We start from the raw sequence: 288358 nt of genomic DNA, 5'->3' as shown, positions 1-288358 counted from the left end.
GAAAATATTGTATGCAGAATTTTCTATTTTTTGGTGCAGAATTCCCTCAGAAGTAAATATTCATGAGACACAATTCCTCCTGATTTCTGCAGTGTGAATAGGGAGCCTACATGTTGCACCATCCATAGCACTATTCCTCCTCTGCACTCAGTCTGCTCCCTGGCTAGGGCAGAAGAGACCTTTTGGAATTGTTTGTAGCCCATCGGTATTAGATGGAATCAGTCCCTCTGCTTCCTAGTTCAGCAGTGATTCAGCAGGATGAATCACCAGGACCACTGCTACTGCAGAACCTGAGTTTTCTTTGGAAGTCTCCCATTCAAATATTGGCCAAGTATGAGCCTGTTTGTGTTCTTGGACCACAGGCCAAGAAGGTCTGCTTAAAAACTGGGACTTCCACTTTAGGAATTCCAGGAAACTTCCTGACACAGAGGAAGTTGGGTGTTGGCAGACATACCCATTACCCTCCTAAAATGGAACTTTATTTGAGCTCTCTGAAGCCTTAAGACTCGCCTTGCTTTATTGCCACATTTCCATCAATTCACTGTGTGCGAAATGAAGAGTCAAACAGAAGCTGTACAGCAGCATAAGCCTGATAGAATCAATTAATTTATCACAGCAGCACCACTCTTGGTTCTTGCCCCATTTAACATGTAAAAGTCAGCAAGAAAAATAAGTCAACAGGGAGATGTGAAACAGCCAGAACATTGGAGGACTCCTTGGAGCCAGCACCTGAGGAATGAAACCACAGGGGTCATCCTGTCTTTGGGGGAGAAAATTATGAGTTTTGAGAAATACAAGGACAAGACGACATTTTCTTATCTGTTCACTGAGGAAACACTCAGGGGGTGGGTTTTCATGAAAAATTGGGTTTTCAGTCAAAACCAGGATCCAACAGCTCTGTCAGAGAGTGACTGACTGCCCAATGGCAGAGAATAGGTGAACTCATAGCTCTGGCACCAACCTCCAATGAGGCAAAGATCTGGCTGGCCACATGGGTGGGGAGAATGATGCACCCTTAAAGCAGTGTAGCAACATATGCATTCCCAATATGCACTGGGAATCTCCAGCTGGCATACTAATGCTGCTTCTCTGAGAAAAAGTGTCTCCTGAGTTCCTAGTAGATAGTGCGGTACTCCAGGTGATCTTCAGTAGTGCAACCCTGGTAATCACTTAGCAAGATACATCATTCTAATGAAGGAGAAGAGGTTATAGAGACTGCTCTTAACCATGCATGACTATAGGTGATCCTTCAATATTAGAGTGAGGCCATACTGACAGGGGAGTTTGGGGAAATTTGCAATGATGATGATGATGCCCACAGCATACCTGTTCTGCCGTTCTTTGAGAACTATCAATCTGGCATGTTTTTTCACCATTAGATTATTTTAACATGTAAAAGATAAAGAAAATGATAAAAGTGAAGATGTTAATAATTATAGGACTTGATGCTTTTAGTTATTATTTTATGCTCATAGCATTACACTTTCTTTTAAAATTTAAATGGATTATTTATAGACTTCCAGTCATATGTAATCATTCTAACTGGGCTCAGCCAAACTACTTAGCACTGCTTGGTATTTATAACTAACCAATATGCCTTAATATTTAAATATGTTGATGAAAATTTAACTGCAGTGTTTCCCTTTATAGTCACATCTCCAAGCCTAGGGAGCTAATGTTATACCTTAACTGCTAAGTAAATCCTTGGCATTCCAAAGATCAAGATTTTAATACTCGCAAAGTGCCTTTCAAAATATTAGTGTCAGGAGATAAGTAGATGTTTTCTGCAATTCACAGAATTTTACATAAATCTCTAAGTATCCCCAAACCAACCTCTTTACTTATTTATTTATGCTTCACAATCAAGATGTTGTTATTACTGAATTATAGGCAATAAGCCAGATCCTCCTACCTCACTCTGGCCAGAGGGGGAAAAAATCTCTGATTTCAGCTATCTAATAACTGAAGAGTAATTGATTTAGCAGTTTTAGCTCACAGGGGTCCATACTTCATTCCAGTCTTAGAACTGTGATAGTCCTGGTTTTTTTTTACCAGATCAGATGACTGAGAAACATTTAGTTATAATCTATCAAACAGAAGTAGCATTTTCAGCTATTGCTAAAATGCTGCATTTAGGTATACATACCAAACAATGTTCTTTGGGTCATGAACACTTAGGTATAACCTTAGGTATAAATCAACTGACATTTTATAAAAATTTAACATCATAATGGACACTTATGTACAGATAATTCAGGGAATGTACCATGGACACATACAGTATTTAAAGAACATTCTGGCTTGAGAATAAAACTATTTATACGGATTTTACAAAGTACAAACTAGATAATTTAGTAATGCAACTTTTATCATAAACATGCCCATAGCAATAATATAGTGAAGTCTCATCATGTTTGTAATTTTCTTTATCATAACATATATGACTAAGTACATATAATGCCTAGGAGATAATAAATTCTTATTGCAATGGTAACAGTCTATTATTCAGTTCTGAAATAACTGATGAATCCCATACCAAAATATTACAGCATCTCCAAGCTCAAATATTCAAACATTTTAACGAATTCTAAATTGCTTTTCAATTCAAACATATTCACACCTCTTTTGGTGGCTAGTCCCTGAACATTTGTGCTAATAGAGCTTTGACCACACGTTTGGAAATGGCTGTTATTTGTGTGAATACCTATATTTATATTACAAGTAAGCATATTCTTGCCCTAATATAGGCATTCACTAGCTCGCAGTCATGAAGTAGAAACAATGCCACGTGACTCAGGTGATCAGTCAGACACCATGAATAATGAATAGTCAAAGATATAACCAAACTAAACTGTGGATGGACATCCTACGGGATGAAATATGCTCTACTTATGTGTTTGACAATTGCAGACTAATAATCTAATAAAAATAAAAGGTGCTGTGAACAGGAAAAGGCTGCATTCATCACATAAACTATTTGTCCTAGCAGTTTATCCAACTCTAGACATCTAGTCATGAAGAACTGTGCCTTTAAGTTTCAGAAAGATGCATGGAAAAGTATATGCATACGACTCTGGAAGATCATGGACAAATCAGGGATGTTGAATACCTGTGTACATGTACAATGCCAACTTGCATGCACCTATTAGGCATACTTTTTAAAATCTTGGACCATGATATCCAAGCTATGATTTGTACTGATGGGTTCAGAAAAGCATCCAAAAGCTGACATGCATTCTGAAGTTCTCTGGAAGTCTTATGAGAACAAACTTTCTTTTGTGATTTTTGATACATCCTGGCTTCATCCAGGCTGGAAATCCATAGTACAAGCTCTTTTGCAGTTACGACTGGAAAAGTATGCCTTCCTTTTCCTCCCTTGCATTTGCACATGACACTAGAGGTCTGCTTGGGCCTAATTTTTAGGCCCAATCTAGACCCAAGTCCAACCAATCCGAGCCCGAACCTGAGAGGATTGAGTTGTCCTCACCACTGCTGACTCCTGCCCCATAGATTGTGCCAACTCCATAGCCAACTGAACTGAGCTTTAAAAGGTCAGGTTGATTTCTCATCTGACCCAGACCCAACACCTGTAGTAGGGTCCCACTGGTTTCAGAGCAGGTTGCAGTGAGACTATTAACTATTTGTCTGTGACCTTTTGAAAAGATATATTCTCATTCTCAATGGGAGGCATTTGTAGCAAGACCACTCTGCCCTACTCCTACAGGGAGCAGGGGCAACAAGACGAACCTGATCTTCATAAATACCTGCTGGGATGCGTTGCAATAAGTCTGGGAGCCAGAGATGCATCTTTGAAATATTGGCAACTTCTACCTTAATTTCCTCCTCTGCATGAAGAAGAGAAGGGAGAGGTGATAATTCCCTGCCCTGGAATGAAACATTTAAGATCTATCATGCCTTGCCAACATTATAAGATTAGCACAAAGAAATACACTTAAAGAGGAGAAACTGTTATATTGTCTGTATTAAGGACTTACAGTCACTGACTTAGCTGAAACAGGGCAAATTCATATTGAATTTGCAGACAGAAAACTGCTATTTGCACTGGTGGAGCACTAGGGTAAGCTCCATTCAGTGTACACGTGAGGATGATGAAGATTTATTATTTGTATGACAATAATGCCTATGAGCCCCTGACATAAATCAGGACCCTCTTGTGTTAAGCACTGTTTGAACACAGAATAAAAAGATGGTCCCTGGTCCAAAGAGATTACAACTGAAGGCTAAGGTGGGGAAACAGGTGGATACAGCCAGGCAGACAGGGAGCACAGGAAGACAATGAGAGAATATTGGCCATCACGATAGGCAGTGGGCTCAGCACACCAGCTGCCTAGCCATTGTCAAGGCTCTTTGTTTTGGCTTTTGTTTTTATTTGTGTTATCATGGTGAAGAGGAGTTTTAAGGAGGGTTTTGAAGGAGGCTAATTGGATACTATGCTTTGCAGGTGTTTTGGGGGAACTCTTCCCAAGAATGAAGCGCAGAGTGGAGGAAAGCACGAAGGAGCTTATTTGAAAATTTGATAAGTGGGACAAGAAGACTGGAAACATTGGCTTGTTGGTCATTGTTTTGAAAGTGCCATTGATATTGAACTATTCCCTATACTCAGTGGAGAATGTTTGGAAAATATGATCTGATACAATACTTTTCCTTTCCTCCCTCGTGTATTAAAGATTTTATACTGAGAGATGGACCGGTGGTTCTTTTACATCATGCCTTCTCTTTTTATGTCACAAGAGAACAACCTCAAAGTCAAGTAATACACAAAAAAGAGAAAATTCTCCCTTCACGTACCCTGGCAATAGTGGCATTTTGCAAACCCACATTTATAAATGAGTTCATTATAAACTGCGCCCTAAAGTTTCAAAATTACAAATTAGTTCTACAAAGCCTGATTAAAATAAAAATAAATAAAAAAATCAGGAGCTCTAAATCAACTCACCCTGGTCCTAGAGCTTCTTGCTTGCACTGGAGGGAGAGTAACTTTATTAAGAGGTGTAGCATACTCCTCTGCCACAGGGCCAGCACATATGAGTGGAGTCATGGTGTTCCCATTCCTCCCACTCTGCCCCCTATTTTGCAAGCTGTGCCTGCAAGTGGAATACCTCACCTATAACCCATGTGCTCCCCTCAGCATAGTCCCTGTTTCTGAGTGGCAGTTACATGGGATGTATAAAGAGTGAGAGCACACACCTCCATCTCTCTCTGTGTGGTCATATGCATAGTGGGGGACACAACTCAAGTATTTTTTAGCCACAACAACTGAAATGAGCAAGAGAATTTCCATGCTTTTGATTTATAACCTGGCTTCCCAGCAAATGACAATAGCTCTTTGTTCTTTCCTCTGGATGCTTCGCCCTTTCATCCTAATACACTAAATCAGATAACACACGTGTATGCATTCCTAGTCCCCTGTCCAGCATTATCATAAAGAGCATCTTAAGCTCCCTTTTCATCAGTATAATGCTGTTATTAAAAATCTTGTGTAACCTCTGTTGTGGTCTCAGGCAATTCAGTAAATATCTGTAACCATTTGTAAGTAGCTAAAAAGGCTTTTTGTCCCTGGTAATGGATGTCAAAGTCCTTCTTCAGGATTTTTTTAAAAATTGTTTCCACTGCAAGTCTCTCAGTCAGTGTAGAAATGACATGTAAACGTTTACCTTGCAAAGCTGATTAAGTGAGGCATGCAGGGCTGATGCCCATGGGATGATTTGCATGCAGGGTTCTCACTTTAGAGCTATCCTGTCAGTTACATGATTAAAAAATAGAATTAATCATACCATCCGGCCATACAGAAAAAGTGCAAGGAGTCAGAAAGCGCCTTTCTCTCCATTTCCTTCATCTGGAGCACAGTGCATGGCTCCAGATCAGCACATACTGGAAAGATTGTTTCCTACCAGATCCTTCTAATGCACATGCTGTGACATCAGAATCAAATCCTAAAGCTCTTACTTAGGGGTGGGCCTGGATCTTCCACTCTTATTCATGTTAGCAATACTTACTGTGCAAGTAGTGCCACTGAAATCACTGGGGCTACTTACAGAGTAATGCGGGTTAGGGTTGAAGATTTGGATCTTTTGTTTTTATTAAGTTTTACCCATCAGAACGCCCACTGACAGCTTAATAAAAGCCTGACTGAAAATGTCAGGATTTGGCCCTCAGATCTTAGTGAACACACTTGCTGATTAATCAGCTCTAATATCGATATCCTGGTAGGGAAGAGACCAGAGGGAGGGTGTTTATGCAGGGACCTATATCCTACAAAGGGTGAATCCTCCCCTGTGACCAGGTAAGCTGGCTTTAGGGCAACATTGCCCTAACACACCAGCAAGTCTCCAGCAGTGTTTTGTTGTGGTGGTGGTGGTTTGATGTTTTTTTGTTCGTTTGTTTGTTTGTTTTTTAACACACAACACATATGAAATACAAAGCATTGGAAGAAATATTTTCAGTTGTTTTCCAAAATGACACTGAGTACACAACCATGAGTGAGGCAGGCTTGGAGAGAACAGGCTGAGAGAACGATTTACATTTTGAAAGACTCACGCGCTGTTAAAGTTATCTTTTCCCCCTGAAAAATTCTAAGGGGCAAAATTGTCCCTCAGATGCATTCCACTGAAGTCACTTGGAGGACAATCAACAGTCTACATTATGAAGGCGATTTAGTGAATCAGTAAAAGCTAGCTATTATTAATTTATTCTCTGCATATGGTACAATAACCGATTTCTCCAAAAGGATCAAGGGCTTGCATTATTGTACAAGAGTTTCTTAAGTAATTAGGTACACATTGTCAAGGAATTTTGCTGGCAAACCACATACAAAGCCCAGAAGAATGAACGAGAGGTATAATTTTTCATTAATTCATAGATTCCAAGGCCAGAAGGGACCACTGTGATCGTCTAGTCTGACCTCCATATAATACAGGCCACAGAACTTCCCCAAAATCATTTATTTTGGAAAATTATTCAATCTTGATTTCAAAATTGACAGTGACGGAGAATCCACCACAATCCTTGGTATATTGCAAATCTAATGCTTACAGTTAAACTCGTTTCTTCCTTTTTCCAGGGTGTTGCGAGGGGAAGGGCAGCAGAGCCAAGGCTCTACCCGCTCTCAGTCCTTCTCTATACTCTAGCTTGGAGTGGAAGAAATGGGCATACAGACCCTGCACTCCTCACTTGAATCACCACTCATGTTGTGGCGGGTGCAAGGGGATAAATGGAGTTGGCCAAAAACACCTTTACACCTCTGTGGACCCCTGAGGTGAGTCACAGTTTAGCTCTTTGAAAATTTCCCCTCCAGTGCGATGGAAAGTAGTTTTTATATGTGCACAAACTCTACAAAAGCCCATCTAACTCCAATATTACCACATACCCAGCTGTATATGTAAATAGTTCTTGCGTGGTTGAAACAAATTGGTTTCATTTTTTGCCACACAGCGTGGTATGAGGTTATTTCCACAGAACCACATATCCAGTTATTGGTTTTACATTATACAGGAAGCTGACCATGATGCTACAACTAAAATGGAGTAAAATTAAGTTCCACTGTTTCCTAACATGAACCAATGGGAAATAAATTAATTCCCAATGGATGCTGAGGCTAATTTCACAAGTCTCAAATGCAGTACCCTCCTATTCCTCAGGGCCACAAAGGCCCACAGTGAAACGGATACAGTTTTGCTGCCTGAGATGAAGTGAGAATAGGATTTCAGGCCCTTGCATCCCAGCACACATGGATCCCCGATCACTGCTCTTGTATAAGAGGAGCATGCTGGATTTAGTTGCAGCTGCATAGTAACTTTGCTGCTGCCCTGCAGAGTAAGTGAGGGATAACTGCATTTTAGCCAGTCAGGCTTGGTGAGGAGGTAAAGGAGATTTGCTCTTAATGAAAGACTTAGAGGCCAGGTGATAGCTGAACGCAGGCAAGCAGGAAGTATGAGCTCCCTGCAAGTCTGAAACTCCTGGAGGTGGGTAATGTTGGTCAGGGATACAGAGAGTGATGGCCTTATTTTTAAAGAGGGGGAGAAGGAAGGAATAGAAGCTGAACAAACACATCTGAAACCCCCCCCCCAAAAAGCTATGTATGGTACCCATCCTCCACTGGTTACCAACTCTGAGGATCTGATACTCCCATTGCACACATCAAACAATTCCAGTGGCAGGTACTTCTGTCCTATGATGGCAGGATTCATCCACAAATATATGAGTAGCAGCAACAGAATTTTTTTAATGGATTTCTAAATAGGGACTAAAAGTTTTAAGTGGCTGGAGTCTCGATCTTAATATTTTCATTTCACAGGATAAGCAGCACTGTGCTTTGGGGAGAGGGCAAGTTGGGGGTGCCTTGACAGCGAGAGAGAGGGGTAATTTGGAAGAAATGGTTCTATGAAGAGTAATTCTAAAAGTGGTTTCTAAGAAGTAGAATCCACCTATCAAGTCAACTTTGAGCATCTCTCTTTTACTGGTTTCCTCTGATTTTGGAAACAAAATGATCAAAAACATCCTGTAGACTGAAGCCCTGTTCACACTATTAAATGTCATGTCCACTGTGCCCATCGCACTGATGCATGGGTCCCCCAATAGTATTGGGACTCTTGGCACTAGGACATGCCATAGGGACATATTCTCCCTAAAAACAAAGGAACTAATTGACCTCTAGTCTCCAAACAACTTTTTTCAAGGTTGTCAGTGAATTGCAGCATGGCTACTTCAAATTACTACCACGCTGGGGAGAATGAGAGTGAACACTGGGTGCTTTATCATAGCCTCTGCAGGTTGGTGGTGGTAAAGTAAAGCTGTCATCCCATGGCAGCCCGGAGCACAGGAACACAGTATTCATGTACCTATGTTTAAGTCAAATCTCTTTGTTTTAACATTACAGCGTTGGCTCCTTCAGGTTAACAACAGTTTAATGAGGTTCATGCCACTGCTTGAGTTTGAGCACAATTGCACGTTTCTTATTAAAAGAATTCCCCATACGTTCAAATTTCCTGATACCATCCCAAATTGTATTGAATACTATGAAGAAGATTTTGACCAAAAGCATCTATTTTATGCTTTTTTCAGGGTTTTATATACACCTCTACTCCAATATAACGCTGTCCTCGGGAGCCAAAATATCTTACCACGTTATAGGTGAAACTGCGTTATATCGAACTTGCTTTGATCTGCCGGAGTGCGCAGCCCCACCCCCCAGAGCACTGCTTTACCACGTTATATCCAAATTCGTGTTATATCGGGCCACGTTATATTGGGGTGGAGGTGTAGCTGCAAGTATAGCTCTGCAAGCAGAGTAGCTGTAATGCTGGGCCCCTGTAAATAACTGAGTGCCCTCATCTCTTGTTAAAGCCAGTGGGATTCAAAGGCACTGAGCAGGTACAGAAAGTAGCAGTACCTTACACAATAAGGTAATTTGTCAGGACTACATGTTACCTTTCTGTTACCAGAGAACACAGATGCTTCAGAATGCTCTTAAATGATGCTCTGAGCACTTCTAAGAAGAAAGGATGGCCTTATGGTCAAGGCTCTGGACTGGAACGATGGGTCTGTGCTTAGCTGCGCTCGGGAGTTCTTGTATGACCATGGGCATATCATTTAATCTCTCTGTGCCTCAATTTCGCATCTCTAAAATGTAGATACTCCCACTTCCTTACTGCAAGTGGTGTTCTAGGAACACATTTATTAATGACTGTGTGGTGCTCAGATAATATGGTACTAAGGGTCATATAATCACAAGGGAGTACAAGTATCAGGGTGTGAGGTCTTAAATAACATTTTCCTACAAGGCATTTGATCTTTCTTTCTCTCTTTCCCACCCTATAATAGAGAATGTAGTCATATAAAGATTTGGTACCTGTCCCAAAGGGCTTGCAGTCTAAGGCCTACAGACCTTTACCATGTCAGATAAAGATTTATGTGAAAAACAGGGGTTGCTACCAGGGCATATCTTACTGTACCTTGGATTAAAAATATTTCTCTTATTTTACAACTGCTGTCTGTACTGAGGCTTGGGTTTTTCAAGGCATTTAGGCTTGGCTGTGCTGAGTGTCACAACCCCTAACTGATTTAGGAGCATAAATATCATTTTCAAAAGGCAGTTAGGCACTTAGGAGACTGTCCCATTGACAGCTAGGGGATTTAGTCTAAGTACCTAAACCCCTTTTGAAATCAGTTTGGGATTGTGACACTGAACACAGCCATGCCTAAATGCATTGACAAGCCTGGCCCTCTGGAGCTAATGGTAAATTTGATTTAAAAAAACAAACAGGGTAAACCATGATCTTTTCATACTGTATTGTAAAGATGCACCTTGAAATATCTGAGTTTAGTTCCTGATTCTACCTCTGAGATCTGCAGGCAGAGTGTTACCCATCCCACACAGGGGTGTTCAGCCACCTCTACACCAGCATGCCCTCAGTCCCCTAAATTGCTCTCCATAGCCCAGGAATCCACATGGGGGAAAGGGATGGGCAGGGGAGGATTAGGTTAGCAAGAGATGTAGTACATCAATCCCCTTGCACTCAATCCTCAAGGACTTCTATTGCAGTGAGAATTTTGCAGCCTTGCCTCCATAGTGGGGATCCTTCCTTAAGGGGAATGGTGGGAGCAACCACAGCCAGGACACTCCGTGGCAGCATGGTTCCAGTAGAATCATGCTACCAAGGACCAAGACTAGGACCAGAGGTTCTTCAGTTCTGTGATTAGAAGGGCCTAACCTACCACTGATCCCCACAGTCTATTGAGTGAGGGGGACAAATACACTCTAACCCCTATGGATTAATAAGGGATAAATATCTGTGAGGTCCCCCTGCAAAGGTTTCCCTACTCTTTAGCTCTCGTTGTTGGGTTTCCTCCCACAAAAGGGCAATCAGGCTTTCAGGGATCTATATTTTGGGGGTTGGGAAGAGGTTAAATGAAGGTCACTGACATTATGGGAAACTGAGAGACTCTTGTTCACACGTGAACAAATAGGACAACATATTTATTTGCTCTGACCTTTCCCAAAATCCCTCTGACCATCAGCACTGCACGTGTACTTTCATAAAACGAAAACAAGTGCAAGCTCAAAAGGGAAGGAAATAGCAAGGCTTATGCTTTCCTTACTTTTGCAATCACTTTTTAACATGCCGTCTAATTGCCACGATGACATGTGCTCATGCAGATAAGAAAGAAAACTGTTGTAGAACATGTACCTATGTAGTCCTGAAATGTTGCTTAAGTTACCCACAGACCACAAACAACATCTCCTCCATCAGTAGATGAAGAAAAGAGGCTTTTGAGTATGTTATCTCTCCCCTCGCCAGACTAGCTTTTCCTCCTCTAACGTCCGACACATATTGTACCTTCAAACACATGCTGGGTCTTCAACGAAGGCTTCAGGATAAACAGCGTGAGTGTGTTTTCCTGGGAACTCCTGTTTACTGAGAGTGACCACCTACTGCTTTCTCTCTACACAGGATCATTTTCATTAATCAGTAACACTAATCACCAATTAATTTTTGTTAATACGAACACATCGCCTTTGATTATTACTATTATTTCCAATAACATCACAAACTGCCCAGCAATTTCCCATAATAAAAGAAGGTCTGGTACCTATCCCAAAGGGCTTGTAGTCTAAGGCCAAGAGACCTTTACCATGTTTGAACATGGCTGTGAAGAATCGAGCTGGTATTTTGTCCTAAGCTGTTTCAGTTGCCATGCCCTTAGGGTACCTATCCCACTGTTCCTGTTTCAGTGCCCAGAGTACAGCATTTTGGGAGTCTTCACAAGGCCACCAGTGCACTGCAGAGCTGTAGAGGGAGGAGTAATATAATCATTTCAGCTTGTCTACATTCATACTGGCACTAACCAGGTTATTCTGGGACAGTTAAGCTTTAATCAATTATTAAACCTGCTGAAAAGTTGTTCGTTTTTACTGGTTATTAGATCATTTCCAGGCTGTTTGTGGGCATTTGTATGTGAGAGACAGTGTTCCACTGATATTCCAGGGCTTTAATCTGTTTAATTTCTATTTTGCAACCTTGCAGTCTCCTTATTGCTGAATTAGCACAGTAAAGCAGAAACTCTCAATGATGCGGGCATAAGCTCAATTTAACAACAGAAAAACATCTATTTATTGTTGGAAGAGGTTGCCACACAGAGCTGGTCAGAAAATAGTTTTTCTTCTGCAAAAAATTTAATAGATTTTTTGTTGAAAAAAAACCATTTCAAGTTCTGAGACAAAAGATTGAGTTTTGGCTGAAAAGTTTTAGACAAAAGCTCAAATTTTTCTATGCAAAGCAGACACTTTTTGTGAAAAACTCTATCAAAGAACAGTTTCAAGGGAAAATTTTTGACTGAAGAAATGTTGCTTTAGCTGCTGGTACAAACAGTTTCCCTCTCCCCAAGGCAGGAAACACACACCTCAACTTCCTCCCAGTGTTACTTCTTTAGCGAGGGGTCCTTCACTCTTTAGGGGCTGTCTGGGGTTGTCCCAAGAATCACACTCACCCAGGTAACACAGTAGCTCTTACATTTCTCTGGTGTAGATCTGGTTTCTGAACCCCACCCACCTAGTGTTCAGAGCCCAAACTGCTAATCTACACTGCTGTTTTTCGTGCTATAGCACACACATGAGTCTGTAGACCCTGGCTCTGAAACACATGGCCGCAGGTTTGAAAACTCAATGGAGACATACCCTATGTTGCATTTTGAAGGAAATGTTACAGCCTCCATAGCCCCTTTCATCTGTTTGTGTCTTTTAGATTATAAACCAGTTATTCTTTCTCTCTCTTTTTGCACAGTGCCCAACAAAGTGGGATCCTAATCCTAATTAGGTACTAACATAACATAAATGTTGAATAATAAATAAACAATAATAATCATGAATTACATCTTTGGTCCTTTCAGCATTTTGGGGTTTTATGGCTGCCCTTCTTTCACTTTGATGCTTATCGATGCACCCGTAGATTTTTCTTCTCCCACAAATTAGTCCCATACACAAGGGAAACTGAGGTGGTCGTTTTATCCCAAACGTTGTTTTTCATCAGGGCTGGAGGCTGAACTCCCGCTGGGCGGCACTTAACTTGGGCAGCTCCCGATCAGTGGTGCAGCGGGGCTAAGGCAAGCTCCCTGCCTGCTCCGGCTGCACGCGGCTCCCAGAAGCAGCCAGCATGCCCCTGACGCTCCTGGGGGGCATGTGGCTTTGTGCGCTGCCCCTCCCTGCAGGCACTGCCCCCACAGCTCCCATTGGCTTCAGTTCCCCTTTCCCGGCCAATGGGAGCTGTGTGGGGGGGGGCGTGCTTGCAGGCAGGAGCAGTGTGCGGAGACCCCTCCTTCCTCCCTGGGGCCACAAGGGTGCACTGGCCACTTCCGGGAGCAGGGCCAGGGCAGGCAGAGAGCCTGCCTTAGCCCTGCTGTGCCCCCGGACTTTTAGCGGCTGGAGATCGTGATTGACTGTCAGAGGCTCCAGGATTGACCAGTCAATCACGATATACCAGTTGGTGACCGCTGATGTATACACATCCAGATCATTTTAATTTATTAATGTAGGTTTATTTTGTGGACTTAGTAATAAAAATAATGCTCTGAAAAGTGATATTTATATGTTTGTTAATATCACTTTTCACAGCAAGTCCTAGCAAGTTAAGACCTGGATGGAGGGGTGGGGGCTGTGAGGCAGTGGGGGCCAGGAAGGATGGATGAAGAGGTGGGGGGTGAGGCAACAGAGGCCAGGGGTGATGGATGGGGGGGCCCCACCACCACATGGTTGGAGGTGTGGGTTAGAACCTGGGGCTGGAGGTTGGCACCCTGGGATCATAGGGGAGGGCAGGCGGCAGGAGAGGAACATAGTCATAGTCTATGTTATTTAACTGACGCAGCAGCTGTGGGGAGGAAGAACTAGCAGGTGTGCCCAAGGCAAAAATTCTGCTAGGGCTATAAGTCTAAATAAAAGGGGAAGTAGAATGTGAACAGTGTTGGAGTAAGGAGGCAAGCTGCACCTGCTCCTTGCAAAATATCTGGCAACAAAAGCAGTAACAAAATTTAAAAAAACCCACTGGAAATGTCAGTGTTGATGAAAGCAGGAGAAAAGGCAAAGGGAGAGGAACATGCCTTTTGAATACAGTGATATCAAATTTTTGAATAAAGTGATCCCAAATATATTGAGTCCAAAAGGCAAGGGGCCAAATTCTGCTCTCTCATCAAATGGCACAAGTCTCATTGACTCTATTGTGAGCTGAACATGTCTGTAATTTGGGACTGTGTATGCAAAGAATGTAAGAGCAAATTTTAGCTTTACAGGTTTGTAAATGACGATATTCAAAACTAGTTTGAAACACCTGCTCATTGCCACTATTCAGACATCTTCTGTGCTGCCTGGGAATAGTCCTGCAATATTGGGCAAAATTCCCACTGACTTGAATGGAATTTTCCTGAGTGAGGGCTACAGCTCTTGGGGCTACATTTTTATTTCTTTTCGTTTACAGAGTTTTCGATCATTCAACAATATATGAAGCACAACTGAGCAATGCAGCTTTAAAAGCGGGGATTCTTTTTCCTGCTTGAAGTGGAAACTGTCCCCAGAAATGAAGCTGTCATGCCACTGCAAGCAAATGTAACCAATATTTCTTTCTGGGATTTAGTAAAGAACACAGATTCCAAATTATTAACATTTTTCTGAAGTCATCTCAGGTAGGTGACTTGCTTTAGGACGTGATGTTATTGCCATTTCACTTTCGGTGCACTCATTGGGTTATTTTTCTATTCTGTCCTGCAAATCATAATACTTATGTGAGAATATATGTAAATGCAGAGCATATACATGTATTTTTAGTACATTCTGTTCCCTCAGCTGTGCTTGGGTAACCTGTTAAGCTTCATTTCCTTGTTTCTGCATGAACACAATGCACAGCATGAAGCGATGTTTGTAATTCGATAAAAGAAATGCAAAATTGCACGTTGGTTTGTAGCAATAAAAAAAATCCTGCCCCAACACCAGCAATGAGAATGCTGTGCTGTGTACCGTTGTTTAATTTAATAGAGAGTGGAGACTATGACTTCACCCATCATAAGTGTCTGAGAACCGTATAAGCTTTTCCTTTTAAGTAAATCAATATTTTGGTGTTAAAAACCATTTCCTGTTATTCTCCCAGCTCTTTTTTAACCCCATTTTGCAGAGTCAATCAGCTGTTCAAAACATTATTCGTGTGAGATTTCCTTTTTTCATGAAGAGCTTCTCACAGTTCCACATCATTTGATGTGATATAACCTTAAGAGGTTGCAGTCACAGAAACAGAGCATAGCTCTGAGCTGAAATTGGGGCCAAAAAGGTTATCCATTGTTTTGCAAAGGTATACAATGAACACACGGCCAGATCCTCAGTCTGTTTAATTCTGCAAAGATCTATTGAAGATCTGAGCCTTATTCTACTGGGATGAATTTTTGAAACATTTTCTGAATCAGTTATTTTTATTTCACCTATAGTCCTCTATTTTTACCATCCAACCTTTCTACCTCTTGGTTAGCAGGGGCTGAACATAACACTAGAAATGAGGGAACAAAATGGGTGACAGAAATACAGCATGTATTGCAGTTTATTAATACATCTGATATTACTCAAGCTGTGGGTGGAGTGTTTCTTTAACAAGAGAACTCCTCTTTTATGCTCAATATGCTGAATCTTCATTCTGGCCACAATTCAACAAGGTCTTTAAGCCCATACCATTAAGTGTGTGAATAGCCCAGTGATTTTAATGTGACTATTTATGCCCTTTGTTGAACTGCAGACTATATTATTTATTATTTAGCATATAAAATAATACAGTAAATTTTAACACGAGGAACAACATTAGCACCAGCTTCCTTTCTATTTCATCTTTGCCTCCACTCGTGTTAAATGTGATATGGACTCAGACTGTGAATATTCAGCCTTTATGTGGGTGGGATTTTCAAAAGAGCCCACCACTAGCCTAACTTTGATCCCAGTGAAGTTAGTGATAAAACTCCCAATGACTTCAGTGGGGGCTGAGTTGAGCCAGTGCTGAGAGCATTTGAAAATCCCTCCCTATGGGGATATTCTAACACTGAATTTCCCTTCTCCATAAAATATGAAGTAATCAAACCACTAGAGAGATGCCCCATCAGCAATGAAACCAAATGGAGAAAAACTTTTTAGGATACTCATCCTTCTTCTCTGGGCAGGACAGACTTGGCTCTTGGCCCAAAAGGTCAGACGAGGCAGAATGGGCATTCCCATTCATCCCCCAAAGAACTGGTGTGCAACCCATGCTTTGGCCACACATTGTTCACATTGTCATTTATACAGCCTGAAAGAGAAAAAAAATACCTGCGAAGATAAATTGTTCCCAAATACAAATGACAGATAGTTACTGGGAAAAGACTTATGTTATTCAAGTGACCACTAACAGGGCTACATGTCATTAAGGGGGGGAAAATAGTGGTGGTTCTCTCTCCAAACTCACATAACCTATTCTTGCCACTAGAATGAGATATCACTTTGAGAAGCAATGAACAGTTAATATTATTGTCAATTAAACAGCTACCAATAGGCTTCAGTCTGTATGCTTCATTACAATGAATGAGACCATTTGTTTGGGTCTCAGAGCTATTGTTTCAAGCTGTTTGCAGACACCACTGTAATTTGTTTGCATTTAGTTGATGTTTGGAAGGTTTTCTTCACAACTAGACTAACGATTTAATTTTAGGCAATAGTTTAGATTCAGATGCACAAAATGCAGCCCCAGTAGGGGCAAGTACCTGATCAGTGACATAGCACAACTAGCTTATTCAATACACAGCAACCCAGGCTGTGTAATGTAACTTCAGAAAGGGATCATAAAGGCCATCCATACATCTACGCTTCCAATGGAGGAGGATCATCATTTTCCCCAGGGAAGTACAAAGCTTTAGTGTGTGTCCAATGGGACCTCAAACTGTCAGAAAGGATCAAATCAAATCAGACTATAAAGTTGCAGCAATGGGACTGGAAGAGAACTTGGCAGTGAATTGTTTCACCTCACCCTTGGATTCAGCTTCTGGAGGGGACAACAGTACCATCCTGTATACTCGACTCTACTTATTTAAGCTACCTTTACCACCACACTTATCATTCGAGCATCTAAGCATTGGACAAAATACTGACCAAGGAAGCACACACACACGCACAATGTTGTTTCTCTCACCGTCTCCACAGACAAGGTGTATGAATTTCAGTGTGGTGGTGTTTTGGTTCCTTTGTTTGGTTTGTTGCCTGTGAGTTGCTCAGCTTGCATGGGATGCAGGTTAGGTCTCTATAAAAAAGGTGTGACCCAAAGAGGCTATTTGATTAACTTAGAAAAAACCAGATCAAAAAAATCAACCAGTCCTTAATATACACACACACCTCTTCCCTCCCAGTCTCAAAAAAGTGTTGAGTTTCTTCTAGACTCCTAAAAATGTACAAACACCCAGAATAATCCACTCTGACCCCTGCACAATATACTAATCACTGGAGAAAGTGTCAGCTCACAGAGCTGCTTCTCAACATCAATCTACCTTTCCTATGGAAGAGTAGTGTTAAGATTTTCAAATACTCCTGGGACAGATTTAGACATTCAATTCCCTTTCATATTATTTGGAAATTAGGTTTCCAAATAATATGAAATTAGGTGGCTTTGAAAACTTTTAGGCTAAAGTCTAAAATAGGAAAAAAAATCTTAGGCAACTAATTTTCTCAGTGTGAGAGCCAATCTCCTTTTGTTGCTCTAGTGGTTTCACAAGCATGAAACACACAGTTCTGGGGCTAAGAGGACACACTTTTCTTTTCTTTTTTTTGTCAACAGGAAGTATTGCTGCACTGAGAGAAACTGAGCCAGGAACAGAGCAGATGTTAAAAGCGTCAAACAGCCACATTTTAAAAAGAAACAGAGAAAGAGAACAACAAAAAATGAAAGAGAAGCTACAGGCCAGATTCTGGGGGCTGAGTTGTCATAGTAGCTCCTGTGCCAGCTTTTCCACAACCCTCCTTGCTGCTGACAGAGATGCTTTCCTTGTGCCTGCTGATTCAGACCTTTGAGGCCACTGACAGCCAGCACAAGTTACAGCAGCCCTCAGGCTATTCTAAAGCATATCGGGGAGCAGCCTGGCACATACACTCTCCAGGATCAGAGCAGTGGAAAGTGAGTTTAAAGTCACCTTTGCACACCACCCTGAGATAGCTCTTGTGCACAAGAGCTGGTCAGACATTTTCAGATAGAAAATTTTTCCAACAAAAAATAGCATTTTGGTGAAGTTTGTTGATTTTCATGAACTTGAAAAACAAAACAAAAAATGGAACAGAACATTCAGATAAGGTCAAAATGTTGTTATTGAGAAAGTGAAACTTTTCAACAGAATATTGTGATTCCTCAATTTGAAATGGCTTTTCATTTCTCTGTGTTCATATTTTATATAATCTAATATAAAATAAAAAGGGTCAACACTGGAACAAAATGTTTCAATTGTATCAAAATGAAATGTTTCTGTCAACCAGAAACTATTTTTCCCCCTAAATTTCATTTTGTGGAAAATTTTAAACAATTTTATTTTCACTTTGTTTGCAAATGTTTGAAAAATTCAAAGTCATAAAATTTTCCTTGCAAAACCCTTCAAAATATTTGGTTCCTTCCCAGCTCTACTGTACGCTCATCAACCTTGACAGGGCTTCAGTCTCCAATTCTTGCTCGCTTTCTCTCTCTCTCTCCTTAGACTTCAATAAACCTTGATTTTACATTCTAGCTTTATCCCTGTTATTATAAGATTCATTCAATATTGCAACAAGAGACATATGTGGACTGTAAGTTTTCCGGCCACTACGTTAAACACCATATACCTTCCAGGCAGTGCTAGGCTTACAGTGAGGTGAACTGAGGCCGACGCCTCAGGTGCCAGACTCGGCGTGGGGAGGCACCACTAGAATCCAGAGTGTAAAAGATTGTGTCTGCTGCTGGTGGATATGTATTCTCTGTGCTCTAGATGCACAGAGATGGTGGAGTGCTGTGCTGGAGGAAAGAGGGCACAAGAGACATAATAGGCAGGCAGGAGAAAAGGTGAGAGGGAATAACAGAAAGCAGCAGGAGCTTCAGGGAGATAGAGGAGAAGGAGCCTCTTATGTACCTCTCTAGCACCCCTAGGAGCCTTGACTTATTAACACCAGCTTCTCAGGGAGCTTCCTGTTTCCTGCTGCTTCCCTGAACCCATTTAAGGAGAACAGGTAGTCAACTGAAGTGATAGGAGCCAGTTAGGCCCTTAAGATGTTGATATTGTCCCTCACTTAGGCCCTGCTACCAGTCTGCTTATTTGTCCCCTTCAATTGAATGTTGAGAGCCACTATAGCTGGCACAGTCATGAGTGAAAGAAGAAAACGCCCCTCTGAGGCAGCATTCAGAAAAGAAAGCAAGCAAAGGAAGCTTTTCTGTCTAATCAGGAAGGAGCTCTCCTGAGATGCATAGACACAATTGTTCACAGTGAGCCTTCCGGCTCCAGTGAGGATGTGAATGGTGAGGAGATGCCTGATCTTCCAGTTAGTCAGAGTGCAGGTGACCTGGCAGCTACTGCAGCATCCATATCTCCATCTCAAATGGATGTAACCATGCACATTCCTGAAGAAAAGTGTAGTGGTGGAGGCACAAGAAACAGCTGCTGCTGAGTTTAGTTCCTTAAGTCTAGATGATTCAGGACTAAGGACCCACTTGACCAGTAGCCTGAGGGACTTCCTTGTACTGCATCGACCACAGCAAATGAAAAACTTCATGTTCCCCAAAAGACAATGAAAATAGAAGTTTCCATCAAACACATTACTGGCGTGAAATCCCCAATGGTGACAAAGTGGAGAGACCATGGCTTATGTACTCAGAAACCCAGAATGCTGCATACTGCTTTTGTTGCAAACTCTTCCAATCTAATATTCCAGCTACATTGGGTTCTACAGGAGCAAAGAACTGGAAAAATCTGGCTAGAAATCTGGCATGCCATGAGGCAGCAAATCACCAGAGAGCACTCCATAGGTGGCAAGAGCTTGAGATGAGACTAAAGTTAAAGGCCACCATAGATGATCAGAATCAAGAGAAGATTGCATCAGAGTCTCTTTACTGGCAAAATGTTCTGAAAAGGCTCGTGGCCATTGTGAAAATCCATGCTACCCAAAACGTAGCACTGCGTGGCATTTCAGATCAGCTGTATGTGCCAAACAATGGAAATTTCCTTAAAATTGTGGAGCTGATGGCTGAGTTTGATGCTGTACTCCAGGAGCATCAAGGAAGAGTCCCCACTCAAGAAATGTACACACACCACTGCCTTGGAAAAAATTAAAATGAGATCATACAGTCACTGGCAATAAAAGTCAAACAGAAGATTGTGGTAGATCTGAAGTCAGCAAGATATTACTCTGTTATTCTGGACTGCACATCGGACATCAGCCATACGGAATAAATTACTTTAATGGTGCATTTTATAACAACAAAACCTAATGAAAATGTCCCTGCAATGGTGACTGTCAGAGACCATTTTCTAGAATTTATTGACACTGATGATACTACAGGAGCTGGTATGACAAATGTGCTTCTTAAAAAGCTGGAAGATACGGGAATTGCGATAGCTGACATGAGAGGTCAGGGCTATGATAATGGTGCCAACATGAGAGGAAAGAACAGAAGAGTGCAAACACGGATCTGAGAGTTAAACCCTTAAGCTTTTTTTGTCCAATGCAGTTCTCATTCATTGAACTTGGTGGTCAGTGATACAGGATCAGTTTCTAGTGAGGCTGCTGAATTTTTTAATGTAATTCAAAACATCTATGAATTTTTCTCTGCATCAACTCATCAATGGTAAATTTTGAAGCAACATCTGGGAACTTCCTCTCTGACACTGAAACTACTGAGTGCCACATGATGGGAAAGTTGAGTGGAGGCGATAAAGCCTATCAAACACCAAATTGGGAAGATAGATGATGCCATAGTTGCCATTATGGAGGATAATGCTATGACAGGAACTGTTCATGGGAGAACAGTGGCAGAGAGAAACGGAATCACCAGAAACAGATATTGACCTATAGATTACAGGGGATGCGAAGAAACCTTTCTGTAGCACTTGAGCCATTATCTCAGGAATCAGAGGATCTTAAGTGGTACATAGTGCCTTGTGTGGTCCTTCAAGCAGAGGATTAAATTGTTTCTGTAGTAACGTATGTGTCAAGGTTTTTTCCCCACTTTGAACTTTAGGGTTCAAGAAGTGGGGACCTGCATGATCACTTTTAAGCTTAATTACTAGCTTAAATTTGGTACGCTGCCACCAGCCAGAAGTCTGTGTCTGGCACATTCTGTTCCCCTAAAACCTTCCTGGGAACCCAAGACCCAAACCCCTTGGGTCTTAAACAAGGAGAATTTAACCATCCCCTACTTCTCCCCCCACCAATCCCTGGTGAGTTTAGACTCAATTCTTGGATTCTAAACAAGGAAAATCAATCAGGTTCTTAAAAAGAAAGCTTTTAATTAAAGAAAGAAAAGGTAAAATTATTCTCTGTAAAATCAGGATGGAGAATGCTTTACTGGGTTACTCAGATTAATATACGGATGGGAGAAGGGACTTCCCACCCCCTAGCCTGAGATTCAAAGTTACAGCAAACAAAGGTAAAATCCTTCCGGCAAAAAGACACCATTTACCAGTTGAGAAAACAAACATAAGACTAATCTGCCTTTCCTGCTATTACTTACTATTGGGAAACATGAAAGACTGATTCAGAAAGATTGGAGAACCTGGAATGATGTCCTGTTCCTCTCAGTCCCGAGAGCGAACCACCAACAAAACAATCAGCACAAACAAAGACTTCCCTCCACCAAGATTTGAAAGTATCTTGTCCCCCTATTGGTCCTCTGGTCAGGTGTCAGCCAGGTTCACTGAGCTTCTTAACCCTTTACAGGTAAAAGAGACATTAACCCTTAACTATCTGTTTATGACAGTACGCCTCTCCATTATACATTTACACCAGAGACTTGATTCTGAAGTAGTTGTCTACAGCCTAATATAGCAACGTGCCCTGTTTTTGAAGTCCTGCTGTAAAGAACCTAGGCTAAAATGATCATCCTGTCATTGTGTAATGCTGTCTTCATGCTAGTTCATTTATAGACCTCCTTACTGCTTGGCAATTTAACTAAATTGTTCTGAATTATATGCATTTATACTCGTCAGGGAACTACTTGGCTCAATAAACTCATTAGTCCCTAACAGACACAAGAAAGAGTCATCTGACTTGTTAATATTCCTTTACATCTAAATCACAGTGGTTTTCTAGGGTAAAACAAAACAAGCAACAAAAACCTAGTCTGAATATTAGCAAATGTTATATTCTGCTACTTTTATTGGTTATCTCAGTTAGTCTCTTTACCGGGCTTCTGTCACATTTCAGGCAAAGTAATCCACAATTTTATTTTTTTTATCATCACCAGGCTTGATTTCATGTAAAATAGCTGGAATATTTTTCTCTTATATTCTTCCTAGCATTTAATGAAATTATACATATTGGCTTTTTTTTGTGGCTTAAATATTAAGTCTTTTACACCTCATTGCAAGAGCCCTCTTTTTACAGTTACACCCTGCGATCTCACACTTACATTGACTATACACCAATAGTGAAAGCTTTTGTTCATAAAGTTTCATTAGATTCTTTTCAAGTTCATTTGCAATCAATTTTCAATGAATACTTTACCTCTTCTATCCCCTGTTGTAAGGACTGATTCATCAAGGGTGGCCAAAATAGTTTTGTTTAATTTTATCAGATGCCAGCCAGAGAAAGAGAGAAAAGCATTTTAACAGTCTTTGGCTTGTTATTAGAGCTTCATTGTGAGGCACATTTTAGGTGAAAGAGTATTTCTGAAGTATAGTCATTGAATCTTGTCCTATCTTTTCTCTGAGACCACTACAATGAGGTTAGTAGTATACGTGGTCATCATCATAGTAAATACTTATGTCATGGTAGCACCCAAGACCCCAGTTGGGATTGGGATCCTATTGTGCTAGGCTATGTATAAACATAGAACAGAGGCATTCCTTGCCCTACTAGGGTGACCAGATGTCCTGATTTTATAGGGATAGTCCCGATTTTGGGGTCTTTTTCTTATATAGGCTCCTATTACCACCCACCCCCGCCCCTATTTTTCACATTTGCTGTATGGTCACCTTATGCCCTACAGAGATTACAGTCTAAAGACACACACAGACAAAAGGTAGAGAATGGGGATAAAATACACAAAAAATTACTATGATGGAAAATTGACAACGCTTTGTTAGTTATACAGATCCTAGGGGTTTTGGGGGGCATGATCAGAATCTTAGAGAAATCAGTGGAAAGATGTTCATTGATGCAGATGGGATTTGGATCAGGTCTAAATACTTCATTTTGGTAAAAATGTATTTGAAGTACTTGGGTGGAGAAGGTGGGAGAAAAGAGTAGCTCTTCCCAATGCTCTGAAGCTAACAGGGCCCAGGATGCAGTTGGAGAGAGAATACTCTTACAGAAGAAGATGGGGAAAACTTTACAAATAAAGTTTGTCCCTTAAGCCACATGGGGATGGGAAACAGAATTGTAGCAGCCAGTTGGGGGATTTCTCCAAGCCATTCCATCTTCATGAGGTGCACAAAGGCTTAGTTAGGCAGCATGTAGGGAGTAGCCTTTACTGCTACTTCAGAAATGAGCAGTATGTGCTTCCCCTAGAAGCTGGCAAGGTTAAGCAGCTGGCTGACCACAGACCCCAGGGACTGGTGAGCACAGCCTATGCATTAACACTTACTTAGTGGAGGCTGGGTTTTATTGCTTTCAAGATTAGCTTTTATGGAATTTTAAAAATATGTAATACCGCTAAGAACTTAAACATTACAGGACTATGGTGTAGATTTCCTGCAGTAATACAGACTGAAATTACTCACCTTGTAAAGAAAGAGGAGAAACCCTGCAGTACGTGTTAATATTCTGACACATTGAGGCAAATTGTTTACAGAAGCTGTTGTTTAGGTAGCTGGCTCTATAGAATAGCTATACTGTGTTGCTAAGCTTTTCTGAGTGCTTTGTCCGCATGGCACATTAAGGCCAATTTTTTTCTAAAAAGATACAAATGCAATGCACAAGTCTCAAGGACTACACCAGTCCTTGAGACTAGTGTAGTCCTTGAGAATATATATATGAATATATATGAAAGCAAGATTTTGCCTTAAGAATGTTTGTCCATTGCCCCTTATGCAGTAGCCTGAACTGTTCAGTATATTGGGCAGAGATTCCATTCCAGCACATCAAAGACTGTTAGCACACAACCTTATCAAGGAAATAGTTATCAACAATTGCAATGTCTCTTTTATATCTGAGAAATATCATCAACTCATTCCATTGCAGTCAAGTTGCACACATGGCTAAAAGATAAAATTCCAGAAAAAGGAACTCATATAAATTGTTGTAGTTTCACCGTTGTGTGAAATACGTCATGTTCTCACAGTCCTTCCTCCTCTTTCACAGAAGAAGCTTTCATAACAACAAAGCTGTATACAGAAATTATTGGTGTATATAAGCTGGTATATCTGTGTTTAGTTGTATTTGGTTCATGTTTTTCAAAGATTTAATTTTCAATGCTTTGGGGAGCTATTTATGGAGGAAAATATACAAAATCCAGTCTTCTAAGGATATTACAATTTCTGGATGGCGACAACATGAAATCCCCAGATATTATGCTTTTGATAACTCATATCACTCTCTGATAAAAACAGCTCAGGAAAATCATAAACACAAACATAAATATAAATGTCATGCATCTGACGAAGTGGGTATTCACACACGAAAGCTTATGCTCCAATATGTCTGTTAGTCTATAAGGTGCCACAGGAGTCTGTTGCTTTTTACAGATCCAGACTAACACGGCTACCCCTCTGATACATAAATATAGAGATATTCAAGTTTATTCATTATTCTGAAGAACATAGCTTCACATTCCTAGTGCAAGAAGTTATACATTTAAGGCTCCCTCATATCTTATACATGTACAGCTCATTCATTCAGAACGAACCCCTACCACTCTCTGCAGAAGAATGTAATCAATACAATGGCTAAGAGGAGTCTCGTGTGTTTTGCATGCAAAGTAAGCTTTCTCCTGTAGCCTACGTAAGATCTCCCCAAAACGAGAAGTTTTCTAAATGTGGGGAAATTGGTGGTTACACAATTCTTTACTTGAGCAATACAGAGAGTTTATATCATGGTAAAGCTGACTGACCAGACTGACTAGCTCAACAGTGTGAGCTGGTGTATCTGTACCATGGCACCTGCTCTGGCCAGGCAGAGCATTGCACCTGAGCTACCTCAGTCTGGCAGGACTATGCCCAGGAGGTATGAAAACCCACTCCATTCTTAAGTCCTTCAGAATGCTGGTAGGGGAACCCAGGCCCACCACTCCACTGGGTTCCAGCTCAGCACCCCTAAACTAGACAAGCCAGATCAGGACTTGACAACTCTAGCCATGTTCTCTTCGATCCTTATGGTGAAGGGTAGAGGCCCAGGCAGAGACAGATGCATCTTGGAGGTGAATGACTGGCTCCGAAGATAGTGTCACCAGGGCACAAGAGCAAATTATCCCACTGCATAGGAAAGATAGGAAATATGGCAAGAGACCACGCTGGCTTAACCAGGAGATCTTCAATGATCTAAAAAACAAAAAAGAGTCCTACAAAAAGTGGAAACTAGGTCAAAGTACAAAGGATGAATATAAACAAATAACACAAGTACTGTATGTAGGGACAAAATTAGAAAGGCCAAGGCACAAAACAAGCCTTGTGGATGTGGGGAGAAATGGTAGACATGGTATATCATGACTTTAGTAAAGCTTTTGGTACTGTCTCGCATGACTTTCCCATAAACAAACTAAGGAAGTGCAACCTAGATGGAGCTACTATAAGGTGGGTGCCAAACTGGTTGGAAAACCATTCCCAGAGAGTAATTATCAGAGGTTCATAGTCATGCTGGAAGGGCATAATGAGTGGGGTCCCACAGGGATCAGTTCTGGGTCTGGTTCTGCACAATATCTTCATCAATTATTTAAAAATGGCATAGAGAGTACACTTATAAAGTTTGAAGATATTATCAAGCTGGGAGGGGTTTCCAGTGCTTTAGACGATAGGATTAAAATTCAATATGATCTGGACAAACTGGAGAAATGGTTTGAAGTAAATAGGAGGAAATTCAGTAAGTACTCCATTTAGGAAGAAACAATTAATTGCATACACACAAAATGGGAAATGATTGCCTGGAAAGGAGTACTGTGGAAAGGGATCTGGGGATCATAGTGGACCACAAGCTAAATATGAGTCAACAGGGTAATGCTGTTACAAAAAAAGTGAACATCTTTCTTGGATGTATTAGCAGGAATGTTGTAAGCAAGACACGAAAAGTAATTCTTCCACTCTACTCTGTGGTGATTAGGCTTCAGCTGGAGTATTGTGTCCAGGTCTGGGTGCCACATTTCAGGAAGGATGTGAACAAATTGGAGAGAGCCCAGAGAAGAGCAACAAAAATGATTAAAAGTCTGGAAAACATGACCTATGAGGGAAGATTGAAAAAATTGGGTTTCTTTATTCTGGAAAAGAGAACACAGAGGGGACATGATAACGGTTTTCACATATGTAAAAGGTTGTTACAAGAAGGAGGAGGAAAAATGTTTTTCTTAACCTCTGAGGATAGGACAAGAAGCAGTGGGCTTACATTGCAGCAAAGAAGGTTTAGGTTGGACATTAGGAAAAACTTCCTAACTGTCAGGGTGGTTAAGTACTGGAATAAATTGCCTAGGGAGGTTGTGGAATCTCCATCACTGGAGATTTTTAAGAGCAGGTTAGAAAAGCACCTGTCAGGGATGGTCTAGAAAATACTTAGTCCTGACCTGAGTGCAGGTGACTGGACTAGATGATCTCTCAAGGTCTCTTCCAGTTCTATGATTCTATGGTTTCGGTGTGCTCTTCAGCCTACTGGGCCAGACCTTTCCTCGCAGGGTCCTGTCTCCGACAGCTTTTCCGCAGCTTTCTAGCAAGAGATCACTTCTCCAGCCTGCTTGCTTCCCTGAAAGCTACCCCAACCATCTGCTTCCCAGCTTTTTTATCCTCCCAGCTGCTGTAAGGCTGCTAGTCAGCTTGGCTGGCAGTACCTGCATTAACCCACTGGTTGCTAAGCCAGCACAGGGTACATATACTCCATGACAATGATCTACCAGCACTTGGGGTGACAGGTAGGATATGTGTAGCTACACATCACAATGAAAAGCAGGCTGCATCCACACTGAGGTGTATAGCTACCTGTGTCAGCAAAAGGGACTGGGAGGGGAGAAGCAGCAGGGAAAGAAAGGCTTGGCAGTGGCGAGGCAGGAAGGCAGATTAAAAATGGAAGTTAGCTGCCAGAAGGAGATGGGGAAGAAGGAGCGCATGGATGGAGTAAAGGTAGGTAACATGCAAGAGGCAGAGTCAATGACAGAAGGAAAAGGTACTGCAGGGGAAGAGGCAGAGCAGTTAGTGGGGAAGGAAGGTGATTATGATGGATGATATTGATCCTTTCCTTGAAGATGGTGGCAAGATTTCCACAAGAGGGGGATGCAAATGAAGAAGTGAATGGAAGAACTTGAAGAGAGAGTTCTAGGTGGTGAATAAACAATGGGAAGGTAAATGGATGTTATAGAGTAAGCAGAGAACCAGTGAGATCATTACATCCTCTCTATGTATTAAACTATAAGAAAAAGCAGCAAAGAGTCCTGTGGCACCTTATAGATTAACAGATGTATTGGAGCATGAGCTTTCATGAGTGATGTTCAATACATCTGTTAGTTGATAAGGTACCATGGGACTCTTTGCTGCTTTTACAGATCCAGACTAACACGACTACCCCTCTGATACTATCATTTAAGAAAACCTTTTGGATTAAGTTAGATGGAATAAATCGGCCAAGGTCTTAACATAACTCAGTCACTGTCCAACATTAAACAAGAGTCAGGGTTTGATATACAGAGACCTCAGCCTGCTTAGTACCATGGCAAACACATCACTAAATATCATGTAAACCTTTTATTAAAGATACAGAAAAGGAGGAAAGAATTTGACATGTATATTAAGTCTCTCACTTTAACAACATCCCTTGTTCCCTTTCCTTTAAGCTGGAGAAAGGTTTAGAAGGAAAAACTCCCTTTGTATAACAGTCTCTTTCTTAATTAGTATCTAATGTGGTAATCACCATTAATTTGGATAAAAGAGAAGTTAGCTGAGATGGGCTGGAGCTGCTGTTAAAAAGTCAGTCCTGTTTCATTTGAGGTGGTGTATGGGATTCAGCTGGAGCTGGTAGAGAGGGTGATATCATCTGGATCCCTCTCTCTGGCCCACCCAGTCAGGACATCCCCCTGTATTAGGTGACAAAGGTCCGGGGTCCCATAAAATGGTAGAAGAGGCAGCCATGATGGTGAAGCTTGCTCCAGTAGCTACTGTCTGTTCTGCTCTATTTTCCCCAAAATGTTTCTTTAAGGACCCAGAAAAGGAATGGTGGGTAGAATAGCCCATCCCCTCATTATTTTATCCTCCAACTATACCTTGACATACCAATATGGGTTCATGAATTTCTGGTTTCACATCTTCTGTTCTTACCAAGCATGATTTAACATAGTCTTTGAACCATATCTTTTTGTTTGGACTAATTTAGTCTCTCTGTCTCTGCGTCATACTTTTTCTCATCAACATTTGTTATGATCAGTTATTGTAACATCTTATGAACTCCCACATGCTTTTACAGGTAAACTTACAATTAGAGTAAATTTGTAGATCCTATTATCATAACAGACAATAGACACTTCTTTACTCAGGTGAGAGAAGGACCTTAATGTAAGCAATGAGTTTAGTATGCACATTTTCCATTCTCATTGTACATCTTTTAAAACAAAGAAACCATTATGCGGGAACACTAGTTCCCCTGCAGAACCGAAATTAACTGAGGGCATTTTTCCTTCCCCCTCCATAAATGCAAAAACCAAAAAGTTGAAAAAGAAAAACAGTCTATAGTAAATCTTTTTGAAAAGATAAAATTCAGCCTGTATGAAGCCCAATGAGCTATATTTTTAATAGCTGTTTTATAATTACTTTCTCTTTCATACCATGCCTTAAAGAACCGCTCACTACCCCAACTCTCTGGATTAGTACTAAAAATATAAAACCACAACAATGGAAAAAACTTAATTCATAACATTGTGTTTTAGTGTGTATTGAAGAGTAGTTGAAGATCTACATAGCTATGGTAATGGTGACTATGGCAACTACTTTTTGGTACCAAAAAGGAAAATAAAATCAATGGAAGAATAGTGATTTATACTTGTGATTAAGGCAATGGATGGGAACATTAGGTTCAATTCTCAGATTCCTGTACTTCTTGCTACGTGTTTGTACAGTGTTTAGCATATTGGCCCTCTAACTCCTACTGTAATATAAATAATAACATTACACAATTGACATAGTACCGGTATTTCCTTCTATTGGATTTTGTGGGCTCAGAATGCAAGTTTCTAAACCACTGGTTAGTCCCTATGCTGTCACTAGGCTAACAACAACCATCACATTTTGTTCTCTATTTTATAACAAACACTCTATTTTTTACAATTCCCAAGGATTTGTCTCCTACTATCTATCTCAAAACCCCTTGAGTACATTTGCTTGCCCCGTGAATGAAAGACTTGTTTTAACTACCTTTTAAAATGTATTTATTTATTTATTGAAAGAGCCTCAGTATGCAGGACAACAAACTAACTATCTCGACTAATACTTAATCTTTAAAAAAGTATTTACAAGAAGCCAATATCCTCTAGTATAAAAGAGCATTTCATGTGGCAGACCATGATGTAGAGGACACAATAAAAGGGAAACACAGCTGGAATTGCAATATTGGTGGATAACTAAACATATTCCTGCTGAAGGCAACAGACTTGCAGTTACTGAACTGCTAATCTGTTCTACTGTTTTTTAATCAGATGTTGGCATTATCTGCCACTAATTACGTTTTCATTTCCACTTGTAATTATTCCATTGCATGTTTGTGGTGAGAAGCTGAAAATGAAGCAGATCACCGAGAAAGAATTAATTATTAATGAATAATCATCAGTAGGAAGCCAATTTCATTATCTTCAAAGAGGTAGCCAGAGATTAGCTACTAACTGAGGTTCTCCAACTTTCTGTGCATGACCATAAAGTAATCACAAATAATCACACCCTCCAACTTCATCAGTTATTTTCTATTATGTGAATTGATATCTATTTTTGTCTTTGTTGTTTAACATTAATGTTAGTATTCATGCTGGGGAGTGCTAATTGGAAGGTGTTACATTTGGTGGGCTTTAGGCCTAATTATTAGAGCATCTTCTTCATTAGCACATGGTCCTATGAGGGTTGCATAGTGGGAGTTACTAAATTTACCATGATGTATGAATATTATCCTTATTGACAAACTTCAGGTATTTCAGGCAAGTGGTTAAAGCATAATGATATGTAAAGCTGCTTTCTCCACACTAAAACAAACATACCTATATGTTTGTTGCATTTAAAACTTGCCATCATTAGCTGTCTACTTAAATCAACATATTGAAAATAAAAAATGCGCTGGTTGGCATTTAAGTAGTAAGTATAATGAAATCAAGGTACCTCCTACCCCAAAATCTGTTGTATACTAAACAGAAGCTTTAATACAAAACAGCTCTCTCACGATTGTGATGTAAGGTTCTTTATATAGTGAGAATTTTTTGACACTCTGCTTTTTCACTTCTGCTGTGCTATCAATTCTTTGCTCAATCAACTGAGTTGTCAATCCTAATCCTAATCTTTTTAGATGAATTATTGTTTACAATCAGTTTCTTCATAGTTTATATTAAACTAATTTTAAATAGTTATCAAGAAGTTAATATTAACTGTGAACCTGGTTCAGTCTCTGTTAAGGCAAACAGATACTGAACTCTGTGGCAGGATTGCAGGATCCATGTTGTAGGTATATGACAAGAGGGCCATATATCTCCATTGATGTAATGTATAGGACTTTATGAAAACAAATCTATGGCAATCAGCTCTATTTGATACAAGACATTTTACATTTTAAACATAAGCAGCTAGATTGTCATTTGGGGTAAGCCATAGTAACTCCATGGACTATGGGGAACTTCTGAAGAGATATGCCGATTAAGACCAGCTGAGGACCTAGCTCATGGGATTTTATTAACATTAATAAACATTTATACATTAATTTATAATGTGAAATTCAGAAAGTCTCTAGGTGCAAGTACAATGATTAAAACTCAAACATTACAAACTGTCAACCAATAACACTACTCCCTACCAATCCCCTAACTCCAACATGTCCTACCCCACTGACAGTAAATCCCCTGCTAATTAAAAGACAAATTAAAACAGACACATTTAGCACCATGTAGTAAAGGTTGCCAAGATGAGAACTGGCAGACTATAAGTGAGAGCCAGTTCCAGATATGGAGGCCATCCACCAGAAGTCCCTGTTGGCTTCCCTATGAAGTTCATATGAAGGGATAAACAACGATCATTTCAGTCTACTGTCTGCGGACTTCAAACTGGGTCCAAAGTCACTTATGGCTGAAATAATCTCCAAAACAGAAAGGAGTCCAATGCAGAGCTCAGAATAGAGATCTCATGTTCATAGCCACCTGGCCGCTTTATGAAAAGGTGACTGCATTCCTCACCAACACAAGATTCCATGTCATTTTCCAAGGCCGAACGAGTAGCACCCTTGTGAAGTGGATTACAGTAATCTAGCCTGAAAACACTGAGGGGATGAATAACTGTAACGAGGTCCACTTCAGAGAGGAAAAGCTTCAGATTTCAGCCAGCCAATAGGTTAGAATGTATTTTGGACTGTCACTGACTTTTTAAAATCTAACTGCTAGCAATGGATTCAATAAAGCCCTGAGATTCCCAACTACTGACATGAAAGGCAATGATTTCTACTGAGGGAGCAGTTTCCACGTCAGTTTGTGCAATGCTCCTTTCTTCTACCTTTGTGTTATCTAGATTGATTTTAAGCCAGCTGGGGAAGCAATCTGGGTTTGGATTGTTATACCAGTATAATAAAAACCAGCAGGATCTTATTAAAAGGGATAAGGCAAAGATGCCACATTTACTGCAAATATAATAACAAAGCAAAAGACAAAAGTAAACAATGTTGTTTGACTAATTCCTATTACTACTTATTCCTTATACACACACTCACACACACACACACATATATATATTCATTCACACAATCATTCATTCAGATTCTGTATAGGTGTTACAGTTACCAGCCTAGAAGTTGTTCGTGCCAAGTTACTGGCCAGGTATCTTGGTCACGAGGATGGAGCCGAGTCTATGTCAGATGCACCTGATGCTCCTGGAGGTTGGCAGCAGAACCAGAGACTCAAAGTCCTCAGTTTTTGGAGTTCATTCCTATAGGAATTAATTCCTATGTTAGTCTATGGAAGCTGTTTCATCCTGCTGTTGCTGGCTCAATCAGCAGATGGCACATTCCTGGTGGCTCCACACTGTCTAAAGTGGCACTTTCCTTCCAGGTGGCACAAAGCTTCCAGGTGTTTGGGGTGGATCCCAGTTTACCCTCCGGGGGTTGTCTGGTGGTCCACTTGACACATTCTTCGGCCAATGGTTCCTTTCTAGGCTGGCACCTCCCTAACCATTCACATACATTAAGCATTCATCAACATGCGTTCCCTATCTTAGGCATAGTCAACTAACGGCTTAAGGCTCACAGCAGAGGTGGTAACATAGCGTCCACTTTAAGAACAAAGTCTATTAACTTGTTTGTATGTTTTACATAGTAATAGAGTATCTTTCACAGGACAGATACAATCAATGTTTTCTGCAGATAGGAGCTTACAAGTTTTAACAGAAGAACTAAAAGATTTTTTGTACTTGGTGAAACTGGGGGGTCGCTGTCACTTGGGAGAATCACTGTTAGTACCTTCTTTAATATCCCTACAGGATGAAAAAAATAAACAGCAGCATTTTTGCCCAGGGTCCCTCCCAGCAGCCCCACCTAAACGTTAAACTGGGAGAGTTACAAGATGGAACCTTGCAGTACTCCTAAAAGGATGGTCTCCAAAGAAGATCAGCAACTGCCCATTACCACCTTCTAAGTCCTTTTGGAAAGGAATGAGTGGAACCATTCTAAAGTAATCCTGTCCACTCGTGACTGGTCCCAATATTGAGACACCCTTTCCTTGTGGTCAGCAGTGTTAAAAGCTGTCGAATGACATCAATGTTAAGATAGATATCTGAGTACTCTTCATTTTCAGGAGGAAATTATTAGCCAAAGATACTATATCAATGTAGTTCTTGTGCCATGTTCAGAGTAATAGGGATTAAAGAATTTTGGAGAAATTCAGATGGCATTGAGTTGGCCAGCCACTACTTTTTCATTAATTTTCCCCACACAAGAAGGTTTCGGTTTGGTGTGAAATTAGCAAGGTTGTCCATGTCAAGAAATGATTTCTTCAATGAATGCCTAACTACTATGTTTTAAAGTAGCCAGAAAGCTGCCTTCATACAGGGAGGCACTAATAATCCTCATCACTAATGGAACTAAACTGTTCCCAGTGGCTTTCAGCAACTATGAGAGGCAACGATCCATCAAACCAAAAATGGAGTAACATCCACTTAGCACATCCAAAATTTCTGACAGCAAATCTGTACCAGAGTCAAACAAAGAGGGTGACACATTTGGCCCTTCTTGCTTTTATATTACGGTCATGAGACCAGCCACGGTTCTGAACAAGTTTATCTGCAAAAGAGGTGAAAAAAGCTTCAGAGTGAGAAACACTTTTCTGTATCATCAAGTGCATCCAAAACACTGAGCACAGACTGGTGAGTACAAATAGATAGCTCACAACTTGAACCATCTGCAGTGGCTTAGAAATCACAGATACTGTGTTTAGGGAGCTGGTGTCCTGTAACTGTTGCTTATGACATTGATTATAACCATCTCATTGCTACCTTGTGCTTCCCCTGTCTGGATCTAACTGGACACTATGCTCTCCAAGCTGGCTCTGAAATCTCCAAGAAAGTACCATCAAAACACATTCACCATCAAGAGCTAGGGAAGGCCATCACCTGAAGCTGAAGGAGTTAATGATATGACTATAACACTAATTATTACATCATCATTTCACCTATACCCCTATATGCCTAGTGGAGACATCAATTATGTTACTGTAAAACACTATATATGACTTCATCGGAATCAAGTGATAATCACAGCAAACTCCATTGAAAAATCTCAGGGAAGTTACAGTGATATATATTTAATGGTGTGGCTAACCATGTCACCACTCTCAACAATATGTTCTTTCCTAGTATAAAATGTCATGCCACACAATCCGACAAAGCTCAGAATACTGAGGTAATTGGAAGCCATTATTTTCAGCTGAAACAATGACAAGCTGCAATGTTAATTCCTGCTTTAAGGTGAGATTGTTTTCCTATCTACTGTGACAAAGCATGATATAATGATGTCACAACCACAAATACTCTTCAAATTGTGCATTTTTGCATTCAGAGCAGGATGGCTTCTGTCAGATTTCTTTTTTGGCACAGAATCTGGCAATCAAATAAATATTAATCCCTCTCTGCCTTCAAAACTGCCTCTGCCATATTAGGATTTTAAATATCTTCATTAATTGCCTAACTGCTTTTTCCTAAAATCCCTAAGGGATCCTTTGATATCAATCACTCTAATGTGTCACCAAGTGATTCGTGACTTCACTCTGTATTACAAAAGGCATGTCTAGCTGAATTTCTTCGCACGTTTTTGATGAAGGGAAGAAAAGAACTAAACAAAAAAAACAAACAAGCTTTTGGATTCCAAAGGAGGGCAAATTTGGAAAGAGTAGCCAAAGTGCTGCATTTATAGAAACTAGTTCTACCTCAGATCACGTCCATGGTAAACCTGTTTGTAAGCAAAAACACTCCATATGTTAATAAGCACCTCAAATGTATAAGAGAAGAAATCAGTCACACAAGAATATGCTAGTATGAAATCTGCAAAAGAAACTTTAGAAAAGGTTAGCTATTTAAATGTCCAGGATAAGTAACACACAGTTACAGATATGTTTGTGGAACAAGGTTTTTGCTGAGTGACACTGTAGCATGGGATCCCTGAGCTAACAAAGAAACTGGTAGATGAAAGTAATAGCTTAGAGATGGAGTTTATTATAATTTAAGACTTAGATTTTCAATGTGGCCTAAAACATTTGAATGCCTAATTCCTAAATTCCAAGGTGAGTCCTAGATGGGTCATCTGCTACTTTTTGCTGGATGGCAGAGAGTGGAAAAGTAATTTAAAAGATAACAAAAAGAATATACAACAACCCCTCCATACATGGTCAAAAAAATTCTATGATTCCACCAGCATGGAAAAACCCTGAAAGGCAGCAACATAAGCACACGTGTGCAGGAGGGCAGAGGGGAGAAGGCAGAAATGTGATAGAACAATTGCATTCTGTGATATTCCTGAAAGCCATCTCACTACCAATGATAAAAATGGGGAAGCAGCAGTAATTTACACACAGCATCTCTAAAAGAATTTTGGCAGCTCTGGACACAAATTGTCACTATGTGCTGATGTTGTGTGTGACCTTTGGGTGCAGATTCTGAAGCACAGTGAACGAGCTAGGATATTTATTTATGTGGACACCAAGATCCTGAATGCTTGTGCCTGCAATAATCTTGCCTGCTAGAACCATGCCTTCTCCCACATGAGTTCCACAATAGTCTCTGTATAATGTCCACTATATTTATGCACTTCTGGTTTTCCTGTTATACAGTATCATGCTATTTCTCATATCACTTTATTTCACCAGGTACAGCCCTGTCTTAAACGTTTATTTTTGGGGGGAATGTTATAGTGCAGGGTTTGATAAGACAGCTCTGGAATCATCTGGAGTATTAAATTCCCTGGGCCCTGGTTATTCTGGTTGAAGGTCTGCATATGATAGAGACAGCCCTGGTCTTATTAGCTAGGGATCTTCTCTTTGTGATAGACAAAGACCAGGTGTCCCTAAAATTCCTTTAGACAAGTCAGCTGTCTTTGACCTCGAGGTATTATTGACATGGCTTGAAACCCTGCGGGGAAGTAAGTGAGATTGCCAATTTTGCTTGGACATATTCCTGGAAGTTTCATCACATGACTTACTCTTTAATTAAAGATTAATCTTTAATTCAAGTAGACTCCAGGACTAACCTGGAGGGCTGGCAACCATAAATAGATTAAATGGCACTTGAGTGGTTCTGCTATTTCTATTTGAGAAGATACAGAGTGAAGCATTGGACAAATGTTCATCAGCCTGGAGGGCTCCCTCATGTGGGATATAATTCTGACCCCCTTCCTGTTCAAAGATGCTAGGAGAGACAGTGAGACAGGTTGGGCTGCAATGCCATGAATTAGCTGATGAAACATACTCTATAGCTCCTTTTCATCATACTCAGATAGTACAGTACATCAGACTCAGACTTTCTTAGTGTCTAACCAAAACTGCAGCTTGGATGAAAGTTTGTCTGACACAGGCACAATCTGAGCATGTTGGAAGTGATTCTGTGAAGCTAATGAAAGCATTTAGAGGAGATGGCATATCTACCCCCTTGACTGGAAGATGCCACCCCTTTTTTAATGTTTATAGTCAAGGGATCTACTACACCCTTGGCTGATTTTATTCTTTTCAGCCGGGAAATGCTCACATACAGTGGTGATGCAGACAGGCAATCTGAGAACCCAGAGCAATGGTTCCCAAACTTGTTCCACCGCTTGTGCAAGGAAAGCCCTTGGCGGGCTGGGCCGGTTTGTTTACCTGCTGCGTCTGCAGGTTTGGCCAATCATGGCTCCCAGTGGCTGCAGTTCACTGCTCCAGTCCAATGGGAGCTGTTGGAAGCGGTGGCCAGTACGTCCCTCAGCCGGCACCACTTCCAGTAGTACCCATTGGCCTGGAGCAGTGAACCGTGGCCACTGGGAGCCACTATCAGCCAAACCTGCAGACGTGGCAGGTAAACAAACCAGCCTGGCCTGACAGGGGCTTTCCCTGTACAAGTGGCAGAACAAGTTTGGGAACCACTGACCTAGAAAGATGTCCTTATTGCAATAAGAACATAAGGACCTAAGGATGGCCATACTAGGTCAGATCAAAGATCCATGTAGCCCAGCATTCTGTCTTTCGACAGTGGCCAATGCCAGGTGCCCCAGAGGGAATGAACAGAACAGGTTATCATTAAGTGATCCATCCCCTGTCATCCATTCCCAGCTTCTGGCAAACAGAAGCTAGGGACACTATCCTGCCCATCTTGGCTAATAGCTGTTGATGGACCTATCCTCCATGAATTTATCTAGTTCTTTTTTTGAACCCTGTTATAGTCTTGGCAAGGAGTTCCACAGGTTGACTGTTGTATGAAAAAAGACTCTCTTTTGTTTGTTTTAAACCTGCTGCCTATTAATTTTATTTGGTGGCCCCTAGTTCTCATATAATGAGAAGGAGTAAATAACACTTCTTTATTTACTTTGTCCATACCAGACATGATTTTATAGACCTCAATCATATCTCCTCTTAGTCATCTCTTTTCCAAGCTGAAAAGTCCCAGTCTTATTAATCTTTCCTCATACGGCAGCTGTTCCATACCCCTAATCATTTTTGCTGCCCTTTTCTGAACCTTTTCCAATTCCAACATATATATATTTTTGAGATGGGGTGATCATATCTGCAAGCAGTATTCAAGATGTGGGTGTACCATGGATTTATATAGAGGCAATATGATATTTTCTGTCTTATTATCAGTCCCTTTCTTAATGATTTCCAACATTCTGTGAGCTTTTTTGACTGCCGCTGCACATTGAGTGGATGTTTTCAGAGAACTATCCACAATAGTAACCATACTTTCCTGCTATCTACTCTTTCCTCTTGGATGTGGATCACAGCAGAATTATCTGTGTTTTGGCCTTTCTAGACTGGATTCTTGCAGCACGGTTTACATTGTGCTATATCTCAAAACTCCCTTGGAAATTTCAGTTAGCGCAAAATGCAGCTGCCTACTTATGTGAGAAACAGAGCTAAGTGAAGCATCTCACATCTGTTCTGAAGTCTGTGCTGGCATCCAGTTTGTTTCTGGAAGCAATACAAGGTGTTGCTATTAATCTACTGTATAAAGCACTATATGGCTTAGATCATAAGTATGTCAGTGATTGTGTCCTGGCCCCAGCAGCTGAAATTAGCTGAGGTGCTTGAACATCCTCCAGATTTAAATGTCTTAGAGATAGAGGGTGGCTCACTCAGAGAACTCTCTGGAACTTGCCTAGGTTAGTAGCTAAATTACTGCCGATTCCTGAATGGAAGTATTGGAGGACAACAGGCTCCTTTACCTTCAAGTAGTGCTGGTCATAATATGGCCATGGAATTTAAAGATGGAAAAAGACCTATTAGATCATCCAGCTCAGGACTTGTGCAGCTGGAGCTCTGAACATCTTTGTTTTCATCAATTATTGCCAAACTTCAATGTATTTTCTCTTCTATTTCTATAATAGCTTTCTAAAATAAAATAGTAAACACAGTAAGCGTAAATTTTTCATAAGGGCAATTCAAGTTTCCTGCAGTGGGCCAACACAATGTCTCCCTCTATCACATATTATACACAGGAATTTATGACAGTTTTAATATGCATTTTACACAATTAAGTTGTGTAAAATAAAAATATGCAAATGATTAACTCCATAGATATTGAGGCCTGTTATAGTCTGTTGTATAAATTCACATATTGGTCATATTCTAAACTGAGTTATTTTACAGACCTCTCATGGTTTTAATGGATGTTCTATGCAAAGAATATGAGGAGATGTGGATTTATATGACAGAGTATAACTAGATGTCAGGTAGCTACTATGGTGTTTTGGATCCAATGTCAAAAATTACTTGAGCATGCTTTTCTTACTTGGATCGTTGGCCCTACAGTTAGAACAATTCTGCCAGTGTTATCAGAGTGTGTTTTTTTAGAACTATTCAGGCACTTCTTGGTTCATGGACAATTGACTCGAGGGAGTGTCTGTTCCTTCAGAGGCGTTGCAGTCCATCATGTTCTGTGCTCCTGCCATGCATGCACACAAAGTCCACACACTAAACCACCTTATGAAATATTTATCCCCCAAAAGGAAATGTGCATTTCTAGTAGCCATTTCTCTAAACAAAAATAAGTTAGTCATTTGCCCCCAAAGTACCCCAAAGCACTAGCATACACATAGATGAATGACTTCAAATTTTCATTTTAAAAAAGAACATTATTTATAATTTAGAGTGCCTGAATCAACTGGCTTAAATTTTTATGCATTCCTACTACTTTAAAAGTGTCAAGCCACCAGCTGAAAATTGGAATTTATAATTGGGAGCAGTGACACAATCTCCCCTATAGCAGCATCAAAAGTACTATTATAATACTGTCACATGAAGAATCCAATAATTTCATTTGGCAACAAAGTCTTTGCACCAGCCACTCTTGAAGTGCAATTAATTCAATAATGAAAAATACACAGCAATATTTTTGCATTTATTTATGGTCTTTCTTTTTAATTCCAAAACAAATTTCAATGTAGCATACATAATCCTGTCTGGTTTTAGGGGTTTTCATTAAACTATAAGTGAATTGCCCTTCTGGCTGAAAATCTGTTTTCTTGTGCATTCACTTCCCTCTTACGTACTAAATTCCATCTTAAATTCCACATGGATTCTATAGATTTTATTTAAGCAGAGCCAAGTTGCACAAACACATCTGCCCTAGAGAAGTTTGCCTCTTTTAACATGCAACCCACCACTAATGCTCCTTCTTCATTTAGGTTTTCAATTTGGATGAATTCCAAATTACCATTTATTCCAATAGAAACACTACTAATTACACAAAGCATCTTAATAAAGAGTGGAAACAAGATTGAAAACATCCTCCCTTCTGGTGTTCTAGTACCTGGCAGTTTTAAAATAACAAAAAGGTACTTTACTTTCACAATATTATTTAAACCTCTTGAACCATCTATTATTTGGTGCTTTAGTCTTAGTAAAATATAACTAGTTAAATTGGACATGAAATACAATTGTTTTGCATACAGAGAACAGAGGGGGCTTGTTTTATTCATTTATTTCCCTCATCTTTTGTTACAAATAAAAGATGTTAAGCTCTTTAAATTAATTTGTTTATGTATGGTAGCAGCCACAATATGCTGTGCTCTTTTCAAACCTAAAAAAAGGACGGTCCTACTTCTAAGAAGCTCACAATCTCTGGACAGACAGACCAATAGACAGTGTTTAGGAGAAAGGGAACAACAATAGGCAATTTATATACATGTGAACTTGATTTGCTGCAATCAGAACACCATAATCTTAGGCTCTTTAATAGTGACTTAAATGCGGACAGGTTAGAGGGGCTTGGAAATGAGGTCATGGAGTTCATGTTTGTGCCACGAAGAAGGAAGAACGAGAGTGAGTAGCTGACAAACAGGTGACCAAGACTGGGAACACCAGCAGATCAGAATGGATGGGGACAATGCAACACTCAACAAAGGAGAGGAGGAGACATAGGGAGGGCCACAATCATGTAAAGCTTTGAAGGTGGTGATGAGAACCTTAAGTTTGATGTGACTGTGGAAGGGAAACCGGTGTATGGATTCTAAGAGGGGAATGACATGATCCTATCAGCAGGCAAGGTTGGTGATGAGTTCAATGGCTGCATTTCGTATGGACCGATGGGGAAAATGTGAAAGCCAGAGAGGGGGACATTGCAAGAGTCAAGGTGAGATATTATGTGGGTCTGATGAATGAGAGACTGGATGATGATGGTGAAAGGAAAAGGATTCTTCTTCTCTGCTGCTGTGGTAGTGTGTAGGCTCCTCCCGTGTCAATAACACGGCCAATCACTGCATGCTGATTGGTCAATAATACTTTCCTCTGATGCTACAAAAAGTTAAAATACATATCAGAATGACTAAAAGGTCAATAATGTTTTTTCTTTGGGCTTCTCACTTCATCTCATGTTCAACATATTAATTTTCAAAAAGGAACACATGAGAAATCTCTGGCTATAATGGGGAAGATCTCCAGGTATTTCTGATGGAGCTATTTAGACTGCATAAGGCAATATATATGTATTGTACTAACACCAAAATTTGACATTCTTCCTAGCAAATATTGACCTCCTGGGACACACATCTGCTAGTTAGCCATACAAGAGCTCAGTAGAACATATCCTCAAAAAAAAGATACATTAGAACTGCTAAATGTACAGAGAACAGCAACAAAAATTATTAGTAGCATGGAACAGCTTCCATCTGATGAGAGCTTAAAAAGACTGGGTCTGTTCAGCTTAGAAGAGATAGCTAAGAGGGGATATGAGAGAGGTCTATAAGAACATGAATGGTGTGGAGAATGTGAATAAGGAAGTTTTATTCACCCCTTCACATAACACAAGAACCAGGGGTCACGCAATGAAATGAATTAGCAGCAGGTTCAAAACTAACATAAGGAAGTACTTCTTCACAGACTGCATAGCCAACTCATTGCCAGGGGATGTTATGAAGGCTAAAAGTATAACTGGGTTAAAAAAATAGATAAGTGCACGGAGGATAAGTCCACCAATGGCTATTAGCTAAGATGGTCAGGGACACAACCCAGTGCTCTCGGTGTCTCTAAACCTCTGACTGCCAAAACCTGGGAATGGAGAACAGGGTATGGATCGCTCAGTTGCCATTCTGTTCATTTCCCCTGAAGCACCTGGTATTGCCACTGTCAGAAGACAGGATACTGGGCTAGAAGGACCATTGATCTGACCCAGTATGGCCATTCTTAGGTTCTTATGATCAGAACAAATCTAGAACTCCCACTTCTCTCCTTCATATTAATGAATCTGTTGATTAATATTGTGACTGGGGTCCCAGGGAAGCCAACTGAGGTCACTCAGTTAGGGTGAACTGCAAATAATGGGGAGGCAATCCCCAAAACTGATGGATATTCCAATACTTGGATTTACCAAGCCAGCACAAAACAGCTTCTATAATACCTCACTGGTTACCCAGAAGCCAACAACAAGTTCCCTTAAAGCAACCCAGCCTCAGGCCTCCACTCAGGCACCCGAAACAAACATGATGAGGATTACTGAAAACCTTATTCATCATATAAAAAGTTCTATCAATCCCAAAGGATCGAATGCATTACCTCCCAGGTTAATTAATATTTCAGATCATATGAAAATACACACTTATAGACTATGCTTATTAACTAAATTAAAATGTATTTAAAAAGAAAAGAGATACTGTATTGGTTAAAAGATCACTATACATACAGACATGAGTAAAATTCTTGAGGTTCAGATTCATAGCAGAGATGGTGAGCTTTGTAGTTGCAAAGAGTTATTTCGGAGTTGGTCCATAGGTTATAATCCAATGTTTATATTCAGGATGGTCCAGTCAGGATCAGCTTAAGCTTCCCCTGCATGAAGCTTCAAGCAGATCTGAGATAAAAAGGATGAGGACACAAGGGTCTTTAATAGAGATTTCTAGCAGCCACTTGATCATAATGTCCTGGGTGAACAATAGGCTTTTGATGTAGCTTACTGTTTCCTAAACCTCACCGGTAATTAACTACATGGATTAACATAAAATAAGTTATCCATTAATCAGTTTATCACAAACTTTAAAGAAATATATAGACAATGACATTATTGTACCCAAGATTCATCTAAATGTTATTATTCCCTTTTGATCTCTGAATCAATAGCTATAGTGACAGACAGAAACTATCTATTTCCATGGCTAACATTTATGAGTACACACATATAATCAGTATCACTTCTTCTAATGTCTAACAACATAGGTTTGCATTTCAAAGTTCTAGCCATTTACCATGGAATGGCCCAAATTACCATTCACACACTTTCCTAACATGACTTTAAAGGTTGACTCTAGGTCAACTAGCCTGTAAGCTGCTTAACCCTTTCTGGCTACGTCACACCATTCTTAGGTTCTTATGATCAGAGCAAAGCTAGAACTCCCTCCTCTGTCTTTCATTTTAATTAATTAGTTGATTAATACATCCAAAATTCCACACTTTTTTGCAGATATTCAGGCAGAAGACATGTACTCCCTTAGGGAAATATACCTATGTCCCTCTCTCAGCAAAAGCAGAAGGGATCAGAAGCCAATAGAACTGGATTGTTTGTGTCGAAGACTGGAACCATTCCTTTCTCCTACCTTATTTTACATAAACGCCACTTCTTCGCATTTAGAGCTCTGCCAGCCAAGAGAAGACATCTAGGAGAGAAGTCACTTAAAAGGCCAATTCATAGCAGTTGACACTGTTCCTAGTAATTTTAACTCCTGCTCTATCTTTGTTATGCTAGGAGATGGGACAGTTTGAAAAGGCACTGGTGTGATGGAGGGAACTATGGAGCTGTAGAGTAAAGGTTGTGTCAGGCAGCACCAAAAAGGGCAAGCACAACACACGACTACAACCTCCACTCCTGTCAGGTGATTGATTGCAGCTGAGCAGGGTCCTCTGCTGAGCTGCCATTTTGGCTGACTATTCCTTTGAATCCCTGTTATCTACATGGTTTGAAGACCATGCCCCCTGCCTCCTTTACAGCCTCCTCGAAGGGAATAGGAAGAGGAAATGCCATGAGATAAACCTGACAGAGTCTCCTGGGCACTTGTCCCCTCCCATGGTTTTACCACAGGAGAGAGGATATGGCCCCTAATAACACTGTATGCCTTGTAAACTGTGAGGCCAGCATAATATTGGTGTAGTCTACTCCCTTTCATTGTCTGAATACTCAGCACTAACACACTATTCTCACTGGATCTATTTTTATGAGAGCCAGTCAGGGAACATCACAAGTGTTCTAAACATCTGCAGTGCACTACAAATTTAACAATGCCAGCACCATATGCTCTTACATTTTATATAACGTATGAAGTATGCCTCACTAAAACTCAAGAGAAAAGTTGATTAATATTGTTTAGACATGAAATAATATATGCATATTTTAATGAGTATCTTATTTTCAACATCTAACTTTGTTTTTGTAACAATGTTCTAAATAAGAAATTTCTAGTTACAGTACGGAGAATGTGGAAAAAATAATGTAGCAGTTGTAAAAAATGTTGACTATTCAGCAATGAGCTATTTCTTGCTATTGTTAAAGAGAACACTTTCTACAGAGACAGAACAGGGACGGTTTTTCCTGAAATATTTTCCCCACTGTATTGCATTAAAAGAAAAGCAGCTATCGATGGAATAGGTTATAATAAGATGCAGCACAGTCAACAAGATGGAAAGTTTTCATGCTTGTATATGCTTGATGAGGACTGTGCAAGCTGATACTATATCATCTCCATTCAGAATCTAATACAATTAACAGAGAATAAGCACAGGTTTTCTGTGGACTTTTCATACACCAGTATAACATAATCCAAAATAGAAACTTTGTTTTCTACAGTAAAAACGAAGAATACAGAAGTTCACATTATAGCATTTGCTGTAATATCAACCTCTCTTTTCTTTTCTGGGTAGCTGAAGAGACTTGCCATCATTAAAATCACATATTCCTATTGCATTATTGAGTCAGAATTTCCTTAAGCAAAGTATAATATCAGGAAAGGATTTGCCACACAAAACACAGGTTTTAAATAGGAAGATCTAGTGGTGCATTATTGGTCAAATTTCATCCCTTCGGTACAGCGCAGTTTACTTTGTATCTTGTAAGTTCCTTCTGTGAGTTCTGTAGCATTTGCAAGTTTACAAGCATCTGGCCGGCTGCCTCACCACAAGGAGATTTTGTAAACAAATATAAAGTACTCTCAGTAATGCAAGTTAACAAATCTAAGGAGCTAATAGAATATGTTAAAACTTAATTTTTGATCTGTCATTTTAAATTGTTTTGCTCCCAGTGCTAAAGGGAAGTTGGAGCAATAGTTCTATGTCAGCACTAAGGAACAGAGACAGAATTCTAAGCTTCTCAGCCTGAGAGGGGAGTATAATTCACATGTACAATGCTATCCACAAATGTCTTGTCAGCTTTCTACAAATCTCTCCCTGCCCTCACTGAGTGATGTTCCTTTCCATTCAAAACCTTTCAGTTTGTGCTTAGTACATGCCTGCTCCAAAACCCATTGAAGTGAATGGGGATTTCTCAGTGAGCATCGGACCAGACCCTGCCTGTGTAAATCTCTGCAGAAACAGCCTTTGAGGCCCAAAGCAGCCCTCAGCCACACACCTCACCTCTCAAAATCCACCTTTTGATGTGGGGGACCTAGAAATATCAAGATTAAACTCAGGTTTTCTTTTGAAGTGAAAGCTAAGTGTTCAGCCCTTTTCCTTCACAGACAGCCTTGAAAAATCTAAGCTAAGTGCTATGCTTGAAAGCTACTAACTGATTTTGTCTAAAGTAGTTGGGAATTCATTTTTCCCTCTGTAGTTACCGAACAGATTCCTGCAGTCCATGAAACCCACAGCAACACGCCCTTCACTTCCTTGGGAGTTCATATGCCAGTTCGTAGCTTGTGTTGGGGGTGGAGTGGGGAAAAGACCACTCAGACTACTGTTAATAGCACTAAGCCACCACAACCCACTGACTAACTTTAGCTGAGTAGGTTTCTCTACAGAACTAATATTTTGGCTACAATGGGTAGTTTGAGTGGGGATCAGTTCAATAGCATGAGGCAGCCTGGACTAGTGAAGTAAGTAATGGACCCCTCTGTTTTAATTGCTGCTCTGACACTAACTCCCTCCATGGCTTTAGCCAACTCACTTAACTTTTGTCTTTATTTTGTCACCTGAAAAATAGGAATAATGCTGCTTTTCACCACCAGAAGGGGGGAGGATAACTGATTAATGTTTATACTAAAATTCATCAACACATTTCACAAAACCCTCCTTTGGCTGGAAACCAAGACACACCCAGGACCTCCATTTATTTGAGCTATCCCTAGCAAAACAATTTAAAATATAGGGAGTTGGGCTCCCCCTCTCCAGGCTGATGAGGACATGTTTACACCCACAAAGGAGTTTGTTGTTGTTTTTTTTAAATATAGCAGGTCAGATCAGCTCAGTAATCCTTGCAAGAATTTTGCCAGCCCTAATAGTGGACAGGAATCAGTTATGTCTGGGAAGGGTAGTGAACAATTATGTCACAGGTCTGGCCCACCTAAAAATGCCAAGACATAGCAAAGCAGGCCACCAGCTCCTGCAATGAAAATCTCACTATACAAATTTTCCCTTCCTGAGGCTTCATTCTGAAAGTGATAGCGAAATCAGGTCCCTAACCAGACAGAAACATTAATTCATAACCCCTCATTCACTTCTATAGCTAGCAGGGAGCTGCTTTTATACGGTTCCCTGGCTTTCCTCTGAGTATCTGATTGGACCTTTGGTTTCCAGCCATACTTAATTACTCCACCCTTTGCACCTACAGGAGATATATACTGGGAGTTAATTCTCTTCTGGTATCTAGCTGGGATATCTGCATTGCCATTCACTCTTTTAAACTGTTTCATGGTGCTGCATGTCATGGACACACTATAAAATGTATATATAGTCAGAACAATGGGCTGTTACTTTTGCTATTATTGTCCTACAAAACTAAATGGTTCTCATTCATTTATTTGGTTAACATCCTGGAACTACCTCTCTTACAAATTATTAGCTAGAATGGGAATAACCTTAGCACAGATGTGTAAGGGGAGGGTAGGATGCAAGGAACCATGCAGGGGCTTTCACAGTCAAAATGTTTACATTCACCTGAGTACAGGGGCTGCTCCTGTTAGCACCCCTGAGTGCTAGATATCCCAAAGGGGTCAAAGAGGGTTAGAGATGAGAGGGACCAGTGAAGGCCCAACCCCCCTCTGAAGCAAACACACACTCTTCTCTGTGCTCTCCTGAAAAATACAGGCAACACAATACTTCCCTGCGTTTTCACTCTGGTGGTTCTGTCCAACCCCCACTGCAGGGCTGTGATTAAAAGTTACAAAAGAGACCTTTGGAGCCCAGTTCTGCAAAACTTCCACTGTAGGTTTGCATGACTAAGCACTTCAGGATCAAGCCCCATACTCAGATAATCAGTTCTTTGCTGGAGGTTTTTCACACTAGTGGCTAGCAGGGAAACATCAGCTCTCTGCAGGTTATTCAAGACCATAGCATTTAAAACTCTCTGTGACATTACACTGTTTTAGTAGATAAAAGTAAGTGGGAGAACATACATGTGATGAAATAAGGGCAAAGCTTAACATCACACCTCTGGGGTCTGGAAGTCCTGTAGGCCTTCATTCTTCTCTCTAATTGCTTCCAACAATATTGCATTTGGCTACTCCCCTTTCATTGCTTTCCTTGGACAGCCTTTAGGAAATGGAAACTGCTGCAAGTGCTTCTGGACTTATCCAGCATTTGAACCATATAAATAAAAACTGAACAGTAGATGACTAGAGCCAATACATTCTTTTCCTACTTCACTTGATGGGCTATTAATTATTCTGTGTGATTTAACAATGGTTTATATGATCTAACCCTATGTTTATTCATCCTTCTTTTCTCAGAAATTTGTTTCTTTTAAAATATGCATTTTCCCCTATATAGAAATAAGAAACATTTTAAATCATTAGCCAAATCCAGAAGTCCCTACTCATTTTTTTCTCAGTTCTGGAGTAATGGAAGCTTGACTGAGAAATCTGACTTAATGTTAAAAAAAAAAACCCTTATGCTCAGTAATTTCATAATGAATAAGCCTGTACAGGATAATGACAATTGCATTTTTCACATTAGATTTCTTAGGGATTGAGGCCCAAATTTTGCCTCCCCTTCAGCAAAGCACTTAAGCATATGCTTAAATGTAGTCCCATTCAGCAAAACACACACTTTATGCATTTGCTGTAAGACCTATTTGAAGTCAATGGGACAGAAGCACGTGCTTCTACTGAAGTATATGCTAAGTGATTTGCTAAATAGGAATGGGATTACTCAATTTAAAATTAAGCATTTGCTTAGATTTTTTTTTCTAAGCAATGCCCAAGCTGTAATGCATCTGGAGTAACTCCTTTAACTTAATTTGATACACCAGTGTAAACCTGAATTTTTTTTGCTCTGACTGTACATTGCATTTACCTTCATGGTACATTACAAGTTCACTTCATGGTGGCAGGTTAGATGGAGACAATTTATATCACAGGCTGAATCACAGAATATTAGGGTTGGAAGAGACCTCAGGAGGTCATCCAGTACAATCCCCTAGTCAAAGCAGGACCACCACCAATTAAATCACCCTAGCAAGGGCTTTGTCAAGCTGGGCCTTAAAACTTCTAACGAAGGAGATTCCACCACCTCCCTAGGTAACCCATTCCAGTGCTTCACCACCCTTCTAGTGAAATAGTTTTCTAATATCCAACCAATATTCCCCCACTGCAATTTGAGACCATTGCTCCTTGTTCTGTCATCTTCCACAACTGAGAACAGCCTAGCTCCATCCTTTTTGGAACCCCTCTTCAGGTAGTTGAAGGCTGCTATCAAATCCTCGCTCACTCTTCTCTTCTGCAGACTAAACAAGCCCAGTTCACTCCTCCTCAACTCGTAAGTCATGTGCCCCAACCCCCTAATCATTTTTGTTGCCCTCTGCTGGACTCTCTCCAATCTGTCCACATCCCTTTTTAGTCGGGGGAACAAAACTGGACGCAATACTCCAGGTGTGGCCTGACCAGGCCTGAGCAGAGGGGAATAATCACTTCCCTTGATCTGCTGGCAATGCTCCTACTAATGCAGTCCAATATGTTGTTGGCCTTCTTGGGCACACTGCGGACTCATATCCAGCTTCGCATCCACTGTAATCCCCTGGTCATTTTCTGAAGATCCATGGATGATTGATTTACAGATATAAGAGTTTGCATACCCAGAGTTGATGTGGTACTCCATCTGTGTGTTGTTTATCAACACAAACAGCATACATGTCATTGTATTGACAACCTCTGTGCTGTCAGTCAGATTTTAAGTAGGATGGAGAAAGAATATTTGTCGTTAACAGCATAATAATAATGAATAACTTCCATTTATATAGCACTTTTTAACACTGAAGGATTACAAATCAAAATATTTTCATTAACATATTATACTGTCTTAAGACAGTTCTCTTATGCTGGGCAGATACTCCCAATTCTGACAATTTCAATACCCTCACATCAGCTGTTATCTCCCAAGTGACAAGTAAGGGTGCCTCAAAATTCCCGGGAGATCATCTCCAACCTGCCCTCAGAACTGCTGGTGGACAATAGCTCTAAATACTATAATCTGTCTCTTTATCATGATATTTTGAAGAGGAAAAGATCCTGAATGTCATTACTGCCCTTGGACACATTGAATGAAGGATCCATGGAGTCAGGCCATGGAGGTAGACTAAAAGGACATCCGAAAAACGAACACTCTGCTAACACTGCCATGGAACTAGGCACAGGGGAAGCCACAAGAATCAGGAATTATCAGCCAGAATGCTTAAACTGACAGCAGACAACAGCTTGGTGTAATTCCAATGAGCTTCTAGTTCCTGGCAATGCGATCACAATGGGGAAGGCCATCAAAATCATTTAAAATGTTTAAATATAAATAGACTGCAGTGGAAACAGTGGGACAGGCCTGTGGGAGATGTCAGGCCTGTGTGCACTTTGAGTGGAGACAAGCAACCAACAGCATCCCAAGGATTTTTGGAACAGCATTTTATGGCCTGGCTCCCTAAGAGACTCACAGGAGCTGTGAGTAGTGCAGCTGGCAATTAATGGTACAAATATTAAAAAAGGACAGCAACAAAATGGCATGATCAGTCCTCAGGAGTGATCCTTTCATGATCTGTCAGCTTTAGGCCTAGCATATTTGTTTTCTCCCTGCCACCATATGCGGATGTAATGTAAAACAACAGGCATTTATTTTTCTGAGTTCCCTGCTATCATCTCCTGTATGTAAGGGCTAAATCCTGTCCTCTGCTGACCTGATGTACAAGTGGAGCCTCTTCCCCTCTTTACTTTCCCCCTTTGCCCCCATGAGGTGTATCTTGAAAGTTAGGGACATGTCTAGCCCTCCCAAATGACTAGTGCATACAGTGCATTTGGTAGCAAGAGCTAGGCAGAAGCAAAGACGGATGTACTACACTCCTGTTCAGAAGAGCTGGAAAATGTATTCGCCATCATATTGCCCCTGAGTTGCAATGAGGAAACCTGCTCTGGATGACAAGATTTTAGTGGATCAAGATGTACCAGCTAAGGTAGAATTTGCTACTTTGGGCCAGCTTGAGCCCGCATCTGTAGACAGCTGCACCACAGCAGGGAGAAGTGAGCTGAGCTCCAGCTGGAGTTACTCCTCCCTCCCAAGCACCCCTGAACCCAGAACTGCAATGGGCAGAGCCCCCTATGCACAGGCACCAAATCTGTGGGTGCTCTGGGCCTGGAGCACTCACGGAAAGAAAATAGTGGGTACTCAGCTCCTCTGTCTCCCCCACCCCCAGCTCTTTCCACCTGCCAGTGGGCCCCACCAATCAGCTCCTCCTTCTCCATTCCAGTGCCTCCCACCCACCGCAGATCAGCTGTTCAGCAGTGTGCAGGAAGCACTGGGGATGGAGCAGGGGCAGGAAGAGGTGGGACGGGGGCTTGGAGGAAGGGGTGGAGTGGAGGCAGGGCCTGAGGCAGAGTGGGAGTCCCCTGAGGAAATCACAAAGTCAGCACTTTTGCCCCTATGGAGGCACCAGGGCCCATGCACTCCCCTCCAGTCGTGCCAGCTCTGAGCAGAAAAACTGCTGTTCACACTAACTGCCTCCTATCCCTCCCTGACCATCTCTCAATTCAGCCTCATTTTACTTGCCCCTTGCTCCGATTATATTCCTCTCTCTATTGCTTTGTCTCTCTGTTTAGCTAATTCCCTCCCAACAAAAGCCCACTCCATTTTTTTAAATAAAAAAACAACAAACACATTGTTGCATTAACTTGACATTTGCAAACGATTCCTGTTCACTCGGCTTGTCTGTTTTATCCCTGCTCCCCAATCCTTTGCCTGTCTTGTTGATTTAAATGGTAAGCTCTTCAGGGCAGGGACTGTCTCTTAATCTCTGTTTGTGTAGTACCCCGCACAACAGGGGTCTCAGGCTTGGTTGGGATCCCTTGACACTACCATCATACAAATAAATGATAATAATACAAATAAAGATCCTGGATTTCACTGATTGCCTGAGCATGAATGGAAGCATAATTTGGGCCTGAGTGTGTAATTTTTTTGCACACTAAACACATTTACCAGTAAAATACAAATTTATTCACATTTTCATGCTTGAAATTTCTGTTCTTTTTTTCCTCCCACTCATTTTTTATTGAAAAAAATGTGTTTATTTCAAGAACTGACTTTGGGGAAATAATTTTCTGTAAATCTTTCATGTACCTTTCTGACAAGCCTTTATCCCAAGGCTTTACCCATCTTTAACTCTAGCATAACTTCTTTTCACATCTGGTAACTGCTTTATCATGCATTTCACAGCACTGTGAGTCCAGTGTGACGTACACAACAAATATGGTCGATAGCATCTCATCAGTGACAGACTAATAGATGTCAGAGAGACCTATAGAAACTCTTTGATTCTGAGGAAGGAGCCAAGAGTACAGGAGACATAGCCAGTCTAAATTTGAAGCTGTATCTAAAATATGCCATTGTGAATTTATCAGATTGCACTACAGTCTCATCATTGATTCACAGCCTTATTTTTCCCCAGTAGCAGACCAAGACCTCACCAGGCATAGTGTTGCCAAGCAACCCCGTCTTGTGTTGAAACTGAGGTGCCAGAAAAAGCTATCAGTTTGCTTATTTATCACAATGGAGACCTTGACTTTGCCGAAAACCTCGGTTTCCATTTCCTTGTAGATGTAGCCATTACTGAGCTGTGAATGGAATCACAAACTACAACCATCTGAAATTTAACTCTGAGATGGTGGAAACCAAAGTCATTTGTTTGGCAAGACTCCTTTCCTAGAAGTTTGATAGTATTACTTCACATGAAATCCAAAGGATGTTTTAATGTAACTGAAAATTGTTATCCATTGACTGACATTGGTCTTTTGGCTCATGTGCTGATTAGTGAAGTTGTAATAAGAGCCATCATTTCAGAGTCATGTACTCAATTTATGTCACGTACTGGCAATACTAAATAGGTGTTTGCATACATTTTTATTTATTTCCAGCTGTCTCAATAAGCCCCAGCTCTTACATGGTTTTCATAAATGTAAATTAAAGTCTAATACTGTTTTGGAAGGCACAGGTTAATCAAAAACCCAGTTCTTTTAAAGCAATATTCATATTTATCATTTGTATAATATATAATTCTATTTATTTCAACAATGTTTTTCCAGATACAATTTTTAATCTCATTCACTGGTTGTCCATTTTTAACCACCTCCCAATTCAGAGTATTCACAGGAGTGTTTTGTTTAAAAATGCACAAAAGGTATCTTATTAAATAATGTCACAAACATGAAGCTCATTATTATGCAAATGCCATCCTTGGAACAGATTAGTTAATTGCAACTCATTTGCATAATTAATGAACTCTCAAATGAATAATGCCTTTGCAGATTTGCGCAGCATTGTTTTAAAATAAATTATAAAATACATGTCAAATGAAGAGTGCTTCTTAGGTTCCCATAGCATTGTTTGAAAATTAATTACCAAACGCTTGTCAAATTAAAATGAGTTGGTAGTTTTTACGTTATTTTAAAATTAATCACAAAATAAAATGTCGCTGTATTAAAGTAAACAATTTGTTCTTTTCTCCAAAAAGAAATGTAGAAAAACATATTTACATTTCAGATATGTTATTTGGTATACTAATGCCTGCAATTTAGTCAGTTTGACATTGCATTATGATTGAACAAACTTGGTAGCTGTTAGTAGGTTAATGTTTTAGTAAACTGCGAGTTTAATTTTACTGAGTTGGATCTCTAATAATGTTAATGATTAATGTTGTGCCTGTAAAATCATTGTGTGGGCAAGGCCATGATATATTAGTAGCAAAAACACCTGGACTCCTGTTGGCTGCCTTTTTTATACTAGCCTATTTTTTTGGTTACTTATGTCCATGGCTCACTAAAGTTCTGGGTTTGCTATGAATTCTGACTAAAACCAGCCTATCCCTTTCTTTGTACGAGGTATAACTCATTATCTATAATGATATAAAACTGTAAAACCCATAACATAACTTTGATGAAAGTCAGATTCTTCTTTCAGTTATTCCTGTGCAATCCAAATAAAATCAGATTGGTCCAAAAATTTTTAGCTTTCTTATATACTCTACAGTGTGGGTTCATTTAACTCTATGCTGTTTTAAAATTCAAATAAGATACAGGTTGTTCGACTTGGTGATGCAAAACTGCATTTTTATTTGGAGTATATTCTGACTGTTCAAACCATAGGGCAGATTCTCAGCTGGTGTAAATCAACGATGTTCCATTGACTTCAGTGGAACTATGACTGTTGACACCAGCTAAGAATCTGCACCATAAGGATAATATTTGGGTGGCCAAGATATTCCATTAAAATATAATATTAGAATTCCAAGCTATTTGTTTTCTATTTTCTCTTTCATAATATTTAGCTTCTTGCAAAACAAAAACAAAAAAACTCCCAGACACTTAATTTGGGGCTAAATGTTTCCTTCAAATTACCATGGGGGAGCCAACATTTGAGAAAAAGTTCCCAGGAGGAGATTCAGCAAGTAGTGATGTAGCATGCCCTGTCTGCATCGCTCACAGTCTCAGACAGTATAATGGGCAAGTGTAGCGAGGCGGTGTGGCTCCCCTCCTCCACAGGGAGGGTTGAGCCCCGTCAATCATCCCCCAGGGCGGAACCGCTGGGCGGAAGTCCCGCCCCTCAAAGGGTCAGGCGGCGACCCGGAAGGATAAAAGCCACGCCTCAGCCTTCAGTCAGGCCCCAGCCGCTGCGGGAGCAAGATGTTTCCTGCGCGGCCTCTCGTCCCTGGGAGGCGTGCGAGGCCGAGGCCGGTACAGGAGCCGCCAGCCGCTACCCGCGCCAACACGATGAGAGCCGCCAGAGCTATCTCGCAGCGCTACGACGAGGAGCCGCCAAGAGCATACCCCGCAGCCGCTACTAACGAGGGAGCGCTAGCCAAGCTACCCTGTCCTTGCTACAGCCCTGAGAGCCGTTGGACCAGCTCCTGCGCCACCTGCCCTGAGATTACTCCCAGACCTCGCGCCCAGCCCTGACTGGGAGGAGCCCATGGTGCTGGCGACCCTGCGGACCAGGTAGAGAAAACGAGGGGGAATTTGGAAGTAGCCTGGGGGACAGCTGAACTAACAGTCAGGCTGCAGGGCCCCGGCCTATGGCCGTGTGGTGTCGGTCAAGATCCCCACTGATCACTCCTGTCGTGTGGTTCGGTTCGGTCCCCACTGACTGCACTAAGCGGCAACAGCCGATACTAGGGCCCCGGCAGGCAACAGCCGAGGAGGTGGGTGGCCTGCGTTCCCTTGCCACCCATAAGCCAAGATGGCAGAATCCCTCGCCTTGCCGACCTATGAGCCAGTTGTGATTGCTGCTGCTCTGCCCTGCCCCAAAAGGGCCAGAGCTTATTGTACTGTGTTTGGGGCCCCGCCCGAACCAAGGGCTGGGCCCCCATTGACTTTGCTACTGCTCTGCCCTGCCCCAAAAGGGCCAGAGCTTATTGTACTGTGTTTGGTGCCCGCCTGCATCAAAGGCTGGGCCCCTACTGACTTTACCTGCGCTCAATCCTCTCCATAGGGACCGAACATCCCCGGATGGTGGGCCGCGGGTCCAAGGGGCTGGACCCGCGGAGGACAGGACAGGGCCGGTGTGGCTCCCCTCCTCCACAGGGAGGGTTGAGCCCCGTTCACCCTCGTCACAGCAAGTCATGCACTGAACCTGTGAAACTCTGTAAATTATCTGTCAGGAATAGGGTTGTCAACTGTCTAATCATACAAACCCAAACATCCTTGCCCCTCTCCCTGCCCCGTCCCTTCTCCAAGGTCCTGCCCCACTTATTCCATCCCGCCTCCCTCCGTTACTCACTCTCCCCCACCTTCGCTCACTTTCACTAGGCTGGGACAGGGGGGTTGGGTGCGGGCTCTGGGCGGGGGCCAACGGATTCAGAGTGTGGGAGGGGGCTCTGGGCTGAGCCTGGGTCAGGGGGTTGAGATGCAGGAGGGAGTGTGGGATGCAAGTTCTGGGAGGAAGTTTAAATGCTGGAGAGGGCTCAGGGCTGGGGCAGGAGGTTAGAGTTCAGGAGGGGGTTTGAGGTTCTGGCTCCAGGAGGGGGCTCAGGGCTGGAGTAGGGGGTTGGGGTTCAGGATGGGGTGAGGGCTGTGGGCTTTGGTCGGGTGGCACTTACCTTGAGTAGCTCCCAGTTGCCAATGCAGCGGGGCTAAGGCAGGCTCCCTGCCTGCCCTGGCCCTACACCGCTCCCAGAAGCAGCTGGCACATCCCTTCAGCCCCTGGGTAGGGTCAGGGGGACTCTGTGCACTGCCACTGCCTGCAGGCAGCACCCCCACAACTCCAATTGGTTGCAGTTTTTTCAGTACAAGAAAACCATTTCCTGACCAGCTCTAGTCAATAGATAATTTCCTCAGATACACTGTTGTAACAGAGACCAGATTCTGACCCAAAACACTTACATATTATTTGCTCAAGAAATTGTGACCGTATATGATGATGGTCATGGGCGATCACTCGTTACTGAGTATGATCATCTTCCATGGGAGTTATGGGTCCTCAGGTGGCTGATAAGTCCAATCCTGGAGCCACAACTTCTATTACAATGAGGGCAGATGTTTTCAGGCCCAGCAGGAGGCTGTTGATCATGACTGGAGACCAGTCTCTCCTTCCTCCTGTGCCTCTTCTCCTCTTCAGTTTGTTGGCAAACAAGTTCAAAATGCAGGGGACCATCACGTAGGACTTCACTCCTTTTTAAACAATACTGGGCAAGTGTCTCCCAAGTGTTAATATCAATATTACATTTTTTTAGGTTGTCTTTCAGCAAGTCCCTATTGTCCACCCATGCTACAGTACCCTTCTTTCAGCTGAAAGAACAGGACCTGTTTTGGGAAGCGATGGTCTGGCATCCAGTCAACATGACCAGTCCAACGGAATTGCTGACAGATGATCATTGCCTCAATACTGGTGGTCTTTGTCTCTTCCAGGACACTAATATTGGTGCGCCTGTCTTCCCATTTGATCTTCAGAAACTTACGAAGGCAGCGCTGATGGTGCCTCTCAAGGACTTTCAAGTGGTGTCTCTAGGTTGTCCAATTTTCAGACCCATACAACAGTGTTGGGAGAATAATGGCTTGATAAACAAGAAGCTTGGTGTCTATTCAAATGTCATGATCCTAAAAAACCCTATGCTGTAAATGAGAAAAAGCTGGGCTGGAACAGCTCAGGTGATGTTGAATTTCTGCATCAAAATCTGCCTTGAATGAAAGATGACTTCCAAGGTAGAGGAAATGATGGACATTCTCTAGTGCCACTCCATTGATTTTGATGGATGGAGTATGAGATACCTCATTTGGAAAGGGCTGATAGAGCACTTTAGTCTTCTTGATATTAAGAGTGAAACCAAGACATGCGTAAGTATCAGCAAACACATTTAAGATAGTTTGAAGATCTTTCTCGGAATGGGCAAAGATTGCGTTGTCATCAGCATACTGAAGATCCACAATAGATGTTGTGGAAATCTTACTCTTGGCTTTCAGTCTGCTAAGCCTGAGCAGCTTTCCATCCATTCTGTAAATGATTTCAATGCCAGCTGTAAACTTCCCAGCAATTAAGTAAAGAATGATGGCAATAAAAACCACAAACATTGTTGGGGTGATGATCTTTGACTCCTGTTTGTACTTTGGAAGTTCACTCCGGGAGCCAGTGCTGCTCGGAACAGTCTGTTCTGTTCTGATTGTATATACAATAGTGGTAACTGCATGCAATTTAAACTGGGATCTTTAAGGTTGTTAGAGGCGGTGGGGAAATGAAAGGAGACTAATGTGGCTGCAGCTCTGGAAGTTGAGCCTTTTAGACATGTTTTCAAAGAGAGAGTTCTCCAAATTGACAAAGGCTCAAATGACAATATCACAAGTAAAGTATTCTCGCTAGGCAAAAGGTTCGCAATAGATGGCAGGTATCTTAAAAAATATAACAGAAGTTCATTTTTACATAGTATTCCTTTTATCTGTAGATCTAGATTTCTCTGCCCTGAGACACAGTAAGGTGCTGCTCCAAATTAAATGGCCTGCTCTTGGGTTACACTAACATAAATCTGATATAACTCCACTGATATCAACAGAGTTACTCCAGATATACACAAATGTAACTGAGAGCAGGTTTTGGCTCAATATCTTTTTTTTCTAGCCATCTGTCTTAATTCTGCCACTTGACCACATTCATCGCTTACTCCTTTGAATCTCCACTACTAGAGGCATAACTATATGGATGATTAGCGTATTTATTGGCTCTCGTCAACTTCATCCTCATAATAGCTAATAGCCACAGAGCACATTCATCGCTTACTCCTTTGAATCTCCACTACTAGAGGCATAACTATATGGATGATTAGCGTATTTATTGGCTTTCGTCAACTTCATCCTCATAATAGCTAATAGCCACAGAGCCGGTTTTCATTGTCCTGTCTCTAGAAATGAATGCTGGACTGCTCTCATTGCCTGTGCAATGGGAAGAGATGGTCATTTCTAAGGACCACCAAGATATTTTTAATGGTATATTATTCATTTATAAAAATGGAGCTCTGCTCACTTTGCTTTAGGAGGCTGGTCATCATTATTGACAGTATTTGCCAGTTTGGGCTTAATCCTACAAGGTACTGAACATTCTGGCCATGATCCAGCAAAGCATTTCAGCACATGGTTTACTTTAAGCATGTGATTAATTCCCATGGCTTTGCTGGATCTTTGTTAGAATGTTCAGGTCCATGTGGGGTCAAACCCTTATATAGCATGCCAGTGTGCTCAGTACTATGGGGAAGATATGCTTCACAAGTTACAGAGGAAGCCCTCAGTTGCTTACATTCTAAATAGACAAATGGTTTCATGAAAGAACTGCCCTTATTGCTAAATTATGATACTTTACGATGGAAAATTTCCAAGTTAGTAAAGATAAATAAATAAAATAATAATGCATAGTATTTTCATGCATAGATCACAAAGCACTTTACTAATGAAGGTAAGTAGCATTATTCCCATTTTATAGATGGGGAAACTGAGGAACAGAATGATAAAGTGACTTGCCTAAGGTCCCATAGCAGGTCAATGTCAGAGCCAGAAATAGAATCCAGATCTCTTGAGTTTTAAGTCTAGTGCTCCATCCACTGTTTCTGAATTGTTTGTTTCTAAATGAGCATGGAAAATTTTCTTAGTATTAATCTGATAGAATAATCCATGTGTTCATACAAACTGTGTGTCCTTTTCTGAGATATTTCTTCCTAGTTGCTGTGTTTTAAAGATGCCATTATTTTATGTTTACCATTTAGAAAAGTGGGCATTTTTAAAAGCCGTGACTCTGAATTTGTTCTGGTCTTTGATGGCAATCATTCACTTTGCCTTTCTGTGTGCTTTAAAAGGATACACAGTTATTATAGCTAGTGAGAGAGACAAAGTTTTGGGCCAGATCTTGAGCTGGTGTAAATCAGCATAGTTATAGCACCACTGAAACCAATGGAACTCTGCTAATTTACACCAGCTCAGGATCTGGTCTCTTTGTATTAATTTAATATCTTGCAAATGTTTCTTTTAGTGTTTTTCATCACCTCCCTCAATGGATACCTGAATCATTATTTCAATTTTTCTCCTGGTCTTATTGCATTAAAAGATTTTTTTCCCATCAAATCAAAATCAGTGTAAACCCTATTGTACAATAATGCTTTATCTTTCCTTAAAGCCATGTGAATAAAATATCAGATTTATTGGCTTCTGAAAACTTAAGTTCTATTTAGTAACTCCAGGATTAGAGATTTATAGTCTGGAGCACTTGGTTTTTAAATCCCTATAATGGAAACCCATCTTGTGTCTCCTCTATAAGTCAAGAAATTGCCCTTGTTGGAGCACAGGAGTCAGAAAGTACTTGTTGAAACTTACTTTTGCTTTGGGCCCAGATTCCCTCAAGGTGCTGAAAACTGACACTGTGATGCAAATTTTTCTCTCTCTCTATACTTTACCTTTGTTGTAACATAAGTTATTGGAGTTAAATATTATGATCCACATTCATCCCCAGTGTGGCTGCACTGAAACTGAACTAGGGATTAAACTGACCCCATGAGCATAATAGCTTTGGAAGCCAATATATACGCTTCACCAAGAGGATCTTGTAGCAGACAGCTTTGCAATGCGGGTTGAAGATACCATAAGTTATGATCAGGTTTTCTCAAACTGTGAGTTTTGCAGGTGCAGTTTGTTAGTATCCACTTAAGTAAATGGGGTAACAAAGGTAAAACTACAAAGTGTAGATAGCAAGCACAGGGTGTCTCCTTGAAAGTCTCAGTTAATAATACAAATTAGTCACCCTGGAGATTTCTTTTGCAATACCTATTGAAAATCAAAACTCAGACATGCAAAACATTTAATTCTGATTGTTAGTTGTTGGTTTTTTTGTTTGCTTAGAAAAAGAAAGAAGGGAAGATAAACTCAGGTTTACAGGAACTGGAGCAGTCAGAAGATGACATTTCTTTGTGCTAAAAATAAACAAAACAAAACTCAGATCACTTGTTGTTGATAACCAAGGTACAGATTTCTAGATGTTTTATACTCGGAGTAGGAAAGGATTTTTAAAATCCCATAACAACTGCAATGGTCTAGTTATATAAGGAGGTCCTATGCTCTAGAAAATACAAAATCACTGTATGAATTAAATTCTAATAGCCTGCCTTTAGAAAGTCACACATGCAATGTCAACAATAGAAGGATTACAAAGGACTTATTCTGTAGTAATCTTCAATTTATAATCACTTAGTTTCTTTTGGATTAGATCCAGTCCATTTCATTAACCTGTAGTAAGGTTTTTCTTTTCTTGCTTTTTAATCCACTCTAGCCCTATTTATAAAGATTAACTTTAGATTGAAGTTCTTGAGACCTACATCCCCAATCCATAATATTCAACTTGGAAATGCATATATCATAAAAGATGTCTCAACAATGGTCCACTTCAATTTTACTAATTTAAAAAAGATCAATCTGAAAATCACTGATAATGCATGACAAGTTTCTTAGGGAGACTGTAATTGCTATGTATTCCAAAAGCTGGCATTTGGAGCTAAAAACAAACGCCACATTTAAATATGCCTTACAGTAACCTTGAGGATAAAATGTTTCAAGCCGATCTACAATACATAAGAATGTAGTATATAAGTCAAGGAGAAACATACAGAGAAAGAGATCCTACATGATAATAAAGCTAGAACAACTGGAATCAATTTGATTTGATAGCCATTCATAAGTTTGAGAAATGTATAACGGAAGGACCTAATTCTACTTTCAGTTTTCCTGGTGTAAATTTAGAGTAATGAGCCAAAGTCAAGAGGGTTACATTGGATTTACAGTAGTAGAAGTGAGATAAGAATCTGGCCCAGTACATTCAAAATGTAAAAATAAATTGCACCCAGAAACAGAAGGCTGGCAGGTGTTCACTGGAAAATGTCTGATGTATCTAAATATTTAACTATATATATAGCATTTAAATATGAATAGATATTAGACCAATATACAGTAAAAGAACTTTGTGACACTGTTCCAGGATGTCCCATTCATTTAAGTTGTGATTCTCAAGCAAGCAACTCATTTGTGAAATAAGAGAATCAAAAGTTCAGAATGCTGATGAGTTCACATACAGTCTGAATACATTATCCCTGTGCTGTATAAACTATAGTTGTGATATTTCAGCTTTTCTATTTTAAGTTTTAATGACAGACACTTCCTTCTAAAGCATTTCTATTTCATGGTAGCATTTGGATTTCTAAGAATTTTCATATAAAACAATAAAGAAAACCATAAGCCTTTAAGCCGTCCCCAAGTATGATTGACATTTTTTTCAATCCAACCTGCACTTTTACACTGGAAGTCCTGTATTACAATTTAAATAGATTACTATTTTGCTTGGAATGTTTTTGTTAACTGAAATCACCTTTCATTGGAATTGCACAAGATCTGAACTCATGCATTTATCCTCACCTGTATTATTTTTCAGTGCTGCCAATCACCTCATACATTAGCAGCCCCAAGGATATTTTGAACCAAAATAGTCACATCTTCACCTGAAAAAGGATGTTGAATGTGAAGAATAATTTAATCTTCACCTTCATTATAAACTCTGGTATAGGAAGAATTTAAAGTTTCACATATCAGCTTAAAATTTTAACTATTGTGTTTATTTAGACACAGGAAAATTAGTTGACAGAAGAATTTGGCCTAATGTGTCTGGGTTTATATTTGCATAAAAATGGATCTCAATTAGCTGTAGGCTTTGTACAGGATATTCTGAAATTCAGAAATAAAAGTGTTAATGCTCACAGGTTAAGTTTTTCAAATGCATAATAATGCTTTTCATAATGCACAAGTTTTGCAGTGATCAAGATGTAGCAGGGCGACTACTCTCAGTTTCTTCTCATCCAGTTGTGGCCTCTTCCACCCATGTTTGAGGCAGCTGTGCAGCAGCAAAGTGCCAAGAGTCCTGAATACACTGCACACACACAGAAAGGGGCCTCTCCCAATTCAGTAAAACACAGGTGTTGCACAACGAGTCTATGACAGGATGGAGGTCTGGTGCTTACCTATCAGGGTTGGGCTCTGGGAGGGAGTTTGGGTGCAGGCTGTAGGCTGGGGCAGGGGGTTGGGGTGCAGGAGGGAGTCAGGGGGCTGGTGCTTACCTCACGCGGCTCCGAAAAGAGACTGTCACACCCCCCTGGCTGCAGCTCCTAGGCAGGGTCCCAGGGGGTATCTCTTTGAACACCAATGCCCACAGGCACCACCCCCACAGCTCCCATTGGCTGCAGTTCCTGGCTAACAGGAACTATGGAGTCAGCCCTGGGGATGGGGACAGCACAGAAGACCCCCTGCCTGCCCCCCCCCCGCCCCCCATAGGGGCAGTAGCAGTAGGGCTGTTCCAGCTGCTTCCGCAAGTGGCGGAGAGTGAGGGCTGGCAGGAAGCCTGCCTCTGCTGCACTGCAACCAGGGGCCCATGGGCCTTTTTAAATCACCCAGGCCCTTGGGCAATTGCCCCCTTTGTCCCTCTCCCCATGTCGGCTGGCCTGTTCCCATCAGTCTATTAGTAAGACAATTAAGCTGCCTGGCAATGGACTGGGCATCACAGAACCTTATTGGCTGGACACATGGCCTATGTCTACACTGCAATTAGACACTCACAGCTGGCCTGTGTCTGCTGACTAGGGCTGCATGGCTCAGGCTAAGGGGCTGTTTATTGCAGGATAGACACTCAGGCTGCAGCCTGAGTTCTGGGATCCTTCCACTTCACAGCATCCTAGAGCCTGGGCTCCAACCCGAATGTCTACACCACAATTAAACAGACCCTTAGCCTGAGCCCCATGAGCTCGAGTAAGCTGGCATCGACACCCATAGAGCAATTCCTCAGGGACAGCAGGCTTTTTCCTGTCCTCTATGCTGGAGTGGAGCACTTTATCTTCCTACCTCTCCCTCCCCATGTCCCTACAACCAGTTGGTTATCTTTATGCCATGGCCACCGTTGGGGAGGGAGTATTGTCATGCTGGGTAAAGGTGCTTTTCTCTGTGTCTTTTTAAATCTACTGGCATTCATCGGGTCAGGCCTCACCATTTATAACAGATCATGTTTGTGCTGGGAGGAGAGGTATGTCTACATCTCGACATGCTGTATAAGGCTTTTACTGGAGCATGAATTCGCAGTTTCTGAGTGGCATTTGTAACCAGTAGCTGGTTCCACTATGGCATGGGATTCCAAGGCACGTGGGTCCAGTTCACATTTGGCAAGGACCGCCTGATTTGGATTAGTTTTTTATAGGATTTTGTATTGCACACATTACTATAGGCCGCAGAGCTGTGGCACCACCTGGACCAGGGCCCGATCACTTTTCCACCCAGCCAAATTTGAGTGAGTGGCATTGTGACCTGAGACGCGGAGTCGCAAAGCCACTCAGCTTTGGCCCAGCAGCCCCTGTCAGGATGGGAGGATGGCTGGGCTAAATTTGCATGAGTGGCACTCTGACCTGGTGCATGGGGTCACAGCACCACTATAACTAGAGTGGCCCCTGCCTGCAGCGTACCAGGCCCTCACTTGCCAGGTGGCAAAACTGGGTAGTTCCTTTCAGTGTTGGGGCTTGCCAGGAAGCAGAACAGACCCATGTAGGACATAGGATTATTTTGCTAGCTATTATATCTTAATAATCCAGCCAGCTGTATCAAATAATATGTTTCTCTTTATGAATTAATCCATTTTCTGCTTATATTTTATCAGTATTAATTCCTATGAAATTAGGATGTGTTTTGGCATATGATATGTGTTTCCTATAATTATACATAGAATAAGTTTTGCAGAAACACAAGAAACCTACTGGCCTGTATCCGGTAAGATCCGTTAAATAGCTAAAAGTATAATCAGTTAAGGGTAAATCAGCATAAAAGCTGGTAACCTTTGGCATAGATAGGAATGGTCCCTGACCTTTGGAGAACTAAAGGGAGGAACTATATACATCACTGAACAGGTTTATCCGGTGTCTGCAACCAGCTGGTAACCGCAGGGTATACCACAAGCCTGGAAGTCACCAAGGGAGCCAAGGTTGGCAATTTTGGGAGTGAGATAATCCTTATTAATATAGAGAGAGTAAGTATCATAATCCACTAACCTATAGGATAACGGTACCCATACATTTCTTATGGTATGGAATTAAATTTGGGTACAGTAGGTTGGGCCTGAATTACATAGTGTCAGGATCCTATAAAATACCTTGTGAAGAGGAGTCTGGAGCTCTTTAAGCTCGTTGAGCACTCTTTTAGTCTTTAGCTCTTTCTTTTCTTTGTTCTCCTATATTCTTTTTATCTACCTATCATTCTATCTTCTATCATGCTACTAGCTCAGCTTGTGCAGTATAGCATCACTACTCAACATTCCTAACCATTGGGGAAGCAGAACCATCGTGTTATCAAGTATGCAGGGAGTAAGGCTGGTCCTTCATCTCCTATTATCAGGTCCTCAAGGAAGAGTGTGAGTATGTTAAGTTAAGGTACTTATCAGGAATGTTACCACCAGGAGTTTTGGAATTCTTTTACTGTTTTGCAGTTATAAGTTTCATAGCACTTATTATTCTTTTGTTAATCTCAATAAAGTTTTTATCAATTTGGTATTGTCCTCAGTGTAAGTGTTTTTGCCAAGCACTCCAAGAGTCCTCTCCCAATATAGAACTCTCTGAGTTCTCGGACCCTATAGTCTGAATTGGACAAGAACCTATAAATCTCCTGGTCGGATGCGATCAGAGGCAAGCCTAACAACTAACCCATAAAATTCAGGTTGACACCCATAACCCAAGGATAAGGCTCGTTAGCAGGGAGAGGTAAGGTAAGGAGCAGGGTGGGGGAGGAAGAGGCTGGCAGGAGATGGTAGGGGGACCTCTCTTGAGGTCTGAGTCTCCTGTGAGGTGGGGGTGTTATGGACTCATGGGCCAGGGGCTTCAGGCTGCTGGGAAGGTTGCACCTGAAAGGGGAAAAGGCGGATCTGGCAGAGGGTGGTGACAGCAGTATAGCTGTGGGGAGCGGCTCCATAGACCCGCACTTTAAATGATGCTCCGCAGACCCTGCACATTATTGATTTACTTTAGTGGGCTTTGGCTCAGGCATCAAGCAACAGCAGTGATAAGTGGTTTTGGTGGGTTTGATTTCAGCTTCACATGGCACAACATCTGTCATTCAAGGTGAAATCCTGGCCCCACTGAAGTCAGTGGCAAGGCTCCCATTGACATCAATAGAGCCAGGATTTCATCCTCAGGGTTCATATCCATCACATCCATGTATATCTAAGATAGGCTGTATCTGTAAGAAATAAAAGCAACCCCCTCCTTCACTTCTACTTTTCAAAGCCTAATTATTATGATTCATGCTAATACTCCGAATAAATACTCTGAAATGGAACTACTGTGGCAGTGATCTTGCTGTGGATTGTGTGAAAGATGGATGTGGGGGAGGAGTCTGATCATATTATCAGTACCTAGGTACAAAAACAGTGGTACTGGCCAGCATCAAATGGTTAATCAAATGCCAACCTCTGTATTAGCAGTAGGGCTGACACAAATGACGACAGGTCAAGTAGACTACTCAGTATCAATGAGGCCTTTGTGTAAGTGTGCCATAGTGTGGCAGTCTCTTTGTGAGAGTGGTTCAAACCATTCTGCCTTGTTTTAGAGCTGACCCTTGACACTAGGTCAGATGTGTCCAGAATGTGCCATTTAAGTTTATCCTAAATGGAAACTGTTACATGAAAAAAACACTGTGGAATATTGAATCTTTTTTCTGAATAATACAATTTGTGTCACATTTCTCAGTCTCTTTTACGCTGTGAAGCACTTATAACAAATGATGCATGTGCTATTAAACACTTCTCTAGCACTACCAACTAAGAAAAGAAGTCAAATTCATACCCAACACATTCCAATGCCTTTGGCAGAATATTATCAGGGCTGAATTTAGCCCAAACTACCACTCGCAGGAACCTTCATTTATTTTGGTGTTGATAGAACCAGACTAACAACTGACTTGATCAAAGCTGTGGGCTTTGGGATCAGGCCCCGTATTGGCAAATCTTTGACAAATCACTGCTACAGCGCTCACAGGATGACTGTAATAACCAGACATGGATTTAAAAATGCATTGAACTAAACCCTACTAATCCAACTAACACAAGTAGTCCTGTTTACACCATTGAGCCTCTTCTGATAAGTAAAGTGAGCAGGATTTGACCATAGCATGGCTCACAGTTGGGCCACACCAAAATTCTGGGTTTCCCTAGCTTCAGTTATATAGAACATTGCTTGGAAAAAAATACAGACTATTTCTTTTTTCTCAGCTATAACTTTTGAAACAGAATTTTCTCTGGAGGAATTTTACCCGTTCCTTAAAATGTAAGTTATAGGAGAGGGGGAATTGCCTTTCTATCTGTTCTATCTGGTTTTACTTTTCTGTTAATTCTGTGTTTTCTAATCAGCGTTATCCACACAGAGCTAAATAGCAATAAAAAAAATCAAGGGAAAAAAGTATAGATCTAAAATATTACCAAGTTTCAGTATTAAAAAATAAACTGTGGGTTAGCTCTAAGTAGGCCACTGTCTAAGCCAAAAGAGGAAAATTCTGTATTTCAGTTCTGTGATGAAGGACAAAAAGAGGCCTATTCAGCTCATTCTCCTCTGAATACCCCTAAGGCAGAAGCAGAAAGAAACTTCTTGTCACAAAAATCAGCCCAGCTGGGAGACTAAGAACCAGATTGCGCCTGAGTCCTTGCAGAAGTGTACAAGAGAAGGAGATGGCACAAGGAAACCCTCTTCACCCAGGCAAACCCACTGCAGAGGTCAGGCACAATGGCAGTCCTTATGTTCAGGGAATGAAAGAACAACTGGGCTAGTGCCTTGGTGTGGAAAAAGAGGAGCCATGCTCTTACAAATATTGCTCAGCAGACGGCTGGATGTGGAAAGGAAAATGCATTGCCCCTCTGAGCTCCTGCTGGGGTATTGCCCATCTTGAGGATACTCAGCTTAGCATTATAAGGGTTGACTAAGGCCATTGTTGAAAGTGTCCCTAAGCTGTGCCTGGCACACTGTTCAAAGTATTTCTGCTTCTTCTCTGAAGTCCCCTACTGGGAATGGGCACAGTGCACTATGCAATCTGAATTTGCTTCATCTGGAAGGCAAAACCTCCTACTTAACAGACTGCAGATCAAGGAACATAAATTTTATTCTGATTTTATTTTCCCATCTTCTCTGAGTGGGGCAGAACCTCAATTGCAGAACCACTTCTGGTTAGGAGTCACGCATCTTCCCCTCTGTGCACTGGAATCTATTCCGTTTAGCTCATTCCTGCCTAAGTATGGACAGTAATTTTTAAATATTGCACCAGCTGTACCTGTGAAACAGTGGAGTGTCCAACAAATAACATTTTTATACCATCACAGTATATATAAAATATAAAGAGTAAAGGATACATTACATGATATAAGAAATAAACTTAAAATGAATTGTGGTGAGATTTCCTCTAATATAGCATGGTGATTTTATTCAAAACTATATATATTAATAAAGTAATTCCCACAATGTTTCCAAGTATGTTAGGTTGGTAACACAAGCAAGGCTGCCAAATAGACCATTATTCCCCAAAATTATGTGTCCCAAGACAACAGCAAACTTGTTTGCCAAGCCATAGGCATCATATTATGTGCTATCCCGTGTGTCCCTTTTTTTTTTAATTTGTCCAGGATAGGTTTGTCCAAGATGGTCTTTGAATCAGAGTACACACTGAAACCATGGTTTATGCTGTTATTTAACAATATTTTCATCAATTAATTGTTACAGTACAAGAGTGAGGGAGGAAAAGGAAAGTTACAAGAAATGAAAAATGTGAAATTAAACCCCTTCTATTATAGGGTTTTGGGGTAAATCTAAGAAAATCAGTATATTGATCAGCAATAACATTTAGCTGCTGCGTATATGTCATTTTTGTTATTTTTTCAATATAGCTAGTGCGTCCAAGATTTTTTTTAACAGGCTTAATATTTTTAAATAAATCATGCTTCTTGTTCTTTGGGGAGAGGGAGGGCTTGTTTTGCTTTTACCAACATTTATTGAATTATTTTACCAGCTATTGCTAGGTAGCAATACAGAGCCAATATTTCAGTCCTTCCACTTTAAAACAAACATTTTAAATGTTCAATATACTTGTACAAGATACAGAAGGTGGGTAAAAATAATTTCTTTTTTTAGGGGAAAAAGGATCACTATGATATTAAAGTCATACAAAGATTTCCTGGATTAGCTTTCTTCTAAAGATTATTTCTCAATCCACACCATGAAAATAACAGTGAAAAATGCCTACCAAACTGGGCACATATACCTAAAGAAAGAATGAAACAGTCTCAGTTAAGATATAGGTCAAATTTTGCTTACCTTATCCACACAAATTAATTATACTACTTGTGAGCATGTCAATGGGTTTATGCCCTCCTGACTCAGCTATGCACTTACATATGTGCGCATTACCTTAATAAACACATACAGTTGATACAGTAAATTGGGGCCTTTTCTGTTTAGTCCTCTTTAAATAGTATTTCACCAATGCCCCAGTCCCAGGGAGAGTTTTTGGTGCATGAGAAATCTAAGATCAGACCTTCAAATATCTCCATCACCATCAGAATGAAATTGCAGGTTTTTGGAGAAAAGAGCCAGCAGATGAAGTGGTCTGTTGGTCTTGGTACAAAGAGATCTCCTTCCACACCCTGTGCCGTGGGTAGAATCGTGTAACTGACTCCTCATTCCCCTTTCCAAAGATTAGACTGCTTTAGAAGGAAAGGAAAATAAGTTTGATATTCATACAAAAACAAGGAGGGAGGCCATCCGTTCTACCCTTACCGGTGGAGCTGATAATAATCAGTCACTTATGTGCTATTTCACAGCTAATACCTCTTCCAAAAAAAAAATTAATTGCAAAAGTTTCACAGATGTCTGCAGCAGTTGACCAGAGCTCTTGGGTTATTGTTTGTCAGACTATTAATGGGTTTGGCTAACCATGACAGTCATTACTTTCCCCCTCCTGTGAGCTACTTTCTGTGTAATTTATGCACAGGTTTTGCCAAGATTTGACAACTTTCAGGATATTAACATAAAATTAGACTGCAGAAGTGAACAATGGGTGGCATTAAAATTAGCAGCAGTGGAGACCAATCCAAGAGAATTGGTTTATTTTGCTTTGCTCCTAAGTTTATGGTTTTGTTTTGTTTTATTTTACTTCTTTTCTAGGAATTCTGCAGGGGAAGGCGAAATGGGCAAATGCTAAAAATAATTTTCTCCTGGTACCTCAAGACCCTTTGGAATGACAGGGAAATCTCAATCAGATAAAATGCTTGACAGCATCTTAACCAAACCTAAACAACAGCCATCCCTAAAAATCAATCACAGAAAAAGAAAAGTTAGAAGGGCTTTTTAGAGAAGCATTTTAAGCATACCAGAGTCTGCTCTACACAGATTGCTCAGTGAATGCCATTACAGAATGCAATGTGTGTGTTAATAAGCCAGGACATCTGGTAACCAGCTTTTTTCTGATTCATTAACTGACTCTGCTTCTGTGGCCAGAGGGTACAACAGGAAAAGCTGGGAGGCCTTTGCTTATAGAAAATGGGATCTTGATGTATGCCTCGCTTCCTTGACCCAACCTTAGCCTTTAAATTTCCTCTAATGTCTACATTATTAGTATTTAAATGTGAAACCTAGCTGCAAACACTGTCAGTCACAAAAACTGAAAATAATAGGTATTAATATTTAATTCTTCATAACAAGAAACTACATTTAAAATGGTTTCATCATTATTTTTAAACAGATAGCAAACAACTGCCTGGTGTATTGTGTTTTATCCCTGTTAGAATTCACTGTGGCTGCATTTAACTGGAAAGTGGTTCTCCCTCCTTTTTAATTATGTTTATGCTCTTTCGATCGTGATTCATGACAACAGACTGAATACTCAAAAAAAGGGAGGAGTATTTAAACTTGATCTTTGCTTGGGTAATTATACAAGTTAATTTGAACAAAAACCAGTTAGATTTTATTTAAAAATGCTCCATGAAATTAATGAGCTTGGATAGGGAAAATAAAAGCCTCATTCAGCTCATATCAGGTATTGTTTTTCTTCACATAATACAACTGAAAAAGCTCCAAATGCTCCAGAGAGAATGATTGAGCAAAAGAAATTTGACTTGATAGTACATGTTGAGGGATGAAATGGACAATGAAGTTTCCATATGTTGTTTTTACGCAGTAATTAGAAACTGTCACACACCGTTTCATTTTTTAGTTTCCTTGGGCTTATTTGCATGTAGGAGGCTTTCCTAGGAGCAGAACAGCAAGCATCACACTGGCATCCAGTTGAAATCTGAAGCAGTGACACGTGGGCTTCTTCCACCTCATGGACAAGAAGCCAGCGGCAGGTATTGTAATGGCCTAGAGCACAGCTCAGTAGCACCCAGCTGCAGCCCACGCTTAATGCTATTTGCATGGCCTAGTATTCTTGTCCAGGTTACAGCAGTAGCTAGTCCTGGTGGTATAAATCTATATTTCCTGTACACAGAGGTAAGGCTTCATTTTCAAAGGGAACTAGGTGAGTAGAACATCTACCTCCCATTGACTTCCAATCGGTGTTCGGCACCTATCTCTCTTAAGTGCTTTTGAAAAGCCCAGCACAATTTATCAGAGGCAGGCCAACCTAAAAGTGCCATGGTTCCAGTTCATTATCCAGCTTTCCACGGAGTCATGGTCACACATTTATTCTCATGATTTTCACACATTTTCCAACTTTATATGGTCTTGTTTCCATTCTATATACTGGTATATGAATTGTCCATTCAGTTCATATACACTGGCTCTGCAAAATTCTCCTTGCCAAATCACCCTGGATGAGTAATTTTATTTATTTATTTATTTATTTTTGATGAGTGAGTAAATAAACCATTATGATAATTATCATGGTATGGATGGGTGAGTAGCTTTTGTACTGACTGGTTAATTTTAAAAAAATGTTAAGGCAAACATATATAATTTTGAATGTAAGATATGAAATTATCTTAATTCAGTTCATTTTGAGAGTTGTGTAAGTGGGCTTGTGTTCTTGTTCTTTGAACTGTTTTCCAAGCCTTGTATAAGCTACCAAAAAGCTGAACCCTTAAATCTCTTGTCTACGCAAGATAGATTATCTGTCTGGATGGCTGGTCAATTAGAATGCTTGAGTGACCTGTAACTTCAACCTCTGAAAAACATCAAAGGACACTGATTACATTCATGATTACATCTCAGAAGGTGGAGTTCAAAGATTTACCATTATACTGCTTTAATGTTTGGTTTTTGTTCATTTTTTAAACATACAAAGAAAATCATTGGGCCAGCTCCTTGCCCGTTTTCAGTTTTTACTCAGTATTTGCTCAGACGAAATTCAGCTTTGCCTAAGTAAGGATTAAGTAAATATTGTTATTAATAATATTATAGTAGTGCATAGATGTTCCAACTGAGATCAATGTCCCATTACGTTAGGCACTGTACATGCATATAGTAAGAGATTCTTACTTTGGGTTTGGGGCAATACGGAGGTTTCTTGCACAGCCCTAATTCATACTTGAAATTGAACCCTTCAGGAGAAAATATCAACTTGCCTTCTATTTACTATGCGTCCATTACAAAAAAAGAAAAAGAATTCAAATTTTGTCTCCTGTGTTTTTTACTGAATATTATTAGTTCTTGTAAGTTTATTTTTATCCTTATTTTTAAAATGCACAGGGCCAATCTATTCCTTAATTGCAGACTATATTTAGAGCTTCATCCTAAATATGGGGCCAGATCCTCAGCTGGTATATATGGGCATAGCTCCACTGAAGTCAACACAGCTGTGCTGTTAATTCTTAGCCACTGAGGATCTGGCCTATGATTTGTATATTTAACCATTATAGAAACTTTTAAATGAAGAGTTGAGACATCTCCTTTTATTTTTTGTGGATTGAGGAAATACTAATTAAAAGAGGAATGGAGGGAAATGACCCACATGGAGAATGATGCCAGCTTAGTGGGGTGTTTGAGAGATAGCAATGTTATTGGTCAGCACAGTGGAAGGTATGTCACTGGCTATAGCACAGCTGCTGGAGGTGACTGTGTTGGTATCTGTAGCATGTTGATGTGTGAAGTACAAAAATGAATCTTATTCCTCAGGAGAGTCCTGCATATGTCAAGTATATTGTCTCATTAAGCCAATCCATTTATCAACCCACTGAATGCCAATTAAATTGCACAGGATGGTGCAGGTATATGGTGGGTTGTTGGTGCCAAACTTTATTACAGCTGAGCTTTTCTGGCTCAGTACATTCTTACATAGCAAAATGGCAGACATATCAAAGCCAAATTAAATATTCTTGAAATAATGCTTTTAAAAAAGGAGAAAATGCCACAGTCTGGCAGAATAGAGTAGGAAATGCAATGTCACTTCTTAGAATACTTTTAGTTCCAATGAAGACGTCAAGGCTCGGATCCTGCAATGCCAAATGTCTTCACAGCGTGCAAATTAGATCAGTGTAATTTCATCAGGACGATGATCAGACTCTATTGTAGTTATATGGCTGGATTCACAGCTTCTGCTGAATGCTACAGACGGAGTGGCACAGCTGAGCTAATGCTGCCATCCTCAGCAGAAGTGGATTTTATATTGTTCTCTTAATGCCAAAGTCCAAAGGACATTGCCAGTCCCAGCTAATATGGACACTGCTGTATTAATGCCTATAAAAACCACTGCTCTAGAGAATGGGCCCCTCCCGCAACAGAAACAACATACATCCTTGCATTGAATATATTCTTGTCACACATTATCCGATTGTGCTAAATAGTTTTCTGAACTGGTAAAATGTGTTTAACAATTACCACACGTGAAATGAATAAGTATACTAGAGAAATAAATGGAAATTCAAATGAATCTAAGTAAGCAAAAGATAACTCAGTTACAAAAATGTTGCCAAATGTAACTAGATGATTTTATAATTATTCTACTACCAGCATATACAGCAAAGTCACTAGCCATTTGAATGTCCACTAACCTTACTGTATTCAGAAGTGAATAAAACCCCACCTTTTTCACCAGATCTTTCCTTCAGAGCTCTTAGGGTATGTCTACACTGCAAAACCTGTGCACCAGCTAGCACACCTGAGCTAGCTTGAATCCAGCTAGTGCAAGTAGCAGCCGTAGTGTAGACAGTGCAACGTGAACTTCAGAGCAAGCTAATGAGCCATGTACAAACACACAGGGTTCATGCAAGGCTTGTACAGCCCAGGCTGCACTGTCTTAATTGCTATTGTTACTCACGCCAGCTAATTCAAGCCAGCTTGAGTAGGCTAACTCAGATTTTGCTGTATAGACATACCTTGCACTCCCCATACATAAAATAGCCTTGATTCTGTTCTTAGATATACTGATGTAAATTAGGATTAACTCCAGTCAACTCAATGGAGTCAAACTCCTGTAAGCAATATCAGAACCAGGACCACTGCATTTGGAACTAGTTACCAGGCTCACAGTGTATTCAATGAGAATTTTGTCTAGATTATTTAAGGGGTTGGCTTTGTTTTGGGGGGGAACGGGTAGGGAGTGTGTTATCTGATTAATGGGTATATTTGTAATTTTTTTTCTGCATAGCATTTCATAAAGAGCAATTACTGAAGCATGTAACAACTAAAACCCAAACACTCTACATATATATCTATACTGATTCTTTTGGTGGTGTGTAGAGTACATACCTGCCCTCCAACATGAGTATAAATAGCAGTGTAACCGATGAAGTACGGCTTAGGCAAGTAAAGACACTCCTGAAGGGTGTGGGTATGTATGTGAGTACAGACTGTTCACACACTCTACTTATCCAAGCTGTGCCTCCCTGTCTACTCTGCTGCCTCCCGGCGCTGGAGCCTTTTCTCACTGCAGAAAAAAAAGACTCTCCCAGTGGGGAAATGCTCTGGAAAGGCTCCAGAAGCTCCCTATCACAGTGAAAGGTTCCAGCAGCAGGGAAAGGCTCCAGCAGTGGAGAAAGACTCTTTCCCCACTGCCTTCCCTCTGCTGGAGCCTTTCACTGACACATGTAGCTACATACCACAGTGTGGACACAGCCTGCTTTTCACTGCATGTAGCTACACATCGCCACCAGTGGTGTGCAGTGCAGACATTGCCTATGGCATGGAGGCATCTGAGGCAGGTTTATAGCTGCAATTAACCTACATATATTGCCTCCAACCTTTGATCTCAATCAGAGGGCTATACTGCTTTACCTTTACTTAGGGTGACCAGACAGCAAGTGTGAAAAATCGGGATGGGGGTGGGAGGTAATAGGAGCCTATATAAGAAAAAGACCCAACAATCAGGACTGTCCCTATAAAATTGGACCATCTGGTCACCCTACCTTTACTCATGTTCATGCGCACTTACTCATAGAAGTAGTTCCGCTGAAGTCATCTGATCCGCTCCTGTGAGAAAGTACTCACTAATGTAAGGAAGGTTTGCACAATCAGACTGGACTGTGTAGTTTACTCTTGGTCTGGGGTTTAAGAAACATGCCATGGCAACTGACCGGAGTATTCAGCATAAAGATAAAGCACTTGGTCCCTTACACAACTTCTGCCTACCCTCTGTGGTCAGAGGCACAATGCACAATCCAGTATAACAGATGAAGTATGGTACTTCACTGAGTGCTACTTGTTCATCAAAAGTACAGTGCAAGCAGTCTCCTCTCCATGGACAGAGATGCAGCAGCTCTGTATATCTGAGATCCCTCAGGGTTCTACTCATTATTATCTCCCTATGTGTATAACCCTCGTTAATAGTCAATGGAACTGAACCAGTGGAGTAAAAATTAATCTTGGCCATTTGCTGGGATTTTGTCCATTTTCATATGGAAAATGTAAAGCTTCACTAAAAGGCAAATAACACAGTTTTCATATGGGGGTCAGACAAAGCCCTGGATCCCAGCTGGTGTAAACTGGCATGACTTCACTGAGGTCAATGAAGTATATGTCAGTTTGAGTCAGCGGAAAATCTGGCTTGTAATTACTGCTTAGTCTCTGTGAAACTTTCCTCTGGTGTCCAGAACCGTAGGTTATCATGTTACTCCCCTTACTCAGTGAGAAAGATTAGCTGGTGCCATAGCCCAGACAAACTTCTCAGGGCTCTTCCCGACTTTACTTTGCCTTGCTGATTAACACTTGGGGTATGTCTATACTACTTGCCGGATTGGCAGGTAGTAATCGATCTATCGAGGATCGATTTATCACATCTCGTCTGGATGCGATAAATCAATCCGCGAATCGACGTCTGTACTCCACCTTGGCAGGAGGAGTATACAGCTTTGACGGGGGAGCTGCAGCAGTCGACTCGCCGCCATGAGGACGGACAGGTAAGTTCAGGGCCGGCTCTACAGTTTTCACCGCCCCAAGCAGCATGCTGAAGTGCTGCCACGGGCAGCGGGGGAGTCCGTGTATCCTTAGGTTGGCAGGCAGCTTTCTGCAGCAGCGGCAATTCGGGGGCAGCTTCTATGTTTAGCTGAAGCCGCTGAATTGCCGCCACTGTGGAAACATGCCTGCCGCCCCAAGGGCACACGGACTGCCCCTCCCCAACTGTGGCTGCTTGGGGGCAAAACAACAGGGATTGCTGCCCCTTGCAGATTGCGGCCCCAAGCACTAGCTTGGAATGCTGGTGCCTGGAGCTGGCCCTGGGTAAGTTGAACTAAGATACTTCGATTCGTGTAGCTGAAGTTGCACATCTTAGATCGATCCCCCCCCTCAGTGTAGACCAGCCCTTGGTGTACCCCAGTTCCCGAACTTCCCAGACACATCCCTGTGTGATGTCAAGCCCCTGTCACTGGACACTCACAGTAATTACCAAGTCTCTGGCCTCCAAAGAATCATGTACACACAGCTTACTTGATTCCACTGAGAAGACATACTCTATTATCTCAGCACTGAGATTGACATGATAAAACAAAGAGAAGCTTATTAACAAAGATAGAGTTTTAAGTGATACTGACTACGAGTAGTGGAAACAGAACTGACTGCAAATAAAACAGAAGTATAATGTGCTTCTAAGGGACTAAACACAACTTTAGCAAACTACAATCCTTTGGCTAAAGCAGTTTTCTTACCCTCAAAGTTTTTCTGGAGAGCTGGCTGATTTTCTATCAAATCAGGATCCAGGTTTTTATGACTCCCTCATGCCCTACCAGGGGTCTCCTTGGTAAATGGATAACAAAATATCATTTTGCTTTTCATTAGCTCTCCCCATAACTCGCTGTTTTGATGCCAGAGACAATAAAATCTCAAGTGCCTTCTCATGCTAATTTCATATCTCCCCACCCCACCAATATGTCTTTTCCTGTTGAGTTACACAAAAATGCAGCTTCCTTTGTGTTGGTTTCCCAATGCTTAATTTACACTAGAGGCAGGAAAATAACTTCCTTCCCTCTTGCCTGGAAGAAAACCTGTTTTTCCCTGCATCTGGTAATAGAGTTTAATGTATAATATCAGGAACTATCCATAATGCCTCATATAGCATTAATACATACATTTCACAATTATATTAGTGACCAGTGTTTCACTGGCTTTCATTTGATACCTAACAAGACACTTGTTGGATAAACACTATGACAGCAATGTGCTGGTGTAAAGAGTTTGTCAGGCCTGACAAGAGTTGCTGACACAGAGTAGTGAATCACCAATGGGCCTCTGTGTCACAGTCTACCCAGTGTGTGGGTGAAATCCTGGCCCCGTTGAAGTTAAAGGCAAAACTCCCCTTGACTTCAATGAAGCTAGGATTTCTCCCTATATCTCAAGTGCAAAGACAGTACTAATAAGACTAATGTCATGAGACTCAGTCAAGAAACTTCACAAATGTTTAAAACACATAAATGTCACAATAGTTACCAGAAGTTCAGCAAAATGCAGACGCTGTTTGGTCTATACTTCAATGAACTGTAAAGGACCATACCTTACTACACCCATACTGGAATCTTGGACCAAGAATATCTCCATTAACCTGAAAGGGAAACTATATTTAAAAATACATTTATGACACACAAGCATATTTGTCAGGCAATATTTACCCTGAAGCAAATCTGTTTTCCTAGAATATTTAACATTTATAGTTAAAAGATCAAAATTTGCTTCGTGCAGGTTGTGTGTTACAGTTAGTCCAAGAATCTGTTAAGTCTTCTGTCTCTTCCCGTTCCTTGTGCATCCACTCCAACAATGGGGCTGGCACCCACGGCCACTCTTGGGGCATGCCAGAACCCAGATGCCAAGTTTTTGAAGATTCCAGGAGCAACATCTGGCTACTTGGTGAGTTCTAAAGGCAGTTGTTCTAGCAGATATCAAACAGCCTCTGGGTCTGTCACATGGTCAAACTGTTCTTGGAGTATCTATGCTCTCTTGACATCCTAGGAAAAGTTCTCTTTCTACTTGCCTCGGATTTATCAAATGTGTGTATTTTTTACCAAATAAATACTAAAACATGTGGAAAACCTTTATTTGTGGTAAACAAGGATGCTTCTTTATACAGTAACCAATAACTTTTTCCTATAACCCATGCAGGATTAATTACAACATACATAAGTGCCATTTTAAATCATCTCTGTTTCATTTTTAGCATAAAACTCTCTTTGTAAGAGTAGATCATTGAATTGACAAGTTTCAATCCAATGCTCATTTTTGTTTTAAAAAAAATTAGTCTGATCAGTAAAACTGAAAAAATATTAGACAAAACTGGAAGTTTTCATCTTTTAAATGCATTTTTGTACCTTGGTATTTTAGAAATGGAATGAAGCAAGACTGTTAATCCAAAATGTGCTCTAATTGCTTCTGGTAATATAAAAATACAAAGTGGTGGGGATATTAAACTTTGAAAGTGGCTATTGTATTTGAGTAGTAAGTCCTGATCATAGCATTCTTATTTCAGCAGGATTTTTACTATGCGTATGCAGTGTAATTCACTTGCCAAGATATATACTTGCCTCTCAAAAGCGTTAATGGAAAAGTTAAGGGCTTTTGAATTAATGGTAAACTTGGTCCTTTTAAGTGTTGGAAACATATTCACATGATAGGCTCTAAAGATTTGTTCAAAGACAATGAATTCTGTCATGTCATCAGTGCTTCATTCCATACTTACTTCAAGTGCAAGGCACACTGCTTGAGCTTGCCTTCCCTAATAAAAAAACATAGTGTATCATACATACAGTAAAAAAATAATTAGTAAATATATATACGGCCACGTGCAATTTTCCCCCGGTGAGAGGAAGAGAGAAAGAAAGGAAGGACAAGATTTGACATATGCTAGTCATATTACTTAGTGTTCTACTTAAAGGTGCTCAGCAAACATTGTGGATGACAATAGACACTTTTCTCTTACAATTCTAAATCTCAGTGGGTCAAATCCAAAAAAGCTATGGCAGGGGGAAGTATTCTAAGCACTCCATGGGCTTGAATGTGGAGAGCTGTGCTACATAGTTTCCCCTACCTTGCTGAGGATGAAGTAATGGTTAACAGTAATAATGCTGTGGAACCAAGCAGAAGCCAGTTGTTCACAAGGGTAAGAATAATATGTTTAAAAAGGGCATATCCAGAAAATGTATTCAAAGATAAATATAAAACATGTGCCGACAATTACAGAAAGAAAAACAATCAGAAATCCAAAGTGGTTACAAAAGCATGAATTGTATAAACCACAATAGATCATTTGATGTTATTATATTGGTTGGGGGCCTATTTGTGGGGCATGATCAGAGTTGGGTATGTCGCAAGTTCATGGATTCAGGAAAGGGTTCATTCTGGCACAGAGCCAGTATTGGGGCAGGTTTATGAGCCCAAGCTAGTTCATGTGCAAGGATGAAGAAGACCAGGTAGGGTATAATATTAAGGTTGGATTGTGGATTTGGGATCAGCTTGTAGGCCTTGGCTAAGGTTGACATATTGCAAGTCATGGGCCTGAGCTAAGACTGAGTTTGAAACTGGTTTGTGGGCCCCTCTAAAGGTCAGGATTTACATTACATCATTTACTCTGGTTAGCATTTATGACTATCCATGGGCCAGTGTTAGGGTTAATACTGAAGCTAATTCATACAAAAGAAGTTGTTGACAGTTTGTGAGTTAGGGCTAAGGTATAGCTGGGTCCTCTTCATGGACAAGATCAAGTTTGTGGAGCAAGGTTTGGGTTAGGAGACATAGACTTGGGCTCTGGTTAAGTTTATAGCCAGTTCATAGGCCTATGCCAGGCCCATGCTGTAAAAAGAAGTGTAGCATGTGACCCTCCTCTTCAAAGAGGACTATGTTGGCATGTGCCTAAACATAACCTCAGCCTGTTTAGACACATTCCCACTGGGGTTTGGAGAATCTCCAGAAGCCCTCCCCAGCACTCATGTGTAAAGAGCTGCTTTTTGGCAGCCTTCTATATAAGTATACAGGGGAAGGGGCAGGCTGTGGGGTGGCTGTTAGGGATATTCTGCTCCACACAGAAGCTAGCAAGTGCAGTGAAAGGGCTGGTGGCTGATCATACCCACTACCTGGTCAAGCATGCTCCTGTAAGGCTGTTGAGCACCAGCAGGCATAACAGAGTCCCCCCTCACAGCAACCTCTTGAGCGCTGGGTTGGAATCTCCTTGTGCTGCTGCATAAGTTCACAAGTGTTTTGTGGGAAGAAGCTCACTAAACACGCTTCTCCCAGCTAACGAAGGCCCAGATCACAGGGCAGGATATGGCCTGCAGTAAGAGGCTTTGAATACATTTGTTGTTGTTCTTTGTTTGTGTATTAGAAGCCATTCCATCTAAATTAGTTCAAAATAACTGAGGTTAGCTTCCTAGACAAATAGACTGGGAAGAATTCTGGCACCAGAAGAATGGATATGTAAATCTGGGAAAAGTTTCTTTAATGTCAAAATAGAGCTGAACTCTAATAGGATGAGCAATTCATTATGATTAACAACTGATGTCATTAATTTTCTTAGTATACAGGCAAAAACAGTACTCAAAGTAACCGGATTTATAAATAACTAAATACAAGAGCCCATCTTGTCCCTCTTGCAGCAAAGCCATTGGGACAGAACTCCTGGAATCTTGGACACGATCACACTAAGGGGTGCTAGCCCCTCTCACTGCCACATCTACATTCTGTTGTTAGTGTTCTGGCAGGATCAGAGGTAGTGCGGGTATGGCCCCTCAAACTGAGAATAACATCCCCTGCTCGAAGTATAGACCTACACTCAGAGTCACAAGCTGCCTTCCAGCCTGTCCTAAGGACAACAGCAATATGCTGACCCTTCCTTGGGGCTCACAACAAAGCCATAGTTCTGGCTTGTTAAACTTCACCTTGTCAAAAGCAACGGGTAGAGTAATTTATATTCTAACATTCATCTGTTTTATTATTTTTATTTGTGTTTGTACTGTGGTCCCCACTCCTACTACTTCTATTCTATTCAGGAATAAGCCCCATTCCTTATTGCAGCAGCAGGAAACAGCCAGGTTCTTGAAGTCATAAGAGTTCTAGCAGAAGGCAAGGTCTATGGGGCAATATCAAGGCCCATTTAATGGTTGAGAATTGCCTACCTCCAACTTAAATTGAATTGGCTCATTAGAACTGACCCCTGACTTGGTAAGGCAACTCCCATCTTTTCATATGCTGTGTATTTATACCGCCCTACTGTATGTTCCACTCCATGCATCTGATGAAGTGGATTTTTGGCCATGAAAGCTTATGCTCAAATAAATTTGTTAGTCTCTAAAGTGCCACAAGGACTCCTCGGTGTTTTTGCTGATATAGACTAACCCGGCTACCACTCTGAAACCTAACACCTTCAAAAATTAAGCTTGTTTTCTTGAAAGAGAAGACTATGAAGCTAAGTCCTCACACTCTGGTGCTTACTCAGACAGGGTCTCTTCTCTTCTCAATGCACAGTCAACTTGTGAAATTTATTGCCAGGGGATGTTTTGAAGCCAAAACTATAATGGGGTTCAAAAAAGAATTAGATAAGTTCATGGAGGATAAGTCCATCAATAGTTATGAGCCAAGAGAATCAGGGATACAATCACATGCTCTGGGGTTCTAGCCTGTGACTGCCAGAAGCTGGGAATGGATGGCACGGGATGGATCACTTGATGATTGCCTGTTCTGTTCAGTCCCTCAGAGGCACCTGACACTGGCCACTGTCAGAAGACAGGATACTGGGCTAGATGGACCATTGGTCTGACCCAGTAAGGCCATTCTGATGTTCTCAGAATCTTCTGCAAAAATTCTACAAGTGAATGACCTTTTCTTAAAAGTACAGCTCCCATTAACAAAAATATACACGAACAAATCAACAACAAAAACTATTCAGACATCCAAATTGATTCCTAGCTGCAAAGCATTGCAATGTAGAACCATTTCAACAATTATAATTATTCTACAGGTGCTATAAAAACCCTAAGAGAGAGAGAAAATAAAATTGAAAAGTATAGCAGAATTTGAAGTAGTATGCCAATACAATTTCTTTATGTAGATAGAAAAAATCCTTGTCATAACAGAGATAAATCTTTCCAATCAATGTATACATTACAAATGATAATAGTGTTTAAGGTTAATATCTGAGATATGCAAACTTTAAACAGTATTTAAGAAGTTTTACAAGACTGTGAGATCTTTACTCACACTTGGTGAGCAGTTACTCACAAAACTAGTCCCACTGACCCACTTATCCCTTGGTTATTTTGTCTCACATTTGTTAGCCAAGTTGCAAATTTACCAGTAGAAATAATATAATATTCCTCCTTTAGACATTAACATACTTTAAGGTGGCTCTGCAGTTAGTGAAAGGGATGTACAAAATATAGTATTTTCCATTGTGTAGCATAAGCCAAATGCACCGCAATGAAGTGCTGGTCCAGATTTGGATTGACAAATGTATGAAAATTCTTTGAAAAATACTGTAGGTCTACAGAAACAATTTTCAGCCTCCTCTTGAATTCAAACAACTTGACCTCTCTTGGAAATTTCTGCTTTTTAGAACTGGGTCATGATGACATGAACTGATCAAATAATTTTGAAATATATGGTGGTTTTCCTTCTGCATAGAGAAAACTCTTCTTGTCTGCACTCATATGAAATGTAGCATATTTCACAAAGGCCAAATAAAATTCTGTAGTATCACCAAATGACTGTAAATAACAGTATGAGATGGGATATTCATTATTTTAGATTTGCATTTTATAATAAAACACATAGTATTTCCCTATGAACAGAGACATTTGAAAAGGAATTTCTTTGACAATGTGCATTATAAAGCACAACACAGATATGACTTAACAGATATTTTCTCTATCCCACTAAACCAAAATGTTTAAATTCAATGCAAAGTTTGAAGCTAACAGGAACTTTGCCTGAGTAAAGACTGCAGGACAAAGCCATATTTTTTATCTAAGAAAATCACACTCACAAGAGACATTCTTGGTGTTGTCATTGGGTTCGTTTGCATAGAGACAAAGGCTTTAAACTACTTTTGCTTTCTGCTGATCCTGGGATAGATTTACAGAGTCTGACCCCTGGCAAAAATTAGAATAGCTTGAAAGCTGCTCTTATTTATTCTGGCTGTCATGGGCTCCAGGGCTGTGCTGGTGAATCACAGGAATGCCCCAGCCATGCCCCTTTGGTAGTGATGAGGAAGGAGAAGGACCACTTCAATGGCTCTGTGTCACACAATGATTCTTCTAAGGCAGCGGAATCTTCAGGTAGCCAGTTAAGCCAGCTTTAGGGTTGTTTTACATTATCAAAGAACTGTAGAACAACCAGAACACTCTGGGGTACTTTCACAGGAGGCCCAGCGTTTATCCCACTTATGAAATACAATCGGCAACCTAAACAGGCATTGAATTATAATAATCTGAAATATCACTCCACTGCTCCAACTGGACACAGGCCTTCTACTGTATTGATTCACAGTAATCACGTTTTGAAATGTTGTTTACAGAGAGACTGACTGTCACATTAGATGATTCTAAATTTTCAGAGCAATATGCAGGGTTTTACAATTGCTGCTCTCACTAGAGTTAACAAGAGTCTGCATAGTTAAATCCAGTCATTGCTTTGACAGTGTTTAATACCCTTAATTCTTCACACACAGATCAAATGCTGGTAGGGGAAAACACCTGCTTCTGCTCATATATTATGGAAAAAAACAAAGATTAGAAATGGGTCTGAGTTGCAGAATTTGGATGCAGACTTCAAAACAACCTGAAGATCAGGGGCCTCTCTCTCACACACACAGATACACAAAACTCTCACCATGGTATCTAAGTGTCATTTGATTCAGCTTGTTAAAAAGATCATGAGATCCTGAAAAATTGTAGATTTTGTTCAGCTTCAACTTCTGGCACCAACCACCTCAACGTGTAGCATTATTTGTATCTGGGGCTTGGTCTACACTACAAAGTTTAGTCGTCATAAGTCAACTCACGATAACCTAACTGTGTATGTGTCTATGCCACAACTTGTCTGCGATTGACATAAGCACCCTGTTACATCAACTCTATAACCCTACCTCCCCAAGAAACACAGAGTCACAGTTGACCTACTTAAGTGGAACAGTGCAAGTGTACACATTGCATTATGTGTGTCAACCCTAACAGTCCTCCAGCAGCTGTCCCACAATGCGCCTGTTCTCATGATAGTAACTACTCCAGTCACAGTTTTGAATTTCACTGCCTAGAGGGTCACAGAAACCAGAAGCCCCCCTTCTCCTTTAAGCCCTCCTGCTTGTTTTTGAAATGCCTTTTCCTGATTACCTGGTTTGGTGAGCACACCTTGCAGATAACCTTTGTTGTGTGCATCTGGTCACGTCAGTTCCTTGCACACAAAGCCCTACTAGATATGCTCCTGGGCCTATGAAGAGAAGAGGCTGTGCAAGCACAGCTATGGACTAACAGTAGAAACACTGATATCTATGAGCAGATTGCTCAGGGGATGGTGAAACGGGTTCACAACAGGGATGAGCAGTAGTGCTGAGCACCAGCAAGGGAACTTCACCAAGGATACCTGAAGGCAAGCGAGCACACAAGAAATCTGGTACTGCCCAACAGTCCTGCCCCTTTTATAAGGAACTGCATGCCAGGCATGTCTGTGATCCAACCAGCCCCTGCATACACCAACGGACACTTCTCAGGAGCCAGCGGTTGAGATCCCTTCTATAAACAGTGAGGAGGAGGAGGGAGACATAGCAGGGAACTCAAATCTTGCCATGAGCCAAGAGTCAAGCAATACCACTAGGTGAGTGCAGCTGAGCCTGTGGCAGAAGCGGAAGGGCGCTTGGGTAAGTATGTACATGCATTACTCCTTAAAATATTCCCCCCGCCCTTTTCATTGCCCCAAACCTCATTTCCCTCCCTTGGTTTCTCCACCCTCCAGCCCTTCTTCTCCATTTAAAAGTGGTGCCCATCTCATCTGCAAGTTTAGAAAACACAGGCATTGAGTTTTCATTGCTTACTTTACTTGTATAATTAGAACCTAATACAAAATACTTAGGGAAAATGTTAGGGAATAAATTCAAAAATAGCAGTCTGGCAATCTGATTACACAATTCACATCAGATCAGTGTGCTGTTGTAAGGAGGAAATTTTGTTAAGCCAGTAACATGCCTAAACCACTGCCCGCAGCTGGAATACCAGTTGTTATGCTTATTGTTGAAATAAGATCTTTGTAGCAGCCTTAGCACAACAAACAGACCAAGAGGGGAGGGGGAAGTGAGTGACCACAAAGAGTAAACAATGACCTTGTGCCCTCCTGACTTGAGTTTTTTCCGAAGCATGCAGTTTTGCAAGACAGAAAGTCTAGTAACATTTAATTATTGCTATGTGAAATACAACTGGTTAACTGATGGAATACTACAGGCTGGAAAACTCCACACTTCTGCTTAGCAGTTTTTTTGATGAACAAGCTATGTAATACTAACAAATTGGGTATAAAAAGAGAAAGAAATCTGGACTCAGTGAACACTGAACACCTCTCAAATTCCCGTGCAGATGGAAAGCTGGCCACTGGAAATCTACAGTTATCCACTTGAGACCGCCAAGACCCTGGGTAAATATGAATCTGGGTGTAATCTGGGGTGCTCTACTGACCTGTTGCAGATGTATGTAAGTGCTCCGGACTAAATAAAGTAGAAGCTTTGAGTGAAAGCACTTGTTTGCCTGCTTGCATCAACTATCAGCCAATGGCCATGTCCCCATTGATTTATTTCCTGCCACCACCTCACAGAGAGTAAGGTTACCAAGAGCTTTGGGTTCAACAAAAGCTTAGGTAACACTGTGCTCAGGTAGCGGTAGAACAAACAAAGGTAGAGTGTGTGTCCCCATTTCCATTCTTTGGTTTGTTGGGCTTGGAGGGGGGGACATGTGGAGTACTTTATCTCAGTAGGGATGTCCCTTTTAGTCTCTTGACAAATCTCCATGAAACTTTCATGGAGATACTCTGCAATCCTCTCCTGAAGATTTCTATGGATGGCAACCTTGTTTCTCCAACAGCTAAATGAGACTTTCCCATGCCACTCAGCAATAAATTTGGCTGCCACCACTGCAGTAAATGGGCTAGAAGTAAATGGGCCCAGGTGGCTTCAGGACACCAGCAGGAGCTGGGTTCTCTGTGCCTTTGATATCTCATTCCTGAGGGTGACACCCAAAATCACCACTGCCTGTGAAAATATTGCCAATATTCACTGCACTTTCCCTATACTTATACCTGGCGAAGGGCGCCCAGCATTTAAAGCCACTCAGCAGATCACCCCCACTCCTCTCCTCCAGGCTAGGTTGTACTCACCATAGTTTGAACTGCAGAGCAGTGCTGTAATGAGGGATAGCTCAGTGTTTTGAGCATTGGCCTGCTAAACCCAGGATTGTGAATTCAATCCTTGAGGGGGCCATTTGGGGAACTGGGGTAAAAATCTGGGGCTTGGTCCTGCTTTGAGCAGGGAGTTGGACTAGATGACCTCTGGGAGGTCCCTTCCAACCCTGAGATTTTATGATTAGCATTTCTTATTCAAAAGTATTTATGGGAACGATGTAAGGAAGTTTTAACACTTATCTTTCCCTTTCTGTTGTGACTATAAATCTAATAGTGTATCTGTCTGTTTTAATCAGCAGCCACTGGCATGCCTGCGGAATATCCCACGCTGAGGAGAAAGAAAAGGAGTAGGGAGAATACGTTCTTTGAGATCCTCTAAGGCTTCAGGCTGTGAGTACAGGGCCTGGAGAGTCCATATGAACACTACCATGAAAAAAAGACCAAGAATGGAGACAACAGTTGCTGCAGGACTGAGAGGGACATTGGGAAATGCACCAGAACATCAAGGGTTTGTTCAAGCAAAAATCTCAGGTGTTGCAGAGCATTATTGACTCACATGCCCACAGACCCTGGACTCAGCAGCTTTTTCAATCCTTGGAGAACTCCAGGGTCAGTGCTCCCTACATCCTCAACATACCAGTTGGCAGCATGACATTCAGCCTTACCCTTGTCACTCTACGCTGGGGGACAATAAGAAGAAACATAGCTATACATATACTAACCTGTGAAAACCGCAGGTTGGTATATATGTAGCCACAGCCCACTATACTGTACTAGGTTTTAGATACATGAATATAAATATTCACTGTTTACTTCCGTTTTTACTTGGGGTTTTAAAGTCTGGTTCACCCTGTTACCATACTGGTAAGAGGTTTTTAACCTTGTGTGTTTATTTGCACTTTAAATTTTGTTGCTTGTTTCTTTGCACACAATACAATTCTATTTTGAACCTCAGAGTGTCTTTATTAGTTTACAACACCAAGCATTACAAACTTCATAGCAGGAGGCAAAGATCCATTTATATTTAATTTCTGTACACACAAGAGACACTTTCATAAAAGCATTAGACAACACTACCATGGCTGATTGTTAAAATGGTCTTTTAAAGCCTTCCTCAGCTGTATAGCTCTATGGTCGGTTCTTCTAACGGCTCTTGTGCCTGACAGTTCATGTTCAGCAGACAGCCAGTCCACTTCATCCCTCTGCCTTGGAGATTCCACTGCTTTGCCTCAAAGATATTATGCAATACACAACATGCAGCTATAACTATGGGAATGTTTGGATCTTAGCAATGCAGTTTAGTGAGTAAACAGCACCAGCATCTCTTCAGTCTACCAAAAGCACATTCAACAGTCATTCTGCACCTGCTGAACCAGTAGCTGAATCTTTCTTTGATGCTGTCGAGGAGACCAGCATATAGCTTCAGGAACCAGGGGAGGAAAAAGTAGGCTGGGTCCCCCAGAATTGCTATTGGTTACTGACTAATTTATAACTCTCCGGGTCCCAGGGGCGGCTCCAGGCCCCAGCACGCCAAGCGCGTGCTTGGGGTGGCATGCTGCGGGGGGCACTCTGCGGGTTGCTGGGAGGGCAGCAGGCAGGGCTCTAGTGGACCTTCCGCAGGCACGCCTGCGGAGGGTCCACTGGTCCTGCAGCTTTGGTGGAGCCGTGGGACCAACAGACCCTCCACAGGCATGCCTGTGGGAGGTCCACCAGAGCCGCGGGACCCACGACCAGCAGAGTTCCCCCCGCGCCATTCCACCATGCTTGGGGGGGTGAAATGTCTAGATCCACCCCTGCCGGGTCCTCTTTATTCTCCTTTTTTAAGACAGGTACTATATTTGCCTTTCTCCTGTCTTCTGGAACCTTACTCATCCTCCATGACATTTAAAAGATAATTGTTAATGGTTTTGAGATTGCTTCAGCTAGTTCTTTAGGTAGCCTAGGACAGTGATTCTCAAACTTTTTTTTTCCATGGACCACTTGAAAATTACTGAGGGTCTCGGCAGACCACTTAATGATTTTTCCAAATGTTGTTTGTACCATTAGCTAACTATTGTAAAGTACTTTGGATAAAAGAATTATATAAAAAAACCTTAATAATTGTTTTTTTGTTCTACAAAAGGACACAACTCATATTTTAATATCAGTAGTCTTACCTTTCTAATGTGATGGATGTGCCCTCTCTCCCCTGCCATGACATCCCTTGAGCTGGGTTTGGGAAGGAAGGGGGTCTCTCCCTCTCTCCCCCACCGCAGCAGCCCCTGAGCTGGGGCTGGGAAGGAGGGCCATCTCTCCCCAGCAGCCACAGCCCTGGAGCTGGGGAAAGTTGCCTCTTTCTCTAGCTGCCACAGCCCTGCACATCCCAAATTCCTCCCACCCCTGCTTCTCACCCCACAGCCCCCTCCCACCTACCGCCTATTCCCCCAAAGGCCACCACCTCACCTTACATGTGTGTCTTCTCCAGGGTCCAGGCACCTAATTTAGGTGGGTAGCCCTTCATTCTCTTGTGTGCAGCCGCCCAGGCACGCACCTTAGAGGGAACTATCTGCGGACCACTTTAATGGAGCTCAGTGGTCTGCAGCTCACAGTTTGAGAATCACTGCCCTAGGATGAATTTAATCAGGCTTTGCTGATTTCACTACATCTAACTTATCTAAATATTATTCAATTTGTTCTTCTCCTATTTTGGCTTCCATTCCTTCTTGTTGTTAATACTGTGTTGAGTACCTGTTCAGAACCAAACAGTTTTAGTGAAAACCGAAGCAAAATAAGTGTTAAAAACTTCAGCTTTCTTGATATCATCAGCTATTAGCTCTCCTTCCCAATTTCTTCCCAACTAAGTAGACACTTTCCTTCATTTTTCTCTTGCTCCAAATGTATTTAAAGAACCTCTTCTTATTGCTTTTTATGTCCCTTGCTAAGTTTTGTGCTTTACCCTTTCTGATTTTGTTCCTACATGCTTGTGCTATTCTTTTGTACTCATCCTAATAAATCTGTCCATGTTTCCACTTTTTGTAGGATTCCTTTTTGATTTTCAGGTCATTAAAGAGCTCCTGATGTATCCATCTTGTCCTCTTACTATTCCTCTTATCCTTCCTTTGTGTTGTGATAATATTAAAGGCACAGCTACAAATTGTTTCCTTAAGAAACTGCCAGATCTCCTGAATAACTTTTTCCCTTAGATTTTCTTCCAATGGGACATCATACTAGTTCTCTGGCTGATAAAAATCTGCTTTTTTAAAGCCCTTTGTCCTTATTTTGCTGCTCTTACCTCTTCCTTTCCTTAGAATCATGAAATCTATCATTTCATGATTACTTTCACCCAAATTGCCTTCCATTTCTTCAGATTTCTTCCTGTTTGTCAGAATCAAGTTTAAATTGCCTATCCCCCTAGTTACTTCCTCCAATTTCTGGAACTAAGAGTCGTCCCCAATACATTCCAAGAACTTATTGGAAATTGAGTGTTTTTTCATATTACTTTTCCAACAGATGTCTGGGTAGTTTTAAGTCCCGCATTGCTTCCAGGTCTATTGTTTGTTCTACAAATGCATCTTGAAGTCTAATGCAACACCTCCTCCCTTTTTACCCTGCCTGTCCTTCCTGAACAAGGTATACCCCTCTATACCCGTGTTCCAGTCTGGAGACTCATCCCACTTAGTTTCTGTAATGCCAAGTAAGTCATAACTTAGCTTATATACTAATACTTCCAGTTCTTCCTGTTTATTTCCCGTACTCCCTGCATTTGTGTATAGACATCTAAGATGTTGAGCAGATGCACCTATTTATTTTCCTCATTTCTGCTATGACTATTGTAATTTTCCATGTCTCCTCTGCCCTCCCAATATCTAACCCTCTGTTAAGGTAATTTTTTGTAATACTTACTGTGGGCTTCTGTCACCTGCCCCCTTTGAATCTAATTTAAACCCTTCTCACAGGGTTGATGAGTCTGTGTGTGAAGATGCTGTTCCCCTTCTTGGTCAAGTGGACCCCATCTTTTCCCCAAAGACATTCTTCTTGGAACAGCATCCTATGGTTGTGGAACCTGAAGCGCTCCCATTGACATCTGCACAGCTATGCACTCATCTCTAGGTGGGCATGTTTCTGCTTGGGCCCTTACCCTCAACCAGGAGGATGGACAACTGCACTGCTGATCCATTCACCCTACCTCCTAGAGCCTTGTAGTCACTGCTGATCTGCTCAGGGTCAGATCTAGCAGTATCATCAGTGCCCACATGGATGAGCGTAGGTAATGATCAGAGGGACAGATGAGTCTCGATAACCTTTCTATAATGGTTCACACTTCGGCTCCTGACAGGCAGCACACTTGCTGGGACATTAAGCTAGGTCAGCAGATGGAAGCCTCTGTTCCCCTCACAGGGGACTCCCTGACCACTAGCACTCTACACCTCCTCCTCTCAGGTGTGGTGGCCATCGGCTTACCAGACTTGGGGGCAAATGGCTTCTCCTCTTCCTCCTCAAGCATTAGAGTCTGCTCCTCACCTTCTGCTGCTAGTACAACATACCAGTTCATGATCTCGATGGATGGCAGACCTAAGTGGGTACATGCAGAGCTGACCAAGCACCCAAGTGTGCATGCACCTGAGCACTATACAAAAAAGTCAGTGGCTATACACCAATGTAACTTGTGTTGACTGAACTTTATAATGTAGACATAGCTGTGGTGTGAATTTTGGCCCATCTCTATTGATACTTCAGACATGTTTACCCTAGACCGTTTTACCTCAATTTAACTGATTGCTAATTAACTCAAGGCAATGAACACATTTGTAAAGGTTAACGTGGACACTCCCCAAGCCTTTGTTCCAGGATAGCAATGTGTGGTTTATCAGGGTAAACTACATCAAGTTATGTGGCAATCCATTAACTCAAGGTAAAAAAAAAATGGCACGTGTAGACAAACGCTTAACTTTGGGGAGATCTTCTGGTGGGTCACCATAATAGAGGATTCCCAGCGACAGAAGGATAGATAGTGTGAGGCAGATCACTGGGAGGTCAGATGCTAGTGCTCAAAGCTAGAATGAATCGAGAAGTCTTCCAATAATTCTTCTATGATGTCACCAATATTCAGATACAAATAAATGGATTTCACAAACTATAATGTGGGGTTACAGGGATTCCACCATCTAACCTGTGAATGGGGGAAATCCCTCTTCAAACTAATCTTTACACTCAGCATATTTCTCAATCCTCTCTCCCTTCCCCCACACCCACATGGGGGTTAGAGGATACCAAGTCTCAGGAGACATCAGGTCTCCCCTTCTCCTTACCAGACAAAAGGTCTCTCAGCCATATCCCAGGTCTCATTTACCTCTGGGAGCTGGCCCTTTTAGCCTTTATCCATATTGGATACTGGCTGCAAGCTGCAATTAACTACACATTCCTATATTATCTCCTTGCATTAAGTTCCTATTCTTACTCCTTTTAGCCTAAAGCGTATCTCCACTATACGGTGAGAAAGGTGAAAAACCCTCTGGGTGCCTACCAACATGGTCCAATGGGAAAAAAAAATCCTTCTTGATACCGAAACTCCCATTGACTTCCATAGGGTCAGAATTTCACCCTTGGTCTGGATTGTTTAAACAATTTAAGAACATAATTACCAAAAATATCGTAATTCCAAGAATTGGCCATGCTATTTATTTCCAAGAACATTTTGTCATTAGAAAACCATTGATTAACATAAGACCATTGTTATAGCAAACAAGAAGTGATACATATGACAAATGTCTTATATGATTAAGTATCAGAGGGGTAGCCGTGTTAGTCTGGATCTGTAGAAGCAGCAGAGAATCCTGTGGCACCTTATAGACTAACAGACGTTTGGGAGCATAAGCTTTCATGGGTGAATACCCACTTCGTCAGACGCATGTCTCAGGACTCTTTGTTGCTTTTTATATGATTAAATTATGCATTGTAGCCTATTGGCTGTTGTGATAATTTGCAAGCGAAGAACACTCTTAGTGTGTCCTTCTATTATAATTTAACCTAATGCTACTTCATCATAGTTATAGAAACAGAAAATTAAGTTACAGGTAATAGAGAAAGAGAGTCAGCAATCACGGAACAAAAATCCACAAGGAAGTGAGAAATTGTCCCTAATTCTGTAGTATGTCCTTCAGAGATCAGCACACACCCTCTGGTCTTCTTGAACAGATGCAAAATGGTCTCTGTGATTCACTGATTGTATCTAAAATTATTTCCTACTGGCTGCACTCTAAAGGCCCTTCCACTTTTGCACAGTCAGAATTTCTCTGAGAAATTTCTTACAGAATCATCTCACAGTCTCACTTCGTGACCCAAGACCAGTAAACAGAGTGTCAGACGCATGTCATCTTTTCCTTCCTCAATATGGTAAGGATAGAGACATAGCCCTTCAGAAATGCCCAGGCAGAACTTCCTTTAAAGCAACCTTTGCACTCTATAATAACAGAGCTTTACTGACAAGGTTAATTTACACCAGCGAAAATGCAAAAGAATTTATTATTTAAGGGGAAGATTTTCAAAAGCACCCAAAGGCATGCATCTGTCACATAAAATTAATAGGTGTAAAGTATCTACTCCTTTAGATGCTTTGGAAATCCCATTCTAAATATTTAGCCACCACACAAGGTACTTTGATGAGTAGATGTAAGATAGAAGAATTCTGTCATTCATAAATAAGAAAATGGTGGTTTCTTATTATTAGTGTGTATTACCCTGCTGAAATTCTCTGAACCTTTTAAGAGACTCTCTTTGTCTATCATGCCCCATCCATCTACAAATGGAGACCCTCCAAAGTCCTTTTTCATTTGCAGCTTGTTTACATAAAGCTTCCTGTTATTAGAATCCTTGCGGGAAGCTCTTGCTGTGTACTTTGTTGTTGGATTATGCGAGGAAACTCTGCCACTGAATTACAGTGATGCTGCAAAGTTGCACCTTGAACCGATTATCACTGATATGTCCCTATAATGAAAGTTGCTCATGACTCCAATAAAGGAATCTATTTTAAATACTAATGTATAACTGGAGTTTCTGGAATTTCAAGTTCATAAGAACTTAAAAACTCAAAGTAAAAGCTGGTGAAACCTGTTTCCTAGCAAATCATCTAGTTTTATCACTGTTCCCTTTTGCCAACAAACCCTGGGAGCTCTTTAGGTGCCTTCTAAGGGGATCCCATGGCCTTTGACCTCATTGATGAAATACTGGCAAAGTGGCTGCTATCACACCCCCCTCACTCTATCACTCCTGACTCTGATTTGTTCTGTCAACTTACATCTTTGAGGAGCTGACCAAGTAGGAATGTTATCTATAAAGTCAGCTCAGTTGGGGGTCTCTCGGATCACAGTCTGAGTTAAGTCAAAGTGCATCAGCCAGGTGAAGGATTCATTCTGTGAGGTTCGGAAGAACTATGAGCCTCATTTTACAAGAGGGGAACTGAGCCACTGAGTGACTAAGGCTCAGATCCATGAAGGAACTTAAGTATGGCAATTCAGGGCACTCACCTCAGAGGTGGCAGATCCCTGCTCAAATCCCTTCTCCCACTCAGGAGGAGGGGACATGTGAACCAGTGGTCTCTTTACACCCTGGGTGAGTACCCTATCCACTAGACTAAGGGTTGTAAGAGAGAGCTGCCTCCTCCTCCCCCCAGCTGTTTTGTGTCAACTCACCTGAAAGGCCAACCTGATAGGCAGCCTTTGAGCACTGCCAGGCCCCTATACACCATTTAAGGGGATAAATGCCTATCTTCCCCAGTTTCTGAATTATTCTGGAGATTAGGCAGGAGATAAGCATCTGGATGCCTAGAGTGAGGCATCAGTGCGCATGCTCAGAGGCAGAAACATAGGCAGCAGCTGAGTGGTAATGTTGTGCATTGCAGTGGTGCCTAAAACCAGGACTTAGGGTATGATTCCATGAGCAAAAAGGGAGGACCTAAGGTCACACAGGAAGTCTCTAGCAGAGTTGGGAATTGAACCTATATCTCCTCCTTCCCAAGCTAGCACCTTAGCCACTAGACCAGTCATCCCCAAGCTTTTTACCTTGCATTCCCCCTTACCCTTGTCCATGCTCCTCCCACCTGGAGCTGGGAGGAAGGCCATGGTTCTGGGAGGTGGGGATGCGGACAGGGGTAAGGGCTGGGGTCACAGCTGAGGGCAAGGGTGAGGGCAAGAGTGGACTGTTGTCCAAGGCTTGCAGCCACAGCTGGGCACGGAGTCCTGGGTGCGGGGTGGCCAAACAGGACCCTGGACAAGGGGCCAGCAGCTCTGGCTGGGAGCAGATTTCCTGCAATGGAGCCAGCAGCCAGGGCCAGGAGCAGAGCTGGGAGGGAACTCCCTCCCTCCTCAGCCATGTCCCCCCAATGTTACTCCACACCCCCCTAGGGAGGCACACCTCACAGACTGAAGACCTCTGCACTAGACCATCGTTTCTCTCTTCCTTTTGAACAGCCCTAAAATAAAATAGCTGTTTCTCTTTTACTCTCTGATACTAAAAAAACCCCCAACAACCTATGAATGCTTTTGGATTATGTGCTCCGGATAGCTCTTATTTTGTTGAAGTTAACAAATCAAAGTCAATTCAATAAATGTAAGGCATTAGTTCTTTGATTTTAAATACATTCACTATAAAAATGGAGGAACTTTACACAAAAAATTATTGCCAGGAACTGCATACAAGATAAGTTTATCTTTACTTTTCCTGGCCCACCACACTGCAGCAGACCATAAGCAGACAATAAATTCTTTCATATCCTCTGTATGCTTAAAAATTATTTATAGTTAATAAAAAGCTAGAATGCCTTACCCTCCTGCTGCTGATGTATTATATTATGTAGTGGGTGCATGAGTATAAGAGGAGAAGAGAATTAATCTGTGGCAAAATTAAATGCATTCATCATAAAATCTAGCCTACAGGAATAAGTTTTACTTGCTCTATCAAAATGTGCTTTCAAATCAAGATTTTCCTTCTGAGGCTTGAAATTGGATGATAGGAAACTGAGGAACATTACAGTAGAGATCACTTACTTTGGGAAACCCACCTAGTTTTGCTTTTTAAAAAGTTCTCCAAGTTCAGCATACTCAAAACTTATGATATTAAGTGTAGTGAAGTCAGTGCAAAAGGAAATAAGTGGAGTTGTGTGAATAACTGATCTTTTGGTTTCGGGGCTTATTAAAAAAATTGTCTCAGGTCAACCAAAAACAAAAAATGTTCAGCAAACCAAAACTATACTATTTCAAACTCCTGCACAATGACTGGATTGAATATCTGACCTCCATTTCACATTGCACTGTCATGCATAGTGCAGTTGATGAAGGATGCATTCATGTATCCTTGCTCATTGTTTTGTACTAAATATGTTAGTGCCAGTCTCTGGCTAGTTTTTCAGGGACCGCTTATTGCTGTATTAAGGGTACCATGCTAAATACAACCACTTTCCTATCCTGTTCATCTTTCCTAACATTTCCAAATGTGCAAAGCCAGTGCAACACAATGAGGACACATATCTTTTCACTTAACTTGCAAATAGGAAATGATCTACAATAAAGACGAGATTATTAATGTCTAGAAAGGAGCTTTCCTATTTGCATGAAATCAATGATCATATAATTGAAAAAGACAGTTTTAATCCCAAAGTAGGTTATTGGATTTCAACATCAGCAAACTGATACCTCAAAACATGATTTGCTAATGAATATTTGAAGTATTTTTAATACCAAAACATATTTTCTTAAGACATTGTTTTAGTTCCTCACTGTGAAACATGGAAGATAAGAATTAGCAGAGACTAGGCATGTTGAAATGAAAAAAATTCAAAAGGAAAAAATACACATAGTTACTGTTGCATGTACACAAAAAGGGATTCAAAATAATCACACTAGTGGTTCCCTACTATTTGGGGATATTATGTTTATAATACTGGAATTAGAAGCAGTCAGTTACTTCATCCTACTCTACTTAACTTTAATCTATTCAGCCCAAACTCCCATGGCAATCAATGGGAGTTTTGCAGAAGAACTGCAAGTTTGATACACAGACATAGTTTGTTGAGCTAAGCCTTCCTTCCCCTATTTACAATGGTATATCTATACTGCAGCATATGGAAAGACACTTGTATCTCTTCTTAATATGATCAAATAGAAACAACAGTGTAATGTTTCTTGAGGGACTTACATGGAAAATATGTCAGGCTCTTGGTTCAGTCCATTTAAGTGTACTATGCTTGGGGCCTCTCCGTCTTTATTTCTATCCTAAATTAATATATTTTTTCCTTTACTTCCCAAAATGCAGGCTTAATGGCTGCACCACATGTATATTTAATCTCACTTGATAGTCAGGGCTACTTCTAATGCTACATGTGTTTGTACAGCACCTAGCACATGGGATTTCTGATATTCACTAGGGCTACCAGGCACTAGTGGAATACAAACAAACATTCTCCTATTTTTCAGGCTTCCAGAGGAATCTGCATTCTTTCTGGCTTGCTTCTTTTCTTTTATGTGCATAATAAGGTTGGGCTCAGTTGTGAATGGAGACAGCAGTTTTGGTGTGCAAGGGCTGCAAGTCACATAGAGCTGTGTGCAAGAACTTCAGGACTGAAGATGAAATGTGTATATAAAAACTACATATTATTATTCATATGTCCAGAAGTAAAGACTGATCCTCCTCATGATAATTTAAAGTTACTTGGTTCACATAGGTTTAAAGATCAGCACCAAAGCCCCAGGAAGTCAATGGATCAGGCCCTAAGCAGAAGTAGAATTGGCCCAAAGTACTCCTTTGAAGAAAGGTAAAACATCTGCTGTTAAATTAGGGTTTGATAGTAACTCACTGAGCCAGATTCTCAGCTGGTGCAAATCAGTGTAAATCCATTGACTTAAATGGAGCTATTTTGATTTATACCTGCTGATAAACTTGCCTCACACATGTATTCTTTATATGTTTTACAGTTGCTTCAGCAATTATCCTAAGTGCAAACGTATTATGCTTAGCAACTAGAAACTTTGTTCAAACTGCTATTGGAGCAATCTAGTGCACAGCAAAAGGGGAAAAAAAAAGCTTGTTTTTCAAAAGTATTTTATAATACCCAAGGGATAATCATCTTCAGCAGGGATGATTTAATAATTATCAGAAAAGAGGGAGAATCCAGCTGCAGGGATTCACATTAATCTTGCTTCAGTTTAGTAGGGGAATTTTTAACAAGGGTCTCTTGGGTATATTATCACTCATGTCCAAAACTGAGGCATAGCACAGAGGCCTACAGTTTACCTAAAAGACCTTATCACATTTTAGAAGTTTTGCAGACTGTATCTGAATAAGAGGTTGTTCCTGCTTACCTGTCTGAAAGGTCATTATCAGCTCTGTTAACTATTACAGGCCAGTGCCTGCAAGAAGCTACTTACACCCCAACATCAGTCTACTGAAATCAGATTATCAGCTTCCTTCAAGTTCAGAACTGACTAGATCCAGAGCTACAATTTTGAATCTGTTTATTCTAACTATATGCTGACCTTTTTTTTTTTTTTTTTTACTCTTAACTCTTTTGAGTCTATTCTTATATTGTTTTCCTGTGGTTGAACTGACCCCTCTCCATTTTTATATCATACCATATTTATGTTTATTTTATTTCAGGAAGTACAGCTATTGCTGAAGTATACAGCTTTTCATATTGTCATGGATTTTCACAGATAGAGGCATTTGTTTAATTCCCTCTTAAGACACTGCTCCCCTCAAAGAGATAGTCATTCCTATACATCTGTTTTCCTATATTTAGCCTGTTCATTAATGCAACAAAACCAAACATGCTAATTAATGATTTAAAAAAAACAACAACACTTTTGCTTGTAGGTGGTATTGATATGATCTCTCCTAAATTTGGGTTCTAGTACTTCTGTTTCCTTCACATTGTCTATAAATGATCAAAATTCATTTCTTAGAAAAAAACCCCACATCATTCATGAATAATTAGCACTGGATATAGTTTTACTGTTAACAGGCAAAAACTAAACAAATTAAAGGAATGACTGGAACAATGCATTTTAGAATATACTTTCTAAAAGGACAACACTCTTTAAAATCAACTTTAAACTCACTCAGACACACACTCAGAGGTTTGCAAATGATGTCTCCATCAATCAGTTTGATCTTTCAACCCTAGAAGAGCATTCTGAGCAACAGCAGGTGGAAAAACCTTCGATTTTCCCTTGCAGAAGTCAGCTTTAGGTTATAGAGGATGCACTGAATCAGCATATCCTATGCTTGCCCTGACTATACCTCCATCCAGGGTAGCACCATTAGCTTTTGCTTTGTTCTGGTCCCTGATACCCCTCCACCCCAAGGCACCAATCCAGCACCTACTGCAATCAAGGAAAGATTCCCATTGACTTCAGTAAAACCGGATCAGGCCTCATTATGGGGGGAAAGGTCACCACTGAAATGTCTTCATGAGTTTGGCTCACTAATTGAATAGGCATAATTAATTGGAAATGTTTTATGGTTTCTACAGGGCTCTGGGCTGAGCAATGCACCTGAAGCAATGGAAGTCATTTCTTCACTGACTCGGCGACTTAAGAAAAAGTTGTGAGCCTGCTGAAGCTTTTAAAAAGTTTTATCATCTATCATCAGCTGTAGATTAGTGTGGAACTAACAGGAGGTGGAGAATTCATGTAAATAACCTCTCCTGTTCTATACTATGCACTGAACAATTACAACATATTTCTTCCCTGCCTTATGCAGCTGAATTCTGAGGGAGAAATCCTGAAGCCACACTAAAGTCAATGGTAAAACTATTTTTTCTCTCTCCCCCTCCATTGAGATAGAAACTGACCCCTTTCTTTGAACAACAATGGATTGAATCAAAGGAGAGGTACTAAATAGTTTATCCACATTACAAAAGAGGAGATCATTACCTCTGTCCACGTTTTCTTCTGCATATTATGCTGTCTGTTAACACTTCTCTCTCCAGTAAAATGTTTGTTTACTGCTTTAATTTTTGTGGAGCCTGCAGATCTCATCCAGCTAGGACAGATAACAGCAGAATTCGATTTCTCCTTGTGCAGCATCTACAGACTTGTTAACTAAGGTACAGTCAGTTATACTGTGCAAACCTGCCGAAGACAATGTGTTTGCTGAGGTGTCACTGGGGGCATAAAATGGTTTGCAGAACCTTTATTATAAGTAACATGTAAGAAGGAAAGAACCAGTTTGATTCCCACAGGAAAAACTACGGTTCCATAACTGACATTCAGAAAAAAATTAAACATTTAACTTGTAGACTGGGCACATTTATTTATTGAACAACAGTAAGTCATGTCATGACCAGGATGTCATTTTTAGAGTCACTTTTCAGAGCAGATCTGCATTGTCAGTCTTCCATGAGCAGCTCCCTTGCCTTCAACACACCAAGAAACAGGCACATGCCTTCAGGCAACATATAAAATCACAGCCATTTGATTTCACACTCTCTGTTAATAGCACCTACCAAACTTTTCAAACGCTAAAAGCTAGATGTGAAAGATGTGCAAGAAAACTAATCAAAGAGGTCTTCAAAGAGGTTCTGTGCAGGAGGTCATGGCAGATTTGGGTTCTATATAAATTATTTCTGATTTCAAAATGAGTGGTTGCTATTTCCATTTGACAAACTGAATATATGAGGGCCTTTCACACAGCTATCAGTGAGAAAAAAAAGCATTAAATAAAATTGAAAATGTGATTGTAAAGCAGAGTCATCAGAAGCAGATTTAATTCCTGAAACTACTTTAAGTTATGTTTAGCTAGATTTCAAGTTGACGTGTATCCCTTTAGCTCTACATTTCCACGTTTTATGTTTTTAAAATGTTTAACCTTTGAATTTTGTTTGTTTAATAAATATTGGAGGCTTTCATGTTCTGTCCGGGAACAAAACAGGCACAAATGCTACATGGAACTTAAAATTATCAACAGGAATACTGTGTACATGCTTTCTTCTTTCACAGCAGATGTTGAATCTTTTATTTATTACTGGTCTAGCTGAAAGTCATGCAAAGGTGTTTACTGTGAAAGGTGCAGATGGAGCAGAAAGAAATGCACTTCAGAACATGAGCCCTTTCGGGAAGAATCTCTGCCAAGATATGCTCTTTCATTTAAGGTGTATCTTTAATTCCCTGGAGACGCCAGGCCAATCCTGGAGGGTTGGCAACCCTAGGATTAACTGTAGCTGGGTGAGAGGCAGGAAGTCAGGGGACAGCATGGCCCTTTGAGGAAACAGAGACTGAGGGGCACAGAAAGCACTGTAAGAGTAGACTTGGAAATTGTGAGAAAGAAAACTGACCACTGTTGTTTGCTTCTACTGTATTCAAAGAAACAGGACTTGGTATACTTTCTTTGAAAATAAACAGGATTGCACCGAAGAGATACCCAACTCTTATCAACAGCTTTTCCCCCTAATAGAAACAACTCTGTGAGTCCCCAAATATTAGCTAACCCAGAGGTACCCAAACTGTGGAGTGTGCCCCTGAAAGGGTTGTGGAAGAATGTTCTGTGGGGTGTGGCAGGGTTCAGGCTAGCCTCCACTGGGGGCAGGAATGGAGCACCACCCAACCCCACTCTGACCCCAGCTCTGCTCCAGACCCAGCTGAGGCCCCAGTTTTGGCTCCTGGCCGTGCTCCAGGTTGCAGGTCCCAGGCCCAACTCTGACTGCGGCTCCTGGCCATAGCTCCAGCCGCGGCTCCTGCCTCTGACCCCGCTCCCGGGGTGTGTGTGTGTGTGCAATCAGATTACATTACAAGTAAGGGGTGGGCATGACATAAGAAGTTTGTGGACCACTGAGCTAACCCCTCAGGTCAAAGCAGTAGTATTTCCTCCTAACTTCTAAGCAAGAGCTTGAAATACCAATTTTGACCCACACTTATTTTGCTAATAGAGTTCTCAGGAAGCTCTAAGAACAATGAAGAAATCTTTCTGGCTCATGAATGTCAATGGAGCTATGATGATTTACAATAGCTGAGGATCTGTTTAAGTAGTTTTCCTATCTTTGGAACATTCACTATGAAGTACTGCATATGAGCCAACAGTGTTACCTTAAGATTAGCTGAGCAGTACTCTTGCTGCTATATAAGTAATTATTTATGGTATAAAATATTATTAATAGCAAAATAAGGGCCTGATCTTTCAAGGTGCTGAACAACTCCTGGAAGTGCTGAGTGTTTTCAGCTCCCGTTGGACTGAAGTCAATTGAAGGCACTCAGCACTTCACAAAAGGGGACACCAAGATGATGCACAAATACAGTACAACCCATTTTATGTCACTTTTCCATTACCTTCAGCGCCATTGATTGTTCTCCTTAGTGACAAGATTTTATGCTTTACACTTGGTAACCCATTTTCCTCACCCTCCTGACCACCGGAATAATGACACCCAGTAATGTCAGCCTCTCTCTGAACCCCAATGCTTTCATAGTATCTGTACAATAGCCCCATCCCTGCAGTATTTTCCTGCTTTTATGCAACTTAGCCATATAAATACAAGAGCTTTATTTCTCTGAATTCTATAAATACTACAGCTGATGCACAGAGGCCACGAGATTTACTGCAATTCCAGTCTCCTCATCAAAACTTCCATGGAACATGTCAACATACTTGTGTGCCCATGCAGTACTACAATCAACCTTTCCTGGACATGTTTCAAACCACCATGGCTAAACACTATAATGGTTGAAATAATTGCTGTTTTCAAATTATAAAACAACATTTCAAACATTTCTGCAAAATGAAACAACTGTTGTGGAAAACACTTGAGAACAAGGTAAACACAGAAAATAAGACCAACTGGCTCAGCTCATAGGTATCATGCACTTTTTTTTTCAGTATTGTTTTGTACGCAACAGATAACATAGAGGACTGCAAGCTTCTGTCCATTAATGCACTGATATCATGCAGTAGGTCTGTATGTAAAGTACTACTAGCAGCTCTGTGGCATCTCCCTTCTCCTCTTATAGCCCCTACCCAGTCAAGCCTCTATGAATTGGAGGGCTAAGACATATTGGGACAGAAGTGGGACAGGTCTGGGGAGCACTTATCCAATATGACATATTCCTCTCCCAAACCAGAATACTTGTAGCAGAAATTAATGCCGTATTGACTTTGGCTGTGTGCCGTCCTATCTCCACAGTATCTTACAAGCACTCAGGGAGGGAAAGGAATATACCTTTCAACCAGCCAAAGCCCAAATGTGGGAAACATTATTAATCCAGGAAACTTCAAATGCTATGCTATTCATTCCTTTAGAGTATATAAGTCTTTCTATAACCACTCTGATTATTCTGTATTTCTGATGGAAATAATTTTGAACAAGAGAAGTGAGGGGGACATCAAATTTGCCTAAAACTAGGATAATTTGGTACTAAACAGTGAATTTACCAAGCAGAGTTTTTTAGGTCCTCTTTCTCCTTTGTGTGTGGGGTTTTATCATGGGAGTGCAGGGAAAGGCCTACACGCACACACTCTGAACTCTAGTGATAGCCAGCGGAGTCAACTGGAATGAGGGAGATTACAAGCATTTATGGGTCTAATTATCTTATTGAAACACATATATAGCATGACATTTCGTAACAAGTTGTGGATACTGGAGTGGCCTGCTAAGTGTCACATCTCTTGCATGACACTCCCACATTTTACTTTAACATCATACTGTCCCACATAGCAGCTATGATTTCATGCACAGTTGTGGGGAGAACTTAGCAGCAAAGGGAATAGGGTTGGCTTTTTAAGCAGATGAGTTGGGAGGCAAGAGGAAAATAAGTAGCTGCTTTCCCTCACATTCAGTGTCTCCTACTTGATCTTTTGTTCCAAAAATCAGTGGAGAACAAAAAAGACAAAAGCAAAGGAATGGAAAGGGAGGAAAGGGAAAAGAAGGAATGGATCTAGGAGGGGAAAGGAGAGCAACATCTCAGTTTCCATCTGCTAGAAATTAATAAAAAAATTCTAAAAAGTCAGATCAAATATTTTCAAATTTGTCAGAGGTCCTTCTTCTCTGAAATGTTACCCACTTTTTAGCTGCCAGGTCAGTCAAGGAGCCATGACAAGCATTGTTGTTAATGTGGAGAGAACCCCATAGGTTCACTGAACTAGCTGTGGCTTGTTACAACTTCCTGGCTCATACAATCCTCACTAATTTAGATTTCCTGCAGGCCTAGAACAAAGATTTGTGTATATCCTGGAACCCTAGCAAATGGGGAGTGTCTCGCAAAACATTAAAAAATCTGCTATTGAGCTATGATTATTAAAGCTGATTCAGCACAAAGCTGTTTTTATTCACACCGGCATGGACCTTGCCAAAACTGACGGCTGCTGGAAATTTGGGTCCCCCTAAGTCACATCAGCTCACATGTTTTGGGATTGTTCCAGGTTACAATCCTTTTTGGCTAAAGTAGGCAGGAAAATTAATATGATAATGGATATCTCCTTAAAAATTACACCTGTTAAATATTTACAACAGCCCGTTCTCCTCACATCAGCTGCTGAGACCCAAGCTATGTAAAGAAGAACCAGAATCCAACCCAGGAGAGAGCTGCTACCCAGGGCTCCCTCAGAACCCATTCCAACCATTCCTGGCCCAATCACCTCCAAGTACCTATGCTCCCCACGACCCATCAGTGTCCCTTTCCCCTTCTACTCCTGACCACAGTCCAAGATCCCCCTGATGCTCTTGCTGGCTGAAACCTCTGATGCTGTTGTCCTCTCTGGTGCTTGTGACCTCTTTTTTTCTCTCCTGCTACTCCTTCTCCCAACATGCTGAGCTTTGGACCATGCATCTTAGGGTACGTCTACACTACCCGTCGTATTGGCAGGTGGTGACTGATCTATCGGGGATCGATTTATCGTGTCTAGTGTAGATGTGATAAATCGATCCCCGATCGTTCTGCCGTCAAGTCCGGAACTCCACCGTGGTGAGAGGCGGAAGTGGAGTCGACGGGGGAGTGGTGGCTGTCGATCCTGCACCGCGAGGACATGAAGCAAGTGATTCTAAGTCGATCTAAGATATGTTGACTTCAGTTATGTTATTCTCGTAGCTGAAGTTGTGTCTTAGATCGATCTCCCCCTCCCCCTGCAGTGTAGACCGGGCCTTATAGTCAGGCCTCAGAAGCTGTGCAACAAGTAGGGTTGGATTGCTTCTGGGGGAAAGGCCAAGTATTGGCAGGGGAAAACTTCTTCTTACTAGAGAAGGAGCAGTTCCTCTTATCTATGGAATTTCTTAAGTAAATAAAGAACCCAAGGTGTTGGTCCCAGAGCTTCTCCAAGGACCCGCTTATAAAAGGTAGGGCCCAGACCCCAACTCTCCTCCCACAGGACTTCTGTTAGGAGTCCCTTCTCCCACCTATCTTTTTTTGGATGGGAGGGTCTGTGCCCCTCTGGCCCCCACTTCTCCATATTGGTCTAAGCCTCTCTGCTCCAGGTATCTCTCCCCACTGCTGGCCAAGTCTGAACCCCTTCAGCCTCTTGCCCCCATTTCTCCCTGTCAAGGCTGATTCCCCACTCTGGAGCCCACAAGGATTCTAAAAATTAATACCGGCCACTCCAGGCTTGTATTAAACTCCCATGGTTACAGCTTTTCTCTGACCTAGGATTGGTAGATGCTGCCACCACCCGAGTGCAGAAACCCTTCGAGAACTCAGGCAGGCGCACTTGGGAATTCCTTCCTGTTGGATTCCCTCAAGCCCTTTCACACACAAACCCTCCGGGAAAGAGCTGAGAAAGAAAGAAAAAAAAAAGGGGGAGGGAAATCAGCTGTTGCCTCCAGCTAATTAAAAAAACGTGCACAAACCTCTTAAGACACAAAAATCCAATTCTGCTCTTTCAAAAATAAATTTTATTAACAAATGAAGGACATAAATCCACACCGTGTAGAGGCCAAGCATAGGAGTTTATTACACACAGTGCTGGCGGAGTGTCACCTTGTTTATTAGGCTCAGAGACACTGCCAATAAATTGATTACAATAGAATATATAGATTTTCCATGAGTGAGAGAAAGTGATGGGGTAGCAGTTCCACACCCCGGGATAGGATTTGCAGCAAGATAATATAGCACATTAGCTAACGGTTACAAGGTTACATAATGTCTCCGCCCATGGTCTCAAATTAACAAGTTAACATTTAATTAATACTTTGATAAAATGTTATTAGTATAAAATATATATATTGAATTCTGATTTGGGGTCCATAGGAATGGAGCAACTCCTTTGATTGTCCAACAGGTACATTCTTAGGGGTTAAAGCAAAGAAACAGTGAAAGTATATGGTAATAAAGATTGCCAACTTTATGTCTTAAGGCAGGCATGGGTCCCTGGGAAGGGAGGTGGGAGCATGCCATATCTTATACTGACATGTGCCAACTTTTCATAAACTTAAGGTTGGATCTGTGGGAAGAACGTTCCCTATAGAAGAGACTGACACAATAGGAACAAGGATCCTGTGTTCAATTTGCAACTCTGAATAAGACACAATTATTTAGTTCTTAGCTCCAACACCTGGCAATTTTCTGATCAGGCCTATTTTAGCAAAAACAAGATTATCTGTTTACTCAAGCTTTCTCTTAGCTAATTACTGTTTGCTAGGCCTCTGGTCTCTAGACCAAACTCTGTACTTTGGGTCTGAGAAAGAGCTGGCACAATCCATATACCAGGCTGTTATATAAAATGCACATGGATTTTAACCCTTCAACCAAAAAAAAGAAAAGAAAAGAAAATACATCTGGGAAATCAAATTATTGCTAGATTTAAAAAACAAACAAACAACCTACAAGGATTAAGCATCAAGAACAGTTTTCTTGAGGTCCAGTTTAAAGGTTGCACGTAAAACAAAAACACCTGGGGTTAGCACAGAGAAATCCACAAACCATAAAGAAATAAAAGAAATAAATCTAATCACGTCTTCCTAGACATTTCCTGACCTATTTACATACCTGGGGTTTTAAATTGGTAGTTTTTAGGTACGATACTGATGATTTTTCATACCTGGCCCAAACTTCTTATAGCATAGCCCTGCCCTGCCTGCCGCCTCTCCCCAGGAGAACAACAGAGAGGCAAAAGGGGAGTCTTGTTCCAATTTTTAAAAGTTCCAGCCTTCCCATTGGCTCTTTTGGCCAAATGCCCACTCACTTCCTTTTACCTATGCATAGTAGTGACACTTTTTAACCCTTTACAGGTAGAGCAATTCGAGAACAGCTACTAAGAGGGATTTTATAGCTACTGGGTGGGTATCCATAAAAGGGAGCTACCCCCACTCCTATTTATCACACTCCCCAAAACCTGTTGCTCACTCTGAGTCCCTCTGGTCCCTGGGCCCTTTTCACTGTTTGAGGTCCTGAGCCCCTCCCTTACCTTTCCTCCCTGCCCAGGTCCATTGCTTCCATGCAGGGAGGAATTAGCAGGTGGGGCCCCCTCTTCTGTCTGTAACTCTCCTCCATCTTCCATGGCTGCTGCTGGCCCCAGGGGCAGAAGTGTCCTTGGCAGTGCCCATCTGACAGGGGCAACTGGCATTTTGCAGGGCGGAGTAATAATTTCTGTTGGGGCAGGAGGAAGGTTAAAAACTCTTTGGGGAGCAGCCCTTGTACTCCCCCTACTGAAATATTTCTTGCCCCTCCCCATCTCCTCATTGCTCCCCAGTCTCCCTAGTGTCCTGCTGGTTACCTTCCTGCCCAGGAGCAAGGCAGTTGTGTGCAGCTCTGAGGTGATATCTGTCACAAGTGACAAAGCTCAGCATCTCCCCAGCAATGGGAACACGTGCAGGGTGGCCTAGCCTGGGAGCAGGTGCAGGGTGGTAGTGGGGGGTAGGGGCGTGGGAGCACGTGAGGGGGCTCTGACCTGGGAGCACGTCCAGGGTGATAGTGGGGGATGGCAGTGGGGGGTGCCTGGGAGCATGTGCAGGTTGGCAGTGGGGGGCTGGGGCGTGGGAGCACGTGTGGGGTGTGTGTGCCTGGGAGCACGTGCAGGGTGGCTCTGACTTGGGAGCAGGTGCAGGGTGGTAATGGGGAGCTGGGGCGTGGGAGTACGTGGGGGGGGGCTCTGACTTGGGAGCAGGTGCAGGGTGGTAGTGGGGGGCTGGAGCGTGGGAGCACGTGTGAGGTGTGTGTGTGTACCTGGGAGCACCAGGGTGGCTCTGACCCGGGAGCAGGTGTAGGATAGCGCAAGGGTTTGACATGGGGTCAGTGAGTAAAGCTGCCTGCGCTCCCCGGCCCGGGACAATGCTGCTTCCCCAGGGCAAGAGGGGAGCATCCCTCTGCGGCCAGCAGCAGCGGGCCCGGGGCTGGGCTCCTCCCTGCCTGGGGGGCTCCCATTGGTCAGAAGCAGCGCCCGGAGCCTGCCCCCAGCTTGGCCGTTGTGCTGTACACGCTGTCCGAGGGGGAAGCGGAATGAGAGGCTTTCGCCCGCCCATCGCCCAGGATTTACAGGCGGCCCCTTGCTCAGCCCCTCACTACACCGCCGCTCCTGGGCTGCGCAGCGGGCGAGCTGCAGCCCCGGACCCCCTGCCCCCAGCTGCCCGGGCCGCCCGCCCGCCCGCTGGCGCCGCAGAGAGAGGGCGGGGAGGGAAACAGCGCGGGAGCTACAAGCGAGCTGGCTCGGCCCCCAAGCGCAGGGGCTGCTCCCCGGCCTGAGCCCGGCGCGCTGCGGGTGTAAGCTGGCCGCGCTCTGCGAGGAGCCATGCGGAGCCGGGAGAGGCTGCCAGGGGGGCTCGCCTCAGGAGGGGCTCCCGTGTGGGCTGCGCTGCTCCTGCTCCTGGGCCGCTGCATGAGGGCTGCCCACGCCTACAACCTAGACACACAGCGCCCCGTGGTCTTCAAGGGGCTCAATGGGACGTTATTTGGCTATTCGGTTGTGCTGCACAGTCATGGCCCTAGTAGATGGTAAGTGTCGCTCGTCAGGCGACTTCTCAGCTCTCTGTAACTCTGGCTGCTGCCTGGAAAACCGTTGGGAACTTTCCTAACAGCAGTGACCCAACTAGCCCCGCTCTGCTCCTCGCTGGTTTTGCTGGTCTGAGCGGGCAGTGACCGCCGCCCCGCTGCTCCCGTTCTAACCTAAGGCACCCCGAGGAAAGGCTTTGCTTTGTGGGTCACTCGGTGAGATCTTCCCAAGAACTGCTTCTTCCAGGGACAGCTGCAAATCTGAACCTCATTCAAATTGTCCCAGCTCGCGCAATCCTGCGTCCGATTAAAGTTACAGTAACTTTTTGGCTACTCTATTACATGGGTTATCCACTTACAGCATTCCCGCTGCAAAGAAACCGAGGAAGTTGGGAAGCAGTTTCTTTTCGTTTGCCATTACACAGTTGCTTATTGCAGACGTTTGCACCCTGGGTGCAGAAGAGCATGAAACTCGACTCTAATTATCCTGGGTACTGGGAGCGGGGGGCTGCCTTTTAGTGTCTGCATTTCTGTTGTCGGGGTTTAATTTTTTTTTCTCCTCACTTTTAGGTTGGTTGTGGGAGCCCCTAAAGCCAACTGGTTGGCAAATAGCTCTGTGGTCAATCCAGGTGCAATTTTCAGATGCAGGATCGGGAGCAACCCCAGTGGGACTTGTGAACAGCTCCAGATGGGTGAGTTGAATGGTGTTCGCACCTGAAGATGATGTTACCACTTCAGCGAAGAACTCCAAGTTTGCTTGCCGCTTATAGTTGAATACAGAAGCTAGCCAGCCACTACAACTCTCTTATTTAGAAGAATCAAAGTGCACACTTATGTTCCCTTGATTCCTCAACAGTTATAACTGACAAAACAAACAACTAATAGCATTTTCCCAGAAGCATGGAGAAATATTGGATTGTCTCAATAAATGCTCCTCCTTCCACTATTTTGCAAATACTTTCAAACCATCTTAGTGGCTATTTATCACTGAAAAACCTGTACAACATAGGCCAGTTTCGATCTGACTAAACAAACCTCCTTCAACTTATACTACTGCTTGCAATAATACAAGAACCTAGAGATGTCCTCTATGTGCTTATTTCACATTTTTGTCTCATTTTGATATTTCTATTCAATAATATAAAAGATCAATGCTTTTATAAATGTAGATTCAATTATTTAAAATATAAATCCTAAAAAAATCTAGATTTTTAAAAACACTGTCTTTTTCTTACCAATAGAAAGGAATACAATAAAATTAATTTAAAAAATGATTTAACCCTGAATTGAAATGACAGTTCTTATCTTCATATTTATTTTTCTTTCCATATTTTGCTTTCAGCATCTATGATTCAAAAGGCTTGTGAGAATTTAAATTAAACTTCTGTTATTTCCCGCCCTGAGAAAGTAGTTCAATCTTCTGGACTGAGGGCAACTGGAATTAAAGTCAGTGGGGAAAAGAAAAAAAGTTTCTAAATTATGCTCTGGAGTTTCTCTCTAAAACATTTCAGTTCCCAACCCATGATGAAGTAACTGGAATGTTTTTTTCAGATGGATTGCTAATGGCATACAGGCAACTATATGTATCCTGCTCCAAGTATATGATTTTTGTACAAAATGCAGCAGTCCATCTGTTAAAGGAAACAGGTTGCTGTGAACACATCACCTCTGTCTTCTGCCCTTGTCCTCCTTAACAACAGAGTCCGGTTCCATGTCTGTATCCTGTAATCAGAGCCATTCATGAGATTGCCCTGAGCTACCTGAAATATTGTCTCTCCCACGTCCATTGTGATCCACTGAAACCATGAAACTCAGCCAATAGGGGAGGTTTGGGAGCGTAGGAAACAGCTTTCAAAGGAGCTGGACTATAGAACTTACTCTCATAAGACATTCGCTACTGTCAAAAAATAAATGCTCTTTGCTTTAACTTAGCCTTCCCTTCATTATTCCTACACATAAGTCAATATCCCCACATGTAGATTGGGGTTACAGAACCTGAGTAACCTCAGGAAGTAAGAGGCTTAGTTTTGGGAGTGGTTATTACATTTCTCTTTTTGTATCAGTACTCTTTTTATTTATGTGTCAATCTTGATTTGACTTTGTGATCCTATGCAGTAGAGTGAAGTGACACATGGAGCCACATAAGGTAGACAAAAAATATGTAAAGGATTTCTATGATCTAGTGGTAGTAACAGCAAAATTAAATCCCTGCTCCAGGTGCTCTTTCTAAATAAAGTGAGCAGGCCCCTATATTATGCCACATTGATAGTTAGCTAGGAACGCCCACTACTACCTATGTGGCTGCCCTAATGCAATCCTATAATTCACTGAAAGAATGGAAAATGCTCAGAGCCACTGGCAAAGTGGCCTAAGTGGATATTACCGTCTACATGCTGTTTAATGTTTGTTGCCTGTGCAGGATTTCTTGATTTTGCTTTTACTAGTTTTGTCAATGAAGAAGAAGCAAGGAAGAATGATTTTCTTGACAGTTAACAGGTTTCTGAATTGAATCGGGGGTGTAGCTAAGCAATTACAGGTTTAAAACTTGCCAAAGGCTATAAATTGATTTGGGGGACTTCTGCCAGCAGATGTAGAGGCTGCAGGAGGTACACGCTGATGTTTTCTGGCTTGTACTGCACTTCATTGAATGCTTATGTCACAATATAAACAGGACTCTCCACATGCCACTTTGCTATTGATGACAATGGTAAATATAAACGTTTATAGGCATGTCTATGCTAAAAACCACTTCAGTCATTAATGTGGTGGTTCATGTCCACACTATCCTCCTACAGTCAGTGGTGGCTGGTGCACATCTTCAGCAGGAGCTCTTCCTCTGACTTAAGGGGGCAGTGTGGGCAGCTGAAAGCCCAGTCTCTCTGCTCCGCGTGCAGCTCCTGACTGAAGACTGGTTGGATTGCTCCCCATCTGTTCCCTGCAGGAGCTGCTCTTGGCTGTATGTTCGAGTGGGGAGCCAGGAGCCTCGATGAAGTACGGGAAGCCATACTCAATGAAGTATGGCTCCAAGCATGGAGCCAGCTGGGGGCAGAGAGCTAGGACTTTGGAGGGAGGACTTTCTTGTCAATTTGGAGCCATGACAGCCAACAGCCCATGTAAGTAACACAGTGTCTACATGGACACTGCATCGCCCTAACTACACCGATATAAGCCTATGCCTGTCATGGAGGTAGCGATATTATGTAGGTGTAGTAGGGTACTTACATCGGCAGGAGAAAGGCTTAACTATGCACTGACATAGTTAAGTCGACATAAGCTGCTTTATGTCAGTTTCACTGTCTAGTTTAGACCAGGGCTAACTTAGCACTCATAATGTGCTGTTAGTTTTGTTTTTTTTTTCAAACTGGACTATTTCCCCATAACACTAAACTGGTTCTAAAACAATCCCTCATGTTAAAAAAATCCAAGCTATATAAAAAAGAACAGTTCTGCCATAAAATAAATAAGTTAAAAAAAGCCATGTTGGAGGGGAATGGGGGAAGGAATGAAGTTAAATAAGACATAGCTTGGGCTAGCCTGATTACCCTCCTCAGTTCAATCTTTCCTTTTATATACCTATGACCTTTAGGCAGGGAGACAAAGGACAATTAAGTCTAACTTATTTAGGTATCTCTTTTTTAGCATGGACATTTTTGTAGATACAGTACAGTATCTTTCTATGACTGAACTTGTTTTCCCTAGTTAGTATTTTTCATAGGACATGTTCTGGTTCTGACCTTTTAGCATTGGTGGTGGTTTGCTTTGAAAATTAGTTATTTCAATAGTACGAGGAATGGCCATTTTAATGAGCGTAACCTCAGTAAGATCTGAAGTCTCTACTTATGCAATGCAAGAAACACTTTTTCAGAGAACCCACATCTTCTAATTATGAGCCACAGATACTGCAGATGCGCTAAAATAGTTATAAGGATTCTTGCTGCTGTTCTATGTCTACAACAAAGGTATTGAGTATTACAAGCTTTTGGGATAGATCTTTGGCCCTATTAAGAGCTCTCATCAACAATCTGATGTGGCAAAGCAGCTTTACGAGTGGTTTAACCAGCTAGCTGCTGATTCTCCCTCTATTAGGAAATTTTTGGTTGGCCAGAGCTACAAGATTCCAAAGGCTTCTGGTGTAGGAAAGTTATCCAGAGCAGTCTTGTGCTTCAGTGATCTCAGCTGCCAGATCTGCCCCTTGGGCTCACGGGCAGCCAGGCATAATTTAGAAAAGCCTGCTCTAAATTATGCTGGATTGATTTCCAACTGGCCCCATGATGCATGGGCCACGAAGCTACTTTCAGGGCACCTTTGCCTTCCCAACCCCTCAGCTGCACTCAGCATATTTCACCCATAGCTGAGCATCTAGTCTATTGAATACAAAGGGCAGTGGAGTTCAGTGAATCTCTTCTCCAGTTTATGTTAAATTATGAATGCAGCATTTCATGAAATTCAGACTTAATTTACTGTGTTTTTGGTTTGTCAAAAAAATCAAGTATTCTACTCTATAAAGTTATACACAAACCAGGCTTTTATAACAGTGATTGCACATGAGAGGTTTTTTAGTGCTTAGATGAGTGCAAAAATACAAAGAATAAAGATTCAGGATATATTATTTTAGAGTGATGTCCCAGAAGACCTATCAGGGCCTTAATTCTGTGACATGCTGCATGCTTTTAACTTTCATTGAGTCCAGCTCCCTCCCCCACCAAGTTAAGATGATTGTATATTATTGTAGAGGGATTCAAAATATAATATTCATCGTTTTTAGTCAATTATATCTTGTATGTTCAATTTCTCACAAAGTAAAGACTGAGTATGATCAATATACCAATAACACTGAGAGGAATCAAGTTATTGTTCACAAAAGTAGTAAGTCATTCATGCTGTTTTGCATTAAACAAAAGAAAAGCTATATTCCAGTTATAAGCTTACACAGAAGTCTAGCAGCTTCTTGAGGTAGAGACCACAGCTGCCACCCACAATTTCTCCTTTTAAACCCTTACCATAATCAGGCTAGATACAAGTTGCACTGTAGCTCCCCCAGGTGAAGGCTTACAGTTGAAAACAAGGGAACATTTCAACAACTTTCTGCAAATATTTCCTTGGAGGGAATAAAGAATTTGTATCACCTGCATTCACACCCCTCTTCTGTCCTCATTCCCTTAATATTTTAATTAATGAGGTTACCTGGGGGCAGCAAGGGAGAGGGAAGTATTCACAGAAATATTAAAGGACATTTGTGGAAAGCAAACTTCAAACTCAAATGCAAGTATTTGCACCAACAGCCTGATTCTAAGACTTACACTCATCCAGTTGGGAGAATGGAAACAATCCCAATGTGGCTTATCTCCAGTCAACATTATCCATGCCAGCTCACTTTACAGCTGTTGAACAGATGAAGTGAATTGCTACTGCACAATTTTAAGACTGAGAATTATTTACTGTGAATAATAACAAATCACTGAATAATTTGAAATAAGTATATAAAACAATTCAAAGAGGCTCAGTTATTTGAGTGACTTGTTTACTCCTAATTATAGTACACAACTGTACATCTTTTGCTTTCATGTGCGTTGATATTTTGGGGTGTCCTGCTTTGATACGCAGCATATGTTGCTGACTGGATGTATTGGAATAGATTTATCAATCCAAGGCGTGATGATTTGTAGGGGCTGCCAAAGGCAGGGGTCTGTATGACTTATATTTGACTATGCTGTTTCTGTGGAGTGTCATGTAGTGGGGATGACAGGGAGATATTTCTTTCATCTCTGCAATTTACACAGGCTGCACTTTTATTTATTTCACAGTGACTTTACAAGAGCAAGGCATGCCCCTTTCCCCTGAGGCAATTAAGTTGCCATTTCCTCTCTGGTGTTTTCAGCAGTGCTGTTCTCTGTTGTCTATAAACTGATGCAGAGTGTGCTGACTGTCTTCTCACTGGATTAAACGTGAATAATATTATGCCCACGCTCATCATTATATCCGTGGTATTAAGTCCACGCTCCCTTAACCCATCTTTATGCCCACAAGAGCTTCATACTATTCCTTCCTTAAAACAATGCTAGAAACCCTACTATTAAATAAAGGGGAACAACAATGAATCTTGAGAAGGAGTGGAGAGCAGGAGAAGAGTAGAAAACGAGAGAAGCTTCAGAGGAAACAGGAGATGGTGGAAGAGCAGAGGGCCGAAGTTTAGAGTCAAGGAGAAGGGAAAATAACCAAGTGGGTAAGGGAGAATACAGTGGATGGGAGAAGAGGAAAGGGCTCTTTCTCACTGCTTCTGAAGTTCTTAGGGACACCTAAAACTGGGTGACAGAAAGGAGCACTGAGACTGGAGAAGATATATGTGAAACCTCCCCATCTCAGACCACATGACAATCTAGTCTTATTTTCTGTTCAGGAAAAACCCTTCAAAAGGTCTTGGAAGATGAGATAATCTGAGAGGCTAGCTTTCCCCACTTCTTTCATTTCTAATAAAAATATACATTGATTCTTCTGAGACAATTCTTGTTCCCCCTATATTACATAAAGAGGTTATACATGGAATAAGAGGAGGCAATACATCAAGTCAATATAGGGGGATTTTCTTTTCAAGAAATTTAGCAGACACGTAGAACTCAGTATGCATTTGTTCAAATTTAATAGCCCTTACACCAATATGTTACAAATAAATGTCAGCTCTGATGCAAGCCTATTTGCCCCTCCATTAATGTCAATATACAGTATGTTTCTTTGTGTTCACTGATCTGTATAGGAGCCCTCTGCTGGCTAATTTATATGTGACAGAAAGATTCTGTGTTGTGTTGGTGAATAAAGGATTTAGTTTGCCTTGGCACAGGTGAGCACGAGTCTTGTTGGAGTTTTTTATTCCAACTATCATACAAAATTCAGATAGAAAAATAGATATCTTAGTAGTTTTGGTAAATTGAGCAGCAAAATGCTATCTGAAGATATTGGACTGAAACACTGAGTACTGTATTCTGTCATGTGCTCTTGCAAGTAAATACATAAGAGAGACTTCTATAAAAATCAAGTATCAGAGGGGTAGCCGTATTAGTCTGGATCTGTAAAAGCAGCAGAGAGTCCTGTGGCACCTTATAGACTAACAGACGTTTTGGAGCATGAGCTTTCGTGGGCTCATGCTCCAAAACGTCTGTTAGTCTATAAGGTGCCACAGGACTCTCTGCTGCTTCTATAAAAATGTGTTTCCAAATGTAATTGAGCCTTTCAAGCAGAATATATATATTTTTAAACCGTAGTCCTCTCTACATAAAAGTATTCTTTCCACACACACCAACTTGTTGGGAGGAAGCAAGAACTTGCCAAATATTTTTTTGCAGAATTTCTCAAAGTCCTTCCATGTGTAAAAAGTGCTTTCTGACATTTAAAGAGAAGCAAACTAGCAACCACCTTTAAATAATTGCTTTCATTCTGTATAAAGAGTACTCAGAACACAGAAGTTTGTTCCATAATGGTTTCACCTCCAAAATAAAGATTGTAGTTATAGACATCGTATTTTATCGGAATAGCAATACCTAGTAGAGCTGATTTCTAAGCACTGCATCAATAGGCTCTTTTGAGGTTTCAGATTAGGGGACTGGGCAAAGTCCGCTGTAAGAGTGGGTTTGGATCTGGGAGTCTGAACCCAAACCTGAGGTTTGGGTTCACTGCTAGACATGAAAAATTCTCCCATTTTGGATTTACTGAATACCTAATATTAGGTCTTAAATTTCCTTGTTTACCAGTGATGAATCTTTATAAGAAGATAGCATACTTTTTGTGATAAATTAGCTCAGTGAATAACAATGCCACTTTATTAGTACTTTCCTTGAGATCACACCATAGGAGTGAAGTCCTCGGCAATAAAACAAGCAATGAATTTTTTTAACAGGAGTGCTACTCATGTTGGATTTGTGCTCAGCTTCTAATTTTCTCAGTTTCAGCAATGATGATCACACAATCAGAACTCAATGACTAATAGGTCCTGTTCACACCTAATATGCTGTGTTTGGATCTGGACATATTATATGTATGGCAGCATACCTTCCTGTCTGAAAAATATGAACCCATACTAAATATCTGTACATGGAACTTCCTGTGCAAAACACATCTGTATAAATTTTGCTGAACTTACACTGTTTAATATAATCATCTAGTAATCAAGCTGTATAAGAAGGAAGCCATAGAACTTTAGTATATTTCCTGTGATCAAGCTGATTGTCATAGCTTTTTTGTTTTGTTTTGGTTTCTTCACTCCAGGCAATCCATCTGGAGACTATTGTGGAAAGACCTGTTTTGAAGAGAGAGATAATCAATGGCTGGGTGTCAGCTTGTCCAGGCAGCCAAGGGAAAATGGAACCATTGTTGTATGTATTGCCTTAAGTACTGTATGCATTTTGTCACACTACCTTCACAACTTTTACATTTTCCTTTCGCATCTCGTGGTGTTGTTTTTTTTTCTTTATATATACAGGCATGTGGACATAGGTGGAAAAATATATATTACATAAAAAATGAACACAAACTCCCTAATGGCGTTTGTTATGAAATCCCTCCTGATTTTCGAACACAACTAAGTAAAAGAATAAGTCCTTGCTATAAAGGTAAGCAGAGAGTTTGGTGATTTCTAGGGTTTGATTAGATAACATCCTACTTGATTTGAGGAAATAAAAGAACAGATATGCCCCTGGAAAAAAGAAATGAGCTGGGGGTTGTGAACACTTTAAACTGTTTTGTTTCTTGTCTGCTCCCTCCTCCCACCTGCCCTGGATAGGCTTTCTGCTATCCAGAGCCTGCAGTGTGGGTTCTGAAGACAGAAATCTGGCCTATGGACTAAACTTTCTAGTGAAATTTTGATCACGCTGAAATAATGTTGATTCAACATCTGAAAAGGGCAACCAGTATTTATTCAGTGGGCTGGTCCCTGCAGGGCCTATTTTCTTTATAAATAGGCCAGTGCAGACTCAGTTCATCTCTTTGCTCCGTTCACCTGCTAGGCATATGGCGCACAATGTCTGAGTTAACTAGAAACAGCATCCTCAACTGGCTGTTGTTCCCTCTTCCTGAGCATCAGATAGACTGTTCCCAGTAGCAACCAGTGCTGCCTACTGCCCCATTCCTGAGTCTAAGACCTGCCAGGCCTAATCTCTCACCCAACTTGTAGCCTGCAGGAAGAGGCCTCCCTCAGCGCCCCTGTGCAATCTACAGGGGAACAAGAATGAGAGCAGGATGGGACCCAAGATTGGAATGGTGGCCTCAGTGCCCCCAGCAACCTACCAGGGGATCCCCAGCTCCTGTTGTACTTTCCCCAAACTTGAGGGAACAATACATCAAAATATTTAGTGATCCTATCCCCAGTTGAGGTAGGGGAGAGCAGATAATCTGGCCTTCCCACAGATAATGATGAAGAAACTCCTTCCAGCATCCCCCCCCAGAATCAAAGACAGCCACTGGCTGGATCATCCTTTCACTTTCCATGGTTACTGGGTGAAGGGAGTAGGAGGCGGGTAAATGACATGTGAGTGTACATGGGAGTGAAATGAAGGAGAGACTGAAGGGAAAGTGTTAGTAAAGAAAAGGAAGATATTGGAGTTGGAAGAGCATGGGTATAAGGAGCCTTGCAGAGGAAAGACAAAGAGACGTAGGGGACTGAGATTAAAAACATGAGAAAGGAAGGATAAGAAATGAAAGAGATGGAAAGTGGGAACAAGACACTGGGATATCTAATGGAGGAGCTCTTCCAAAAATCTAATGGAGCAGCAGGAGAAGGCAAAAGAAGCCATGGCTGATCATAAATACGAGCACTAGTTTGATTATTACAGCTCTAAACTGTACATGCACTGGATTCCCAGCAGCGATGCATAGGCATCATGAGAACTCCAATTAAAGTAGTTATTTCCATCAAAAGTTTGGCTGGAGTTGTAAATGGGGTGGGAAGAGGAGTGTTAAACCTCCTAGCATTTGTTATTCAAACACTGTGTATAGTGACGTTTCACTTTGACATACTGTTTTCCTGGACTGACTTGCATTAAAGGAGATTGTCACCTTTTTAGAATAGCTAAATCCAGGCTTCAAAACCTAGCTCCAATCAAGTGATGCATTTTGAATGGGACAATTTTCTCAAGTCCTTTGTTATTCTGGTGTGACGTTGAAGTCCATGTACTATTTTCAACGGTAGAAACCAGTTCTTGTTACTTATCTCTGCTTTCATTTCAGAGAGCTGCAGAGGAATTCTGAAACTCTCTGTTTTTCAAGAAGATTGTAGACTTTAAATCATTTTTGCTTTTATATTCAGATTATGTGCGAAAGTTTGGAGAAAACCATGGGTCATGTCAGGCTGGGATTTCTAGTTTTTACTTTAAGGTGTGTATTAAAAAAATCGGTTTCCTATTTAACTATTTCCTGGAAAACATCATACATTTGTGCATAGTTGTGATATTTCATCTTTTTTTTAAACGAAATTTATTAAAGATAAGAGTTTTAGGTATATAATAATTTTCAAAATGCCAAAACATAATTTATCATGGCACTCTATTTTAAATCCAAAATTCCTTTTTATTTTGAAAGGAAGTGAAGAATATAATAGAGCGTATTTTTTATTATTCCATTCAGAATAACCTATTGAAAGAAATATTAAACACTAATAAGGCTTACATTCTGTATATAAAGAGTGATGCACTATAGTGTACATTTTTATGTTCTACCTGAAAATATGATTTCTAAAATATTCTGCTGAGGGGGAAGATACCTTGTTTGTGGTTTTCTTTAAATTGCTCACCGCTCAAAGCTTTTAGTAGGGAAATAATAACCATATTTTAAAAATGTAAAACATTTTATATGTGATCTGATTTTAACGCACTGATGTTGAGCCAAATACATGTCCAGTGTAATTCCATTGACTTCAGGGGAGTTATACCAGGCATGAATTTGACTCATCATGCTTATCTTTAAGAGTTTAATACATCAACATAACACTTTTTTTCTCCAGGATTTAATTATAATGGGAGCCCCAGGATCATATTATTGGACTGGATCTGTCTTTGTGTATAATACCACTGCGAATACCTTTCAAGCTTATACAGATTCGAGGAACCAAGTAAAATTTGGAAGTTACTTAGGTATTTAAAAAAAATTTTATTAATCTGTTTAGCTAATTCCCTGGTCTATACAACTGGGTGTGAAATGTCATCTTTGTTACACTCCAGAGTGACGCCCCAGACCTGTCTTGTGATTCTGAGTGTGATATTAATCTTCTTAAAATCTCACTTTTATTCTGTGTTCCTCTACATTTTTCTCATCTGAATTGCCTCAGACATTTATTTCTGAACTGCTTTTATCTTCATTTACAATAATTTCTAATCTTGTTTGATTTAAAAGAGTGACAGTTCACACTGCACACTTAAGACTGCTCTGTTTGTAAGGACTTTGATTATAAATGGTTTTGTAGACTTCACTCAGCGCTACAATAAGCAGATTTCATGCAGTATTTAAATATGTTTAATAACAGGCTCAATGATGGCTTTGCCATGAACTTAGAGTAAGGGGTTGTGTGTTATTGTCCTTCCCCATGGACAGCTGGGAAGGGGATTGTGACTCAAACAGTCACAGGCTTCCTTCTGCTTCTCCAGGGAAGGAGTGAACTGCAGTAAGTCTCTGTACTGCACAGCACACACGTTTCCCAATGCACTAGTGCAGCTATCCTGGCCGGCGGATTGGGGCAGCAGAGAAGGTCTGCCTTGTCCCCACCCCAATACATCCCATCCTGCTAACTGTCTGAGAGTCCGTCCCCGCGTCCACCCCCCACACTGCTTCTCCTGTGGTGCCCCTTAATGCCATGCTAGCTGAGTCACAATTTATTCCTTGCCCTGGGCTTCCCAGTGTGTCCAATCTCCTATATTTCTGTCTTTTAGGTTGCAGTTTCTTCAGGGCTGATTCTGAACTCATTTTGTATATTTTTGCAGTGCTAAGCACATTGTCAGCACATAAATAACAATAGTATTAGCAACTGAGGAAAGTATCTTTTGTGACCAGCATACAATTCAAAGCAGACTACTGTAATTAATCTATATGCGTTCACTATCCTTTCTTCTGGCAGTGATCAGTGATTGGTCTCTGCTTTACAGAGTTATTGTTTCTTAATAACCAATGTGGAGATTCTGGCAATCTGGAGTTTTACAGGAGAACATGAGAAATGGGTGTTGTAGGGTTTGATTTCAAGATAGGGGGAAGAGAGGGGTTTCAGTAGCAGCCCGCCAAGGAAGAGAATACATTAGGAAAGAGAAATCAGTGAATAAATAATGTTTGGCAGGATTTCCTTAGCTATACTTGAATAGCTCTAAATACAATAATAAAAACAGGATGTGGTCGCAACATTTTTAGCCATTTTCTTGGTGGTTTTAAATTATAATGATTACCATTTTGAAAGACGTTCATAGAGTATAAAAGATCTGAACTTAGGTATGTATATGAATACATTCTAGACCTGCATCTTAATGAGTTAATTTATAATTATCAGAAGTTTAACCCCATCTATGCTTCCTCTTATAGTCCAGTATACATTTTTAATTGCACTTGGTCTTTCTATTTCCATATTTCCTATAGGGTAAGCCTAATGGGGAGATGTTTTATCTGCTTTTCAGAATGAGAAACAGAGTTCTTACAGAAGATGGATGATAAGAGGGATAGCAGAAATGTCCCTTTGCAGTAATATATGTAGTCTTGAGAACTCTGTCTCATAATTACGGTGCTCCAGCAAAGCACTTGCTTGTATGCTTACATTTAAACATGAGTCAACCCATTGAAGATGCGACTTAGGTAGGAAAAACATGTGAAGACAGTGGGAGTGCACATATGTTTAAAGTTAAGTACGTGCAGAGGTGGTTTGATGAATTTAGGCCTGAGGAGAAGTCTAGCTGATATGCACTGACATCATACACTCTTGCAAGAAGGGTACATTTACATGGGACATTGCTCCTTCGGGCAAGGTTAAGGGTTTGTAGGCCTCCAGTTGGATAGAGGACATTCTGGAGATCTGAAAACATATGTGTGGAGGCTCTGCCCCTTTGCATTGCTCTCCAATTCCCCCAACAGCATAACTCTTAAGGAAGTTGTGCTATTGCTTCCCCCCTCTGTCTGCGGAAAGATAGCACAAGGGAGTATTTACTTTCAAGGGAAATTTCTGACAGAACTGCTGCGGAATGAAGCCATGTTTAGTACCTGTCCCCAAGCCACATTCCTTCATGGGTTTGGGACACCATTTGGGAGTCCCAAATACATACTGCTCTGGTGAAGGAGCTTCTGAGAAGAGGCAGATGATACCATGTTGTCTCCTTTTCCTTCTTCAGTTTCAGGGCTATTGAATTAATGACTGCTACTTCTTTCATCCCCTGTGTGCTTTAGGTCTGGAGGTAGAAAGCCTTCACTCACCCATTACTAAGAACCCAATGCATCTCCCATTAAATGTCAGTAAACTCCCACTGACTTAAATGGAAGTTAGACCAGGAGCTAGGTTAGGGAAATCTTGAAATAAAACAGCCTTGGCTCCTCTAAAATGTAGACCTTTTGATTCAGCTTATTTCCAGGTTTCTCATTTGACTGCTTTCCTCTTGTCAATGTGAATGAATGAAGAAGTTATTAATCAACTTATCTGTGACTTGTAACATTTTGTCAGGGTTTTCTCCTGAGATTTTCGGAAGTGTTCTAGTAGGAGAAAGAACAAAACTCAGATGAAATGTTGTCCCAGCCTCAGAAATGGTTTGCTTAGGTGCAGAGCCTTGAATAATGAAGGCATAAAATTCACATTGTTTTCATACAACATATGAAAAATAATCTTCAGACCAGGCAGAGACCTGGGACCTGCAGTTACCAAAAAATCATTAGAAATGAATGTTCTTACACTTGGACAAAAACAAAATAATTTGAAAGTAAAGATCAGAGCATGAAAATTAAGGTTCATCATCTTGTTGAATAAGTAGAAACTGGGAGTTGACCTTTAAATGATAAATGGTCTTGTTCACCCCTTATAGCTTAAAACACAAAAAGAAAATGCTGGCATAATGGGAACCTGAGTTCCACACAGTCATCTTGGCAAGTTAAAGATTTAAGGCACAATTCTCCCCTATGATATTGTGCTCCCTACTTTCACGGAAAGCTGATGAGAGTTCTGTAGTTACAAAGGGCGCAGAATATAAATAAACTAAATTACACCTCTGTCTGAGCACATCCAGTTGTGTCCCATATTGCACTTTGAGAGGAGGACAAATGACCAGTTATGCATAGCTTAAAAAAATAAGGCCCCAATCTTCAAATAGGTTATCTGTGGGTGGACCCTATATAGCCCCATTAGTCAGCAGGGCTCTGCACAGACGTAAAAGTCTGCCCCTGTGGATCCAACTGCCTGATCATTGCCAACAATATTTTCTTATCAGCCAGCCAAATCTAATATCCAGGTTGTGTAAGAAGGTGCTTATCCCAAAAAAACACAAATCATCAGTATTAGTAACAGTATTGTGCTTTTGTTTTATTGCAATACAATAGAAACCAACCACATTTGAAATAACAAATCTGGTGATTGCTTTCAGTGATATAGTTTCTCTTTGAATTTTCTTATGTGAATGTTTGCATTAATCTGTTGTTACAACTCAGACCTATTTGTGTGTAAATGTGTGTTGTTAAATAAGGTGGATTTCCATTTTAAAACTGATTTTTAAAATGGCAAATAATTGGAAAATGGAGGTGTGCTTGGCATCTTTTCTCTGATATGTGTTTCTGACATTTTTAATGTGAATTCTAGCAATTGGGAGCAAGCCTGATTATTTTTATTGACCATCTTGTTTATCTTATGAAAACTTACCTTTCTAAACATTTTGTTTATTATTTACCTGCGTGAAATTTCACTTTATCCCTTCAGAGCTCATCTGAGGGAGGCATATATTGTATGAAAAGTAATAGACCATAGTTTTATTGGATTGTTGACAGTATGCCATAGAGAGCACCTCTAAAATTGTATTCATGGTGCCTGTAATCATATTACTGCATTCAGTTATGACTCTATTTCATTTACAGGATATGCTGTTGGAGCTGGCCACTTTCTGACACCAGCTAGTACAGAAGTAATTGGAGGAGCTCCCCAGCAGGAGCAGACTGGTAAAGTAAGAGGTGCTTTGTTGTTGTAACTTTTCCTTTTTGGGTTGTTGGAATGGAAAGCTAAGAAAGTGGATTTCTGTGGTCCAGGGGAGCACAGAGAATTGGAGCTTCTCTGAGTTGGTGAGAAGGAATGAAAGGAAATGCAGTGTGAAAGAGTGTCTTGCTTGTTCAGCGGTGCTAAGAAAGGATCAGGCAGGAGACAATGCATGACTGTATTTTATTTTGGTGCCTTTTGGGATTTGTCTTTCCTCTACAGCATATTTAGTATTTCATTGTTCTTACTGACAAACTGTAAGTGCAAAGAGTTGAATTTCTCCTATGTTCTCCTCTTATTTTAGGCTTACATTTTTAGCATTGGGACAAGGGCATTAACTATTCTGTCTGAACTAAAGGGTAAAAAGGTAACCTTTCATGTTATTTTGGTGCATATTATGACTTCTTGTATGTTCTCTTAAAGATTTGATAATTATTCACTTCTTGTGTGTGTGTGTGTGTGCACAGCTTGGTTCTTATTTTGGAGCTGCTGTTTGTGCAGTGGATCTGAATACTGATGGCCTCTCAGACTTACTGGTTGGAGCTCCAATGCAAAGTAAAGTCAGAGAAGAAGGAAGGGTTTATGTTTACATCAACTCAGGTTCTGTAAGTGTGTCTTTTTTTTAATTTAATAGTAATTCTGACTATTTAAAGTAAATCTGGTCCTACAAACCAAATAGCAGTATTTTCTGCTTTGTTACAGGAATTCTGAGGATGATGCATTTGAACTGCATGATTTACAGTACAACTATGTATTCTGCTAAAATACCACCATGCAAACTGGGATCTTAACTGAAACCTACTTTATGCTAGTATCAGGGAATATGGTAGAACAGCAGTATGATTTTGCATATGAATGTATCAAGTGATAGCCACATCTACTATAAATCTGGTGTTCATAAGAGAAAGTGTTAAAGTAGAAGAAAGAGCAACGTGATTTCATAACTTGATACGCTAGTTAGTATGTTACTGCAGTCTATTTGCATGCACTCCACAGTTATATTGCTTATTATAATTTGAAAAACAGATATGTTAGCTTGTTGAAAGCCATTCTTTTAACCACCAAAAAAGGGAACAGTTTGTGAACAGAATAGGTGATGCTTCAAACTCAAACAGCTTGCAGCTGAGCGAAAGATGTGTAGTCACTAGTAGCATTCAGGAAAAAGAATGGTAGATCTCTTTATTCCCCATATTTTGATAAATGAAATAACTGGAGTTGTTATATATTGGTATTCATTTTTTCTGTGCTTTTTAATCAGAGGTTAAAGTGTAGTCACTTTTTTCATTTTCATCTCCTTAGTTAATTTTATTTTTAGAAATTTTATCCTCAATTATTTTCTCTCTCACATATGCATCTGCTATTATTGTTTTCTTACCACAATTTTTGTCTTCATAAAGGGCTTGATTATTCCTTGATGCTTCCAAAGGTGCTTCCAGCTGTCCAAAGATCATATTAAGTCTATGAAATAGGGAGTGAACTGAGATGGGATGGGAAGATGGCACTCTCTTTTAGCGTGATGTTCTTTGTGGCACTGCAGTGATCTGTGTGCTGTTTTGATGTAGGCTTATTATCGCACACAGATGTTCACCATTACAACAAATTGTTTCCCCCTTTTTGAAGAACAACTCCAGTATGAAAAGCAACTCCATTAACATTACAGAGTCCTGTATATATTATTTTTAGTGATTTTCATAACCAATGTGGTCAATTTAAGGAGTGAGATTTTTTTTCTGGCTACCTGCCTTGCATTATGAAAATTGCCCTGGTATATTAAAGTCAAACTGGGCTTAAGAGCCAGCTGTTTGTAGTAAACAATTATGTTGATGAGTCACAAGAAGAGAATCCAGTTCCCTCTCTCTGAGTTGTGGTGATTGTTCAGGGCTAACAAGAGTAAAAAGTTGTTAAAAACTTTTTTACTGAAATGTGCAGACGTGATTCTGAAAACACAGAAGGATCAGGCCAATTTTACATGTTAATTTTTCAGTGCAGAGCCACACTTTGAGCTCCGTTTACTTGTGCAATTCATATATCCTATACCAGCCTTATGATTCAGAAATGTGTATTCTGAGATAGCATGTTACTATCTTTGATAGCTTATGCACTGAAAAGGTCAACAGCACATCACTGGAAATCCCTTTTTTAATGTACATTTGTTTTTGTTTTCCTTTAGGGAGCAAAGATGCTAGAATTGGAGATAGAACTAGCTGGGAGTGACTCTTATGCAGCAAGGTTTGGCGAATCCATAGCTAATCTAGGAGACATTGATAATGATGGTTTTGAAGGTATTAATGAGTATATTTGTAATTCAGGACAGCAGTGTAATATAAATATGAGAAGTGAATGTTTCAGGAGATTGTTAATGGATGAAAGGGCCTATCATTCTACACCTATATTCCAAATTTACTCCAGGTCCATAGTCATTACCATCTGATAACTCTTCTCCTGTGTGAAACTATAATGTTAGACCAGGTTGTAGTGGGTGTGTGTCCAAATCGTGTCAACCTGTCTCAGCAGAGAGGCCAAGGACTGAATGGATATGGAGGCTGAATTACCCTCTCACCTTTAGATGAAGTCCCGCCCTCCCTCATGTTGGTGTGACAAGGTTGCAAAGTTGATACTGCTGTTACCTGTACTAGATCTGCTCAGAGGATAGAGAAATTCAGTCTCGGGGGTTGTCAAGCCAACTCCTCCAAAGAGCACTGTGTTCACATTAAAAACAATACCAACATGCAGGCTCTTCTGAAAATTGCAATTAAAGGGTCTACCACAGAGAGTCAATGAGCTACAATGGTTTTAATGGTCTTCTCTTACTTCTCTTCTGTCTAAAATATCACTGTTAAATAAATCTTCCTCCCCTTCTGTTCTGACCATGTCATCCCTTCCTTCAGCCCTTGAACTAGCTTAAGAAGTGGCTTTCAGACATTTGGTTTGGGTGGGAGGGGCTGCAGTTGGCTAAATAAAATGGGATGGAAACCCCAGAGGAAAGGGAGGCTGAGGAGAGTGGGCCAAGTGGCAGCATTCATAGTGTGGTGTCTTTATACAGAACAGGAACACTCAGTGTTTCTACTCTAGCAAGTAGAGTGTAGATCGCTACTCTCTATCAGCAGAGAAGGCAGGCAAGCAGACACCCTATGTGTGAGGGAAGAGAAAGTACTTCTCAGGAATTCTCTGCTGGTTTCTTGCGTCCCCTTTATAAGCTCAGCCACAGGTTTTGCTTTCTTCCTCAAAGTTTAATCTATATAGGAGAAGGTAATCATGCCCAGGCCCAAGAACAGGCAACCTTTAATGTACTAGGTGTCTTTTTACTACATCAGATTCACCCTGCACCTACAACTTTGAATGTATCTCCTTTTATTCACCCTTCACTTCCTGTACTCGTCTTGGTTTACTCTTCTTACTGCTCCTGTTATCTCACATTCTTGGCAGTACACTCTCTGTCATGCAGCCTCCTAGTCTTGAAACAATCACCTTCTTCTCATCCTCTGAGCATCCTCTCTCTTCTTTCAAGAATCTTTCCTCCTGTGCTTTCTTCCTCCTTCACCATTAATCTCCATAGCTGCATTTTTTCCTGACCTTTCTTTGTTTTATATGCAAGCTCTCAGGACAGAAAAAACTTCTTACTCTGTTTAGAAACTGACTTCTACGTTTATGTGATTAATCTATCCAAATGATGATGATTGGTAAAATATAGTATGTCAAATTAACATAATTTAAAGATAAACCAGAAGTTTATGGTGTATAAAGAGATCACCATCATGCAAATAGTTATAATTTGTAATTCCAGTGGTGCCCACGATGTGCTAAGTGGAAAGAGTTGTACAGTCAAAAGCTGTAATAGGTATTATAGCATAGAACAGATAACATAACAGGTAATATGACATAGAAAGGGTATTATAAGAGAGTTAGGAGAGATGAGACAGTGGAGGAGGAGGCAAGGTAACTTAAAACTGAGGATGGAGAAAGTGGAGGAGCTATTTCCTGTAAGAGAAAAAAAGACATGGTAGAGAAATATGAAATGATGAGAGAGTTTGTCTATAGGAAGTACAGGGAAAAAGTATGTGAAAGCTGTTTTTTTCCCCAGTAGTTTAAACCCTATGAATCAATTAGTCAAGTCAGTTGGATGTACATTCATGAATGAGTTTACCTCAAAGACTGTATGTTTAGTCTTAATTAGATAGCACAACTGTCTGTCATATTTTCATCTAGTCAGTAGAGATGTAACATTTTAACCACTGAAGTACAGTACTGGATTAAATCAGAGAACTGTTCAACTGAACCTAGTCAGCAGAGACTTTCCTTTCATGAGTTTTTTTGGTTTGATTCCACTCATATTATTACACTTTACAAAGAATCAGATTGTTTATGAGTGAAGCCAAAAATCTGTTCATTTCCCTTGGTGCATTTTGAACTGATGTACTCTGTATCTTTCATTTGTTCTGGCTATTTGAACAACTATGTTTGTGATTTAGGAACTAGTCTATTGCTATTCTTTCACATCTGCACTCCCCACTGGAATTAAATCATGTAGGCATTCAACATATTACTTTGTTTAAAGCCAGTTACCTTAATTTCCCTGTTATATGCCCAAACAAGCATGTTAATGAGATGTTAAGCACATTTAAAAATAAGGAAAATTGACTTGTTTTAGATAAAGTAATAGTGTATGGCATGTGTCTCACAGCTTTAATCGTTGTGGGAACAACAGAGGGCAGCAAAATTATCATAGTTTTAGCAGTGGGACGAGATCTTTTCTTTTTAAGGGCCAATGGCCATTTTAGCTTTCACTCTTTATTACCATTTAAAAATCAAATGTAATCTCTCTGTAACTTGGCGCAACTGCACTGGAGGACATGAATATGGAACTTGTAGTGTGCACTAGCAAGCTCCATGTGACCAGCTAGTGAACACCAGAATTTACCCCTCTTTAGCATGAACTAATGCACTGTGCAGACAAACCCTTCCCAGCTGAAGGGCTGTTCTCTTCACACTTAGACTGAGTCCCCATCTGTTGTCACCAAAGTTACTGTACCACAGAATAACCACGTCTAGACAGGCATTCAGGCTGAACTGTTAGTGTAAAACAAGGCAGAAACCACACAGAAGCAGTACTATTGATACGGCTCTTTCTTTAAATCCTGAAGCCCCTTTTCAAACTTCAGATATTTCCGTGAGCTCCTCTATTTCCTCTTGGAAGAATGGTGTGTGCTAAAGAAAGGCAAGAGCGAGCCTTCGTTCTAAGCATTACAAAAAAAATGGGGCCCTGAAATCAAACTTACTAGTATGAACCATGTACTTGGGCATAGGTCCATTAAGCCTCCATGCAGGGGTCTGTTATAGCATGTGTGATTACAGCATCAGGGCTACATGTATAAATATTTGACACATCAATTACAGCTATAAATGGATCTTCATGTGTCATAGGACCAATCCAGGCTGCTTCCTGTGCTCTTGCTGAATAGGTTATAAAATTTCGAACCATCATACTTCATATCTGCTGGTTGGCAAGGCATTTTATAAACTTGTAAAGGCAATATTTGACTCTTTAAATATAAACTTATCAACCTCTACAGTCTCCCATACCATATAAACAAATTCAAAATGAGAAAACTGTATAAAAATATTTTTCTTGTTTACTGATTACATATCATTTCCCTGTATTAAAATAAAATCTTTCTACAGATGTTGCCATTGGGGCTCCCCAGGAAAATAATCTAGAAGGAGCAATTTATATATATAATGGCAGGAAGGATGGGATATCTTCATCCTTCTCGCAGGTATGGCTTTCTTGATATTCTCTTTTAAAAAAAAACATTGCCAGTAAAGTCTTTAAAATGGCCATTTTTACACATACATATTCCCAGCGTTCTGTGCTTAACAGAGGTTGGTTTTGTTAGCATTTCCACTGCAGTCATATATGACAGTTCTGGATTCATGCTCACCATGCATATTTGGATGACCTGTCCTATTTATCTGCTGTATGTGTCTGGGAGTCCCAAAATGTTTGCTCAAGTCTATTCAATTAACAGGGATGGGAAATCCTGCCTCTTTACTACTCTCTGTTTGCTACTCTCTTTGCTACTCTCAAGGAGGGGGGATTTAGGTCCCTCACTTAAAGGACCATAGCCTTCTTATAACAACTATATAGTGGAGAAATCTGCTTTTTCTCAATGTAACAGAAATATCTGAATACATTGTAGTTCTCAGGTATGGATTATGGGATATAATATTTGCAACAAAGGAACCAGTATTGGATTCAAACTTAATTAAACCGAAATCAAGAAGTGATTGGGATAAGGCGCAGAGTGGTTGTGCTACAGTTTCCCATTGGTTACCATCTAAAATAAATATTACTTAGAATGTTTGGAAAAGCTCATTTTCATTTAGGGCAGTCCTTTATTTTTCAGAGAATACAAGGACACAGAATCAGCAACACTTTAAGCATGTTTGGACAGTCCATATCAAGTGGCATCGATGCAGATAACAATGGTTATCCAGGTGAACTGAACCGTCATTCCTATTCTTCCTGTTTAACTTAGTATAAATGAAATTAAATGTAAGCTGGTAGGAAACAAACCAGCCATGCTACTCAGAATTTCTAACCTAAATGAAGGAGCAAAAACTGTGAGGGACAGACCATCATCATAACAGTTTTGGAAGAGAAAAAAAGCAGTAAAGCCGAAAGCAAGAGGCAGTTTTTCTGTGACAGGTTAATTTCCTATTAGTTAAGGATCTCAGGCTCAAAACTAAGTTTGTGGTACAGCAGAAGAGAAAATAACCATAATATCTGTTTGTAGTACTGACTGTAGTACTTCATCCAGTGATGTCACAATCTGACATTTATTACATCGCCATTTTCAACATGCAGGTGATTGACGTCAGTCATTGAATTATGGAATTACGGAATAAATTAGTTTGTACTGGCAAAGTCTTGATAATCAACAAAGGTAGTAAAGGAAATGACCAGGAGCAAAAGGTGTAGCATAGAACTTGTGGCCCAGGGGACTGGAGCCTTAAGTTATGGCAGCCTCTGCAAGGTGACGTATGGGTGGCGCCAATGCTGACATGCCCCTGTTGGCTCAGCCATGGGCCCTGTGCTTGGGCTTGAGAGAGGCTCCTTGGAGGAAAAGCTCCTTACTTGTTTGAGAGTCCCTTTATGCCAGAAAGTCCTTAGGGAAAGTTTTACTGCATAGAAGCAGAAACTCCATGACTAAAGAGAGACATAGCAATATTTAGATCAGTGTTTCTCAAACTTTTGTACCAGTGACCCCTTTCACACAGCAAACCTATGAGTGCGATCCCCCTTATAAATTAAAAACACTTTTTTGTATTTAACACTATTATAAATGCTGGAGGCAAAGTGGGGTTTGGGGGTGGAGGCTGACAGCTCGCAACCCCTCATATAATAACCTTGTGACCCCCAGTTTGAGAACCCCAATCTAGATAAATGGTTCAAGTGAATACATCTATCATAGACTTATGTTCTTCTGCATTGGTGCCCTCTACTTTGTTCATTCACTATCTCCAAATAAAAGACTTTCTTGAGAGCCAGGATAACATTTTCATAAGCACCCAAGTTACATTTTGAAAAGAGACTTACACATTTAGGAGCCTAACTCTCATTGAAAGTCAATGGGACTTAGGCTGCTATGTCATTTAGACACATTTGAAAATTTTACCCTTAGACTAAGACTCACAGAGTGACTTCACATTGTACCTTTACTCTGTCATGTGAACACTTTACATTTAATTTTAACGAGAATAATAATTCTGGATTAGAGAAAAAGTCGTAAATGCCTCTTGTTTTAGCTGAATTGTACTTCAGCTTCAGTAAATTTTACTTTTAGTGGACTTTGAGTTGCAGCCTTAGCTTATAGCATTAGCAATGGCAGGAACATTAACATGAAGCCTTAACAGAAAGTTAATAGATACTTTTGAGGAATCTGCATTGGAAATGTCAATGATAGATAAAGTATCTCTCTGTATATATATTAGCATATCCCCTCTAATTAATAATGTGCAAATAGTGTTTTAATATAGTCCAAAGGGTAAATGTTCAGTAAGGTACTTACGCCTGAGAAGTGATTCTTTTTGACTAATGATGCACATCTATCTTTGTTTTTTTGTACAGATGTAGCAGTTGGTGCATTTCTCGATGATTCTGCTGTGCTGCTGAGGTGAGGCTGATACATTTCAGTGCTTAAAGACAGTTGGACTTAATTGTAAATTATGAGATGCAATTAAAAAATATGTAATGTGCCAGTGACCTCTTAATGCTCTTTATGGTGTTTTGAACTTTAGTCATTAAGCACTAGAATTTTATTCTACATTGATGTATTTAAGTAAGCAGCTCTGAGTAAAAGGAAAGTGACATCCTGAAACTTCTTGGAACAATAAAACCCTCACATTCAACATGTAAAATTCTATTTTTATTCTTACAGTGTATAAGACAAGACACTATCATAAACATTATATTTGAAAATAACAAATGTGTGTAGAGGTAATTATAAATTAATGCTGAAGCATTTTGTGACCATAAACTGTTTTGTATTCTTAGAACAAGACCAGTGGTGATTGTTGAAGCTTTTTTAAAACACCCTAATGCTGTAAATCGAACTAATTTGGAATGTGTGGAAAATGGCCAACCTGCTGTGTGTGTGAATTTAATGCTTTGCTTTACCTATAAAGGACGAGACGTCCCTGGTTTTGTTGGTAAGCGACTTGATAAATATTTTGTATTGAATACATGGATCGGTTTCCATGCTGTAACATATTTTACCATCTGGACTATAAACAAATACTGTGTTTGTAAAGTAATCCATCAACCTGAACACAGTAGGTATCACTGTCAAAAACCACTAAAAAGCTATGACGGTAGGATTAAGGAGAAAAACAATAATGCTTCAAATATAGATGGAACAGAAGAAATCCAAAAAATGGCATGGGTCCAATACCAGACTGGAATGGTAAATTAGCAATCATGATGCAGAAAAGGCAGAATTCAATAAGTATTTCTGTTCTGTATTTGTATTCGTGTCTTGCAGTGATAATGAAATACTTTTTGTTCCACCATCAACTGGGAAGGATATAAAACAGCAACTATTAAAATTAAACATTTGTAAATCAGTAGGACCATTTAATTTGCATCCAAAAAGTATAAAAAGAATTGGCCAAGTTGCTCTCTGAACCATTAATGTTGATGTTTGACAGATCTCAGAACAGCGGGGAAGTTCCAGTGGACTTGGACTAACAAAATTAACACCACTCAGGATGGTTGTATCAAAAACAGTTAGACTAATGTTTTTATGAGATTATAAGGATGGTTGATAAGGATAATTGTGTTGAAACAACTTACGTAGACTCAGTGCTTCATTCTGATAAAATATAGCACTCTACAAATTCAATGCATCCCATATTAATGAATTAAAAATTGGTTAACTGATCGATCACAAAAAGTAATTGTAAATCGGGAATTGTCATTACATGGAGGGTTTTTAGTGAGGTCCCACAAGGTTCTATTCTCAGCCCAATGCTAATTAAATATATTTATCAATGATCCAGATGAAAATACAAAATTATCGCTCATACAATTTTCTTATAACAAAAAAGTTGGTGGAGTGATAAATAATGACGGGGACAGATTGGTTATACAGACTGACCTAGATTGCTTAGTTACGATGTCAAATGCAAGTTCATACATATAAGAAGAAAGAATATACGTCACACTTATAAGATGGAGTATCCTGTCCTGGAAAGCAGTAACTCTGAAAAGGACTTGGGGGCCATTGCAGAGAACCAGCTGAACATGAGCTTCCTCATTCAGTATTGTAGCAAAAAAGATGAATGTGATCTTTGGATGTATAATCAGGAGAATACCAAGTAGGATTAGGAAGATATTACATCTGAATACACTATTTCTGAATACACAGATAACTGGCTCTGTGGATGAGGGGAAAGCAGTGGATGTGTTATTTCCTGACTTTTAGCAAAGCTTTTGATACTGTCTTCCACAGTATTCTTGCCGGCAAGTTAAAGTAGTATGAGTATGAATGGACTATAAGGTGGATAGAAAGCTGGCTAGATCATTGGGCTCAACGGGTAGTGATCAATGGCTTCATGTCTAGTTGGCAGCCGGTATCAAGCAGAGTGCCCCAAGGGTTGGTCCTGGGGCCAGTTTTGTTCAATATCTTCATTAATGATCTGGAGGATGGTGTGGACTGCGCCCTCAGCAAGTTTGCAGATGACACTAAACTGGGAGGAGTGGTAGATACGCTGGAGGGTAGGTAGGAACAGAGGCCTCAGACAAAATTAGAGGAATTGCCGCCAAAGAAAACCTGATAGTTTCAACAGGACAAGTGCAGAGTTCCCTGCACTTAGGACGAGATCCCATGACTGCTACGCTAGGGACTGAATGGCTAGGAAGTAGTTCTGCAGAAAAGGACCGGGTTAACACGTGGAACGAGAGCTGGCATATGAGTCAAACATGTGCCCTTGTTGCAAAGAGGTTAACAGTATTTGGCTGTATAGTAGGCATTGCAGCCGATCAGGACAATGATCATTCCCTTCTATTCACATCAGGTGAGCCTCGATCTGGAGTACTGTGTCCAGTTTTGGGGCCCACACTCAAAATGTGGAAAATTTGAAAGGTCCAGTGGAGGGGGGGGGGGGACAACACAAAATGATAGGCGGCTGGAGCACATGATTATGAGGAGAGCTGAGGGAACTGGGATCTGTTAGTCTGCGAAGAGAGAATGAGGGGAATTTAATTAAAAGCTTGCTATCAACTACCTGAAAGGGGCTTCACAAGAGGATGGATCTAGACTATTCCTAGTGTAGCAGATGAACAGAACCAAGGAGTAATTGGTCTCAAGTCGTAGTGCAGGAGATTTAGGTGGATATAAGAAAAAAACTTTTTCACTAGCGAGGTGGATGAAGCACGAATGGCGTTACCTAGGGAGGTGATGGCAATCTCCTTTCTTAGAGGTTTTTTAAGGTCAGGACTTGACAAAGCCCTGGCTGGGAATTGATTTAGCTGGGGACTTACGGATCCCCCCTCGGACTATACTGTTTGAGCAGGGTGTACTAGATGACCTTCCTGAGGTCCCTTCCAACTCTGAGATTCTAATGGTTTCTATTTATGAGATCATAACTGGACTGTCAAATAGATAGCTAAGAGTTATCGTTTCTTTTACCTGAAAGGGTAACAAAGGGAACCAAACACCTGACCACGGACCAATCAGGAAACCGGAATTTTTCATAGTGAAGGAGGGAACTTCTGGTGTGTTTTTGTCTTTGTTCTGTCTGTTTGTTTTCTGCGTCGGCTATGAGAACTTTTTTTCTATCTCCAAGCTTCTTTCTACCCTTCTGTTCCAACGTTGTGAGTCAACAGGAAAGGCCAATACGTTTTATTGTATTTTGTATTTACATTTGTGGGTGCTGGAATGTTTCAAATTGGTATTTTTGAAATCAGACTGTTTATGTCATATTTTCTTATAAGCAATAGCCTGTATTGTCATTTGATACAGGTTTATATTCTTTTATGTCTTTTTTTTTGAGCTGCATTTTTTGGCTTCTTACTGCTGTTTATGGGCTGGCCGCATGCGGCTTTTGTATTCGGCCTTAAGTTTCCCATCCCGTCTCCTAATTGTTCTTTTCGTGGTCTATGGCTTGTTGCAGTTGCTCTTATCCTTTTTCAGGCATTCTTTGGATTCATGGTTTCTTGTTTCTTGTGTTGTGGGTGCCCTCTATTGTCTGAACTGCTGGCTCTCTGTTGTCTCCTGGGCAACCAGTTGCTTAGCAACCGATTCCTTTTTCTTCCTCTGGGCTACTCTTTGGACATGAAATTAATGGTCAAACCGTTATTTACCTGGTGTGTTTGCTGGGACTTGATTCCCAATTTGGAATCGTATTGCTTAACAATTAAGCCCTTAATGTCCGCTTCATGGCTCCTTGCTAAAAATGCAGCTGCCAAAGCAGGCAGAAAAAAAATTCTCTCTGGCTCTTTTTAAAACCAAACCCTTTCGTCTCTACACACATATAAAGAAAATAATTATCCTACTGCTTTAGTTCTTACTTTCCCACGTTGTTGCAACCATATCATAAGCCTCTGTCCAAATCTCGACCTTAGCGTCCAAATCTGGGTGCCTTAGCATGAACCTCAAGCTTAATTCCGCTTGGATCTTATCTCGCTGCCACCATCAGATTCTGAGTACCTGATAACTCTCTGTTCCCCAACCTTTCCCTGGGGAGACCCCAAGACTCAGATGGCCTGGCCTCCCAAAGGAATACCCCACTTCTTTCCTCTGTCTTTCCTTCCTCCCGTTTCCCGCCCTGGGATATAGGAGATTTTCCCTGCTTCATCCTTGAAACACAAAACAAAAGAGGCCAGATTACCTTCCCCCCTTCCTCTTTCTCCCTTCCTCCCAGTCTTTGCCTGAGAGAGAGAGTACTCCTGCACAGAGATATCCTTTCCCTTTCCTAAACTCGGAAAAGAAGATCCAACAAGTTTTAAAAAAGAAAGCTCTTATATAAAAAAAAAGAAAAGGAAAAAGACATAAGAGATATAAACTCTGTATCAAGATGACAATACAGGGGCTATTGCTTATAACAAATATGAATAAACAGTCTGAATTCAAAAAGATAATCCAAGTTGAAACATTCCAGCAAACATCCACACAGTAAAAAAACAAAATTACCATATACCTATAGCTTTTCCTGTTGTTACTCACAACTCAGTCAGTGGGACACCAGGGCAAGGTAGAAAGAAAGCTTGGAATAGAAGAAAAAAAGTCTTCCCGTCAACTAGCTCCCTCCGCGCACGAAAACAAACGTACTAGGATACTCACTAGCAGCTCCTCAATAACCTACACCCCAGAAGTTTCCCCCCTCACTTTGAAAAATCCGAGATTTTCCCCAGCCCCTGATTGTTCCTCTGTTCATGTTTGTTCCCTTTGTAACCCTTTACAGGTAAAAGAAACATTAACCCTTAGCTATCTATTTATGACAGGAACACTGTGTCCAAATCTGGCCCATCATTTAAAAAAGGATGTTCACAAATTGGAAAGCTTCAGATAGAAAAAAGCCGTAGAGTGAAAGACTAAAGAACAGGGGTGGGCAAACTGGATGTGGAAATTGTACGGTGGGCCATGAATGCTCACGGAATTGGGTATGGGGTTTAGGAGGGGATGAAGGCTCTGGCTGGGGATGCGGACTCTGGGGTGGGGCCAGAAAAGAGGAGTTCAGGGTGTGGGGAGGGGGTTTCGGGCTGGGATGCGGAGGGTGAGAGCTCTGGCTGGTGGGACTGGAGATGAGGGGTTGGGATGCATGAGGGTGCTCCGGGCTGGGACTGAGGGGTTGGGAGAGTGGGATGGGGATTGGTGCTGGGGCAGGAGCACGGGTGGGGTGGCACGAGGGCTCTGGCTGGGGGTGCAGGCTCTGCGGTGGGGCCAGAAAAGAGGAGTTCAGGAGTGGAGCAGAGGGTTGAGAGGTTCGGGTGCAGGGGGAGACATGGGGGGAGGTGAGGTCTTTGTCTGGGGTTGCGAGTTCTTGGATGGGGCTGGAGATGAGGGAGTTGGGATGCAGGAGGGTGCTCTGGGTTGGGACTGAGGGGTTTGGAGGATGGGAAGGGGATCAGGGCTGGGGCAGAGGGTTGGGGAATGGGAGAGGCTCAAGAGTGTAGGCTCTGGGCGGTGCTTACCTCAAGCAGCTCCCGGAAGCAGCGGCACGTCCCCTCTCCGTCTCTTACACAGAGGCGCGGCCAGGCGGGTTTGTGTGCTGTCCCATTCACAGGCACTGCCCCTGCAGCCCCATTGGCTGCAGTTTCCGGCCAATGGGAGCTGTGGGGACAGTGTGTGGAGTCGCCTGGCTGCGCCTCCGCATAGGAACTGGAGGGGGGACATGCCGCTGCTTCGTGAGCCGCAGCATGAGCTCGCGGAGTGGCCCCCAACTCCGCCCCCCAGCAGGAGCTCAAGGGACGGATTAAATTGGCTGGCAGGCTGTAGTTTGCCCACACCTGCTAAAGAAGCTCAATCAATTTTGTATATCTAAGAGAAAGTTAAGAGGTGGTTTGATCCCTGTTTACTGGTCCCTGCATGGGGAATAGATTTCTGATAGTAGATGGCTTTTAATCTGCAGAAAAAGGTGTAACAAGATCCAATGGTTGGAAGCTGAAGCTAGACAAATCCAGAGAAGAAATAATGCACTGTTTGTAATAGCTAGGATAGTAAACTATCCTCAACAACTTATTTTGTGATGTGGTAAATTCTCTATCTCCTTGAAGTCTTAAAATCAAGACTGGATGTTTTTCTAAAAGATATGCTATACCTCAAGCACAGGCCATAGGCTTGATGCAGAAATTATTGGATGAGGTTCTTTGACCTGTTTTGTGCAGGAGATCAGATTAGATCATTATAATGATCCCTTCTGGCTTAAAATTATGAATATTTCATTAGCTACATTACTACTAAAAGAAGTTGTACACATTATATTGGAGAGGTAACCCTCTAGTTAAGGTTATAACTAGTTTTCTATTAATATGCCTGAATTTTTACCCTTAATCATCTAAACAAATAAAAGCTGCATAAATTTTATCATAAGTGGTAGCAGAGTTGCTAGAGAATTTTTGAGAAAACTTATAACTAATCAGGCAAACTCCTTTTGAGATATGGGAGGTTAAAAATCTATACAGTGTTCAAAAAAATCAAAATTTTTAATTTTGGGGGCGGGTGGGGAGAAAATGGCTTATCTCCATAATAGGATGGTCTAGAGACTCTAAATTTGTTCTGTTCTTCTATTCTCAATGAGAATTTCAGTGTTCAGGAAAATTTACATTATTTATTTGGATTGATCATTTCAAAATACCAAAATAAATAAACTCCAAACTTTCTAAGGCCCACCTCTGAGCCATCATACTTCTCCTGAGTTTAAGCAACTTTGTAAATCCTTAGTAGTACCAGCTAGGTTAAAGGACATAGCAGAATTGTCTATGTTAAAGTTCATAAAGAAGTACAAAGGCAAAGCAGTGTAATGGGGGTGAGGGTAGAACTTTGAATTGCTAAACTTTGTACCTGTCACTGCTTCATAAGAACAAGGGCTCCACTCCAAACTCCTTCCCGTCTGCCAAAAATGCTTCCTGGTCTAGCATGAAAAAGTGCTTCACTTACTTTCCTAACCTTCCATCGTTCACATAGTGCATCTGTGACCCTGTGTTTCACCTTGTATAGGGACCCACAAAACCTAGTGCCAGATTTGTGTGAAAATTGCCATGCCCAAGGTCAGTTTGATTTAATCCTGGATTTTCACACTGGAGGCAGGTAGGAAATTAGTGCAGGACAAATATCAATACTCAGTGAAGATCCATACTAGCTGACCAGCAGTAACATTTTATCTAAATAAAAAACAATACACCAAAATCAGCCCTGGTGTAAATGCATGCAACTCCATTGATTTCAGTGGTGCCACGGGCTCCTGTCAGGGATGAGTTTGGCTCTGTGAGTCAGAAGGGAAATAATAAGTTTAAGAGAACACATTATGTATCTGCATACATAAGTTTTCTTTAAAAATTGTGAAGTTATTTTTTCCTTTAAATTATAGCTTTGTGTATATTCCCAAGGGTTCAAAAATACATTTAACATGATGCTCTTTAGAGCATTTTGAGACAGACATTATGTATCCAGCAGACTGCATTTGTAAGTGATGAGCTATAACTCCTATAACAAATTAGTGAAAATAAACATTTCAAATATATTTTGTAAAAAGCTTTTACTTACTTGTTTTTTTAATCTTGCAGTACTGCTTTATGACCTAAGTATAGATGTAAGCAGAAAAACAAACACTCCTGCAAGATTTTACTTTTCTTCTAATGGAACATCAGATATGGTCTCAGGAAGTATGGAGATTTACAATAGCAATGTTACCTGCAAAAGTCATCTGGCATTTTTGAAGGTAATGTAATCTTTAGTATCTATTTTTTGTTTAATACAGTAACATTGTCATATGTGTAAGGGACACACCTACCTACTTTTAAAAAAAGTATTTACATAGTCTATTTATGATACCCTCACAGAAATTAAAAAATAAAACGTCTGTCCTAGCAGATCATAACTTTGTCCATTAAGTAAATGTTTAATCACACACACACACACACACACACCCGCCCACCCACCCACACCGCTTTTCCACCCTTTGCTGCTTAATGGATAAGTCAGTGCGACTTTCATGACTTTTCTAAGTGTGTGCCAGCATTGTTAATGTCAGCAGGAATGTGTACCTATTAACATTTATGCAGATGTCTCCACTAGGAGAATATAGGCATTCCTATATTTGGGGTGATAGTAGGATTTAAAAAATTTACCATTTCGACCATATTTTAGGGAAGAGAGAGCGAAAGACAGATGGCAAACTTTGTGGCTACTGAGAAGATATTGCACAGATTCACTATAGGTGCAAGAGAATCCTATATGTCAACATCTGATCAGTAGTGCTGAGCCAACTCAACAAATTACTGAAATTGTGTATTTAGACAGATTGGGATTTAAGGTTGTGCTGGTAAAATTTTTTGGGCCACGCTGCGGTTTGATTTTTGCCTAATATTTTTGTTTACAAATTTTAGGTTTTTTTAGTAACATTTTCAAATTGAACTTTAATTATTAATTAACTTGGCCAAACTCATCCCTGGTGATACCAACAGAGTTACACACAGGATAAATTTGTCTATTTGTCTACTATGTCTACATTGATTTTATTTTTTCCTTTTAATATATATGTTGGTGTATCCTGACTCTGCTTTCAATATCTACAGAATGTTTGCCTAAATTTAAATAATTTGTATGATTTACATATGTAAATAATTTTGCATAAATTGCAGTAGGAGTAGCTGCTCCCTAGCTGCTGCAACATACAGCACTCCTAGTACTCTTAGTAAGGGGGGGGGGAAAGGGAGCGCTAGGCTGTGCATCAACACTTGCAGAATCTGATTGGCTGATCACTCCCATTCTTCCACCTTCTGGGAAGGAGCAGCCTATCAAAAGGGACTTCTCCATAGGTGAGGGTTCTTGTGGTAGAACCGTAGCAGCCATCAGGGAATAACTGTGCAGTCAGCAGGTCCATACACCACCATAGGAAATGGGTGCCACATCACCAGGTGATTTCTGTTCCCTCCCAGAGATCAGAGATTGCCTGTATAGATCCACGTGATAGCTTATAAGGCTTTTGGACCCAGCTCTCTAGGCAAGAGTGAGCAGAAGCACAGATTAGTGCTCAGGTAGCAATACATAAATGAAGACTAGGCCAAGCTTAGTGAGACTAGTGGTAATCATCATCAGCTGATCATCTGGCTGGTTCTAAAGCCCAGAAAAAGGGCTGAGCCCACCAGCCAAAAGCCTGGTTGCCCAGTCATCTAGTCCAGATCTGCATTTAGAATAGTTTATTTGCTATATATAATTGCATGAAGATAAATGTTTCATCAGGCGAGAGCTACATAGGAATTTTGTGGGTGGTGCAACATAGATAAGCATATTATAATATTTAGTCCTAACTTTGCATTGGGCCAGATTCTTCCACTCTTACTCACACTGAATAGTACTTTACTTCTCAAGTAGATCTGTTGAATTCAGTGGATCTGGTCCTATTTAGTGTACGTAAGAGTGGCAGACTCTAGTCCATTGGTAATAGCACACATTTGATGTGATCTCAGTGAGACTGTCCATATTTGACATCACAAGACTCTTAGTCTATGGAATACAATATGCTCTGGATATGTATGCATTGTCTGTGTGTGTGAAGTGCTGTGATAGTGTTTTATCCTCAGGTTAACATAGAGAAACTTAAAGGTGATTTAAGATTTATATTAAAACTTTTCACAGTTATCACATTTCAATTAAAACATGTAATGGATAAACTATACATGGTATACTACCATGCACGCTTATTTTGTCATTTAAGTTGTGATTGTATATAATTGATCTCATGTAAACTTTTCCCATAATACTCCATTTCCTTTTAAATTCTTTAGTAGTAATATCAAAGACTGCCCCCATCACCTCACTGAATCTTCTATGTCTGCATGAAGCTGTTAAAGTTAACTAAGTGTGAATGTCTGTCAAGTACGGTCCTTACAGGACAGCATGTACATTTTATATATTTTGAGTAAAGAATAATTAATAGCTAATTAGTATAATGAAAGTAATGCAGAGAAGACCTTGTGGAAAATTATTGTGTATTAGATAATGTGATTTGGTGAAAGAAAGCTTGTAGATAAGAATTAAAGCAGTGGACATGTGGAGGGACAATCAGTGGCTGTCTATCTCAGGGTACGTCTACACTACGGGATTATTCTGATTTTACATAAACCGGTTTTGTAAAACAGATTGTATAAAGTCGAGTGCACGCGACCACACTAAGCACATTAATTCGGCGGTGTGCGTCCATGGTCCAAGGCTAGTGTCGATTTCTGGAGCGTTGCACTGTGGGTAGGTATTCCATAGCTATCCCATAGTTCCCACAGTCTGCTCCGCCCCTTGGAATTCTGGGTTAAGATCCCAGTGCCTGATGGGGCAAAAATCATTGTTGCGGGTGATTCTGGGTAAATGTCGTCAGTTACTCTCTTCATCGGAAGAATGGCAACAATCATTTGCGCCCCTTTTTCCCTAGGATTGCCCTAGCAGACGCACATAGCCTGGCAACTGTGGAGCCTGTTTTTGCCTTTTGTCACTGGTCACCATGTATGTGTACTTGGATGCACGACAGAGGCTGGTTATGCAGTGCTACACAGGCAACATTCATTTGCTTTTGCATGATAGGCAGAGACGGTTATACAGTTGTTCTGGTACCGTCTGCTGTGACATTGGTAAATTGGCAATGAGATGACGTTATCTGTCATTCTGTACTTCTCCTGCGCTGTCATGGGTCCTCCGTTGGGGTCGGTGGGCGGGCAGAAGACAAAAATTGGGAATGACTCCGGGCATTCCCTCCTTTATGTTGTATCTAAAAATAAGATTAGTCTGCCTAGATATGGGGCAAGTGTACTAGCAACCAGGAGCACAGCTGGCTCCATGTCAGATTCCGTTCGAAATGATGAACTACAATGCCATTCTAGGGGGTGCCCCTGCAACAACTGCTCCATTGCTTCCTGCTCACCCCGCCTCGGGCTTACGTTTGCGTGTCCCCCATTTGTGTGATGAGTAATCAAAGGAATCAGGAATAAGAAACACTGACTTGTTAGTGAGATAAAATGAGGGGAGGCAACTCCAGCTGCTATTAGTCCATGCAGGACATTAAGCGGTGCGGGAGAGAGCCCAGCATCCCACTGCTATGATAGTCCAGGCAGTACAGAATCTTTTCTTTCGCATTTGAAAGGGAGGGGGCTGATGGAGCTTCAGCCTCCAGTTGCTATGATGAAGAAGGTTAACAGCCGTTCTGTACCATTACTGAGCAATGACCTGGAATCATTCCTATTTTTTATCCAGGCCCCAAGCCAGCCTCGCCTGAAGGCAGCCCAGGAGCACTCATGGCCTGATGATGATGACAGATAGCAGTCATATGTACCGTCTGCACCAGGGAGGGAGGGGAAGCGGCATACTTGCTCTTTAACTGCAGAACACGCGTCTACTCAGCAGCATTCAATCGACATGGGTGACATTGGTTAAAAAGTCAAGAAACGATTTTTTCCCTTTTTTTCACGGGGGGGGGGTGAAAGGGTAAATTGAATGGAGCTATACACTGAACCACTCAGAGAATGTGTTAAAACCCTACAGGCATTGGGAGCTCAGCCAAAGAATGCAAATGCTTTTCCGGAGATTGCTGGGGACTGTGGGATAGCTGCGCCTCAGTACACTCCCTCCCTTCCTCCATGAGGTGTCCACTTTGATTCTTTGGCTTTCCGTTACAGCTTTGTCACGCAGCACTGTGCTGTGACTCTGTATCAATACCCTGGAGATTTTTTTCGAAACGCTTTGGCATTTCGTCTTCTGTAACGGAGCTCTGATAGAACAGATTTGTCTCCCCATACAGCGATCAGATCCAGTATCTCCCGTAGGGTCCATGCTGGAGCTCTTTTTGGATTTGGGACTTTATCGCCACCCATGCTGATCAGAGCTCCACGCTGGGCAAACAGGAAATGAAATTCAAAAGTTCGCGTGACTTTTCCTGTCTACCTGGCCACTGCATCTGAGTTCGGATTGCTGTTCAGAGCGGTCACAATGGTGCACTGTGGGATACCGCCCGGAGGCCAATACCGTTGATTTGCGGCCACACTAACCCTAATCTGATATGGAAATACCTATTTTAGCGCTACTCCTCTCGTTGGGGAGGAGTACAGAAACCGATTTAAAGAGCCCTTTATATCGATATAAAGGGACTCGTTGTGTGGACGGGTACAGTGTTAAATCGGTTTAAGGCTGCTAAAATCCGTTTAAACGCGTAGTGTAGACCAGGCCTCAGATACCTAGGGAATAATTTAATCAAGTTTGCTATTGTAAAACTCAGTGCTTCAGGCTGTTCAGTTTTCACAAGTAGGTAACCTGGGATTTGGGCTTTGGTTTGTGGCATTCCTACACGGTCAAGGTTTAATGTTGAAATTATGATTTATTGAGCAGTTTAATCATCTTAATGCCAAGTACAAAATATAAAGGCAGGGGAACCCCCTCTCTGTGTCCCAGCTCCATATCCTATTAAGTGTACTCGCCGACTTCTCAGAAATACCTGATCCATTGTGCCTGCCTGGGTTTGTCCCATTCGTCCATTGTCCTTCTGCTTCACCTACCCTTACTTGGAAAATGTAAAATTACTAAACTGGGACCCTAAATATTTTAAAGTAAAACAGTCAGCCTGGTGCCAAATAAAATTCTGTTGGGTCTTCAACCAAATAAAGTTTCAATTAACAATTGTTGTTTAATCATAAAATACACTCTTCAGTTATGAAGTGACTGCTCTCATCATTATTACTGAAAATTAGCACAGAAGTCCTGGAGAAATAGGGAAGAAAAAGGTATATTCAAGGCAGACGATTTCATTTCTGTGGTTTAAGAAGTGATTGTATATATGAAAATAGACATAAATGTGCAGTGTTTTCTTTATATACATGGCTGTTTTATATGATTAACTCATTAGGTTTCCAATTTTCATAGAAAGATATAAGGGATATCCTGACTCCTATACACATTGAAGCAACTTATCATCTTGGGCATCATGTTCTAAGGAAAAGAAGTGTGGAGGAATTCCCACCACTTCAACCAGTTCTTCAGCAGAGGAAAGAAAAAGACATTATAAAAAACAAGGTTAAGATATGGATATTTGTGTCTGAACTTCAACAAAATGAATACACATTGTAAATCATTATCTAAAGCAAATTTCACACAATGCAGTATAACTAAGGGATGCATTTTCTGAATTGGTGTCTAGATCTCTTGGTGACAGGGACATTAAAAATGCCTTGATTTTATTAAATAAATCAGTAGGCTAAGACTAGAGTGCTGAGTTTTGTCTAAAGGATGCACTGCTTACAGAACCTATATCTAGTTTGTATTTTATATTTTTTACTCTCTAATGGTAGATATGAATTGGCACAGGATTATCCTGAAGCACGTAATTATCTCTTATTAATTATATTCTCTTATTGTTTTAGGTATATTGGTATTAGTACTACACATTTTCTTACCAGTCTTCTAGTTTCACATGATCTGCTGAGTCCAATCCCAGCATGAATTTCATGTTAGATACCCAGTACGCTGCTTACCTTAATTTATACTCCATTATTTCCACAATGTTGATGAAGTATTTGTTATCTGGAGCTACTCACGCGTTTTCAAGCACAGTGACTGGAAAAACCATACATTAAAGTACCATAACTAAGCTATGTCCCTCCCCTTCCCCTTCCCCCAGGAGCAAAAGTCAAAGTGTTCCTATGATTTGTAATTGGTATAATTAAATAACACTATTCTGACTGCCCAACAATAATAAGTTTCACAAATTCAAAATAAAATTGGCAGCCAGAATGTTGAGATGCCTACTTGTGCTGTCCAGCTCAGCTTTCCATTTCTGGACCCACGTACAGTTTTAACAACAGAGAACCTTGCTGCGTGCCATACTGCAATACAGTGACATAAACTTAGTCTGCGGAACTTCAGTAACCACAGCACTGACACAACCAACTCACAGCACTACTGTCAGAGAAACCTAATATCACACAGGCAGTCTTTACTGAGATAAACTGTGTAGCTGGGGTAGCTGCTGCGCTATCGTAGGACGCTACAGAACTGTCCCAGGAACTTCAGGCCCCTGAAATGCTTTGTCCTTGCATATACCTTTTAGAATTGGCTGATCGTATCTCTGTTGGCCCAAGAATGAGACACTTAGCATGAGACAGAATCCTGTGTCTGTTATGTGGCCAGAGAAATGGCAAGTCACACTTGATTTAGCTCCTCCTTCAGTAGCAAGGGCTATTGGGCACTCACAATGCTTAGTTAATAACGTGGTGATACATGCATTAGAATTACTTTGTACCTCTTACTCTGTACATACTGTTTTGAAATATTTTCATTTTTGTCATTTCTTCACAGATGGTTTTTGCAAGATTTTGTTCCCGAGAAAACTGTTATGCTGACTTGAATGTTTCTGGAAAACTTGCATTTCCAAAGTAAGTACAATATGACTTCTGCCTGCTAAATGAGATTAAGTTGGGCTTTATGTATCTAATTTAGTTTTCCTTGCTATCTAGGTAAAATTAATTTGCAAAAGTAGACTATGAATTCCCTAAGCAAACATTACAGGAATAAAAATTAGTTTCCAATTAAAGATTATTAAACAAACAACCTTTCAGAAAGTATAACAGTAATGTATGTTATACATAAGAACAGTTTTTTCAATTATACTCAAGATAGCATTTTGTTGTCCATAAAAATAAACGTCTGAATTTCTAATTCAGATGTACTGAGATACATATAACTCACTGCACATCCAAAATTTAGACCCCTTTTTAACTGACAAGAATTAAACTGTTTCTCCTGCTGTTATGACAGTACTATACTTGCATTGTACAAAAGGAAATACTTCATTTTTGTGCTAACAGACTGCTGTGTTTACTATTTGAATTATGAGATAAGGAAAAAGAACTACTTAAGAATATTTGCTGTGTAGTTTAACACTAATGATTGAGGCACCAGATGGTTGGGCATTATGTGTGGTTTGGATTCTTTTCCCCTAGATATACTAGCTTGCATTTTCCAAGCTGAATTTCATTTTATAACTTTTCACCCATGTTCCTAATCTCTTTAGGTCCTCTGTAGTATTTCTTGGTCCACACAGGTGTTTGCAGCTCCTGCCAATTTGTTATCATCCTTAAATTTCATTATCATGCTAGACTATTAATTTTATTTAAATGTCATGACAGTTCATTAAGACTGGATCTCTGCAGAACTAAACACTCTTCCTCTGTGCTATCATTACCCTTTATAGTCCTTCAGCTAGTTTTCAATTCACGTGACAGCGTTCCTACCCATTGTGATTTGAATTCTTTTTTGAGTAAGGCCTTGGCTACACTGGCGCTTTGCAGCGCTGCAACTTTCTCACTCAGGGGTGCGAAAAAACACACCTTTGAGCACAGCAAGTTACAGCACTGCAAAGTGTCAGTGTAAACAGTGCCCCAGCACTGCAAGCTAATCCCCACGGGGAGGTGGAGAACATGCAGCGCTGGGAGAGCTCTCTCCCAGTGCTGGCGCCGCAACCACACTCGCACTTCAAAGCGCTGCCGTGGGAGTGCTCCCGCGGCAGCACTTTGGAGTTTCGAGTGTAGCCAAGCACTAAGATTTTAAAAGATCTGTTCATGCCATCTCCCTCCTCCTCCTCTCCCCAAGTATAAGAGCATAAAAATGGCCATACTGGGTCAGACCAATAGTTCACCTAACATAGTATCCTGTCTTCACACAGTGACCAATGCCAGAAACTTCAGAGGGAATGAACAGAACAGGGCAATTATTGCATGATCCATCCCCTGTTGTCCAGTCCCAGCATCAGGCAGTCACAGGCTTAGGGACACACACAGCATGGGGCTGAATTCATGACCATCTGTCTCACCAACAGTAGTTGGTCCAGTAGAAGGTATTACCTCACCCATCTTGTCTCTCCAATATCGTGGGACTGACATGGCTACAACAACACTGCATACTTCTTGGGTAATAGCTATAGATGGACCTATCCTCCATGCATTTATCTAATTCTTTTTTGAACCCAGTAATACTTTTGGCCTTCACAACATCCCTTGGCAGTGAGTTCCACAGGTTGACTATGTGTGGTATGAAGAAGTACTTCCTTTTGTTTTTGTTTTAATCCTGCTCCCCATCAGTTTTATTGAGTTTCATGATTAGAACCTGGCTTCAGTGTCTCTTTGAAAACCCTGAGGGCTGAGAAATTTTCTCTGCTGCATATCGCTGATACAACATGGAACTAGCTGCCTGATTAAACATGTTTTTTTGATTTATGAATATTCAGCTTTTTACAGGTCCTATTGAATTGAACTGCTAGTTTCATCTTGTAAAACGGGTTCTCAGACTGGGGGTCAGGACCCCTCATGGGGTCGTGAGATTATTACATGGGGGGTCATGAGCTGTCAGCCCCCACCCCGGGCCGCACTTTGCACCCACCATTTATAATGGTGTTGAATCTATTTAAAATTGTTTTTAATTTATAAGGGGGGGGTCACACTCAGAGGCTTGCTGTGTGAAAGGGGTCACCAGTACAAAAGTTTGAGAACCACTGTTGTAAAACATCTTAAAATGGTACATAAATAATACTATAATCATGTTATTTTGATTAATGACTCCTATGTGATTCTGGGCACAAGCTTTTGAGTCTTCATGGATTTCATAGTAAGATTCTTCTCCTTCCTTCAGCCATTTTCTTAGGCTTTAAGATAGCACTGCTTGAAAAATTTTGCATTTTTCTAATGCAAAGGATTTGGAGTATTTTCACTAGCATTAATACAAGTTAAGCAGGTTTATAAATAGTATTACATTTTACAGCATGGAAATAGCGTACAAGAATTTGTACCATCTTTTTCAAGCAAAATAAATAGGCTACATATCCTGATAAAGTGTGAAATATCATCTTAAATTACTTTTTGCCCTAGTATCTTGATTAAAAACTGGTTAGCTGTGAAGCATTAATTTATTTTGTCTAGACAGAATGCATTCATTATCCAGGAACAGCAAAGCAAATGCTTTCTTAAAAAAAAAAAAAAGACAAATGTCTCCTAAATGAATGGAATTGTACAAGGGTTGTCACTGAAATACTTCACTTGAGTCTTGTCCTTTACTTCTTGGATAATAGTTCAGCATGGATGCACTACCTTGTTCTGTTTCTATTGCTTAGATTCTGGGCTGCTCTATAAATTTCAAATATGCATTATGCATGTTTTAATGAAGAATGAAATATGGTTACCAGGGAAAAGCTCTAGTTCAGCTTTGCCACACTCCCAGATGTGCACCTGGTGCTTTATTGCACTTATGTACTAAGCTGGTGGGCATCTTTCTGACAGCACCTTGTTAATGAATCAAGTTGCAGTAAAATGTATACCAGAAAAAGAGCACAATAGCAAGTATGTAAATGTGATAAAATAACTTAAAAAGGTTAAAGTGAACTAGAAATCCAGCTACTGAAATGTTAACATTGTGTTTCTCTCTAATTTGATGTTGTCTTGGAACCTAGCTGCTTATACAGTGCTTTCACCTTCTGTTGCTTGTCTAAGTGCCAACTTCTTTCCCAGAGGTGTTCAGTGACTAATGTTTGGTTTCAAGCCAGAATATTTGATCAATGCCTATTTCTAGGCAGCTCTTCTGCAAGTCTTAATTAAACTTTAATGTCAAACTGAAGTTTACTTTTAGAACCTTAGGTGCCTTCACTTGTAACATGATTATAGAACACTAGGTAGAACATAAAATAGGCATGTTCACTCACCTGCCTTTCATCCTGTTTCACATTAACTCAGTCCCATACCTCAATTGAAAGCTGAAGACTGCAGCCTTATGTGGCACATAGGGATATAAATACAAGGCTTTAATCATAAACATTTCCCTGTGTTCAAAAAAAATCAGTAATGCAGATCTCAATAGCAGGCAGAGAAAAACCCAACTAGTGAGACCAGAAACTCTCAACCATACATAAACATTACAATTTATGCACATATTTATTGCCCTGTTGGAATGTTTCCTCAATAAATTCAGTTGATATAGCCACCCTCATTCTAATGTTCTCCATTTTGGGTGAAATTCTCCTCTATGCAGAGGGCCTGTCAAGCCTTAACTTGAGGGCGTAAGTGGTGCATAGACCTCATATGGCTCCTCTGCACAGGAGTAACTTCCCCTTAGAGATGCTGAAGCAGGAGGACATTCTTCTGCTACCTCTTGTCCCAGACCGAGATGTAGAAGAGTAAGCAGCACTCCTTACTAGTCATGCATCTCTGAACTAGCAGTCCAATTACTCAGACTCTAAAAAGTGCAATACAAATGAAACATTATTGTGGATTGAGTACTGTTTAAATAGTGGAAGATTGATTTGCCTTCAGCTAGATAAGCAAATACCTATTTGACAACAACCTCCAACTGGGCTTTGCAAATACCTTGCCACATTGAAAGGGTTTTGCTTTTTTTTTCCTTTTTCCAGACACTCTCCTTTTTACTGAGGTCACTTGTCTCTGTATATGTTGTACATATCACTGGTTTTCTCATACAGTATAACATTTTAAATATATTCCTTATTTTTATAGACCTCATGAAAAGAAAACATATCTTTCAGTTGGAAGTATGAAGACTTTACTCTTGAATATATCTCTGAGCAATGCTGGAGATGATGCATATGAAACTGCCCTCCACATCCAACTCCCTAAAGGTCTTTATTTTGTCAGAGTTCTAGAACTGGTAAGAATTGAAATTCGATGTCGTCATAATTCCTTGACCATTCTCACGTTACCAGCTATATCTACACTACAGCTGAGAACAAGCTTCCCAGTCGGGGAAGACAGACTCATGCTAGTGGGGTTAACACTAGCACACTAAATGTAGCTGTGTGGATGTTGTAGCACAAGTGGAGGCTTGAGTTGCCCACCTGAGCTCAGACCTATGGGATAGGGTTGACAAAAAACCTCTAAGTAGGGAAAGCTGACAACACTCAAGATTTTCTGCTTAAAGCTTTAGTTAATCCATCCACAGAGTGGGCACAGTTTAATCAAATTAGCCAATTTTTTTATTTAATAGTAAAATATTGCAGTAAATGAACAAAACTAGTGACTTCTAAATGTATTTGGAAATACTAGTATTTAACCTCCCTCATAGATAAGACCCTACTAAATTCATGGCAGTGAAAAATTTGGTCTCCTCCATGAAATCTGCTGGGGAGGGGCAGGACTGGGGGCACCCTAGCTGGGACCCCTACCATGTGCTGGGCTCCTGGGTGCTAGTCCTGGTGGGGCTGGGGAGGGAAGGGACTTCCTCTTTATCTGCAGGGGCTGGGTCAGACCCACCTCTGGGAACATCCCCCGACTGCAGAAAGCTCCACACCCTCGCCCCACTTCCTGCCCCCATTGCTCTCCAGCTGCAAGTTGGAGGGATCACTGCACAGTGAGCAGCCACAGAGATTCTTGCTGCTGGAGGAGGGTCCCAGAGGTGAGTTTGCCCCAGCCCTAGGAGTGGCCCCTGCAGGAGAAGAGGAAGTCCTGTCCTTCCCCAGCCCCACCAGGACTAGCACCTTGACCCTGGTGCACAGTTGGAGCCCCCCTCAGGGCATCCCCAGACAGCAGTGCCAGAACCAGGAAGGCCAGGGGACTTTTTAACATGAGCAAAGTTTGTGGGGTAGGAGGTGGTTCTCTCCCCCACCCCCAACTGCAAGTCTCAGGTAGGTGCAGAGCCCCTGGCAGCGCCATCCAAGGCTTGCAGTTTGGAGGGCAACGCCACCCCTGCCCCCAAAACTATGCCCATATTAAAAAGTGGGGAGCATGGCCCCTCCTGTTCCAGTGCTGGTGGCACTTCTACAAAGGTTCCAGGAACCCTTGCCCCTGGTCCTAGGCTCAGCACTTAGGAGTTGAAGGGGCCTTGAGCTGGCTGTGTGTGTTTGGGGGGGTGGGGAGAACCACAGCGCCCACATGGCCCTGGGCGGTCACCCACCTGTAAGGCCAGCCCTGCCTCCCCAAAAAATGATGACCCCCCCAATACCACATGACCCTGATGTCTGTGCTGCCCAGCTCTGAAGGCAGTGCCTCCCAGCAGCAGCAGCACAGAAGTAAAGGTGGCAATACTGCAACCCCCTTACAACAGCTTTGCCCTCCTCCCACAAGCCTCTTTTGGGTCCGGACCCCCTTGGTTATAATACCATAAAATTTCAGATTTAAATATTAGAAATTGTACAATTGATGATTTTTAAAATTCTATGACCATCAAATTGACCAAAATGGACCATGAATTTGGTAAGTCCCTATTCATAGTATCACAGAAATATTCGGACTTGCAAGAGATAATCTAGTCCACTCGTTTTCAACCTGGGGTCCGCCAACTATATCAGCAAAAGGTTATCATTATCATAGAACAGTGGTTTTCAACCTGTGGTCCATAGACCCCTGGGAGTTGGCCAATGATGCCTAAGATTTCCAAAGGAGTCCATACCACTAGTCAAAATTTTTAGGGGTCTGCAAATGAAAAAGGGTTGAAAACCATTGATCTAGTGCATCGCTCTACACTGAGGCAGGACTAAGTGTACATGAACCTTCCCTGATAGATATTTGTCTATTCTGTTATCCTGTTTTTAAAAACCTCCAGGGACTGATCCTCTGAGCTGTTCTCAGGAGGGACAGAGCACCTTGTTGGATCAGGCCTTTTTTTTTTTTTAATTATTTTTTTAAAGAAAGCTGGAGACTAATGGTAACCTTTCGAAGGAGATACAAAAATTCTTTCCTTCTAAATTCTTTTTATTATTTTGTTTAAAGAATTTACTTCTAAGATGTTTATACTGGACTTCTTATCTTTGAGAGGGTAATTTTAGACTTAAATAGGTTGACAATGTACTTGCAAAGTCAACTCATTAATCAACAGAATATGAAGAAGTAATGAAATAATTTGATTGGTGCAAGGAATTGAGCAATATGGACTTATTGGACTAGTCAACTAGTAGCAACAGAAATATTTTGTAAATTCCTGCTGGTGTTCACTGAAGCAGTAAATACTCAAAGTGAAATTTTATGGCATATTTGTAGCTTGAAATTTCTGAAATAACTTTGCTAAATGGTCATTAGATTCATCACTTAAAACTGTTACTGGTTTTTCATTCTTTAATTTTAGGAAGAAAAACAGATACATTGTGAAATATCAGATAAGGAAGCTCATGCAGTGAGACTTGACTGCAGTGTTGGGTATTTATATGTAGATCATCTGTCAAAGGTAAAATAAACCTGAAATTATTAATCTTTAAAACTATGTCTTGTTTTATGAGTAAGTGCTTAAAATGTATGACTTGGAAGGGGGAACTTTATATTACACACTCTACTTAAGGTCTGCTAAAGCTAGAATGAAAATGTTCAACAAATAAATTATTGCTCACCTTTTTCCTCTCTATACCATATTCGCCATCATGATAACTGAGAATCTGAGCTTCTCATAGTCATAGACTTGAATGGGCACAGCTCTAGGAATAGTTTAACAACATTTTGTCAGATGTCTCATGACATCCCATTTGTTTTTGCTTTACTTCATTGAGGACACTATCCCCATTATTGCATTTATGGGAGGGTCTGAGTTTCTGTTAACAAGTCAAAGTTGAAATATCGCACTGAGACACCGAGGACAAGATATACACAACAGAATGCAGTTTATTGTGCCTCAGTAGACACTTTGTAGGTATGCCAATGTTTTTCTTTAAAATAATAATAATAACCTTTCATTCCATTATCAAGAAATTAGCCTTCTACAATTTATTTGAAACAATGCATTCAAATCAGATTAGTTATTACAATGTATCAAGCAGGCATATCATACATATTGTAATCGTGCTCACTTTATGGTTAACTGTACCAAGGAAGTCATTTAAACGTTACTTTTCTAGTTTTGTTCTTTCAACTGATATTGATGTGAAGTTACCATGTCTTTAAAAGGATTTTAACAATCAAAATGATTTTTTTTAATCCAAAGATTCAATAACATCTCAGTTTTCAGTTACAAAGAGTATGAGAGGTATTTGTATTTAAAAGCTTAGAGACAACGTTTATTTAGTCAGTCTGCCTCTTGTACTGGATTCACTAAATCATCTGTGCTTCTACCAACATAGTTTTCTTTCTGTTTAGCTCCTTGCCTGCTAACTAGGATTTAGTTGAATTGTGTCTGGCTGTAAGGATTGGCATCTTTGTCTGCACACAGATGTTAGAGCCTCTCTGTAAACAGGCCTGCAAGGGCCATTGTGTGACAAAAGGTGGTCACTGCCTTATTTTTTATTTAGTATCAGCAACACGCTTGGTATTTGAGACAGACAACACTGCCCCTAACCTGAAGAGCTTATAGTTTTGTAGGTACAAATCATTTCAAGATTAAGTCTGTTCTGCTCAGGGGCAGCTTTAGGCATATTCTACGTGAGGGAGTACGGAGGGCCACTATGACGACTCTCCAGTAGGTCACTTCTGTACTAATCTTCAAACCTAAAGGTTCCAAAGGGGTGTTTCCTGTTTCCTTTAACGTATGTTCTCGTTAGCACAAATATTGGATTTCATATGTCCCAGAATCCTTGTTCATTTCAGTTATTTAAAGCACTGTTCATTTAAGTCTGGGGTACTTTTAAATACTGAGGCTGTGCTGTGCCTCTTGCACAGAGCCTGCAGCCCAGCATGCGCAGGGACTAAGGTGGCTATAATCCGTTTTTGCATAGTCTTGGTTTGGGGCTGCTGCAAGAACTGGAGTGGCCCCCCATATAATTTCGTTATGGCAGTCTGTCACCAGCTGCCTGTGGGCCTAGAATCTCTGCAGTGCTGTGTTCTGTTGCCATGCTCCCAGCATACTCTCTCCTACACTGGGGCTTACAAGGGGTCTGGAGGTGTCTTACTCAGTTCCTGTACCAGGGACCTGGCTGGATTGTGGCATTTTAGAATCTCTTTAACCTGCCATACAGAGGCTAGAGAAAAGGAAAGAATCTCATCCTTGGGTTGGGATTTTCAAAAGAGCTCAGCATTGGCCTACCTCTGCTCCCATTGAAGCATCTGGGAGTTGTACTGGGAACTTAAATGGGAGCAGAGTTAGATTAATGCTGAGTGCTTCTCAAAATTGCAGCCTGAAAGTTCTGCTGCTGTTGGCCAAGCAGAACAGAGTGTCCTTTCGGAAGCAGATCGTATAAGGCAGGGAGGGGTTCTCACCTTTTTCTTTCCAAGGCTTTTCTATATGTAAAAGCAAGGCTGGCAGCAAGCAGGGCAGTTGCCTGAGCTCAGTTGCTCAGGCTTTTATATGTTCTTCAGTCCCAGGCAGCAGGGACCTATTTGCAGACTTCCAGGGGACCACAGACCCCCGGTTGAGAACCACTGCTAAAGGGGAGCGCATGTTAGAGGAAATGAAGGAAGCACCAAATCTGTTCTCCCCCTTTGGGTGGAAATATATTTAGGGCATGGTGTGACCATGCATTTAATCCAGAACTGGAACTTCTTCTATAGCACAATACATTTTCTGTACCTTAACCTTCCCTACAAATGTTTTGTAGGAAAGTGATTGGGTTGACTGAGATTACAAACAAAAGCATTATGTCCTAATGAACTGGGGGCTGAACTTGTGCAAAATATAATTCAGCACACTCTAGAATTTGTCACAAAGGTTAAACATTTAAGGGGGGAAATTTCAAATTAGTTTAATGATGTAACATTTCATCTTAAACATTTAAGAAACACCCAATCATTTAGCACAAACAGTGTTTCATTTGTTCTACAGATGGATTTTAGTTTTCTCTTGGATGCAAGCTCACTTTCCAGGGCAGAAGATGACCTCACCATCACAGTTAATGCTACCTGGTAAATCTTGCTTGATAAAAATTGCTGCGTTTGATGAAAAATATCCCTAGCTTTGGAAAAAGGAATAGGGAGCACAGCAAAGGCTTAATGAAGCACAACTGCAAGAAAGCTCATTTATTACATAAAACATAGAGAAACTGAAACCACAAAAAAGTAGATAATTGCTGTTTAAATAATGAGATTTCTGCTAACATTGTCATAAAAGTGATTTCTTACTGACACATGGAGTTACAAAAATGTTATTTAAATAAGCTACTAGGTGTATGTTTTAAGTAATTAGTTATCTCTAGAGATAACACACTGTATATGATGCATTCTAACACAGCTCCCCCCCACCCCCGTTTACTTCTACAGTAAAAATGAAGAGGATAATGACCTGCTGTTGGATAACTCCATAGCTTTAGTCATACCTCTGAAACATGAGGTTGAGCTAAATGTCCATGGGTAAGTAAGTTAATGGTTGCTCTGCATATCCATGTGCATAGGATTGTTGTTTATCCATTATTAAGGAACGCATACCTCAGCTGAACTCCCATGATCTTCAGAGAGGAAACATGGCCTAGTGAAAAATTGCAGTACTGGAAGTGGGAAGATCTAGATTTTATTCCAGGTTCTGCTGCAGACTTTGTGCTTCAGTTTGTCCCTCTGAAATGGGGAAAAAACCTCAAAAGGGCTGAGATTTAATACCCGAGGACTGATTCTTTGCTCTTCTATAACACCTTTTTCCGTCAGAGTAGTAGTATTTGTTCCTGCTTTTCTATCACTTAATCCTGTTTTCTGCAAAGGTGAACAAAAACTATATTTTAATCCTTTAGCCTATCAAATTCCATTCTGGTAATTGCTCAGCCTTATGCTTTTTTGTGTAATTGTCCACTGCTGAGTCAAACACATTGTCTTTTATACTCAACTGTATTGACTGTTTGCTGTTCAGCTTGTCCCTGATGGTGTTACTGCCTGTCATAAATTTGCCTGTGACTAAATATACTTCGTTCTGGGAGGACAGACCCCTCTAAACAGGGCCTTGGTTTGCCCAGCCCCACTGTACCGTAGTCATTGGATTGCAGTCATGTAGCAGGAATGCCCAGGGATACTTTTTAAGGATCCTTTCCTTTGACTGTCACTGACATCAGGTGAAGGCAAATGCAAAGGACTTAAAGACTGCTTCAGAGGGGTAGGCGAAATTTATTTGAACTGTGCTTTGTATAGCAGGATACTTCTTTCAAACTAATGATGGGAAGGGGCAGTAACAGCTTCCACTATCTCCATTCCACTCTCGCACCACTTCCCTTGCCACCATATCCATCATTGCAGCCACTACAGGAATATTAACATTTTAGCTCCAGCATTTTTCGCATGAAGATCTCATAAGTCTTTCGGGAAACTGAAGCACAAGGTTGATATTACTTGTAGATCTCTCAGAATCAGTGGCAAAGTTGAGTATAAACCCATAATTCCTCATAACCTAACCCCAGAACCTCTCTGAAGGTGGAGGGGACTGAAATCTCACTGGTAACGGGGGGGGGGGGGTAAATGAGCCAGAGATGTAAAAGATGAGGATAATGTTCATATTAACATTGCATACTAATCATGCTAATTTTGTCCTATTGTAATTATTTTTGAACTACTGTAGATCTGTATCACCAGCTTCATTTGTTTATGGATTCAGTGAGGAAAATTCACCAATTAATTGCATGAAGGAGAAGATCAACTTCACTTTCCATGTAAGAGCTATTTTTTACAGAAACCATTCCTCTCTTTCTAAAAGTTAATTCTTAACAACAGATAAGACAAAAGGCACTTCCTCCTCACCTTGTAACTTACTGGGAAAGCGTTGCTCTTGTAAAGTGCTTAATATAGAAACAAAAACATAAATCCTCGGATTGGTGAGAACTTCTGCATGTAGCTGTTAACAGAAGCAGCTCCCTACGTTCTTGGAATCCCATTCCCAGCTTATATTTTTGGGTGTACCAAGCCATATGTACTTCCAGCAAGTGCTTTCAAAAAGCTTGAGAAAAATACACCTGTAGCACTAAATTTCCCTCAACAATAATAGCTATTAACGTCCGTAGGGAGTGTGCTCAGCTCACCAGATGGGATGCCCCTACAAATTTTAGGCTTGGTTTCTCTTGTCCATGAAGCCACCGTAGATCTAGTAAAGTGTGTTTGAAAAGCACGATCTATGCCCCTTACAGGTCAATAGAAACACTGCTATTGACTTCAATAGCAGCTGGATCAGCCACTAATTGAAGTTGGAGTTCCCTTTAAGGGTGCAAGCCCTACTAAAAAGAACCTCTCTCACTTAATTGCCTTTGAACACTTTCATAGGCTCCTATAGTCTTTGGTTCCCTATTCCTGTCACTTCTTTATGGCAAGCCCATTCATTCCAGGCCCCTGCTAACCACAGCTAGCATCTGTTAAGCACCTTTGACTGTCACCTTTATGGAGTGCTGCAGGTCAGGAAACTTTTGCTGCTCATTTGTTTCGCATCAGAGGTCAGAATTTGACCCAGATGTGCATGGGAGTTTCACTGATAAAACTGACAATAGATCTGAATGATGGGGACGGGGCGGATTTTAAAAGACAGAAAGAGGAGCTAGATGCTCAACTTCCATTCAAAGTCAATGGGAGCTGGGTACCTAACTCTCATTTGGGTCTTTGATAATATCCTCCTTCACCCTGGCTTACAGTTTTCCATGGGCTTTCTTAGACAGTACATATTTACTAAAGCAGGGGAGTCAGCTGTGTTTGTACTACATATCTGTTCACTGAACACAAGTGCAGCACAAGGAGCTGGTACACAGCAAGTACTGTGTGTAGAGCATGGGGGGACTAGCTGGCTCTGGGGCTTAGTAATAGGGTCTCTCCAGGTTACCAGTTCATATCCATTGCAGACTGGTGGATTAAAAGTCAATGAAAGTTGGGCACTTAGCTCCCTTAGACTCTTTTGAATATCCCACCTGAAGTGGTGAAATAAGACCTCAGTTCAGGTCATAGCAGACAAGAGTCATTCCGTAAAGCTACCACTACCCCAAATGGCAATTAATTAGCAGAGTTAACAGAGAGATAAATGATTCAATATGGCTAGAAAATAAACTGCACTATCACCTCTTGAGGTGCTTCTCTCTAGCTCACAGTCAATTTTTATTGTCAAGCCAGCACTGGGAAGCCTCCATTGCTGCTGCAAGTGTGTGAATTCTGTGTATTCATTTCTTGATTAGTGTATGTGAATGAAAGTTTCAGTTACTGTAGCACGCTTTCTCCCAAGGTTATCAGTGCTGGACCGAGCATGGCTCCTGCCATAGGTTTGGAGATAATGGTTCCTAATTCTTTTGCACCAAGAGATGAAAAGCTGTTTAACATTCTGGATATCCAGGTATGTTTGTTTTATTATATTATGATTTTACATATATTATGCTCTGTATGTAGTACATGAAAGTACAAAATTAGATGGAGCACAACAGTGCTTGAAAAGGCACATCTAAATTTTTCTTATTCAGCTACATTGTATGTGAAACTTGACTGTAACAATTAGTGTGAAACATTAATTTTGCCTATGTATTTTAATTTCTCTTATTTTAGTGTATCAACCAATTCTAAATGAATTCATAAAGCGCAAACATGTACTTGTTTCAGAAATTGTCATGGGTATTGATGCTGAATTAGCAGAGAAGTAGAAATGCTGAATTAAAATATACTGAGGTATTCTACTGTGCCCACTTACAGTGAAATTGTGAATACTTGATACATTTAGGTTTAGTGCATATTCAGTATTTAATCCATGTGCTTTCTCTGAAATATACTAGCTAGTACATTAGACTCTGATTGGAGCCTCATTGAAGTTAGTCTCCACCTGCCTGGAGCTCAGTATTGGGCCAGTTTCTAAATTTTAAGGAGTGTTTCAGTCTATTTTCCCCATTCCTGGATTCAGTGTTACAGCACCAAAGATTTCTTGTAAAGAGTAGAATGCAGTATTTTTTTTAAGAGGGAAGTGTGACTTTTTACATTCCATAATCCTGTCCAATAAACATCTCAGTTTTGGTTTTAGATTCTACTCACCATCAAAATCCTGCTAATTATTTGATACCAGACAGCATGTTTGTTGCTGTACAGACCCCCAATACACAGTCCCTGCTCTACAGATTTTTGCCCTTCTCTTGAATCTGTTACAATACATCATAGCCTGCAGTTTTATTCACCTATTTATGTCTATCATAGTGGAATCAAACAAGCAAATTACACCTATTTTTAAAACACTTCTTTAATGTAATTACATTTCCGCACAAGGGAATGAGTAGGGGTCTTAATAATTTCCCCTGTTTATTTTTCCAATCACACCTCTCTCTGACTGAGTATGGCTCATTCCCGAAGCTTTCAGTACAGTTCTGAGGGCATGTAAGAGGTAAGCAGGTAGTTCTGGTTAAGTAAACTGGGCTAGAATTGCACCCACTGTGCCAAGGGTGCATTTCTCTCATACTCTAGAGAAATCATTTTCAAATACAGAAATTTTCTTTGACTTTCCACGTGTATAGAAATGTCTTTTAAGCAGTATCTGGAAATGTTTAAAACCCGTGAATGATTGTGCTGTTGTTATTTCCAGACAGCTGATGGAGAATGTTTTTATAATAATTATACAAGAGACTGTACTTTACCAGAAAAAAATGGACACATGAACGTATTAGAGGATCTTGTCATTTTCTTTTCAAAGCCTACCAAGAGGCGACTGGTAAGGGTCTTTTTTTGTTTGTTTTTGGTTCGTTCAGTCCCAATTTACTTAACCCTTGAAATAAACTGCATAAAGTTACTTCATATTATGCGTTACACATACTTTTCAGGATTGATTTTAGAAGTCAGTGGGAAATTATATTTTTAAAAGATTGTAACTTATTAGACAAACATTTTTGGTTATAAGCAAAAAGGGGATTAGATGTTTTCAGTTTAGTTCCCACTCATACAAATTACAGAATCACCTCATATTGCTCAAGAGAAGGCTGGAATATCAGACTTATTGCAGGTTGGAACTGAGATGTAGTGGCCGTCTTGTGTGAGGAAGTTTGTATAGGGCCTGTTTGTACTGGTCCTGAATGACGCTAGTGCTACTAGTCCATTTTTGAATACTAACTCTTTGCAAATACTTAAAGCAAAATAAAAAATCTACAGTATGAATGATGTACAAGTTTGAAAGTGCCCTTATGATTCTTAATAACGGGATCAATGTAAAACAAAACCTGCTGTAGCAACAACCAATTTCCTTATAGCCATGTTTTCGGAATTGCTCAACTCTCATTTAGATGCTTATATAGGAAATTAGCTCTCTCGAAAATTCCCCACTTCCCCTCAATTGTGGCCACATGGTGTTTTGAAAACCTGACACAGTCTTTGTGGTGACTGTGATGCCGTGTGTGTAGCTCTTCTGCGGCCCAGTTTCTGGAACAGTTATTGATATTTATTGTAGGTAGCCTTGCATCTTGACCTCTTCAAGCTAAAAAATAAAACACCTTTTGACTAGATGCTAGAGGCCTTGATATTAACAAGAAAAAATAAACCATGTTGTGAAAGTTAAGTGTTGCATTTTTGTTTTTTTTCCTTCAAAGTACTGCATGAAAGAAGATCATTTGTGTTTACGAATACTGTGTAAATTTGGAAACATGGAAAATGGAAAAGAAGCAATTGTCCGAATGCAACTGGAAGCTACTCCTTCAGTTTTAGAAATGGTAAATTGTATTTAAATCTTTAACCTGATAATTTTAAAAGGTTATTTGCTTTTTGATGACATCACATGGATTTGCAGCACCCTCTTGTGAACACTGTGCTATATTTCTGGTTGATAGAAATAAATTGCACAATATTCATTTAATATATACATCAAGTATTGTTAAATCCAAGTTAATAATAACAATCAGTATACATGTTTTAGTTCAAATACCTCCGAACACTACAGAGAGGTATTTAAACATAAGAGGGTTGCTGTACTCTAACGCATGGTGCAAACCTCTCAAAGTGACAAATTCTGTGGCTTAGTTGGCATATTATAACCAAAAAGCAAGCTCCACGATATAGCTTTCACTTCAAGTTTATAATAGTATAAAATGGTGATAGATTTGGTTTAATATTCCTGGGCTATTGATAATTTGCTTACAGCAGTCACTAACAGGATATGATAAACCAGACAGCTATTGGAATATACCTGCAGTTAGGCACATCATAGTTTTTTGTTTTTTTTTGTCATAAACTGAAGCAGAGGAAAGATACCAGAGTGAATGGACTATTGGTCTCTTCAAGCATGACATTGCCTGGTCAGACATATGTAAATTGGTTAAAGGGTGAATGATTGTTGTCTCATTATTTTAAATACAATTACTATCTGAATTTGTATCTCTATGTGCTATAAACACTTAAGGTGATTTACAGAAAGGTTTAGTGCTGTTTAGATAATAACTAAGAGCCATTTTAACACCTAGACAATTCCTGATAATGAATGGGACTTGTAGAAAATACAGCTAAATTGCCATATTTGCATAATTATAAATCAGATACTGCCTTTGATAAAAAGTAAATTAGGGTGTGGACAAAAATCCTTTTTATCATTAAGGAATACCTTATACAGCAGGTCAGCCATTAATGCCTGGATCTCAAAAACTCTCTTGGTTGAAGTGATCACCACTAGGAATACAGCCTTCAGGGGAGTGGTGTTGCAGGAAACATTCTCATAATGGCACAAACAATGGCTTCATTAATTTGGTGGGTGTTAGATGTAAGTTCCACGAAGGGGGCAGCTCTTGGACAAAAGGAAATGTGAAGAAAGCCTTTAAAATAGAAAACTGAACTTTGTCCTGTTTGCCCCCCAGAAAATCTATCTATCTATAGCTTTGTCAGTAGCTCAGTCCTTTAAAATATTTAGCTTTGATTAGCAGTAGTGCATAGTTTCAAGTTAACTTATCTAAATTTATAGATACACAGATCTTTTGAGTTACTGGAGTACAGTTCTGTTCCTGGCTCTGTGACTGAGCTGTTTTGTAGACTAAGGCATCTACACATCAAGGTTTAATTCACTGTTTGAGGTCATCAGATAAGAGGGTATAATATTATAAAGTATTACAGTACTTATGCAACTTGGCTTTTTTTTCCCCCCCCCAACAGGATGAGGCATCATCACTTAAGTTTGAAATAAGTGCTACAGCATCACCAGAAAAAAATCCAAAAGTCATTGAACTACACAAGGAAAGGCAAATTGCACATGTAAGAATTCTTTAAGTACACAAGTTGGTTAGCCCTCCCCCCTAAAAAAAAATATTAAAGAAAAATAGTACCACCTGAAGTTACAGAATTATGCACAAATAGATATCTACATAATTGGAATTAAATTGCAGTTAGTTAGGCAAATAGATCTGTGTGCCATCATCTGAAGTGGCGACAAGATACCATTTATGGGAATATATACCATATACATTGTTATATTTTAATTTCATAAATTGTCTATTCTAAGCATACTAGTATTCTTACTTTAATGTTTCCCTACTTCATATAGGTCTTTCTGGAAGGACTACATAACCAAAAGCCAAAACATCATGTTACCATACTCATTATTGGGACAGGTTCAGTACTTGGCATTTTCTTGTTTTTGCTTATAGTGCTGTTATTATGGAAGGTAGGATTCTTTTTCCTTTATCAATATTTCTCTATTATTTTCATTGACTCCTTTAAAAACAGGAATAATATGCTTTATTGTGATCTGTTCTTACTAAAGAACAACAAATCCTGGTATGATTAATTCCTTTTTTCCAAAAACCTTCTAAAGTTTTTTCATTTGTCCTTTTTACCCTGTTTTCCCTATCTCAGGGAAAGTACTTATTGACATTAATTTACCTCTTTGAGATCTTTAACTCCTATACCCCAAGTTTTTTCCCCATATTTATGGGCCAGATTTGTATAATTTTCTTCCAGAAGTCCTACAAAATTGTTTTTGTAGGCTGCTGCTTCATGTTTTTGCTATCCCAATGGACATGGTCTACAATATTCCTAACAGAAAAGGTGAAGATGGATTTGTTGCTTGCCAGCATTAAATGTTTTAAATTCTAAGTTCTTATGTATGAACACTAGGGGCAAATCTTGCTCCTCACTGTTAGTACGCATACAACGTCCAGAAAAGATCTGATGGGGTAAGGATTTTTCACTTTGTGTACCCCTTGCTTGCCACACACATTCCTTTTGTGCCATAGTAAGGGAAGCTGGGGATTGTACATCTCTGAATCTGACTCCACTACTCATTCTTCCCATGGTAGAGTACAGAAGTGTAACATGCTGGGATTCCATTATCGTTCCATATCCTGGGAAAATTTTTATCTCTGGACTTCCACAGTTTACAGCCCATTTGCTCATATAGTGAATGAAGGGAAAGGATTAGCCCCATAGATGTAAAGTACTTTTTAGTAATGCTGTATTTTGATATAATGTACCAATTAAAAAAAAGCCTACATTTTAAAAAATTAGTTCATATTATCAACGACAATCATTTTAATAGTAACATCACTGTTACTCTCAAAACAGAGTAACAAGCTGATACTTAATCACATATGCCAGCATGTCATCTTAATCTTTTATACTGTTTAAAGTAAGTGTATTTTATTAAATCTGACTTATTAAGAATTCGCTGATACACACCAATTGATTTTGAAATTGTTTTTCAGAGTGGCTTCTTTAAAAGACGTTATCAACCTATCCCTCAAGAGCAGCCCAAAGAGAAAGTTGGAACTTAATCCTTCTTATTGCTGTTTACAAAGATGACAATTAAAGACTTCTTTCAAATGATGAATTTCAGGCTCAGAGCAATTTACATGATGAATATTGATGAGAGAAAACTGATGATGAGTCTGTTGTTTAGTCTTCATGTTAGAATATACATTTGATTTTGCTGATCTATGGAGGATTACACCTAACTGTAGCATCATCTTCCTAAAATACAAATGACTGTCGGATCTTCAAATAAAGAAACTGTAATAGTAATATCTGAAATACCAGAAGTATCCATCTCTTCAAATGCATACAAGAACACTAAGCAGATAAAATGAAGTATTGCTTACCCGAAGAAGAGTTCTTGGAAGGTAGTACAGTATTATCAACCATTTTGGGGTAATGAGATCTCAGTGGTTGGCCGTGGGGTAACTCATAACTCAATTAGCTTTCAACTTTAATTTCATTTTTAACTAGAGATTTGGATAAGATCCTCATCCCACTATGGCACCTTTACACTGGGTAAAAGGCCTGAAGTGCCAAGGGAGGAAGCCTCCAGTGCATGCACTGTAGAAGACAGCCACAAGGTCTTCTGAACACTCCTGCAGGCTCTGGACTAGGGCACATAACGACAGGACTACAGAGGTCTTGGTAGTCTTGTAGTCCATTGGACAGCCTGGGAGGCTGCTGTAATTTAGACGGACCTCCAGGGACTGTCTAAATTATGCCAGGGCCTTCTCTAGTTTCAGGACAGTCCAGGACTGGGAGGATGCAAAGGTGGCTTTAAAACCACATTAGCTTCCCCTTACCTGGACTGGGAGTTCTGTGCTGAGCCTCTAAAAGGGGCAGCATAAAATCTTACCATTAATTGATGTGCATGGAAAGGTTTTTTGTGCTGATCAGCACTGAAAACACAATGTCCTGTCAAGGATGCATCACATTTGAGGGTTACCTTGAGAAGAGAGTCAAACATCTGAAGCCATCAATATCAATGATCCTTAACATAGTACTAGCTGATAAGGCCAGGAGCACACAGTTAATTCTGTTTCTCCCTTTTTCTCCTCAAACACCAAGAGCATGAAGTTTTGGAGCGAAAGACATTGATGTGTTTTCCTGAACAATAATTATTTGCAAATGTTTCAATAATGCTCAGCATTGTAGTATTTAAAGACATTTCCAGTAGCAGACACAAGAGGCTCTGATGAAAATTTAAAATAAACCTTAACTCCATAGGGCTAATGCCATCTTTAGATGTGCAACCCCAGCCCAAAAGTTGCTGACCTCTGAAACCTGTATAATGAAATAGTTTGGATATCCAAGTTCAGTCCTTAGTGGATATTTTTTCAGCTTAATGCTACCATCGCAATTGGCACTCAAGAGTGGCAGTAGAAAGGAAAAAACTGAATTGCTCCTACAGGTTATCCCTTCAGATTCTTAGAGAGATACTAGCAATGCCACCTACTTTAAGTACACTGATACCTGTTCTAGGGGGGGAAGCATTTCATTCTCTGGGCTATGCACCATCTCATCCAAGTGCTAAATTCATCTTAAACTTACTCTCCCCTAGTAATGCCAACACATGCTATTTCCTATTGCTCTTCTTTGTCCTTTCGCTGCTGTCTTTCTGGACTGCTAGTAGAAAACTTAGTTCCAGCATCTTTTTTTTATGTAATAAATGTGGACATTATGCAACATCACTTGGTAATAAAGCTCCCGAGTTAATAGCAACAAAGATTGCCTTCAACAAATTATTTTGCTAATAGAGTTATATACATTTTTCCAAAGTGGCTTTTTGACCTAGGCTAAAGAATCAAAAGGTAACAGAGCATGATTTTCCACAGAGGGCCAAGAACCTGTGGTTTTCATTTACTTCAGTTGGTGTCATGGGTGCTTCCATACTTCTGAAAAACAGATCTTATCTCAAGGCATTGGCTTTCTGTTCTAAAATATTCTGCATTATATTAAGAACAAATGTGTACATACAGAAAGATGATCTTATTTTTAGAATAAAATGTGCTATGAGTGAAATATTTCATCCTTAAAAACTAAACTATTTGCAAAATGTATATTCTAAAAAGGACTTTTAAAGAGTATAGAGCCAAATGAATTATTGCACTTTAATCAACACATATTTGAACAGATAGTCTAATATAGTGTGTTGTGAGAACTGTACCTCAAATACCAAAAGCAGCATTAAAATTGCTTTAATACAAACAATGCAAGGAAATTAGATTACAAAGGATTTTTTTGGAATTGCTTTAGTAAGTAACTAAATGCACAAGTGTTACTTGGAAATTGCACATTGCTATTCAAACTATGCTATATTACAATTGATCAGGTATTTCTCTGAGATATTCAAGCAAAATTCAATTAATTTAATAAACAAACATTGAGGTTTAATCTAAATAAGTAAATGAAAAATGTGAATGTAAGATTTCCTGATGGCAGCATGTTTATTAATAAATGATTGTTCAACTGAATTTTATAATAAAAACAACTGTACACTATCTTTTGCAAATTTAATTATTTTGTTGATAGAATTTGCAGAGGTAATAAAATACAGTTAAATCTATAATAATGGTTTATGAAGGTGGAATATCTTTAAAGAATCAAAGAAGAAATTCAGTTTTCACTACTCAAGCACAGTACTTTAATGCTTCTGGATTAATTATATAGCATCAAATTACTCTGTTATAGTGGCACAAATCTGGAGTAGCGCCCTGCAAGTAACTAGTGACTTTCATTTTACACCACTGTAATAGCAGAATTTGGACCACTGGATTTACTTTGTAATCCACTATACTGCAGTTAATACAGGCCAAATTCTGCCCACAGGTACCTTCCCTGCAGTTCCACTGACATTAATGTGAGTATGAAGACAGAATTTGGTTCTGTGTAATCTGCTCTTTTGTTTTTTGAAGATGAATAATCATTTGCTGATGCTACTTGTTAAGGGAGTGGAGGAAGAAAGAAAATATCCATACTAATTTTTTGATTTAAAGTTGAGGTATAATGCTTATTAAAAATATGAACCAAACTTCTGGTGTGTTCCTATAATCCTCACTAATCCCATTTAAATACTTGGGCTCTAGTTCAGCAAAGACTTAGGCACATAGTGAAATCCCCATGACTTAAATGCTTAATGAATTGAGGCCTTAAAGACCAATGGGCAACATCATCTGTGGTTTAGTCACAGGGAAATGCAGAGTTCCTCCCTCAGCCCTAGTTGGGATGCCTCATATCTTTAACCTAATGAATAAGGGCACACCCACATCTAAGCTTTTCCTCCTGCAGGTCAAGCACACTGACAAATCTGTCAAGATGTTAGTTCCCATCAAATTGCAATGCAGGAGATAGCCATGCTGCCATGACAAGTTCAATTCCCATGAAGGCTGGAATCCTAATCTGTACCAGTGTCATGCATAATTATTGCATTTACCATGTAATTTATAAAATTAATCTGTTTACATGCCTACTTTCTACTTAAAATATGTGCACTATGAAAGTATCACTCAAAATCTAAAATTAAATTTTACTCAGCATTGCTGCCTTATTCTAGCAAAAAATAATGCATTATTCTGATTACTACCCAGTTTTACTGATAAAGTAAACTTTAAATATTTTCTACAAGATTAAAGTTTAAAACAAAGTAAGTTTGAACAAATGTTACAATCTAAGTGAATAATAATTGTAAAAGAAAAAGTAGCTTAAGACCTAACTAGTCAATGCTGAAAGCAAGCAAATTTTTACATCATCTCATTTAAGGTCAGAGGTTATCTGGATATTGAAGGACCTGACAGAAGCCAAATTATGCCACCCCAACTCATAGTAACTAGTACTTTACTCCAGGACTAGTTCTAGTGATATGAATTAGGGTTACCAGTGAAGTAAAATATGATTAGATACAACGAAGGCTAACCAAATCAAACGTCAAACTGAACTCAAACCCTGCAATATTCTGTTTAAAAAACTTAACATTTTTTTTGCTGAAATTCTAGTAATCAGTTTTTAATCAAATATATACCACCTACAAATAAGTATATTTGTCAACATATTTATTTTCAGGCTTTCTAAGGTTAAAAACTATAAACATTTTGTTCGATAATTACAATTATTTTACTTGATAATTTTTTTTGTTAGTTTTATATAAACATCCTAATTTCAGTCTCGATCCTTCATCCATTGACTTCAGTGGATGAAGAAATGGGCCTTAAATTGCTGTTTAAAGATGAAAATATGAATCTTTTATGCAGAGCCTGCACCATGAAACACATTTCATCATAAATTTCTTCTACAGACAACTGCACATTGCTTTGGAATCATCCAGTTCATCAATACTCACTCCATAAAGATTAATAAGTTGTGGGTGCGCCCTAGAAAGTGAAGAAATAAAAAAGTAACTTAATAACTCTGTTGCAGTTTTCATGTGACATTTTCTTTGAGGACAAATTTATATAATAAATTATATGGAATAAAATTAAGCTGAATTACATGTATGCTTACTCCAGTCTTTTCTTTGGATTACTAAAAACTTCTGAGAGAGAATCTTCTTTATTTTGGAGGTTTGGGGTTTGGGTCGGAAAGGGCTATCATGATCCCTCTTTCATTCCCCCCACATCCGCACCCTTTGTTACAGTGGGCATCTCACCAGCAGTTCTATGTTTTTGGTTGGCCACAGTGCTATTATTGGAGAATCAGGTTACGTCTTCACTACCTGCAGTATCGACGGGTAGCAATCGATTTCTCGGGGATTGATATATCACGTCTCATCTAGACATGATATATCGATCCCCGAATGAGCTCCTGTCGACTCCAGAACTCCACCAACGCGAACGGTGGTAGCGGAGTTGACGGGGAGCATGGACATCGATCCCACGCCGTGAGGACGGTAGGTAACTCGATCTAAGATACTTCGACTTCAGCTACGCTATTCATGTAGCTAAAGTTGCGTATCTTAGATCGATTTCCCCCCCAGTGTAGACCAGCCCTAAGACAACTCCCCTTTCCATTCCAGGGATTGCTGTGTGTGTTCGTGTATTTCCATTCCTTAATCATCCTCAAGTAGCACTAACTGTCCACAATTGAACAAGTTCTGTTGTATGGCACCACACATTTGGTCAACTCTGCAAATACACAAAAGGCAGGGTGGGCACTTCCAAGCAGCAGACTTAAGTCTGATCTCAGAATTCAGGACCTGGCTGGTAGGGAGTTCATCTTGAACCTGTTTCTTCAAAAAAGGCCTTTTCAGCCTGAAATAATGCCCACTGCATTATGAACCTAGTGTAATGACAACCTTCTTCTCTCCAGGATAAACATCGCTCACTTTGAACAACGTCAGCACCCCGTTTTGTGATATAGAGAACAGTGAGCAACAGTAAAATATGAACATTTGCATTTGCAGCATTCCCTGTACAGCACTTATATGGGAATAATGTGGCAAATCTGATAATCGGTTAAACACCCAATTCACAGTGGGCGCAGTTTATTGATTTTGTAAAATACAAACGTTTATAAAATATTATGAGTTCAATAAAACAATCCTATACAAAAATTTTATTATTTACCACCTTGAGATTGATAGAAATTCTATTCTACCTGGTAACTATTTTTTTCTTGGACAATAGACTAAGCTGTCAACACATGCGGAGGACCCTTCTGTCCTCAACAACGCATGGCAGTTGTATTGCCACAGTATTAATTGAATATACAATTTTAACATGCAAAGATAGACTTGCAATGGCCATGCTGTGCTTGATTCTGCCCTCTAATAATTGGTGCAATCTTTTGTAATTGAAAAATATAATTGCAGAAGCACATTTTCTAAGATATGCACTGATATATTGATGTATTATACTATTACATTCTTTTTAGAGCTGTTTTAAATGATGACATAATGCAGACCGATCTGACAATTTTAGCAACAAATTTTCCTAATGTCAACTTTTGGGGGGAATGTTATCTCTTGGACACAAGAAAGAAATAACAGTACAACTGGCGAAGTCTAGCAGGTGTTTTGCTTGACTATGCCTGCAGGCTGGATATCACATATGATGGGCCAATAGTCTAGCTCAGCAAATCCTATGTTACTATGCTTAGCCTTACCGAACGTGAACCTCTGATGCTCCTTCCATTAAATCTCCATCTATATTCCAAGGATAATTCCCTTCTGCAGAAATAGCATGCAAATACACATTTTCTTCTGTGTCATGCCCAATTTTAGTTCTTGGCTGGACTTTTACTTCCTGAACTGCATAGGTCTCAACAAAGGGAAAATTAAACTAAAACAAAACACAAATGTGTATTAAAGTCAAAGAGGTAACTAAAAATAGGTTGTTTACTGGTTAAAATTGTGAAATTAAAATCTTACTTTTTCTCCTTAAATACACTAGAACCTCAGACTTAAACTGATTGAAGTATGTAACTTATGGAAGAAAAAGTGCAAAGAATATTTCCTACAATAAATCTTCCCAGGTACAAGAATTTCAAAACAGCTATTTACTTGGAGTACATAGAGCACAGTTTTATTTCCCAGCTTAATATTTAGACTATTTAAACAAAGATCCTTGGGGAAGTACTCTGTGTTATGAAGTACCTATCATATTGTTGGCACTCAATTTCTATTATTCTCATGGTTTTAGAATTATATGAAAAATATGTAAAAAAAAAAGTTAAATTTAGTTAATCCTAAACCATCAGACTCTCAGCTTCTGAACATTTCATGATAGTTTAGATCAAGAGACGATCATCTGAGCAATTTTTTTTATTATTTTGGTACAGAATGATAATGTCTGAGGCAGAGAAGCATCTGGAGTTGCCTAGAAGTGTATCTTTCTTGGGAAAGTATCCTCTAAGAAATTACAAAAAACAGGAAAGAAGGATAAGGGAAACAGAGATATCGCCCATATAGAAGCCAGAATTTGCTGAAGAGTGCTGATTTCAGTGGGAGACTTTTAGGCTACAATTAATTGTTCTTCCCCAACTGAGTAGCATAAAGCCAATGCACTCTGATCAAACAATGCCTCAGACAAAGACAAGCATTGTTCAGAGTTTTAAGCTTCAATGGATTACTATCTTACTAAAATTCACATAGAAACTTGCTTTCTTTAACATTTCCACTTTCTCAACCATATTTTTATACACACACACTTAGGCTGAAAATCTAGCTGATCTAAGTAGGATAAGTTTTAGAAAACAGGAACAGAAAACAAGGTGTCTTGCTGATTCTCGGGTATGAGGCAGCACGAAAATGGGAAACTTGGGAAAGTACAGTATCCAATTCACAGATGAAAAGCATTATATGAGCGCTAAGTTTTGCATTAGAGCATTGCCAAAAAAGGTTCCAGTTTAACGGTGTTCATGTTGGTGCACTACGGATAAGGAAAACATACAAGTAAATATTCATGTAGATAAAGCAAGAGACATTAACTACCCATTTGTCATGCAATTTTTTCAGTCATGTACATTTTATGGGCAACTTGTTTCCTGGACAGAACAAACTAAAATCTTGACTCTGGCTTTGATCCCATTAAATGTATTGTTTATATTCAAGCCAGTGTTCATAATTTAATGTGCTATTTTACTTTGAATAGTGACTCAATAGAAGTGGTATCACAGGATTCCATTTGTATTGTAATGCAATTATTTCCAGATACATTTGCTCAGTTTACAAGCAAAGTGGTGTATTTTTCAACTTTGCAGACTTACTCAAGGATTTGAAAGTTATGCTGTGTTTTTTCTGGCTTGTCCGTCGTAACCAGTAACTCTGACCCAAATGAGGTGAGTTATAGGCATAGTAAAGGTTCATGTAGATTATAAAGTGGGTCCACGTTCTCTTTCACAAGTGCTAGCTGACATAATGAGAGAAAAGTGCAAACACTTCTTCCTATAAGAGTGCTACAGTGGCAGAATGAGAAAGGCTTAAAGCTTTTTCTGAGGCATATTGCTGTCACCACAATACGGAGCTAGGCATCTCCCAGGGATGACATCCAGCACAAAGGAATGACAGCTCTTCAAAAATTCTGAACGATTATTAGAACCAAACCTAAACTTGTCTATCACTAATTTTACATAATGACATGACTCATTTGGAAGATGATCAGTATACTTTCACGTAATATATTTACTTGGGTTTGTCCTGAGTAATTTGAAGCAACAGTGAGGCACTCTGATAGACAAAACAAAAACAAAACTAAACTCTAATTTCCGTGATGCAGCTAAATAAAAGGTGGAATATTGACCTTGTGTTTTTAAAGGGCAGATCTGCAAACCTCTCCTACAGTCCATTCATATCCAGATTCAGGAATTGGAGTCTACGAAAATCAAAGGCCATAACTACTGCTACCATCATAGCACACAGTCATTTGCCAAAATTATGGACTTAAGTATTTGTTTCTTCTGAAGAGTAGCATCTGGTCCCCAGTATGTGCCCTTAATCTCAGTACACTAAATTTAAACACAAAATTTCTCTGTCCTTATTTTAGTTCAGTAGCTTTACACTCTTGTGCAACTGCTTGTGTAAACCACATATAAACTAAAGCATAACAGATGGGCTGAAATAGGCTAATCGGTAGTAGTCTGATTAGTGATTTTCAAAAATCAGATAAAAGGGGGCTAATGTATTTTGACAGGGAAACTTAAGTCTCCTTATGAGGACACTAATATTAACTCCTGTAGCGTGTCTATCTTCACAATTAGTAGCTCTTTTATAATCACACACACAAAAACAACAAACGATTAACTGTACCTGATTTTTTACACTGGCGTATCTTTTCAGATGTTTTATAAACTCTGACCGAGAAGTGTTTCGTACAACAATAAGAGCCATGTTACCGTTATTCAACCTGAAAAGTACATGTTTTGATTAAACTAATGTTACAATCAAAGGCCTTAAGTCCTTAAACTAAATTCACAATCATTTTAAGTTGGTTTAAAAATCAATATAAAACAAGATTAGCTTTACTAAAATTATTCAGAACTTTTCAATATACTTCAGTGATTTTTATTTGGTTATGAATCAAATACTTTCCCAACAATTATATGCAAGAATCAGCTTACTCCTGACAGCTGCTTATTCTGATGCTTATTTCACATGAAATTAAATATATAGTCTAATAAACTATCATGAGAGAATTACAGATCAAGTTTAATTATTCTACTGCTTTATATACACAAATGTTTAAATTTAATATAAATCACTTTAGTTAACTGTAGCAAAAGAGAAATGTATAGATTAAATAAAATTAATGGTAAATAGAATCCTAAACCAAGGAATAACAGCAATATAGTGAACATTAAAAAGCTTTGTAATTTTTCAGTTAATTTGTTGATACAATCAGCTTCAGAAAAAAACATGTAGATAGGAATCCATTATACTTAAATTATGAAATTACCGTTAATCTAAAGTCATTTCACATAAAAGGCTGATGAACTTTATATAAAAACAATTACAAGTAAATCTAGTTGTAGAATACAGCAATAAAATTAATACTTCTACATGTTTGCTTACTTAAAAGATTAGTTTTTCAAATCCATGGTCACCTAAACAGAAACTGCCTTTTCCATATAAAGACTGTCCTTTCACAAAACATCATCATACATAAATTGATGTAGTTCTGTTAATTAATGCAATTATCTTGATTTACACCATCTGGGGATTTGGCCCTTAATACTTGCACTAGACTGTAAAGTCCTTGGGGCAGGGATATTATGGTACCCCTAAGTTTTGGTGCCAAAGACATCCTTCAGTAAAGGGGTCTGTGATGTAAAGCAGCCCACAAAATGAAACATCAACAGGAACAATTAATAAAAACTATTTAACACAAAAACTAGGCCAACAATCTGTAATAACCCTGACTGATAAATTCACCTGTTAGAGCAATTTACAATGTTAATGAGACTATTCTAATCTCATACACAAGACACCAACATGCTGACAGTACTTCTGGAGCTAGCAATCAAGAGTTAAATGAAAGGAAGGAAAAACTTGGAGAAGAACAGCAAAGACTTGAGATCCCATCAGCTTGAGGACATGATGGACAGAGGCAGCATCTGAGGAGGATGATAATCTAATTGTATAGTGTCTGCTAAGAAGTGGATGCCAATGTTCAATCTGAAAGATTGAATTTAAGATACTGGCTTCCTAAAATGCCACCACAGATCTTTCTGAATGGGCTTTATCCCCTGCTGGGGACTCTGCCTTTGCACACACTGAATTCTGCATGGTTACATCCCTGTAGACCTCAACATTCTGCAGAGTACCCTTTACAGAGGCAACTCTGAGTTTGGGACAATTTCTTTTGGTTGTGGAGTCATCTGATGTTGCAGAGGTTTTCTGAGGTAGGATGCGAGGTAAAGGAGGTGTTTGAAAATGTTCTCTGTAGCTCACTTTTTCATGATCAAGAAACCTACATATTCTGCCAGGAAGGCATATAATTTTGTGCAAGAATATCTTATTTAGTCATTATGGCTCACATTTTCAGAAGTGACTAGTGATTTTGAATGCTTCCATTTTTGGGTGCCACTGAGGTACTTTCAAGGGGGATGATTTTTAGAAAGTGACAAGCACCTACACTCTGAAAACCAACTCCGTTAGAGCATCTCAAGCAGGACACCCAAATACTAAGGGATCCAAAAACATAGTCACTTTTGGGGCTTTAGACTAGTAGCTGTAAAACTGGATTAACACGAACAGTGGTCAGTCAGACCCAATATATTCAGTCTGATCAAAATGTCTTATAAGATGCAAATGGGCAGGTGGGCTGTCTCTTGGGGGGGAAACAGGACAGTTGGAGCGAAGATAGTAGGTAAGGTTGCAGTGGTGGTCAAGTGTTTCAGAAATGGCTCACGTACCTGCTGCAATTGGTGCAGCATTTTATCTTCCACCCTGTGCAGCGTTGCTGCTGTTCACTGTCCTGCAAGAGACACCTGCAGGACTCCTATCTCTATCTAGCTGAGTGCTTCTCCTTGGCCATCTTGTTAGAAGTACAGTGCTGACAGCTGGAATTGAGGCTGGGTTGAAGACACTGGAGTACACAGTTATCTGAGATGCAGGGGGCGGGAAAGAGACTCATCTGCACTTGAGCTCTAAACAGTGCCTTGGAGCTGTCATTAGATCTGCGACTATTGAAAGACAGGGGACAGATTAGAGAGGACGAGAGAGGAAAGCTGAAAGACTTTCTTCCTAAAATCTTCACAGAACCTTTTCCATTGCCTGGAAAACTGCACTGAGAGTGAACATGTTGACAGAACAGATTTCTAAACAGTTTAGAACATCAACATACTATCTTCAAGTACATACTTTTTCTCTTAACAAACAAATAAATACTAATAATCCAGGCTATGACACCTCACATTTCCCTCTCTAAGGAAGATGGTTTTGGTATGAAAACTTTTCAGCAAAACTATCTCCCACCGAGGAGCCATATCCTAAGAGTACATATGGATTGGTGAATTTGTCTGTCTGAAGAATATCTGTTTAAACTGCTTACACAGCAGGCAAGAGGGGCTAAAGTGAACAAAGCAAGTTATTATACCTAGTGGTGATAGCCTTTTGCCAAAAGCCAATAAAAGTTGCATGAGATCTGGTGTGATATGTGCAAAGAAAACGTCCCATAAATTGGGAAGCTGCAGAAAAAACAGGCACAAGGTAAAGTTAAACTGATTGCATGACTTAAGAATGCAATGGCTATTTGTTCAGTTCTTCTGACACTAAAATGGGCTATTGGCTGGGGCACAGTTGAATCACAGTTTCCACTTTTCATACTTTGCTGGCTATCAGATGATAAGTATTTTCAACATTTCAATCTGGGATTATATTCAGATTAGTTAGCTAAAGGTGAAAAGCTCCAATTTTCATAACCAAACGCCAGCACTACACAGTTCCCCTGAAACGATGAGATATGCCTTTTTAATTTAGAGCGATTAGTAAATATTGTGTTTCCTAAATTTGTCAAAATGACAAAATAAACATTTAAAATTCTTTATGATACGGAAAAAAAAATCAACATGATTTTCCCAACTGGAGAATTCCAGTTCAAGAGGAATTTTTTATGAGAAATCCATGACCCAGTACACTTCCTATCAAGAAAGCTGAGACAGATGATTACTTGATGACTACTACTTAAGTCAGTCTTGTCAACTAATTTTATCACTGTAATTATCCAATGATTATTCTAGTTAGATGACTTGATCCAAAAACTGATTACAATTCTTGAGATTATGGAGTCAAGTGCAGTCCATCCTCCCTCCCCCACTACAAGAGGGTCTAGATGCCCGGGACACAGGCAGGCATTCCAGGAAAAGCTAAGGTTTAAGAGTAAGATGTCAGAATTTATAGACATTACTCTAATTCTTTAAACCCTTACTGACCTGGTATTAGGTGCCAAGCCTCTTGGTGCCATTGAACATAGACAGGGGATTGCCATAATGCTCACATTCAGGAAGTGACCTTGAATCGTGTGCCATTGAACCTTGCTGTCTAAATATAACAGAGTAATTCAGTATTACATTAGTTCAACCAAACATAGTTCACTTTTAAGGACAATTTAATTTGAAACTCACCAGATTTTTTAAGTCTCTCTTTCTTCTTTCTAAAAATAAAAATGTGTCACATAAAACAATTACAAATAACAAAGAAAGTAAAGAAATAAAATTTTAAAAGTAATTGAACAATGTTCAATGTTACAGTTTATCTAAGAATAAATCAGATCTCTCACACTGGAAGAAAGGATTACTCAGCAGTGAACAAAATGGAGTAGTGCTTGTCTGACAGGTTCTCTGTGCTGCTAACATCAAAAGTAAAGCAATATAACAAGGTTAATGTATACTTTATATAATGAAAAATGTAATAGTTGGATAAATCATAATTTTGAAAGACAAAGTTCCATTTAGCCTTGTTATATTATTGCATCAAAACAATATTTCATTTTGTTCTAAATCTTATCTTCAAAGCTATATACTTGTATAGATACAGGATTGTTTCATTTAGATTTACTTACGTAACATTCTCCTGGGAGCCCTGCAGTGAATTTTTCAGAGGTAGAAATGATAACTCACATTCCTCTGGCCTAGAAAAATATTGACATTCATTTCCACATAAACCAATATTCTGACTGCTAAATCTGCTTTTATCAAGGTTAAAATAATTTTAAGACGATGATGATTAATATACAGAAGCTTTTCCTAATTAAATGGTGACATTGCAAGGAAGTACATGATAAAACCTGAAAAGTGTCTGCCTGCAGTCTCATTTTGATAAACATTAAGAAATATATTAACATATATTTAACATCTGGTAAACTGAGGGTAATAATATTACATTTTCATGAGGAAAATAAAAATATTGAAAATAAACTAGCATACTTTAGATTTGCCAATGTTTTAATTACAGCAAAATCTCTCCGCTGGTTAGAGGGCATCCAGCGATGCTTTTCTGCCAAAGCCAGAGTTCTTGCACCAAAACCAAACATAGCCGAGAATCCAAAACGAAGAAGCTTGCTTGGACTACTGAAAGTGCAGATGTCCACTGGCTGTATATGTCCTGAAATATTACAGTAGATATCAAAGCTGCAAATATTCCATTAGTTTTCAACCTAAACTTATCTACACTTCTTAGGAATGAAGAGAGAATGGTAGCGTAAAAGGAGAGGAAATAGGGACATGCGAGTTAACAGATGAAAGAGAATTCCAAGCAGACTATTAATTAATTTCTAGATTAACAAGTTAAGCATTATAGAAGGAGCATGAATTGAAACATAGTTAAGATTGCTCAAGTGCATTCATTCTAACGGCTCACATTCAGATGATTATAAATATGAAATTTTTTACATTTTTGTGTACAAGTTGGCACTTGTCAGTCTGAGTACGATTTATGCAAACAGCTATATTCAAGGAAAAGCACATCTGATATTAAAAAATGTTTTTTACTAAAAAGTTCTGTTAGCACTGCAATAGAAATTAAGAATTGACAAAGTTCCTTACATAACAGATGCATGATTTGATGGTCAGGTGAAAACTGGTTTTCATTGGCCAAGTTATAAGGACTTTAAAACATACTTCAAACATACATGCTGGTTTCTATCTCATAAAACTAGCTGCCTATATTCGAGACATGGGAACCTATAAAAACTGAATGGAAATGATCATTAATAAACTCCCTCTCTCTCTCAGGTTTCCATTGGATTTGTGCATGTGTGAAAAAGACAGAGAAGTGAAATTTCCAATCTAATGTACCGAGGCATGTTCAATATTAATCTTTGAAATGGAGCAAGGGGTCTTGCATCATTGACTGACATATTAACTAATAAAGCATTCAGCTGAGGTCTACTAAGCAGTTACACTCGATGAAACAGCTTTTTTTTTTTTCTTTACAAGAAAGTCAATACAGTTCCATACAAAAATCTGCCTTAAAAGGAACATTAATGATGCAAAGTGAAGAATTCAAAATTCAGGAAAAGTCAAAGTTAAGGTTGCACTGGCAACCTTAACTCTGTCACGTCTGAATACACATAATATTGAATAGCATTATCACATTATTTTTCATATACTTAGAAGTTCTGCCCCATTTATTGTGCAGGTTGGATGGTGAATGATGCCATGTTGTGTAGTAAACAACTACTTCCATGCAGAAATTGTTGGTATGCCTTGAACCCACACCAAAAGATGAGGATAAAAATCAATATTGAACAATTGCTTCAACCACCCATTTTTCCTACTATTAGGCAGGCTTCCTGAATTTTAAAAAAGTATGTGATCAGTGAATTGTGTATCATAATGCACATACATAAGGGACAGAGTTAAAGGTTGCCCGTGCAACTCTGGCTTTTCCTGACTTACTAAATTAAAAGAAAAGCAGTATAAAACAGTTAATCAACGAAACCATCTGCCATGGAATGTGGTGAACTCTCCTCAATGCAGCTATTAATAGTCATACTAGATACCCAAGAATAGTTTATCAAGAAGAGCTTAGAGAATCAACTCTGTTAAGATACACAGTCAACTAGATCTCATAGGAGGGGTCACTTTCAAACCAAACTATTCGATGATATAAACTTCACCCGGAAACAACAAAGTATCATTGATTTGTCAGGCAAGCACTTCCTTCCTTTATGAACATGTATTCAAATTTTTAAGTGATTTGTCTTTTAATTATCTGAAAGCTTCTGATAATGCATTTATGAATTACCCATTATAATGTGCAATGTTGCAGTTACTGCATGGTTGATTCCATGAAGAGTATGAGCCAAAATATTAGTGGAACCTGTAAAAATTAACACAAACAATTGTTATAAGACTGGCACTGAATGATAGACTGTAGAATATAAAACAAAATAAATAAAACCATGTTTCAGTCAATATAGACTTTTGAGGAAGAAGAATTTGGTTCAGTTTGTAACAGGATTCCTTTGAATAAACTTTCTACTCCACAGGGCAAGACTCTTTAGCCCGGTCTACTATATAAGATAACTTGTAAATAGAAGTTATGTTGCAATGGTAAACTACTCATCATCCTCTGCCCATTGATTACTGTCTTCCTATGTATGCAAAAAATAACAATCCTTACTTCAAGTCCATTAACAATTAAAACAATTTGGGCCTACAATAAAAAAAAGCTAGGCAAAGGAATGTGGATCTTTGAAAAAGGTGTATAACACTTTGTGGCATCAATGAACAATTTTGGAAACCTGAGGTCACCTTAAATTTCACAGGTGCACTTAAGTTGGCTATCAGAAAATCACCTGACAACACAAAAAAATCTGCTAACATAAAAAAATTCACAGCAAGAAAGTAAATAATTTAAAAGCAACATTGTGCACTAAAATGAAAGGTACATGTTTATAACAAACATCCATCAAGATAACATTGAAGGGAGGAATTACAAAACTTGGGAAGGACTATGCATCCAAATATATAGCTAGAACCAAATCCTGAGGTTCTTATTCAGTGAAACTCATACTGCTTTTTGTAACAATTTTATTGAGTAAGGATTGATTAAGAACTGGGAGGTCAATCCCACAAAATGCTTAGTATTTCCTGTGAACTCATCTCATACGTAGCTCAACAGGAGTTGAGAGTACTCAGCACCTCACAGGAAGCCCTCAATACCTGGGAGGATGGGGCTTTGAGTAATGACCTCAGGATTTACACCACAGGAAGTAAACAACTGAAGTACATCTAACAAGATGTTGAGTGTAGAACAATCTTTGAAATTTACATCTTCAGTTTTGCAATGCACCTCATGGAAACAAATCAGGGTGCGTGAATGCAATAGAAATTCTGTGGAGAATATTGTCCGTCAAACTTCAAGAATTCTAAAGGAGTTGTATTTTTTCCTAGAGAATAAATAATTTAATCTGACTCATTCATCTCTGTATCTCTTCTTTGCTAAAGAAATTGTTATAAAATGAACCTTTTTATTCAATTGCATTCTCTCTTCTAAAACACAAAAAACGGTAAATTAGGGTTATGAAGTATTTGAGGTGAAAAAGGAAACTGACAGGTTCAAAAGAAATACTATCAACTTGCTATGCAGCACACTAATAAGACATTACAACTAGACACAGAAAACAATTTTATAAATTCCATCTACAATTTATAAATCCATCATTCAATTGACAGAACAAGTATTTTCTCCACGTTATTCGATTTTCCCTTCCTTTAGCGGTTGTACAATAGGCGTCAAAATACAAAGCAAAATCATCATCCTAAAAATTTTTTCCATACAAGATACAATTCTGTGGACTTTTTAATTTAGTGTCTGTAATATTATAATGTATAGAACTTGAAACATTTTTGGTTAGAAAATTAACTAATCAGCATTGACCTCAAAATGTATCCTTGGCAAAGAATCTCAAATGCATGCTCAGCACCATTTTGTGTTTTAAAGGCCATTATAACCTGTAATCTCTGGAGTTTGAAGCACAGGGTGGGAACCGTGACATGACATTTCATAAATAAAGTTGTTCCAAGTGGTTTGGTTAGAACCCTTTTCCAATCTTAAAGCAAAACTGTTTTTGCAATCCTAATACCTGTTATGTAAGTGCTTGTGTGAATCCCAACTCCATCAGTACGTAAAAGACAGGAAAGTGTGGGTACTGATACTGACGACTTACTAGGGGTTTTAAATGCAAAATTCCCTCTCTAAAATTACAGTAGGAGAAAAAACAGCTATGCATACAAAAATCCCCAAAAATCACACAACTTGGATTATTAGAAACTATTCAAAAGTAATTTTGCTTTCTATTGACTGCAATAGGGCTGCTATTTTTTTGAAAAATTTCCACTTGATGTCTTTAGGGATGAAGCCAATACAGACATTGCATAGAGTGAAATATAGTTTGATAGATCAGGACCATTCTGTTTTGAAGCTGTTGGGGATGCCTGATTTAAGCAGGAGCAACTTGCTACTGCAGCCTGAAGCGAATTTATGAACAGCTAGGACCTGACTGAAGTCAACAGCAATCTTCCCATTGACTTCAGTGAGAGTTTGATCAGGTCCTTACTAAACAAATAGGCCCCAAGCACTGTACCCTCCTCTTAAATCTATATACTACGTGCTAGACTAGAAGCTGTGAACATGCACATTTTCACTTGAAGACAACAATCCATCTTTTTATGTCTCATGTCAGAAGACAAAATAGATGTTGACCTTTTTTTTTTGTTTTTTTTTGTTTTTAAGAGACCTATCTTGGGTCTTTTGCTCAGAAAAGATTCTGTCCATCAGTATCATTAAGAACAGATCTAGAACACATCCACTTATATGCTACAACATTTTTCTTCCAACCAAACTTGTATTATTTAACATTTATATGATGGTAATGCCCAATAATCTCAATAAAGGATCAGGACTCCATCATGCCAGGTATCACACAAACATATAATGTTCTGCAAAAAAACCTAGACAACGCAGGTATACACTAAACAGGCAAACATTACATAGGCAAAATATTAAAAGTATAGTTGCTTGTCTTTTTAAGCTATTGATTAATTTCCCAAATTATGTCCTCCTTCCTCTCTGGCCTCAGATGCTATTTACCCTATATTTACTGGAGACTGGGCAGTGCCTCTGCACCTTGTCACTTTAGGGAAAGGGAGAAAATGGATACAGTGAACCCATAAGCTACACATTCCAATCATTATTTAGCCTTAAATATTTAGGTACCACTCATAATAGACCATTTGTTTCTAAAAAATGATTAAACTTTTGGCACTATTCTACAAAACTATCACAAAATATATTTTAACCAAAAATTACAACAGATTTTTTTATCCCAAAAAATAAAATTCTAGACAGAATTTTCTCTTCTTTCTCTGACAATATAAGCTACTTCTCACTATCTCCTCATGAAAGCATCAGAATTAGGACAAAAAAGTGTAACAGTTCATCTAAAGCGTGACTGATGGAGGTACCAGGCAGAACTGTATATAAAAAAAAACAACCCACTCTGTCCTTGGAAGTGCATGCACTTCTGCAGAACAATTAACGTAATTAACCAAACATGAATATTCATAAAGCTGTTAATGTCTCCCACATCCAAACAGATAAATGTGATGTAATGACTTCCTAGTCAAGCATATCTAAAATTCTCATGAAAACTGCGCCAACACTTTCATTCTTTGCCTGAAATATCATAGAAATCAACAGTCCCTCAGTAATATTTTATTGTCCAATTAATTGGAAAGCACAAATTTATTTAAGTGGACTGTTTAGGATGAAAAGGATCGCAATCATCAGTGTATAGATTGTCTCTTATTGCTTTTTTATTTTTATGTTCTTCCAGATTTTCCCCTCTATCTGAATCCCTCTGTACAGTTCCTTAGCAGTAGTTCCCATAGCAACAAACACTTTAGCTAATGACCAGCAGTACAACTGCAGGCTTCCCCACATGTGATCCATTTGATTTTGACTACAGTACAGCAGCTTGCTCTACTGACTTGAAGTATTTTAGTAGAAACGCACTCCCTCTGGGTCTCTCTCTCCAGGAGGCTAACTGCTCCAAAATCAATCCTCTCTCGTCAAGTATGCTGAAACTTGAAAACTGCTGCTTAGCACTCTAAACCTTATACCAACTCTAAGGGGTAGAAAATGAACTCTAATCCATGTAAATAATATACTCTCTAAAATACCTTCTATTAATCAACTCAACCAGAAAAGCATGGTATTTTGTACAGTAAAATTTATAAAATTACTTAATGATCTATTGATGTATTTTTAAATACACACAAATATACTACTTTTTCCAAAACAGATAATTTATGAAGTACATATAATCAGCATGACAGAATATTTAACCAAAATATGATTTAAAAAATATAAAAATCTCTCTTAAAAGGCATGTGTTATATTTGCATTATTTAAATTAATCACCCTATAGTTCAACTTACTCCCAAACATATTCTAAATGCACATTCCTTTAGGTGCACCTATCTTTCTTGGTTGTAATGTATTCCTAATTAATAAACTCAAGAGAATAAATATTAATGAAGAGGAACAGTAACATAAGCACAAATTGCATGAAGTAAAAAGTTGGAGAGATTCCATCTCATACCTTCACCACCACAGTCACAGCAACTCAAATGACAAGCGAAGGACAGAATGCTGGCCTAACATTTATTTGCTTCACGTAGCTGAGATCCTTATGTGGTCTCTAAACCATTCCCTGGTTCTTGTGTACTTTAAATCATCTCTAATATAATCCACTATATTTTTCTACTAATTATTGCTTATTTTAATTACTGCATTTTGAAAATGTTTTTGCTGTTATTTGCAATTTGTAAAAGTAAAAGCAGGTTGAAGCTCTTTAATATTGCTTGAAAAGGACTACCATTATTTATTTAAAAAGGAGAATAGGGTGACCAGACAGCAAATGTGAAAAATTGGGACAGGGTGTATGTGGGTGAGGGTGTAATAGGAGCCTATATAAGAAAAAGACCCAAAAATCCAGATCGTCCCTATAAAACTGGGACATCTGGCCAGTCTAAAGGAGAAGAATATGGATAGCTAAAATCACTCCAAAGGCAACCCATGCACTTACTTCAATATATCTTATGGGAAATGATTAAACGAGTAAGGTATGAATGGCCATTAGCTTTAGAGAAAAGACAAAGTTCCATTTTTTCCCTTACTGGTTATAACGGATACATGAAAAATGCAGTTACAAATATGAAGTCAAATCAGTTCCCCTGCCCCACCCCCTCAAATCCACAAACAAAAGGGACTCTCCATCCATAGATATCCCTCTTTTCCCGTGGGAGTTTCTCAATCACCCTTTCAGTATCATCCCTCTCTCTGGACTCAGTGGAAATCTCTCTGTGTAGCCCAGAGTACAGTAGAATCTCAAGAGTTACAAACACCAGAATTATGAACTGACCGGTCAATGACACACCTCATTAGGAACCAGAAGTAGGGGCAGCAGCAGAGACCCAAAAAAAAAAAAAAAAAAAAAAAAGGCAAATGCAGTTTAGTACTGTGTTAAACATAAAATTACTAAAAAAAAAAGGGTTGGGAGTTAATAAAGATTTGACAAAGTAAGAAAACTGTATCTGTGCTTGTTTCATTTAAATTAAGATAGTTAAAAGCAGCATTTTTCTTCTGTAAAGTTTCAATGTTTTATTAAATCAATGTTCAGTTGTAAACTTTTGAAGAACAACTAACATTTTGTTCAGAGTTACAAACAACCTCCATTCCGAGATGTTCATAACTTTGAGATTGTACTGTAGATGCTAGAGGAGCAGGAGAGTGTGGACAAGGTGAGGTCGTAGTGGTAAAGAAGAAACAGGTGGGACAGAGTCAGGTCAATGGAAGGCTCAGCTGGGATAGGAACAGGGAGAGGACAAGTCAATGGGATGCCCCTATAGCCCTGCAGAGATAAGGTCAGAGAGTTAATATAGCCTGAGACTGTATGATCTTTTTTGCATAATTTACCACAGGGTTGTTGGCACTCCCCTTAGTTGCAGCTGCTCCTGGAAATCTGAATCCAATGGAGATGCTGCCGGAGAACCTTGTGGAGGGAAGTAGGAGAACACCAGGGACATCCACAAGGACGGCACCATTTCCAAGACGACATGGAGATGAGACTTGCCCTCCCCATGGTTCTCGACAATGAGGAAGAGGAGCAGGGGGAGAACTGAGATTTCCTCTTCCAGGGGATCCTCCCACAAGTAAGGAACTGATCTGTGCCATTACTATAAATTAATCTACCTAAGATTTATTTATTATTTATACCAGTAGCTGAAACAGTATAATTCAGACGGGAAATGATAAGCAATTTTTTAACTTTGAGACTAATTAACCACTGGAACAATTTATTAAGGGATGTGATGGATCCTCCATCACTGGAAATTTTCAGATCAAGATTGTTTTTCTAGAAGATATGCTCTCATTCAAACAAGAATTAATTCAGGAAAGTCCTATAGCCTGTGTTATACAGGAGATCAGACTAGATGAGCACAGTGGTCCCTTCTGGCCTTTGAGTCTATAATATATCAGAGAGACTTAAGAAAGGTACTTAAATGAATCTGTATCTTCTGTTCTCACCGGCTGGTATAATGCCAAGAGGAAGTGGTGCTCTGACAGGTGAAAGAATGTAATCTGTATCTCTTCCAGCATCCATCTGAGCTCTAAGTAGTAGACCATGAGCTATCTCACTGGTGGACCCATCACCACCAATACAAACCACCCTATAAAAAATAAAATAAAATAAACGATGAGGCTCAGCAGTACAAGATAAATACTTTTGTTTCATATATCATAGCTGATCTATAAATGAAAGACAATTATAATGCAATAAATATCTACATAAGGACAATTCAAATACCACATCAGATTTCTAAACAGTTTTTAAAAACAGAATAATCTCTAGGTATTTGAATTAGAGTTACATATAGAGAAACACACACACAGTTTACAGGACAAAATGATTAAGAGAAACATCACTTCCCAAGTTCAGTAACTAGACAGCTCTAAATCTGTGAAGTAGGCTGGTAGGTTAATAAACATGGGAAATTGGAATGTGTTAATACCATATCTCACCTGCACAAACACTCTATTTCTTTCAGTGGCAAGAAGCATGTAATTCTTGTTTTGTTCATGCTAGCAAACAACATACTAATGTAATCCAAAATTATAAAATACTGCTTATTTTCAATAATTCATTGAATATTTACAAGGCATTAAAATCATTTATAGATAAGGTATCAATTTACAGTAGTGCTAACAACAACAATAGATGTGTAAATACTACAAATGTTACAAGGCACTGGTTTCTTCTTTTCAACATAACTGTCACAGTTATAGGGCTAACTGCACCTCTGACCGTTTTCTTGTACACAAATAGGAAATAACACAAAACAATGAGACAAAAAGAATATATAATATTCATGAATTACAGGCAGACCCCACGTTCTTCACAATTACATGATTTCTATTTGTTAATCTTTATTATTAAGGCTATTTTGTGACATAACTCAGTATCACCTATTTTATGAAAGACTCCATTGTTAGTATTGTGCCAGATTCTGCAACCCTTACTCACATGCTGTAGTACCTTGGCTCCGGCAGGCAATCCCATATAGTCTCAATGGGATTGTTTGAGAAGCAAGATACTAATCTACATGAAAAGGCTCACCAGATCTGGCCATTGCTAAACACATCCACACATTAACACTCACTTAAAGTTACACATAAGAAATAGAAAATGAAATGACTACAAATGAAAGCATAACTGTTAAATCTATGTTTATAATCCAAACTGGGCACAAGTAAATAAATAGTATAAATAATGAAAAATAAATTAGATTTTTAAATACTCCCAAAACTTGCTGGGAAAACAGGTGTTGGAATATAAGGGGCATGCTTCTGCTTTGGGCCAGATAGCTCAAAGACATTTAACAGTTCATCTTATTTAGTTCAGGAAAGAATTTTTCCCATAATGCATTTGCCCTATTCTGCTGCACACTACTTTTGTATATCTTGGTGGTGTCATAGGCCCAAATATTCTTCAGGTCACTGATTTGAGTGTTATTCAGCACGTGGATGGAGCAGATAAGTAGAGGAGGCATTCTACTGCGTCAAGTAAAGTAGTAAATAATGTGAGTGTCAAAAACTGGTGGGCAAGAGTCTTGTGACATGAACTGAAACAACCTTATCTCTCAAAGAAGCTGGCTGCAGCTTTGGAATGGAGAGCTAAAACATTCAGGGACTGGAAGGGGATGGGGCCTGGAAAAAAGCTTTTTGATCTAACACTGAAGGTGGTCAATGTGCTCTTAACAGGTTTGCCATGGGAACTCTAGCCGATAAAGCTATGATAGCAATTGAAAGAGCTATGATACTGCCTCTGGGTCTGTGTGAATCTTTGGAAGCCTTATTGTGATTTAGTAGCGAGTGTAGGGACTAAATGGCAGTAATTTTGGGTTATGTTTAGTAAGGCTTGATTTAAAACCAAAACACCGAGAGTTACATTCTGCTTTCATATATATTGATGTAAATCCTGAATAACTCCATTGAAGACTGTAGACTGCACATACACCAAGACAGCTGAGCTCAAAATGTTGCTCAACGCATTTTTATTGATACCACAAGTGGCAGAGATAAGATGTTAATGAAAATACAGAAAAAAAGTGTGGCTTCAGAAGAATAAACAGAACTATAACTGTGTATAGTCATTATCTGGAAAGAGATCAAAACTTCACGGCTACATCAGCTATTCTAAAATCTAAATACAACATTAACAGCCTTTATTTCTGCTCTCTCTGATGTATACTCCTTTGCACTTCAGAGTAGAATTAAATATTATATGTAAATAAATGTCTAACAACTCATGTATAAATCAGCTATGCGAGATAGTTTAAATAAGGTGCTGAATACTCTCACCATTGGATTACTCAAATGAATAAAATTAAGCTCTTGCTTAAGTTCTTTGCTGGATGAGGGACAGAGTAGGACCTTGTAGGATCAAGCGTAAATGTATGTCGGTATTTATTAATTGCCAGAAATATAACAAAATAAGGCTAAAACCCATTTCAAAAGAGCTAATCCTGACTCTGTGCAAACACTTGAGGGATATACTAAGGCATAAAACCCTACTACCAGCAATCCTTTGCATGAAGGTACTTAATCATTGTTTCTGTAGTAGGTAATTAAACTCCCACCTGCTGTGGCTATAGAGGAGAATGCTTTTGTCTGTAAAAGTACTGCTGTGGCTAGTGTCTTTTTTCTGTTTCTTAAACAGCTATTAAGCAGTTTTACAAAGCAATGTATGTGAATGTTAATAGAAGTTTCCACAGATAAACATAATTTAATAATAAAAATATGGGCGTTAGCACTCTCCAATGTTAGGAAAATTTTTAAGAATAAAATTGATGTAAAAGTTTGTTCAGAGGACATTACTTAAACTTCTGAATGAATGCATCTTCTCTTGTAGTCTTGCAACTATATTCAAAAATTCAGCTGGTTTTATAATGGTAAACTCTTCGGAAAACAAATATATCCTCCTACAAACACTGAAGTTATATTCTCTCAACTTTGACACTTTTCCTCATCTCATAGTTTTTCTTCTTACTTATGTCTTTATTTTTAAACCAGGATCCACCTCATCCCCATCAAACAAGAAAGGAAGTTCTGGCTAAAAATTGCCCACATAAAAACCATTATATCTCCATGACACAAAAGGTTGGCACATACTTCTTTTCTGCATGTTAATGGCAGTCCTTGGTTGTTTGTCTGATCATACAACAACAAAAAATAAGATATCAAGTTCTGAAGACTTATGTTGCATTCATTACTGCCTTAATCTTCCATAGGATGATATAAAGCCAGAACTCCTATAAGCACTTTAACGTGAACCCTGTAAGTGGGTTCTCACCCCCACATAAACTTCAGCAAATTCATGCCTGTATTTTTTGTTTGTTTATAGTAACAGTTCCTGTTTGCTGGGCACTTTCTGGACATTCAGGAAGGTTAGCCTGCTAGGAGGAACTCACAACCTAAGCACAAGGTGAAAGAGGTCATATCCTTGACTCCACATGGCCATAACTACACTGCATGGCCTAAGGACAGACAGACAAGGAAAAAATTTAAAAAAAAAAATATAAATCATTAAGAACCACTTTGTTTAGACAAGAATTAGATTCTATTGAGCTACTCTATGGGAGTCTGTGAAGGCCTCCAATGGGAACAAACAGTCATTAAGTGCAATATTCTTACCAGTTTTCATTGACGCTTGTCTAATTTGAAATATTTTTCTCTGAAATCCATGACATTTTAAGCTCTTGATTAGGGAGAAAAGACCTGCATGCATTTTCCATGCTTTTGTCATAGTTCAGACTGGATATAAGAAAACAAAGCTAAGGATGTACAGCAGGCTAGGACTAGTAGCATCACCAGGGCATAATCACCATATCAGTACCAAGGTTTGGCATTAGTGTGAGAAATTGAGCAGCCCTAGGTTGGGGTGGAGATGGACTGGTTAAAGCTGATTTAAATGTAAGCCTAAATCCAACTACCAAAAGGGAAAGAATCATTCATCTTGCAAGGCTGAAAACAAACCTAACTCTAGATGTCCAAAAGCTAAATCCAATTGCTTGAACATATATCTATCTGCCCTGTCTTGCTCAGAAGATAATTTTGGGGAGTAGGTTCCTCAAGATGGTTTTCCTTTTGGCTCAAGGTCCAGAATCCTCTCTCTATAGTTTCCCAGGGTTATTAGCTACAGTTTCTTCAGTTCCCTGCTCTCACTAGGAACATTGCCTCCCTTTTGCTTTAGGTACTGGGGATAGGTTTTGTTGAGGAATTGCTGGGGAGTGCCCTGGTGAAGCAAGGGCTGCTGCTTTCTTTCCTAATGATGGAAGCTGCAGGCATTCAGAGTGAGCAAAAAGATGATCCCTTGACACAGTGCACAAAGAACTCTGGCAAGAAACAACAGTGCCTTTTCGCTGCCTTGATTTAGATTTTGCACTGCTATCACCATAGCTGAAGTAGATGCAAGGTGGTAGTTGCTAGCCAGCCGCAATAACTGCCTGTCTGTACATTTCACGTATCTACAGAAGGAAAAAAAATGTAACTGAAGAGAAGATAGTTGCTGAGCTACAGATCCATGGGAAGAGAGGGCAATTCTTATGATTTCACAGGCTGCCATTCTGCCTGTTTCTGCCTCCCTCCCATCAAGCCACAGAAGTTACCTTTTCTAATCCAATTTTTGGTTAAAGAGATTGCAAAATGTAAAAATAGATCTTTGAGTAATTTTAGTAACACTTTTTTTAATTTAGAGGGTTTAGCAATTCATACGTTTTTGGTTTTTGTCTTCCCATACATTTTAAAATCCTTCCATTAATTAAGAAAAACAAATTCTCATGAAGGGGAAAAATTTGACAGAAAATGGAAGTCTTCTATGGGTAGAACTATCTAGTGTAGTCTTGTATAGGTATAGGTTGCCTCACACCAACATGCCTCAGCCACGAATTAGAAGGGCCTCCCTTTGTGGGTTAGGAAGCAAATGTACCAGAAGGCGAAAATATAAATACTATCTTTGCAAATGGCAATATCTCTAAGCTAATATCAAGGAAGAGAGGTAGAACTGTTCTGAAAGTACTATTGAGGTTTACAAGGCATAATTTAAACCTTCTTGTATGGATCACTGGAAAAGCTAAAAGAAAATACAAATTCAAAATAAGGCTGTAAAAATAGCCGTTAGACTGCCATGCTATATAGCACTACAATGAATATAGACATTATTGTATTTGATCAAACATGCAATGAGGGGCATCCTACGAAACATTATAATATTTAATTGAAATCCTGAAGAGGCTTATCTATATATTTTACATAATGCATCAATTCTGATTAAAATGTTGGAAATTCTAGTTTTACAATGAAAACCTCAAAGCAGCTTTCATTTAAGTGGCATAGACAGATATCATTAATACAAGCTCACACATTTAAATAATAGGCTAAACTCCTGTGTGCAGAACCTCACATCCTCACCATTGATCCAAATTCATTGATTAAGCTATATAGCACTATTCCTGCTCATGTCAAAAAACAGTACTACTGACTTCAAAGGTGATAGGATTGGGTCCATATAATTTCTATTAATATTTGAGTCACTTTTTAGGAGTTTTAAGGAATTTTTTTTTTCAAGTTTAACTTTTAAGAGAAAAGTATTGATCTTCACATTAAGAACCATTTGTATGAAAAAAATCTATGAGTTTAAAGCATAGCAGTTCTGTCATTCTTGCAAATATATAAGGTTGACATTTAAGAGAAAATGATCTGAGAAGCCTTTAATGTTTATTTGAGAGGTGGGGGATTAGGCCTGCGCAAGAGTTATGGATTACTACATATTCAATAATCAATAAAGAATATGAAATTTAAAATTACTAAGATAATTTTTTAAAACAAAAGAAATAATCACACTAGAGGCGCCAAATTTTAGAACAGAACTAATCTATTTGGTCCAAATATGTATCTGAAAACAGGCTAGGACCTAAAATTTTACCAGCAAGCATTCTATAAATTAACTAAAATTGTACCTCTGGGAACTTTCAAAGAGGGTAGTTCAAAGCACTCTAGGGAACTTTTAGTGCATGGCAGCAGGGTCCATGGAACAGTAGGACGGTACAGGGTAGACTTACACCCCAGCTTGTTGTGAACTAAGTGGTTGTTTAGACAAGTCCTATGTGATTATTATTAGACACCTCACAATAAAAAGCAAAACTAATAATACCAAACTTACCCATCAAATGTGTGGAGTTCACATTCCTTAAGCAATGAGAGAGCATGTCCTTCATATTCAGTTACTATGAAAAAGATTTTAATAGTTCTTAACTTTCAGTATTTTAATTAACTTCAAACAACTTATTTTTATCACTCTCATATGAATATAAAGTAATAAGTCAGAATTTATATTTGCTTATATTTTGATAATTAAATGCATTAAAAGGCTTGAAAGTTTAACAACTTTATATATAAAAGGTCAAAATCATACTCTATTACAGAAATTATTTGGTGGTATCTGATACATAGCCAGTTTCTAATTTAAAGCTGGTGTTTTCAAATTCATAGGATGAGCAATATTTGTTCATAGGTCAAAAATACAAGTTTCTGTAATGGCAGAGTTGGCATATCGGAAAAGTTTAAGCCTACCATCAGATAGAAGTAAATTATCTAAATACTAACCACATTCAATTGACCATGTTAGAATATGCAAGCTGCTTAACTAAAAATCTGAGTTAAACATAGAAATATGAAATAAAATCAAATAGCAGTGACAACAGAATATAACACAAGGAGCAAGGTGGCACAAGTATACACCAGAGTCTGGTAGCCTCTGGAGGAAATGAATCTGTCACTCTACATTGCTGTCTCTGTGATTGTTGATGCCCTGTGTAGTACTGAAAATGCCAATGAAGACAGGATAAACTGGCATACTACAGATGGCACAAAGCATCATAACCACATTTAGCATTTTCCAGGGCAGCTTTGCCAGAAGAGACAGCCCAGCTGCATCCACCCATCAAAGATTTCTGTTGACTGACATGACACTTGCAGATGGATTTTTTGTGTAAGAATGTGCATCAGGATATGCAAGATTACATTAATCTTTCATGCTTGTCTGGCCTGGTGCTAGTACAGTTCAAGCTTTTTCTCCAATGTTTCTGGATATTGTTAAAAATATTAGTTTTGGTGTCTAAAATAATGATTCCATATCCTCCAGTATTATCTACCCCAACATTATATTGTAATATTTCTATTGACCACTCAGATGCTGCTGACATGAATGGAAAGCTTTGAACTAATAAGTATACCGAATATTTATACTCTTCAATATTTATTTAATCTGAAATATCTATAGAAAGCAATGTAATTTGCAGTCATTAATTACATATTACAATACATTTTTCATATTAGTTAACAATAACAGAATGAACATCAGCAGAGAACTATCATTCAGCATTGCTAATGAATTTCCGCAGTAATAAGTTCTTGTAACTATAAACTAGGTTAGCATACCAAGGGAGAATTTGAATCAGTATGCTATCTTGAAATCAAAGTTAGTGAATTACAATTTTGCTGTTGAAGCATATATTGTTGCATGACCACAAACAAACAGTTTTCTAGCATTTTTCACAATATTAGCTTCATAAAGAAGTATTCCTAGGAAAAAAAAGCTTAATATTAAGGCACTGGTGCATTCAGCTTCTTTGTTCTTTCAAGTGGGAATTTAAATCCCCTCAACAACAGCTATAGTACGTGAAAAATAAAAGCAGCTAACATAACACAGTTGGCAAATACATTGCTTTTGATGTGAAGATGTAAAAAAGGCTCAAACATTATATCATTACTATTTCACAGTGATTAAAAAAAATCGTCCTCTGTAACCATATGATTAATAATGGGGCTACCCCAGAACTTTTTAAATGAACATGGCAACTTTTAGGCAACTTATGACAGTACTGGAAAAAATAAAAATGGTATGCTTGCCATGCTAAATTAGATTGTTTTTATTTCTTTTTCTTTTGATTTGTTAAAATGTACTCAGAGGCCTCTTAGCGTAATATACATCCATTTACAATGAAATCAACTCACAAAGAGCTTACACAAAACACACACAGCACACATGACTCAATACATTCAAGCCACCTCTGTCAGTCAAACATATGGATGAACAAAAAGACCATGAAGCACACTCTGAAGAATGAGAAATTTTGTTTATTGTTGAGCCAGTGAGGGAAGTGAATTTCAGAGCAGACATCCTCTCTTGAGAACACAGTTCTCTTTTCCCCTCTCGGGTTCAAATCAGGGAACAATATGCAAACCCTGCTGGTCGCAATTCTCACAATGATGTATTAGGAGGAGAGTTTCCAAGATACTAAAAGCTTAATCAAAGCAAAACAGCAGAGGTAGGTGGCATCTATTTTGAGCTCTTCCGGGAAAGTGATCAGGTATCTGGTGTTTCCAGTAAAAATCCAAGGACAAGGCACAGAAATGCTTTCCTAATGGATCCAACTCTAAACAGGAGGTGTAACGAAAGAATACGGTCCAAGGCCGGCACAGAGAAGCTTGTCTAAAGACTACACATGCAAACTAGAGCTGGGCAGAGAAAGTTTGCTCCATTTCAGAATGAAAATCAAAAATTCCAAAATTCTTTGCAAAAGGGAATGGAGCCCAGGTCAGAAGCAGTTCATGAAACATTTAGATTTCAACAAACCAGCAAATTCCAAGGCAAAAATGTTTCATCTGACTTTTTTGACCTTATGGAAGTGGTTTAAGATTTAAAGAGGCAGTGTACCTAGAAAAGAATATCTAATCACTATCAAGAACCAAAAGCTGTGAATCACTGTTCATAAAGGAACTCCACATGCCTCTGAACTCATTAGAGCACTATCACATGACCGCTTCTTTGGTGAACCTTACTAAGAGTGCATCTGAGCAAACTAATCACTGGATCAGGCAGCAAAACCTAGATTTGGTGCCTGACGGCTCCCCGACATTCAGGTCTTATTTTAAAGCCACATATTCATAGCTACCAGAGCCCCATATCTCAAGTAGCCCACAGGGTTCAAGGATAATCCCTACAATGAAGATAAAGACAAAAAAGACAGTGAGCAAATCGTTTTGGCCTTTCAATATGTGGGACAGTTCAGCATGACATGTATAAATACTGGTTCCTTAGCCACAGACTAAGCCCAATAGGATTAAAACTGCTAATGTAGAGCAACAGATTAACTGGTGCTAATACTTGGAGAAAAAAGCTAAAGTCCTCTGACAAACTTTATTTACTTGACAATCAATAAAAAGTGCAAGTTTTCAGCTGTATTAGACTCTCAGCTAGCCCACTGGGGGCCCTAAGTAGGAATATTTCCCCCCCTCCAACACATACTTGGCATGGAACTAAAAGGGGCTTGAGCTGCTTGGGGCCCTAAGCAATTGTTTAGTCTGCTTATGCCTAGCGCTGGCTCTGACTCTCAGTACATAGGTTTCTTACTGTGTAATTTTATACAAGCCCTACCAATGTGTTATTTTACAGTTTGCTTTGCAGCTAAACGTTATAACAATATATCAGTTTTAAATGATTTGACACTATAATACTAACCTTTCCCAGAAAAGGTGAATAAAGAAAAGAGTAAGATAATGAGCAGTGGTACCTGTTACATTGCAATTTACTTATTTACCTGTATCACATTCTCAAGCATGTGTGTGATATAGTAGCGAAGAGGTTGAGTATCTCTCTCTCTCTCATATACACACACAGTCAGATTCCTAAAAATATATTACTATATAAAATATAGTATTACTATATACAATATATTACTACAGAAGTTAGAATTAAAAGGTAATCTCTGGTGTGCTTCAAAATATATGGAAGAAAAAACACTAATTTAATATTAGTATTATAAATAGCAATAAAATATCCAAATTTCTGAGGAATGTTTTGTATTATTTTCCACCAGCAAAAAATTTGAGTATCTACAGGCATAGGTAATGCCAGTTACTTTCCTGTATTCTGTTCTATATAAAATAACTCTCTACAACCATTCTGAAAAGATTATTAAAATATTTTTATTGTTTGGGGGTGGGAGAGAAAACAAAATATACATAAAAATATTGTGATTTTTACTGTACTAACTAGCCACATTCTTATGTCACTTCAGACGTTCACATTCACTGTATGACACTTTTGAAAAATGTGTTTTAAGTTTTAAAGATGAATGTATGTAGCTGTTAATTTATAATGAATGCAGACTGAATCCTTAGCACAGAGGATTCTTTGAAGATTTCAGAAAACAATGTTTTTTCTAAGCACCTAATATTACAGTATGTATGTGAACTATGGCACATAACCTTACCGCCCAACAAAATCCAAAGCCATTATTTGAAAGGACATTAACATTGCTATTAGTGAGGTACCTAAACTTCTAAAAAGAATACAAGTGAACATTACCAAAACTTTTATTCATTCCCAATTAAAACTGTTCTAAATGTACAAATGAATGTGTATTTCTATACCAGGCGTCGACAACCTATGGCATGCATGCCAAAGACAGCCGGAGTCCCAGCAGGCAGCAGTGTGTCATTAAAAATCCTGCCCGGCTCAGCACGCTCTTCTCCACCCCCCCCCTCCCACAGGGGTAGGGGGCAGAAGCTTGGTCCTGCCAGCTCCCCTGCCTCTTCCTGCACCCTGCTGGCTTCCTGCCCATCCTCCTCCTCTCCATCCCTCCCTCCCTGCTGGCCGATCAGCTGATCCCCCTTGCGAGTGAAGGGCTCGGGGAGGAGTGGAGTCAGCATGCTCACTACTCCCAGCAGAGGCAGAGAAGAAGCTGGGACAGGGCCACACACCCCCTAGGCCCGTGCCCTCAGCCCTGTGCCCCACACACACCCCAGGTCCCTTCCTGGAACCCTGTACTCCCCTCACACACACCCAGTCCTCTGCTTGACTCCTTCATCCCCCACAACCCATGCCTGACACCTGCACCGCCCTCACATGCCTCCAGGCCTCTGCCCTGACTCTTGCACCCCCCCACATACCTAGCCCCCCCACACCCTATGCACCCCCCTGAGCACCAAACAGGAGCTCCTGCACCCCCTCACACACATTCCCACCTGCACCCCTTGCACCAAATGGGAGCTGCCCAGGTAAGCACTCCACACCCAAACCTCCTGCTGCAACCCTGAGCCCCCTCCCTCATTCTAGCTCCTGGCCAACCCCCAGCCTGCTCCTTCACTCCCAGCCCTGTGCTCAGTGCACTCCCACCCTCAGCTCAGTTTAGAGAGAGGAAGAGAATGGGCCAGAACCAGGGAGAAGGTAGGTACCACTGTATGTGGGCAGGGCTGGGACCCCAGACCGGCAGCGGGCTGAGTGGGACTGGCATCTGGGAACCCAGCTGGCAGGAGCTGACGGATGGGACCCCTGAGTGGCAGCGGGCTGAGCCATCGGCCCCGCACAGCCCGCAGCTGGTCTAGGGTTATGGCTGCTGGACCCTTGCCAGGTGCGGTCCCAGCCGCGGGCTGCACTCAGCCCGCTGCCGGCCTAGGTGAACAGAACCCCAGACCAGCAGTGGGCTGAGGGGGCTGGCGGCGTAAGATCAATGTTTAAATTTAATTTTAAATGAAGCTTCTTAAGCATTTTGAAAACCTTATTTTACAATAGAACAATAGTTTAGTTATATAATATATAGACTTATAGAGAGAGACCTTCTAAAAAACATTAAAACGTATTACTGGCACGTGAAACCTTAAAGTGAATAAATGAAGACTCCGCACACCACTTCTGAAAGGTTGCTGACCTCTGTTCCATACTAACATTTATAGAACTGTCATGAAATTTTCCCAGTTTTCCTGTAGGTGGAGTGTTAGGCAGCTAATAAACCTTGCAGTACCCTGGATATTGCCAAAGTAGAACTGCCTTCAGAATAATGTTTTTAGTTAGTTCAGACAGGATTTTAAATAATAAAAAATCAGGAATAATTTAAAACTATTCTTTTGTTAGTAAGATAAATAGGTGGTTAATGTTATTACAATGGTGCTTAGTTTCATTTCCTATTAACTAACATATCTACAAAAGCTTTTGTATAAACTTCGCTATTAGCAGGTTATTTGGTTTAGAGAAAAAACTTTGTAGCTATTGCACAAACAGTGTTAATAGACTAGTGATAATATTACCCTTCTATCTGCATTTTTTTAAAAAGCAGATGAGGCAGAAACCAGCTAGATGAAAGATGGTTAGTCTGACCTGTGCACATTAAATGGTTAAAAATATTCATAGTTACTTGTCATTACTGTCATACCTTGTTATTTCAGTATATCTGTTATAGATTATACAAATGTTTACATGATAACTAGAACTTGTATAAAGCTAGATATTTTTTCCTTACAAATTGAGACTAAGTCAAAATGCTATTGTTAACTGACGAATTACCAGTATACAAGAAAATTAGTTTCTACTCATCTATGTGTGTTCCATGCCTCACCTCCTATTTCTTTAGTTGAACTTACATTACAAATAAAATTATTTTTAAAACAAACACAAATATTGGCACTAACATCATACAAAAACCCAACCACATTATTGTTCTATTATAGTCTTTTGCCTAACTTTTGGTCCTGCTCCTAGCATTCTTACATGTGCAATCTCAGTGAAATCATGGGACTACTCACACAAGTAACCACTGCCTGATAAGGCCATCTGTCTATATTTTGTCTAGTCTGGGAAGTAATCCTGTTTTCATTCACTTTAATAGGAGCAGGTTTGGGTCCTTAAATTGTAAGCTCTTTGGTGCAGTAACCTGTCCCTTTACATGTGCATAAGGTATGAAACGTATCAATAGTGACATATGAAAATAATTAAGATCTGAAAAAATAAAATTGTTTGGAGTATGAAAAATTTTAACCCCACCTGCCTGTAAATTTGCTCTCTTCTGACTGGCAACACAGATTCTGGGTTTCTCTCTCTCCCTTCTAGAACAAATAGACAGAAAAAAATGGCCAATCAGATTGGTGGATTTTTACTCCCTGTAGCAATGACTTCTCTACATTCCCCATATTATTCCTTCGAAATTAAATAAATCCAGTTAAGTTTTTGTATCTCCCTACTGTGGAACAATAAAACATATCCTTTCCTTTCAGGAACCAAATCCCTTTATAGTGGTATTTGTGCTGAATCAACCCACTCACAGAAAGCAAATTTACAATAGGATTAAATTTGTCCTTCCACGCCCAGACCTTCAACACCACACATATTGGGATATTAATGGCAATATCTTAGAAGACATCTGAGGAGGAAAGGAAAAGGAAACATGACTGACAACTATTTTGGGGGAATAACAGGAACTTGTCTCCTGTTTCCTCACTTGTCTTCTGTTGTAGTTCCTCTGAAGTTATGCTTACCAGCTTGTAATTGCCAGGATCACCTCTGGAGTCTTTTTTAAAAATTGGCATCCAGTCATCTTCTACAGAAGCGGATTTAAATGATACGTTACAGATGTGACAGACCCAGGCCAGCGGGGTGCAGGAGTCTGGTAGAGGGTAAATATACCAGTCACTGGATGAGTAGTTTTCTGTTCCCTGAGTGACCAGAGCAGGGGCTGTGCTACAGTAATCAGGAACCTGCTAGAACTAATTAAGGCAGACAGGCTGATTAGATCACCTGCAGCCAATCAAGGCAGGCTAATCAGGGCACCTGGGTTTAAAAAGGAGCTCACTCCAGTCAGGTGAGGAGGAGCCAGAGGAGAGGAAGTGTGTGTGAGAAGCTAGGAGCAAGAGGCACAAGGAGCTGAGAGTGAGAGGGTGTGCTGCCGGAGGACTAAGGAGTACAAGCGTTATCAGACACCAGGAGGAAGGTCCTGTGGTGAGGATAAAGAAGGTGTTTGGAGGAGGCCAGGGGGAAGTAGCCCAGGGAGTTGTAGCTGTCATACAGCTGTTACAAGAGGCACTATAGACAACTGCAATCCACAGGGCCCTAGGCTGGAACCCAGAGTAGAGGGCGGGCCCGGGTTCCCCCAAAACCTCCCAACTCCTGATCAGACACAGGAGGAGTTGATCCAGACTGTAGGAAAGATCACTGAGGTGAGCAAATCTGCCAATAAGTGCAGCACCCACCAAGGTAGAGGAGGAACTTTGTCACACAGACTACAGTTAATAGTCTTGCAATTTCATATTTGAGTTCCTTCAGAGCTTTTAGATGAATACCATCTGGTCCTGGTGACTTATTACTGTTTAATTTACCAATTTGTTCCAAAATTTCCTTATTTCCTTTATCATCACCTCCATCTGGGACAGTTTCTCAGATTTGTCACCTAAAAGAATGGTTCAGTTGTAAGAATCTCCCTCACATCCTCTGCAGTGAAGAATGATGCAAAGAATTCATTTAGCTCCTTGGCAATGGCTTTATCTTCCCTCAGTGCTCCTTTAGCACCTCAATTGTCCAGTGGCCTCACTGATAGTTTGGCAGGCTTCCTGCTTCAGATGTAGTTTAAAAAAAAATTGCAGTTTTTGATTATTTTTTTTTTGGCCTGCCTAATTATACTTCTACACTTGACTTGCCAGAGTTTATGCTACTTTTTATCTTCCTTGGTAGGATCTGACTTCAAATGTTTAAAGGATGCCTTTTTGCCTCTAACCACCTTTTTACACTGTTCTTTAGCCACAGTGGCATTCTTTGATCCTCTTATTTTTTTTAATTTTGGGCTATTTTTCAAATTTGGGCTAAACATTTAATATGAGCCTCTGTTGTGGTTTCCATGCAACTTGCAGGCATTTCACCTTTGTGACTGTTCCTTTTAATTGCTATTTAACTAGCTTCCTCATTTTTCTGTAGTTCCCCTTTCTGAAGTTAAATGCTACTTTGGTGGGCTTCTTTGGTATTTCCCCCAGCCCTGCCCCACAAAGATGTTAAATTTAATTATATTATGGTTGCTATTACCAAGTGGTTCCTCTATATCCACCTCTTGGACCAGATCCTGTGCTCCACTTAGGACTAAATCTAGAATTCCAGGACTAGCTACTACAAGAAGCAGTCATTAATGGTGTCTAGAAACTTTATCACAGAATCCCTAGCAAGTGTCTCAGGGCAGAAGTTAGACATAATCAAAGGATGTCTGAAAAGGACAGGTATGACAACCTTTTCTTATGGAAAAGTAGGAAAAGAGACAAGTGAGAAAGCTATGTTTTCCCTAGCCCTCGAGACATATGTGACAGACAGTAGAAAAAGGAAAAAAACTCATTCTCCAATGGTGAAATCCTGATCTCAATGAAGTCAATGGTAAAACTCCCCAAATGTATTGTCTCAGCACAGCCATGCTACAGAAGTCAACTGCATAGTCAAAAAGTAAACTTACTGAGCAATAATTGGCAATTAGGAAGCAGGTGCAATTCTCTCAAGCCTTACATTCCATAGATCAAAGGTATAACCTAGATTGTGAACTCTTGGGAAGAAGACCATCTTTTTAATAAGTGCCCAGAACCTCTACAATGGGGCCGAGATACTGATTGGAACCTTGGGTGCTATACAAATAATAAATATTTCTCTCACTAACAATTCTTAGTTCCTCTCTACTTTATAGAAAACATATTTATAGATGGATTCTGAAGTACTCATGTACTGAAAAAAAATTCAAATCCTTTTCTAGAGACTAAGTATAAAGAATCAGAATTCCTAGATCCAATACAGGGTGGTTACAAATTAATACAACTAGTTCCAGCAAACATTCATTGATTTGGAGTGCTACTTTCTCTTGCAGTTCCAAGACATCAGATAATTTATTCATCTAACTGGGTAAAGCTACAAGCTATTCCATACACTCTGTCCTGGAAGTCTGTGTCAGCTCGAAAGGAAGAGGAAGCTTTAAGACAACTACAGCAAGGGATGAAGCAAAGGGGTTGCTATGACTGGTTTATCCTCTTCCTGAGTGTGCACTTGATTCTAGATCAGGTAGTGCCTCCTATCCAGAGGTGGAGGAGGCTAAAGAATCGCTACAGAATCCTTCCTCTTCTTTGGAGGAGACTTCCCGGGTGGAGGACACCTATTCCTCTTTTCACTACCTTTCACTAAGAGACCGCCGATGCAGAAGATCATAGGGCCTCATAATCTACAATACTTACACAAAAATATATTATGTATCTGCACAAGGAGACACCTGAAGAACCAAATATTTTCCTATATTATTAATCAGAGTCCTCTGTATGTGGAACTGCAGCAGTATGGAATGAAATCAGCTTATCAGAACTAAGAAGTCCACCACACTAAATTTGGATCCAGCAGCAACTGTATACATCCTGGATCCTTTGAGAAAAAAAGCTTGAGCCAGACCGTAGATTCCTAATAGTACCAACACACTCACTCACACACTGCTGAGTGGAAGATAATTCCATAGAAAATATTTAAAGGAACTAGTCTGACAAGTCCCCTGGGAGAAATAATTGAGGTTCTGCACAGATGACTGTTTCACATCATCCAACGGGGCTTCCAACAAGTCTCTGGAGACTGCTGGGTCAGGCGATTTGACTAGACAAGTCCAGCAAGCACCCCGGTGCAGACAAGTGATCTAACTGCATCCAAGAAACCCTATAATTCTGACAACTCCTAGAATTTGGAGATGCTTACCCCACTTGGATACAGTCAGATTGAATGGCAATATCTTGCCAGACTATGGCTCTTTCTCCTCTGTGACCTCTTGGAACTAATGGCTGAAACTATAAGTAGTTCTTTCCTTGACTTCATCCAAAGAACACTGATCCCTGAATGGAGTAATTTTCCTCAAGGCAGAAAAGGAACTTTTCATGCCTATCTGATGTGGGACATAATGCAAGGCAAAAGAAAGTCATAAAATCTTTTTATTCGTTTAGACGTTATGTGCAACATCTTGCACAACACCAAAAATGACCTAAATTTACCCAAAAAATATGAAGAAACATTTGAAAAGTAAAAATAAAAAAACAAACTTTTTGGCCTTTAAGCAAATACAACCTGCTCATCAGTGAGTGTCTATCCATGGGCCAGGACTGGCAGAAATATGGAAATGTAATAATGCGGCTTTTGTAGCATTAGTGTACGCTTGAAAATTTTGGAAAAATTTACTACAATATAGAAATTGAAGTTGTGCTGGAAAAGTAATCAACACTTTAGCTAAGATCAAGACCCCAGGGTGCAGCCTGTTCAACCAGGCTAGGGACTAGAGAGAAATTCAGGGGACTTCCCCACGTAACAAAGTGCTTGCCGGGACACTCAGCAGAAGCTATTTTATTTCAATGTACTTAAAATCCCTTATGGGGGAGGAAGAATGGGAAGATCCACAGAGTAGCATTCCTCCCACCCCTTGTACTTTATTGCAGAGGTGACTCATACATAAACAGTGTTCCATGCTATGTGAGATCTTTCTCTCCCCAACCTCCCACACGTGTGAGGGCTACAGAGAAGGGAGTTCCATTGATTACAAAAAAGGGGGTTAGTACTTTCAGCCTGGGAATAAAAACAGTCAAAAGGAGGAATGGATCCATGAATAAAAAACACCACTACCACAACTTGGGAAAGCCAGACCATAAACTCCTACATTATTTGGTGGTTTCAGATAATATCCTGGTTCATGCAATCTCTAATGTAGTAGTTTAAATCATCACCAGAAATCTTCAATAGCATGGTAGCTTTGTAAATTCCCAGCAAATTTATATCTGTTCAGCTGATCAGGTTTGATCCAACTAGCAAGGATTTGAGTTAAAGCAAGAACAGCCTTGTGAAAGGAAAGGATTATATAGGAAGTTTAACAACTCAAGAAGAGTCCACACATAAAAAACATACGTCATCAGACCCTTGTGAGATTCAAGTTTTCCTTTTTTAATAAATCAAGCTGCAATGTAAAAAACCCCATACAAAGTGTAAAATATTCCTAAAGTAGAAAAACTATAAAAAATAAAATATAATCAATAAATAATGGAATTCCTAAAACTAAAGCAGTGAAATGAAATAAAACCAAATGGGTAATATTGCATTTAATTCAATTCTCAATGCACTACTTATACATAAAGCCAATAAGGATTATCAGTAAATTCAGGTTGCCTTGGTTGCTTACGTATCAGTTTAAAAGAAGGATTAAATCATGTTCAAAAAGCAACCTACCTGTGACGTCAGTTTTTATGTCAGCAAGCTTAAAGAGAGGTGCAACTTGTTCATAATAAATATGAGTAGCTTCTCTTTTATGACTGTTTGGGTTAACAAATACTTTTAGGGACTTTGGCCTATTTGGAAAGCCTAAAAAAAAGAGAGAGAAAAAATCACAAAAGGTTTCAAGACAAATAGCATTTGGATGTTTTTACGGATGAATCAAACTTTTAAAGCAAACATCCTTGAGAATACTGGGAAAGCTTTACATTTAAAAAAAACTAAACATATTAATAAAGTGTTTTTTGACTTGATTTGAGGGTAGTAGTTATAATAAACCTAGAGGACCTTATTGTCTTCTTGAATGAATGTGCTCATTATCTTAATCTGACACTTAATCCTGGGGCCACTGAAGCTCTGACCTGCTTATCAGTCTACAGCTAAGAATAACCAGTAGGAACAAGTTAGTCACCATCATCTACTGCATTATGTGCCAGTAACAGTGAGTCTGATCTTGAGCTGTAAAAACTGAGGACTACTATGTAGAGTAACTGTTTCTTTGGTAATTCTCTGCAATGTATGATTTGAACAAATTCATAATGAATTCTAAAGTAAATTAATATCTGTACATGCATGCTCTCTAATAGCGATACCTACAACATACATGTGCTCTGTGCAGTACTGCCTTCAAGTGTAAATTCAGAAAACATATAATACAGTTTGTTATTCAATTGTAACAAGGGTTCAAGAAGATTGCGAGGGAACAGCGTTAATACTAGCAGAGCTGCTGAGCATAATGCTTTCAATATGAAAGTGCCTTATGCTCAGTTGTACTAAGTGAAAAAATTATCTTCAAAGCCAGAAAGAGACATAACTAAAAATTTTATTTCTCACCCTAAATGGGACATTAGTTCAATCCTTAAAGCCAGCTACATCTTGCGATTGCTGATTAGGATCCCTGCCCTTTCTTCACTCACTTTACTTCAAAGATTGAAAAGGAATAACACAAAACATCTGAACACCCATCTGAACATTTGAATTCAAAACAGTGCCTATACCATACTCTAAGAGACTCAATAAATGCTAATAATAAAGCTATTTCAATGTCAAGGAAAAAAGATATTTTTGCATTGAAGACTTTTCCAAGAATCAAAACCTTGAAAACTCTAGGAATAAAAATAAGCACTTACTAACCCGTTTGTCTTGATGAATGTAAATTAAAGGACTAAAATTATTAAAGAACGTTTACAGTATATTTTCTTTACTGAAAACTGAAAGGAAGTATAGAAAATCAAGCTCAGTTCTTCAAATGTTGATATATAATCTTGTCGAGATTAGCTATGATCACCAAAATTAAGGAAACGAACAAAATAACCTGATGCTGGAGGAAGTAAATGTTAATCACAAATCTCTTTCTATAAAAGCCTATAGTAACTTTAAAACTAGTTAATTCAAAATGAGTACCCTACAAAACTGGAGAGACTACTATGACAGTGGCTCAGCATGTTTACTGTACAAATTTATAGTAAATGGTCTGATCTGCTCTTCATTCATCATTGCAACAGTCTGGCAGAGTGAATCACTTTTGATAATTATCCCTTAAGATACTGAGGGCCCCTTGGATGACATGCAACTAGAATAGGCACAATAGGAACACGAAGCAAAAATACTTGACAGAACTGAACCTTCTTGAGTGTTATATTTGTTTTAGAGATTTTGGTCATATGTACATTTGAGAATCGGTTTCAGATATATCGGAGAAATTATGGTTTAATTTAAAGACTAATTAGAGTTCCCCCACCCCAGAAGATCTGTACTTTTTTTGGCATTTAGTTTCCTTGTTTTTCAGATTCCTCACATTATGGTGACAGCCCTTCAAGCAGAAGGTGTCTGGACAGAGTTACTTTTAGAGCCTTTCTACTCCTTCCTTGAATAGGCCAGGATGTGTCTTTTGGTCCCAACCACTGGTCAGAGACATCTTGAACTAGAAATGGACTGCCTTTATCATGTTCCCAAAATATATTGTTCTGTAGTTGAAGATTTAAATTCATTCTTAAACATAGACCCTACTAATACAAGACAATGCCATGCCACTGTAGTGTAGGCTATCCTAATTAAGTTTTAAACAGCATATTTATTAACCAATATCTTTGTCATTTGGCACAAAATTTTATGTATGCACCTCTCAAAGTAAAGCCATAATCATGTATGAAATAGCAACAACACAGTAACAGAGCAGAAAAATGTTTACTTCTATTCCAGTTTGAATAATTTCTTAAATAAACTCACAACCTCAAGGCCTTGCTGAAGTGAATCTCTAGGTTCATTGTAAAAATCATTGACCCTCTGTCTCTGAAGTAGATAAAGGTTGGCACTCTGATTGCCCAGCGCCCCCACCCCCAGTCAAATGAGCTATTTCCCTTGTAAGTAAACATGATAAACAGCAAAAAGCACAAATCAAGACTATAACTGAGACATGAAATTTGCTCCTGTAGATAGTACTATTAATGAGCTGCCTGTAGGGCTCTTCCTTTTGCTCTTTTCTACTAGTAACATTCAAACACCATGAGAAGCAAAATGGAGAAGTTATTCACCTTGTGCAGTAACTGGAGTTCTTGGAGGTGTGTGTGCATCCCGCTCCCCCTCACCGCCCTCTGGGTACTTCATCCCAGGCGTGCATGCACCTCTGTTCCTTTGATCGGAGATTTTTGGTAGTGCCTATTCAGCCTGCGCACACACCTCACACATCCTCATGCCTTGCAATGAGAATATATAGAGCAGCGCAGGCAAACTGCCCTCAGTTCCTTCTCTACTGAAAAGTCCTGCAAAGGAAATTCCAAGCAAAGGGAAAGGAGGTGGGTAACAAAGCACCCATAGGGACATACATCTCAAAGTGTTCCAGTTACTGCATAAGATGAGTAAGCACTTCTTCAAGCAGTGTCCCTCTAGGGGCTCCACTTAAGGTGATTCCTGAGCAATATTCCCACAGGCAGGAGGGTGCTTTGGAGTAGAGTCTAGTATTGAGCACAGAACTGCATTTCCAGCTGCAGCATCTGATCTAGAGGCATGAACCAAAAGCATAGGGTTGCAGCTCTGCAAATTTCAGTCACAGGAAGATCCTTGAGTAAAGTCATAGACACAGATTGCAGCCTCTAGAAGGAGGCTGAATGTTGGCAGTCTCATAACATGAGATAAATACACCCAAAAATCCACCTCAAGGGTCTTTGGATGAAGATTGTGGATCCTTTGGATCTGTCTGCAAATCGACACAGTTTGGGAGGCTTTATGAATGGTTTGGTTCTGTCCAAATAGAAGGACAGTGTCCTTCTGACATCCAAGATAAGGAAGATTTTTGCCTACTCTGATGTGATTTCAGGAAAAAAAAGAACTGAGAGATGAATGGTCTGGTTGATGTGAAATTCAGAAGATGCTTTAGGTAAAAACTTAGGATGTGGTTGTAATGAAACCTTTTCCTTGAAGAACACTGAAAAGCTGGCAGGATCTGACATTAAAACCCTCACCCTGCAGTCAGAAGCAGGGGCGGCTCTAGACATTTCGCTGCCCCAAGCACGGCGTCATGCCGCAGGAGGCGCTCTATCAGTCGCCGGTCCCGCGGCTCCAGTGGACCTCCCGCAGGCGTACCTGTGGAGGGTCCGCCGGTCCCGTGGCTCCGGTGGACCTCCTAAAGCCATGGGATCAGCGGACCCTCCACAGACATGCCGCTGAAGGCTGCCTGCCTGTCGCCCTCCCGGCGACTGGCAGAGCGCCCCCCCGCAGCATGCCACCTCAAGCACGCACTTGGCATGCTGGGGCCTGGAGCCACACCTGGTCAGAAGTGATGGTCACCAAGACAGCTGTTTTCATAGACAGGCAAAACAAAGAACCATGTACCTAACGGCTCAAAAGAGTTTTAAGACAATTAAAAATAAGGTTTAAATCCCATATTGGACTAGGTTCTCTAATCTATGGAAAATGATTCATCATTCTGTGATGGGTTGGGTCACAGACAGCCCCTTGGGACTGATGTGCTGATACTACCTCTGAGGCCGTTTTCCCTGCCAGCTTGGGACTTCAGAACCCTGTCTCATTGAGCCAGATACGCTACTCTGCTGCAACACAGATCCAGGGTCTGACCCACAACCCCAAAACTGCAGACTTAACTGAAAATGGCTTAGTAAGTGCTCCTATCTCTAGCACCCAGACACTCAGCTCCCAATGGGATCCAAACCCCAAGAGAATCTGTATTATTCTGTATAAAGCTTATACAGGGTAAACTTAAATTGTTCACCCTCTATAACACTAATAGAGAGAGATGCACAGTTGTTTGCACCCACAACGTAATTAAGCAAAAAGTAAAAACAGCAAAGAGTCCTGTGCGGGGCCGCCCAGAGGATTCAGGGGGCCTGGGGCAAAGCATTCCAGGGGCCCCTTCCATAAAAAAAATTGCAATACTATACAATACTATATTCTCGTGGAGGCCCCTGTGGGGCCTGGCGCAAGTTGCCCCACTTGCTCCACACCCACGGGCAGCCCTGGGAAAAATAAACCTCTGCATCTCGGCACAAACCCAGTTTTGAGAAAATTTCTTTACAAGATATCACTGGTTCTTAGCATCAGCTAGTGCTAAAAGGCACTAAAGCTCATTAAAAGGGTTGGACAAATATTTTCCATCAAAACTTTTTCTGGATCGAAAATTAGGGGTTTTTAAAAAGCAGAAAAAAATCACGGACAATGTCTGCTTTCCTTCAAAATTTGTTGTGGGTTTTTTAATTGAAAAGCTGAAATTAGTCTGTCAAAACCTGAATATTGTTTGGGGTTTCAGAAATGTGTGGCCAAATATTTGCTGCTTGCTGTGTTTGATTGTTTAAAGAAACAATAAAAAAATTCTGCTTAAAAATATCCAAAACTTTTGAATGACCTCAGGTTGTGACCAAATGCCTGAGCCCATCCAGTCAGATTTTTCCAGGTTTCTGATACTCTGCTGGCTTCCTTGACTCAGATCTGTCTCCATAACTTTGGGTTCATTTAGCTTAGAACATAAGAACAGCCATACTGGGTCAAACCAAAGGTCCATCCAGCCCAGTATCCTGTCTATCGACAATGGCCAATGCCAAGTGCCCCAGAGAGAGTAAACCTAACAGGTAATGATCAAAATGATCTCTCTCCTGCCATCCATCTACCGCCCTCCGACAACAGAGGCTAGGGATCACCTTCCTTACGTCCTGGCTAATAGCATTAATGGACTTAACCTCCATGCATTTATATGTTCCAGAGACTGGCTCTGTGGGGTCCCTCACAAACTGGAGACGGTTACTGTGGGTTTGTCTAGTACTACTTATCTACATACTCCACAAACTAGCATATTGAACTTGTCCTCCAGACTCTGGGATGAGCCTAATGTTGTGAAAAAAATTGAAATGCTTTCAAAATAGCACATGCATGTAATGCGACCACAGGGGTGCTTAAAATTAAAATGTACCCAGGGGTTCTTCAAACTGGGCAGGACCCCTCACAGTTATTACTCAGGGGGATCACGAGGTTATTTGTGGGGTCGCAAGCTGTCAGCCGCTCCATCTTCAAACCCGCTTTGCCTCCACAGTTCTATAATAGTTTATATATATAAAAAGTGTTTTTAATTTATAAGGGGAGGTCACATCAGAGCGTTGCTATGTGAAAGGGGTCCACCACTATAAAAGTTGAGAACCATTGAATTAACCTCTCTGAAGCCTCGGGAATACAGAGAGGGGCCATCTCCCTTTGTAGGGTTGGGAAGAGGTAGGTGGTGTAGGCATATTGCTCTTCTCATGTGATCCCTCCCCCAGTAGCTAATTTTAAATGAAGCTACCCTCCCCTGACATGAATCTCCCTATGGCACTGAAATTAAATATAGACTATAATTTGACATTTGAGAAGTGAAACGGATGGTAGCCCTAATGGAAAAGCGAACAGCTTGGCTCTTCTGCAAGCCTCAAACTGCTGAATGAGCTCTAGAGTAGAGAAGGCTGTGCCTCCCAAACAGCCTGGCTGTGCCCCCTATCCAACCCCCACCCACTTCCTGCCCCCCTGACTGCCCGCCCCCCTCAGAATCCCTGACCCATCCTGCTCCATGTCCCCTCACCATCCCCTAGAGACCCCCCCCAACCACCACCCCAGGACCCCATCCCTGCTCCCTGTCCTCTGACTGCCCCGACCGCTATCCACCCCCTCGCTGAGTCCTGACAGACCCCCAGAACACCCACAATCCAACCCCCCCATTCCCTGTCCCCTGACCACCACCCCCAACCTCTGTCCCCTCCCTGTCCCCAGGACTCCCTGCCCCTTAGCCAACCCCCCTCCCCGGCCCCTTACCCCCAGCTCCCTCCTCACCCGGAGCCTCCAGGACCATCCCTCAACAGCGGCAGCATGACTCCAGCGAGGCCCCTGAGCTCTGTCCCGCTCAGAGCCGTGTGGTAAGGGGGCAGGGCTGCGAGCTCCGGGCCGAGCGGATGGAACTCAGGCCCCACTGGAGCTCGCAGCCCTGCCCCCTTACCACGCAGCTCTGAGTGGGGCGGAGCTCAGGGGCCCCACTGGAGCCCCACTGCAGTTGTTCGGGGACACTGCTGGATGCGCTGAGGCTCCGGGAGAGGGGCAGAGGCGGGGTCGGGCCAGGGCTGGGGAGGGAGCCTCAGCCATTCTCGTGGGGGCCGCTGTGGAGCCCAGGTCCTGGGGCAAATTGCCCCACTTGCCCCGTCCGGGCAGCCCTGGTCCTGTGGCACCTTATAGACTAACAGAAGTATTGGAGCATGAGCTTTTGTGGGTGAATACCCACTTCGTCGGATGTATGCTCCAATACTTCTGTCAGTCTATAAAGGTGACACAGGACTCTCTGCTGTTTTTACAGATCCAGACTAACATGGCTACCCCTCTGACACTAAGCAAAAAGTGATTTTATTAAGTATATAAAGTAGGATTTAAGTAGTTCTAAGTAACAACAGACAGAACAAAGTGAGTTACCAAGCAAAATTAAACAAAACACGCAAGTCTAAGCCTAATACATTTAAGAAACTGATTACAGATAAAAAATATAATCCTCAGTGATGTTCCAATAAGCTTCTTTCACAGACTGGACTCCTTCCTAGTTTGGGTCCAGCAATCACTCACACACTGGTAGTTACTGTTCTTTGTTCCAGTTTCTTTCAGGCATCTCTTTGGGGTGGAGAGGGCATCTCTTGAGTCAGCTGGAGACAAAACAGAGAGGCTTCCAAGGCCTTTTATATTCTCTCTCTTGTGGGCGGAAACCCCATTGTTCTTCTGTGCAAAGTCAGAGCAACAAAAATGGAGTCTTGTAGCCACTTGGGCAAGTCACATGTCCATGAATGATTCAGCTTTTTGCAGGCCGATGCCATTGTTTACATGTTAGTTTGAACGTTCCCAGGAAAGCTCAGATGTGGATTGGTGTCTCCCAAAGTCCACTGTCAGTTAAGTGTTTCTTAATTGGGTACTTACTGAGAATAGTCGTTTCTCAAGAAGCTGACCAAATACTTCACTGAGGCTACTTAGAATCAAACACATTGAGATACAAGTCCATAGCCAATATTCATAACTTCAAATACAAAAAATGATATGTACAGACAGCATAATCATAACCAGAAAATTACAACCATGCTATAGACACCTTACTTAACTTCCTTTGTACAAGATTTGGTGCAACTATACGACTTTGGTTGCAACAACGATCTATACGGTCACAGTTCATGTCCATAACGTCACACAGCCCTCTGAGAGACCTTGACATAGTAGGTTGAGCAAAAACTGAAAAGCATTCCACAGGTGCATCAAAGATTATAGCTGCCAAGTGGACATTGACAGAACTCATAGCAAGACCTGATCCTTTTAATTCCAACAGTTAGTATTGCCTTAAAAGTGAAATCCTTGCTGATCTTAAACACAAAAAAAGAAGCTTACAAGAAGTGGAAGACTGGACAAATGACCAGGGAGAAGTATAAAAATATTGCTCACGCGTGGAGGAGTGAAATCAGAAAGGCCAAATCACACTTGGAGTTGCACATAGCAACAAATGTTTTAAGAGTAACAAGAAGGGTTTCTTCAGGTATGTTAGCAACAAGAAGAACGTCAAGGAAAGTGTGGGCCCCTTACTGAATGAAGGAGGCAACCTAGTGACAGAGGATGTGAAAAAAGCTAATGTACCCAATGCTTTTTTTGCCTCTGTTTTCACGAACAAGGTCAGCTCCCAGACTACTGTACTGGCCAGCACATCCTCGGGAGGAGGTGACCAGCCCTCTGTGGAGAAAGAGGTGGTTCAGGACTATGTAGAAATGCTGGATGAGCACAAGTCTATGGGGCCGGATGCACTGAATCCGAGGGTGCTAAAGGAGTTAGCGGATGTGATTGCAGAGCCATTGGCCATTTTCTTTGAAAACTCATGGTGATCAAGGGAGGTCCCAGATGACTGGAAAGAGGCTAATGTAGAGCCCATCTTTAAAAAAAAAAGAAAGAAAGAAAGAGGATCTGGGGAACTACAGGCCAGTCAATCCTTGAAAAAATAATGGAGCAGGTCCTCAGGGAATCAATTCTGATGCACTTAGAGGAGAGGAAAGTGATCAGGAACAGTCAGCATGAATTCACCAAGGGCAAGTCATGCCTGACTAACCTAATTGTCTTCTACGATTAGGTAACTGACTCTGTGGATGAGGGGAAAGCTGGCTAGATCGTCGGGCTCAATAGATAGTGATCAATGGCTCCATGTCTAGTTGGCAGCTGGTATCAAGCGGAGTGCCCCAAGGGTTGGTCCTGAGGCTGGTTTTGTTCAATATCTTCATTAATGATCTGGAGGATGGCGTGGACTGGAACCTCAGCAAGTTTGCTGGTGACACTAAACTGGGAGGAGTGGTGATATGCTGGAGGGTAGGAATAGCATACAGAGGGACCTAGACAAATTAGATGATTGGGCCAAAAGAAACCTGATGAGGTTCAACAAGGACAAGTGCAGAGTCCTGCACTTAGGAAGGAAGAATCCCATATACTGCTACAGACTAGGGACCAAGTGGCTAGGCAGCAGTTCTGCAGAAAAGGACCTAAGGGTTACAGTGGACAAGAAACTATATATGAGACAACAGTGTGCCCTTGTTGCCAAGAAGGCTAACGGCATTTTGGGCTATATAAGTAAGGGCACTGCCAGCAGATCGAGGGATGTGATCATTCCCCTCTATTCGGCATTGGTGAGGCCTCATCTGGAGTACTGTGTCCGGTTTTGGGCCCCACACTACAAGAACAATGTGGAAAAATAGGAAACTCAAGCAAAGGACAACAAAAATTATTAGGGGGCTAGGCACACTGACTTAATGAGAGGGCTGAGGGAACTGGATTTTAGTCTGCAGAAGAATGAGAGGGGGTTGATAGCTGCTTTCAACTACCTGAAAAGTGGGTTCCAACGAGGATGGATCTAGACTGTTCTCAGTGGTAGCAGAGGACAGAACAAGGAGTAATGGTCTCAAGTTGCAGTGGAGGAGACTTAGGTGGATATTAGGAAAAACTTCACTGGGGTGGTGAAACATTGTAATGCGTTACCTAGAGGAGGTTGTGCAATCTCCTTCCTTAGAGGTTTTAAGGTCAGGGTTGATGAAGCCCTGCTGGGATGATTTACTTGAGGATTGGTCCTGCTTGAGCAGGGGTTGTACTAGATGATCTCCTGAGGTCCGTTCCAACCCTGATATTCTATGGTTCTATGATGGTGGAAACAGAAAAGCCACCGGAGAAACTTATCAATGGTACATCAAGATGATTTCTCCTCCATTCTGAAGGTAAGTTTGTTGTATGGATTCTTTCAGCTGTTTTACAACTCCTGTTGCACTTTTATTGAACAGGAAGTCTCTACCCTCAAAATGATCAAGGAACCATGTCCTGGAGCTGCAGAACTTCCAGATTGGGTGAGGTTATTGACCAGCAATCTGAATAAAGAAAGCAACTGATTGGAAGTCACAGCGGTGGTAAGAAGCAAGTCAAATGGATAAGGATACCAAATCAAACGTGTGCAGCCAGTTGGTACAATCAAAAGGACCCTGTCTTTGGCCTGGTTGATTCTTGTTGAGAGGTGTGTGGTGGATATGAAATAAACAAGCCCTTGTCCATGAAATGGGCAAGACATTCCTAGTTATGAGGATTGAGTCCCCTTTTGAGCAAAATTTAGACTCATAGACTTTAAGGTCAGAAGGACCATATGATCATCTAGCTGACCTCCTGCACAAGCAGGCCAAATCCTACCCATCCACTTCTATACAAACCCCTAACCTATGTCTGAGTTATTGAAGTCTTCAAATTGTGGTTTGAAAACCTCAAGCTGCAGAGATCCACCAGCAAGTGACCCATGCCCACGTGCAAGGAAGGCGAAAAACCCCAGAGCCCCTGCCAATCTGCCCGGAGGAAAATCCTTCCGCCACAAATATGGCGATCAGCTAAATCCTGAGCATGTGGGCCAACTCACCAGCCAGCACTCAGGAAGAATTCTCTGCAGTAACTCAGATCCCATTCATCTTAACATCCATCACAGACCATGGGCAACTTTCCTGCTGAAATCAAAGATCAGTTGCCAAAATTAAGCTATTCCATCATACCTCCTTCCATAACTTATCAAGCTTAGTCTTAAAGCCAGATATGTCTTTGCCCCCACTACTCCCTTGGAAGGCTGTTCCAGAACTTCACTCCTCTAATGGTTGGACCTTGTCTAATTTCAAGTCTAAACTTCTACTTGTCAGTTATATCCATTTCTTCTTGTGTCCACATTGGTACTAAGCTTAAATAATTCCTCTCCCTCCCTAATATTAATCCCTGTGATATTTTAAAGAGCAAGCATATCCCCCTCACCTTCTTTTGGTTAGGCAAACAAGCCAAGCTCTTGAGTCTCCTCTCATAAGACAGGTTTTCCATTCCTCAATCTATCCTAGTAGCCGTCTCTGAACTGTTCAGTTTGAATTCATCCTTCTTAAAATGGAGACCAGAACTGCACACAGTATTCCAGTGAGGTTCACCTGTGCCTTATATAAACAGTACTAACCTCTTTATCTTTGCTGGAATACCTCACCTGATGCATCCTAAAACGCGTATTAGCTTTTTAACGGCCATATCACATTGGCGCTCATAGTTATCCTGTGATCAACCAATACTCCAAGGTCCTTCTCTCCTCTGTGCTTCCAACTGTGTTCCCCAATTTATACTAAATTCTTATTATTATCCCTAAGTGCATGACCGTGCACTTTTCACTATTAATTTCTCCTAGTTACTATTACTCCAGTTTACAAGGTCATTCAGATCTTCCTGTATGATATCCCGGTCTCTCTGTGTTAGCAATACCTCCAGTTTTGTGTCATCCGCAACTTTATTTGCACATTCCTGCTTTTTGTGCCAAGGTCAATAATAAAAGGTTAAATAGATTGGTCCCAAAACTGATCCTTGAGGAACTCCACTAGTAACCTCCTTCCAGCCTGACAGTTCACCCTTCAGTATGACCCGTTGTAGTCTCCCTTTAACTATTGTTCTTATCACCTTTCAATTTTCATATTGATCCCCATCTTTTCCAATTTACTAATAATTCCCCATGTGGAACATGTCAAATGCCTTATTGAAATCGAGGTAATTAGTCTACTGCATTTTCTTTGTCTAAATAATCTGTCACCTCTCAAAGAAGGAGATCAGGTGGTTTGCACGATTTACCTTTTGTAAACCATGTTAATTTGTCCCAATTACCACTGACCTCAATGTCCTTAACTACTTTCTCTTCAAAATTTTTCAAGACCTACATACTACATGTCAAACTAACAGGCCTATAGTTACTCGGATCACTTTTTTTCCCTTTCTTGAAGATAGAACTATGTTAGCAATTTCTCCAGTCGTACGGTACAACCCTGAGTTTACCGATTCATTAAAATTCTTTGCTACGGCGCACTTGCAATTTGTGCCAGTCCTTTATATTCTTGGCATGAAGATTATCTGGGCCCTCCGATTTGTCCATCAAGCTGTTCAAGTTTGGCTTTTTACCTTAGATGAGTAAATCTACTTCCCATATTCCTATTCCATTTGTCTCTTCCATTTCCCTAAGCTCTCATTAGCCTTATTAAGACTGAGCAAAGTATTTATTTAGATTATTGGGCCAATGCCTAGTTATCCTTACTTCCATTCCATCCTCAGTGTTTAGCGGTCCCACTTCTTCTTTCTTTGTTTTTTCTTATTTATATGGCTATAGAACCTTTTACTATTGGTTTTAATTCCCCCTTTGCAAGGTCCAACTCTACATGGCTTTTAGCCTTTCTCACTTTTATCCCTACATGTTCTGACCTCACTAAGGTAGCTTTCCTTGCTAATCCCACCCATCTTCCACTCCTTGTAGGCTTTCTGCTTTTTCTTAATCACCTCTCTGAGATGCTTGCTCATCCAGCTTGGTCTACAACTCCTGCCTATGGTTTTTTTTTTCCCTTTCTTGGGATGCAGGCTTCTGATAGTTTCTGCAGCTTTTGACTTAAAGTAATTCCAGGCCTCCTCCGCATTTAGATCCACAAGTTCTTCAGTCCAATCCACTTCCCTAACTAATTTCCTTAATTCTTTAAAGTTAGCCCTTTTGAAGTCAAAAAACCCTAGTCCCAGATCTATTTTTGTTTATCCTTCCATCTAGTTTGAACTGAATTAGCTCATGATCACTCGAACCAAGGTTGTCCCCTACAACCATTTCTTCTATGAGGTCCTCACTACTCACCAAAACCAAATCTAAAATGGCATCCCCTCTTGTTGGTTCTTCAACTACTTGGTGAAGAAATCCATCAGCTATCACATCCAGAAAAATCTGAGCCCTATTATTCTTACTAGCACTTGTCCTCCAGTCTATATCTGGGAAGTTAAAGTCTCCCATGATCACACAATTCCCATTAGTGTTTACTTCATTAAAAATTAAGAGGTCTCTATCCATATCCAAATCAGATCCCGGGTCTGTAGCACACCCCAAGCACTATCTCAGGGGAGGCTCTAGTAGCTTTCTTTCCCAGTGTGATTTTTGCCCAGACAGACTCTGTCTTATCCATTCCATCACTTCTTATTTCTTTACAGTTAACCTCATCATTGATATACAATGCTACTCCACCACCTTTGCCTTTATTTCTGTCTTTCCTAAACAGCACATAGCCTTCAATACCTGTACTCCAGTCATGACTACTATTCCACCATGTTTCTGTTATCCCTATAATATCTGGTTTCACTTCCTGCACCAGTAGCTCTAGTTCCTCCATTTTGTTACCTAGGCTCCTCGCATTAGTGTACAGACATCTTAATTTTTGCCGTTTGGCTTCACTGACATTCTTTACCCGGTTAGGCACAGACATTCTACCACCAGCATCACCTATGTTAGACTGGTATCTACACTACCCTTCCTCCTTATGTCAATTCTTCTGTCCACGGCTGTATCCCCTCTTACTTTGTTTCTTCCCTCTCAAGGTTAAATTCCAGCATGGAGATTACCTGGACATCTCCCAACCATCTCCCCCAAATTCCTAGTTTAAAGCTCTCTTAATCAGTTGGCGAGCCTCCATCCTAGAAGTCTATTTCCCTCCTTACTCAGGTGAAGTCCATCCCGAGAGAACAGTCTTCTGTCCATAAATGCTTCCCAGTGGCCATACATCCCAAAGCCCTCCTTATAGCACCACTGCCTGAGCCATCTGTTGATCGCCATAATCTTGTCACACCTTTGTTGCCCTTCTCTAGGAACCAGGCAGAATCCCACTGAAGATCACCTGAGCCTCGATTTCCTTAAGCGTCTTCCCCAGTCTGGCATAGTCTCCCTTGATACGTTCCAGCGAGAATCTAGCCGTATCATTCGTTCCCACATGAAGGACAATCAATGGATTCTTTCCCTCTCCCGTTAGGATCCTTTTCAGCCTCAGGTCCACATCCTGTATCTTAGCACCCGGCAGACAGCACACCCTTCTGTTCTCCGGATCAGCTCTAGTTACAGGCCTGTCTATTCTTCTCAGTAAGGAGTCCCCAATCACATGTAGACCTGCCTTTTCCTGGTGACAGTGTGATTCTCCGGTCTATCCCCTGCACCCACTGGCTGCAAGTCCTCTCGATTCCTATTCACCCAATTGCAACCCTTCCTGTATCTCCTGGGGCTCATATTTGGTGTTGCCTCCATTGACTCTCCCCTCTTCCTGTAGGACTAGCAGCTCTTCTCTTTTTCCTTGCCCTCTCTCCTTCAGCGACCACCTGCTGTGCCCCTTCTTCATTTTCCAACTCTGCAAACCTGTTCCTGAGTTCTATTTCTCCTTCACTGGCCCGTCTTTTCCTCTGCCTGGTTCTCTTAGTCACATGCTTCCACCGTCCACTTTCCTCACCCAGCAGTCTCTCCTCAGAATTCTTTGGTCCTGCTTCCATCTGCAAATCTGAGCTTATCCCTTCAGCCTCCTCATGTCTTTGCTCCATCATCTGCTAGAACCCCCTTCTAAACTCAACCAGAGTTTCCACCTGCATCTCCAGTCCTCAGATCTTTTCTTCCATCAGCTCTATCAGGCAGCACTTTATGCAGACAAAACTCTTTTCAGATACCCCTTCCAGGATCATGTACATGCTGCAGCTTGTGCATCCAATCATCCTCATTGTGTCTTTCACTGCTGCCTCTGTATCAGTCATAGCCTTCCCACCTAAAACCTGATAGTCCAAGAAACACAAAACAAACCCCCAGCAGGCACCAGAACACTGGCAGACCACCACCCACTTCCTTCACTAGCCTGTCACTTCCTCTGCCTAGGTATCTTAGACTCCCCCACAACCTCCCCCTGTAAATTCCCTCTGAAACTCCCCTGTTTACAGCTCTGTTTGCTGGCTGCTGTGCTGCTGCAGCTGTCTATGCCGCTGCCTGACTGGCTGGCTACCTTTATAGGACCCCTAAGCAGGTAAGCCCCACCCCCTAAACAGGGCTCAGCTTCTCTCCCAGCACACGGCCTCTAGCAGCCTCCACACATACAAACTACACAATACAATACACAATTTCTTGCACTATGTGTTGACTGCAGGGGCAAAAAAGCCCACATCCAGAAATCTTCCGTTTAGAAATATGCTGTTGAGGAGCAGTTAATCCAACTCCCATTTTCAACTCTGGAAGAAGTGTCTGCTGAGGTTGTCAGCTGTTGGGTTCTCTATACCCAGGAGCTAAGCAGCTCACTTACTTAGACTTACATCAACCATGGTAGATGGAGGTCAAGTTCTTCTGTCTTCAATTCTATTAGAATGAGTAAGAGTATTGTGACTTGCAGAATAAAAAGGAGAACACTGTAACAAAATCTGCATACCAAAAGAGTTATTGTCAACACAATCCAGAGGAAGTGATAACTGTTCAACCTCGGTGGTTGAAATCAATGAATAAGGAGATCTCAATGAAAATGAGGAGTCAGTGACCCAGAAGATCTTGATGTGGACAGCTGTCCAGTAGCAGTAAATAATGGGGATTCTGGATCATTCAACATAAGGAAGTCCTTTAAGTATCTAAACTCCTGCAATACTGGTTGTATACAGGAGTTAAATGAGATCTTGTGGAGACCAGCTTCAGTACTAAGAGAGATACTTGTTTTGATTGTGTTTCATGCTATGGATGCCAAACGCTTGGTATGAGCATGTCTAGGATCAGATTCTGGCTGTAACCATGTAGAGATATGGGATGATGGTATAGGTAGCAGGGACACAGAAAGGTCCAATGGCACAGAGCTCTTTGATGTAGTACTTCTACACAAAGTTGAAAAGGTCTTTGGTACAAAGTGCCGCTTGATAGCAGTATGGCTCTTAGAGGATGCTTTAGAAGTTCTCCCAGTGCCATTCGGACCCTGCATAAAACTCCCACTGGAACCTGAGGTCTCCAGAACATTCTTCTCAGACAGTAGCTGGGACTTGTTAGAAGGAAACCTAGTATTCCTACTTTTCTTGTCAATAGCCACAAAAGTAGAATGTGAAGCTCTCTGCACTGCAGACACCAATGCACGTACTGCATCCCCTGAGGCTTTCAGTGACTGAGAACTTGACAGGGCACTAAATGTGCTCGGAGCCCTGTGTACAGAGGGTTCTCTGATAATGGCCCCCCAACTCCCAAGATCTGATTTTGAAGGAGGAGCAGATCATACACTTACTTACATAATCCCAACTATACACATAAAATGATGGGGTCTAAATTAGCTGTTACCACTCAAGAAAGATCTTGGAGTTACTGCAGATAGTTCTCTGAAAACATCCACTCAATGTGCAGCAGCCATCAAAAAAGCTAGCACAATGTTGGGTATCATTAAGAAAGGGATAGATAATAAGACAGAAACTATCATATTGCCTCTATATAATTCCATGATACACCCCCATCTTGAATACTGCGTGCAGATGTGGTCACCCCATCTCAAAAAAGATATATTGGAATTGGAAAAGGTTCAGAAAAGGGGAACAAAAATTATTAGGGGTATAGAACAGCAGCCATATGAGGAAAGATTAATAAGATTGGGACTTTTCAGCTTGGAAAAGAGATGACTAAGGTGGGATATGATAGAGGTCTGTAAAATCATGACTGGTGTGGAGAAAGTAAATAAGGAAGTGTTATTTACTCCTCATAACACAAGAACTAGAGGTCAGCAAATGAAATTAACAGGCAGCAGATTTAAAACAAAATGTATGTTGGAAGTATGTTTTCACACAACACACAGTCAACCTGTGGAACTTCTTGCCAGTGGATGTTGTGAAGGCCAAGACTATAACAAAGCTCAAAAAAATAACTACGTAAGTTCATGGAGGATAGGTCCATAAAAGGCTATTAACCAGGACAGGAAGGGATGGTGTCCCTAGCCTTTGTCTGCTAGAAAAGCTGGGAATGGGCAACAGGGGATGGATCACTTGATGATTAGCTGTTCTGTTCATTCCCTCTGGGGAACCTGGTATATGCCTCTACCGGAAGACAGGATACTGGGCTTGATGGACCTTTGGTCTGACCCAGTATGGCCATTCTTACGTACTCATAATATGGGTGTCTCTCAAACAGCAGAGGAGCTAAGAACATCCATCACTGACCACGATAGTTTCCCAGCAGAAAGGACATAGCTTAAAGCCTAGGGATTCTGGCATACCCCAGACCAAATTTCCAGAATAATCCCTCAACCAGGGGGCATGGGAAATGCGGAACAACCCCAACAAATAACTAAACTAAGTCTAAGTAAAGCAGGCATGCTCAATGCTCCATCTCAGAGCAAAAGCATGGAGAAAGAACTGAGGGAAGTTTACTTGCACAGCCATGTATATCCTCAGTATGGGACACCAGGAGGTGTGGAGTGCATGTACGGGCTGAATGGACACTGCTACCAATTCTCTCTGATTAAAGGCACAAAGGGAGATGTGCACCTGAAGTGGAGCATCCTTAGAGACACTACTCAAATAAGAACCAACCAGGCTCATCCTGGTTATTTTTATCATGTACACCTCTACCCCGATATAATACTGTCCTCGGGATCCAAAAAAATCTTACCGTGTTATAGGTGAAATTGCGTTATATTGAATTTGCTTTGATCCACCGGAGCATGCAGCCCCCCCTACCCCCACCCCCGAGCGCTGCTTTACTGCGTTATATCTGAATTCGTGTTATATCGTGTTGCATTATATCGGGGTAGAAGTGTATATCTTTACATCCTGGAAGAACAATCCTTGGTTTTATGGTATTATCTAAGAGAGCATTAGACAAAACAAATGTGTTGGAAAAAACTTCCCAACAATTCAATTATAAATTTGCATGAATCATCCGGATATATTTCCATAGAAGTCTCAAGGAAACCTGATGCTGGGCTCCTTTCCTCTTCCAATATCATGGATCCTCAAAGAATAACTAGCACTCTTGCAGTAGATGAATCCTCAAGAGACAGTACCTTGAAGACATGATTCTCCTACAGAAATACATATCTTCACAGAGAGGATACTAATGGCCTGCTCCCTTCTTCCAGGTATATGTCATTCCTTCCTGAATATCTGTACTTCAAACAGAATACTTAAAAAGCTCCTGGTAAAATCCACTCAAAAGAAAAGCCATATTTCACCATCCAGAAGACAGTCTGTGTGATTTTGGGTTCAGCTGCTGAAACTGACATTCATAGCATTTGCTATAAGGTATATGCTTTTATGATGTTTCAATATTGAGTAATATGTGTACTCAGTAATGTTAATGATTACTAATTATTTTTATTTTATATTAACTGTTTTGTCAGACTATGAGAAAGCAAAACAAGGAAAGCAATGTAAAAGTATATTGCTGAACCAAAACAATAATGTCATTATCATAGTGATATAAATAAGCAGTACAGCTGAAAACACAAAGGTTCTCAGGCTGTAACACTTCGTAGTTGCCACTATAAGACTGATAACTCAAGTAGTTTACTGTAGAATTACAGTGGCCTCTGATACTATCTTAATATTTTACAAGTACATTGACTATTAAGAAGTTATAAGACGTAAAAAATGTAAAATATAACAATATAATTAATTAGAACAAAAGTGGGACAAAAATTTATTTTCATTAATTATTCCTTTGTCTAAAGAGAGAAATCATGCATGCCTGTAGCAGAGGTAGAATTCCTGTTTTTCCAGTATTTTTACCTGTGGTGAAGTGAGCTGGCCTCAACCAACTTGCGGGAAAAATAACTGTTTTAACTTTATACCATATCACCATTTTAATTGTACATAGTCTAATTTGTCTGTAAAATATATATTTAAAACTATATGAACAAATAAATTTTACCATGAACAAACTGGGGAGAGAAGAGTCAGGGGTTGTGAAGATTTGTTCAGAATTTGTGAAAAGGTGAAGAACTTTGAGCTGTTGGAGAACTGTAGGGCTAAGACATACTCAAAGAATGGAGTTACAATTACATGCCTACCTAGGATCAGGAGAAAGGGCAAGAGAGAGAGGGGGGGTAAGAGACTTAGCAGAATATTGCTACCCCATTTAAACTTTAAAATAGAAAACTTAAAACTTTATTTTTTTAAGATGCCTGTGCCCAAAAAGGACTATGCAAAGTATTAAAGTAATCTGGACATTCAAATGGGGATAGGTATATGGCACATTTTAAAATCTTTTTCAAAAGGTAAAGTTTAGGAGACTTGCATCTGGAAGTTTCATCATTTTACCACAAATTCATGACTGCAATTTTTTTCCCCGATGAAGAATCTAAATTGCAATTCTAAAAATTAACAAATTGGTCTATCATTTAAATCTGGATTATTCTTTTCTTTAAAAAGTGAATTATTATTGATAAGTAGGTTGGAGATATTACATGGATCCTAATGTAATTCTTTGCAACACTAATCATTCACAGGAAAGAGCTGTTAATATAAAGAATAAACCATAATAATGTTATGTTGTGTACAAAATTTCTGCTCTTTAATTTTTATTTTTTTTTTACAATGTAGCTGGTTTAGAAAAAAACAAAAAGAGCTAACAAACAACAAAATTTTACTTATAAAAAGTAAGCATCATTGACTTATATTATTGACCAGTCACATGCAATTGATTGTTCAATATTTCAGCATGAAGAAATATACTATACTGATTATATGATTGTGTGTATACTAAATGGTTGCCAATAAACATGACTGGAAGATGGTCATGACAATAAATACTGGTTCAGGGGAACAGTGAAAAAAATGTTGCCCATTGCACAGCAAGTGTTAATGCAGCAAATGGGTCTGGACTTCTGAATTATGTATTTGCCAGGAAATAATTTCACCTTTAATGAAAAACTTTGTACAAAAACAAATTATGAATTGAAATCTTCAGAAACTCTCTTGCATTTAATAAATAATAATTGGTAACTCTTACTGCCAACATATACAATAAATAAGATTTACTACTAATCTGCAGCTGACTTCAGTCCTTCAGCCCTCTGGTATCCTCACAAACTGTTATTCTGTTACATTGTTTACCATAGCTCCTCCATCTGAAGTGGACCAGCAATCTAAAACAGAATGGCCAACTGTTCCTCTGGTACTAACACATGTGCTAATATGCACCAGTTTAAACTTGATCTATCAGTGAATCAATGAACCATGAAGGGTGGGGGTTAATCAGGGTGTTTGGAAAACAAAGGCTCATAGGGCAGCAGAGACGCTGCTCTCAGACACACATCTGTGCTGTTTTCAGTACTTAGCTTTATGGCAGTAGGTTTATGTTACAAAAGTTAAGAGCTTGGAATCATGTCACTGTCATGTACATTTATAACTATTTTACACAATAAGCAACGTCAAGTATGTTACGCATAAGAAAAACTAATAATGTGAAACAAAGATTTGTTAGTGTAACTATGAATACGCACCACTGTTAATGTTACACCAAAGTTAATGTTTAACATTAATAGTATAATTAAAACTTCATGCATGAAGCTGCAGACATTCACATTAAATCTTAGTGTGCAAAGTGTGCTGCAAAGCAGTACATAAAATATAATACATTCTTATATTAACAGTTACTATATCATTTAGTTTCAAGCTAAATTTTAGATTACTACCCACTGAAGAAAATAAATACATACATTTAAACTCTCAGGGCCAAAAAGTTAAAGGCTTTCTAATACACTTTTATTGAATGTCTAAAAATGTCTATTTAGAGTCACATCAAATCTATATTATTGCAGATAAAATATTGCTGAGTACTGTTACATCTCTTTTTCTACTAACATTTAACAGAACATACACTAATTTGTACTAAAGACCATATTCTCTTAAATAAACACATTGAAAGAATGTCTTATTTCTTTGTATGTACTTAAAAGCAAAAAAGTCATCCTTCTGAAAATGTTGAGTCTAATTCAGAAAACAAAATAAGGTACGTACTTATTCTTCATTTGAGGCACTACAGAAAACATGAAAATACATTATAAAACAGAGGTATAAATAACTACACATAGGTGTTCAGTTATGATGAGGCTGAGCTTCGTAACATAGACAAGAGAAAGAGTTGGAACTGAAGTTCTCAGAAAGCTGCACTCTTTACAGACTAGATACTCTTGGAACATACATGATTACACACAAATTGGAAGCTACAGAGCAGTGTTTTTAATCTTTTTGATACCAGGGACTGGCTTGCTGCCTTTCTAAACTGTGTCAGGGAGAGCTTGAGGATCAGCACCGGGCCATGGACCAATTGTTGAGAAACACTGCTGTAGAGAATACTACTGAGAAAGAGGATGAAGGGGGCTGGTGAGGGGGAGATTACCACATACCAGGAATATTAATGTAGAAAACCACCCAGAAAAAAGCAAAATAAAAATAATGTTTATTTTGCATTTCAGCAAAGGTTTTCAAGAGGTCTTCATCAGAACTGCCTTCAAAATATAATTCTCGTCAATTCACCCTTACTAAACTTTTTGTAGTTTGTATAAATAAAGACAACAAAATCTTGACTTTTTCCATATAGGGTACAGAAAACAATTACATCTATGTTAGATTATTAGGAACACATCCTTCATTAATATTTAGCCACTGTACTCAAAAAAAATACATGTTTACCATTAGCTGCTCACATGTACGCATGCAGTTACTTTGGTAACCCACCTGCTTTTCATTTGCTCCAGCCTCGGTGTAATAAAACATCACCCATGTAAATAATACAATTCACCTGAAACCTCATCTATGTTCTAGATGCAATGTAATGAGCGATGCACATATAATCGAGAGTAATTTTTTTAAAAAGCACAAAACTTTACTTCGCAGATTTTTCTGTCACTGTAAAAAATGAAAACAAAACTTGAGAGATTTCCAGTGAGTTGCTTTTGTAAAGATGTCATTCATAATGTTGCTTTGAAAACAAGCTGTGGGAACACTCGTGGCTGATCAGGGTAAAGTTTTCCAAAGTACCTACTATGACTTAAGAGTCTGAACTTTATTGAAAGTGAATAGGACTTTGGGGTAAAATTTTCAGAATCTCCAAACAATAAAAAAAAAGTCTCTTTTGATTTTCCAGATATAATTATGGAGAGGTGTTGTCTTATTTCTTTGACTTGTCTTCAAAAGTGAGTTTGTATTGCAGAACTGAAACAAGAAAATCTGTGGTGTGGGTATTTTTGTTTTGTTTTATTCATTTTTAAAATGACATATGAACTACATAGACTTTCTTTAGTACTCTGAGGGCTGCAGATTCCCAATACCCACAGAGGGTTGGAGAGATAATGTGTATTCTCTCCTGACACCTAAACATTACACAGTTGCAGGTCTGCAGAGGGAATGGGACTGACAAAAGAGCTAGAAATAGCCACATTGCACATAACACTTTTCTAAGGTCCAGGGGGGTTCCAACTGAAAAGCCACAAGGCTGAATCCAAAGCAACCTGAGTAGGTGATAGTGCAGCTGCCATTGGGGAACATATGGCATCACAGCTCCTGATGAATGCAGGGAACTCACAGAGGAAAACACAGGCACTTGCTGCTCTCTATGAAAGTAGCCTGTGCTTATGATTATTCTGAGATCTGCAGGAATCTTTGTATTTTTTTATATTTAGATGTTTAAGGGTAAAGCCCTCGCCGGACCTTTAAGGAAGAGGGAAGATGAGAAACATGTCAAATATTCCTATTCAGAAAATTCAGAGGAGAATGCAAGCAGAAATAGTAATATATACATTATTTGCTTTCACTGGTGTCCGGTTTTGATAATAGCTGGATGGGAAACAGCTTTCTTGTCCTGCAAAGACTGAGATTTTATAATTTTTTCCCAGTTCTGCATCAGGAACAAATTGAGATGCTTCAATATTTCCAAAGAGAAACCACCCAAAGCAGCCAATAGCCTAGGACATGGGTCCCCAATGTGGTGCCTGCAGGTGCCATGGCGCCCGCCAGGGCATCTAAGTGCACCCACATACTGGCTGGCGGACAAGCATCTGCCGAAATGCCGCTGACACGCTGCACCATCCAGAGGCTTCGCTGCTGAAATGCCACCGATTTTCAGCAGTATATTGGCAGCGATGCCTCTGGATGATGCTGCTTGTGGGCGGAATTTTGGTGGTTGCTCGTCCACCGCCACGGTCCTCCGTGGCTCATCATCTAGTGAAAAAGGTTGGGGACCACTGGCTTAGTGGTTAGGGCATTCATCTGGAATGTGGTAGTCCCAAATTCTAATTTCTGCTCTTCTTGATTCAGAGCAAGGACTGAAAGCTGGACCTCCCACATCCCAGATGAATGTTGTAACCACCAGGCTATTGGCTTTTCTGGGGTGGGTCTCTCTCCATCTCTCCTGTTGCAGATGTCCTGCTGTGTATAAATTAAATATTCATTTGACCAGAAAGGGAGAGAGACTTTTTAGTCTGGTAGTTTAGGCAGGGACTTGAACCTGTTTTCCACTATGTGTCAGGTGAGTGCCCTAGCCACTAGATCACTTTGCTATTGCCTATTTTGGGGGGACAGGTCTCTCTCTCTCTCTCTACCCAACACACCTTTTAGATTAAAGTTTATTCAAAATCGATATGCTCCTGCAAAAACTTTGTTTTTTACAAACTGGCATTTTCTGAAATGAAAAACTGTTTTGTCAAAAACTACCTCGCCATCTCTATTTTTGACAGAGTGAGGGACCAATCTCCTGTCTTAGTGTCTTTAACATAATAGAAACAGGAGAAAGCCATAATTTACCATTTATTAAAAGAATGGTCACATTAAAATATGGAAAGCTTTGGATTCAGTATTCCAGCTTCTGAGACTTCAGTTCAGCAGAAGTTTGATAGTCTACAACAATAAAGACTGTTTTTCTTTCAAAGTAAAACTCGTTTACTATTAATAGTCTGTGACCACAGAGATATAATTTTGGAGATCAGTCAGAAATACTCTTCTTTGTCACAAATTCATTATATTCTGCATTTTTTGAAAAAGGGATGGAGAAAAACTATCACAGAGTGGAGCTTTTCTTGTTTTCACAAGTAATATAGTTTTCCTACATTTGATATATTTATCTGCCATAGAAAGAAAATTAAAGGATTACGTCTCTCGATATAATAATTTGTTCTTGTTAACTTAGCAGAAGTGCATGGAATTGTCAAGTCTTTAAATTACACACTGCATCTCATCAGTGAAAGCAACTATAATGCCCTTTCATTATTGAATTAAACCTATTTATTTCCAGTGCTTCTCTCTCACTGGGAAAACAGTAGTTTGGTTACTAAATATATATCTATATTTTGATTTTCATTTAACTATTCTTTTCCAAACGCACATACCACCTACTGAACATTAGGATAAATTCTACACCATCACACAAGAGCAGAAGTATGGTGAGAAAACATGCAGCTTAAGAATAAAAAAAAATAGCAAGAAGAAGAAAGACCATAATAAAAATTGCACAGGGGATTCCCTCTTTTTCTGTTGGTAGGCTCTTTCATTTTGCACTTTAGATGATAGTTAAAATGTATTTATATTTAATACCTTTTTGCTGGTTATATCTGTTTTTTAAAACATGTAGTCATCACACACAAAAAACAAAAAACAATGACCTGCTTTGAACACCTACAAAGAGGTTCATATTAAATTGCAGTCAGCTTCCCATAAAGTTAAATACTGTAATCATAATCACATCAGCAAAGTTCATTATTACTATTATTACTCTACTGAATGGGAGTTAACAAGGATTTTCTACATAGCAGAGAATAGTAGTCTTTTTTTACCCTATCCCCAAAATACTGAGAAATATTGCCTTCCCCCTAATTTATCATTATTTTTATAGAACTTGTAAAAAAAACTGGATCAAATTCTCTGTTCGTGAAAACTGGCACAGACCCAATGACTTTAATGTAGTTTTCCCATTTACACCTGCAGAGATTTTGGCCCAAAGTTTAATGGCAGCATGCAAAGAAAAAAAACAGTGGTGATAAGAAGAATAAAACCTTTGCCCTTCCTGGTATGAGGAAACATGTTTAAATTATCTGAAACAGTAGGATACATTAAACTAGGTATACTTTCTGAGAATTTTCACTACCAAAATATGTCCTCATGGTTGTTGGAGAACAGCCTGTCAAGTTGATCTACCAAGGTGTTTTAAACGGCAGTGCAGCACATCAGTGTGATTTCATCCAGAATGCACCAATTCCTTAGCCATGTGGCTTCCTGACAGAAGGGAGATGATCTTGCTCCCCCATGCCTGTTGATATAATAGATAGTTGTGATACTATCAACAGTTGCATTTTGGATCCTGAAAGAGGCAAGAACGCTTTCATGTCAGATCAGTGTCCTAGAGCTCTAGAACATATATATGGAGGAGAGCTTCTTGAGACAATCACAGCCCCAAATCTGAAAGTGATTTAGATAAATCCCCCATCCTTGAATGGAAGCTTCTGTCACCACAATCTTGGTAGGTAAAGGTGCAAAAAGAAAAAAAAAAGGAGGGTAGTGGGGTTCCATTGCACATCTGAAGAAGATCTTCCCACCATTTTAACTAGAAGAGTACATCTTATGGGCCTGCAACCATCATATGTGCATATGGTGTCTGATGGGTAGATACAATGATTTCAACCACCCTTGAATGGAATACAGATGAACTTTGGTATGCTATGTGACATAAGTGAATGAGGTCACGTGATCCAAGACTGAGACACCTTTTTAGTGATATTCTTGAGTAATCTTAAATTGGTTGGGGAGACCTATTATTTTTGAAATGTCTTTTGTGGAAAGTAAACTCTCATTGACCTAGAGTCTAAGGTCTCCCACTACCCCATTGCCAAGTTTCAGAGCCCGAGCTCCAGCCTGAAGCCAGAAGGGGCATTCTCAGGCTTATAGCCATGAGATAAAATTAGCTTGAGACAACAGACTCAGGAACAGACTGAGAGGCTTGCTTTTAGTTGCAGTATAGACATACCCTAAGTCTCATTGAAATACAATGGGAATTTAAGTCCTATTTTCAAGAGTAATGTAGGAGCTAGGCATTCTGGAAAATTTTATCCAGGATTCATCTCATCTAGCTCTCTCCTGAGTCCTCCATCATCTTGCTTCTTTCCCCACCACTCCACTGGAAATACTCCTGCTGATCAAATAAAAATGTGAAGACCTCAGTAGAAAACATTCTTTATTAGGGCAGTTGATTAATTTCAGATAACTCACATATTAGCTCAAAAAAATTAATCACGATTAATCGCCATTTTAAATCGCACCGTGAAACAATAATAGAACACTAACTGAAATGTAATAAATATTTTTGGTGTTTTTCTACATTTTCAAATATATTGATTTCAATTACAACACAAAATACAAAGTGTACAGTGCTCACTTTATATTATTTTTATTATAATTATTTGCATTGTAAAATGATAAACAAAAGAAATAGTATTTTTCAATTTACCTAATACAAGTACTGTAGTGCAATCTCTTTATCGTGAAAGTGCAACCTACAAATGGAGGGTTTTTTTGTTACATAACTGAACTCAAAAACAGAACAATGTAAAACTTTAATGCCTACAAGTCTACTGAGTCCTACTTCTTATTCAGCCAACTGCTCAGACAAACAAGTTGTTTTACATTTATGGGAGATAATGCTGCCCACTTCTTATTTACAACGTCACCTGAAAGCGAGAACAGACGTTCGCATGGCACTTTTGTAGCCAGCATTGCAAGGTATTTACTTGCCAGATATGCTAAACATTTGTATGCTGCTTTATGCTTCGGCCACCATTCCAGAGGACATACTTCCATTATAATGATACACATTAAAGAAATAATGCGTTAATTACATTTGTGACTGAACACTTTGTGGGAGAATTGTATGTCTCCTGCTCTGTTTTACTAGCATTATACCATATATTTCATGTTATAGCAGTCCCAGATGATTGACTCAGCACAGGTTGTTTATTTTAAGAACACTTCCACAACACTTGCAGATATGACAAAAAACAAAGATAGTACCAACATGAGAGTTCTAAAAATAGCTACAATACTTGACCCACAGTTTAAGAATCTGAAGTGCCTTCTAAAATCTGAGAGGGACGAGGTGTGGTGCATTCTTTCAGAAGTCTTAAAAAAGCAAAACTCCAATGTGGAAACTACAGAACCTGAACCACCAAAAGACAGAATCAACTTTTTGCTGATGGCATCTGACTCAGATAATTAAAATGAACATGTGTTGGTCTGCACTGCTTTGGCTTGTTATCAAGCAGAAATCAGCAGCAGCATGGATGCGTGTCCTCTGGAATGGTGGTTGAAGCATGAAGGGGCATATGAATCTTTAGTCCATCTGGCATATAAATATCTTGTAACGCTGGCTACAACAGTGCCATGCAAAACCCGTTCTCACTTTCAGGTGACATTGTAAACAAGAAGCGGGCAGCCTTGGCTTCCGCAAATGTAAACAAAATTGTTCGCCTGAGCGATTGGCTGAACAAGAAGTAGGATTGACTGGACTTGTAGACTCTAAAGTTTTACATTATTTTATTTTTGAATGCAGTTATTTTTGTACATAATTCTATATTTTTAAGTTCAACTTTCATGATAAAGAGATAGCACTACAGTACTTGTATTAGGTAAATTGAAAAATACTATTTCTTTTGTTTTTACAGAGCAAATATTTGTAATAAAAATAAATATAAAGTGAGTACAGTACACTTTGTATTCTGTGTTGTAACTGAAATCAATTTATTTGAAAATGTAGAAAACATCCAAAAATATTTAAATAAATGGTATTTTATTATTGTTAAACAGCATGATTAATCATGTGATTAATTACAATTAATTCTTTTTAACCACTTGACAGCCCTGTTCTTTATTAATTCATCAAATCTCTCTCATACTTTCCATAAATGGCTGTAGAAATATAATGAACAGTACAGCACATTTCCACAATTAATATTTTACTACTATTCTTCCTCTTTAAATTTTACATTAAATTGCAATAAGCAAGTTTATAAATTTCCTTAGAGAGCAAAAGGTTTCAACAACTGTAAACTGTGTCCTTTATACTGAAATATTTACCTTTTACTTTCCAAACAATAAGCTGTTCTAAGACTACAGTAACCCACATTCAACATTACATATAGAATACATTACATATTGCAGAACTAATCCCATAATAAAACTATAATGAAGTTAGAAATGAGTTATCTTTGAAAAAGTGCTTACCGTTCAAAATTTCCTTCAAACAGCTAAACCAGGAATGGCAGTGGTCTTCACTTAAATTATTAAAATTGATGGCAGAATCCTTTAGTTTATTTTCTTTTTTCAGGCATACAAAAACTGTGATACCTAACAATACACCACCTTTCTTCTGTCCTACAAAACGACGACGTTTCAATTTTACAGAAAATATATCTTTCATTTCAACAAGCTCCTCTTTATATGGTAAGTTCATATTGGAATCACCTGTTAAAAGAACAAAAACTATATTAACAGTGTGTATTAACCCACATCTCGCACTGATAGAAACCTTATCTATTATATATGCAATGTTTTATATTTTAATCATTTGGTCTACATCTTCCAACTTTGACGCATTATGCATCAGTTGTATAAAGCACTGGTTGTGTTCTTTGCCCAATATTCTAGTATTTAAGTTTAATATCCTGCTGCAAGAAACACACAAAATAACCCAAACCAGAACTGGGTCACTAATATTATTAACTTCTATTTAAATTTTTAGTTAAGTTTGACTTGGAACAAAACAGCCTCGGATTCTAGTGACAACTCAAACCCTCAGTCCCTGGAGACTGGCAATGGATCGGGAGCACTATATCTAGGCTACAGAAATGTTTCTAATGTATCTTTGGATGCCAGAGTCTCTGGGATGCATGCCTATGAAAACTGACCTTGAGGATGCCACCTTGAAATACCTCTTTAAGAAGTACCATTGACCCATTTAAAACTTATGCAGACCTATCCCCTCCTGCTCTCATATCAGAAAGTAGAGAGAGTAGATTCCTCAAAGTCAAACTGAGTTTGGGGAGGGATGACATACGAGAGATTCTCCTAGACCAGGGGTGGGCAAACTTTTTGGCCTGCGGGCCATATTGGGTTTCCAAAATTGTATGGAGGGCCGGTTAGGGGAGGCTGTGCCTCCCCTAACAACCAGGCGTAGTCCAGCCTCCGTCCGCTATCCATTCCCCCCTGCTTCTTGCCCTCACACCCCCTCCAGACTCCTGCCCGTCCACCCCCCATTCCCTGATGCCGCCCCCCCCAAGACCCCTGCCCCATCCCCTGCCCTCCCCCAGGTCCTCTGACTGCCCCATCAAGTCCCTTCTCTACTTCCTGACTGCCCCCCCAGGTCTCCTGCCCCTATTCAACCCCCCTGTTCCTTGCCCTGTGACCACCCCAACCCCTATCCACAGCCTCACCCCGTGACCACCACCCTGAACTCCCCTGCCCTCTATCCATTCCCCCCCCTGGCTCCCTGTCCCCTTGCCAAGCTGCCTGGAGCCTACAGGCTGCCCACAGCTGAGCCGCCTAGAGCACCAGGACAGGCATCCGTGCCGCCCAGCTGGAGCCAGCCACACCACCGCGCATCACAGAGCACCGGGTCAGGCCACAGCTCTGCAGCTGCCGGCTCTGACGCAGAGCGGCCGTTTACCTCTCTGGTTCTTTAGTAGGTTTGCCTGATATTCTAGGTAGGACTGACTCTCTCTTTAGACAAAACTTAAAAGAAGAGAATAACCTGGGGAATCATTCCCATTTTTATCCATGCGCCCCCGGCCAACCTCACGAAGGCCAGCCAGGAGCACCCATGACGGTACAATAGAGCTAGTAACCGTCTTTACTAACGTGCAAAAGGCAAAGGGATGCTGCTGTGTAGCACTGCAGTACTGCGTCTGTTAGCAACATCCAGTAGACATATGGTGACAGTGAAAAAAGGCTGAACGGGCTCCATGGTTGCCGTGCTACGGTGTCTGCCCGGGCAATCCAGGGAAAAGGGCACAAAATGATTGTCTGCCACTGCTTTCACGGAGGGAGGATTGTCTGATGACATTTACCAGAATCACCCAAAGCACTGTTTTTGCCTCATCATGCATTGGGATCTCAATCCAGAATTCCAGTGGGCAGGGGAGACTGCAGGAACTATGGGATAGCTATGGGACAGCTACCCACAGCGCAACGCTCCAGAAGTCGACGCTAGCCTCAGTACATGGACGCACACCGCCGAATTAATGTCCTTAGTGTGGCCATGTGCACTCGACTTTATACAATCTGTTTCCAAAAATCGGTTTCTGTAAAATTGGAATAATCCCATAGTGCAGATATACCCTCTGACTCTACTTGGCTCTGGATCACCTAATAGAATGGTGAACATTAGCAACACATTACCAGGGGTGCTCCAGCCACGAAGTTCAGGAGCTCTAAGTGCCTTGCCAGTGTGGACACCTCAGGGGTTAGGGTGTCCGGGGCTGATTTAATGCTCTCTAACTTGCAAGTGTAGCCAAATCCTTAGAGTTAGTCCTACAGTTAATGCCAGAAGGGACCATTATATCATCCAATGCATTATATCATCCAATAACTTATGTCTGACTGATGCACAGCTTGTTTGGCTAAAGCATATTTTCCAGTCTTCATTTGAAGACATCAATAGATGGAGAATCCACTCCTTTCCTTGGTCGTTTGATCCAGTAGTCAATCAACCTCACTGTTAAATATTTGTGCCTAATTTCTAATTTAAGTTTGTCTGGCTTCAGCTTTGAGCCACTGATTGTGGTTATGCCTTTCTCCACTGCACTACAGAGCACTTTAGAACCCAGCATTTTCACCCCATGAAGGAACTTTTACACTGTAATCGCGTCTCTTCTCAATCTTCTTTTCAAAAAGCTAAACAGATAGAACTCTTCAAGTCTCACTGCAATGCATTTTCTTCAGCCTTCGAATAATTTTTGCAGCTCTTTTCTGTACCTCTCCAATTTATCAACATCCTTTTTAAAATGTGAACACCAGAATGGTATGTAATATTCCAACACTGATCTCACCAAGACTGTATACAGAGATAAGTCACCTCTCTACTTCTACTAACCTGTTTATATGTCTAAGGATCACATTAGCCCTTTTGCTACAACATCGCACTGACAGCTCACGTTCAGTTGTTTGTCCACTATCCTAGAGTACATTTTTTAGAAAAAACATCTCATATAGATTTTAAAATGGTAAGTGACAAAAAATCCAACATGACCCTTGGTTAATTGTTCTATTGGTTAATTACTCTCACTCTTAAAAATGTACACCTTATTTCCAGTCTGAATTTGTGTAGCGGAGGTGTGCGAGTTAAGGCAAGTCACCAGTAGGTGATAAGAATGCTTCTCATGAATGGAAGATTACAGCCAAGCCTGGCTGTAATACGTTGGAAGGATTTGGGGTAAACTTTGCCCTATAAAAGACTTGACAGTAACTAGTTAAGAAATGTTTTTATTTTATATGTAACCATTTGCTTCCAATACTTCTGCATGCTACCATTTGAATCTTTCCTCTTTGTTAAATAAACTTTTGCTTTTTTTCCATTATAAACATTGTGATGGGTCTTCCCAGGGTGCAACCTGGAACTGGGGTACCACTGAGTCCTCTGGCTTATCAACCCTCAGTTCCCTCTTACACTATGCTATTGTGACAACTTGCAAACGTCTGGTAGGTACTACACGCATCCAGACATCCACAGGCAGGGACACATCCAGCTGAGTTAAATGAATGCTTCTCCCAGCCACTCATGCACTAACAACAGTGAGGCTCCAGCTAATTCCCCGCAGCTCCCTAGCTTTGTTCTCTAGTGCTGTACCATCCTGTTCTGGTCAGAAGCCTGAGGAGTGTATGTTTATAACCCAGTCTGCCCTTCCCTCAACATGGAGAGGACATGCACCAGTTTTTGTTCCTGAGCAGATTTCCCAAGCACTCCAACTGAAACATGCTGTTTTAGGCAAAACATAAAACAAGTTTATTAGCTACAAAAAGATAGACATTGCCACTTATAATCACTTAGACATAAAGGATAGAGATGGTTACTAAAGAAAAAAGTGAACAATCTAAGTTCTATAAACTAAACAGGATTTGAATCAGTGTCTCATCTGGATAGATAACACAGACAGCTAATAGATCTTCCAGATGTGTTTCCAGGTGTTGAGTTCTGGGGGAAGTGAGGCCAAAACATGCAGCCACTGTTCTCTCTTTTACATCCTTAGTCTCTGTGCCTAGAAGACACTTCTCTCAACATGTCCTGACAGGCTTCCCTGAGTCCCTCAGCTGAGCAGTCCCCATTGTGTGGTGTTTGCACAACTGTCCTGGAATTGTAAATCCCTTGATTACAACTCCTCTGCTTGTTAATGGCCATTGAGTACATTCTGTCATACCGTCCTGTGAGTGGTTTGTTTTCTTTGTATGCCACTAGCAAACTTACAATATACTTCAGTAACAACCATACGGCAAAAATCTTGTAACTTGATACACACTAAAACATACACATTTGAACAGAATAATGGGTTTCAGCAGATCATGGCTTTTCATGTAGCTTAAATGGCATGCTTTGTATGAAACATATCATAATTATACGAGAGTAGTGAATATGGGTTTCCAGGGTTGCTTAGGGGTAGAGTGCCACAAACATATCTAACTGTTGTGTGATAAACAGAGTGATGATCCGAGGTGTAACTGATAAGTTGGTGTCCACTGTTCCTTTGGGAGCAGGGTATTTGTGAATTATCTCAGTGTCCAGTGGACCAGGGCTAGACACTTCAAAGATTCGGAGGTTGGAGCATGCCTATTGCTAATCTGCAGAAGGACCAGAGCCTGAGTAGGTTGAGAGAGGAATGCTTGTGTTGTCTATGGCTGACAGAGCTGGGGAGCTGACCCACAGCAGGCACAGAAAAGGCTTGTTCACACTAATGATGGGTGGTAGCAAGATGCCTCACAACCCTGGGTACTCGCAGGAAGCAGCACAGTGGCATAGTTGTCAGGCTCTCCACCCCATTTGCTGGTTAACTAAGGGTCACACGCTAGGTGATACAGACACAGATGCAAAAGTGAGAAGACTGGAAACATTTATTTTCCATTTGTTTATTTTGGGTAAAGGAAATAAAAACAAAAGAAAAATACGGGATGAATAAGCAGGAGACATATGCTAACCATACCAGAAAGCAGCTGGAAAAACTTTGCACAGAACGTGGCTCAAATACTATAGAGAAAAAAGGGAAGGAATGAGATCTGTACTCATGGAATGTAGTAAGTAGCAAGGAGATCTGACTAATCCAGCAAAAGAGCCCAAGCCTGAGGGAGGTGTAGGTTTAGAAAACCAGCCTGACACAGCTTCCAGCAATGCAGCTCTGAATCTCAAACTGACCAAGACAGAGGTCTAAAAGCTGGAAATAGAGAAGACCAGAAAGCTGGAAATAGTGGAGAGTCAGATAAAGAAGGGAAGAAAAGCAACAGCAAGAGAAGGCCAACCAGAGAATGCTAGAGTTGGAAAACCAAAAGCATCAAGATCAAGACAAGGAGCTAGAAGCAGAAAAGCAACAGCCCGAGAAAGGGAGGTGGAAAGGGAGTATGAACTTAAAATAATGGAAATGCAAGAGGAATATGTTCCTGAGTTCCCAGAGGTAAACTGTGAGGAGGAAGAGACAGCTGAGACAAGAGAAGAGCCCTCTGCACCCTTGTCAGAAGAAAGTAGCCATGTCTCTCCAAAAGAGGTGAGTGAGGACTCAACACACACAAACCCCAACACACCTTACATGACTATGCAGGAGTGTGGATGTGCAGGAGATTAATGTTATCTCATAAATTTCCAAGCAATATACCAGTACCTCATTGTGGATGCTATACACAGAAAGGGCTCTGCTGAATTTTGAGGATATTGGTAGGAGTAGTGGACTGATCCCCTGCAAAACCACCAGATTTTAGAAAGGAGTTAAAAATATTCTGAGATCAAAATCCCTCCCAGCCCCAAGTTCTGTATTCTGCTGGTATTGAATAGATGCACAAGAACCTGGCAAGACTTATGAATCTGATGGGGAGGTGACACTAGCAGAGAAAGGCAAGGACAAGAGCTCTTACATCATAGAAGTTGGTGAGTGTCCTTGCCTGCTGATAACCAATATCCATGCAGATTTTATTATAGGCAGAGCAGGTACCATCGCCTGTACTTATGGTTGTCCTATCCTTCCCATTATAAAGACCACAGTTTTGGGTATTTAAAACTGTCAAACTTAAGTTGTTATGACTGAAATTTTCCACATTAATTTGCCTGCCTCACACTGGTTTTTGTTTGTTTGTTTTGCAGGTTCCAGTTAAAACAGTTCATACATTTCTGAGAATGAGATTAGGGGAAAATATGTTTGTCCAGGTTAAAATATATATATATATATATATATATATGTACTCATACAACTGTCTCACTGAGAAGCTCTAATATCTCCACTCTTTGATACAGGGACTTGATATTTGCCAGGGAGTTTGCCCCTGTGTTAGAGCTGAGTCTCTTCTTGTTCAAAAACATGCAGATCTGGCCAAGTTTTAAGCCTTGGGAGGGAGCGGGAAAACAGTTCACAGAGGCTCCGTAAAGACTTGTTAAAAGTTTGGCAGCTAAATTATCTGAAGAGTCCATCTGCACTGACAACACTCTAGCCCAGGACTGCAAGAACTGAGCAGAACTTTCCCTGAAATTGCTCCTGCACAAAGAAAAATTGAGAGTAACATTACTGGTTTTCCTATGCTCCCCATGCTGACACCATGGCAGGGTGAAGGACACTACCTGATCTGAACACAGAAAAGACAGCAGCTGGAGTGGATGGGGAAGATGAATGAGCTGAATAGTTAGTGAGGTTACTTTCTATGATATCCTTGTCTCATTTGTTACAGAAGTTGGAAGAGGCGTAGTGAATGAGGCAGAGGACTGCTGGAAGAGAATTAATAATTTCATGCTTAAGGTAGCTGAATGCTGCCCTGGAGAACTGGATTCTATTCCTACCTCTGCTATATGGTTGCTATGTGATGCTAGACAAGTCACTGAACCAAACTCTTTCTCATACACACACCTAATACTTATTAATATGGTATATACTATGCCAAACACATATGTATTTGCTACAATGTGTTTAACACCCAGCGTAATAAGAATGTGTTTATTATGTATTCTCTTTAAAGAAATCATTTCTGATGCAAATAGTTTGTTTAAAATTAAACTATTCCCCTATGCTGCAAGTAACACAAATATTGCTACACTGTAATAGCGCAGGAATGGCAAACTTACTGACCCTCTGAGCCATATGTGACAACCTTTAGAAGTTCAAGAGCCGGGGCATGCTTGCCAGGGCTAGAGGCTTCAGCCCTGTGGGAGATGCCTGCCAGGGCTCAGGACTGAAGGGCACAGGGCTGTTCCTGCTGAAGTTCTGAGCCCAGCCCCACAGGGCATGCTTGCCAGAAGTCCTGAGACCTCTCCCCCTGCTGGTCAGAAGCCAGAAGCAACACTGAGGGGTGGGGGACACATGGAGTCACATGCCCCACCAGATTTTTGCCAGGGTGTGCTGGCCCTGCTCAGTCACATGGTGCCACCGGGCCCTCTCCTTGCAAGGCAGCTGCTGGAGCCATCAAGTTGGGATCTATGGCCATGGGGAGAGGCAGCAGAAAACAGCTGGGAGCTGCACTGAGAGCTGCTGCCTCTTCCTGTGGAGCTGAAGCCGTGTTCCCTCCCTGCAGTTCCCAACTGTTTGTCACTGCATCTCCAGAAAGAGCTAACACCTGTGAACTGCAGGGAGGGGCTGCTGAGGGGAAAGGGAGCATGTCTGGAGGGCCTGACTCAAGCTGTTGCCCCCACTCTCAGCAGGCACCAGTCATCTCTAACAGAAGCCACTAGCCCCATCACCCCACTGCAGGGCAAATCTGGTAGGCAGAGAATGGTGGGCTTATGGGGGTCACCCCTGTAATAGTGCATGAGAATCTGAAATTCAGACTGCAAACAAAAGTGAAAATTAGTAGTTCAATTGCATAAGAAAAAGTAAAGTAAAAAAAACCAAAATAATAAAATGAAAATCTGATTTTAAAAATTCTTAAATTTTCAAAATGCAAGAAGTTTGTAATGTAGATAAGAACATTTCTTTAACAGTAATATTTTAAACCTGACTCTGCCTGTTTTAAACTAGTCCTCTTTACACTCTACTTGCTCTAAATTTGTCAAATTCCTGGGCTGGTCATATGAATACCAACCTTCTCTCTTTCATAAAGAAAATACAGTACTCTCTAATAAGCCAAATATACACACATATATATAATAATTCTCCTCTCACCTCTATGGGTGGTATGTGTCTTCCTCAACCTCGGGTCCTCTACCAGAGGCCTGGGAGTTTGAGGGTTCTGCGCAGTATCTTAGCTGTTCCTAGCACTGCACTCTTCTGGACGGAGAGCTCTGATGTTGTTCCTGGGATCTGTTGGAGCCACTCACCCAGCTTAGGAGTCACAGCCCCGAGTGCTCCTACCATCACTGGGACCACTTTGGCCTTCACTTTCCACATCCTCTCTAGTTCCTCTTTCAGGCCCTGGTACTTCTCCAGCTTCTCATATTCCTTCTTCCTGATGTTGCTGTCACTTTGGCACTGCTATATCTATCACCATCACTGTCTTCTGGTCCTTGTCTATTACCACCGATTGTCGGTTGATTGGGTCAGTACCTGCCTGTCCGTCTGGATCTGGAAGTCCCAGCAGAATCTTAGCCCCTGCTATTCTCCACAACCTTCTGTGGAATCTCCCATCTGGTCTTGGGACGGTCTAGCCCATACGCTGTGCAGATGTTCCTGTACACAATGCCAGACACTTGGTTGTGCCGTTCAGTGTATGCTGTTCCTGCCTCGCATCATTACACCCTGCCACTATGTGTTGGACTGTCTCTGAGGCCTCTCTGCACAGTCTGCACCTTGGGCCCTCTCTAGTGTGGTAGACCCTGCTTCAATGGATCTGGTGCTCAGTGCCTGTTCCTGTGCTGCTATGATCAGTGCCTCAGTGCTGTCTTTTAGTCCAGCCCTTTCCAGCCACTGGTAGGATTTCCCAATGTCAGCCACCTCAGCTATCTGTCGATGGTAAACATCCCATGCAGGGTCTTGTCTTGCCATGGCACTTCTTCTGCTTGGTCTTCCTCCCATGTCTGCTGCTGCCTCAGGCATTCTCTCAGTAGCTCATCTTTGGGGGCCATCTTACTGATGTACTCCTGGATGTTCCAGGGTTTCATCCAGGACAGTGGCTTTGACGCTCACCAAGGCCCGCCCGCCTTCTTTCCGGCTGGTATACAGTCTCTGGGTGTTGGCCACTTGGGGTGGAAACCTCCGTGCCTTGTGAGGAGCTTCCGGGTCTTCACATCGGGCAGCCTCCATGTCCTCCTTTGGCCAGCTCACTATACCGGCAGGTAATCTGATGACCAGCAGGGCGTATCTGTTGATGGCCTGGATCTTGTTCTTCCCCACTGAGCTGCTCTTCAGGACTGTCTTATCCTTTGTGATACTTGGATGTTGCTGTCTTCCTTGCCTCCTCATCGTGGTTTCCATGTGACTGTGGGACGCCAAGGTACTTTGCAGAACTAAACTGGGTCTGTATGTCTGCTATGTGGCCCGCTGGTGAGTTCCACCCCATCAGTCTTGACTACCTTGTCCCTCTCTTCACTACATCCGGCCACACTTCTCCAGTCGAATGACATCCCAATATCCTCACTGTAGATCTGCATTTCAGGTGGATGATTAGCGAGTCGATGTCTCGTTCATTCTTAGCATACAGCTTGATGTCATCCATGTAGAGAAGGTGGCTGATGGTAGTTCCACTCCTGAACCCGTACCCGTATCCAGTCCTTGTGATTATCTGGCTGAGGGGGTTTAAGCCTCATGCAGAACAGCAGCGGGGACAGTTCATTCACCTTGGTATATGGCTGCACTTGATGCCACTTGTGCAAGCTGCCTTGAATTGACTTCCAGTGTTGTCTTCACCCGTAGTTCCATTGAGTTCCTGAGGAAGGTCCTTAGTGTCCTGTTGACTTTGTAATAGTGCCAGACATTCATGATCCACGTGTGCGGCATTGAGTCGTAGGCTTTCCTGTAGTCAATCCAGGCTGTAACTCAGATTGGTCTGTCTAGACCTGAGTCTTGAGGCAGAAGACTGCTCTATCTATAGCAACTGGTGTTTTGAGCCTCTGGTGTTGTTCCCAATGCCTTCTGAGCTGTGCTCATGTACTGGCCATATGGTCCTGTAGCTTTGGCGGGCTATGATGCCTGATAGGACGTTTCCATATTAGTGGGGAGCAGGTTATTGACCGGTAGTTGGATGGTTCTGTCCCTTGCCAGGGGTCTTTCATGATCAGCACTGTCCTTCCTTGTTTAGCCAGTTTTTGGGTGGGGAGCCTAGCCCTGCTAGCAGCTGTGTTCATGACTGTGCTGCTAGGCGTTCATGCACTGCTGTTTAGTTTCTTTAGCGCCAGTAGGTGTGGATCATGTCTGGTCCAGGTGCTTGTCCAGCTCTTCATGTTCTTGACCCGCCTGCTGCGCATATCTTCTTACTGTGAATGTTGACTGGTTTGTGTCTTGTTCTGGAGATTGCATGTGCTCCGTTCTCAGATCTGCGAGCCACTTATGAGCCACCTTGGTCGTTTATGAGTTTTCCATCGTTTCTGCCCATATAGTTCATTTCCGAGTCAATACTGTTCAGGTTTCTGCTGCTGGTGGCTCTGCTGTTATTGTGTTGTTGCAGTTGCTAAGTTGGGCCAAGTACAACTGTTGGAATGGTATTCTTTGGAAGAACAGATGAGCGATTTACATTTGTTGGCCTCTGGCTATCTCTTAGGTGTAAAATAGCCTTAAGCCCTGGCTAGCCCAGAATGAGAGCCAGTGCTGTGAGCCTTTGTTTAGCAGTCTCTAGGGCTTCAGATGGAGTCAGGCCCATATATATATATATATATACATACACATATATATATACATACACATATATATACACACACACACACACACACTTTATACACAGATTAGACCCCAAAAAAAGAGTCAAAATTTAAACTTCAGAAACATTGAACTGGACATACTCTAGGCCGCACTTTAAAAATGTTCTTGAAATATATTTAGGCTGAGATTTTCAAAGATAGCAAACAGATTTGGATACCTATTTCCCACTAAAATTAACAGGAATTAGACATACAAATCTCCTACGTGGGTTGAATAGTAGTTGTTTGGTAAAAAGAGTAACTTTTTCATAAAATGAAAAAATAAAAATCTGTAAGATCCAACCAAGACCACGGAACTTATAAAACTTTATTTGCATTATCTATCAAACGAAAATATTTCAGATGTGATCGAGTAATCAAATTCACATTAAACAGACATATAATCTTGGTTTAGACATGCAGTTTTTCTTTTTATTTAAGAACTATTGGTTCATTAGTATCATGTTCGTTATTGCTAGCTGTTTCAGAACATTAACTGTCCTCTCACATTACTTAGAAGTTACTGGGTACCATCTGCTCTTGCAAGGGATTTAAGTATACATCTATTAGATATCATGCTATTTATTTAATTCAGCACCCACTTCCTATTGTTGTATCTTCTGGAAAAAAAAGTCAATTTAATTACAAGGAATAAAGATAATCTCTCCTGCCAGGTTGTCATGTCACCATGAGAGCAGAGAAGAGACCAGCATAAAGTAGGTTACAGTATTTAGTAAGAGTAACAAAATTAACACCACTTAACATTTAGCAAAGGTCTAACAAAAATAGAATAATGTATGGAGCTTTTTAAAATATATATTTTATATATAAAAAAATACTATAAGCCAAGGGCTTGTCTAAATCAATCTTGGCACATCTGTCTGATGTAGAGCGTAAACAGGATTAGAGCTGGATTTAGCTGCTTGACGCTAATTGTACTCGCAGTTTCTGCACATGTCCACTTTTTCAAATACAGCATGAAGAATAAGCCAGCCTGATATATGAATTTTTAACAACGCGTTTTATACACCTACTTAAGCTGTACTAGATTTTCAAGCAATGGGGTTATCCTACAATTTTTTGCTATTTAGGATGATCTAATCTCCTAATACAAAATTCTGTTTGAATACACTACATACTGAGATAAAACTGTGGGGCAAGAGACTAAAATTTTAATACAATTTAATTGTAAATAGAAAAACCAAATTTTAATTATTTGTTAATAAGGACAAACTTGTTTGTTTTTTTTAAACAAACTATGTTTTTAGAGCCAAAAAGATCAAAACATACACACAAAAAAATAATTCTGTTAAAATTAAGAATATTTGTGACAGAATTTAGCAGGCTGTTGCTATGTATATTTTACCAGGAGTATTAAAATAAAGCATTTGTTGAACAGTTCTTAAACCAGATGTGCATTATCTCCTGACACGGCATAAAAAGTGCAATGCTACATGGTTATAGAATTTATTTCTATAATTCAATTTATAAATCTCAAGCACAAAAGAAGGAAAAACACAGGAGGAAAGATAATCTTATAGTTAAAACATAGGATTTGAGAGTCCTGAGAAGTGGCTTCTATTCTCTCCTCTGCTATAAATTCCTTGTGTGATTTTAGGCAAGTTACTTAACCACTCTCCACCTAAGTTTCTCTCTATGTAAAATTGAGTTAATTTTTTCTTTACCTCACAAAGATGCTGTGAAGTTTAACTCATTAATGAATGAGAGGCACTCAGATACAGTGATGAGTTCTATAGAAATTATTAGGAAAATAATAAAATTTAAACTACCAAAGAAAATATAGTTCTAAATTTAAATATTCATTTCTCCCCTAACATTATTTCTATGGCTTATAATATGTTGCCAAATTTTGTACATGCAGTACAACAGGTGTCTATTTTATATACTATACAATATAAAGGATCTCGCACGTAAAGCAGCAGAATTAGGTATTAAATGAATAATTTACAACAATGCATGTATCGTTCTAGGCCTGTTAAATGTTCCGCTTCAGAACAGATTTTAAAATATTTACAATTTTTAAAATGTGGTTTCTATTAGTATCTGCTATCCAGGTCATTAGATATTAAATTTGTTGCACTACATATAAAATTCCATAACAAACTTATTTTGGCAATTTCTGAATTCTCACTGTTTCCCAGCACAGAACTCACAGACCTGGGGGAGGGGATCCAAGACATGTTTGTGCCCTCCTGATCTTGGTCTTCTCTGGCACTCCTGATGTAACACAGGAAGCCCAATAGCTTGTCTAAGTTACAGCGACTCCCCTGGGCTGCTCTACAAGTTGCAGCACTGCCCGGTGAATGTCCACAGTGCTGTGTGTTGCAGCCCCATCAGCACATTTCTCTTCCCTCGTCCCAGCCTCATTTCTAGTACACCCCCTACTGCAGGACTTACAAAGGGTCCTCGGAAAGCAGTCTTACATCTGTCTTCCACAGTTCCTGAGAATCCTCCCATGTCTGGATCCAAGATTTTTAGGGCCACTTTACATCACTTCAGCCTTTTTACGCAACATGAAAGGGTCACAGCAGGACCAATGAACTCACTAAGACTATTATTGGCACTTCACTCACATTTATGAGAATCCTTTTTATTTTCTTTTACCAAAATTAAATCCAATCAGACTTGAGTTGCACTACAAGTAACAACGTACAATATTCTGAGAAGACAGATGTGAAATCTTCCAAGGTAGAAAAAGTCTATTTTTCTCTTTAAAAATCACTTAAATGAAAAATTACCAAAAAAAAAAAAAAAAACACAGAAAGAAAACTCTGGCATGGTAACATCCCACCACAAGAAGTCTTTTTGCTTAATTGTTAAAATTGAATATAATTAATACATAAAAGAATATTAAATGAAAAATAAAGTAATGCTGAATAATTCAAATAGGATACAGTCTTCAATGATAGGACAATGTAACACATGATTTATTGTTAGTTTGATTGATTAGTCTAACATTCAAAACAGAAGACTGGCACTGAAGATTCTGAGCTCTTCACAGCTCTGCCATTGCTTTGCTGAGTGGCATCAGACAATGCACTGATGTCCCAATTCAAGAAAGCAGCCCTAATGATGAAAGCACTTAAGCACATATTTAACTTCAAGCATGTTCTTGTGTCCCATTGGGAGATTTAACATATTATACACGGACTTACTTCTGCATCTGCTAAATAATGACATATTTACTTTAATAATCTGAGACATTAGTGAAACATCAAAAGATCTTTAGACATTCATATATGATATTCTGAATAAGATTACTACAAGTGATGTACCAGCTTTGATGTGGGATTCTGCCAGCTCCAAATCTGCCTGGAGCAGGGGCAAAGAGGCACAAGTCATCATAACCACACTCTAGCAGAGACTCGCATCAGTCAGCACAAACCCCAAAGTGGGTAGGACTGATCAAGGAGATGATGGATTCAGGTTGTCTGGAAGATGTGCTGATTCAGCAACTCACGGAGGGCAACCTCCACCAGCAGCACTGAGATGCAGACCGAGACAAATTTTAAAGCGTCCCTCCCCAACAGAACACCCAGGGCAGGCAACAGCAATAGTACCTTTAGCATCCTCTCACAGGAGTAAATTTCCTTCCCTTTCTCTACTCCAGCATAGGAAGTGGGAACAGGCAGGAAGTAGATCACACCCCTATGCCTACATGAAAGGAATCTAGCCCCATATTCCTTTGTCTTACAATGCATTTCCAAGAAAGAGGGGGAAAGACTATTTTATGGTAAAACTGGATTGATCCATGTAACATACACTGCTACGTATTGCTATAATTTTTATTCTTAATCTTAGAAATGTCCATATTATGTATATAACAGTTGAGGAGAAAAGATGTGATACAGTATGTGGGAATACTAGAAATAACCTGAGGGGGAACAATATTGTAGTATATGTGCCATTTACTTCACCCTAAAATACAAACCAACAATTGGTCTTTCACATAAAGATAACAATTTACAAAATATGAGTATTTTACTAATTTTGTAACATTTTTATTGTATACTTCACTATTTTAGAACAATGCGCATGCTGCAAGTAATCAAAGGAAAAGGCAATCTTTGGGGTTTCATTTCATTATTTTAAAATGTCTTCAGTAGCTCAATACTTCTGTCAAAGCTTTTTTTCAAACAAATTTGATATCAATATGATATGACAACTGAAGCAAACCTTAATTTCACTCACAGTAAGAAATCACAGGATTAAGTAACACAGTGCAGTCTTTTAGAAAAGTTTACTGCTTCCAGATGGATGCAGGTTTCCTTTCAGCACTGACTGTAACTACTGTATATTGGGAACCAATGTAATTATGAAAATAGACAAAATGTAGTTATACAAATTATTAAAATATTGATACAGAAGAGGCTTACATAATAAAGTATATATCTTGATTAAGATAAGACTATTCCTTTAGAGTAGTTTATGCTACTATAAATTTTCAACATAAAACTACATGGAAAACAATATACAGACACGCACAAATCTGCAAGGCATCCATAAAATGAATTCTAGCTCAAACTGTGTGCTCTTTGCCTCATGCTGCCTTGTGCCCTGTGTTTCACTGCATGATGCTCAACACCATGATATCCACCTGTGCATCAGGTTAAGCATCTATGTTTGTCTTGTTCAGCAGCAAAATTGTTCAACACACTTGCAATCCACTTATGATAAAATAAAAATTGTGTGAATATTGCATTTTTCTTTCATAATTCCAATTACAATAGCTACATACAGAATACTGGTAAAATTTATTGACAACTCTAAACAATGGTTTAATGAACAACAAGAAAAAATATTTTTAGTCATGTTCGGATAAGGATGGAAAAAGTAATTAAAGAAGTTTTACTTGGAATATTTAAAATTCATTAAATTAAAATGCATTCAACAGTATTGGAATCAAGAACTCCAGTCTGTATAACTACATAAAATACTTAAACAATTTAGGAAAACTAACAGGTACAAATAATGCGTTTGGGAAGTGTTCATAGGGCCATTTTCTGGTCATAGAACAATCACAAGCCATGTAAATATGAACCCCTGACTCTTAGTTCTATGTAATAATTATTAAACACATGGAGCAGCACTTTTTAAAAATTGAACAAATAAGACACTTTATACAATAGACAGAAATAAGCAGATGTTGAATGAATGAAAATGGGTGGTTATAAATACCACACGTCCCAATGGGTTACAAAATAAAAAAAAAGCGACCTTGTAACACAGTGAGGACTTCCTACAAGAAAGGCAAACATACCTGACCATGCCCAACACACATGAATGTACGTCAGCTGGTTAAAAACAAAACAAAACAAAAAAAAACAACCAAAATAACTAAACCAAAAAGTAGTCCTCATAACTATTGACATACATCCTTGCACATGGTAATACTTCCAAGTAATCAACACTACCATTCCTATTAAGCAATTTGCTACTCTCTCTTTTGTTTATTTACAATTCTAGTTCCTAATTCTGTAACTGCATCTACAGGAGCAGATCCATGTATCTGTTCAGAATTCCACTGACAACGGGGGAAGTGGTTGGAAGAGGAGGAGAGAGAGATGGAAGAAACAGTATCATACTGTGTGAGAAAGAAAGAACTATTATCTCATGGATCAGGAATAGGCATGTTGACTGAATCCCTCAGGAAGAATGAGCAGTCATCAATTCAGGGAGTCACAAACCCATTTTGGGAAGTTTCCACTCATTTACCTATCAGCCCATAGGGAGGAAGACAGGGAAACTAGCAAATGCCATATCAAGGATAAGATAGGTACAGTAAAGAGAGAAATCTCTCAAAACGAGCTCCTTCACCTTGGTTTTCGCTCTAAATCTTGTGCTGTTGAACAAGCCTCCATCTAGTCTGGGTTTAAGATAAATGCCACCACTTCTGTCCTTAAATGCATGAAGAAGCAGGAATGAAAAGCAGATGTTAAAGAGCACTGAGGCTAAGATCCCCACGTGCACACACGTTTCACCCCATTGTTAATGTCAAAGGTATTTGATTTTATGTTTTCATACACTACACTTTGGAGGGTTCATGAGCCAGTCCACGAAGACAAGCACTCGTGCAAGTATGCAAATCAGCATGCCCAGTACGTCTGGTACATGTAGTGAAGCCAGGCCTTCAAACACCTGAGGGGAAGTCTGGCATGCTGAGTCATGTATTCGCATTAGGCCATATGTTCTGGAACCTGGAGGCAAGAGCATACTGTTCTTCTTGGTCTGGACTTGAAGATTTTGAAAAAGTGAGTACTGAGAGAAACCTATCCTTCAGATGGTAAGCGAGGGGTGTCAAGGCATCAAGATCTGTACCAATAAAATGTATTTTCTGGGATGGAAGTAATATTGATGTCTTCACATTCAATTTCAGCCCCAGATGAGAGAATAGTTGTATGATCTGATCGATGCAGTTCCGAATGTGCTCCTTTAATTTTCATCAGAGCAGCCAGTCATCCAGGCAAGGATATATTTAAATACCAGAGATGGGCCACGACCACTGTAATACATTTGGTGAACAACCTTGAGGCAGAGGATAGACCAAAACATAGCACTATGTATTGGTAGTGTGTGATCCCATATAAACCACAGATGTTTTCTGTGGCCATGATATATAGTTCTATGATAATAAAAGTCCTGCTAATCAAGGGCAGAGAACCAATCTCTAGGAACTAGATGACAGATAAAAGGTGACCATCCTGAATTTCAGTTTCTTGAACAAATCTGTTCAGTTTTCTCAAGTCCAGACTGGATCTTAACCCACCTCTTTTAGGAGAATCAGAAAGTAGCAAGAATAAAAGAACTTCCTCTACAGCTCCCAATTCTAGAGGAGAATATATTTCCTGAAGTAATAAATCTTGTGAGATGGGACTCTAAACAGGGAGGGGGATGGTGGCTGGGGTAAGGAAAGGAAGTAAATTGGATGATATATCCTTCCTTCACATTGCTGAGGACCCATTTGTCTGATGTCATCTCACTCCATGCACCGTAAAAGAGAGAGACAGGCTGTTTCTAAAAGGAAATATGGGGTCTAGGAGATCTGTCCTGATTGGTACACTGTCCTCAATGGTAATATCAAAATGATTCATAGACTTATAGACTTTAAGGTCAGAAGGGACCATTATGATCATCTAGTCTGACCTCCTGCACAATGCTGGCCACAGAATCTCACCCATCCACTTCTATAACAAACCCCTAACCTATGTCTGAGTTATTGAAGTCCTCAAATTGTGGTTTGAAGACCTCAAGCTGCAGAGAATCCTCCAGCAAGTGACTCGTGCCCCATGCCGCAGAGGAGGGCGAATAATTCCCTTGTTGTAGTGGAAGTCTGGTGAGAGGATCCAGCAGCAAATGCAGCTGAAGGCTGACACATGGGAGGCTTGGATCTCTTCTTGGAAGAATCCTGAAAGTCTGGGCTGATAAAAAGAAGACCTGAACTGCATCTGAGATTTGAATTGTCTCCTCTTTAATGGGTGGACCAATGTCCACAATGATCCTGTTGTATGTGCTTGTATAACAGAAGAACGGAATGGCTTCCTTACAGAATTGATACATCAGGAAATGCACACACAGCAGAATACTTACAGGAAGTAACAGTAAAAGCTATAACAGTGCAAAAAAATTTAAATGTCTAGTATGCAGCTTGGTCACAGACAATGCTGCAAATGTATCCAAGATGAGAAGAAATTTAGAAGAGAGTCCCAAGCTAATCACATATGGTTGCAGTGCTCATCTGATGCACCTCCTAGCCAAAGACTCCAGAAATAAAGGCTAATGTTGTTGAGATTGCAAAATACTTAGAATCAGAGAAGATAAGGTTTGGAAGAGACCTCAGGAGGTCATCTAGTCCAACCCCCAGCTCAAAGCAGGAACACCACTAACTAAACCATCCAAGCCAGGCCTTAAAAACCTCTAAGGATGGAGATTCCACCACCTCTCTAGGTAATTCATTCCAGTGCTTCACCACCCTTTCAGTGAAACAGTGTTTCTTAATATCCAACCTAGACCTCTCCCACTGCAACTTTTGACTGTTGCTCCTTGTTCTATCATCTGCCACCACTGAGAACAGCCAAGCTCCAACCTCTTTAGAACACCCCTGCAGCTAATTGAAGGCTGCTATCAAATCTCCCCTCACTCTTCTCTTCTGCAGACTAAACAAGCCCAGTTCCCTCAGCCTCTCCTTGTAAGTCATGTGCTCCAGCCCGCTGATCATTTTTGTTGCACTCCACTGGACTCTCTCCAATTTGTTCACATCCTTTCTGTAGAGGGGGGACAAAACTGGACGCAATACTCTAGATGTGGCCTCACCAGTGCTGAAAAGAGGGGAATCATCACTTCCCTCGATCTGTTGGCAGTGCTCCTACTAATGCAAACCAATATGCCATTAGCCTTCTTGGCAACAAGGGCACACTGCTGACTTATCTCCAGCTTCTCATCTACTGTAATCCCCAGGTCCTTTTCTGCAGAACTGCTGCTTAGCCAGTCGGTCACCAGCCTGTAGCAGTACATGGGATTCTTTCTTCTTAAGTGCAGGACTCTGCACTTGTCCTTGTTGAACCTCAGATTTCTTTTGGTCCTCCAATTTATCTTGGTCACTCTGGACCCTATCCCTACCCTCCAGCATCTCTAACTCTCCCTCCAGCTTAGTGTCATCCGTGAACTTGCTAAGGGTGCAATCTATCCTATCATCCAGATCATTAATAAAGATGTTGAACAAAACTGGCCCCAGGACCAAACCCTGGGACACTCCACTTGACACCAGCTGCCAACTAGACATCGACCTGTTGATCACTGCCCATTGAGCCTGACAATCTAGCCAGTTTTCTATCCACTTTATAGTTCATTCATCTAATCCAGGCATCAGCAACCTTTCAGAAGTGTTGTGCCGAGTCTTCATTTATTCACTCGAATTTAAGTTTTTGCATGCCAGTAATACATTTTAACATTTTTAGAAGGTCTCTTTCTACAAGTCTATAATATATAACTAAACTATTGTTGTATGTAAAGTAAATAAGGTTTTTAAAATGTTTAAGAAGCTTCATTTAAAGTTAAATTAAAATGCAGAGCCACTCGAATCCGGTGGCCAGGACCCAGGCAGTGTGAGTGCCACTGAAAATCAACTTGCGTGCTGCCTTTGGCACACGTACCATAGGTTGCCTACCCCTGATCTAACCCATACTTTTTTAACTTGCTGACAAGAATACTGTGGAAGACCATATCAAAAGTTTTGCTAAAGTCAAGATGTATCACGTCCACTGCTTTCCCCATATCCACAGAACCAGTTATCTCATCATAGAAGACAATCAGGTTGATCGGGCATGACTTGCACTTGGTGAATCCATGTTGACTGTTCCTGATCACCTACCTCTCCTCCAAGTACTTCCGTAACAACCACTTTGCAGCAGCTGCTCTGAGAAAAGTGGGAGGAACCAAGCTAACTCTCCCACAAGACATGCAATGAAACTCAGTAGTGAACTGTTTTGAGCACTATATCAAGAACTGGCCTAGTCCGATGACAGTTTGTGAACAAACTCGTGAAAAAATAGATGGCACTGTCACAGCCAAAGTTCTCAACGTTGGGCTTAAGAGAAATGTTGAATACATGCTGAGTACCCTGAAGCCTATTTCTGTAGCCGTGAACAAAATGCAGGGAAATAGCTGTTTTATTGCTGATGCTGTTGAAATCTGGAAGGAACTAAGTGAGACCTTAAAAAGAGAAATATGCAATGACAGAGTTAAATTACAAGCATTAAAAAAACAAATGGGATGAGCACCATCTTCAGCTCATTTTCTTGCAAATATTCTCAATACTTGGTACCAGAGTCAAAGCTTTACTGCTGAAGAAGAAGAGCTGACTATGATATCGACATCCAGCAACCATTTCCCCATAATGCCAGCTGTAATAAACTTCAGAGCTAAGGGTGAACCATTCAAAAATATATGTTTGCTGGTGATGTTTTAAAGAAAGTCACACCAGTGAACTGGTGGAAGTCATTTTAAGCACTTGGATTCAGAGAATGTTGAAGTGATAATCTCACTTAACAGCAGTAGCTTCTTCTGCCGGTGTAGAAAGAATATTTTCTTCCTTTGGACTAATTCATTCCAAATTGAGAAATCATTTCGGACCTAAAAAAGCAGGAAAGCTTGTTTTTCTTTTCTAGATTATGAACAAACAGGAAAATGAAGGTGAAGATGACTGAATTAGGTGCAGAAGCCAATATTTTAAGTTTCTGATGTTGACCTGGCTGACAGAGTCAATTTATTTATTTTTGGTTTTTTAAAAAAATATTTTATTTAACTATTTTAATAAATTTAACAAAAACAAACTCGAATTTAAAAAAAAAACTTGAATGTTTAACTAAATTCAAAAGTTCATATGCTTGTTTTGTTAAAATATTATACGGTTGCTGTTGAAGAAAAAAATCCAGAATACATAACATTGTTGTTCTAGTTAAATAAAACAATTTAAATGTCTGTCTGGTGATGTTCTCCTCCTAATAAAACATGGCAAAAAAAATCCTCCAAACATTAATGATTAACCTGTTGAATTGGAGATGTTCACCTTGCAGTGACTTCATAAATATCTGCTTCAATTACCTTTGGTAAACGAAATAACCAATCATTCATTTTCTGATATAGCTGTAAAACTAAATCTGAAAAGTTTTCAGAATAAATCACTTTAAAAAATGTTTAGTATGTAACTTCTAAAAACGAAACTTAGATCTCTGAGTTGTGAAGAATATGTACAAGGTTATCACAACCAACAAGAATGCACTTTTATGTAGAAATCCATGATTAAATCGAATCTTCCTGACTAGTGATTTAAATTAAAATCACCCTGCCACAACTAGAAATCTATTGCCAGCAGAGTCAAGGACAATAAGGAATTTTTATATGATATTAAGATAAAAATCCTAACAGTGTTATTGGTCTATTACTAGATGGAAAATGTAGAATTGTCAATAATAATGTAGAAAAGGCAGATGTGTTCAATAAATATTTCTGTTTTGTGGGGGGGGAAGAGGAGAAACAGATGATGATGTCATATGATATGATGAAGAAATACTTTCCATTCCAATAGTAACACAGGAGGATGTTAAACAGCAGTTACTGACGTTGGACATTTTAAAATCAGCAGGTCCAGCTAACTTGCACCTAAGGATTTTTAAAAAGAGCTGGCAGAGAGCTTGCTAGACTATTAATGCTGATTTTCAGTAACTCTTGGAACATTGGGGAAATTCCAAAAGAAAGCTAGTTTATGGCAATTCTTTAAAAGGGTAAATGGGATGATCCAGGTAATTATAGGCCTTTAATCCTGACATCAATTCCAGGCAAAGTAATGAAAACAGCCATTACAGTTGGACTTTTGTAAAGCAAATGACTTGTTACCGGACAACATTTTGATCAAAAAACTAGAATATAAAATTAACATGGCATACACTAAATGTATTAAAAAAGTCACTGACAAGTCTCAAAATGTAATTGTAAACAGGGAATCACCATTATCCAGCAGGCATGTTTCTAGTGGGGTCTTATGGGTATTGGTTTTTCACGCTTCATACGGCTGCAACTATATTAACTCATCTGGGAACTAGTCAGCAACAATTCAGAGTGCAAGTCATAACTCCTTCCTGAATCACTTCCACCTGGTGGAGGGCTGCTGTCAGCCCCAAAGCCCTCCACAGCTAGTCCCCAGCCCATTGCTGGGACCCCACCACCCTTTCCTCGTATGAGGGTTAAGGGGCTGGGGAAAGGGATTCAGCTCCTTGCTGTAACAGACATTAGGAGAGGCTGTTTCCGCTTCTTTAGGGGATGCCTCAATTCCCCCACCCCATCAACTCCCTTCCAAGGGAGGGGGAACTATTAAAGAAGCCCCTACAATTTTTCCTGACAGCCCAAAAGCCCCAGCTTGTCTCCTCCAGAGGAAGGGTTGGGCAATTGCTGTTTTTCTGGAACTGGAACAGAGAAAGAGACCTCACTCTGAACTAAACAACAAAAGACCACTACATTTTTCATTTGTTCTATTATTGAAGAGTTGACTTAAACTTCTAGCTATTACAAGTCACTTTAAAAAGATGGAAAAGTAGAATGGTAATCTAGTTCTGTCACGCAGTTTCCTCTATATGTTAAAAAGGGTGGGATGTGTTTTTTACGTAAGTTTTTAAAAGCAAATTATCCTGAGACATCCTATCTACTCATGCAAACAATTTTCTACAAAGTTGCAATAATATAGTAAATAAAACCTATCACAGAAAGCAAAAAATGTAATACACAAGCTTGTTCCCCCCCAGGCCATTTAAAAAAAAAGAATTTTCATTATGTATATTTTTTCCATTTCAGCTATATCACAATTAATATAAATGAAAAAAAACCCTACAATGACCCTATTTTAAATACAGTAAAGATATGTCACTAAGTCTTTTTCCATAGAACTCTATGTATTCCTTTTAATGTTTTCATAACTATCAGTGTATGTTTATATTTTTAAAAGTTCACATTCAGGTACAATATTGCAAAACAGCATTATATTCAGTCATAAGAATTTACTGCTGATACCTTTAACGTTGTCATTTGTATGGCAAATTTTTGTTTTTCTACGAATCAGTCTGTACTCTATAAAGATTTGTTTCCAGGATACATGCAATTGTGCTGAGCATAACATCTGTTGCTTTGCATTTCCAGAGCTTTAGAAAACCTGGCTAAGCACACTTTCCTGTACTCACTTGAGTATATGAACTGACAGAAAAGATATATGGTCATAGTTCAAATAAACCAACAGTGACAACTAATTTCATACTGAAAGCCATTTAAGTAACTAGCTATTTATGTAGCCTAAACAGACAAAAGGCAGGAAAATCAGAGTCGGGGATCAAATTCTGTTTATAAACTGCCTTATTTGTTTAGGAATTACAACACATACACACATGTGATTTCCATGTGATAAACTGCAGAACCATGTGGCAAGTACATTTATATGCACCTTTTTCTACCTCACCCAAGAACATATTCTTACATTCTAAACTCAAACAGTTTCAGAAACTGGACTGAATAATTAAAATTATATATATAAAAATAAATATAAAAAAATACTGCCATAGAATTGTTCCCTGCTTCTCTCCTCTGAATATCTCCCCATTCACCCAAAAGTTATTCCCACCCCAAGTCCACTGACCAGCAAGATTCAGTCCTATATCAGTTCTGAGGTCTTCTGCATATACACACTTTCTCCTTTTATATTGTGTTACTTCGTGATCTTGAAGGGCTTGAAACAAGACCTTTGTACAACTGGAAAGAGGTTATTTTCAATTTTCCAAAGGGACCTAGCACTCACTCCTAGTTTAGGAAGTCCCATGAGAGCCTTTGAAATTGTAATCTGTTTTGAGTATATAAAAGGTATTTTAGGATGGCTTTAATGGTTTTTATGGCTCACTCCGAGCACTGTAACAATTTGGTTCATGGGACTCAGTCCTGCAAGGTATTGAACATTCTGGCCTTGATCCAAAGCATTAATATTAGCAAAGCTCTGAAGTATATGTGGCTCAAGTGTTCTGCACCATACAGTATAAAACCCAAAGTAACTAAGACACTAGGCTTCATAAGCAACTGTATATAAAAATGTCCAAATAATTTTTTTAAAATAATCTTTAAACATTTGTAAAGCACTATTAAATAGGTGGCACTGCAGAATATATCATGTTGCGGGGCTGCAAAAGGGTTATGAATACTCATTCAATTGGAAAGATATATGTATCTCCTATCTTTGCCACTCGTGAATAACACGTCCCTCCCAAAAATCATATTGAAAAAATGATGTCACCCTACCACACTGCGTTCTCCTTCTGTTTCAATATTAGAGTATATATATTACAGACAGATGTATGTGAGATCACAGGTGCTAAAGTCAGAACTGCCTGCATTCCACATTTGAATGTAATTTATATCAAGGCCAGTGTCACGTGACCAGGATGTGGGCAGTCATGTCTAATGGTTGGAATAGGAGTCATGCCTAATGGTCAGAGCAGGAATTAGTAGCCAGAAATTGAAGCTCAGACTTAGCACCAGAGTGAGCCCAGAGTCAGAACCAGAATCTGCATATGTCTACCCAGCAAAGAAAAACAGGCACCTGGCCTGTGCCAGCCAACTTGGGCTGTCTGGGCTCGGGCTGCGGGATTGTTTCATTGTGTAGACTTCTGCGCTCAGGCTGAAGCCCAAACTCTGGAACCCTCCCAGCTTGGAAGGTTCTAGAGCCCAGGTTCCAGCCCAAGCCTGGAGGTCTACACAGCAATGAAACAGCCCTGCAGCCTGAGCCCAGAAAGCCCGAGTTGGTTGGCACAAGCCAGCCAAGGATTTTTCTTTGCCATGTAGACTACCCTCAGAGGCCAGAGACGAGGATCAGAGTTGAAGTCAGAGGTCAGGAATCTGAGCCAAGGGTCAGAAATTGGTTACCTGGAGTGAGGAAAGACAGGCACAGGAGTGATCACAGCTGTGGGTGACAATTTGAGCAGCCACTGAACTGCTGCTGTTGGGCTTAAGAGCTGCTCTGCTGACTCCTCCAACCAATCAGACAGTGTGTAGCAGATCAGGCAGTCTACTATAAGCCAGCTGTGCTTGTTATGTTGCCCAGAGACTGGCTCTGTTGCAGGCCCTGCATCCAGAAAACTCAAGAATGAGTTAAAGTGTGATTGGTATAATACACTATCCCCTTTCACCAGGCTCTCTACTTTAGCTATTACAGAATTTTACTCTGTGGTGGCATTGGAGTCAGTGAGACTGCTTGTTCTTGGGGATGTCAATATTCTCTTAAAGGAGTGCTCTTGTAAGACTATTGTAGATGGGAATATATACAAGCCCAAGGACTGATGAGACTCACGTGGCTGCAATGCATACATCTTTCAATCTATTCTGAAAGATAGATCATTTTATGAGAAAAACAGTGGCAAGTTGTTCCAGTGATGGTTCAGAAAGAAATGCAGAAATATGATGACAAATGTATGATTTAACATCATTTGATTCAAAACCATGTAGTGTGTTCTGATGTCCTGGCTACGAATAATATGCCTATGAAGTTCCAACTTCATGACTTGAAGATTTTGGAGAAAAAAGTCAGAGAGTTTGGCTGAACATTTTTCATGTATGTCAGAGAGGGAGCCCCACTCCAGTTTTACATATAGAGAAACATTTAGAGTAGGCAAGAGAAGAGGCTACAGGATCCACAACATATAGCTAACGTCCCTGCAACCAGTCCAAAAGTTGGGAATATGGATATTGCTGCCTCCAGCTCTCCTACACTTTATCCATGTAAATCCCAGTTATTCAGGAAGTACGCGGATGAAAGGAATACCATCCTAAGAGAAATATTAGGGCATAAGTTCTCATCCTGAAGGGTCTCGACCATCCCACCATTCTTTATGGTTAGATGGGAATGGGTCCCAAAACCATTAAGAAAGGGATTCCAAAACTTTCTCTTGTAACATAGGGCTGAGAAGCACTGTATTAGGGGATGCAAATACACTACCTGACTAGTAAAGATATAGAGATACCAATTAAAAGACAGTCTTTTATTCACTTATTTTAAATAACAGAGCTGCACTGCAAAATACAGCGATCCTGAGAGGCTTTTTTACAGTTTCGTTTATAATCCACTTCACGCTTGCACTCGCTGTCATGATATGCCAGAACACAATTAGCTCAGAACTTTGACAGTTAATATCTGTGGAACAGAAATCAATTTAGAAAGGACCCCATAATGAAATTATGTACGAGTCCTATTGACAATTGACAAAAAGGTTAAATTCTAAAAGGAAACAGCAGATACCACTACAAAACTAACAGATGTTCTTTGGGGTCATCTGCACAAAAACATAGGCATATGTGAAAGAAATCTGACACTCTCATGAAACCAGTTGGTGTCTAAAATAATAGCAGCTCCTTATGGCAATATGGTAATATATGTATCAAATACTCAACACATTATGTTGCAACAGTATGTGCAGATAAAAAAATAGAGACAGAAAAAAAAAAACCCACACATAAGTAGTAGAAATGGGGGGCAGTATGTTGAGAGAAAAATACAAGTTATATGATCCATCAAGGTTAAAACACAGCTTAAAGAGAACACAAGAATGCATATTATTCAGAGTTCACAGAATTTTCGGATATTTACTTTTGTTTGTAAATACTTCTGGTGTGGATAAAAATATTTTTAAGGACTGTGGTTAATAAAACTAAAGTCTGTCTTCCAAAAGACAAAAAGTTGCAATCACTACAATTTACATCAATGAAACAGCAAGCAAACAAGATTTCTTCTATGTCTATTGATTACTTCTCTTGTTTTCTAGTGCAAGCATATTTAGATATTATTTCCTGTTTTGTAATGCATATTGTTAACAAATAAAATATGCCTATATTTACAGGAAGATTAACTTAAGGGTGAACACAATGAACCCAAAAGCAGATGCATCATTCTTTTTACTACTGTTTTGTACAGTACACTCAAACTACTCAATCTGAATATTTATAATGGGAATGCACCAAATGAAAAAATGCAGATTGGTCAACACAGAAGTTTTTTGGAAGTATTTGGAGGGAAAAAAATGGAGTTCAAAAAGAAAACTACACAAAACCATATACTCAGGAGATTTTTAATTTTACATGTGGGGAACAGACATATCAGTACAGAAGTAAGTTTGAAAATATTACAACTCACGTCAGTAACCTGGTCAGAATGAAAGTGACAGTAAAAGTTCAAGTACAGGCACACAGAAGGGTCAGGGCTTCAGTAGGCCTAAGAACGAAAATCCCTAGCACAGAATGATATGGCCTTAAGAAATATTTGGAAATAGCTAAGAAACAAATCCATTCATGTGAATCTGACTGGCTTCATCATTAGAGTTACCAACCACCTGAATTTAAAGCTTCTATGATGGAGTCAGGAACAGAACCTACTTGTTAGCTATAAGACTTCAGGTAAGACACTGTTGAACTCAATGGAGATGTAATGAATATAATCAAGGGTAAATTTTGGCCCACAGGTTTTTTTAAATAATGAACATAATGGAAGAAAGATTGATTAGCATGTCAGAAAGATTCTCCTCCAAATTCAACAGATAAATGCATTCGTTTGCTGCAATTGAAGTGAAACTAACTCCTCCCTTCCCAACCAACTATCTGAAGATGTCGGCCTTGGTAGCACAATACAGGGGGGTGGGGGGAGGGGAATATTTGGAAAAAAAGAGCAAAGCTTTCTCATTTACAAATAAAGTAGCAACTTGTACTGCAATATTTGAGTTTAGCTACGCAGACTGGTATTGCCTATGTCCTTGATCCTATGCTGTTCCAGTAAGGTTCATAGTTCAACCAAGGGAGCATCAAAGGGTGAAATCCTGGCTGTATTGAAGTTAATGGCAAAACTGTGACTTATTTCAGTGGGGACAGGATTTCACGCAAGACTTCGTCAAACGGTTTTGAAATGCTGATAAACATATTTTGACAAAAACTCAAGGGCCAAAACACACTCTGTACAAAGCACAATTATCGAACAATGAATTCACATTCTGGCTCTCGACATACTTATTACCGATATTCTCCACCCTTATATGCACACACAAAAACTCACAAAAGAAGTACCAGTGGCAAGTCATGACTTCAACTAGTGTTACAACTAGAGTATCTGTTGTATCAACCAGGCAAGGTACTAACAACTTCAATAGGACTTTATTTTTCCAGTGGAATCCTCTGTACCTCTCACTCAGCCTCCTCAACTCCTCCCTCCTCCTTCCTGTCCTTTCAGACTCCCAACAGCCAGTGCTCCCAGTTCTAATAATTACAAGCACATCTAAACACCACAGTATCTTTCCATTTACAGTGTTTACAGATAGTTAAGTCTAATAATTCCTTAGTACAGAAAAACAAACACTCATTTTAAGATTTGTACAAGATTTAAATTTCATAAAAACAAAGGGGAGGCATTTGAAGTGGGGAGGAGTTGTTGTTGTTTCAAACTTAAGTCCCATAGAACTATTTCTATGTTTTGAAAAAATTCCAATAAATTAGAGTTCCCTTGCATTGTTTGAAATCCAAATATTATGAGGGCATGACTGTTTGAAATCCAAATAGCATAGGACCCCAACCTTGCCTGCCCTTATCATATGCTTAATTTAAAACTTAAAGCACTTAAATTTAAAGCATGAATATTCCCAACTGACTAACTTAAGCACATGTATGTTTGTAGGGCCAGGATCTAATACAGAAATTTGTATTTATATTTTTTTCACTCTTCTCTCTCTCTCGCCTGTATGCATAAAATTGTAATGCATGCACAATCTAGACACAAGCACCAGCATGTGCTCAAAGTTGATTAATTCTACTCAATTTCTGCTCCCACACTTAAGAGAATCAAAGAAGTAAAGCCTGGAAATGGCAAAAGATAACAAAAGATGAAAATTTGTCTTAAAATATATCAGCACATTCCATCTCATAAAAATAAGATTACAAATTAATGTTCATGTGCAGAAAGAAGCAGATGAATATTTACACATTATTAAACAAAAAGGATATACATAAGGCATATTAATATAAAATCATGTTTTGTTTCTCTCAAGAAATAGCTGAGTCTTAAAAGTTTAGAATGTGTGAAAGTGTTAAAGATATTCAGATAATTTTAAAAATGAAAATTAAACTATGTAATACAAAGCTGACTGTCAGATGTACCTAGTATTACTGATTTTTATGTCCATCGCTTGAATACATTATCACATTTGTATTTGGACACCAGATAACCCACTAGTTCAAATATTAAAGAAAAATGTTCTCTGTATATCAGCAGCCGAATCAAAAGCTTCTAATTTGAACTAATAACTTTACAAATTGTAAATTACTGAAGGGCCATTTTTGGTGTTACTCCTGTTTCCATTATTCTTGACTACCCGATAGACTGCCAGATGTCTTACCTTAATATTCTGAACAGACTACTGGTATCTATTTCACCCACATCTGTTCCTAAATAGCTTTGGCAGCAGACTACTATGTACTTGGAATTAATTCTAAGTCATTTACTACTTAAGGACTTACTCTTTTGTTGTTGTTTTGATATTTCAGTTTTCTTCTTATTATGCTTTTAAAAACATTCCTTTACAGTTTTTTAAAAGCTTTCTACAAACACATATTGTTCAGTATTACAGAAAAGATTTGCTTTGAGCTCTCCTGGAATCTTAGTCACATGCTAACATAAATTATTTGATTTGTGTCTAGTGACTTATGCAAATATATGCTTTATCTTGGAGACCCAGAACTCAACCCATGCTAGCAACCACCCAGTTCTGACACTTGAAGAGTGCTTCCACACATTTTTAGGTGTGTCCAGAGGTCTTCAAGAATGAAGAAATATGCCAAAATTATCTTTAGTTATCAGAAGGCCCCACATCTACAGATACTGAAAGTTTTAGATCCAGGGCCAATATTAAATCAGTTGGCAATCTCTGTCCATTTCCTAGGTGACAAGCATCTGCATCATAAATCAATACCAAAATTATCACAAATTTAAATTCTTGTTGGCAGTCTCAAGAAAGAGGCTCAAGAATGAAATTGACATAAAGAATAAAGTCCTTTTTCAACCACAAAGAGTCTTCCCAGGATAGGGAAAAGATATATTGGGAGAACAACCCAGGGAAATTTGCCATTCCTTGTGCTGTAGCTATTCTAATATGCAAGTGACTCCCATTTCCAATGCTATTAATCCAGTATCTTTCATAAATATTAAATTTCACTTTATCTGTTTGTTATTTTTTTCCAACAAAACCTATTATAAATCTTTAAAGTTTTCAAATAATCACACACAACTATTTTTAAATCTATTCTTCAATTAGTTTTTTCTTCTCTGATTTTGAACTGCTGCTCAGGTGTGAGCAGCTATACTATCTCAAGTTATATATTGATCAGCATTAGAAAAAAAAACTTTTTCCCCCTTTCTTCATCAATGTGGTAACACCAGTATTGACAAATAAGCGAGCCCTCCTTTTCTCTCAGTCAGGAAAGTAACAGCCAATCTGGGCAGGGCACTTCATTTTACCTCCTCCATCAACAGACAATTTCCAGAGGTGGGGAAAAATTATGGTTAGCCCACACTATCCTGATTAGTCATTTTGTCAGAGCCCAATTTTCCACTGCAACATCCTGAGAGGGTGTCCATACTGGTGCTGCTACATCACTAAAATCAACTGACAAGGTAAGAAATCTGATTTTCTGTTATGCCTATCGGTATGGAAAAATGGGTCTGACTAGCAGTAACCAAGAAGACAGAGTAACTATGGAGAAGCTAAGAAAGGCTAAGCTAAAGTGACAGGAGAGAAGAAGACAAGATGACCAGAGACACAACCCCATTCTCCAGATATCCCTAAACCTCTAACTGCCAGAAGCTGAGACTGTACAAGGCAGGTCACGGATCACTTGAAATTTCCCTGAAGCATCTGGCACTGACCACTGTCAGGAAACAGGATACTGAGCTATCATTGGTCTGACCCAGTATGGCCATTATTATGGTCTTAGAAACAGACCAATGAAGCCCACTGAGAACTGACCACTCCCTGAGGACAGCAGCCCTGGGGCTAACATGAAAGGCTCCCTTCACTTCAGGAAAGGAAGACTAAGTTTTCAATGGATGTCTAGGAAATGCCATTGTGTTTATGTTAGAAGTTGGTCAGTAAGATTTCCTAGTTAAGATGGAAGGCTGGGACCACATCGGGGACAAAACTGGAACATACTTGGAGAACTACTTTTATCATAAGTTATAAGTCAGAAGTGTAAGTTCTTTGACTCTCTGGGCTGAGGTGACTGACAGCAGAAAAACTGCTTTCCCCAAACGAATGTAGAATGGCAAGATGAGTTCAAACAGAGTACACTTAGCAGTAAGTTTAGGCTCCAAAGGCAAATGGGTAACTTAACAGGAGGCCTAAAGTAAGATCAACCAACCCTATAGTTAAATGAAGTGCACGTTTGCTGGGGGAAAAAAATGTTTACTAACCTTTTGCAACTGTTATTTGTCAAGATGTGTTACACATGTCCATTTCACTCTTGGTGTGCATGCGCCCTATGCAGAATTGCTAGACATTCTTCTCTCAGTAGTACCCGTCAAGTTGGCTCCAGAGCCCTCTGCTGATGCATGCCAATGAGTGCTAGTACAGAAGGCCCAGCTGCCCCTAAGTTCCCTCAGTTCCTTCTTGACAGACAACTCTGGTGTAGGACAGCAAGTCATGGAATGGACATGTGCAACACATATCAAACAACAGCAGTTACAAAAGGTTAGTAACCATTTTTTCTTCTGTGAGTGATTGCACATGTGCATTCCACTCTTGGTGACTTACAAGCTGTAATGTAGGAGGAGGGATTGGAGTTCATGTACACACAGACTGGAGTACAGCTCATCCAAATTTAGCATCCTCTCTGGAGTACTCAGCAGAAGCATAACGGGATGAGAAGGTATTAACAGAAGACCAGGTTGTCACTTTCCAAATGTCCTGGAAAAGAACTTGCATAAGGAACACTATTGAGGCTACGTGTGATCCTGTAGAATACAGCGTCAGTTTGCCCAATGGGGAAATGCCTGCCAGATCATAACACACACATACAAAAAATTATCCAAGACAAAATTCTTTGTGAACAGATCATGAGACCTTTCATTCTGTCTGCTAGGGCCATGAACAGTTGGGTTAACAAATGAAACTAGTCCTGTCTATGTAGAACGCCAACTCTCTTCTAATGTGTAGTTTGCAGACGTTATTCCTCTTTATTGACATGTGGTTTAGGGTAAAACATAGGTAAATAAATTAACTGTTTAATATGACAGTTAGATACCACTTCAGAGAGAAATCTCAGATGTGACCGCAAGTACGCCTTATCCTTAAAAAGGATTGTATAAGGTGGTCCAGATGTCAGAGCACACAGTTCAGCCACTCTTCTGGCTGAAGCACTAGCTATCAGAAAAGCCACCTTTAGAGGTAGGTGCAGTAAGGAACTAGAGGCTCAAACAATGGTCCTTGAGCCTCAACAAAATTAGATTCAAGTGCCAGGGTAATGGGTTTCCTTATTTGAAGGTAAAATCTTTCCAGCCCTTCACATCATTAGAAAATATAGAACAGTTATCCACATGCAGAAGGAAAGCTGATACTGCTGCCATTTGGACCTTGACAGACCTGTTTTAGGTGCAAGAGATTATCTAGTATATCCTGGTTAGAGAACTGCATTGGTGAAACCCAAACTGACACAACCAGATAGGAAAACGCCTCTATTTTGACATGTAAAAAGCTCTGATACTTTTAACAATACCCTGAGCAACACTCCTCCCTACAATTTATCCATAGAGCCTACAAGCTGCTAAATGAAAGGCCCGTAAGTTTGGATGGGGCAGTCAACCATGATCTGAAGAGATCAAGTCTGGGTGTAATGGGAGTGAAATTGGAGTTGCCAATGACAGATCCAATAAAGGGGAGGCCATGCTGGGGCTATTAATATAACTTAGGCCTGGTCCTGTTTGATCTTAAGCAGCACTCTGTGTATGAGTGGGACTGGGGGAAAAGCGTAGTACAGCTTGTTTGTCCAGGGCAGCAGGAAAGTATCTGTGATGGAACCAGGACTGTGGCCTTGTAAGGAGCATTTCCTGTCAGCCTTCTTTGCAAACAGGTCTATCTGGGCAGTCCCTCACTGTTAGAAATTCATCTTGCAACATCCGAGTGAGGAGACCACTCATGCTGGCTTGGAAATTATCTGCTTAGGTGATCCACTGGCTCATTCTGCACCCTTGTACGGTAAGAGGCTTTGAGACTCACACTGCAAGTTCAGTCAACATTTCATAGGTGAACTGCTTCCTGACAAAGCAGAAGAGAGTAAGCTCCCCACTGCCTGTTGAGGTAAAAGAAACATTGCCACAGTGTTGTCTGTAAGAACAAACAGGTCTTTTTCCCTGGACATGATATAGGAAGGCCTGACAGGTGAGGCAGACAGCCCTTAGCTCTCTGACATTGATAGGAAGATAGGACATCCTTGAGGACCACAAACCTTGAGTTCAGAGGGGACCCAGATGAGCTCCCCATCACAGGGCAGATGTGTTTGTCACCAGTGTTAGCAAAGGCTGACAGTGGACAAAGGGAACTCCCACACAAACACTGAGGGGGTCTGTCCACTAATCTAGTGAAGTTAGTATTCACAAGGACACCATGTTCAGATGGTGATGATTTGGTGAATAAGCAGAAGCCAGACAACTTTGAAGAGTCCTGAGATGCAGCCTGGCATATTGGACTACATGTGTGCACAGACACATGCCCCGGGAGTCTCATACAGCTTTGAGCTGTTGTGATTGGGGGAACCCTGAGAAACAGGATTATTTGGTGGCATTACCAGGTCTCAAACTTCTTTTTTTTTACAGCTGAACACAAAATTCCTTTGGTATAGCTTTTGGGTATGCATGAGTTGGCTATGACACAGCAATAATCTGATCATAGTAGCATGGATTTTGTGCCATTTCTCTCATACAATAAGCACCTCTCTGCATTTATTAAACATACCATTTGCTTTCTACTAGAGAGCCAGCTCTAAAAGAGATGTACAGTAGAGTCCCACTGTGGACATCCTGGAGAAGATGTGAGCAGAGATTATGAATTAGCAATTGCTGAAGGAGCCAGGTTGCTGGAAAAACAAACATTTTTCTGTAACTCTGAATTGAGAGCATGTGGATATTTGAAAGTTTTCCTTTTGTAAAATCTTTTGTAAAACAGATTTTGTTTTACTCAATCAAGTCCTTTTCAACAGCTTTGCTCACTGAAGACTTTTATCGGGACAACTTTCTGGAGCTTAATTTCTTTTGCTGTTGCCTTTAAAATTGCACCACAGTTAACATCAAGGAGTTTGGCACAAAACCCTGAGATAAAGATGCTGAGCTAAATCCTGTTGCTTTACTCACACTAGAAATATGAAGAACTACTCAGCTGAGTAAGTGAAGCAGGATTTGATCCACAAGCCTTACCCTGAAACTTAGATACATCTCACAAGAAATTACTATACAACATATATACAGCGGTCATTTAGATTAAAATGCAAAAAACTGATGCTGCAGAATCAATAAAAATCCTCTTACTATTCTGCCTATGGCTAAAAGCTGTAAGACACACTATTTCATGTTTCCATAGTGTTTATATACTATAATAATAAAAACAAACTGCCCAGGGATACTTTGTTTTAGGTTTGAGATCTTGATAACCTTATTTAAATTAAATTCTTCACTTTTATTGCTGGCATAGATTAAAGGTGAAGAGAGATGCCAGTAATTATCTCTTTTAACTAATTTACTGTAATCCTGTTTTAAGTAAACTTTCAATTTCCATAAACTGATTTGTAAGACAGAACCACAGAAAAAGCCCTCTTCTACTAGAAATTCAGCAGTTTTGTTCTGAAAATTTCATCTGAGGCTAGTTGTCCCCCTTCCATAGGTAAAATTTGTGGTCTGGCAGAAAAGGAAATAGCCACAGAAGCATAAAGTGATACTGGTCCAAAAGCTGAACACAAAGGTTGGGCCCTCTTCAGAAGGGGCAAGTGGCACTTTAGCGGTGATTTAGTTGTTATAGTAACTTGATAGGTATGTAGCCAACATACTCTGGCAACTACCTCCTCCCCCTGCTGCTCTCTGCCCTGCGGCTACCCAGTTCCTTGCAGGCATCCCTGATGCCTCCCTGCCTGAACTAGCCTCAATCAATTTAGTTAGTGATCAAAACAAGATCAACTAAAGGGGCAGAACAGTGGCGATGCACAGTCCCCCATGCGCCATCAGGGTGGGGGGGCGCCAGGCTGGGACAGTGCTTAGGGCTGGATCATCTCCGCTAACAAGTTGAAGACTTATCAGTCATTTTTGATTGGAGGGGGGGACTATGCCAGCCCCAAATCGCCTTCCCCTTGACAGGCGCACTGAAGGCTGCTGGGGATGCACCGGTCCGCCTCCCTCCCCCACCAGCTCCCCTCACTCACCCCCACGACTCTCGGGCTGGATGGGGCTCCACCGGAGCTGCCTGGCGCTGAGCACCACGTCACAGCTCCTTTTCCCGATCTGGAAAATGCCCCTGAGGAGCGGCTCCTCCTCGCCCCCGGCCGCCTCCTTCCCGCGCGGGGGGTCTCTGTCCAAGGGGGCCGCCCCCCGCCTCTCCTCCTCCCACCGCTGCGCCATCGAGGAGGAGGAGGAAGAAGAAGAGGTGGTGGTGGCAGCAATCCCCTGCCCAGCCGAGGCTTCCACCCCGGTCCCCGGCGGCGAGGGGTCCTCCTCGAGCTCTGGCCACGCTTCTCTCCTGGGGCGTGGGAAGGGGATCTCGGCCCCCAGCATAGCGGCGCCACCCTCCAAGCCAAGCTGAAGCGAGAGACTCTCCGCGTCCCGGCTGCTGCCAAGGCAGCGGCGCCTCCCCCCCCTCCCATCCTGTGAGAGGCTGCGAGCCGGGGTGGAGGGAGTCGGGCGGGTGAGCGCTCACACACAGGCACGCGCCCTCCAGCCGTCCCCGTCAACGGGCGTCCGTACGGTCGCGCGCGGAACGCCGGGTGGAGCCGTTAGGGATCGTTACTCAGCAGCTGGGTTGCTGTCGCGCGGCCTCTACCACAGACCCGGCTCCTTAGAGGAGGAAAGGGCTGGATCCGGCTGTTCCTGGCGGCGTGGTGCAGAGGTCGCTTGACCGGAGCGCATGCGAAGTCTTTAGGGTGCTGTGGTAGTTACATGGCAGGGAATTTGTAAGCTTGTTTTCCTAAATCAATAAATAGCAAACAGCTCTCAGATTTTTTTTTCTGGCAATATTTGTGGTTTGTATTAAAGACCCAGCTCTTTAGTTTTATCTTATTGCACCATTAGAAGGATACACAGTTTGCCATTTCTTGATATTCAAAAGTCTCATGTTTAAGACATACATTTATACTATTATAATTGTCTGCAGATTGTGCTTTATAGCAATAATCATCTCTCTCTGTCTATGGTATTTGTAAGGTGTTGGTCACCATGGTATCTAAGTGACAAACAACAGCAATTATGAAGCAAACAAAATTTCCTCAAAAGCGGGAGTGGTGGTTCGCTTTTCTTGCCCCAGTTTTCTGGAGATAATAAAGATGTTTTTAATGGGAAACTTGTTGAGGAAAATAAGCATTAAAAGATATTGTATGCCATGAGCTATGAATGGTGTGAATTAAGATTCAAAGTTAAATGTAAAAATGTCTGTCAGACTTTTTCTATAATGTCTCATTTTAGAATCTAAGTGATGTTATGTACATCTGAAGAAATCCTCCTATCCACATCCATGCAAAACTGAAATAAATGGTGTGATTTACTCAAGCAAAGGCGACAAAATTGCCCTCTGTGAACGTATCATAAGTATCTGTACACCATTGCTAATAATCTTGATCAGTGGTTCTCAAAACTGTGGGTTGGGACTGCAAATGGGTTGCGATCTTGTTTTAATGGGGGCGCCAGGGCTGGTTTAAACTTGATGGGACCTAGGGCCAAAGCCCAAGCCTGAGCGCTTCAGCCCTGGGCAGTGGGACTGAGATTACAGGCCCTCTGCCTGGGGCTGAAACCCTGTTGCTCTACCATGGGATTTGATTTCTCTCTCTTTATGTAATTTTTGGTATATTTTATAGATAACATTGCTTTACATTGTCATAACCGCGCATATAGTTATTTGTAATGTATTTGCTTCTATTTAGTGTAGCTTCATGTATATCCTATGAGATATGATCAGTAACATTTGACATTCTGCCGTCAGGTAAAGACACACAGTTCTTTCAGGTTGTGACTTGTGTGTGCATCTCTGATGGCACAATTTGGTTTTAACATATATTGTTTACATAAAAAGTACAGATAGAGATTTCAGCAAAAGAGAATTACAGGTCAAGAATGATAAACAGCCAGGTCTACACCAGTGACCACTATACTGTTGTTATAAGATCATCATATCAACCTTTCTATGAAAATATTTTATGTGTAGTACTTGAACATGAAATTTGAAAAATAAAAATACAGTAGTATATTACAATATTTTATAACAAATCTTCAAAAGCTTGTTTAAACAAGGATTATTTTACAAGGGACAAATATGGCCCCAACTCATATCTAATCATATAAAACTTCTGCTTGCTTAAAACTCTTAACAAAAAGGGAGCTATTGTGATGGGGGCGGGGGGAGTTTATAAGTTGTGCCCAATATTTTTTCCATGTGGATCTTCTCTGTTGGAATCTATATACCTTGCAAAATAACAAAATAAAATAAAAAAGGTTGACATTAGGTAGAAAATTTGGAGATATGTCTTTTGTTTAAACAGAATTCGTGCCAGAAGCTGGTATAGCAGGATAAAAAACTGCAGACCAAATATACTTTCCAGAGTATTATTCTGACAACTGTTAACAGTAGATGAACCAATAAAACTTGTATCAGTTATTTGACATCTATGTGAGCTTTAATGTATTTTCATTGATGTCACTTAGAAAGAAAGTTAAATCATTAACTAGAAGGTAAAGTACAATATATGATAAAAATAAGAATAGGTGCATCAACTTTCAGGCTCTGTGCTCTATATTAACTGCTTCAGCAATCTTTATTTGTCTCCGGAACCACTTATTAGCCTACACAGTATATCTCATATAATAAATACCGGTTTATTTCTCAGTAAATTGCAGTCAAAGAATAAACTGATAACTCCTTTGTGTCAGTGGAATGTTATTACAGTTTTCTCTGACATCAGTGAAAGAGTGTGACAGTTCTCAAGAGACTTGTAATACCCTTCAGCCGACGTCAGTAAAAGTTGTAATAGTCTTTTATTAACTTTACTTTAAGGTGACAGTAAATCAATAACTTAATATTTTAAATTAAATGGATTAAAACCATGAATAAAATTAAATATATACTTAATGTATGTAGCAGAGGAAATTCTTAGAGGGAAGGAACATTCAGTGTTATTGGCCTCTGCTACCATTAATAAATATTCCATTATCAAAACCTTTGACTAAATTCTAGGGTGGTGTTTTCTTCCAAGACAACTGTTATTCTATGCATAATACATGGATTTCCAATATACTTAATTAATTTGATATACAGAAATATTTTTAAAATCACGTGTATAATATCAATTTATAGATTAGCTGTCACAGCTGAAGAGTTTTTCTATACATACTAACTATAATCATTTCCACCTGGCACTGCTATAGGTCTGGCTTTCAGTAGCTTTTAGCTGTGGTCTGGATCAATCTCCTAAACCTCCCCATTTGGATTTCCCCTCTTCTTGGCAGATGGGTCCTCAGTTGCCTATATATTGCTGTTCCTGCTTCTCTGGATAGCACAGAAGTCTCTCTGCAGATCTGGGATCTGAGTTGAGAGAGGGGTCAGAGATTGAGTAGGACATGTCCTCTCCATCTTGATGGGGAGGAGAGGCATGCTGGAGATTCAAGGGAAAAGATAATACTAAATTATGTCTTTCACCAAGCCCTCATCTCCTGGAGACCAAGAGACAGCAACAGCTTGGGTAAATCCCTAATGAGGGAAGCCACCAGGGTTCAAATTGAATTTAAAGGTACAAGGTCTCCACATTATAGTCTTGGCTTTCTGTAGATCCCCTAGGATCCCAGGTGTGGAGGTAAGGCCCATGGTTATTTCTGATTGTGGCATGATAAGCAACATGTGGGAGACATGCTGCTCACTGCCACCAGAAATATGGATAAGGTAGTAAGAATACTGTTGCAAGTTGCTCAAAGATTCTGTAACTTGTCATGTGTGTCCTCCTATTGCAAATGAGCATGCTGGCATAGTGACAATAAACCAATCAGAGTAGGGAAGCCTAGAGTAATGGGGGTAGATAAGGAGGTAAGTTGCAGAACATAACCACAGATGGATTTGGTGTAAAAAAAATCTTCAGATGACTTTTTCCTGCTGCCTGGAAAGCCTTTAGAGGGGCTACACAGGAGCCTCATGTTAAAATGTTGGTTATTTTCTGTTTTAAAAGACTGGCAGCCTTTATATTAAGGAACATACCTCACTTTAAAGATGATCTGTTATTGTATCTAATGTCCCACAATGCACTTCCATCAAGTCAACGGAGGAGACACTTTGCCCCTTATTTTAGCAGTGATTATGCAAAAGATCATGCACTGTGATTCAAATGTATGATTTTGTACTGTATCAGAGGCTAAGGGAGATTAATTTCTGTAGGAGCCTGGATTTAGACATTGGAAACACATCACTGGCTTGCACATTTTTCTGGCTATGACCACTCTTTGTGACAATAGTAGACCCAGTGTATAAAGTCCATACTATGCCATGGACTTTTAAACCTGGAGCATCACCTTTTTTTTTTTTTTTTTATTTTTATTTTTTTTTAAGTATGTACCCTCTAGAATGTTTAAGTTCTTCTCTAGAGTAAAGTCTAAAAGAGTCTGTGTACCTACATTTTTTCAATATCATTTCAACCCAGGCACTTTAATCTTTTCCATCTTGATTTTAAATCAGAAATATCAAACATGAGCATCAGCTTTTTCTAAAATTCTAAGATTAATATAGCCATGGGTGAAATACTGTTGAAAACTCTAGCAGTAGAAACCTTTTCTGTGGGTGAGCTTTATTGGTGTCCTATCACAGGAAAGGTAGATCAAGGAAGAGGGAGGTGGGCAAGGGGAGAGAGAGAATGAAAGACAAGAAAGCTGTGAAGGACAAGGTAAACTTGAAAAAAGGGCAAAGAACAAAATAGCTGCAAAGAGAAAAACAAAAAGAAATGGGGAAGCTTGAACAGATACAAGAGGCAACTGGAAGGGTGACAGAAATACAAGGCAAAAGTAATTTTGAAAAATGAGGGAACTGGAAGATCAGTGAGAACAAGACAAACAAAAGAAGATGTAAAATGGATGAAGCAAGATGAAATAAGGCTGCATGGGCCAAAGGTATTTTATTTCTTCTTTACATTAAGTTTGACATGTTATGTTAAAAATGTACAATAACACTATAATCAGAATTCTGGTTTTTGTCCTGTTCTCGGCAGAATGTTGCTAGGAACTGTAGACCACAATGACTTGTACTTTATTTTATCTTACATGCAATTAAGTCTGTGATGCAAACTGGTTCAGGCCAGGAAATTGCAAATCAGGACTGATATTCTATGCTTAACACACCCCACAGGCAACCTAAATACATAAAAGAAATGCTTAAAGAGCAATGTCAGCCTTAATTTTCGATTGCCTCGCTTCTGACAGTTTGTTAAATATGTATTTTAATTATTTAAAAAACACTTGTGCACATTTATGTGGAACAGTTCTGATGTATCTCTTCAACCCATCATTTCAAGCCACAGTAATATATCTTAAGCTCTTTGTAATATGTCTATTAGCTAAATAATGTATTTAGACCATTTTTAAATATACACTTTAACTCATACTTTTTAAGACAATGCAGCTTGATGGGTAAAAACTAGCATATTTATATTATTTATAAAAATAAAAAACATGAGGACCAAATTCTGCAGTTCTTTTCCAGTACTCTGTCATGCAAAATTCCCACTATGGCAGATTTGATTTCTGTGAGGTTTTTCCTGCATAAAGAATGAGTAAGGACTGCATAAATAAGACAAGCAGCATTTGGCTCTGTAATTATCTAAATTGTTCGGTAGGGTTCCTTATGGCAGGTATGTACTATCCTATCAAAAGTACCCTTCTTGTCAAAATTTAGTATCTGAGGCACTTCAAATCCTTTATTTTTAGAATAGTGAAAGCAATATATAGGCTATTAGTTCACCAAGTCTAACTTATTTTACATTAAACTTGTGTTGGGTGATTGAAGTTTTGTGTTTTAATTAAAAACGCTTTATTTTAATGGCTGGTCTATTTATGCCAAGACTGAGTTTAGAATGATATTCATTGCCCTGTTATTAGCCTCTGAGATCATACATTGTTATCATATAGTGGCTTACTCAGCCATTGGGAACACCAGCTCCTGAAGAAAGTAACTCTTTATATATTTTATTCAAATTATGAACCCAGTCCTTCTTACAATTAATCCAATGAGCTTAAACCTGCTTCCTTTATTCAGTCAGATAGTCCCACTGAAGTCACTGAGCCAGGCTCTGAGATCCTTATTCATGCATAATTCTCACTGAAGTCAATGAAGTAAGTATTGAGTAAAATCTGAGGTTCCCAATTATAATCCTTCACCCATGTATCACAGCCTTCCCAGGCATAATGAGGGCCTCACCCACCTCTGCACCAGTGATCCTACTTACTGCAGAGCCTATGGAGTGCTTTTGATGAGTTCAGAGGTCCATGCAGGAAGACAAAGCAAGAAGTGGATGTGGATGAGGAAAGAATGGTCAGGCCATGAATACCATCCACACATCAGCCCTGAGAAGATCATGGTGGAAAGACCATTCTTCTAAGCCCTCTGCATGATGGTGATCTTTTAAGTGTGGCTTCTTGGGCAGTTGGCAAACTGCAGAAGCACCACACATTCTGTTCTAAGGGAGCTATGTTGCTGAGATAGGAAAAGGGCACAGTGCACAGAGCTGGAATGAAAGCACAGGGCCTCTGTGCAGATGGTCCCAAACTCCGGCTGATTACCTAGGATCCATATCGGCTGGAGAATCAGGCTTTCAGCTTACTCCACATAAGGATGGTGGGTCACCCCACCACCTTACTGATATCTGTGAGGAGAACTGCGCAGGTACTTTCTTCTCTTTAAACACTATCTGATGGGGCACAACAATCAGACTCTGAATAAGGACTTCAGGATTTGGCCTATTATTTCCAGTAAGAAAAAAATATTGTACCATCATAAGAAATGGCACCATGAAAAGATAACTCAAAATATATTGGTTTTGCCTGAGGGTGGTAATGGTGGTGGGGAAACCCTAATAGAAACAACAAAACTCACAAGAAAAAGTGTCAGATGGAGTATCTGCCAAAATTGACTTTCTTTATTAGTTTGTTCTATTAATTATTATTTCTTTTGAAGTACCATGGTAACAAATATTCAAAAGAATAGTCAGACCTTTAAAGTAAATTGCATTGGTTAGAGGAATTGAATTTTGTTAATAACTGAAAAAGAGAAGGTAATTAAAAAGGTTTCTTGTGGTTTGGAAATGCCTTCCAAATATTCATTAAACATTTAAGCTACTAAATTTGCAGAATATGTTCCTGACATTGGCACTGGTTCTGTGGTATTTCTCTCATCACATGGAAATACTGCGTGTTATGCAGAGTGCATTCATGCATAAACAATATAATTTTCATAAATTAAAACCTCCCCTGCAGAAGGAACATCTGTGCCTGCCTTTGAATAAAAGATGGTGGTAAGTGAGTTGCCCCTTGACTGACTAAGAGAATCCTTATGTTTAAGAAGAAGACATATAACCAAAAGGCATGCAAACCTAGGTCCAATTTTTTTAAAATTTTGTCTTAGACATTGTCATTCAGTGTTTTCCCCTTAGGTTATTCAGAGTATCTTTAGCTATCTTTGCTGCCTAGACAAGAGCAATGGAGTACTTGAAAAGTTGTTCTCTAATGATTGTTTGTTTTTCTTTTTTTCACTCAGCAACAAGTTCCTAGACTGCAGAGCAACACACTTTATCCAACTACAGCCAAATGAAATCGAGCTGCTGCAAAGTGAATCAGCTAGCCTAGCAATTAACTTTGTGTTTGTTTTTAGGTCAGAAGACTGTTTTTAGGCCCATAAACACATTGCAAATATAAATATGGTTTTGGGTCTTTGATTTTTGTTTTTATCATAAAGCACTGTTTGACTAGGAGATAATAAAATGATCTTCTATGTGACCCTGGCAAAACCAGTTGTCTCTTCAGCGGGTAGCTCAGTGGTTTGAGCATTAGCCTGTTAAACCAAAGGTTGTGAGCTCAAGCCTTGAGGGAATCATTTAGGGAACTGGGGTAAAATTCTGTCTAGGAATTGGCCCTGCTTTGAGCAGGGGGTTGGACTAGATGATTTCCTGAGGTCCTTTCCAACCCTGATATTCTATGATCAGACATGCCAAGTTTCACTTGTTCATTTTAAGGCATTTTATAAAGTATCTCCTACTTATGACGAAGGACTTTGTACCATGTGTTTCAAGGAGAAGTTTAAAGGTCACTCATTTTATTTGCACCAGTCTATGATAGACTTGTTGATAATTTTATTTCTAGATTGTTCATGGTTATTAGATGATTTAGATTTCTAAGACAATTTGTCTCTAGGTTTCTACAGCCCTAGAAGACCACCGAAGATTAAAAATTGAAGGATCACATGTTTCATGTCATGAAAGAAGAGGAACAGTGCCTGGTGAATTGATAGTGTCAGGATCATGGCCTCGGTTAGGGGGAAAAAAACCGGTGCAGCTGCTAAGGAGAAAAACGAAAACACTGCTGTGGGATGGGGCGAATGGATGGTGCCAAAATACTAGTCTCCAGATACTTCATTCTTAGCCACCACCTCTCTGGTGGAGGTGAGCGCCAAGACGTTGCAGAGTGGAGCGAGCAATTAGTTCTAGCGACTTCTGAGCTGGGGCCAATGGCTGCCTAATGGCTCGGCTGTAAGAGGCGGGGTCCAGAGGAGCCAATCGTAGGCTAGTACCTGCTGCCGGGAAAAGCCTCTGGCTGAGAAACATTTATGAACATGTATAAATAGTTGGATCATAAATGGCCAATTCTTCTCATATTGTGGGCAAACAACTTTGGATAATTCGCTTTTTATGTACCACTTACGGAATCCTTAATGAATCAGAATTAATCCTTTAATAAATGGTTCGCTTTAACTACTTTAGTCATTGTTGAATCACTTTCTATTCCAAAATAATGGCTAAGATGTATACTTTCCCTCAGTGCTCTCACTGTGCACCAGGAAAAATTGCAAGTACTGTATTAAAAATCAAGAGAAGATGGAGACACGAAGAGGCTTCCTGAAGTTTAAAGAAAACCACTCCAACTCTCAACCCTGCTGTGTTGTGACAAGGATTTACAAAATCGAGAGTAGAGGCAAATTTTGCAAGTTCTTGGTAGCCCACAAATGTTAACACTTTTGTCTTTTTTTTTTAATAAGAAGGGTCACATCAGTCACAAAGAGTACACAAAAGTCAAAACCAGCAACCTGAAGCTGAAAACTCAAATTCAGTCGTCTCCATATTACTCACAAATTTGTACTACATTTCTATTTACATCCTTCAACATTAAACAGACCAGCAATACAAAAAATGTAGTTTTACACTAAACAAAATAAAAACAAAGAAAGAATCCAGGACTTTGTTTTTGAGTCCGTTTTATTCTACAAATAATAAATGTTGCACCTTTCATGAGCTATCCAAGTAAAACAATAATCCCATAGGAATTACTTACACTAAGAAAAAAAATCACATATAAAGAGAAATGCAACATTCGATCAAATGTCCAATACTATGTTGTTACAAATGGATGGATGTTTCTGAAATCCCAGTGTGCATTACATCATAATATACAGGATTACGAACAAAATTACAGTACAGATTGATTCCAGTTGAACCAGCATTACATTTCAGACAGCACTTATTCTGGACTGCATTGTACATGCAATAGCTATTTTTCTAATTACGGGTTAAATGGTTTGAATTTGTTTTAAGCTACTGTACTAATTGACTACAATAGGTATATAGCCCAACGTTAACGCCTGATTAGTTTTAGGCTCCAGTTCATAATATGAGTATTTGACAAACCACCGACTGTGTGAATATGTATGAAATCATGCATTTATATTGTCTGGAAACATTAATATTTTCAAGTTCTCTTCAAAATTACAGATTGCAAAGGGGTTCAAAGACTAAAAAGAAACAGTGCAAATTGTATGTGATAGTCAAGCAGCTTTTGATTCTAGAAAGGTGTTGGCATTTGCTTATAATATTTATATACAAGTTTGTGCAAGTAATGTGTTGAATTGATATGTTCTAATAGAAAATAAGTATTTCCTTCTTATATCCTCTCAAGAATTAGGGATCTGGTTCTAATTGTAAAGGGGAAAATAATTTCATGGGAAAGAAATTGCCAGGGCTGTGCATTTTGTTAACGATTTGAAATGAAAGAAGTGCAAAGGCACTTCTCTACTTAACTTTTCTAAGCATTTTTCTGCTGGTTTAAATTAGTTAAATTATTTTGTATAAATTAGATATAATTCTACTTTTCCGATATGTATAAAAATTGATGAAGCTGCATGGTTTAAAATAGGAAATCCATGTTATAAAAAGTCATTAAAAATTCTGTACAAAATCACAACAAAATAATTCAGCATGGGAAAGGTAACAAGTAGTAAAATGTTGGTTGAAAAATATAGATTTATATATATTTTGTAATTGGCCCATTTCTAGTTTAAAAATTGCATAGATCCTAATTATTGCTTGTGATTTTGTTATCCCGATCAGATAATTAAAACGATCTGAATACCCCTACACCAAATTTACAGTGTAGTTTTCAACAGCTTTTAGAAAATAATACAGAAGGTGAACAGGAACTTTGCATCCCGGTTTCACCTCAAGGCAGAAACGACGATAAATACATATATCACTTGAATCTTAGAGTATTTGCACTTCGTAGCAGTGGTACCCAAAGGGCTGCCCTTTGTAAACAAGTCAGTCACTGTACGCACAATCAATTTGTTTCCTTCTCTGTCGTGACGCTGATGCGCCTTGAAGGGTTAATCGTGAAAGATGGCATTGAGCTGGGCACTCATGACTCGTTCGTGATGGGAATGGCTGTCATAGGGCATAATGTTGTCTATGGGGATCTCACAGCGAGAGGCAGAGCCAGAGAAGATTGATCCGTGGCCTGAGGCTGCTGCCAGAGTAGCTGCGGGATAGTGCATGGTAAAGGCATAATTTTTATCAAACTCGTTGGAAGGTTCATGTTTGAAAGAGAAGTTCCCACTAATGCTGAGGGGCGGGCTGAGGGGTCCGTCAAAGGAAGGGCTGGTGCAATCAGTGAGGGTGCTTTCAAAAAATGGCTCCAGAGCAGCCCCAAACGAGTGCGGAGGCTTCATGTGGAAGATGTGGGAGCTGTCCATGGTGCCATAGGGCGGACTGGGAAGACCCGGGGACTGGTAGGCGTAAGGGTGCACGGGGAAGGAAGCACTGGCCGGCTGCATATGGGGCGGCATGTCTTGGCTCTGCTCCGGAAGGAAAGTCCTGGGGTTGAGCTGGAGGCAGCCGGCTACTAAGTTGGTAGTGGGTTGGGACAAACCCTTGCACAGGGTCTGTACAAATGAAACGAGGTCCGGGCTCTTGCCAGAGCGCAGGATCTCGGAGAGCGCCCAGATGTAGTTCTTGGCCAAGCGCAGGGTCTCGATCTTAGAGAGCTTCTGCGTCTTAGAGTAACAGGGCACCACCTTGCGCAAGTTGTCCAGAGCCGCGTTCAGCCCGTGCATGCGGTTCCGCTCCCGGGCATTAGCCTTCATGCGCCTCAGCTTGAACCTCTCCATGCGCGCCTTAGTCATCTTCTTCTTCTTGGGACCCCGTCTTTTAGGCTTTTGATCATCGTCTTCTTCCTCTTCCTCTTCTTCCTCCTCTTCCTCTAAGTCATCGTCTTCATCCTCCTCCTCGCCGTTTCTCAGCGAGTCCTCTTCGGTCTCGGCTTGCATGGCTTCGAGATCCTCCTCCTTCTTGTCCGCCTCGTGTTCCTCGTCCTGAGAACTGAGGCACTCATCAGTCCAGCTCGGGGGACCCTGGGGCTGGGGCTCCCCCATCAGCCCGCTTTCGCTGTACGATTTGGTCATTTTTGAAGTCCTGCATTTAAGAGGGGGCAAAAAGAGAAGAAACACTTTAAACAGAAGAAACACAACCCTCTTCCCGCAATCCTCCCTCTCTCTTTCCATATATACAAACTGTGTGTGTGTGTGTGTGTACAAAAGCATTATGTTTTCCTCAAAATAAGAAACTAAACTTTTAATTATGCCCGCGCTTCTCTCTTATAATGATGTATTTATGTTCCAATGCCATTATGTAACTTGCTAATATTACCGTGGAATATAAATTGATTATGCAGAAGAAAATGTGATTGACACAATCGGAGTACATGAAGCAGTTTTATGAACGTTTGCAGGTTCTAAGGGGGAAAATTGTAAACAAAGATCCAGTAACCACAGGTTTTATACATTTTCTTGCTCTCCTTTTCTTCCCACCGCCTCCCTATAACAGCTACAACTTCCCCCAGGTAGTATAGCCAGAATATGCAACCTCCAGAACTGTTCAGAGCCAAGCAAGGCTCAGCTCTCCAGATGGGGGATCAGGTGTGACACTTCCTCTAAAAACCTGTCCACCTGAAAACTACTTGTTCCCTTCATTTCAGTATTCTCGAAGTTCTGCGGAACCCTTTCACAAAAAGACGAAAACAAGTATCATTCGCAGAACTGCAGCGTTCCACGCTGGCAAAGTGTCTGCTGAGGTGAATACCAGGGCTTCAGTGCAAGTGCAACAATTGAATTAGTGCAGTGCTGTGAGTGGCTTCTGAAGCCTCTGGTATCTCCGACACTGTAACAGGTACCAGCTCTTGCAGTTCCTACTCGCTTTTCTCTTTCCTCTCCAAATCCTTCGCCACTTACCTGAATGAACCTCCAAGCCCGATTTACACCACAGCAGCTTTACCATAAATTGCAGCGGTATTCTTCCAACGTCTTCTCCCAACAACCCTCTCTGTTCATGGGAAATAATCCCCTTCTCATTCAAACCTTTGGACCATCAATTCCATTCTATAATTAATTCCCTGTATTCCCTCTGTCCCTCGCCCTCCCAAAAAATATAAGTGGTTAATTACAAAAGCGACAGAAAACAATGATATTCAGACCAAATTTACACTGGGGTTTGAGGAAGGGGAGGAGCACCAACTAAATATGAGGAAAAAGTTAATGGGGGGGAGGTTAAACCCCTGGCTCCCATAATCGCAACCTGTGGAAATAATGCTTTAGAATGAAACACACCGAGATATTGGGGCATTAAACTGTTTCCGTTGTAGGCAGATTAAAAACTACATTAAACACTCACACATTGTATATCTCTAGCGAGATACAGCTGCAGGTATCTGTACTGAAATTCTGTTTCGGAGGAGGAAATCGGGGGGTATAATTACCTTCTTTTTTTTTTTTTTAGTGTCTCCTTTGCAGTGATGGTCTCATAACCCTGTTACTCCTGGAGAGCTCTCCTGTGCGAGGGTGTTTTCTCTTTTTTCTAGGGGCTGGGTGCAGAACGCGCAGGTTATATAGCGGGGCCAGTGATGCTAAAGGAGAGGGAGGGGTAGAGGGGATCTAGGCGCCCCCCCTTAATAGCCTATAGCGCCTGCGCCCCTGGTGCTGCCTGGTAAACCCCTCCTCCCTCCTCTTTCCCCCCCCCACCTCAGCTTTCCCCGGCACGCGCCATATGGTAGTCCACGTCAAGCAAAGGGTCCGGGCTTCTCACGTGACCTGCCCATTTGTATTCAGCGGAGCTCTCGATTCCATCCCTTTGTGGCCAAAAGAAGTGGCCATCTGTCGCCAGTGAGAGACTCTGCGGACCTGTTTGTACCCGCAGGAGAGGTTAACCCTTTCGCCGCTGGGAAGGGGAGCACTTTCCTGACGCTGCTGTTGCTGCTCTGGGATTTGTGTGTTGTTTTTTAAGAGAAGAAATTTTCAGTAGAGTTGGTTAGCAGGAACGGGGAACAGATCCACTGAGGTTTCAGCATGTACATAGCCTCCTTTCACGGTAATTGTTACTATCTCCTAGTCTGGTGTCCTCACCCCGACTCCTCACCTCTGCGCGACAGTGGGCGTTTGCAATTTCTCCACTTTCCCAGTGAAGGCACCTTTTAGCATTTTCCTCCCTTAGTGTATTTGTTTCCCGCACTGGAAACACAGCTGAGCATCTTTTAAAGATCTTTTAGACATTAAATGTCAATTATTGCAATGTCACACTCACCAAAACAGCTCAAAAACTGATTTCCCGAAGACCAGAAATTCCTCTTAGGCACTTTTCATCCAGTCCTGTGCGCTTGTTCACACCCCACACAGATTCACACAAACACACATTTTAATGATATAGTTCACTATAGGAGTATCATTGCCTTCGGTTATCATCCATGCCTATATCTTTTTATCTATATAGAAGACCATACGCTAGGTCGGGTTGTACATTTCCTTGAAAGTATTACATAGTCTCCTTTGTATGTTTCTTGAACCAAGCTTTGCACGTTTAAGTAGAATTTAACTTTGTCGCCAGAAAATGAAAATCTTTTAAAGATGTAGGTAAAGTAAGTTATACCTAGGGACCAGTGAGCGTTTCTATTAATACTTTATCAGAATGGTTCTTGCTTTCCTGGTTATTTGGAGAAGAATGATAGGTTGTTTAGTTCTAGTTTGAAAGCAATGTCAGGTGCCTTCTCATTATTCAGTAGCTCACGTGCAAATCTGTAATATGAAGAGAAAACAAGAGCTGCGTGTGTGCTCTACTTTTCAGACCCCTTTATTAATGCATCCACTTCAACGGAGGGCTAAGATGGAAAAATAGTTAATATGTATAGATCTTTACATTTAAATTACGATTCAAGATGGAGAATTGAGGTGTTATGCGTCGATGAAGCTGTCGAGTCTTGATGTCTGGTAAGCTTAACAGAATCAGACAGCTCTTCCTATGGTTTGGAGTTTGTGATGCACACTTTCCTCCCATTTCTGCGCGAAATTAATCCCCGTCTTTAAAAATCAATTGTCAACACTGTATTTTAAAAGACCATTTATAGGCAGTTACTCTAAAAGACTTTAAACAGATCTCCTGAGTTCGCAAACATTGCCAAGTTTCATAGGGATGCATTTTAACAAGGAAGTATCCTGGCTTGCATGGTAACAAGTGGAGCTTTTTTACTGGAACAGTACACATTATCCAGGGATTTAATCACGAAAGGGAAAGAAAGAAACTCATTTGTTTTGGCGTCATGCGGCTTTAAATGTGAAACCAATAACTCTGCCTTTCAGGGACTGATTTGAAAAGTATTTTTTGTTATTATTTTCAGGTCGTGTTATTTTTTTAAATATTTTCATCACGTGGATGATCTTACATGGCCCCCAGGCTTAGAGGTAAACATAAAACACCAGACTGAGACTTTTTGTCTTGATCATAGTTATCGATTACGGATATCTGTCCATTATTCAGTTACTGTGTGTTGGTTTGTTTCAAGTTAAACTTTGGTAGCGTGTAAAATGTATCTAGCATTTAATAACGGACAATACTGATTATTTTAACTACGATTAAGGGACCCAGTCTGGACCTGGCCACGTTTCTATTTTAAGTTGTTCTCATATTACATACCATTATGTTCGCTTGGTGTGGAAAGGCGATGCGTCTCTGCACATCTGGATATAACCTGTTCTATGGGAAGCAAAGATGCAGTAGAACTGTCTGCCTACTAATCTAAACCCTTTTATTGTGTATTGGTTGTCTCCAGTTTCCATCTCTTTTATTTTGAGGCAGAAACACCCTCAGATCGACAGGATGTTGTAGGTTTGGGCTTGGATGTTGTTGTTTTTGTCATTGTACTTTTAGGTCAACTTTAACGACTGGACTGGACAAATAGTCAAACTGGATGGATTCTCCTCTCAACCTACTAATATAATGCAAATTATACCTTTTCACTCTTTAAATGAATTGGTTTCAAGTGGCGGGGACGAGGTTAGGGATAGTTAGATATTTTTATTTCAGGTTCTGAAATGTTTAAAATCGTATTTTGATTGCATCCTATTTCTTCAGCATTAAAATGTACAACTTAGAGATAAACTGGGATGACAAAAGATCAAAACGTAGATACAGTGGCTACGTTAAAAACCCAATAATAAACAGTAGAAAACTGTAATCAGGTGAGGTTTGCAATAAGCAGCAAGCAGATTTTACGCACTTCTATTTTAATATTTTTACATATTCACTCTTTACGTGGGCAAACTGAACTCACTGAACTCTCTAGTTCGCCAAAATTATCCAGCGATAATTGGGTCTGATATAGAGGAGTGGGCTGATTTCTAAATTAGGGACAGGAGAGAAGTTCGAGGAGAAGAAGAAGCTGGAGGCTGCAGGTACAGAATATGTTTCTTGGTGCAGCTGGAGAGAGGCTGACTGCAAGGGCCAACAGGCAGGATAATCAGAGAATTAGGGAGCTTTCTCTGTGTTGCAGACTCTTTCAAATTCACCCTGTCTGTCGCTCTCTCTCTGGTTCAGTCTTCCTCTCTGCTTCTCGGTCTGTATTCTTATCTAGCCCTCGCTCCCATCCATTCTGCTTTACTTCTTTCTCCCTAACTTATTTGTTTCTTACTCCCTTGCTTTGGCTCTGCGTCTCTGGAATTCCGATCTCTCTCCTTTTCTCCTAACCTATATGTTTGATCACGTTTAAGGATCTCCTTTTTTCCTGACTTTCAGCCTCCTCCTTCTCCATCTGACTTCTGACTCAGCTTCCCCTTGCTTCAATTCAGGCTTCTCTTCCTCTCTCGAATTCTGACTCACAGGCTCTATTCTTTCTTTCTTTCTTTCTTCGCCTCCCGCTCCCCGGGCTTGGGGGCTCCTGTTCGCAGAGTTGCACGCGAACCGCACGCGTTGTCTACAAAAGCCCCTTTCACGGCTCACTGCTCCCATGCAACGTCCCAAATCTGCTCCCCTCTGCTACCCGCTTGCAGCTCATCTGCTGGCGCCTGCTCCTGGCCTGACGGTTACTTCGGCAGCAGGAGCAGAAGGAAGAATCACCGGCTGAGGGGCACGCGATGGGGGAGGGGAGAGAGAAGGGGGGAGGGAGCTGGGCAAAGGGTAGACAGGCTGGGAAAACAATGGGGCAGGATAGGACTTCTGAGTCCAGCAATGCTGGTCTGCTTCTCTGCTCTGCTGTGACTTTCCCCAAAGGAGGTGTCTTTCCTTCCTCAAAACAAAAGCAATTCCCAACGTCCGGAAAGCTGCGGGTCTCTAACACTGGTTCCCTCTTTCCCCGCTCAGCTGAGCTGCTAAGCTAGCAGCTAACACAGAGCAGACACTCCGGGCGAAAGATTTACAGAGTCGGTAATACTGGGGCTTTGTTTAAAAAAAGAAAAGAAAAGAAAACAAGACTAATCAAATGTTCCAGAGCAAATGTTTTCGAAACTACAGGGAAGTGTGTGTTGCTGATCGAGGAGAGGAGGCGTAGGAAGGCGTGGAAATGCTGTTAAAATGCCTTACAATTGTCCAGAGTGAAAAATCCGGCCCAAGGAAATCTCCTGGGTTTGCTGCATTATCTTAATTAAGATAATTGATTCACATTGCACCTGCGAGAACGAAGAAAAAAGGACCCCCCCTCAAATAGCTTTAAGCTATTGGAGAGAGGAAGCCTTGTTTGTAATTTAGTGAATGATTTACTACATCAACAGCCCAGTCTGCCTGTCTCCTGTATTTGTTATTTACATTTTCTGCTGTCTTCCCAAACAATGAACGGGACCAGACAAGGACAGAACACGAGTGTTTAAAATAAAAAGTTGCCAATATAGAATCCCGCCACCCCCAGCCGTTGGTGGATGTTGACACTTACAGCTCATTCAAAAAGACTTAGATGGGCTTTGTATGTTGGCTAGAAGTTTGGGGGCGACCTCACACCTGTTTACAGGAGGGTTCGGAAGCAGATTGCAGCCCGAATGGGAACCCAGAGCCAGGTAACAGACAAAGGCGGATCTCCCAGCAAAAGCGTTCGTTAGCAGGTTGGGATTTTTAATCTCCCTAGTGTGTGAGCAAAGGTGAAATGATTCCTGTTAGTTTATATTCTGGACAATTGTGTGGCCAGCCAATGAATTTGACAGAAAAAATCGGAGGGACAAACAGGAAGCAAATCAGCACCAAGGCCAGCTCCCGGTGTCAGTTACCCGATCTAGGGCACAGGACATTACCTCCACCTCCGCCGCTGTTTATGTATGTCCCAAACGGCTTCCCTTCTCCAGTATCGTGCATGAACCTTTAAAGAGAGGAACAATTTTAATTCCCCATTTCAGTGAAAGCACTGGCCCCCCGTCTTATTTCCTTCAAACGACTGCAAATTACTGCAAGTGGAAGTCAGACACAAGCAATCACAGTGCAAACTGTCCAAACCAAATGAGGTTATGGTATTTCCGGTTCAGATACAGCCAGCTTTTCTTGCATATCATTGAAGTTATGGATTTTAAAAATACACATGTATTGCTCATACTGGAATCTGTTAATATCTTATAATATAATATTTTAGAATGTGTTCAGGGCTGTGCTGGAGATTAATACAAATTCTAAATTATTTTCTGGTAGATTTTTGCCAGCCAGGAGGAAGTATTTTAATTACAATGGCCTATTCCCCTTCTCCCCCAGTTAAATGTGGTGTTTTTTTTTAATTTTATAAATGCAAACTTCTATTTAGTTAATGGAAAATACATCAGGACCAAGGTTTAATTATCAGCTTGCTAAGTGAGTCCCTTGGTCAAGTACATACATTACAATTATGAAATCACAATAGATTAAAAATATCATTCTAATTGATTAAAAAAAGACTCCAAAACACATCACAGAAGTGTGTGCCACTAAAACAAATATCTAGATGGTATTGTTAGGCCAGCAACCGCCTGGGCTAGAGTTTAAGGACTGTCAACAAGTCTGTGCTATTGGTGTCAAACCACCTCTATTATTAGGAACTAGGATTCTTATCAGAGGGGATTTAGATGCTGTTGTAACTGAAAAATCTAATTATTTTTGATCCCGGCAGTTACCCCCAGAGTCTCACCTTGTTTAAATACAGTCTTTTCTTTCCTCTTTAACAAATACATTTCCATTTGAATTAAATATTGATAATTTGACCTTTTAGTTCCTTTAACTAATCAAAAGAGAAAAAAAAATCCAAATGTAGATCCTAGTGCCTTGCCCTGGTGGGTCTTTCCGCTTGAATAGGCGCTGAGATTAAACGAGTCAAACTTCCTCTTTCATTGCACTCTCTTTGCACTAATTGCTTATGCAAAAATGCAGATTTGTATTAATTAGTAACTCCACTGATTAGTTCGGTGGTATTTTCACGTAATAAATCATGCTGCAGACACGATTTCTTGGCACATCCCCAGTAGTGGCTCAGGACGCAATAAGGTTTCCATATTAAATAAAATCTTAGGCTAAATCTACCTCTTCGTTGCAGGTACACTGTGTACCACCTGCTATATGCACCTGCTACGGGAAATTGCTTTCAGTCCCCGGCAAGCCTCTTTCCTTTCCTTAATGACGCACCATTCCTCCTAGGGTGTATATTTTAAAAAGGGAATCATGAATTAAAGCATCAAAGAATTAGACAAACGAGACATTATTTTAACCTTTTCAAAATTATGCGGCTCAGTTTTTAAGGATGCAAACCTATATTATTATAATTATATATTATATTATCTTCTTCCCTCCCACCACCTGCCTTTTTGTGCTCCTGTACAGTGCCCATCATTGTGTCCACTAAATCTCCCCCCTCCCAGGTTATAAACTACACACACAAAGATATATTTTTTCTGTTTCTCTCCCCTTCCTCCAGACTTCATGGACTGGACTTTGGGTTATGCAATTATTTTTACTTATTTGTGTTTCAGGAAAGCCTAGAGGTCCAAAAGAGAAGGGACTTCATCATGCGCACACCTCATGATAGCTAGCCCCTAACCCAAAGAGTTTACAGCCTATAAAGCTATCTAATAACCTAGGTTATATAGTATATGGACACTGTATACAGAATGATGTGGAATACAATAGCCACTTCTTAGAGAAAACTCTCAGGTAATTCTTTAATAATCATCCTAGCTAATAATATTCATCTGACTTACTAGGACAGTTTTGGTCTTGTTTATGCATGACCCATGTGTAAATATACTATACATGCACTATATTTCCTATTGATACCGCAGGCCCTACTTTCCTCTAGCAATCACTGCCACGTTTCCAACACAAATAACAGGAAACAGTGTGCAGGAAGTGGCACTCAAAAGAAGAGGAAAATGTTTCAGAGGCGTTATATTGAGGGGGACACTGGGACCACTTTGTCATAGGTGACACTTTCAGGGCCAAATCCTGCTTGCCTTGCTCATGCCAAGAATCTCACTGACTTCAGTGCGGCCACTGCCATGAGTAAAGCCTGCAAGGTCAGACCTTTGGCCCTAAGTTTAAGGACTATAATGGGATGAAAGAGGAACAAACACAGGTGCCAGCAGATTATCTAAAGCTTTGGTGAGATTAAAATGCTGTCTCACTATGAGTTATTACATATCCTCTAAATAGAAATCTCTTAGTGTTGTCTTTAAAGGGACTGCTTTTGTTTTCCCTCCTTAGGAAATAATTAAAATCTGAAAATACTTACAATACCCTTTCCATTCACTCACAAACTGAACGTTCTGCTGAATTCTGAACAAAAATATTAGCTCTGTTTGAGTTCCTCCCTCAAAATGGTACTGAAACTGTTATCAAAACATAATTATAGTATATACAAAATGATTCTAACTCACATTCAAAATGTGGCTGTTGTAGGTATCCATTGATAATAAAACAAAAAATGTTAATTCAATGACCCATTGGAATGAAAAAAAGATATTCCAATCATCATTACATCTGATATAATGCAGCTTTGTTTCAACCTCTCTGACTCAGCTCAGTCTATATTTTAAGCATTCTGCAGGGAGCTGGACATCATGGAAAATTCTTTGTCTATCATAGTCCAATAAATAAAACCACCATCCTTGTAGAATCAGCCCACTTTAAACTGTTTCTTTCTAAGCAAGATAGATGTGTAATCGGGTGTTTGCCCTAAGCCAGCCTGATTGTAGAATGAGCCCCACTTGAGGAGCCTCAGGCACTTCCCCATAAAGAGCAGAAGGTGGTAGTAGTAATGGGAATAAGAACCGTGATGAAGTGGTGATAAAGCCTGGCAGGAAGCTCAGAAAGCAAGGAAAGCTCTTCAGGCACTGAGGCCTGGGAGAGACTCTGTTTAATCAGAGAAAAGATGGAGAGACCCCAAAGGAGAACTTAAGAGGCTGGGTAGGAAATAGCCTAGGGAAATTACAGCATAGGTACAGGAGCAGATACACCTTTTTAGTAAAGGGCCCTGGGCTGAAATCCAGTTCTCCTACCAGCCCCAAGGAAGGGGGCATACAAGCCTATCATAAGGGTTATTGAGCACAGCAAGGGGCCTGCAGGCTGATCTGAAGACAGGCTGAGGAAGAGCTCCAGAGAGGTGGAAAAATCTTTGTGCTAAAAGTGTTTTGGGGATTATTAGTTTGGACTACTGTGACCCCAGAAGGCATGGATCTGAGACAGTGACCTGGTTTGAGAGTTACTGTCAGAGTT

At 40.2% G+C, this 288358-nt stretch overlaps 3 protein-coding genes across 6 annotated transcripts; 1 reads left to right on the top strand and 2 right to left on the bottom strand.

Annotated features, from left to right (window-relative positions):
• Nucleotides 1-106988: 106988 nt before the first annotated feature.
• ITGA4 (integrin subunit alpha 4) lies at nucleotides 106989-166047 on the top strand. 2 transcript variants are annotated; one of them, XM_032783808.2, is made up of 28 exons: nucleotides 106989-107636; nucleotides 108204-108325; nucleotides 115890-115996; nucleotides 116104-116233; nucleotides 117925-117992; nucleotides 118618-118747; nucleotides 122694-122779; nucleotides 123113-123175; nucleotides 123276-123413; nucleotides 124979-125090; nucleotides 128488-128582; nucleotides 129213-129303; nucleotides 130937-130982; nucleotides 131363-131517; nucleotides 138593-138747; nucleotides 143928-144077; nucleotides 145359-145435; nucleotides 149558-149708; nucleotides 152118-152216; nucleotides 154734-154813; nucleotides 155168-155257; nucleotides 156444-156534; nucleotides 158079-158186; nucleotides 159411-159536; nucleotides 160405-160524; nucleotides 161951-162049; nucleotides 162339-162458; nucleotides 163498-166047. In XM_032783808.2, exons 1-28 carry the CDS (start codon nucleotides 107434-107436, stop codon nucleotides 163564-163566), a joined length of 3081 nt encoding a protein of 1026 aa, XP_032639699.1. In that variant the 5' UTR covers nucleotides 106989-107433; the 3' UTR covers nucleotides 163567-166047. The 2 variants fall into 2 exon arrangements, with proteins under 2 accessions (XP_032639699.1, XP_074926177.1); XM_075070076.1 differs by lacking the exon at nucleotides 123276-123413.
• Nucleotides 166048-167578: 1531 nt separating this feature from the next.
• CERKL (CERK like autophagy regulator) lies at nucleotides 167579-267516 on the bottom strand. 3 transcript variants are annotated; one of them, XM_032783810.2, is made up of 13 exons: nucleotides 267044-267516; nucleotides 231238-231477; nucleotides 203140-203271; nucleotides 191266-191329; nucleotides 185073-185215; nucleotides 178722-178796; nucleotides 176900-177077; nucleotides 176536-176604; nucleotides 176099-176127; nucleotides 175907-176015; nucleotides 172284-172380; nucleotides 169643-169818; nucleotides 167579-167913 (listed from the first exon to the last, which is right to left on the bottom strand). In XM_032783810.2, exons 1-13 carry the CDS (start codon nucleotides 267390-267392, stop codon nucleotides 167832-167834), a joined length of 1743 nt encoding a protein of 580 aa, XP_032639701.1. In that variant the 5' UTR covers nucleotides 267393-267516; the 3' UTR covers nucleotides 167579-167831. The 3 variants fall into 3 exon arrangements, with proteins under 3 accessions (XP_032639701.1, XP_032639704.1, XP_032639703.1); XM_032783812.2 differs by having other exon boundaries at nucleotides 167830-167913; nucleotides 169643-169706; XM_032783813.2 differs by lacking the exon at nucleotides 169643-169818.
• An 8485-nt stretch (nucleotides 267517-276001) lies between these two features.
• NEUROD1 (neuronal differentiation 1) lies at nucleotides 276002-278805 on the bottom strand. Its single transcript, XM_032783807.1, has one exon. It carries the CDS (start codon nucleotides 278791-278793, stop codon nucleotides 277720-277722), a length of 1074 nt encoding a protein of 357 aa, XP_032639698.1. The 5' UTR covers nucleotides 278794-278805; the 3' UTR covers nucleotides 276002-277719.
• Between the last annotated feature and the right edge of the window lie 9553 nt (nucleotides 278806-288358).

This window comes from Chelonoidis abingdonii, chromosome 10 (assembly GCF_003597395.2).
Source record: "Chelonoidis abingdonii isolate Lonesome George chromosome 10, CheloAbing_2.0, whole genome shotgun sequence".
NCBI classification, from domain to species: domain Eukaryota; kingdom Metazoa; phylum Chordata; order Testudines; family Testudinidae; genus Chelonoidis; species Chelonoidis abingdonii.
Note: the sequence above shows the minus strand (reverse complement) of the source record. Positions and strands in the feature narration are given on the sequence as shown.

Bases quoted from the DNA above. Each gene is read 5' to 3' on its own strand.
- NEUROD1 (XM_032783807.1), bottom strand. From the start codon at position 278,793: ATGACCAAATCGTACAGCGAAAGCGGGCTGATGGGGGAGCCCCAGCCC.
- ITGA4 (XM_032783808.2), top strand. From the start codon at position 107,434: ATGCGGAGCCGGGAGAGGCTGCCAGGGGGGCTCGCCTCAGGAGGGGCT. The intron at 115,997-116,103 runs GTATGTATTGCC...TTATATATACAG, and splicing joins GGGAAAATGGAACCATTGTT to GCATGTGGACATAGGTGGAA. The intron at 123,414-124,978 runs GTAAGTGTGTCT...GTTTTCCTTTAG, and splicing joins TTTACATCAACTCAGGTTCT to GGAGCAAAGATGCTAGAATT.
- CERKL (XM_032783810.2), bottom strand. From the start codon at position 267,392: ATGCTGGGGGCCGAGATCCCCTTCCCACGCCCCAGGAGAGAAGCGTGG. The intron at 176,128-176,535 runs GTAAGTAAATCT...TTTTATTTTTAG, and splicing joins GGCTCCCAGGAGAATGTTAC to AAAGAAGAAAGAGAGACTTA. The intron at 172,381-175,906 runs GTCAGTAAGGGT...TGTACTTTTCAG, and splicing joins GGCTTGGCACCTAATACCAG to GTTGAATAACGGTAACATGG.